The following is a 277850-nucleotide window of genomic DNA, read 5'->3' as shown; positions in this document are numbered from 1 at the left end:
TTATTAAATAACTTAATACGTTGATTAAATTTTGGAAAACACTTCCCTTATCATTATTAGGTAGAATAAATGCAATAAAAATGATCTTCCTACCACAATTACTATACCTATTTCAATCTATACCGGTATATATACCAAAATACTTTTTAAAAAAATTAGACTCTAATATTACTAATTATATTTGGGACTATAGATCACATAGAATCACAAAAAAAACACTTATGTAAACCAAAAGAGGTCGGGGGACTTTCACTTCCGAATTTTATGTATTATTACTGGGCAGTGCATATTAAGAATATGATTTATTGGTTGGATAGTGCTACCCAACAGACAGAATGGATAAAAAATGGAGAAGGAGGATTGCCATCCTAGTAATATAGGAACGATCCTCTTCTCCCCAAAAAAACTGAATAACACAATATATAAGAAGAACCCAATTATATATGGTACAATAAGAATTTGGAAACAAATAAAATTATCTTTAAAATTAAGAAATCTATCACTGTTAATGCCAATAGCGAATAACCCTTTATTTAAACCATCTCTTATTGATAAGACATATAACCAATGGGAAAGTCTCGGAATTAGAAGGATCGGGGATATGTATGAAATGGGAAACTTACTATCATTCCAACAATTACAATTAAAATTTAAATTGAAAAACAACCAATATTTTAAATATCTTCAGATTTGCGATTTCGTGAAAAAATATATACAAGGATATCAAAAAGTAACTCCTGACTTATTGGAAGAGGCAATGAATATTGAAGCTGACTCACAAAAATTAATATCATATTTATATAATAGTATTCTAAATATAGACCTACCATCGACAGAGGTACTTAGAGAAGAGTGGGAACGGGAACTAATGATAAAAATTACGAAGGTTAAATGGGAAAAATACCTGATATATATTCACAAATGTTCAATTAATGTAAGACATAATTTAATTCAATTTAAAATTGTACATAGATTATATTACTCAAAAACAAGATTGAACAAATTTTATCCAAATATATCCGCCACTTGTGATAAATGTCTAGCCCAAAAGGCAACTATAACACACTCCTTAGTCTCCTGCATAAACTTTATAGATTTTGGAATGATATTTTTGAAATATTTACAAAATTATTCAAGACAAGAATGGAACCTAATACTGAAATGATTATATTTGGCGTAATGGAAGATGGGAATAAATTGAACACATCTCAAAATCTATTCCTTAACTATGGTTTAATAATAGCAAAAAAATTAATTCTTAAATTTTGGAAGGGTACATCAATACCAACGCTTAAAATGTGGATTGCAAGTATGTTGGACACCGCTCATCTTGAGGAAATGCGATTCCTCCTAATGGATAAATCAGACCAATTCATAACGAGTTGGTCTCCATTCGTCGTTTTTTTGGAATCATATGGTGCAACACAATTGTAAAAAATAACTGTTTCAGGACTGGACGAGGGTTGGTCAAGACTATAAATAATGATCTCCTCTTTTTTTTCTTTTCTTCTCTCTATTCTCTCTCTCAACTTTTTTCATTTACTCGTTTTCTTTTTTCACACACTATATATTTCACATCTTTCTATCCTTTACTATCTAACTTCTTTTTCTTATTCTAATCTTTTTTCAGTGTTACAAAAAAAAAAGAAGTTGTACATAAAATGTATTATGAAAATATATATTAGGCACTTTGGTGCCATATGACTGTACTTACTTCTAATAAAATAAAATATTTTTAAAAAAAAATAAAAAATAAATAAAAAAAAAAAAGAATATGGAGGTGAACACTGGAGCAAGCTGAGTAGCATAAGACTTTAGTACTCGCCCAGATATACCATCTGGGCCTACAGCTTTCCTCGTGTTCACACGTGTCAGAGCCCTCCTCATGTCGTGCTCGGTCACCGAGTATGTGTGCACATCCCCAGCGATGGACCTCTCTGCAGCCTCACTAGCCAGCACACTGGCGATGTTGTTGTTAGCTGTCGAGCTAGGGGTGATGTTGCCCGTCTCGAATCGTGCGTAGAACGAGTTCAGGTCATCAGCTAGGGAGGTGCCGGCACTTCCGGTTGAGGGGGTGCTGCTCCGGTAGTTAGTTACAGACCGTAGCCCCTGCCAAAGGCGTCTGGTGTCCCACTGCCCCATCTGCAACTCCATCCTGTCCCTGTACCTCCTTTTTGCGTCCTTCACCGCCCTTCGCAATCGGTAGGACTTTGTCTTGTAGACGTCCATGTTGCTGGATGCCAGGCCCGAGTTGTAAGCAGCGGTGCAAGCATTCAAGGCAACGCGAATGAGTCTCCGATGACTCTTACAAATTTCTACAGATGCACCATAGAAAACATACTGTTGGGTTCTTTCACGATTCAGTTTGGGAACAGCTCTGCCCAAGATCGCAAGAAAGTGCAGAGTTGTAGATGCAGGCCCGGTCTATCACACAGACATAGACTTCCCATCTTTGACTGCATCTGGCTGGGAAAAGCAGCCAACATAATCAAAGTCTTGGCCCACCCCGGTCATTCCTTCTTCCCGTCCGGCAGAAGGTACAGAAGCTTGAAAGCGCGCACCACCAGACTCAGGAACAGCTTCCTCTCCTCTGTTATCAGGCTTCCATTAGCTAGGGCATTGTCCGATTCACCTCTACCCTATGGTTCAAATTGGGCCTTGTCTAGGGAACTGGTGCACTGCAATGCTGAGAACTATATTCAGCACTCTGTATCTTCCCCTTTTCACGACTTATTGTATTTGAGTTTGACTTGATTGTATTTGTGTATAGCATTGTCTGATTTGATAGGATGCAGAACAAAGCTTTTAGTAAGAACATTAACATTTATGGAAATTCTGAAATATCAAATATTATCAGACACTGCTTTCAAATTGTGAAGTGTGAATTAATTTTGTCGAATGTGCGCTTGTTTCTGCCCTCAGGTACTCCTTAGTTGTAATGTCAGTAATTACGGCTCAGTGCTAAAATGAAGAAAAAGCAATCAGATACAGTTAATTTGCTTTCGACCCCCATTAAATTTAGGGGGTGGTTCATGTCCTCTACGATGTAAAGGTAAGTATTGTGAAGTGAATGGTAATGGCTAACTATGGATTGCTACATCTCCAGACAGCTGTCTCATTTAAAACTCGGCCTTATTCACTCTGACTCGGAGTGCTAGAGAACCACAGTGGTGCAGCTGTAGTGTTGCTGCCTTACAGCACTTAAAGTGCCAGAGACCCAGGTTTGATCCTGACTATGGTTGTTGTCTGTACGGAGTTCATACCTTCTCCCCCTGTGACCTGCGTGGGTTTTCTCTGGGAGCTCCGGTTTCCTCCCACACTCCAAAGACATACAGGTCTGTAGGTGAATTGGCTTGGTGTAAATGTCAATTGTCCCAGGTATGTGCAGGATAGTGTTAGTGTACGGGGATCGCTGGTCGGCGCGGACTGGGTAGCCCGATGGGCCGGTTTCCGCGCTGTATCTCTAAATTAAACAATGCCTTAGTTCACAGACGATAGACACAAAATAACTCAGCGACTCAGGCAGCGTCTCTGAAGAGACGGAATAGGTGACGTTTCGGGTCGTAACCCTCCCTCAGTTCACAGGGTGCTTTCAAGAACATCAGATGTTTGGCAGATCTCACCACTTATGGGGTAATTTGTTTCAGTACAAGAGAATGTAAATGTTGCTAGGGGAGGAAGTTTTTTAATTCACAGCACAAAAATACATTTCAGTTTAATTTCAGGCTGCTTTACGTTTCACTAATTTTGTACACAGGATGGAAACAGTTCCTTCAGCCCACCAAGTCCACACTAGCTATCAATCACCCCTTCACACTAGTTCTATGTTATTCCACTTTTGCGTCTACTCACTGCACACTAGGGGCAATTTACAGAGGCCAATTAACCAACAAAACCTTATGAGAAAATCATGAGAGGATAAGATTGGGTAGATGCACAGATTCTCTTGCCCAGAGTAAGTGAACCGAGATCCAGGTTAAAGGTGAAGGGGAAAAGATTTAACAGGAATCTGAGGGGGTAACTTTTTCACGCAAAGGGTGGTGGGTGTATGCAACGAGCTGCCAGAGGAGGTAGTTGAGGTAAGGACCATCCTAACATTTAAGAAACAGTTTGACAGATACGTGGATAGGACAGGTTTTGAGGAATATGGGCCAAACACGGGCAGATGGGACTAGTGCAGCTTGGACGTTGGTCGGTGTGGGCGAGTTGGGCCTGTTTCCACACTGTATCACTCTAAGACTATGACCAATGTTTTGGGGATGTGGGAGGAAACCAGTGCACCTGGAGGAAACCACACTGTCTCACGTGGGATTTCCACAGACTTCATGAAAAGGGAGAAGGGTTTTTGTTACAAATGTGCAACAATCCAGTCAGTACATTGCACAATACAACAGCCATAGTCTGATCATTTTATTTATGAAAATCCATAAGACATAGGAGTAGAATTGGGCCATTCAGCCCAGAGTCTACTCTGCCGTTCATTCATGGCTGATCTGTTGATCACTCTCAACCCTATTCTCCTGCCTTCGTCCCGTAGCCTTTGGCGCCCTTCCTAAAAAGCGGAGTTGATGGATGAATGGTTTTGTCTCCTGCCTTACAGTGTCTGAATGGGGAGGGGAGATGGTTCATATATCCTGCAAAATGTATTAACTGGTGAAAAGGAAACAAATGCATGGTAGCCAAATATTCAAACAACACAGAAGCAAGTGGAAAGGCGAATTAAAAGGAAGATGCAAAATGGTTAACGGAGAGATAGTGATTGGTGAGGTGATTGTGAAAAAGGTTGTCAAAGGGAGCATAAGGAGGAAAACATGAAGTCGTTTATTGTGGAAGAAAGAACAAAGGAACAAATGTAAAAAAACAAATGTTTGGATTCTAGACTAGCGTAGATATGGGCCATTACCAATCTTTCAAAGCACTTCGTGTTTAAGAAGGAACTGCAGATGCTGGAAAATCGAAGGTAGACAAAAGTGCTGGAGAAACTCAGCAGATGCAGCAGCATCTATGCAGTGAAGGAAATAGGCAACGTTTCGGGCAATATGAGGTGATAGGCAATATGAGGTGATGTTTCTCCAATTTGCATTGCGGTGGTGCTCAGTGAAACGATCGTCGGGCCTGTGCTTGGTCTCACTTATATAAAGGAACTTTTAAATAGGCATACGAATATGCAGGGAATAGAGGGATATGGATGATGTGCAGGCAGATGATAGTTGGTCTTGGCATCATGTTGGCACAGACATTGTGGGTCGAGGTATATGAAGTCATGGGCATACATTGAAAAGCCCGTTCATCCTCTAAAATCGCTGCTAAACCACAATACAGTGATAAATGTTACATTTCGACCCACCCACTTCCTGCTGTATTCCTATTTGTCTTTTACCATTTTATTTTCCCTTATATCTTTATCTCCAAAGTCACATGTTTAATTTTGTTCACGCGCTTCCCACATCTCATCTTTGTCATCGTAACCATGGATTACCAGCAGCAGTTCAGGTTTCATGTTTAGTTGTCTATAACTGTCGTATTTTACTTCAGGTCTTCAACAAGACTGATCAAAACAGTACTCATTCTTCATCTCAGTCCTGCCATCCACTTCAGGTAATTCTGCAGTTGCAGTACTTATGCCTGAACTCTGCAGTAGTAACAATATCCTTCAGCTCACAAGTGTGGTCCACTCCTTGAGCTTAGTTCCGAGATACAGTGCGGAAACAGGCCCTTCGGCCCACTGAGTCCGCGCCGACCAGCGATCCCCGCACATTAACACTATCTACACACACTAGGGACAATTTGCAATGATACCAAGCTAATGAACCCACAAACCCGTACGTCTTTGGAGTGTGGGAGGGAACCGCAGCACTGAGAGAAAACCCACGCAGGTCACAGGGAGAACTTGCAAACTCCGTACAGACAGCACACGTAGTCAGAATCGAACCTGACTCTGTAAGGTAGCAACTCTACTGCTGCACCACCCTGCAGCCCATGCAGCCAGCCCCACTCCTGCTTGGACAAAAAACTGGAGTAACGCAGCGAGAATTCCTTTCTCTTAAAGTACCTCTTACACATGCAGTGAACTCAGCAAACTTTTTTTGATACACACAGAGTGCTGGAGTAACTCAGCGGGTCAGGCAACACCTCTGGGAGAAAAGAACGTGTGACGTTTCGGGCCGGGACCTTTCTTCAAACTCCAGGCTTCAGAGTCTGAAGAAGGGTCCTGGCCCCCAAATTGTCACCCATCCTTTTTCTCCAAAGATGCTGCCTGACCTGCTGCGTTAACTGCCCCACTTTCACATCCTAATTCACGACGTCTGCCGAGTTTGCCCTTGACTCTTACTCGCAACATGGGCGTCACGAGATCGTAGGAGGTCGTAGGTAGGTCATAGGAAGGTCGTGTTGCTAGTCGTAGGTACTCGAGGCATCAAGTAGGCCGGGGCGTTTTTCTAGCCTGATGAAAAATGTCCACGAGTAAAAAAGGTCGTGAAAGTGGGACAGGCCCTTAACTCCAGCATTTTGTGTCTATCTTCGGTTTAAACCACCATCTGCAGCTACTTCCTGCACTGTTTAAATGCTATGGTATGGTATGGCAACTGCTCTGTCTCCGACCGGAAAGCACTGCAGAGGGTGGTGAAAATTGCCCAACGCATCACCAGTTCCTCACTCCCCTCCATTGAGTCTGTCCAGAGCAAGCGATGTCTGCGAAGGGCGCGCAGCATCGTCAAGGACTGCTCTCCCCCCAACCACAGACTGTTTACCCTCCTACCATCCGGGAGGCGCTACAGGTCTCTCCATTGCCGGACTAGCAGGTCCAGGAACAGCTTCTTCCCTGCGGTTGTTACATTACTTAACTCTGTACCTCGGTGACTGCCAGTCACCCCCCCCCCCTCGGACTCTCCTTCCACCAGAAAAAATTGCACTACCACGACTGTATGTACGTAAATATATTTATTGCTCATATTCTATGTCGCTCTTCTGGGGAGATGCTAACTGCATTTCGTTGTCTCTGTACTGTACACTGCACAATGACAATAAAGTTTGAATCTGAATCTGAATCTGAAATCTGAATCTGTACCTCTAAACCCCAAGGAATACAAAACCATACTATCTGGCCTCTCTTGCTGGGATAGAAGTCCCCAAGTGTATCCTGGCCATCACCTCTCATCTACCACGAAACTCCATTCCCTGTGTTTTCTTCAACTAAATATTAACTCTGATGTCAGATGCGAAACAAGCTTTCCCCCCCCCCCCCCCCCCCCTGTGGCTTTCAAATTATTCTGGTGACCTTTGCTATTTTGCTGGTAAAGGGAAGGCTGGATGTTCCCTGCTGTTGCCTCTCCTGAGAACATTTCTCTATCTGTGCATTGCTGAGGACTCACACGTTGCCACAATCTGTATTTTTAAACATGTCACAATTAAAATCTTGGAGAAACTCAGCGGGTGAGGCAGCATCTATGGAGCGAAGGAAATAGGCAACGTTTCGGAACGAAACGTTGCCTATTTCCTTCGCTCCATAGGTGCTGCCTCACCCGCTGAGCTTCTCCAGCATTTTTGTCTACCTTCGATTTTCCAGCATCTGCAGTTCCTTCTTAAACAATTAAAATCTTTGAGCCTTTTTTTTTCTCCAGAATCTGTTTTCTAAAACCAAAGTTAACCGACGCCACCTTTAACTCTTCTATGGGTCGGGAGATGGGTGGGTTCAAATCGTACTTAAAAAATCTAAACATTTCCATACAGTCACACCCAAAGATCCTTATAAAAAAATTGAATGGCTTATATCAAAGGGAACTGTGCTGTTTTTACTCAGTGTGGTCTGTATGTGACTCCAGACCTACGAGAATGTGCATGCTCTGAACTGCCCAAAGATCCTGTAGCGGAGCAAGATAGACCACTCCTGCTAAATGCAATGGGCTGACATGTAGTACGCAACGGAGCGGAACGTGGGCCTTTTTTTCATCCATTTCCGTAACCGGACCCGACCCGACCCGCAGTGTAATCAGCATTGCGGGGGATCAGTTTGTGTTAATAAATTATAATTCTGAAAATGAGGAGAAGGTTTTTACCAAATAACTTTTATTTTTACGAGGATGTTTCCGTACCCAGCTTCCGTCTCCGCACTAGTATCCTATGGGATCTTTGATGCGGAGACGGAAGCCGGTCACGGAAATTGGGCCGAAAATTACCATGACCGTACTACGTCTTTTTCGTCGAGTGGACTATCTTGCTCGCTATAGGATCTTTGGTCACACCAGTGCAAAACTGAGGGAGAGCCGCACTAACAGAGACGGTGACAAAATGTTGGAGTAACTCCATCATATCATGAGTGGGCTCATTTTCACATCTCCACCCTGCAGATGAGACACGTTGGTCGATGTGGGCAAGTTGGGCCGCAGGGTCCGTCTCCATGCTGCGTGTGACTCTCTGACTCTTCAAAGTTGAATTTAGCCGGAGGAATACTTCAGAAAATACACCAAATATGTTTTTTTACTGTGATGTGGGGAATGAAGTATTGACGTAGCCCAATATGAAAGCCGTGCAGTGGTATCGAGGTAAAGATAAAGCAGACTGAAAGAAGAAAGAGTTTGAGAGTTTTGTGGAGATTTGTAAATCCTTGCCAAGGTGTTTCAAAGCCTTAGGATCACCTTCAAAGTGTGATCGATCCTATGATCGAGGAAATGCCATTCCCAATCTGCCCACATCAAGCTCCCAGTTTCATTGATGTGTCGATGATTGGTTGATTCCTTTGACAATGAAGTGTGAGGCCACGTGAGAAAAGAAGAAATTACCAATTCCAAAATGCCTTTTGTGCCATCAGAATATTCCAAAGCATTTGACCGTTTAGTTTAGAGACAGTGTGGAATCAGGCCCTTCGGCCCACCGAGTCCGCACCGACCAGTGATCCCCGCACGTTAATACTAGCCTACACACGCCAGAGACAATTTTACATTTATACATTTATTCCAAGTCAATTAACCTGCAAACCTGTACAGTCTTTGGAGTGTGGGAGGAAGCCGAAGATCTCAGAGAAAACCCACGAAGGAGAATGTACAAACTCCGTGCAGACGACACCCGTAGTCAGGATCGAACCCGAGTCTCTGGCGCTGGAAGGCAGTAGCTCTATTGCTGTGCCACTGTGCCATCAATGAAGTGGTCACACTGATAGTAAACATGGCAGCCAACAGTGTAGAGCAAGCTCCCATGCTCACTGCAGTGATAATGACCAGACAGATAATTAGTCTGTTGGGTCTGAAGAAGGATCTCGACCCAAAATGTCACCCATTCCTCTCAGGAATGCCTGTCCCGCTGAGTTACTCCAGTATTTTGTGCCCATCCTCGGTTTAAACCAGCATCTGCAGTTCTTTCCTACACATACAATTAGTTAATTGTTATATTTTGGATAAGGAATAAATATTAGCCAGGATGCAGGGGACAGCTCCCTTATAAAATAATCTTTTATGTTTACTTGCAGAAGACAGGATGTCTGCTTAACATCACGCCACACATCATAACATACAATAACTATATGGATTATATAACACATGGGTACAATGGAGATGCCCGGAACTGTAGATACTGGTTTACAAAGAAAGGACACAAGGTGGTGGAGTAACTCAGCGGGTCAGGCAGCAACCTTGGAGAAAATTGATACGTTTTGGGTCAGGACCTCTCTTCAGACTGAATGATAGAGGTGGGGTGGGGTGGGGTGACGTACAGGTTTGTCGGTTAATTGACTTCGGGAAAATTTGTAAATGGTCCCTAAGTCTGTAGAATAGTGCTAGTGTACAGGGATCACTGGTCAGCACAGACTCAGTGGGTCGAAGGGCCTGTTTCAGTGCTGTATCTCTAAACTAAACTAAAAACGAAATCAGGGCTGCCAACAGATCACCAGAACAAATCATGTCCTGCCCTGATCTGTTCTGGTCTTTTCTTGCCTCCAGACCAACCTACCCACCCCCCGCCCCTTCTATCTTTCAGTCTGAAGTAGGGTTCCAACCCAAGATATCACCAATTATTTTCCTCCAGAGATGCAGTCTGGTCTTGCCTCATGTTCACCACAGACATTGTGGGACGAGAAGCCTGTTCCTGTGTCATGAAGTGATAGAAGTCACACAGCGTGGAAACAGGCCCTTCAGCCCAACTTACCCTGTCGACAAACATGCCCCATCTAAACTAGTCCCACCTGCCTGCGTTTGGCCCATGTCCCTCTAAACCAGGGGTGGGGAACCTTTTCATGTTGGAATGCCGCATTAAGTTAGCTGTAATCTAATAAGGTCGCATCCAAGAAACTTCAATTAGATATACTTCAAAATGTGCATTATTTTGTAAAAATCTAACTACTATGTACTAACTTCAAGAATATGAAAACAAATTGTTAATTCTAAAGTTAACTAACCTTTTAATGACATTGTTGTGACTGCTTTTTGTGCGAGGTTAACGTACATTCTAGAGTCGCATTAGAACTAAATCATGAGCATAACAGGTGTTAAAATAGCCCTCATGACTTACTAATGTTTTATTCTCTAAACCTACCCTATCTATGCACTTGTCCAAATGCCTCTTAAATGTTGGGATAGGCCCTGCCTCAACTACCTCCTCTGGCAGCCACCCACCTTACACCCACCGCCCTTTGTGTAAAAAGTTACCTCTCAGGTTCCCATTAAATCTTTCCCCCCTTTACCTTGTACCTATGTCCACTGGTTATCGATTCCCCTACTCTGGGTGAAAGACTCTATGCGTCTATCCGATCTATTCCTCTCACGAGGAATATACTCTGCTCTTCAATGTTCATAAGATCATGTGATAGGAACAAAATTAGGCCGCTCTGCCGATCAAGTCTACTCCGCCATTCAATCATGGCTGATCTATCTTTTCTGCACCTAGTTTCTATGTTTTCACTGCACCACGGTACACGTGACAATAAACTAAACTGAACTGTTGCCTTTTGCAGGGATCGATAACTGCTTCTCCCTGTGGCTGAAGGTTTCATCACTGATAGTCGATTCAGCTCGAGGTTTTTCAGGCGAGTGCCCTCGAGCTTGAAGGTCGAAGACAGTTGCTGAAAGGTCACGACAGTGGGACATGCCCTTAACTAACAGGAGAGATCCTCAGGAGTCTCTGCAGTCTCCTCTCTGAAGATGGTCATGATTGAAGCATCCCTGGTAAAGCCTGCTTTCCCAGACGTGGATGGGATGCATTGTGGACTGACAACTGAAGCTCCCTCATTGTCAAACTGTTGCTTATTGGATCAATACCTATCCGTGCTGATGTCGCCGTCGTATCCATTAAGTGTAACGGATACACGCTAGTTACACCATTCATTCTGAGCGACCAGTGAGAGATCCTCAGTAAAAGCTGGTTCAGTGGCCATGGTGAAGAATTTCATTGTCAAGGCTTTTAATTAACCTTGGAGAAAGAAGCCTGTTAGAGATTCCCTTCTGAGTGGACAACGTGCAGCAAAATGGAGCAGCTCTGTTGGAGTGAGCAGCATTGATAGATACCATGTGATAGGAGTAGCTTTGACAAAAGGAAGCAACTGGCAATCTTGTCAACATTGAGTTCTTGCATGCTTTAGGGTATTTGAGATATGCTCTACACAATGGTGAACAGAATAAGTCCTTCTCCGAGTACAATTTGAAAATATTTATACCAGAGAAGAAAGAAATTCCATCACAGAGAGTTGAAAGAAAAACACGTTTTCCTCATTTACAAGAAAACTCCTTTCTGTCAGTCGCTTCCTTTTGTCAAGGTACGGCAGAATACTACTCCGCCATTCAATCATGGCTGATCTTTCTCTTCCTCCTAACCCCATTCTCCTGCCTTCTCCCCATAACCCTGACACCTGTATTAAACAATGCCTATAATGCTCCCCCTCGCCCCCTCTCCTGCCACGCCAGATCCCCATTGTCTTTTCCCTCCCCCCCTCACGGCGGTCCCCCCCGCGCTCTCAACGGCCACCGACCACGAGTCGACCCGTGAGGCTTCACCACCGCCATTTCACCGCCACAACCGAGGCCCCACCAATGCAGTAAAATCACACAGCAGACCTCACCCAGGCAGTACACCAAGGATCACCATGTTTCTGGTGCTAACAATCTTACACAAGTTCATCAAACAGTATTATCTGCTGCTCGCAGCGGTGGACCAGGCTTGCCGCCGCATGTGACCACCCCCCCCCCCCCCCCCAGCCGGGTCCACCATGGCTCTCAGCGGCCCCCCTTCCGGGTCCACCATCGGTATTGGCAGCCCTTCTCCACCCCCCCTCCACTGGGTTACTCTTGACCAAAGATACTAGAGGAGCTCCTCTAGGATCTTTGCTCTTGACGGCCCTCCCACGCTCCAGCACGAGGGCCCCTCCTCGCTCTCAGCGGTTTCGCTGGAGCCTCCTGTCGCCGCGCGGTGCATCATAGGGCCTTCTATCCCCCAACACAGACCTATACTTTCAACACAAGGACTGCAGCAAATCGAAGGTACACAAAAATGCTGGAGAAACTCAGCGGGTGCAGCAGCATCTATGGAGTGAAGGAAATAGGCAACGTTTCGGGCCGAAACCCTTCTTCGGCCCGAAACGTTGCCTATTTCCTTCGCTCCATAGATGCTGCTGCACCCGCTGAGTTTCTCCAGCATTTTTGTGTACCTTAGATTTTCCAGCATCCGCAGTTCCTTCTTAAACACTGCAGCAAATCAAAGTGGTGGTTCATAACAGATTCCAGCAGCAAACGGAAATGAGGAAGAAATGCTGATCTAAGAGGCGGTGTGGACGGCCCATCAATGATTAAGAAAAGCATAAAGACGTGCATGCTTCCAAGCACATAGACACACGCACACATGCACAATATATACACATAGTATAGTCACACCCACACACAAATACATACACTAGCAATGTTACAAAATTTTGAGATTTAAAAAATCAAGTCTGCAATTTATCCCATCAGATAAAGCACAAAAATAAGTTTAATTTGACACCTAATTCACTTTCATATCTTCAGTATTAAAAAAGTTATAGCCATTTTCATACTCGGAAATTAGCATCTTGTTCCCTATTGATTTTCCATTGACTTAACACAAAAGCTGTGATCGAGGACAGTGAAATGGCCATAACTTTATTAAAAATTAAGAGAACTGAACGAAATTTTCAGTTATTATAGATTGAAGCATTCTGAAACAAATATGAAACAATCTTATCATTTGACTTCATCAATTCCCACGTCCTACCTGACCAAGCCTCCAAACTTATCGTTCCCCAGCCCCGCACGGCCCGTTTTTACCTTCTCCCCAAAATCCACAAACCCGGCTCTCCCGGCAGACCCATTGTCTCTGCGTGTTCGTGCCCCACCGAACTCATCTCCACATACCTTGACTCCATCCTATCCCCCTTGGTCAAATCCCTCCCCACCTATGTTCTAGACACCTCAGACACTCTCCGCCGCCTCCACGCATTCCACTCTCTGGGCCCTCACCCCCTCATCTTCACCATGGATGTCCGGTCACTCTACACCTCCATCCCCCACCAGGATGGCCTCAGAGCCCTCCGGTTCTTCCTCGACCAGAGGAGCAACCTATACCCAGCCACTGACACTCTCCTCCGCTTATCCTCACCCTCAATAACTTTACATTTGACTCCTCCCATTTCCTCCAAACACAAGGCGTAGCTATGGGCACACGCATGGGCCCCAGCTACGCCTGCCTCTTTGTCGGGTACGGTGAACAATCCTTGTTCGATGCGTACCAGGGCCCCATCCCCGACCTCTACCTCCGCTACATTGACGACTGCTTTGGTGCCACCTCCTGCACCCACACACAACTGACTGACTTCATCCACTTCACCACCAACTTCCATCCGGCACTCCAATACACCTGGACGATTTCAGACACTTCCCTACCATTCCTTGACCTCACCATCTCCATCGCAGGGGACAGACTCCTGACCGACATACATTATAAACCCACTGACTCACATGGCTATCTGGACTACACGTCTTCCCACCCTGCCCCCTGTAAAGACTCCATCCCCTACTCCCAATTCCTCCGCCTACGCCGCATCTGTTCCCAGGATGAGACATTTCATACCAGGGCATCGGAAATGTCCTCGTTCTTCAGGGAACGGGGATTCCCCTCCGCCACCATAGATGAGGCTCACACCAGGGTCTCATCCATACCCCGTAACACTGCTCTCTCTCCCCATCCCCGCACACGCAACAAGGGCAGAGTCCCTCTGGTCCTCACCTTTCACCCCACCAGCCGGCAAATACAACACATAATCCTCCGCCATTTCCGCCACCTCCAACGTGACCCCACCACTCGCCACATCTTCCCATCTCCCCCCATGTCTGCCTTCCACAAAGACCGCTCCCTCCGCAACTCCCTCGTCAATTCTTCACTTCCCTCCTGCACCACCCCCTCCCCGGGCACTTTCCGTTGCAACCGCAAGAAATGCAACACCTGTCCCTTCACCTCCCCCCTCGACTCCATTCAAGGTCCCAAGCAGTCGTTCCAGGTGCGACAAAGGTTCACCTGTATCTCCTCCAACCTCATCTACTGCATCCGCTGCTCTAGATGTCAGCTGATTTACATCGGTGAGACCAAGCGTAGGTTGGGCGACCGTTTCGCCGAACACCTCCGCTCAGTCCGCAATAACCTACCTGACCTCCCGGTGGCTCAGCACTTCAACTCCCCCTCCCATTCCCAATCCCAATCCGACCTCTCTGTCCTGGGTCTCCTCCATTGCCAGAGTGAGCAACAGCGGAAATTGGAGGAACAGCACCTCATATTCCGTCTGGGGTCCTTGCGTCCCTTTGGCATCAACATTGAATTCTCCCAATTTGGCTAGCCCGTGCTGTCTCCTCCCCTTCCTTCACCCTCTAGCTGTCTCCTCCCACCCTCCCATCCGCCCGCCCTCGGGCTCCTCCTCCTCCTCCCTTTGTCCTTCTTTCTTTCCCCACCCCCTATCAGTCTGAAGAAGGGTTTCGGCCCGAAACGTCGCCTATTTCCTTCGCTCCATAGATGCTGCTGCACCCGCTGAGTTTCCCCAGCAATTTTGTGTACCTATGAAACAATCTTACTTGGATGACCTGAAATTAAAGCATATAATTAGTTAGTTACCCAATTGTAGCTAATTCCAAACTTCAATTACTAGATCTAAACATCTATCCATTTCTTAAGAAAAGATTAACATTTTTAAATAGCCTAAGTGTCCAAATAACATTCACAAAGAATTCACAATAAAACATGATTTTTAAATCACATTTACCTTAAATTATAGGCCAAATGGAAGGAATTTAGTGTTCAATTGCTGTAAATTAATGGCCATTTAAATCAGCTTTCGAGTGGGATCCTGTGGAACTCTGTGGAACTCTGTGGAACGCGCTGGTTTGGAATGTTCCCATTGCGGTGGATTTGTACCCCATATGCCCAGAAAAATACTGCGGGATTTAATGGGGCCCCAAATTAGCTACTCGCAACATAAAACTTTGTATAAAGGGATCTTAAGAAGCCCTTTTTAATACTACCAACCTACCTTCCGTTGTACCCTGTATGAGATCCGTCCCATTGTCGGTGGTCGCGGGTTTAGAGGATCATTTTTAACCTACTATAACAATTAAATGAACCAATTAAGTTTAAAAATAGCTGCAGCGAATGAACCTCGCAGCGATTTTTCATCAGCAACTAAGTAGGCTGAACAACCTCGATTTGAATAGCCTAGGGGAAAATCGCTTTTTAAACCCGCCCCCCTCTCAACGGCGCCAAAATCGCGCACACGGACAGGGACAGATCTGCAGCCCCGCCGAAGGTAGGTTTTGCAACATACCTAGTATCATACACACACACTCCGCACGTACATCCACAAAACACATACACACCGTGTATAAACACAAAACACATACACACAAACACACACAGTTTTACGCCAATTGAGCGGCATGATGGCGCGGCATTAGAATTGCTGCCTTACAGCGTCAGAGAGCAGGGTTCGATCCTAACTAAGGGTGCTGTCTGTACGGAGTTTGTACGTTCTCCCCGTTGGTTCTCTCTGGGTGCTCCCACACCCCAAGGACCTACAGGTTTGCAGGTTAATTGTATAATTGGTATAATTGTAAATTGGCCCTAGTATGTAGGACAGTGTTTGTGAGCGGGGATCGGTGATCGGCTTGGGCCGAGCGGCCTTTTTCCACACGATATCTCTAAACACGATATCTCTAAAGAAACATTGGCCTCAGGTTGCAAATAACCTAGAAAACTAATTGCCCAGGGGAAGGTGGTAAGTTTTCTTGTTAGGATGGCATGGTGGTGAAGTGGTAGAGTTGCTGCCTTACAGCCCTTTTAGCGCCAGAGACCCGGGTTCGATCCTGACTGCGGGTGCTGTCTGTACGGAGTTTGTGCGTTCTCCCAGTGACCACGTGGGTTTTCTCCGAGAACTTCGGTTTACTCCCACACTCCAAAGACGTACATGTTTGTAGATTAATTGGCTTTCTATATGTGTAAATTGTCCCTAGTGTGTGTAGGATAGTGTTAATATGCGGGGATCGTTGGTCAGCGCGGACTCGGTGGGCCAAAGGGCCTGTTTCTCTAAACTAAACTAAACTGTATAGCGAATGAAGCAACATCAGAGGGTTTTATGAATCAATAGCGTGATTAAGTCAAATAGGCCACAGAAGGGATGGCTGTGAGATTCCTCGTTTTGATGGCTATTAAAGATAATTTGAGGCTGTTATCTGATAGCTTTCATGGTCAGATTTATTGATTCAAATTCACAGCACACTATGGTGTCATCTAAAGTCACTATTATAGAAGCTGACTGTGTTTAATCCGAAAGGCAACAGCAATCTGATACTCAGTTTCAACTTTTTTCCAAAGCAAGACATTAATTTATTGCCCATGTGAAGGGTCTTAACCCGAAACATCGACCATCCATCCCTCTCCACAGATGCTACCTGGCCCACTGAGTTCTCACTCACCTCCTCTCCCCCTACCAACCCTCAAGGTCCCTCAGATCCACATCAGCCGGTCTCCTCTCCATCCACAAATCCAACCTCCGCAGTTTTGGGGACAGAGCCTTCTCCAGGGCAGCTCCCAGGCTCTGGAACTCCCTCCCCCAACTGATCCGCAATTCCGTGTCCCTCACCATCTTCCAGTCCCGCCTCAAGACCCATCTCTTCACCTCTGCCTATCCTTAGCCCATGTCCCCCTCCCTTTTCATCTGTGCTTGAATTGCCTCATATTGTGTTTTGAATTGAATTCTGTCTTTAATTTGTGTACTAGTCATGTCTCTACTATTTATTTCATTCCGCTTACATGTTTTTCCTCTACCTGCTAAATTATTGTAAGGTGTCCTTGAGACTCTTGAAAGGCGCCCATAAATAAAATGTATTATTATTATTATTATTCCTGTTCCGCAGAAGGGTCTCGACCCGAAACGTCACCCATTCCTTCTCTCCAGAGATGCTGCCTGTCCCGCTGAGATAATCCAGCGTTTTGTGTCTATCTTCGGTTTAAACCAGCATCTGCAGTTCCTTCTTACACGAGTTCCTGTAGCAGTTTGGTTTATTCTATCAATTCTCTCCCACCAGATTAGCATTATTCTGGAGGAACTCCGGAAGATAATTCTGGAGGAACTCAGCAGGTCTGGCAGCATCTTAAGAAGGTGTAGGAAGGAACTGCAGATGCTGGTTTAAACCGTAGATATGCACAAAAAGCTGGAGTAACTCAGCGGGTCAGATGGCATCTCTGGGGAAAAAGAATAGGTGACGTTTCTTCTTCAGAAGAAGGGTCTCGACCCGAAACGTCACCTAAACCTTTTCTCCAGAGATGCTGTCAGACTCGCTGATTTACTCCAGCTTTTTGTGCCTCCTTCAGCATCTTAGGAGGGAATGGATGAACGAGAATTTGGATCGAGACCATTCTTCAGTCCTAACCTAAAATATTGCCTGTCCTTTCACTTCCAAGATGCTGCCAGACATAGAAACATAGAAAATGGTGCAGGGGGAAGCCATTTGTGATCACAGCTGATCGTCCCCAATCAATAACCCGTGCCTGCCTTCTCCCCATATCCCTTGACTCCAGTAGCCCCTAGAGCTCTATCTAACTCTCTCTTAAATCTATCCAGTGATTTGGCCTCCACTACCCTCCGTGGCAGAGAATTCCACAAATTCACAACTCTCTGGGTGAAAATGTGTTTTCTCACCTCAGTCTTAAATGGCCTCCCCTTTATTCTAAGACTGTGGCCCCTGGTTCTGGACTCGCCCAACATTGGGAACATTTTTCCTGCATCTAGCTTGTCCAGTCCTTTTATAATTGTATATGTTTCTATAAGATCACCCCCTCATCCTTCTAAACTCCAGTGAATACAAGCCTAGTCTTTTCAATCTTTCCTGCTGGATTCCTCCAGAATGTTGTGTCCTTACCATTAACGTAAGCCTCTGTTGCATCATTGGTTTTGTACCAATACTTAAAAAAAAGAAAGGTCTGGACTCTGGAGTTTTTATTTCGGATTTCCAGCCTCTGCTGTTTTCTTCTTTTGATTTACAATTGCCTTGACACGGCTGCCTCAACACACAACCACTGAAAATAATCAGATGGACATGACACTTAAGTGGAGATGACAACGACTGCAAACTGCAGCAGATGAGAGTTATTGCAGGTTGAAATGACAAGCCCTCGCCCAGTAGGATCGAGAAGCAAGTCACCGCCAGCATGAATGTTTTTTAAATGCTTTGCTTTCTTGAATCTCCTGGCAAAACATTGATAAATGCTCCCCTGCTCACATTTATCTTCACAAGCTGCAGCAAGGTAGAAGTGTATTGATGATTTGGTGTTTTGACACTTTTATGCTTCCAAGAAATAACAAGAAAAACCTTGGCTGTCAACCAAGCCATTTCTAATCTACCCTTTGAACCTTATTTCTCCTGATCCGGAAATATTCAGGAGAGAGTTAGATATAATTTTCATGGGCTAACAGAATCAAGGGATATGGGGAGAAAGCAGGAAGGGGGGACTGATTTTGGATGACCAGCCATGATCATATTGAATGGCAGTGCTGGCTCGAAGGGCTGAATGGCCGACTCCTGCTATTTTATATATTTCTATGAACCTCTCTGGGCCACAAGTACCTTCTGCCTATCATTTCAGATCAATCAGTTTAAAAAAAACTAATTCCCAGAACCTTTCCTTGCACTGGTGCAATGAAATTTGATCTACATCTCAATGGTACAGTTACCATTTGACATTGAGGATCTGGAGTTGTGTGGAACAAACTCATGAGGCATTCCCCCACCCGAGGATAATCCATCGCCGATACAGTGGGATGTGGGAGGAATGGCTGCACTTTGTCACTGCACTCATTGCTTTATCACCATTGGATCAGCTGATCATTCTCCATCTGCAATTCGTCCAACAACTCAGAATTAAAGGACGTTCATTTAGGAAGGAGATGAGGACAAATTTCTTTAGTCAGAGGGTGGTGCATCTGTGGAATTCTTTGCCACAGAAGGCTGTGGAGGCCAAGTCAGTGGATATTTTTAAGGCAGAGTTAGATAGATTTTTGATTAGTACGGGGGTCAGAGGCTATGGGGAGAAGACAGGAGAATGGGGTTAGGAGGGAACGATAGATCAGCTGTGATTGAATGGCAGAGTGGACGATGGGCCGAATGGCCTAATTCTACTCCTATTCCTTATGACCTAATGAACAATGGCAGTGTCGATGGCGAACTTGAAGATGGAGTTCGAACGATGTCCGGCTACAGGGTCATGAGTATAGCGTGAGTATAGCAGAGTAGAGCAGGTACACACAGCCTGGATGGTGCTCCCAGGCTGATGATGAAGTTGAGGATCCAGTTGCAGAACCGATGCGCAGAGACCCAGTTCCGTATTACCCGGGAATAGTATCCCGACGTTTAAGAAACAGTTAGACAGGTACATGAATAGGACAGGTTTGGAAAGGGAATGAGCCAAACGCGGGCAGGTGGGACTAGTGTAGATGGGACATGTTCTCCAGTGCGGGCAAGTTGTGCCGATGAGCCTGTTTCCACGCTGTATCTCTCTATGATCCTACAATGCCATTACTTGAGGGCATCAATTAGTACATTTCACAGATTGTCATCACCAGCATAGCTGTCAATGACAGCTGGTAAATTCCATTTACATTTTCTCACGAGAGTAGGAAATCTAAATTTACTCGTTGAAAGACGCGTTCGAAACATGGCAGATACCTTATTTAAAAATTGCTCGGCACACATTTGATCCCTGCGATGAAACATGCAATGAAGAAATGCCTTTTGAACATTTCAATTGTTGCAGATATTTGCACAACCTGCCAGGGGAACTTTGTCCCAGTTATGAAGATAAATGAGCTATCAAAAAGTTATGAAATGCACAATGCTTAATCACATCCTTTCATCAAATCACACTTCCAATGCTACCAAAACTCTGGAGTAGACAGTTTTGAAAGCAGTTTTACAAACTAGGTGAAGCCATATATAATAGAAATAGAGTGTGATGACATTATTTTTTTAGTTTCAGTGCGGAAACAGGCCCTTCGGCCCATTGAGTTCGCACCGACCAGCAATCCCCGCACATTAATACTATCTTACACCCACTAGGGACAATTTACATTTATACCAAGCCAATTAACCTACAAGACTGTACGTCTTTGGAGTGTGGGAGGAAACCGAAGATCTCTGAGAAAACCCGCGTGGTCATGAGGAGAACGTACAAACTCCATACAGCAGCAGGCGTCATTCGGGATTGAACCCAGGTCTCTGGCTCTGCAAGCGCTGTAAGGCAGCAACTCTGCCGCTGCGCCACCGTGGCGCTCTTTATTTAAAGGAGGAAGAAGTTGGAATATACGTTGTCACGATGAGGTAGTTTCTTCATGATTTTCTGAATCACTTCATCGTCGGCGACACAGTAGTGCAGCGGGTAGAGCTGCTGCCTCACAGCGCCAGAGACCCGGGTTCGATCATGACCTCGGGTGCTGTCTGTGAGGAGCTTGTACGTTCTGCCCTGTGACCGCGTGGGTTTCCTTTGGGTGCTCAGGTTTCCTCCCACGTCGCAAAGAAGTGCGAGTTGCACGGGATTCAATGGAAATTGTCCAACTCATCCAGCAGAATTGTTGAATGAGTCAAATACATTTTTAAGATGACAGATGAAGCTTGACACCTCATGTCAATGCCAAAAAGAGTCAATGTTCAAGAAGAAACTGCAGATGCTGGAGAATCAAAGGTCGACAAAATTGCTGGAGAAACTCAGCGGGTGCGGCAGCATCTATGGAGTGAAGGAAATAGGCAACGTTTCGGGCCGAAACGTTGCCTATTTCCTTCGCTCCGTAGATGCTGCCGCACCCGCTGAGTTTCTCCAGCAATTTTGTCTACCTCCCAAAAAGAGTCATACAGAAGGGAGAGGGGGGGGGGGGGGGGGGGGAAACACACACCGACCAGTAACGATCGTAACCACCTCACGCCCATGGAACCCTCTCTGTCATCAAAGCCCAGGACTGGTGAGGCGTGCTCGATCTCTACGCCCAATTTTCCACCTGTAAAAGTGTCAGACCTCTTAGCCGTTCTGGAACACAAATGGGACATGAGCTCTCAGCTGATCTGTGCCCCACAGTGTCCCAAGAGCTGCAGTTCTCGTACTAAACCTCCCACCTCTCTTCCCTTTTTAGGATGCTCCTTTTGTGGCCAATCTATTTGCAGAAGCTGTTATCAGGCAACGGAACTATCCTACTCCTACCAACAACTAGAGAGCGGTCCTGAGCTGCTATCTACCTCATTGGAGACCCTCGGGCTGCGGGGTACCGAGGAGAGACGAGTGAGGGGGTTACACAAGGAACTGTTTAAACTAAAGAAGGACACAAAATGCTGGAGTAACTCAGAGGGACAGGCTGCGCATCTCTGGAGAGAAGGAACGGGTGACGTTTCAGGTCGAGATCCTTCTTCAGGCTGAAGAAGGGTCTCGACTCGAAACGTCAACCGTTTAATTGGACTTAACAGGATGTTATCTTGCACAAAACGTTATGTCCTTTATCATGTATCTGTACACTGTGGGTGGCTCGATAGTAATCATGTACAGTCTCTCCACTGACTGGTTAGCTCGCAACAAAAGCTTTTCACTGTACCTTGGTACACATGAAAATAAACCAAACGCAAACTAAGAAGCTTTTTACACTTTGACTCAATTACACTTTGTTAGACGACAGTCCCTGAGATGAGTCTTAAATTGTTTAATTCCAGTTTTTTAAATAAAACACATGCACACTTACACATACACACACAGACGTACACACACATACACTTACATACACACACTCGCACACACACACACACACACACATACACACGCATATACATACACATGTGTACACTCACACACCACACACACACACACACAGTGGCGGACTGGCCAAGGTGTCAGCTTGCCCGATGGCAAGTTGGCCCCCTTTGTCTCCTGGCAACCAATATTTTTAGACCCAGTCCGCCACCGCACACACACACACACACACACACACACACACACACACACACACACACACCACCACACACACACACCACACACACACCACACACACACAGACCACACACCACACACACACACACCACCGCACACCACACACCACACCACCACACACACACATACACACACACCACACACACACCACACACACACACCACACATACACACACACACACACACCACACACATACCACACACACACCATACACACACACACACCGCACACACACCACACACACCACACACACACACACCACACACACACACACATACACACACCACACACACACCACACACACACACACACCACACACACACACACACACACATACACACACACCACACACACCACACACACCACACATACACACACCACACACACACAGCAGTACGGAGATGAGGGCGCACTGCATGTGTAGTTCATAACATCTCTTCGCATAGCCTGCTGGCCCTCTACTCTTTCCCTAGAAGGGATGGAGATTGGCTGCAACAATACTTGCACAAAATAGGGACACACCTTGAGCAAAGCTTCGCCGGTTCTACCTCTGTCAGCAGCAATCAACTAGATATTAATGGAGTGTTAGCCGTTTCAACTGACAGAGGCACATGTTCTCCTCACGAATGACAACAGAAGAGCAGTCAACAACACCAGTCAATGTGGGAACACAGCCAATGCTGCAAATCCCCCTGGCTTGGCTCACAGACAGTGGGGAGGGTGATGCTCTGGTTATTTCTGGCATACTGGTTGCTGACATTGTTCTGATAGTTTTAATACCGTTGCCTAGCACGGCAACCCTTTTGTTAAACAGACAGAGTAGCCTGTGACAGAGAGGTTAACATGAGCTCTTTATCCAGAAGATAGACACAAGAAGCTGGAGTAGCTCAGCGGGTCAGGCAGGAAGAGGTGACGTTTCCGGTCGAGACCCTTCTTCAGACTGAGAGTCAGGGGGGGAGGGAACTGAGAGATATGAAAAGGTACATAGAACAAAATAGTGAAAGATGTGCAAAAAGGCAAATCAAAGCCAGCAACGATGTCCAGGGAAAGGTGGAGCCCACAATGGTCCATTGTTGGTTGTGGGGAAGGCAATAATGAGTGATATAAACAGTGAAACTCAGCAGGACGACAGTGAAACTAATGCGACAACTAGGGTGGGGGAGGAACGGAGAGAGGAGGGAAGCAAGAGCTACTTGACTTTAGAGAAATCAGTGTTCATACCGCTGGGGTGTAAGCTGCCCAAGCAAAATATGAGGTGCTGTTCCTCCAATTTGCATTGAACTCACTCTGACAGTGGAGGCCCAGGACAGAAAGGTCAGTGTGAGGATGAGAAGGGGAATAAAAGTGTTGGGCAAACGGGAGATCGTGTAGGCCAGGCGGACTGAGCAAAGGTGCTCAGGGAAATGATCGCCCGATCTACGTTTGGTCTCGCTGATGTATAAGAGGCCACATCTTGAACAACGGATACAGTAGATGAGGTTGGAGGAAGTGCAAGTGAAACTCTGCTCAACCTGAAAATACTGTTGGGGTCCTTGGACAGAGTCGAGGGAGGAGGTATAGGGACAGGTGCTGCATCTCCTGCGGTTGCTGGGGGGAAAAAGTACCTAGGGAGGGGGTGGTTTGGTTGGGAAGGGATGATTTTATCCATGGTCCAATTGCGGAAATGTTATAGAGTACAGTGTGAAAATAACCCAGTAGCCCAACTTTCCCACACCGACTAACATGTTAGGTGGCTCGTGCCCCACCTGCCCGTGTTTGGCCCAAGGTCGACAAAAATGCTGGAGAAACTCAGCGGGTGCAGCAGCATCTATGGAGCAAAGGAAATAGGCAACGTGTTTGGCCCATATCCCTCCAACCCCAACCTGCCTAAATCTTTCTTAAATGTTGTAATAGTACCTTCCTCATCTACCTCCTCCGCAGATCGTTCCATACACCCACCGCCCCTTGTGTAAAAAAGTTGCCCATCATATTTCAAATCCCTTTATCAGCATTGGACAGTACCGATGACCCTGACTCGAGCAGCAGTGGATAGCTGTAAAGATCCACTCGGCTGCGGGTCAGTGTCCCTTTAAGAAGAATATCAGTAGACCTGCCAGAAGAATCATTGAACCATTGCATGTCACCAGGTTTTGTGAGGGCATCGGCCACTGTGCTCATATTCTCCACTTTCATAATAAAATGATGCGGAGATCGTAATTGCCTCATGGATTCCTGTTTCTAAACATCTGCATGGTTATGCTGTAGGAAGGAACTGCAGACGCTGGTTTACATCGAAGATAGACGCAAAGTGCTGGAGCAACTCAGCGGGACAGACAGCATCTCTGGAGAGAAGGAATGGGTGATGTTTGGGGTAGAGACCCTTCTTCCAGTCAGTATAAATCACGAGTGCCTTCACTAAGTATGGTCCTGAAAGCTAAATTGCCCGGGTGTAAATGCATTGCAGTTGGGCCATTTCATTAGCGGGGAAACCTCACTTCCGATATTCTGAATGTAATAACCCAAATCATGGGACTTTCTGGCTTGAACACATTGCCACCTCTAAATTACAAACAGTGGCGCAGCGGTAGAGTTGCCGCCTCACAGCGCCAGAGACCCGAGTTCGATCCTGACTACTGGTGCCGCCTGTACAGAGATTGTACATTCTCCCTGTGACCATATGGGTTTTCTTTGGGATCTCCGGTTTCCTTCCACATTCCAAATATGTACAGGTTTGTAAGCTAATTGTTCAAGAAGGACCTGCAGATGCTGGAAAATCGAAGGTAGACAAAAGTGCTGGAGAAACTCAGCGGGTGCGGCAGCATCTTCCTTCGCTCCATAGATGCTGCCGCACCCGCTGAATTTCTCCAGCACTTTTGTCTACCTGTAGGCTAATTGGCTTGGTATAATTGTAAATTGTCCCTAGTGTGTGTAGGGTGGCGTTAGTGTCACTGATTGGCACGGACTCGGTGGGCCGAAACGCCTGTTTCCACATTGTATCTGTCAAACTAAAACTAAACAAAATCTACAATGCCAACCGAATATAAATCCCACTCTCCATCCCTCCCCCATCCTAGTTCTCCAACTAGTTTCACTGTCCTCCTGATGAAATGTTACTGATTGTATACCTTGTTGTCACCTTCCCCTCAGCCAACAATGAACCATTCTACATTTTCCTTGAGCATTGTCCCCTTTGATCTGTGTTTTCACACCTTACCCTTCCATATCTCTATGTTTCCCCCTCCCCTCTCAGTCTGAAGAAGAGTGTCGACCCGAAACGTCACCCATTCCTTCTTCCCAGAGATGCTGCCTGCCCTGTTTAGATACTCCAGCATTTTGTGTCTATCTTCGGGTTAACCCCAGCCTCTACCGTTCCTTCAAACATATCGTTTTTTTCGCATTGTGTCAGCTTGCCAACATTGCCAGTTGCTTGGTTTCCATTGTCAGCTCCTAAGCCACTGCTCAACAAACTGAACAACCATGAACCTGATTGCATGTTCCTACAAAGACACCGCTGCACCTGTCAAACAGCTGCTGCTATCATGTTCTGAGCTGGCCAAGAGTTCAGAGCAAGAATTACACACAGGTGACTCTGTGATGTCAACAAAAGCTAGCTGTAGAGATTATTGCTGAAAATGTTTGCAGTAAGATATACTAGTTTAGTTTAGAGATACAGCATGGAAACAGGCCCTTCGGCCCACTAAGGCCTTGCTGACCTTCGATCATCCGTTCACGCTTATGCTGTCCAACTTTCTTATCCATTCCCTACACTCTAACAGCCAAATTAACCGTGAAACCGGAGCCTAGCAGGGCGGCATGGTGGCGCAGCGGTAGTGTTGCTGCCTCACACCGCCAGAGACCCGGGTTCGATCCTGACTGTGGGTGCTGTCTGTACGGTGTTTGTACGTTCTCCCCACGACCTGCGTGGGTTTTCTCCGTGAGCTCCGGTTTCCTCCCACACACCAAAGACGTACAGATTTGCAGGTTAATTGGCTTAATAGGTTAGGAAAAAAAAAAATTTAAGGATGTGCTAAGTGTGACTTGACAAAAGTCCATCACCTCCATCGTTTCCTGCGAACCTATGTTGAAGGAATATGTGGGATAGTATTGAGAATCTTGTGGTCATTCATCGAGTGCCCATCAGACCCTGCTTCATCTATGGAAGAAGTACCCCGTCTCAGAAACCATCCACCCATCTGTCCCATCACACTAATCATCTGTAATTTCCCCACTGGCCTCAAAGCCAGAGTCCATCTCATCCACCCAAAATCCCAAAGGAATGAATAAGGAGAGGACAACAAATACAGAAGCAAAGTTATGTCTGGGGGTGTCGAGGCTGGAGGTGGGATTGGTTTTCCTTATAATGAGGACAGAAAAGCCACGGAATACTGGAAAAAAAAGGAAAAACTATTTCCACAAACTTTCCTGATTTTTAATACGGAAGTTGCATTAATTATGACAGTGATGATTATTGAGGATTGGGTACTCAGCGAGGGGTACAGTTGGTAGAGCTGCTGCCTCACAGCGCCAGAGACTTGGGTTCAATCCTGACCTCGGATGCTGAGCCGACTGTCGAGTACTCAAGTTCAATGTTTCTCCCACGATCGCACCCACTATCTACACACCAGGGCCAATCTACAGAGGCCATTCGACCTACAAACCGGCACGTCTTTGGCATGTGAGAGGAAACCGGGGCACCCAGAGGACACCCACGCGGTCACAGCGAGAACACGCAAACTCCACACAGACAGCACCCGAGGTCAGCACTCAAGGTCAGGGTCTCCGGCGCTATGAGACAGCAGCTCTGGCACTCTTCCACTGCGCCGCCCTCTGGACACTACGAAAAGTCAGAAATTAACCAAGCCCGCTGTAAATACCGAGCAAATCAAATTAAACAGCATTTGTCAATGGCCAAAATGTTACTGGTTTTCACAAACCTATGCTTGAGAGACAATCACCAAGTGCGTTCCCTGTTCTTTGTCGTAGTGAATAAAACCTCTGTTCAGTGAAAAACTAAATCAAATAAAACCTTTTATCGGAATGAAGATTCATTAAGTGAATGTAGAAACAAGGAACGGCAGGTGCTGGTTTACAAAAAAAAATCCCTGGAGAACATGGAGAGGTGATGTTTCGAGTCGGGACCTTACTTCAGACTGATTGTAGGAAGGAGGGGGGGCGGGGGGGGGGGGGGGGGGGCAGGGAATAAGAAGGTGTGAATGTTTTCTAACACCGGGGTAGAATTCTATGTGGCTGACTCAGGCATCTACTGTAGCCTTGTATTATATTAGCCCCAAGCCTTGTATTAGTTGAACAGTATCCCGACCTTAAGGGTCAGCTCCCTTATAAAATGGTGCCACTGAATATTTTATATTGCAGGTGTCTGCTTAACGTCATGCCACACACCATAACATACAATAACTGCATGAATTATGGAGTAACTCAGCGGGCCAGGCAGCATCTCTGGAGAAAAGGAATAGGTGGCGTTTGAGGTCGAGACCCTTCTTCAGTTATATATATTCCTTTTCTCCAGAGATGCTGCCTGACCCGCTGAGCTACTTCATCACGTTGTGTCTTTTTTTAGTATAAAGTACAACACTGGCTTTCTAAGGCCAGAGCACATATTATTTGTATATTATAACATTGACATGAATGCCTAAAGAAAGAGCTAGGAGTTATGTTAGAAATAACATTATAATATAAGCAATGTATCCAACCTAACTTTACCTTGCATTAGGAGATAACAAACAGACTGGCTCAGATGTAAGGGAACCCCCTCCCACAGATTGTGTACTCTGAGGGGGGAAGGGAAATAGGGAAGAAGCTCAAAGAAGATGGTTATTGTAACGTCTGGGAGTTAATAAAGTAAGATCTCGCCCTGCAATAAGCAACTGAAGATAAGTAAAGAAACTCATATTTTCACTGGACTCCATTATGTTGTCCAAAGAGGATGTTACCAAGAGCATTCCCTGTCCTTTATCTGAGTGAATGAAACCTCTGTTCAGTAACAAACTAAATCAAATAAAACCTTTTGTTGTAATGAAGATTGATTAAGCGAATGCAGAAACAAGGAACTGCAGAGATGCCCAAAATTGCTGGGGAAACTCAGCGGGTGCAGCAGCATCTATGGAGCGAAGGAAATAGGCGACGTTTCGGGCCGAAACCCTTCTTCAGAGATGCCGCCTGGCCCACTGAGTTACTCTATCTTTTTGTTTCTCTCCATTATGTAAAAGTAGATTGGGAAGGAAGCAACAGTTATTTGTCGAGGATACACGCTTCCATCACCTGTCTATAATACTTGGATCAAATGTACAGGAACTTTAAGGTGGCACAGTGGCACAGTGGTAGTGTCACCGCCTTACAGCGGCAGGGACACGGATTCAATCTTGACTCGGGGTGCTGTCTGTACGGGGTTTGCACGTTCTCCCTGTGACCACATGGGTTTTCTCCGGATGCCCCGGTTTCCTGCCATACTCGAAACGCGTACAGGTGTGTAGATTAATTGGCTTTGGTAAGTTGTAAAATTGTCCCCAGTGTGTAGGATAGTGATAGCGTACGGCGTGATCGTTGGTTGGCGCGGACTTGGTGGGCCGAAGGGCCTGTTTCCGTGCTGTATCTCCGAGGTTCAGCAGTAGAGCTGCTCCCTTACAGTGCTTTCAGCGCCAAAGACCCGCGTTCGATCCTGACTACAGGTACGGAGTTTTACGTTCTTCCCATGACCTGCGTGGGTTTTCTCCGAGATCTTTGGTTTCCTCCCACACTCCAAAGACATATAGGTTAATTGGCTTTCCATAGATGTAAATTGTCCCTAATGTGTGTTGGATAATAGACAATAGACAATAGGTGCAGGAATAGGAGTCCTTCGAGCCAGCACCGCATTTCAATGTGATCATGGCTGATCATCCACAATTAGTACCCCGTTCCTGCCTTCTCTCCATATCCCTTAACTCCGCTGTCCCTAAGAGCTCTGTCTAACTCACTCTTGAAAGCATCCAGAGAACCAGCCTCCACCACCCTCTGAGGCAGAGAATTCCACACACACAACTCTCTGTGTTAAAAAGTTTTTCCTCATCTCCCTTCTAAATGGCTTACCACTTATTCTTAAACTGTGGCCCCTGGTTCTGGACTCCCCAACATTGGGAACATGTTTCCTGCCTCTAGCGTGTCCAAATCCTTAATAATCTTATATGTTTCAATAAGATTCCCTCTCATCCCTCTAAATTCCAGAGCATACAAGCCCAGCCGCTCCAATCTATCAACATATGACAGTCCCGCCATCCCGGGAATTAACCTCGTGAACCTACGCTGCACTCCCTCAGTAGCAAGAATGTCCTTCCCCAAGTTTGGAGACCAAAACAGCACACAAGATGTGGTCTCAATAGAGCCCTGTACAACTGCAGGAGGACCTCTTTGCTCCTATACCCGACTCCTCTTGTTATGAAGGCCAACATGTCATTCGCTTTCTTCACTGCCTGCTGTACCTGCATGCTTACTTTCAGTGACTGATGAACAAGGACCCCCAGATCCCGTTGTACTTCCCCTTTTCCCAACTTGACACCACTTAGATAATAATCTGCCTTCCTGTTTTTGTCACCAAAGTGGGTAACCTCACAATTATCCACATAATGTAAGTGTGCGGAGTGATCGCTGGTCTGCAGGGACCCGAAGGACCTGCTTCCGCACTGGATCTCAGAACTCTAAAGTAAAGACCAAAGTTGAACCTGCATAAACCAAATGATCTCACCAAACCTGAAGTGGTCTATTGCTTTCCACACTGCAGCAGCAAATCACTTGCTCTGTAAGGAAGCACAGCTATAAATCTCTGGTGAGAAATAAAGAAATGCAGATGCTGCTTTATAGCTAAGATAGACGCAAAGTGCTGGAGTAACTCAGCGGGTCATGCAGCATCCCCGGAGAAACAGGATAGGTGACGTTTCGTGTCGGGACACTTCTTCAGACCTTCTGAAGACCCGAAACATCACCCATCAATTTTCTCCAGGGATGCTGCCTGACCCGCTGAGTCACTCCAGCACTTTGCCTCTATAAATCTCCGTCCCATTAGCTCCAGACGTGGTATAATTAACCCCCAAGGACACTGCCGATTTATACCATCCCACAATGCAACTAAAATTATTTCTCATCCTCTGATTTGCAATCAGCACTACTCACTAAGGAGATTGTAACCTGTACATTCACAATGTCTCAAGGTGATTCAAGATTCAAGATTCAAGTGAGTTTATTGTCCTGTGTCCCTGATAAGACAATGAAATTCTTGCTTTGCTTCAGCACACAGAACATAGTAGGCATTGACTACAAAACAGATCAGTGTGTCCATATACCATAATATAAATATATACACACATGAATAAATAAACTGATAAAGTGCAAATGAACAGATTATGGGCAATTAATGTTCAGTTTTGTCCGAGCCAAGTTTAATAGCCTGATGGCTGTGGTGAAGTAGCTATTCCTGAACCTGGTTGTTGCAGTCTTCAAGCTCCTGTACCTTCTACCTGAAGGTAGCGGGTAGATGAGTGTGTGGCCAGGATGGTGTGGGTCCTTGATGATACTGCCAGCCTTTTTGAGGCAGCACTGTGATAATCCCCTCGATGGAAGGAAGGTCAGAGCCGATGATGGACTGGGCAGTGTTTACTACTTTTTGTAGTCTTTTCCTCTCCAGGGCGCTCAAGTTGCCAAACCAAGCCACGATGCAACCGGTCAGCATGCTCTCTACTGTGCACCTGTAGAAGTTAAAGAGAGTCCTCCTTGACAAACCGACTCTCCGTAATCTTCTCAGGAAGTAGAGGCGCTGATGTGCTTTCTTAATAATTGCATCAGTGGTCTTGGACAAGGAAAGATCTTCAGAGATGTGCACACCCAGGAATTTGAAGCTCTTGACCCTTTCAACCATCGACCCGTTGATATAAACGGGACTGTGGGTCCCCATCCTACTCCTTCCAGTCCACAATCAGTTCCTTGGTTTTGCTGGTGTTGAGGGCCAGGTTATTGCGCTGGCACCATATGGACAGTCGCTCGATCTCTCTTCTATACTCTGACTCATCCCCATCAGTGATGCGTCCCACAACGGTGGTGTCGTCAGCGAATTTGATGATGGAGTTCGCACTATGACTGGCTACGCAGTCATGAGTATAGAGTGAGTACAGCAGGGGGCTGAGCACGCAGCCTTGAGGTATAACAATGTCTGTCCTTAGTATGTGTAGGAAGGAACTGCAAACACTGGGTTTAAACTGAAGATAGACCCAAAATGCTGGAGTAACTCCACAGATCAGGCAGCATCTCTGGATGCTGCCTGTCCCGCTGAGTTACTCCAGCATTTTGTGTCTATCTTCTGTCCTTAAGTAATTGTCTTCAAGTTTATGAACTGAGCAACAAAAATTTGTAAAAGTCTTCCAAATGAATAAGGAAACTCAGTCTTGTGGGATTAGATGCGTCTCTTTCATTAATACATTGTGCACAACACCAAATCACTGGTTTAGATGCAGTTTTTCATTTACATGCATCTGGGGACACCTTCAAAGGACACAACATCTGTCTCCTGGGTTGACAAAAGTGCTGGAGAAACTCAGCGGGGGCAGCAGCATCTATGGAATGAAGGAAATAGGCAACGTTTCGGCCCGAAACGTTGCCTATTTCCTTCGCTCCATAGATGCTGCTGCACCCGCTGAGTTTCTCCAGGACTTTTGTCTACCTTCGATTTTCCAGCATCTGCAGTTTCTTCTTGAACATCCGTCTCCTGTTTTGTGAACTAACAGAAGTTCTACACGTTAAAAATTACGGAACTTGATAAATGTCTTAAAATGGAGAGGCACTAAAAGCTGCAGCGGGTCAGGCAGCATCTCTGGAGAGCAGGTGAAGTTTCGGGTCGAGATCTTTCTTCAGGCTGAGAGTCAGGGGAAAGGGAAACGATAAATCGTAGAGCTGAGAGCAGGAAGAATCACAGAGGGGGAGCAGGGAGAGAGGATGTCACAGAACTCTAGTTGGAGGGAGGCGGAGAACTTCTTCTAAGAACTTCTTCATACCTTGAGGAGGTGTCACAGTGGAGGAGACAAAATGTGTAGGAAGGAACTGCAGATGCTGCTTTGAACCGAAGATAAACACAAAGAGCTGGAATAATTCAGCGGGACAGGCTGCATCTCCGGAGAAAATGAATAGGTGACGTTTCGGGTCGAGATCCTTCTTCGGACTGAGAATCAGGGAAAGGGAAAACAACAGATCGTAGAGCCAGAGTGGAGCTCTTGTCGGAGAGAGGAGACATTCTTCAAAGTAGACATCCCTTGAGGAGATTTCGCAGTAGAGGAAGGACCTGCAGATTTGAAATGCTCAAGCACCAGCTTACGTATGTTCGTGAATACTGTGTGTGGTGGATTTTACCATCCTCATCATCGGCGGTCACTCAAAACGAGTATGTCTGTCCTCTCCTCTCCTCAGGGTAGGACGCCTGTGCGTGACTTTGTTTAACGTGGGGAGACTGGTGCACAGACAGCCACCACATGGTCCTTGCCAGATCTGGGTCAGTATCCAATGGCATGGAGTCCCAGACGACCGGAGACCCTTTTCTGCTGCAGCCTTCATCCGCCTTCCCAGCCGCTGTGACGCTCCCCTAAGGTCCACCATCGTCCTCCGCCTGTTCCACCGTTGAGGGCTTGGTTGGATTGCTCTTTGTCAGGGACCTCCCCCTCGACCTTACCGCCATGGGTGGCCCTTCCAGGAGCATAGCTCCAGACGGCATCGCTCTCAGGATTTCAGGACCACACAAGCTTCTCCACCACGACAAGGTGACAATCCATGGAGAAGTACCATCCTACAGTAGTAGCATCGCCCACCATAGTACATAGAACAGTACCATGATTCAGGATTTAATAATACTTTATTGTCACATGTACCTAGGTACAGTGAAGTGCTTTTCACATACACCCAGTAAAATCATACAACAGACCTCACCTGGGCAGTACATAAGTTGCCACATGTCTGGCACAAACAAAGTTCACCAAACATTCCTATCTTCTGCCTGCCGCTGCATGTGGATACAGGCGCCCCCCCCCCCCCGTCCCCAATATTGATCAGACTAACCCAACTCAAACCCAGAAAGGACACAAAGTGTTGGAATTACTCAGGCAGCATCTGTGGAGAACTTGGATAGGCGACGTTTCAGGTCAGGACCCTTCTTCAGTCAGAAGAACTTCTCAAACTCAAACCTAAATACTGTATGGAAATAATCTTACTGACCTGTTTGCAAACAAATAATTTCACTATACCTTGGTACGTGTTTAGTTTAGGTTAGTTTAGAGGTACAGCGCGGAAGCCCACCGACCCGCACCCCCCCCCCCCCCCACACTAGAACTATGGTGCACACTTGGAACACCAAATCTAATAAACTACAAACCTTCACGTCTTTGGAGTGAGTGAGGAAACCGGAGCACCTGGAAAAAACCCACGCGGTCACAGGGAGAATGTACAAACTCCGTACATACCGCACCCGCAATCAGGATCGAACCCGTGTCTCTGGTGCTGTAAGGCAGCAACTCTACCGCTACGCCACCGTGCCCCTATGTGATAATAAAGAACCGTTAAACTTGACTTTATCAGAGTTGACATCATCCCGATCGAGCCTGAACTGTAGTTGAGTCCCAACAGACTCTGGATAAGTAGCCAAGCCATGGTTGGAAATCAGAGACCCCACATTCCCCTCCAAGACAATGCGAAAGTAGACTTTCATTGACCTCTCTGCAACTGCTTGTGGCAAAGACTGAAAATGTATTTGTAAGGGTGCTTTCTCTCTGAGAAATAGTACAACCATTTCCAACATCTGTCCCTTTTTGGATAAGCATTGAAAAGGCATTGAAGTCTGATGGCCCAAACAACAACATTAATGCTACAACTAGAAGCAGGTCCATCTCAGGACTACACCGCCATACATTCATTCTACGAGACTCTGTTTACAACACATCGCAAGCATTCCTGCCATTGAGGGAGTTTCTAGGTTGTACACAAATCAACGTTTAATTTGTGTACAAATTAATTATTGATCAATATAGTCTGATCAATACTTTTAATTTAAGATATACTTATGCAGCTCTCATGAAACGATATCTGATAAAGATATCCTTCTTCCACAAAGCTCATCAACTGTTAGCCAAAATGTGCTGGCATTCAAAATGTGCCGATTAAATAAAAAAGATTCTTCCTGGAAACTTTAGCACCAAGATTTTAATAATCATTGCTTGTCTACTTTGGAAAAAGCAAAGAGGAAAAAAAGTCACAGAGTTATCCGACCGCTCCAAACTCCCTTGCACAGTAAATGTTCGAGACCGCTCTCTTTGAGAATTTACAGACCTGCTAAATTCATAAGCATTTAGTATCTGATAAAAATCTGTAAGTTAACACAATTACCATAAATTGTCGAAGGAAAAATTACTGCAAACAATCTCCTTAAATTGGAAAGAGACACAAAATGCTGGAGTAACTCAGCAGGACAGGCAGCATCTCTGGAGAGAAGAAATGGGTGATGTTTCTAAGTAAGACCCTGAAGAAGGGTCTCGACTCGAAAAGTCACCCATTCCTTCTCTCCAGAGATACTGACTGTCCTGCTGAGTTACTCCAGCATTTTGTGTCTGTCTTCGGTTTAAACCAGCATCTGCAGTTCCTTCCTACACATTCCGTTCTTAAATTGGAAGATATATCGAAGAGCTTGTGTGAGCTTGGGATAAAAAAATGCAAGGAGAATTTCGGGGAAGAGGGACATTTCTTTACGTAGGGCATGAAAATTAATCATGTATCCATCATACGATTCAGCAGGAAGGAAAAGTCAATCATCTTATCTGAGAGAGAGAAATATAATTGCCAATTAACATAATAATAGGGACTCATTTATTTCTGGGATATTATGCTGAAGTTAGGCACATGTTAAATATGTATACTAAATATACACCCTCTTAACTGTTAAGTAGTATTTATATAAGAAATTACTCCTTAGTCATACAGCACATTTCCGTCCCATCTCTGTCGACATTGTTGAGACTCATAACTCTATAGCAAACATGACTCTATCATGACACCGTAGCAAACTACCCAAAAATCACAACATTGTAGGTACAAATCCTACCGGGGACCAGAGGGTGGCACGGTGGCGCAGGGGTAGATTTTCTGCCTTACAGCGCCAGAGACCTGGGCTCGATCCTGTTGTTTGTACAGAGATTGTATATTCTCCCCGGGACCTGCATGGGTTTTCTGCGAGACCTTCGGTTTCTTCCCAGACTCCAAAGACGTACAGGTTTGTAGACTAATTGGCTTCGGTAAATTTGGAAATTGTCCCTCGTATGTAGGATAGTACTAGTGTACGGGGATCGCTGTTCAGTGTGGACTCGGTGGGCCGAAGGGCCTATTTCCGCACTGTATCTCTAAACAAAACTAAAAGACATGAGACAGAAATGCTGGCTGCCATGTGCTATACCAAGGGAGCTCTGCATTGTTGTAAGGGCCATCTTACAGCATGAACAAGGTACCTGGATAAGAAAGGTTTAGAGGGTGTGACAACGCCTCCTCCCTCAGATGCCACTCTGTTCCCAATCACCTGGACAGGAGAGGCCTGTCCCCAGCATCACGGGTAACAGCTGGCTCCAATTAGCTGATATTGGCCACCTGAATCTCGTCAGCCTAGCCCTGATAAAACCCAGGCAATCCAACCAGATGCCCACTCCCTACTAGCTGGTCACCCCACCATAGAGGCAGAGACCATGCCCATGCCCATGCCCATGCCCATGCCCATGCCCATGCCCATGCCCATGCCCATGCCCATGCCCATGCCCATGCCCATGCCCATGCCCATGCCCATGCCCATGCCCATGCCCATGCCCATGCCCATGCCCATGCCCATGCACGAGGTTGCTAGCGCTGCCTCTTCAAACCCAAAGCTGAGCTGCATGGATAAAACCTTGACTGAAATTGCCTCGTATTGAAGCAAGGGTGAACTGCACGGAGACGCCTGAGATCACCACGCCTGTTCCTTTGAAGACCAGGGCTGAGCTGCCGGGACAAGCCCAAGATCGCCAGCACCACTGCACTGAGAGACTGCCCCCATGTCGCCCTAGACTTTCTTACCACTGTAACTAAAACATATCACGTGAGTTCACCCTACTGCGAGTGTCGGTGTGGTCACTGCTGTCCCCGATGCCACAATGGATATGTCAAACATAGAAAAATGAAGTCTGAAGAAGGATTTCAACCTGAAATGTCACCCATTTCTTCTCTGCAGAGATACTACCTGTCCTGCTGAGTTACTCCAGCATTTTGTGTCTATCTTCAGTGTAAACTGACATCTGCAGTTCCTTCCTACAAGGGAAAATGGGATTGGCTCAAGTCAGCTCCATGGTTGGCAAGGTCCAGTTGGGCCAAAGGGCTTATTTCTGTATAATTCTATGACTCATTAAACGGAGACCTTATCTCTTCTCTTAATGGAGGTAAAAGGCCCCTGGTAAAAAAATGTAAACAAAAGGAAGTTAACCAAGATGCCAGTCTGAGCAATATTTATCCACTATTCAATACTTCTAGCCACTGGACCTCTCAGCTGCCTCCTCCATCATCCAAACATCTTTTCGAGATAGAAAGGCCAAACAAGCTGACCCACCACATCTAGGGGGCATCCTATGAAGCAGAGAGGGGTGCACCAAGCGAGAAGGCCTCAGAGAAGTTGTTCATGTCAGCATTGGTATATTATTGTACGTGTACCGAGATATACATGAACAGCTTTTGTTTGTGTGCTGTCTAAATCAAATCAGATAACACTCAAGGTGAATACAATGCTCTAATACACAAGCACAACAGGTAGAGTGAAGAGGAAAAAAACAGAGCGCAGAATCTATTTTTCAGTAGCAATTCCAGGAAAATAACCCTATTTCTGCTATGAGGTAGGTTGGAAAATTGGGACTGTACCATAACTGATGGTTTGGGTTTATTATTGCACGTGTACCAAGGTACAGTGAACGCTTTGTTTAGCATGCAATCCAATAAGGTCAGATAATGCCATACATAAATAAAATCAAGTCAAGCACAAATACAATGTAAAGAAAGGCTGGTGTGGGCAAGTTGGGCTGAAGGGCATAGACAGTCTACATCATGGACTGTATCACTCTATAACTAAAAGGGGAAGACACAGATTGCTGAATATAGTTCTCAGCATTTTAGTGCACCAGGTCCATAGACAAAGTCCAATGTCCACAATGGGGTGGAGGTGAATTAGACAATACCTTAGTTTATGGAAAGAAAATTAAGAAGCCTGATGACAGAGAGGAAGAAGCTGTTCCTGAGACTGATGGTGCACACTCTCAAGCTTCTGTATTTTCTGCACAGAGCAGGGAGAAGGATGAATGACCAGTATGGGACAAGTAAGTCTTTGATTATGTTGGCTGCTTTTCAAGAATGATCCCAGGAATAAGTAGGTTAACCTATGATGAGCGTCTGTCGACACTGGGCCTGTACTCACTGGAGTTTCGAAGAATGAGGGGAGACCTCATTGAAACATACAGAATAGTGAAAGCCTTGGATAGAGTGGATGTGGAGAGGATGTTTCCATGCGTGGGAGAGTCTAGAACTAGAGGTCAAAGCCTCAGAATTAAAGGACGTTCTTTTAGGAAGGAGATGAGGAGACATTTTTTTAGTCAGAGGGTGGCAAATCTGTGGAATTTTTTGCCATAGCAGTGGAGGCCCAGTCAGTGGAAATATTTAAGGCAGAGATAAATAGATTCTTAATTAGTACGTGTTAGAGATTATGGGGAGAAGTCAGGAGAATGGGGTTAGGAGGGAGAGATAGATCAGCCATGATTGAATAGCAGTAGACTTGATGGGCTGAATGGCCTAATTCTACTCCCATCACTTATGACCTTATGACCTTTCCCAAGGCAGCGTGAGGTGTAGATGGAGTCAATGGTGGGAAATCTGGTCTGTGTGACATCTGCCCGGCCTTCCCTTGGTAATGTCCTGTTGCCTTGAACAGCTAATTGAGACATATAAAAACAATTCCTATAGATTTAAATAATTACAATTAAATTATGATTTAAAAAAGACCAAAAGAAGCATTAAATCATTCAAAAGATCAGAAAAGCAGCTCAGCAGGAGAGTTGCTGCCTTACAACGCCAGAGACCTGAGTTCGATCCTGACTATGGGTGCTGTCTGTACAGAGTTTGTACGTTCTCCCTGTGACTGTGTGGGTTTTTTCCGGTTTCCTCCCACAACCCAAAGATGTGCAGGTTTGTTGGCCAATTGGTAAAAGATTGTAAATTGTCCTGATTATGTAGGATAGTGCTAGTGTATAGCGATTGCTGGTCGGCGTGGACTCGGTGGGCCGAAGGGCCTGTTTCCACGCTGTATCTCTAAACTAAACTAAACTAAAATAATTCTAAAAACATTCTGTACCTTGTTTTGAAATGAATGGGATTGGTACATTGGTACATAAGTTTTGGTATAAAGTGCTTCTAAATTTTGTTCCAATTTTACATAAATGGTGGAACTTCCCTTACCCATCTACCATGCTGGGATTTGAACTTGCTCCTTTTGGTCAATCGTCTAGTTCACTAAACATGATCATGCTGTAGGTAGACAAAAGTGCTGGAGAAACTCAGCGGGTGCGGCAGCATCTATGGAGCGAAGGAAATAGGCAACGTTTTGGGCCGAAACCCTTGGCCTCAACTACCTCCTCTGGCAGCTTGTTCCATTACCCACCACCCTTTGTGTGGGAAAAGTTACCCCTCAGATTCCTATTAAATCTTTTCCCCTTCACTTTAAACCTATGTCCTCTGGTCCTCGATTCGCCTACTCAGGGCAAGAGATTCTGTACATCTCCCCAACCTATTCCTCTGATGATTTTATACACCTCTAAAAGATCACCCCTCATCCTCCTGTGCTCCAAGGAATAGAGTCCCAGCCTACTCAACCTCTGCCTATAGCCCATACCCTCTAGTCCTGGCAACATCCTCGTAAATCCTCCATTGTCGGTCTGCGCAGGTGTTCCACGTTCCTCTGATCGGGGCGGGCGAGTCGGGACTGCCTGCCGAGAGTATCCCGGCCCGCTGCTTGCCAGGAATGTCCATGGCCCTCATTACCTGCATATACATGTGCCGGCATAAAATACTCTTAAATTCCTCAAAGGAATCTGTCCATGTTATTTCTCTTATGAACACTATGATCTTAAAAAAACAAGTAAGCATGAACAAGTAATCAACTACTGAATTCTTGGATTTTAAGGTCGCAATCATTCTCGGTTTCCTTGCCCCAAGACCATTATGGGCAGTTGCTTTAGACCTCGGCGTTTCCTGCTCACTGCATGTACACTGATTAACCAAACTCTATATTCAAGAAAAAAGAGACCATCTACCTTGCATTTGGCCTGGGATCATCCAACACTTTTAATACCACTTCCCACACTGACCTTTATGTCCTTGGGCCTCCTCCATTGCCAGAGGGAGGCCACACCCAAACTGGAGGAACAGCACCTCGTTTTCCGCTTGCAAATCAACGGTATGAACATTGATGATAGACACAAAAAAACTGGAGTAACTCAGCGGGACAGGCAGCATCTCTGGGGAGAAGCAATGGATCGAACATTGAATTCTCCAATTTAATGTAATTAAAGGGCCTGTCCCACTTTCACGACCTAATTCACGACGTTTTTACTCGTGGACATTTTTCATCAGGCTAGAAAAAACGCCCCGACCTACTTGATGCCACGAGTACCTACGACTAGCATCACGGCCTGCTACGACCTACCTACATCCTCCTATGACCTCGTGAGGACCATGCTGCGAGTATGAGTCAAGGGCCAACTCGGGAGAGGTCGTGAATTAGGTCGTGAAAGTGGGACAGGCCCTGAACCAATTACTCTCCCCTCTTTCCCCCTTCACCCCCCCCTTCCCTGTGCCCCGCCTATAAGCGCACCCATTTCTCCCACTATCTCATCTCCCTTTATCCTTCCCTCTCACTTCATATTTCAAGCTTCTTCTCTGCTTATCTCACAGCCTTTGGTCTTTGTTTCATTGCTGACCTTTATCCACCAATCTATCAATTGAATCCATCTATCACTTCCATGACTATATCCTGCCCCCAACTCTCTTCTAGCTTTCTCCTCCCTACTGAAATCAGTCCGAAGAAGGATCCCAACCCCAAACGTTGCCTATCCATGTTCTCCAAAAAATGTTGCCTGACCCACGGAATTAGTCCAGCATTTGTGTTGTTTTTCATCTACGATTCCTTTAGTCCTTGGAAGCAGTCAGAGAAGTGAAGGCACTTGCACGCACTGCAGGCTTCTCCAAGTGCAGGTATTTACCAACTGCACTTAATTCCTTACATGTATTTTCCTGCCAACCTCCTCTCAGGAGTGTGTACGATGGAACTGCCGTTGCTGGTTTGCACCGAAGATAGACACAAAACACTGGAGTAAGTCAGCGGGACAGGCAACATCTCTGGAGAGAAGGAATAGATGACGCTTCGGGTCCAGACCCTTCTTAAGCTCCTGTTTTAGAATAAATGGTCTAGAGCTCTAGTAAGTAATACTCCTACAGTACACTTTTGCACCTCTTTCCTTCTTTTCTTCAGATGCTAGTTTACAGATGCTGAAAGGGAAATATGAGGTGCTCATGTTTCCCCATATATTTCGCTTGAGCAGCTTACATTTACAACCCAGCGGTATGAACGTTGATTTCTCTAATTTCAAGTAACTCCTGCATTCCCTACCCCTTCTCCCCCCCCCCCCCCCCCCTTTAAATATCCTACCTGGTCACTGGTCGCATCTTTGTATCTTTTTTGTTATGACACCCAGCCAACAATGGACCGTTGTGGGCTCCCCCCTTCCTGAGATCATCTGTTGCCGGCCCAGATTTGCTCTGGCATTTTCTCGCCTCCAGTCTATTCCCCCCCCCCCCCCCCCCCTCCCCCACTTCTACTTTCGGTCTGGAGAAAGATCTCTACCTGAAACATCACCTACTCATATTCTCCAGAGATGCTGCCTGACCCGCTGAGTTCCTCCACCACTTCTGTGTCTATCTCCTGTCAGGAGTGCCTGGCTGCAGCTTTAATGGGTCACCATCACTTCCTTACACAAAGTCAATTCTGAATTTGAGTCAAAGTTTAGATTATTGTCAGGTGTACCAAGGTACAGTGAAAAGCCTTTGTTGCGTGCTAACCAGTCAGCGGAAAGACAATGTATGATTACAATCGAGCCGTCCACAGTGTACAGATACTTTTTAAAGGGAATAACGAGAATGATGAGCTCTGAACAATACAGTGTATTATTACTATTGCACTTTATTCAATTCAATTCAATTCAATTCAATTCAACTTTAATGTCATTGCGCAAATACTGAGTATGGGTACAACGAAATGCAGTTTTGCGTCAGTCCGTAGTAGTAGTAGTGCATATAGAAATTTAAAAAAAAGAAGATACAGAATAATCAAAAATACAGAATAATTAAACAATGGGGACGGAGGGACCGGAGAAATCTATCGGCGGGACTCCGAGTTCAGCAATGTGATGGTATAATTGTAGAAGCTGTTCCTCATCCTGCTGGTACGAGACCTGAGGCTCCTGTACCGTCTCCCTGATGGGAGGAGGGCAAACAGTCCATGGTTGGGGTGGGAGGGGTCTTTAATGATCTTCCCAGCCCGTCTCAGACACCGTTATCTGTTTGATTGTTGTGTATATATGGTCTATGGTCTATAGACACACTGAACTTCTATCTCCCGTTCTGTATTATATTTACATACACTGTTGTGCTGCAGCAAGTAAGAATTTCATTGTCCTATCTGGGCCACATGACAATAAAACTCTCTTGACTCTTGACGTTTAGTGCAAGATAAAGTCCAATCAAAGATAGTCCGAGGGTCTCCAATGAGGAAGATAATAGTTCAGGACTGCTCTCGAGTTGTTGGTAGGACGGTTCAGTTGCCTGGGAAGAAACTGTCCCTGAATCTATACTTTCTGTTGGCATTATTCTTCAACTGATAATTGAGATCCCGTTAACCCTTGAGGGTAGTCTTCGACACCATTCCTTTCCATCGTTGCAACATCCCTTCATTCAATGCAACTGGAAGAGTTTTGCTTGTGTTGGCCTATTTAAGTGTTGGCTGCATAGATCCCACCAGGCATGCTAAACGCTGAGAACAGTGAGAACTTGCAAAACAACGACAGGAAATGGACCATTCTGCTGCTTTACATTTGTCGCTGTATTGATTGCTGTGTCTGTCATTACCATGTACACTGTTTATTCCTTGAGCTTCCTGCGAATAAGGAATTTCATTGCACCCTGGTGTATATGACAGTGTTAGTGTTTCATTGTTCTATCTGGGACATATGATAATAAAACACTCTTGACTCCTGACAATAAAGTAATCTAATCTAACTGCAACAGGCAATGCAGGATACACAGGGAGGTCTGACAACAGCGTTCTGAAAACCTCCCAAATTAAGTATTTTCTCTTTAAACAAATTTCAAAAGCAGGGCTAAGATAACATGCAACGTCATTTTAATTTTGTTTAGTTTGGAGATACAGCGTGGAAACAGGCCCTTCGGACCGACCAGCATTCCCTGTACACTAACACTACCCTACACACGCCAGGGACAATTTACAATTGTACCAAGCCAATTACCCTACAAAGCTGTACGTCTTTGGAGTGTGGGAGGAAACTGCAGCTCCTGGAGAAAACCTACAGGAGAACGCACAGACTCCATACAGACAGGACCCATAGTCAGGATCGAACCCGGGTCTCTGGCACTGTGAGGCAGCAACTCTACCGCTGCGCCACTGTGTGCTTTACTTCTAATAAATATGGTAGGGAACAATTTCTCAACATATACATCTTTATAGTGTCATAGGATCATACAGCATGGAAACAGGCCCTTCGGCTCAACTGATCCATGCAGAACAAGGTGCCCCATCCAAGCTAGCCCCATTTGATGGTGTTTGGTCAATATCCATCCAATCCTTTCCTCCAATAATCAACTCCAAGAAACAGAGGACAACATCATGATTTCCGACAGCTCCTAATGAGAACCTTGGAGCAAAGGCGGATTTGATGGAGGCATTCAAAAAACCATTCGTGGTTTTCTTAGAGGAAAGAAGACACTTCTGTTGGCAAAGATAGACACAAAATGCTGGAGTAACTCAGCGGGACAGGCAGGGTCTCTGGAAACATAGAAACATAGAAATTAGGTGCAGGAGTAGGCCATTCGGCCCTTCGAGCCTGCACCGCCATTCAATATGATCATGGCTGATCATCCAACTCAGTATCCCGTACCTGCCTTCTCTCCATACCCTCTGATCCCCTTAGCCACAAGGGCCACATCTAACTCCCTCTTAAATATAGCCAATGAACTGGCCTCGACTACCCTCTGTGGCAGAGAGTTCCAGAGATTCACCACTCTCTGTGTGAAAAAAGTTCTTCTCATCTCGGTTTTAAAGGATTTCCCCCTTAAGCGGCCTTTTCACGGGGCGACTTGACGCAAGAGTTAACCGGAGTTTAACATCGTGGGAACCTCGTGCGATAACAGTACGGCATTCGTGGACCACCGTGGACCACCGTAGCGCTAACGGCAGGTCATCGTGTAACTTGGTCACTCGGGAGAAAATTCAAGAAAGTTTGAATTTCTCCAAGATTGACTTGTACACCTGTGGTTGAGCATTGTAACATTATATGAACGTAGTGGCCAGTGCGATATCCGTAATAACTCTTGCGGGTACCGTGGGAACTCCTGCGAACGGTGAACCCGGAAGCTGGACAGAGGGGACAGAAGGTGAGTAAAAATTATCTTATGTGGGATTGAATTTAAAAAATAAATAAAAATAAAGATTTGCATCCGCATATGGACATCAACTTATTCATGAGTTATGTTAATGAGATTCAAGAAAATAACTATAATCTTTAAAAGGGACTTTAAAAGGGACTTTACTGAAAGGTTACGCATTTTTATGGTCCGTGAGAAATTTTTCACATGTACTTCTTTGAGAGATACAGGTCGGAGTCCTCGGGTCCAGGGGTCCGGAACGCTACCAATCAATGTTGTACAGAGACCCGTGTAAGGAGTGAACTGCACATGCTGGTTTAAACCGAAGACAGACACAAAAAGCTGGAGTAACTCAGCGAGTCAAGCAGCATCTCTGGAGGAAAAAAGCTGATGTTTCGGGACGAGACACATCTTCAGACTCAATTCCGATTAGGCTGTCTGAAGAAGGGTTCCGATTCGAATCGTCACCTATTCTTTTTCTCCAGAGATGCTGCCTGACCCGCTGACTTACTCCAGCTTTTTATGTTTTTCTTCCCAGATCTGACTTACCTGCTGAGTTACACCAACATTTTGTGTCCTTCTGTGCGTATTAACCAGCATTAACCAGCGTCAGCCGTTCCTTTAGACATTACCTAACTTCAGATTTTAGAGATATAGCGCGTGGGAACTCCTGCGAACGGTAAACCCGGAAGCTGGACAGAGGGGACAGAAGGTGAGTAAAACAGGTGGTCTCAATATCGACAAGGGGACATGTGTCCTTCGAGGACGTCCCACCTAATTGTCATTGTTGGATAATCTTTTTAACAGGAACACTTGCAGAGATGGCTCCCAGAAAATCTCAAAGAAAGGGGGTAAAGCGTGTCAGAGATGTTTTTGCCATGTTGCGCTATTCAGTTTCTATATTGTTTCAGTTTCTATATCTATATTGTTGCTCTATTCAGTTTCCCAGGGGGTCGGGACGGGACTGGAGTTGGGGGGGAAAGGTGGGGGAGTCGAGGGAGAGGAGGGGGAGACAGATGGGGGTGTCTTCATTTACTGGCGGCGGGTGTCTGTCACTGAAACAGGCAGGTGAGATTTCACATCCACCTTGTGTGTGCCTCTCTCTCTCTCTCTCTGCCTCTGTGAGTGTACGTCTCTTTCTCCCCCTCTCCCACACACAGTAAGACTGAGGTACTGTGCTCAGCCCATCTGTGTCTCCCACATACACAGTAAAATATGTCTCCAAATGAGCCAATTAAACCAAGGGAGGATATATATAGTGTGTGAAAAAAAAGTTACATCATTTGTGTCACGTGTAGTTCACGATGTTCATTCAAGATTTAACGGGAAAGCTCGGGAAACGGACAAGTCACTCGCACAAATAACAGAAATGCCGAGTACCGTGGGAACTCTTTATCTACCCCCGTTATATCGTGCGAGACTCGTGCTGGACCACGACCTCTTCACTCTGGTGACATCTTGCGTCAACTCGCCCCGTGAAAAAGCCCCATTATCCTTAAGCTGTGACCCCTTGTCCTGGACTTCCCCAACATCGGGAGCAATCTTCCTGCATCTAGCCTGTCCAACCCCTTAAGAATTTTATAAGTTTCTATAAGATCCCCTCTCAATCTCCTAAATTCTAGAGAGTATAAACCAAGTCTATCCAGTCTTTCTTCATAAGACAGTCCTGACATCCCAGGAATCAGTCTGGTGAACCTTCTCTGCACTCCCTCTATGGCAATAATGTCCTTCCTCAGATTTGGAGACCAAAACTACACAATACTCCAGGTGTGGTCTCACCAAGACCCTGTACAACTGCAGTAGAACCTCCCTGCTCCTATACTCAAATCCTTTTGCTATGAAAGCTAACATACCATTCGCTTTCTTCACTGCCTGCTGCAGTTGCATGCCTACTTTCAATGACTGGTGTACCATGACACCCAGGTCTCGCTGCATCTCCCCTTTTCCTAGTCGGCCACCATTTAGATAATAGTCTGCTTTCCTGTTTTTGCCACCAAAATGGATAACCTCACATTTATCCACATTATACTGCATCTGCCAAACATTTGCCCACTCACCCAGCCTATCCAAGTCACCTTGCAGTCTCCTAGCATCCTCCTCACAGCTAACACTGCCCCCCAGCTTAGTGTCATCCGCAAACTTGGAGATATTGCTTCAATTCCCTCATCCAGATCATTAATATATATTGTAAATAGCTGGGGTCCCAGCACTGAGCCTTGCGATACCCCACTAGTCACTGGCTGCCATTGTGAAAAGGACCCGTTTACTCCTACTCTTTGCTTCCTGTTTGCCAGCCAGTTCTCTATCCACATCAATACTGAACCCCCAATGCCGTGTGCTTTAAGTTTGTATACTAATCTCTTATGTGGGACCTTGTCGAAAGCCTTCTGGAAGTCCAGATACACCACATCCACTGGTTCTCCCCTATCCACGCTACTAGTTACATCCTCAAAAAATTCTATCAGATTCGTCAGACATGATTTACCTTTTGTAAATCCATGCTGACTTTGTCCAATGATTTCACCACTTTCCAAATGTGCTGCTATCCCATCTTTAATAACTGACTCTAGCAGTTTCCCCACTACCGATGTTAGACTAACTGGTCTGTAATTCCCCGTTTTCTCTCTCCCTCCCTTCTTAAAAAGTGGGGTTACGTTTGCTACCCGCCAATCCTCAGGAACTACTCCAGAATCTAAAGAGTTTTGAAAGATTATTACTAATGCATCCACTATTTCTGGAGCTACTTCCTTAAGTACTCTGGGATGCAGCCTATCTGGCCCTGGGGATTTATCGGCCTTTAATCCATTCAATTTACCCAACACCACTTCCCGGCTAACCTGGATTTCACTCAATTCCTCCAACTCCTTTGACCCACGGTCCCCTGCTATTTCCGGCAGATTATTTATGTCTTCCTTAGTGAAGACGGAACCAAAGTAGTTATTCAATTGGTCCGCCATATCCTTGTTCCCCATGATCAACTCACCTGTTTCTGACTGCAAGGGACCTACATTTGTTTTAACTAATCTCTTTCTTTTCACATATCTATAAAAACGTTTGCAGTCAGTTTTTATGGTCCCTGCCAGTTTTCTTTCATAATCTATTTTTCCTTTCCTAATTAAGCCCTTTGTCCTCCTCTGCTGGTCTCTGAATTTCTCCCAGTCCTCCGGTATGCTGCTTTTTCTGGCTAATTTGTACGCATCATCCTTTGCTTTGATACTATCCCTGATTTCCCTTGTTATCCACGGATGCACTACCTTCCCTGATTTATTCTTTTGCCAAACTGGGATGAACAATTTTTGTAGTTCATCCATGCAGTCTTTAAATGTCTTCCATTGCATATCCACCGTCAACCCTTTTAGAATTAATTGCCAGTCAATCTTGGCCAATTCACGTCTCATACCCTCAAAGTCACCTTTCTTTAAGTTCAGACCCATTGTTTCTGAATTAACAATGTCACTCTCCATCCTAATGAAGAACTCAACCATATTATGGTCACTCTTGCCCAAGGGGGCACGTACAACAAGACTGCTAACTAACCCTTCCTCATTACTCAATACCCAGTCTAAAATAGCCTGCTCTCTCGTTGGTTCCTCTACATGTTGATTTAGATAACTATCCCGCATACATTCCAAGAAATCCTCTTCCTCAGCACCCCTGCCAATTTGATTCACCCAATCTATATGTAGATTGAAGTCACCCATTATAACGGTTTTGCCTGTCGCACGCATTTCAAATTTCCTGTTTGATATCATCTCCAACTTCACTACTACTGTTAGGTGGCCTGTACACAACACCCACCAGCGTTTTCTGCCCCTTAGTGTTTCGCAGCTCTACCCATACCGATTCCACATCCTCCAAACTAATGTCCTTCCTTTCTATTGCGTTAATCTCCTCTCTAACCAGCAACGCTACCCCACCTCCTTTTCCTTTCTGTCTATCCCTCCTGAATATTGAATATCCCTGGATGTTCAGCTCCCAGCCTTGGTCACCCTGGAGCCATGTCTGGAGAAGGAATGGGTGACGTTTCACGTCGAGACACGAAACTGCACCCATTCCTTCCCTCCAGAGATGCTGTCTGCTCCGCTGAGTTACGCCAGCATTTTGTGTCTATCTTCGGTTTAAACCAGCATCTGCAGTTCCTTCCTACACACTTCTACTGGCAAGGTGGGTTACTAATAGCAGGACATGGACTTAATGTTGTTGACATTAGTGAGCTGTTGATGAGCTGCGAAGATTTGCTGGCATGAATAATGAAATAAGATTCAACGGTAACTATTTAGACAGCTATTTCAATCAGTGATGGATCTGTTCATTTGTTTTATGTCACTTCCTGATATATATACAACAAATTATTTATTTCTCTACTGAAAGACATAAATCTGATTTTTGTTTAGAGGGTAAACTGGTATAAGGATCTCACGGTAGAATCCTATATTCAGCATTGTTGCCAATAATGTGTCCTCCTGACCTGTTCGACACTTAAAGCAGAGTTTTCTGTAAATTCACTTTGGCTCGACCCAAAACGTCACATATTCCTTTTATCCAGAGATGCTGCCTGACCCTTTGAGTTACTCCAGATTTTTGTGTCCATTGAAAGTATTTTGATTAGGAGAAGATAGTTACAAATTTGGAGCCAATCTCTCAAAATTTGGCAAAACCTGTTTATAAGTATGGTGTGGAGGAAGGAATTGCAGATGCTGGTTGACACCAAAGATAGACACAAAATGCTATAGTAACACAGCGGGTCAGACAGCATCTGTGGAGAAAAGGAATAGGTGACGTTTCGGATCAAGACCCTTCTTCAGACTTAAAATATATTTCAGGCTGATATAATCTCTTTGTCCTGAGTATCCTCTTTCAATGCAACATTAATTTTATACTTCTGTGAGATTATCGATTTTATCAACGCAGTTTAATCTGACGGGCATTTCTAATCATTATATATATTCTCAAATAATAAGACCTGTTTTTATTGATTTAAAATGATTTTATCTTCCCGCTTTCTGGGTGTTGAACTCAGCTATACCGTTTTATTCATTCACAAAATGTATCTATCAATGTCAAGGCCCACATTTCAAACCAATTCTACATTGCCCTCGTATGGCTTGCTAAGTCATTTTGTAAGTCTGTTCGGAGTCAACCCCCATGAGCTGATTTTGGAGTCACAAAGAGAGCAAACCACATAAGAGCAGACTGCTTCTCTGAAGAATTTACCTCCAGATTCAGGAACAGTTTCTTCCCAGCTGTTAGGTAACTGAACGGTCCTCTCATCAGCTAGCGTGCGGTGAGTCTTGACCACTCACTTGCTTTGTTGGAGACCATTGAACTATCTTTGATCGGACTTTACTGCACTTTATATTGCACCATTATGTGCAGGAAGGAACTGCAGATAGACGCAAAAAGCTGGAGTAACTCAGCGGGACAGGTAGCATCTCTGGAGCGAAGGAATGGGTGACGTTTCGGGTCGAGACCCTTCTTCAGACTGCTTAGGGATAAGGGAAACGAGAGACATAGACGGTGATGTGGAGAGATAAAGAACAATGAATGAAAGATATGCAAAAAAGCAAAGATGATAAAGGAAACTGGCCATTGCAAGCTGTTTGTAGGGTGGAAATGAGAAGCTGGTGCGACTTGGGTGGAGGAGGGATAGAGAGAGAGGGAATGCCGGGTCTACCTGAAGTGAGAGAAATCAATATACATACCACTGGGCTGCAAGCTGCCCAAGCAAATTATGAGATGCTGTTCCTCCAATTTGCTTTTAGCCTCACTCTGACAATGGAGGAGACTGAGGACAGAAAGGTCTGTGTAGGAATAGGAAGGAGAATTAAAGTGTATCTATCAAGATCTGAAGAAGGGTCTCGACCCAAAACATCACCCATTCCTTCTCTCCAGAGATGCTGCCTGTCCTGCTGAGTTAGTCCAGCATTTTGTGTCTATCTTAGTTTTTCACTGTACCTTGGTGCATGTGACAATAATAATCTAATTGTAATTGACTGTCTTGGAAAATGGCCAATTTAAAAAATAATAGCTGAGAAACACAATCACTGCACACATGTCTTTACAAAGTGTCAATTCTGTTATCAACTTCATAATATACTCCATCAGAATGCAATTTCACATTAGTGTGAATGCCAGGCTCCTTTCTCAAATATCCAAGATAGACTCAATATGTACCGTACATTAAAGTTACCACTTTGCACGTGGCAAGGTCATGCAAAGTGGGTTTTTTGCATGCCCAGATCACTAAACAATATGCTCATTACACTGGGCTATGTTTTATTCCTTTGGGATACATACTCATTATTAAGATGTCCTTGCAAGGCAAGCTATGTGACCGGCCCTCTGGGTTTGGGGGGTTTAAGTTTGAAGGAAAGACTGGAAAGGCTGGGATCTTTTATCCCTGGAGTGTAGGAGGCTGAGGAGCAACCTCATAGAGGCGAACAAAAGCATGAAGGGCAAAGATGAGGTGAATAGTCAGTTCTTTCCCCAGCGTAGAGGAAACGAAAGCAAGAGGATGTAGGTTTAAAAGCTCCTGAGGGGCAACTTTATCCACACAGAGGGGCTTGTGTGTATGGAATGAACTGCCAGAGGAAGTGGCAGAGGAGGGTGCAATGACAACATTTAAAAGATACCTGGACAGGTACATGGATAAGAGAGGTTTAGAGGGATATGGCTCAAGCACAAGCAAGTGGAAACAAGGAACTGCAGGTTCCTTGTAGATGCTGGTTACAAACAAAAAGCACCAAGTGCTGGAGTAACTTCAGGCAGGCAGTTCTCAGGCAGTTCTCTGGAGAACATAGATAGGTGACGTTTCGCGTTGGGACCCTTTTTCAGACCACCTGCCTTTCAGATTCTCCCTCACCTGTATCCACCTATTACCTGCCAGGTTTTGTCCTGCCCCTCCTCTCTTCCTGCTATCTTCTCCCCCACCCCTTACAACAATCAGTTTGAAGAAGGATACCAACCCATAACGTCACATATCCATGTTCTACAAAGATGCTGCCTGACCTGCTGAGTTACTCCAGCACTTTGTGTGGGGGGTTTTTTCACGAGCAAGTGGGACTAGCTTTGTTAGGCCATGTGGTCAGCATAGATAAATTGGGCCAAATGGCCTGATTATGTGCTGTCTAGCTTTGTGACTAGAGACAACCATGTCCTTCTCATGTATATAGTGTTGCACCTTAAATTGTACTCTAGTGGCAGGAGCGGAAGATTTCAAAATACTATTAATTGAGATGTTAAGATATGCAGAGACATGAACACAATGCTCTCCACTTCTTTGCTTTTCTATCTCCTTCCCTTATTAATTAGTTTTCATATTTTGACATTATATAATTTTACAACTTGTTGAAGTAATAATAATAATAATGGATGGGATTTATATAGCGCCTTTCTAATACTCAAGGCGCTTTACATCGCATTATTCATTCACTCCTCAGTCACACTCGGTGGTGGTAAGCTACTTCTGTAGCCACAGCTGCCCTGGGGCAGACTGACGGAAGCGTGGCTGCCAATCTGCGCCTACGGCCCCTCCGACCACCACCAATCACTCACACACATTCACACACAGGCAAAGGTGGGTGAAGTGTCTTGCCCAAGGACACAACGACAGTATGCACTCCAAGCGGGATTCGAACCGGCTACCTTCTTGTTGCCAGCCGAACACTTAGCCCATCAGAAGAAGCTATCATCTCAATAATTAAATTTGAAAACTGATGTTCTTATTTACAAATAATTATTTTTTTCCCATAGAGTAACAACGGCTGTTATTAAAAAAAAGTGTTGCTTATCCATAATGCTATTCCACCATGAAATATTAAACTAGAACTAACTGGGTGTTGCAGTTTACGCATCACCTGAGTCCCCGTGTCACAGAAACTTGAATTAAATTCGGGTTTTAGTTTAGTTTAGAGATTCACGCAAAGAAACTGGCCCTTTGGCCCACTAGATCCGCGTTGACCAGCTATCTCTGCACACTAACATTATCCTACATACACACACACCAGGGACAAGTCACAATTTTATTAAGCCAATTAACATATAATGGTGGCACAGTGGTAGAGTTGCTGCCTTACAGCAAAATGCAGCGCCAGAGACCCGGGTTCGATCCCGACTACGGGTGCTGTCTGTATGGAGTTTGTACGTTCTCCCCGTGATCTGCGTGGGTTTTCTCCGAGATCTTCGGTTACCTCCCACACTCCAAAGACGTACAGGTTTGTAGGTTAATTGGCTTGTTTAATTGGCGTGATTAAAAAAAAAAGTTAAATTGTCCAAGTCGCAGAGTACTGCCCTGCCGACTACAACATTCAGAAGGTTCGGAAGGTTATAAACCTGTGGGTAGACAAAAATGCTGGAGAAACTCAGCGGGTGAGGTAGCATCTATGGAGCGAAGGAAATAGGCAATGTTTCGGGCCGAAACCCTTGGGTACAATCTATGGAGAGAAGGAAATAGGCAATGTTTCGGCCCGAAACGTTGCCTATTTCCTTCGCTCCATAGATGCTGCCTCACCCGCTGAGTTTCTCCAGCATTTTTATCTACCTTCGATTTTCCGGCATCTGCAGTTCCTTCTTGAACATAACCTGTAAACCTGTACATCTTTTTGTAGTGTTTTTGTTTGGAGGATTATATTAACTTGAAACCTTGGTGCCGGTCTGATTGCAATGTTGCATCTCCGGTTAAATTCTTATATTAAGCTGGTAATGTTTTTTAAAATTTAAACCTAGCACTGCTGTGAGGCTCCCAGTTCAAAGGTTCGTGGCTTATGGTGTTTAAAGTGCTGTACATACAAATGACTGAACAGGAGTCTGACATTTTGCCTTTCAAGCCTTTTCACTGGAGAAGTACAAAAGAAAGATACTTCGAGCCAAAAGAAAGTGAGAGGAAGAGACAAAGGGAAAAATATATAGGAATCTCGAGGGAGAGGCACATAGATAGATTCAGAGACAGAGGGGAGAAAGAGGGGGCAATTAAAGACAAAGATGGAGATAAAGACAAACATAGAAAGTGAAACAAAAAGATATAAAGAGAAGATAAAGATATAGACAAAGAGAACCAAACTGCCAGTGCACCAATTCTCTTCATATCTTTGGTTCATGAAAAGAAAGTATTTTTTGTTTTTTTTAAATTATTTTTATAAGAAGCAATTGTACAAAGATAAAACATTTGGCATCCAAAATTATACAATTATTGTAAAGCTTCATTTTTAACCTTATAACCTAAAAATGAAAGAAGAGAACAAGAGAGGGAAGAAGTGAGAAGTGAAAAGATAGCTCGAAAAAGCAGAAAGAAAAGACCCCTAAACTACCAAAGTAGTGTGGTCAAGGAAAAAAAAAAAAAGAAAAAGAAAGGTGGAGATATACCTGCCCCCCATCCCCCCCCCCCCCCCCCCCCCCCCCCCCCCCGCCCACCTCACCCAGCCCAGGATCGGATTTAAATTTAGATTTGTGTTGCGCCATTCTTGTAAGAATTCGGTGAAGGGTTTCCATGTCTTGAGAAATTGATTTGTTTTTTCTGCCAAGACAAGCCTAATATTTTACAAATGTAGTGTCTCGGACATGTATGAAAATAAAGTTTATAAGAGAGAATGTGTGGGAAGAAACTACAGGTGCTGTTTTACATCAAAAATAGACACAAAATGCTGAAGTAACTCAGCGTGACAGGCAGCATCTCTGGAGAGAGGGAATAGGTGATGTTTCGGATCAAGACCCTTCTTCAGACTGAGGATAGAAGAAGGAAATCTATTAGAAACATAGAAACATAGAAAATAGGTGCAGGACGAGGCCATTCGGCCCTTCGAACCAGCACCGCCATTCATTGTGATCATGGCTGATCGTCCCCAATCAATAACCCGCACCTGCCTTCTCCCCATATCCCTTGATTCCACTAGCCCCTAGAGCTCTATCTAACTCTCTCTTAAATCCATCCAGTGACTTGGCCTCCACTGCCCTCTGTGACAGGGAATTCCACAAATTCACAACTCTCTGGGTGAAAACGGTTTTTCTCACCTCTGTCTTAAATGGCCTCCCCTTTATTCTAAGACTGTTGAGAGGAAGTGATACAAATAATCAATTTAAAGGATTACAATTTAATAATTATACTTCTTGATCTATGAACATAAGCTAACAGCGCTTTAATATAAATGCAAATACAACATATATTCTTGCATCACCTAGCCTCAAAAAGTAATTAAATTATCCCGTAGCAACTTGAGTGAGTATAAAAATCATGACAGACCTGCAGTATTTTGCTCAGTTATCGTAATGTCCAACCATCTCCCGATCAACCTTCCCCCTCTCACCTGTGTTCACCTGTTTGTTACCTGCCATGCTTTGTCCCGCCCCTTCTCTCGTCTAGCTTTCTTTCCCACCCCAAAATCACTACAAAGATGCTGCCTGACCTGCTGAGTTACTCCAGCACTTTGTGTGGGGGGGAGGTTTGTTCCCGACTCAAAACATCAGGGCTATCCATGTTCTCCATTGTCAGAATGAGGCCCAGCGCAAATTGGAGGAACAGCATCTCATATTTCACTTGGGCAGCTTACACCCCAGCGGTATTGACTTCTCTAACTTCAAGTAACCCTTGCTTTCCCCCTCCCTCCATCCCTCCCCCTTCCCAGTTCTCCGACCAGTCCCCGAGTACATCTTATCTCACTTTGCTTTGTTGTTATCCTCTCCCAGCAAACAATGATCTATTCTACATTTTCCTTGAACTTCATCCCCCGTGTCCTTTCACACCTTACACTTCCTTATCTATGTATCTCCCTCTCCCCTGACATCAATCTGAATAAGTGCCTCAACCCAAAACGTCACCCATTCCTTCTCTCCAGAGATGCTGCCTGACCCACTGAGTTACTCCAGCATTTTGTGTCTGTCTTCATTCTCCAGAATATGCTGTCTGACCTGCTGAGTTACTCCATCACTTTGTGTCACTTATCTTTAGTTTAGTTTGGAAATACAACAAGGAAACAGGCCCTTCAGACCACCGAGTCTGCGCCAACCAGCGATCCTCGCACATTAAAGGGCCTGTCCCACTGTACGAGGTAATTCAAGAGTTCTCCCGAGTTTCCCCTGATTCGAACTCGGAGAATTACGGTAATAGCCGCTCGTAGGTGCTCGGGGCTCTCGTGGACATTTTTCAACATGTTAAAAAAACTTCACGAGCTTACCACATTTTCCGAGTATCTGCCGTTAGCGTTACGAGCCGCTAAGAGGCGTCCCAAGCTCCGATGTACCCGCTACGTACTTACCACGAGTTTGATTTTTTTTTTTAAACTCAGAAGAGCTCTTGGGTAAACTCGTATAGCGGGACAGGCCCTTAACACTATCCTACACATGCTAGGGACAATTTACATTTTTACCAAGCCAATTAGCCTACAAACCTGTACGTCTTTGGTGTGTGGAAGGAAACCGGAGCACCCGGAGAAAACCCACGCAGGTCATGGGGAGAACGTACAAACAGACAAGCACCTGCAGTTAGGATCGAACCCAGGTCTCTGGCGCTGAAAGGCAGCAACTATACCACATCTGTGTCTCTCTTCATGAACTATTTATTCCAATTAAATAACTGAACTTTATTGCTCCTCCATTGAAATCTCCCACAACATGCCAACCTTTACATATCATCAGACCACAAATACTCTGCCTAATGCTCCATCATATGCTGGGGATAAACCCTGCTGCTAATTTTGTGTCTATTATAAAATAATAATATCTACTTTTAGTGTAGGAAGGAAATGCAGATGCTGGTTTAAACCAAAGATAGTGATTGGTTTGCTTGTATTTTTAGATCCATTTATTCCTCTGCTCCACCTGCAGGCGAATGCTTTCAAAATATTGTGCCAGAGCCCAGATATTGTAAATTGAGCAGAGGTGGAACAGCAGACTTAAATAGGTCCATTGCATTTCTGCATCAGTATCGCGGTAAAATATATTCTGAAACGCGTTACCCATCAGAATTAATGTACTGATAAATTGTGCAAGTCTAAGAAATGGCTTGGGTACGCTCATTCCTATCAAATGCACATTCCAAGCAAGTGATGGAACCACGCATAACCTTGGTACAATTTAAAAATAAAATCGTATTGGTTTGAAGAGCCATTAGTACAATGAGAAAGATTAGCATGAAAAGATAGATTTGTGTTTAAGAAGGAACTGCAGATGCTGGAAAATCGAAGGTAGACAAAAGTGCTGGAGAAACTCAGCGGGTGCAGCAGCATCTATGGAGCGAAGGAAATAGGCAACGCTTCGGGCCGAAACCCAAGGGTTTCTCGCTGAGTTTCTCCAGCACTTTTGTCTACCAAAGATAGATTTGTGTCGGCTGCATGACTCAACCATCCTACCAACAACTGGAGAGCAGTCCTGAGCTACTATCTACCTGGGACTATCTTCAATTGGACTTTATTGCACTTTATCTTGCACTAAACGTTATTCCCTTTATCCTGTATCTGTACACTGTGGACGGCTCAATTGTAATCATGTATAGTCTTTCCGCTGACTGGTCAGCATGCCACAAAAAGCTTTTCAGTGTACCTCGGTACACGTGACAATAAATTAAACGAGAACTAAAACTGTCCGAAGAAGGGTTTCAGCCCAAAACGTTGCCTATTTCCTTCGCTCCATAGATGCTGCCTCACCCGCTGAGTTTCTCCAGCATTTTTGTAAACTAAACTGACTATGGGTATTTGTCTGTACGGAGTTTGTACGTTCTCCCCATGACTTGCATTGGTTTTCTCTGAGATCTTCGGTTTCCTCCCACACTCCAAAGACGTACAGGTTTGTAGGTTAAGTGTTTAAGAAGGAACTGCAGATGCTGGAAAATCGAAGGTACACAAAAATGCTGGAGAAACTCAGCGGGTGCAGCAGCATCTATGGAGCGAAGGAGATAGGCAACGTTTCGGGCCGAAACCCTTCTTCAGACCAAGGTTAATTGGCTTGGTATAAGTGTAAATTGTCCCTAATGTGTGTAAGAAAGCGTTAGTGTGCGGGGATCGCTGGACAGCGCTGACTCGGTGGGCCGAAGGTCATGTCTCCTCTCCGTATCTCTAAACTAAACTAAAGGAACAGCCTTCCCCCTACTTTCAGTCGGAAGAAGGGTCCCGACCCAAAAGGTCACCCATCCTTTTTCTCCAGAGATGCTGCCTGAACCGCTGAGTTACTCCAGCATTTTGTGTCTATCTGAAGGAAAAGACTGGTGTATATTAAAACTAAACCCTGTTTCTCTTGTTTTCCATTCAATATATTGGTATGAAGTGGGAAAACTGCTGTGGAGGCAAACAGGGAAGATACACACTATTCCTGCCAGAAACAATGAAATCATCATCCAGATAATCTCTTCCTGGTTTTGTGAATGAATAATGCAAAGATCGAAAATCACCTGAATGGGTGAATTTTCAACCTCTTAACAGCTCATTTTATCCTCAAAGAGCTCATCTGCCCACATAGCACTCCCTCTCTGTGCACACTGGAGTATTGGTCCATGTACTGCACTCTGCGGGGTTACTTATATCTACAGGCATTCCTTCCTGTATTTCTTGACATAACTAAGTGAATTCTTGCAGCAAAGGCATTAAGATCAATTGTTTGCTGAGAGACTAGAGAAACATCAGGGTCAATAGGGGGGATGAGAGGCTCTTTTCCTGTAGGGACTTGAGTTAATCTGTTTAAGAAGGAACTGTATATTCCTTAACTATGGTTTAATAATAGCAAAAAAATTCATTCTTAAATTTTGGAAGGGTACATCAATACCAACGCTTAAAATGTGGATTGCAAGTATGTTGGACACCGCTCATCTTGAGGAAATGCGATTCCTCCTAATGGATAAATCAGACCAATTCATAACGAGTTGGTCTCCATTCGTCGTTTTTTTGGAATCATATGGTGCAACACAATTGTAAAAAATAACTGTTTCAGGACTGGACGAGGGTTGGTCAAGACTATAAATAATGATCTCCTCTTTTTTTTCTTTTCTTCTCTCTATTCTCTCTCTCAACTTTCTTCATTTACTCGTTTTCTTTTTTCACACACTATATATTTCACATCTTTCTATCCTTTACTATCTAACTTCTTTTTCTTATTCTAATCTTTTTTCAGTGTAACAAAAAAAAAAAAAGAAGTTGTACATAAAATGTATTATGAAAATATATATTAGGCACTTTGGTGCCATATGACTGTACTTACTTCTAATAAAATAAAATATTAAAAAAAAAAAAAAAAGAAGGAACTGTAGATGCTGGAAAATCAAAGGTAGACAAAAATGCTGGAGAAACTCAGCTGGTGCAGCAGCATCTATGGAGTGAAGGAAATAGGCAACGTTTTGGGCCAAAACCCTTCTTCAGACTGAGGCTGAAACCCTTCTTCAGTTAATCTGTGATGTTTTTCGGACAATCCAGTAAGCTTTCCTCCCCCCCCCCCGCTCAAAAATGACAGGAGTTTAGTTTAGTTTGGCACAAAAAATGGGTGACGTTTCAGATCGAGACCCTTCTTCAGTCTGAAGTTACTCCCGCTTTTTGTGTCTATCTTCAGTTTAAACCAGCATCTGCCGTTCGTTCCTACACAGGAGTTTAGTTTAGTTTAGAGATAGGGCGCGGAAACAGGCCTTTCGGCCCATCAAGTCCCCGCCAACCAGCGATCCCCACACATTAACGTTATCTACACCCACGGGGGGACAATTTACAAGTTTACCAAGACAATTAACCTACAAACCTGCGCATCTTTGGTGCGTGGGAGGAACCGGAGAAATCCCACGCAGGTCACAGGGAGAAGGTACAAACTCTGTACAGACAGCACCCGTAGTCTGGATCGAACCCTGGTCTCTGGCGCTGTGAGGCAGCAACTCTACCGCTGTGCCAGCATGCCGCGTTATTAAATTAAAATTCACAATTTGCTTTGCATGGATATGAACTTACAACCTTTCACTTCTTTCACCAGTACTATAATCATTATATTCTCTCACCCAATATTTCACTCCTGCCCGTTTCAGCTATGAAAGTATGATAAATTCTATCTCTGTAACTTATTGGTGTTATCAGTACAGATAGTTTATTCAGAAACAAGCATGGAAACTTTCTCAGTGGCATCATTCATAGCGGTACATGTCCACTGAAGACTTTTGAGGATATAAATCAATTTTAAATTGAGGCACTGACTGTCTTATCAACTAAACTGAAGGATGTTTACTTCTCTATCTCGTCGTGATTTAATCTTCAATTGCTGCTACTGTTTCAAATCAGTAAATATGATTTAATAGAGGAATGAAAGAAAGCCTCTATTTATTTAACATGATGAACCTCATCAAAAATTCCTTCTGCTCTTAGAGTCTCCCTGACCAAAATACTGATCATGGTGATTTGATTAAAGGTGAACCCAGCAAATGTCCATACAAAGGGTTCTTTGAATTTGCAAGAGAGCAACGCGGAAGGTCACAGGTCACTGAAGTTTTTTTTTAAGAGGAGGTCAATAAGAACATGAAGAATTAGTTTCAATGGTTCAATTGTTCTTTATTGTCATATATGTACAGCACAGTGACATTTTTTTTGCACAACCCACTAATGCACAGTTGCCGGGGTGGGAGATTGCAACCTTCACGTGGTCCGCCCTGTTTCAACAAATGCAATCAACCTGGTGTGCACAATCAAATAGAACAACTTTGTCCCACAACTTTAGGCTGTGCACACCATATGCAAGAAGAAGATGCACAGTTGCCATATCTTGGCACCGTTTATAAAGAAAAAGTCCAGAGTATGGTCCTCATGCTGGAATGCCCCCGATCCAGATAAACCCAGGTAAGCCCCCGGCTGCTGCAGGCACGTGACCCGACGCCCCTCTCCTCGCCTGACCGCCCTGTGGCCCGGGGTTCCCAAAAGCAGCCAAGCTTGAAAATGCTGGAGGCAATACCCCGATCCCTCTCCTACCGATCCACTCCTCGTGTCTATCGTCGTCAGCGGCTCCCTCATCAACTCTCCGGTCTTCAGGCTTTCCGAGCTTCCCCCTGAAGGCAGCAGCCCGCCGGGTCTTTGTTCCCAATAGACACAAAATGCTGGAGTAACTCAGCGGGACAGGCAGCATCTCTGGAGAGAGGAATGGGTGATGTTTCGGGGTCGAGACCCTTCTTCAGACAGTGAAAGAGCTGAATTGTCTATTCCCATTCCCAAGTCTGCTGATATTTAATTTCAAATTTCACTTTTGTGAATTAAAGGAACATTGAACAGTACGCCATTGAATACCAGGTTCATATCACTTTGAGGAGGAACCTCATGCCTTGTGCAGTGATCTGCAGTTCCTTCCTACACATTTCGTCTGCTCCACTGTGAAATCTCCTCAAGGTATGTCACCCATTCCTACTCTCCAGAGATGCTGCCTGTCCCGCTGAGTTACTCCAGCTTTTTGTGTCTATCTATGATATCAATAGTTACGGAATAATCAAGAGACACAGCACAGAAACAGGCCTTGACCACAAATGTCAGGGCAGTGTCTCCCGTTATTGATCAGTGACATGAATATTCATCTTTCATAAGTACTTGTTCATGAGGGAGATAGACGGCATTAATGAAATGAAATTACATTTAGTGGAGGAAGCATTATCCTTGCACCACATCCCGCTCTGGATCACCTTGACAATAAGGGTGTCTATGTCAAGATGTTGAAACAAGGAACTGCAGATGCTGGTTTACAAGAAAATGCACAAAATGCTGGAGTAACTCAACGGGTCAGGCAGCATCTCTGGAGAATGTTAACAGGTGACGTTTCGGGTCGTGACCCTTCTTCAGACTCTGCCTGACCCGCTGAGTTACTCCGGCACTTTGTGTCCTTTTATGTCAGGATGTTATTCAATGATAGACAAAAGTACTGGAGAAACTCAGCGGGTGAGGCAGCATCTATGGAGCGAAGGAAATAGGCAACGTTTCGGGCAGAAGCCCTTCTTCAGACTGATGATAGCAGCTCAGCTTTCAGCACCATAATACTGAAGATGCTCATCCCTAAAATTCTAAACCTTGGTCTTGGGGCCTCCACCTGCAACTGGTTTCTGGATTTCTTGACCAACAGAACCTAGCAGGTTATAATTGATTATAATATTTCTTCCATCCTGAACCTTCAACACTGGGTGCTCCTCAGATTTATGTGGTCACCCATGAATGTTTACATTGTGGGTACAAGCAAGAGATTGGGAACCATGTGACATGGCGTCAAAACAATAACCTAGCAACAATCAGTAGGACAGAGAGTTGGCTGTTGACCTGAGGAGGTGAACACACCCCCTGTGCTCGGATGGTCAACAGTTTCAATGTCCTTAGCATCTACACCACCAACAACCTAACATGGTCCCTTGATAGACACAAAAAGCTGGAGAAACTCAGCGGGTCGGACAGCATCTCTGGAGAAAAGGAATAGGTGACGATTTGGGTCGAGACCCTTCTTCAGATACTGATGTCCCTTGACATTGGTGTCATAACCAAGAAAGCACACAAGCCTATCTTCTCTCTCCGGCGTCTGAGGAGATTGGGCATAACCATGAGGATTCATTCCGATTTCCACAGAGGCACCATAGACAATATCTTGGTGGAATGCATCTCAGTTTGTACAGCAACTGCTCTGCTCTCAACCACCTGAAACTGCAAAGAGTGGCACACACATCCCAATCCATCACGGGCTCAACACTTCCTTTCATTGAGTCCACCTTTACTGTGCATTGCATCAGGAAGGCTGCAAGTATCTTCAAGGATGCCTGGCCACCCTGCTCATTCCCCTTTTTTCTCTTCTACCTTCCGGGAGAATATACAGTTTTGTTTAGTATGGTTATTTAGGTTAGTTTAGTTTATTGTCACGTGTACCGAGGTACAGTGAAAAGCTTTTGTTGCGTGCTAACCAGTCAGCGGAAAGACAATACATGATTACAATCGAGCCATTCACAGTGTAAAGATACATGATAATGGGAATAACATTTAGTGCAAGATAAAGCCAGTAAAGTCCGATCAAAGATAGTCCGAGGGTCACCAATGAGGTCGGTATTAGCTTAGGATCGCTCTCTGGTTGTGGTAGGATGATTCAGTTGCCTGATAACAACTGGGAAGAAACTGTCCTTGAATCTGGAGATGTGCGTTTTCAAACCTCTGTATCTTTTGCCTGACGATGGAGGGGAGAAGAGGCAGTGGTCAGGGTACGACTCGTCCTTGCTGAGGCAGCATGAAGTATAAATGCAGTCAATGGAAGGGGTTGGTTTGTGTGATGGTCTGGGTTGCATCCACAAAAAACCCAGATGTCCAGACGAAAAAGTGTCCCAACCCAAAATATAACACATCCTTTTTCTCCAGAGATGCTGCCTGACCCACTGAGTTACTCCAGCACCTTGTGTCTATATAAGAACAGCTTCTTCCTCATGGCTATCAGACACCTAAACCAATCACACCTCCTTTTCGAAGGTGCTGCCGCCTATACTTTTAACTCTACCTCACTTGGTTATTCTGTTTAGTTTAGTTTAGAGATACAGCGCAGAAACAGGTCCTTCGGCCCATCGAGTCCCACCGACCAGTGATCCCCGCACACTAACACTATCCTACACATGCTTGGGACAATTTACCTTTATTCCAAGCCAATTAGCCTGCAAGCCTGTACGTCTTTCGAGTGTGTGAGGAAACTGGAGCACCACAGTCACAGGGAAAAGGTACAAACTTCGTACAGACAGCACCCGTAGCCAGGATTGAACCTGGGTCTCTGGCGACGTCATGGGGCTTCTCTACTGCTGCACCACCATGCCACCCCTGAGGCGATAGGCGATGTTTTGGGTCAGGACCCTTCTTCAGACTCAGCCTATCCATGTTCTCCAGGGATGCTGTCCACCCCGCTGTTGCTCAAGCACTTTGTGTCTTTTTGTCAGTAAAATTCTCACTTCAAGAAAAAACAATGCAAGATCAGCAGTTAGGTGGGGAAGACTAATAACACAGTATCTGGGTTTCAATGGCAGCTCTCAAAAGGACATAGAAACATAGAAAATAGGTGCAGGAGTAGGCCATTCGGCCCTTCGAGCCTGCACCGCCATTCAATATGATCATGGCTGATCATCCAACTCAGTATCCTGTACCTGCCTTCTCTCCATACCCCCTGATCAATTTAGCCACAAGGGCCACATCTAACTCCCTCTTAAATATAGCCAATGAACTGGCCTCAACTACCTTCTGTGGCAGAGAGTTCCAGAGATTCACACTCTGTGTGAAAAAAAAATTCTCATCTCGGTCCTAAAGGATTTCCCCTTTACCCTTAAACTGTGACCCCTTGTCCTGGACTTCCCCAACATCAGGAACAATCTTCCTGCATCTAGCCTGTCCAACCCCTTAAGAAATTTGTAAATTTCTATAAGATCCCCCCTCAATCTTCTAAAATCTAGCGAGTACAAGACGAGTCTATCCAGTCTTTCTTCATATGAAAGTCCTGACATCCCAGGAATCAGTCTGGTGAACCTTCTCTGTACTCCTTCTATGGCAAGGGAGGCTATGGCGAGGATAAATATTTGAAAAGATACATAGATAAAGTTAATGGGTGGGACTAACTAGATTGCTATATGAGAAGTTGGTACACCTTTGAGGGTTCAACTCACCTTCTGCTGTGATAGACTATTCTATGATTCTTTGTTGCGAAATGGATTTTGAATCTGTGTTAACAATCAAAGGAGAGCTCAGATTTCAGTAACGCAGGCTTTAGAGGCTCGCTGCATCCACAGAATCCTCTCACACGTCATTCAGACTTCACATCAGCTGAATACCACTGGACTACCTGGGGATTAGAAAAAAACATTTCAATATTTAATTTCTTTAGTCATCTTCTCGCGGGGCTCACACTGTGCAAGTGATGAACAAAAGAACCAAGCTTTTCAGCTGTTTGTAGCTGCTTCATCTATGGACGAAATTAAACATATTTCCAATCTCTAGTAACCTTCTTGTAATATGAGGTGACATATTACCAAGTGCCTCAGTCTTTTCTTTGACTTCTTTGTCAATACAACTTTGTAAAAACCTTTGCCGTTTTCACTCATGCCAAATACTGATTTACAATGGTAGACAAAAATGCTGGAGAAACTCAGCGGGTGCACCTGCATCTATGGAGCGAGGAAAATACGCAAGGGTTTCGGCCCGAAACGTTGCCTATTTCCCTCGCTCCATAGATGCTGCTGCACCCGCTGAGTTTCTCCAGCATTTTTGTCTACCTTCGATTTTCCAGCATCTGCAGTTCCTTCTTAAATACTGATTTACAATTATTTGCTTTTCCTCATCTCCCTTTTTGTTTCCCTTTTCTGCTCTCCACAAATTCCAATAATTATTTTCAGAAATGCTCCAGTAACATTTATTATCTGTGCTCTTTCTTAATTTCATTTTTTTCCCCTTGGAGCGCAGGAGGTTAAGGGGTGAGCGTATAAAGGTGTTTAAAGCCAAGAGGCAATTGATAGGGTGAATGTACCTAGAGCCTTTTACCCAGAGTAGGGGAATCAAGAACCAGAGGACACAGGTTTAAAGGGAGAGGTGAAAGATTTAATAGGAACAAAAGGGGCAACCTCTTCAATCAGAGGATGCTGGGTAGATGGAATGAGCTGCCAGAGGAGGCGGTCGAGGCAGGTTCCATCACAAAACATTTACAAAACATTTGGACAGTACTTGGGTTGGATGGTGTGTGGGGGATACAGGGCAAATGCTGGTGAACTAGTTTAAGATGGGGCATCTTGGTGGGCATGGACGTTGGGCCGAAGGGCCAGTTTCCATGCTGTATAACTCTATGACTATCTCTTCACTTAGCCAGATCTGTACACTCTGGAGTTTAGAAGGATGAGAGGGTATCTTATTGAAACATATAAGATTGTTAAGGGTTTGGACATGCTGGAGGCAGGAAGCATGTTCCCGATGTTGGGGGAGTCCAGAACCAGGGGCCACAGTTTAAGAATAAGGGGTAAGCCATTTAGAACGGAGACGAGAAAACACTTTTTCTCACAGAGAGTTGTGAGTGTGTGGAATTCTCTGCCTCAGAGGGCGGTGGAGGCAGGTTCTCTGGATGCTTTCAAGAAAGAGCTGGATAGGGCTCTTAAAGATAGCGGAGTCAGGGGATATGGGGAAAAGGCAGGAACGGGGTAATGATTGGGATGATCAGCCATGATCACATTGAATGGCGGTGCTGGCTCGAAGGGCCGAATAGCCTACTCCTGCACCTATTGCCTATTGTCTATCATATTTAACTGTCCCTATGATGATGCACTGTTCAGTCAGACAATTTTTTCTGTCTAATTATGTCAGTTTAGTTTCCCTCTTATCCTTGAAATAAGTGATCTTTTACTTTGGGCACACGGTGGCGTAGTGGTAGTATTGCCACCTTACAGCGTAGACCTGGGTTCAACCCTGGCCACAAGTGCTGTCTATACAGACTTTGTACGTTCTCCCCGTGACCTGTGTGGGTTTTCTCCGAGATCTTCGGTTTCCTTTCACACTCTAAAGCCGTACAGGTTTGTGGGTTAATTGGCTTGGTATAAGTGTAAAATTGTCACTAGTGTGCGTAGGATGTGTCAAGGTGCAGGGATCGCTGGTCGGCGCAGACTCGGTGGGCCAAAGGACCTGTTTGCTCATTGTATCTCTTTTTTCTTTTTTTATTTAATATTTTTATTAGAAGCAAACATATTATGGTAAAAATAATTACATATTATAGTAAAAACTTTTTATGTATATCAATCATACATTATTATTGCTCATTGTAGCTCTAAACTAAACTATGGCACAAGATTTTGGATACTATGCTAGGAGTCTGGCCAGTGGATTTTGGAGGCAAATAAGGCCCCATGTCTACTGGTCATTTTCAAGTAGCCTTTACAAGCATATATGTTCACAACATTCCGAGAAAAGCGACTGCTTTTGGTGATACGACAGCATTCACAGTTGCTTCTTTCCATGATAAGGTTAAGTAAGATACAGCATTCGAACAGACTGTTGTCACTGCAGTTTAGTAACTTCCTTTGTGGCCTGTGCTTACCACCCACGCGGCAGCCGCTGTGAACTGTCAGACACTGACCTCGCGATGGCCTCTCACAAAGGTCTGATGCTGTTCCCTCTTAAATTACTCGCCACTTATCTCGATACGGACAGCACTGCAACCGAGGTGGTCCACACAAATGAATAGAAGGAAATCTGCCATTACCATGGGCTTCAACCAGCTTCCTTCTTATCGTGGAGTGGTGGAAGGAGGAGGAGGGGGAGGAGAAGTTTAAACATTTGAATATGGAGCACATTTATGTTTCATGTACCTAATTTTCAGAATCATAACGTGAGAGGATGCATGATTTTGTAGAGTTTGTATGAGGATGTTAACCAAACAGGAAATGTCTCCACAAACTATTTGTGTAAAATGTCGCTCATATACCCCACCCTCTCAAAAAATCTAACAAAATGATGCAAAGAGATAACATGTATTTTATGTGTAGGAAGGAACAGCAAATGCTGGTTTAAACCGAAGATAGACACCAAAAGCTGGAGAAACTCAATGGGACATGCAGCATCTCTGGAGAGAGGGATAGGGTGACGTTTCGGGTCATACATGTAGTTTACTTTATCAATTTTTTAAAAACTCGGTGAAAGGCACTCTTTGGTCGGTCCGAACCTTGCAGAGCTAGATGTCCGTCGGGGAATGTTGCCGACTGGCCCGCTGCAGACTGCAGGAGTCCCTGATGAGGGACGCACTGAAAGCTCGATGCAGCCAATGGCAAGGCTCTGTGGGGGAGGACCACAGTCTAGGGTCCTTCCACTGTTGCACATTGGGAGGGAGGGTGTGGTGGAGACGCCCCTCAAAATGAGGGAAGGGATATCACCCCATTGGACACATGAATGGCAAGAGTGCCGGGTAGAATGCTAATTGCAAACACTACAAAATCATGAAAGGAATAGATCGGGTAGATGCACAGAGTCTCTTGCCCAGAGTAGGGGAATCGAGGACCAGAGGACATGGGTTCATGGTGAAGGGAAAAAGATTTAATAGGAAGCCGAGGGGTAACTTTTTCCAGACAGAGGGTGGTGGGTGTATGGAACAAGCTGCCAGAGGAGGTAGTTGAGGCTGGGACAGCTACCAGTTTAAGAAACCGTTAGACAGGTACATGGATAGGGCAGGTTTGGAGGGATGTCACCTATTCCTTTTGTCCAGAAATGCTGCCCGACCCGCTGCATTATCCTTTAATCTCTCTGCCTGATATAGCAGAATCACCCCGAATTAGCTTGACGCCATTTCGGAAGACAGTTACGGAAATGGCGCTGAAGATTACCCATCACCTACTACGGCTTTTTAGCGGAGTGAACCATCTTGCTATGCTCTATGATTTTTGGTCTTCACTGCTTGTTTTACCTGCAAGCTTACTTTCAGTGACTGATGTACAAGCATATCGAGGTCTTGTTGCACCTCTCCTTCTTCTAATCTGACACCATTCAGATAATAATCTGCCTTCCTATTCTTGCCACCAAAGTGGATAACCTCACATTTATCCCCATTATACTGTATCTGCCATGTTTCTGCCCACTCACCCAAACTATCCAAGTCACCTCATAGCATCCTCCTCACAGCTCACACTGCCACCGAGCTTTGTGTCACCCACAAACTTAGAGATGTTACATTTAAATCTCTCGTCTAAATCGTTTAAATTGTAAACAACTGGGGTCCCAGCATCGAGCCTTGCGGCACCCCACTAGTCACTGCCTGCCATTCTGAAAAGGACCCGTTAATTCCTACTCTTTGCTTTCTGTCTGCCAACCAGTTCTCTATCCATGTCAATACCCTACTCCCAATACCATGTGCTCTAATTTTGCACACTAATCTCGTGTGGGACCTTGTCAAAGGCTTTTTGAAAGTCCAGATACACCACATCCACTGGCTCTCCCTTATCTATTCTACTTGTTACATCCTCAAACAATTCTAAAACATTAGTCCAGCATGATTTCCCCTTCATAAATCCATGCTGACTTTGACCAATCCTGTCACTGCTTTCCAAATAACATTTTTAATAATCGACTCCAGCAACTTCCCCACTACCGATGGAAGGCTAACTGGTCTATAATTCCCTGTTTTTTCTCTCCCTCCTTTCTTAAAAAGTGGAGCGATATTGGCTACCCTCCAGTCCACAGGAACTGATCGAAAGAACATTGAAAAATGATCACCAAAGCATCCACGATTTCAAGGGCCACCTCCTTGAGTACTCTGGGATGCAGACCATCAGGACCTGGGGATTTATCTGCCTTCAGTCCCAACAGTTTACCTAACACCATTTTCTGACTAATGTGGATTCCCTTCAGTTCCTCCCTCCCACTGGATCCTCGGTCCCCTAGTATTTCTGTGTAGGAACGAACTGCAGTTGCTGGTTTAAACCAAAGATAGACACAAAAAGCGAGATTAATTTCAGACTGAAGAACGGTCTCCATCTGAAACGTCACCCATTTTTTTGTGCCTATAATAATAATAATAATACATTTTATTTATGGGCGCCTTTCAAAAGTCTCAAGGACACCTTACAGAATTTAACAAGAGTAAAAAACATATAATCGGAGTAAAATAAATAATAAAGACATCACCAATACACAAATTAAAGACAGAATTCGATCCAAAGACAAAATAAATCAAAAACACAATATGAAGAGAGAGCAGCGGCAGCCAAACCGCGCCAGCGTACACTCTCCCTTCCTAAACTCGTCATTTTTAAGCGGGAGGCAGGAAAGCTACTGGATTGTCCCAAAAACATCACAGATTAACTCGAGTCCCTACAGGAATAGAGCCTCTCATGTCCACATTGACCCTGATGTTTCTCCAATCTCTCAGCAAACAATTGATCTTAATGCGCTTGGTGCAAGAATTCACTTAGTTATGTCAAGAAATACACCCCAGTGGGTGTGGGATGGTGTTAACGTGCGGCGATCGCTGGTCGGCGCTGACCAGGTGGGCCGAAGGGCCTGTTTCCGCGTTGTATATCTAAACTAAACATATCTAAAGAAACTTTTACAGTCAGAGCCTCCGAGAATGCCGGTGGTGCAGCGGTAGATTGCTGCCTTACAGCGCCAGAGACCAGGTTCGATCCTGATTACGGGTGCTGTCTGTACAGAGTTTGTACGTTCTCCCCATGACCTCATGGGCTTTTTCCGGGTGCTCCGGTTTCCTCCTACACTCCAAGGACGTACAGCTTTGGCTTGGTGAAATTGTAAATTGTCCCTAGTTTGTGCAGGATAGTGATAGAGTGCGGGGATCAGTGGCCAGTGTGGACTCAGGGCCACAGGGCCTGTTTCTGCACTGTATCTCTAAAATAAACTGATTTTTGTGCAGTTTTAACCGTTTTAAAATATTTTTTATTTTGAATAAAGTTTATTTACTTATTTTTTTAATTTAAACTTCATTGCCAAGTATCTAATATTATTAATTTCTGTGAACAAATTTAAAATCACATGTTAAAGCTTTTGTTAGCATCAGTAATTTGCATTCTCAAGTATTGTTACATGAATCTGAGGCAGAGGGAAAAAGAACAAAGACTGGTCAAGATCAAGGAGAAGTACAACATCAATGGGAGGCTGGTAGTCGCAATGGAGAACACCTTGGTTGCCGCTATACTGTCATTTTTGCCTTAATGAGAAGTGGGTTTCGAGCCCCGACCAGCGAAAACAAAAGAACTCAGATTTCAAGTCAAATGAGTGCTGAAGCCTAACCCCTTTCAAGAGAGAGTCAAGAGTCAAGAGTGTTTCATTGTCATATGTCCCAGATAGAACAATTAAATGCTTACTTGTAGCAGTGCAACAGAATATGTAAGCATAGCAGACACAAAATGCTGGAGTAACTCAGCGGGACAAGCAGCATCCCTGGAGAGAAGGAATGGGTGACTGTCCTGCTGAGTTACTCCAGCATTTTGTGTCTATCTTCGGTTTAAACCAGCATCTGTAGTTCCTTCCCTCACATGTAAACGTAGTGCACTGTAAACAATATAATAAAAGAGAGAGAAAAAAAGTTCAGTGTGTGTATCAATACACATCCTATTCAGGTTGTTGACCTTGTCGTGGTGAAGAGACTTGCGTGACCCCATGATTCCGAGTGATGCCGTCGGAAGCAAAAGTTTCTGGTAGAGCCACCCATGGCGGTAAGGTCGAGGATGAGGAGTCCAGACTAAGAACGATCCAACCTACAAGACCTCAACGGCGGACCAGGCAGACGAAGTTATCTTGAACTCAATGGCTGTGAAGGTGGATGAAGGCTGCAACAGATCTCTCAGCTCCAATCATCTTGGTTCCCTTGCCATTGGAATTAGTTGATTGATTTGTGAAGGACTGTGTGCTTCTTGGAGTGCAAACTCATGTACACGTTAAACAAACACACGCACAGGCGTCTTCGTTCTGTGAGCTGCAAAGCAAGGATTGGACTCATAAGCCACACGAGAGTCCATTAAAAAACTTAATCTTTGACCTCAAGGGATATACACATACTCACAAATGCACAGATGTATTGATAATATATATATATTATATATATACACACGCACACATGTGTACACATAAAATAAAACAGACAATAATAGTGCAATAATAACAATAATAGACTATGTAGTTCAGAGCTAATTTGAGGTTGTAGTGTTTAATAGCCGAACGCTTGTAGGGAAGAATAGTAAGATTAAACGAGAACTTACCAGTTTGAAGTTTGATCTGTATTTTATGAGGAGTTACGATGAGGGATTACGTGAAGAACCCGCTCAGTGCGCAGGCGCGGCATACTTCCAAGCAGCGGTGTGGAATCACAGATAGACACAGTTATTTTGAAGTAAACATAGTAAAGATAAGGAGACATCAATTTATTAGTTTGATCCATATAATGAGGGTGGGAGCGGAGGGCACGTAATCCCTCATCGTAACTCCTCATAAAATACAGATCAAACTTCAAACTGGTAAGTTCTCGTTTAATCTTACTATTTTACTTCGGAGTCACGTGAGTGACTACGTGAAGATTTCAAAGCTCTGTGATTTCAAACCGTGTAACAGTTTCATTTCACTCACTGCCGAAGTTCTTGAGGGAGGAAGTGTTATCGTAATGAACCAATGAGTCTATTTGTAGAAAAACACAATGGTATTTTTTAAACAATAACAACAAAGAATTAAGTTGCTCCCCTGGGCTTAAATTAAATATTTGCAGTTCGTAAATCTTTACTGCAAATAAACCAGGTTTTGCTAACGGCTTATTATAAAATTTCTGAACGGTCTTTTCCCTTCCCACCATCCTGCTGTAGCCAGGATGTGGTGTATAGGCATGTCCATTCTTTAGCCGTCGACATGGATGCTGCCCTGGTGGAATAAAATTTGTACATGTTAGTGTTTATCCCAGCAGTTTCTAGCACCTGCTTGAGCCATCTTGCAATGGTTTGGCTCGTACCCCACCATAAGGTTTTTGTTACTGACCCACAAGGCTTTTCATCTCCCTCGAATATTCTGGTTGTGTCTATGTAGGATAGTAGGTAGGTCATGGCACATAACCGTGGTTCTGGTGGGTAAGCCACGACTGGATTAGGTGTTCCTGGTCTGCTCTGTTTGACCAGTCGCTGGATAACGACAGATCTGGTCTGGAGCTGTGATCATGTTGTCCAGTCGCAATAGGTGTAGTGACTGGACCCTCTGAGCGGATACAAGTGCCATCAACCTAAGCGTCTTTAGTGTAGCTTGCTCGAGGCCGGGGGATCTGGCTGGTGGCCATTCCCTGAGATATGTCAGGACCACACTGATATCCCAAATATGGGTATACCTGGGCTTAGGGCTTGATATTGTAAATGCCCTTCATCAGTTTTACCACCAGTGGATGGGATCCCATCGCCTGTTGTCCTGCCGCTGGTTTGAGATAAGCAGAAAGAGCACTCTGCGCTGTGATGATGGCACTGTAGCTGATCCCTACATCGTGGTGTAGATGGCCAGGAACTCCAGTATGTTGGTGGCTGTAGCTGTTGTGTATGTTGTCCATGTTTCCTGGCAGTACTTCTCCCTTTTTTGATGCTGGTTAAGTACTGCCTCTTGGTGGATGTTCGAAGGGATGCCGACATGGTGGTGATGGTTTGTTTGGACAATCCCAGTTCCAGGTAAGGTCTGTTCAAACTTGCAACCCAGGCGTTTAATTTTCTCATGGCATGGGTGTTTAGCTTACCTGGTAGGTAAGTAGCTGATAGCCAAATATGTCTTTCGACATACCATTGCCAAATCATGTTGACCAATTTGTCGCATGATAATGATTTTATGCCACCCATATGGTTAATATAAGCCATCACCGTAGTATTTATCAATTTGTAACCGAACATGCAAGTGCTGCATATTAGATACATATGCGTTTAAACCATAAAAGGCGCCCAACATCTCTAGATAGTTAATGCCCAGTGTAAGTAGTAATGATGACTCTAGTTTAGTCCATCTACCACTTGTGCTGGATATGGAGTTAGTCGCTCCCCAGCCTTGAGCACTGGCATCTGTTTGAATAACTAAAGTAGGGTTAGTGATAAAGATAGGGCTGAAACTATGCCAAACGTTTTCTGCCCACCACTGTAGCTCTGATATTGCTTCAGTGGGTAAGTTCATGACACGATCATAGTGACCTGTATGTCGTTTTATTGCCCGTACCTTTGCTCTCTGTAAATTATTTGATAGTGCAAAGGTCCGAATTGTGTAGCCGGAAATGCTGCTACCATTTCCCCAATTACTCTTGCTACTTGTCGAATAGTTGGTCGCTCGTTGACCATTAATTTGTTGCATGATTGTGCTAATTCAACCATTTTTGCCTTTGGCAAGGTAACAGTCATATGGACTGAGTTAATTGTGAAGCCCAGGTAGTCCATGATAGTGGATGGATTCAACTTAGATTTATCTGGATGTAGGACGAACCCCAGAGTTTCGAGGAGCTGTTTTGTAGCTGATACTGCTGCCACAGCCAATTCCATCGTTTTCCCTACTATGAGAATATCCTCCAGATATGCCATGACAATATGTTTTTGTTTTCTTAGTATTGCCATGGCTGGGTTCAATATTTTGGTGAATAATCTTGGGCTGAAGTTCGCCCATAGGGCAATGCTTTGTACCATCCAGATAAATTTTAGGTATCTGCGATGATCCTTGTATATGGGTACTAGATAGTAAGCATCTTTAAGATAAATGCTTGCCATGAAATGTCCTTTGGAATTCAGTTGTTTGGCAGTAACATATGTCTCCATATTGAAATGTATATACTTAACAAATTTGTTTAGTGATGTTAAGTCAATGATGATGCGACAGACACCATCTTTTTTGGTTTTAGTGAATATATTCGATACAATTTCCAAAGGTTCATGTTTGGTCTTTTCGATGACCCCCTTTGTGATAAGTCTCACCAGTTCAGCTTGTCCCTCACGTTTCTCTTTGACGGAGGGAGAAATACCCTTTGGGGCCATTGTTGAACTGGCGGCGTTTTTTCTGACTTGAATTGTATTTTATATCATGTAATGTTGTTGAGTATATACTTGTCACTCGTGACCATACCCCATGCTTCTTTAAACAAGTGTAATCTCCCCCCTGTTAATAAAGCACCCTTATTCTCTATATGCTGGTAGGGACCAGACCCACCTACCTCCATGGTTATTGGCGATTCTGTTTCTTCATTTTCCTGAAGTTTTTGTTCTGACGTGCTGGCGATGTTGGGGGGAGGCGCATTTTCCAGAGGGTCCGCTGCGGGCCCTGATCTGAAAGATCTTTGGGGATAATGTGTGGACCCCAAGCGTTCACCAGTCCCATATTGCGGACGTCGAGTGGTGGATGCCGTGGGGTGCTGCCACTTGGGTATCGGAGGTCTTGGTTTGCTCGTCCCGGGGCCTGCCCTCATTAGGCCGAAGGTTTTTGATGCTTCCTGCATTCCTTCAGTTTTTATTGAAATCTTTCCCAAATAGCAGCGCGTCCGTCTCCGCAGCTGGGGCTTTACACAAGCCAGCAAATTTGGGATTGAGGGCAGGTCTTATGTTTCCCTCCGGAGATTGTTGATCTCAAATTGTGTGGTACACATTAATGCCAGCACATCCCGCTGGCAGGTATCCATCTCCGTGGTCTCCACGGAACGAGCAAAGGCTGTGATGGCTGACGTCAGGAGCCTTAGGATCCGCTGTAGCTTGAGTTCTTGGGTCTGGATATGTGACCCACATGCCCCCAGCTTTGGCTGTTGACACTTTTTACTTTGAGGGCCTCACCGTTTTCTGGTGCTGTGTTGTTTCAGCACCTCAGCGAGCACCTTTTCCAGTAATGGTTGATGCTGGCCGCCATTCTTGGTTCCAGCGGTGCTCCAGCCCGTGGGGTTGCTACAAGCGGTCCATCACACCCAACAGCTCTTCATGTTCCTGCACCCCTGGCATACTCCCGAATTCGTCCGCCTGCCCCTGTTCCAGACCAGCCCAGCCCTGGTCACCAATGCTAGCCTCCAGTAATGAGGGAGCAGAGGGCAGTGCATGAGGCACTGTGGAGGGGGTGCCTGACCTCCCTCCGCGAGAGCGCTCTTTCTGCGCATCTCGCTGGAGCTGCTCCAATTGCTGTTGGATGCAGCTCAGGCGGCTGTCTCTCCTCCATTTAGGTGGAGACATGTCCCCGTCGGACGAATCGGACGCCACCGGCCGGATGCCTGTTCGGATGGCTAGACATCCAGCCCGCAGTTCAGGCACTAGCGGGACTGGGCTCGGCGCGGTGATGGGGATAGCGGGGCGACCGGTAATTGTTCCTACCGCCTGTTGCTGCCCCCCTCCCCAACGGGAAAACGGGGGACAGATTTATCCAGAGCCTTTTTCTCTGCCTGTAAAAAACACAAGCAGAAAAAGGCTCACCTGTAAAAGAAAACCCGACCTCAGGGTACTCACCTGACGGTCCGGTTCATCCTGTAACGGGACAGCCTATTTCCCGTGGCAGCCGCTGTTGCACTGCTGGCGTAATGCCGCGCCTGCGCACTGAGCGGGTTCTTCACGTAGTCACTCACGTGACTCCGAAGTAAAATTGCCTGTCGGGTTGTAGAGAGGATTCACACGATCCTCTCAGTATCAAGAATTCACAAAATGTCTTAGTTTAGTTTAGAGAAACAGCACGGAAACAGACCCTTCTGCCCATCGACCAGCGCTCCCGGCACATTAACACTACCCTACACACACTAGGGACAATTTTGCATTCAGACCAAGCCAATTACCTTACAGACCTGTATGTCTTTGGAGTGTGGGAGGAAACCGAAGATCTCAGAGAAAACCTACGCGATCACGGGGAGAACGTACAAACTCCCTACAGACAGCACCTGTAGTCAGGATTGAACCTGGGTCTCTGGCGTTGCAAGGCAGCAACTCTACCGTTGCGCCACCGTGCTGCCCGTGTGTCGGAAGGAACTGCAGGTGCTGGTTTATATCGAAGCCAGACACAAAATGCTGGAGTAACTTCTTCTTGTGTATGGCGTGCACAGCCTAAAGTTGTAAGGCAACTTGTTCTGTTTGATCTTCTGTTTGTGCACGCCAGGTTGATTGCATTCGTCCAAACAGGGTGGACCACGTGAAGGTTGCCATCTCCCACCCACCGGAGTAACTCAGCACATTGGTTGAATCCCACAAGCACATACAGGTTTTGAAAGAAAACTTAACATTTAATTTTTTGGTGCCGAAAGAAAGTGGATATTGCTGTGCTTCCCTAATACTAAAAGTGATGTCGTTGAGTTTAGTTTCGAGATGCAGCAGAGAAAAAAGCTCTTCAGCCCACCGAGTCCATACTGACCATTCAATCATTGACCACTGACCTTTCTGTCCTAGGTCTCCTCCATTGTCAGAGTGAGGCTAAATGCAAATTGGAGGAACAGCATCTCATATTTCGCTTGGGCAGCTTGCAGCCCAGTAGTATGAATATTGATTCCGGCATTCCCTCTCTTCCATCCCTTCCCCACCCAAGTCGCACCAGCTTCTCATTTTCACCCAACAAACAGCTGTTTCCTTTATCATGTTTAAGAAGAAAATCGTGGAAAATCGAAGGTAGACAAAAATGCTGGAGAAACTCAGCGGGTGAGGCAGCATCAATGCTGCCTCACCCGCTGAGTTTCTCCAGCATTTTTGTCTACCGATGCTGCCTCACCCGCTGAGTTTCTCCAGCATTTTTGTCTACCTTGTTTCCTTTATCATTGTTTCTTTTTAGCATATCTTTCATTCATTTTTCTTTATCTCTCCACATCATCGTCTATATCTCTTTATTCCCATTCCCTTCGACTAGCCTGAAGAAGAGTCTCAACCCGAAACGTCTCCCATTCCTTCTCTCCAGAGATACTGCCTGTCCCGCTGAGTTACTCCAGCTTTTGGTGTGGATCTTCGTGCAGCTCCGTAATGTCATTGACATCACAGTAACTTTCTCAGCGGTAACTCTCGTGCTTCCGAACCAGGAAGCTGCGAATTTGAGCTCCATGCCATGCATAATTTAACTCGATAAATCAGTCAAGTGCTGCATTTCCTTTGATGTGAGTTATTTAAGGAGGAGGCCCCATCCACACTGGATCAGGTGTAGCTGCATCCGAGGAAACTCTTTGGAAGAGAGGAGAGGATTTATTCCTGAGTCCCATTTAACAACAAAGACCAGATCAATTAGGTCAGTGTACAGAGCTGTGCTGATTGCAAGCTGATTGCTAACTAACTACTTTCAGTGTTGAAGCATCAAGGATAATATTTTTTGGGATGTTGAGCAATTGTTATGGTTCAGAGCCGCATTTGTTAATAAATGCTGATTATTCAGTATCCTGAGAGGGAAATGCTGATTAACATTTTAAGTTTAGCACATTCATCAGACCTTGAGAGGGCACCATGGTATTTTTTTGTTGCAATATGTATGGCACGTAAGTGTCAATGAGCAACACAGTGCCACACAATGCAAAATCGGTCATTGTCTGAAATAATCGGCAAAATAAATGCAGTCCATCAATTATTTGTTTATTCATAGTTACAATTTGACTCCCAATTTTAACAAAGATGACAGTGGGAACAAAACAGGCATCATGCCCAGTTTTATTTGTACGTAACGGCAAAAGACAGTATGTGTAAGAAAGAACTGCAGATGCTGGTTTAAATCGAAAGTAGCCAAAATATGATATTTCGATTGGGTAGTTTATACCCCAGCGGTATGAACATTGTCTTCTCTAACTTCAGATAGCCCTTGCTTTCTCTCTCCATCCCCTCCCCTTCCCAGTTCTCCCACTAGTCTTACTGTCTCCACCTACATTCTATCTCTGTCCCGCCCCCTCCCCTGACATCAGTCTGAAGAAGGGTCTCGACTGTCTCGACACGAAACGTCGCCCATTCCTTCTCTCCAGAGATGCTGCCTCACCCGCTGAGTTACTCCAGCATGTTGTGTCTACTGTCAAAAGACAGTAATTTTTCTGTTTGAGACCAATGCCGGGTGAATGGAAATTTCCCTCAACTCCTTATCAGGAAGATCAAAGCCAATGTATTCAGTCTCTGCTGCATCCTCTGTTCCAAACCCACCAACTCCTTCTTCATTCCTGGCAAACATCTGGAACTCAGCCAAAGAGTTCACAACCTCTGTGTCATAATTAAAATTCTCCAGGCATCCTTTGTACTCTCTCTCTCCCTCTCGCACAGGCTATCGAGTCCTTCATGTAATGCAGTGACCAGAAGTAGACACAGCACTCTAGCTGTGGCCCAGTTAATATTTAATGCAGTTCTTGGAGAAATGAAACAGAAAATACTGGAAATACTCAGTGTTGGTGGAGGGAAAAGGTCTCCAGTGTAGAGACTGAGAAAACACAAAGGAAGATCTGTGATAAGCAGGAAGGCAGGAAAGAGTGACAACAAATAAAGGCACGTTCATAACTAAATGCATAACTCAGGGAGGTCACAATAGGAAAACTTTTATATAAAATCTGAAATTGCCAGAATAGATAATAACACATAGAAGAAGAACCAGGGAGCTGCAGATGCTGGTCTACAAAATACAAAACACAAAGTGTAGGATGTGTAGGAACTGCAGATGCTGGTTTTAACCGAAGCTGGACACGAATAGCTGGAGTAACTCAGCGGGACATGCAGTATCTCTGGAGAGAAGAATGGGTGTGCCACACTTGCCACGCCTCCCGACATTTGAGACTCTTTCCACACTCCTCCCCTGAGCTATTAGGAGTTACATCTGCATTTAAACTGCTCCCCTAATCTATCACATGGTATAAATACCTGAGATCATCACCAATTGGGTGCCAACTAATCAGTTCTGCATTCTGTCGTTTCGATAGCAGTTCTGAGTTCTGTCAGTTCCAGGTCTATATCTTTCGGTTCCATTCGCGTCTGGGTTTGGGGTTTCTTCAGCACATTTCAGTGAGCCTGCATTCCAGTCCTTTCCATTTTGGGGCCTTGAAGCGGCCTTTTCACGGGGCGAGTTGACGCAAGATGTCACCAGAGTGAAGAGGTCGTGGTCCAGCACGAGTCTCGCATGATATAACGGCAGTAGATAAAGAGTTCCCACGGTACTCGGCATTTCTGCTATTTGTGCGATTGACTTGTCCGTTTCCCGAGCTTTCCCGTTAAATCTTGAATGAACATCGTGAACTACACGTGACACAAATGATGTAACTTTTTTTTTCACACACTATATATATCCTCCCTTGGTTGAATTGGCTCATTTGGAGACATATTTTACTGTGTATGTGGGAGACACAGATGGACTGAGCACAGTACCTCGGTCTTACTGTGTGTGGGAGAGGGGGAGAAAGAGACGTACACTCACAGAGGCAGAGTCTCTCAGCCTGTGTAAGAGGGAGGGAGAGAGAGAGAGAGGCACACACAAGGTGGATGTGAAATCTCACCTGCCTGTTTCAGTGACAGACACCCGCCGTCAGTAAATGAAGACACCCCCATCTGTCTCCCCCTCCTCTCCCTCGACTCCCCCACCTTTCTCTCCCAACTCCAGTCCCGTCCCGACCCCCTGGGAAACTGAATAGAGCAACAGTCAACTGCTGCCTGTGCGCTGATATGACAATAAAGGCTACTTTACTTTACTGAGTTAAAGAGTTCCCACGGTAGACTGTAAAACTGGGACCCTGGTTCTGGACTCCCCCAACACCGGAACCCTTCTTCAGACAGCCTAATCGGAATTGAGTCTGAAGATGTGTCTCGTCCCGAAACATCAGCTTTTTTTCTCCAGAGATGCTGCTTGACTCGCTGAGTTACTCCAGCTTTTTGTGTCTGTCTTCGGTTTAAACCAGCATGTGCAGTTCACTCCTTACACGGGTCTCTGTACAACATTGATTGGTAGCGTTCCGGACCCCTGGACCCGAGGACTCCGACCTGTATCTCTCAAAGAAGTACATGTGAAAAATTTCTCACGGACCATAAAAATGCGTAACCTTTCAGTAAAGTCCCTTTTAAAGTCCCTTTTAAAGATTATAGTTATTTTCTTGAATCTCATTAACATAACTCATGAATAAGTTGATGTCCATATGCGGATGCAAATCTTTATTTTTATTTATTTTTAAAATTCAATCCCACATAAGATAATTTTTACTCACCTTCTGTTCCCTCTGTCCAGCTTCCGGGTTCACCGTTCGCAGGAGTTCCCACGGTACCCGCAAGAGTTATTACGGATATCGCACTGGCCACTACGTTCATATAATGTAGCAATACTCAACCACAAGTGTACAAGTCACTCTTGGAGAAATTCAAACTTTCTTGAATTTTCTCCCGAGTGACCAAGTTACACGATGACCTGCCGTTAGCGCTACGGTGGTCCACGGTGGTCCACGAATGCCGCACTGTTATCGCACGAGGTTCCCACGATGTTAAACTCCGGTTAACTCTTGCGTCAAGTCGCCCCGTGAAAAGGCCGCTTGACAGTGTGAGGTTTCGGGCTGAGTGAAGAAGGGTCTCGACACGAAACGTCACCCATTTAACCTTGGATAATATATGATGATGCACCAACATTGCTCACACCAAAGACTAAATGCTGGAGTAACTCAGTTGGTCAGGCAACATCTCTGGAGAGAAGGCCCATTCCTTCTATCCAGAGATGCTGTTACTCCAACATTTTGTGTCTATCTTCGGTTTAAACCAGCATCTGCAGTGCCTTCGTACATTGCTCAAACCAACCCAATTTAAACCCAGAAATAGACACAAAGTGCTGGAGTAACTCAGCGGGTTGAGCAGCATCTATGGAGAATGTGGATAAGGTGATGTTTCGGGTCGGGGCCCTTCTTCAGGCTGATTGTGGTAGGGCGAGGAGGAGGAGGGGGTGGGTGGGGGCGTAGAAAGCTGGAAGAGGGGCAGGATAATGCATGGCAAGATATAGGTGGCCTATTTCTGCTCCTATGCCTTACGTTTGTGAAAGGCTGGAGATCAAGGTTATCAAGATAAAAATTGCTTTCAGTGCCACCTGAGAAAGGGAAATGAATGCTTGACCAATAGACAATAGACAATAGGTGCAGGAGTAGGCCATTCGGCCCTTCGAGCCAGCACCGCCATTCAATGTGATCAGGGCTGATCATCCCCAATCAGTACCCCGTTCCAAGCGACCATTTTGGTGAACACTTGGGTCCGCTCGATCTCCTGGTTGCTAACCATTTTAACTCCCCTTCCCATACTGACCTTTCTGTCGTGGGCCTGCTCCACTGCCTGAGTGAGGCCACAGGGCATCCCATCAGTAGCTCTTCTTACAATGTGTGAGTAATAGATTGGAACAGCACCTCATATTTTGCTTGGGCAGCTTTTATTGTGTGCTAACCAGTCGGTGGAAAGACAATACAGGATTACAATCGAGCCATCCACAGATACATGATAAAGGGAATAACGTTTAGTGCAAGGCAAAGCCAGTAAAGTCCGATCAAAGATAGCCCAAGGGTCTACAATGAGGTAGATAGTAGTTCAGGATTGCTCTCAAGTTGTGGTAGGATGGTTCAGTTAATAGATGCTGATGACTCAGAAGTACAGAGATATATTGACTCTGCCTATTTATCTCCTTACACATGTAATCCATTTTGCACAAGCACCATGTTTTGAATCGATGAATTTTGTCATTGTGCTGTTCACGTATGCATACCCTCTCCCTCTCTCCATTTCCAAACTCATTTGATATTGGTTTCCCACTTTCTACCATGTCAAGGTCAGGGGTTATGGGGAGAAGGCAGGAGAATTTAAAAAAAAATTTTTTTTAACAAAAATATTACCTACCACTTTAAAAAAATAAACCTATTAACGGCACTAAGAAAATTCAGATTGTAGTTTTTGAATTTATCATTTCTAATTATGATTTAGCAGAGGCTACATCAACTAAACTTCATCAAAGGGTTTGAAAAATGTTATTTTTCCATGATGAATCCTCAAAGATAGGCAGCTGAAGGGCTAACAATTACCTTCAAATATTTTCATAGCATGTTTCTAATTAATGTCCACTTGAAATTATAATTCTTCGTTCCTCATAATTCAGAGGTTATCAGGAATAACAAGTTTGTTTAAAAGAGGGACTCATAGATGAAAGCAATTGAACATTACTTACAACTGCAACAGCAGCAGGAAGCGTAATAAGAGGGACACAGTGTCACAGCTGGTGGAGCTGCTGCCTCGCAGTGTCAGAGACCAGAGGGTTCAATCCTGACCTCGGGTGCTATGTGTGTGTGGAGACTGCACATTCTCCTAGTGACCACGTGGGTTTTCTCCGGGTGCTCTGGTTTCCTCCCATATTCCAAAGACGTACAGGTTTGTAGGTTAATTTTGCTTCAGTAAAATTGTCCCGAGGGTGTAAGATAGTACTAGTTAGTGTACAGCGTGATCGCTGATCGGCGCGAACCCGATGGGCCGAATCACAATCACAATCAGTTTTATTCGTCACATTGTATATAAAGTGCAAGTGAAATGAATTTGCCAGCAGCGGTACAATTATAAAGAACACATAAATACACAATACACATTTTTTACACAAACATCCACCACAGCATTCATCACTGTGGTGGAAGGCACAAAAATTGGCCAGTCCTCCTCCATTTTCCCCCGTGGTCGGGACCTCCACCCTCCACAGCCGTCGCTGCGGGTGTCCAGATGTGCAGACAAGGTAAAAAGTCCAGGTAAGTCCTGAATCGGTGCCTCCCCCACCGGAGACCACGGCTTCAAATTGGTGTAGGCCGCAGGCCGGCGGTCGAGATTTAAAGTTAGCGCCACAGCCAGAAGCACCGCAGACTGCAGGGCCGGCAGTCGAAGCTCCCCTCCAGGGATCCCCGGCAAAGGACCCCGCTCCTGATGGTAAGTCCATGCCGCGCCCGCGGTAGAAGTTGGCAGCGGGCCGGCAGTTGGAGCTTCTTCTTCCCCCGGGTCCCCACGAGGGATCGCAGGCTGCGGACACCGCGCCAGCTGGAGCTCTGCAGACCGCGGCTTCAGGCTGCCGCGGGCCAGCAAATGGAGCGCTCCCCTCCGGTGAGCCCCAGCAAGGGCTCGCCCACTCTATGACAAGAGGCCGCGCTGAAGCCCCGGGCGCATCTCCGGGAAAGGCCGCCCGATCCTCAATGTAAGGCCACGGGGGAGGTCGCCTCTCCGTGGAGGAGGCGACCGAAGTGGTTTCCCCGTTACCCCCACACCACCCCCCACACAAGACACACAAAGAACCATTAAAAACATACATTAAAACATACTAAAAAAACAAAAAAAGTAGGAAAAAACGGACACGCTGCTGACAGGGCTGCCGGCTTGCAGCGCCCCCACCGACCATGCCTGTTTCCATGCTGTGTCTCTGAAGTCTGAAGCATAATAAGAGTGACACAGTGTGAGGCAGCAGCTCTACCAGCTGTGACAATGTCAGAGACCTGAGGGTTCAATCCTGACCTCGGGTGCTGTGTGTGTGTGTGTGTGCATGTGTGGAGATTGCACATTCTCCCAGTGACCACGTGGGCTTTCTCCTGGTGCTCTGGTTTTTTCCCATATCCCAAAGGCACTTGGAGTTGTAGGTTAATTGGCCCCTGTTAAAAGAAAATGCTCTGGGTGCACACGGAGCAGGTGAGAAAGAGGAACTACCGCGAATGGTTGATCGATGGTTGGCATGGACTCAGTGGACCGAAGGACCTAACTCCATGTTGTATCTCTGAACTAAATGGAAAATATTAAATTTTTTATAATAAAAACAAAGGATAGACATAATAGATTATTGATGATTCGTGACCAAGGATTTATCCTTGAGATGCAAATGCCGCCTTTATTTCAGCATTTTGTACAATTTTGTGTAGCTGTATATTGTTCCATTTTTTTTCTGTCAGCAGTTTGAAAAATTAACCCTATTTTATACCATGGGCAGTGTTGAGATTAAGAAGGAGGAGGTGTATGGGCTCTTGAAGAGCATTAAAGTGGATAAGTAACCAAGTCTTGATGGGATCGATCCAAGATTATCGAGTGAGAGGCGATTGCATTTAGGGCTAAAGGAATCAAGGGATATGGGGAAAAAGCAGGAACGGGGTACTGATTTTAGATGATCAACCATGATCGTATTGAATGGCGGTGCTGGCTCGAAGGGCCGAATGGCCCACTCCTGCACTTATTTTTCTGTTTCTAAGAGCCTCGATGAAGATCTTTGCATCTTCTCTAGCAGCAGGCAAGGCCACTGAGGACTGGGGAGTAGATAATGGTGTTCCTTTATTTAATAATAGCAGTAGAGAGAATCCAAGGATTTATAGGCCAGTGAGCCTTGGATTAGTGGTAGGGAAACTACTGGAGAAGATTTTTCAGGATAAGATTTATTGTCATTTGGAAGAGAATTGGTTAATTAGGAGCCGTCAGCTTGGTTCTGTACGCAGCAGGTTGTTTCTTATTAAGTTGATTGTGCTTTTTGTGGATGTGGTAAAGGTCATTGATTAGGCTAAGGTGGTGGATGTTGTCTACATAGATTTTAGAAAGGCATTTGAGAAATTCCCCATGGAAGAGTAACAAGGATTTATTTGTACAGATTCAGAACTAATTTACTGATAGAAGAGAGTGTTGTGGTGGAAGGACAATGTTCAGGCTGGAGGTCTGTGACCAGGGGAGTTCCGCAGGGATCTGTGCTGGGACCTCTGCTGTTTGTGATATTTAGGAATGACTGGGATGTAAACGTAGACGGGTTGATTTGTAGTTTTGCAGATGTCACCAAAATTGTTGGAGTCATGAACTGTGAGGAAAGCTGTCAAAGTGTACAGTGGGATATAGATTAGGTACAGAATTGGGTGGAGGAATGGCCGATGGAGTTTAAATCGACCAAGTGTGAGGTGTTGCACTTTGAGAGGTCAAATGTAAAGGGAAAATATACAATTAATGTCATGACACTTAACAGATCATTGATGTACAGAGGGATCTTGGAGTCCAAGAACATAACTCCCTGAAAATGGCCACACAAGTAGATAGTGGTATAGAACCCCTATGCTATGCTGGCCTTACAGAAGGCCTATGGCCCTATGCTATGCTGGACTTCATTGGTCAGGACTGAATATAAGAGTCAGAATTCATGTTGCAGCTTTATAGGACTTTGGTTAGGTTGCACGTGATGTGTTATATGCAGTTCTGGTCAACCCCATTACAGGAAAGATATGAAAGTGCGGAGGCAATTTACCAGAAAGATACCTGGATTAGCGGGTATTACCTACAGGAAGAGGTTGTACAGACTTCGATTGTTTTCTCTGGAAAGCATGAGGTTGCAGGGAGACATAGAAATATATAAAATTATGAGAACCACAGATAGGGTGAGGGCCTGTCCCACTTGGGCGTCATTTGCGCGTCACGCAGGTGGCGCGGGAGGATTTTGAGAATCCCAAAATCCTGGGGCACAGCGCGCTACCGTGCGTCACTGCCTACGCCACCACGCCTCACCACATGCCATGCGTTGGGACGCGTAAACGATGTCGCATATATGACGCGCAAATGACACCCACGTGGGACAGGCCTTGTAGACTGTCAGAATATTTTCACCCAGGATGGAAAAATCAAATACTAGAGGTCATATGCATAAGATGAGAGGGGCAACGATTAAAGGAGATGTACAAAGGAAGTGGGGGGTTTTTACAGTGTGGTGAGCCCCTGAAATGTGCTGCCAGAAGTGATGGTTGAGGCAGATACAATTAGGTATGTTGCAAAGCCTACCTGAAGCGTCCTTGAAAATCTTCCGTTGTGGGTGTGCGCGATTTTGGCGCCGTTTAGAGGGGGCGGGTTTAAAACGCGATTTTCTCTAAGCTGTTCCAATCGAAAATGTTCAGCCTAGTTAATTATTAACGAAAAATCGCTGGAAGACCCCGTCGCAAAAGCTATTATTAGGTTTAAAGGCCTTGAATAATAGTTATAGTAGTTTAAAAATCAATCTTTAAACCCGCGACCGTCACCAACCGCTGGGTCTCATAAAGCAGATAGCAGAAGTTAGGTTGTATATTTTTACATTAAAAAGGGCTTCTAAAGATCCCGTTATACAAAGTTTACTATTGCGAGTAGCTCAATTTGGCCCCATTATATCGCGCAGTATTTTTCTCGGCATTTGAGGCACAAATCTACCGCAATGTGAACGTTCTAAACCAGCGCGTTCCACAGGGACCCACTGGAAAGCTGATTTAAATGGGCATTTATTTACAGCAATTAAACACTAAATTCCTTCCATTTGGCCTATAAATTAATGTAAATGAGATTTAAAAATCATGTTTTATTGTGAATTATTTGTGAATATTATTTGGACATTTAGGCTATTTAAAAATGTTAATCATTTATTAAGAAATGGATAGATGTTTAGATCTAGTAATTGAAGTCTGAAATTAGCTACAATTAGGTAACTAACTAATTATATGCTTTAATTTCAGGTCATCCAAGTAAGATTATTTTATATTTGTTTCAGAATGCTTCAATCTATGATAACTGAAAATTTCATTCAGTTCTCTTAATTTTTAAGAAAGTTATGGGCTTTTGACTGTTCACGATCACAGCTTTTTTGTTATGTCCATAGAAAATCAATAGGGAACAAGATGCTCATTTCCCAGTATGAAAATGGCCATAACTTTTTAAATACTTGAGATATGAAAGTGAATTAGGTGTCAAATTAAACTTATTTTTATGCTTTATCTGATGGGATAAATTACAGACTTGATTTTTAAAATCTCAAAATTTTGTAACATTGCTAATACAATAGTATAATTCACAAGTCTTTTAGATAGGCATATGGATATACAGGGTTTGGAGGAATTTGTCACACTAACCAACCTCCCTTCCATTGACTCCATTTATACCTCACGCTGCCTCGGCAATGCCAGCAGCATAATCAAGGACGATTCACACCCTGGCCATTCCTGCTCTCTCCCATCAGGCAAAAAGGTATCAAAGTGTGAAAATGGACACCTCCAGATTCGGGGACAGTTTCTTCCCAGCTGTTATCAGGCAACTGAACCATCCTTACCACAACTAGGAAGCAGTCCTGAACTGCTATCCATCTCATTTGGAGATCCACGGACGATCTTTGATCGGACTTTACTGGCTTTATATTGCAGGAAACGTTATTCCCTTATCGTGTATCAGTATACTTTGAATGACTCGATTGTAATCATGTATTGTCTTTCCACTGACTGGATAGCACACAACAAAAGCATTTCACTGTACCTCGGTACACTTAACAATAAACTAAACTAACTGGTCTTGGCATCATATTCGCATAGACATTGTGGGCTGAAGGGCCTTGTCCTGTACTGTTCCATGGTCCATGTTACAACCCCTTGCCCAGATCAAAATCATTTAGTGTTTTGGTTGGAACATTATAAATTAATTGTAGAATGCTTCCAGTTCAAGTCAAGCAATATTTTATGCATAAATCAACTAAAATTATAGTATATCATATGCAATGAAAATATTAGACTTTCTGATGCAAGACAAGAATATATTTCATATACAAATTGGCTTGTCAGCTAACTGAGAAAATATATTTATCTATTTAAGTCCCAGGAAGCCCTTGTTGATTAGATCATTAAAGCCATCTGCTAGTTACAGTTTGAACATTATAAGGAAAGAGACAAATAACTAGGAATCTATCAACTCTTGCAATTATCTCGTATCACAGAGACCCCGTCTTTCCTGATCCTAAATATAGGGCAGGTTAGGTCATTTCCCTAATTAGAGTCAGCACTTGGGATGCGGTAACTCATCTTCGGTCATGGCATTTCCTGCAACTTAAAGAGTAAGAAAGAGGCAAGAGTGGACATGGGACCGCTAGAAAATAATGCCGGAAAAGTGATAATGGGGAATAAAGAAATGGCAGAGGAATTGAATAACATTTTTGCATCTGTCTTCACAGCAAAGTGTCTGAATGCAAGAGTCAGGGGGTGGAGTGGCTATTACTAAGGAGAAGGTGCTTGGGAAACTGAAAGGCCTGAAGGTGGATAAATCACCTGGGCCGGATTTACTGCACCCCAGGGTTCTAAAAGAGGTGGCTTTAGAGATTGTGGAGGCATTGATGGTGATATTTCAAGAATTACAAGAGTCAGGAGTGGTTCCAGACAATTGGAAAATTGCCAATATTACCACAAGAAGGGAGCAAAGCAGAATAGTGGAAACTAGTCTGACTTCAATGGTGGGTAAGATTTTAGTCCATTATAAAGGATGAGGTGACAGAATACTTAGAGGTTCATGATAAAATAGGCCAAAGTCCTGTGTCTGGGCCTGACGAATCTGCTGGAATGCTTTGAATCTGCTGGAATCTGCTGGAATGGTCCTTGCCTGACGAATCTGCTGGAATGCTTTCAAGAGTAAATAGCAGGACAGATAAAGGAGACTCAGTGGAAGGGATGTTGTTTTCCTAGATTTTCAGAAAGCCTTTGATAAGGTGCCACACATGAGACTGCTAATGAAGATGAGAGCCCATGGTATCAAAGGGCAGATACTAGCATTGGCTGGATGGCAGAAGACAAAGAGTGGCAATAAAGGGGGCTTTTTCTGGTTGGCTACCAGTGACTAGCGGAGTACCGCAAAGGCTGGTGGTGGGGCTGCTCCTCTTCAAGTTGTATATTATTTATTTGGATAAGGGGATCGAAGGCTTTGTGGCCATGTTTGCAGATGACACGGAAATAAATGGATGGGCAGGTAGTGTAGAGAAGTAGGGACTCTAAAGAAGGACTTGGGCAGGTCAGGAGAGTGGGCAGAGAAATGGCAGATGTAATACAGTGTATCAAATGTGTGGAGTCATGCATTTGGTAGTAGGAATAAAGGCGTTTACTATTTTCTAAATGGGGAGAGAATCCAGAAATCAGAGGTGCAAAGGGACTTAGGATTGCTGGTGCAGGATTCCCAGAATGTTAATTTGCAAGTTGAATCGGTAGTAAGGAAGGCAAATGCAATGCTAGCATTTATTTCAATAGGACGAGAATACAAAAACAGGGATGTAATGCTGAGGTTCTATAAGGTGCTGGTCAGGCCGCATTAGGAATATTTGGATACCACCAGGGGCGCCGCACGATTGGCAGCCCCACCACCAATCTCTGTTTTATCGTCTTTTTTAATTTTTAGTGTGTGTTAAAAGTTTGTGTTAATGTTCTCCAGTTTGTTTTATGTGGGGGGGGAAGGGGGAACTTTTTTTCAGTTTCTTACCTTGCCGGAGATGCGATTGTTTTCCGGGTCGTATCTCCGGTCGCTCTGCGGCCTAACATCGTGGAGCTGGAAGCCTCCTCGTACTGACTTTGAGCCCCACCGCGGGGCGTGGACTTAACATCGGAGCCGATCCCTTGCCTGGGATCGCTCCAACCGCGGCCTGCAGACTTTACCATCGTGAGCTTGCCGTCCCGGGAGAGGCCGAGTCGGGAAGCTCCAACGACACAGAGGCTCGTCCAGCTCCGACGCGGGGTCCGATAGCCAACTGATATCCCCCCTGATGCAGGAGGTGATCGCCCCGATGCGGAGGGCCCAAACGTTGCCGGCTACGGTAGTCAAGATCGTCCCGTCAATGGAAGGCTCGAAGCCCCCGACCACGGGAGAGCATAGAATGGAAGATATTTAACTTTTTTTCGCCTTCCATCACAGTGAGGAATGTGGAGGAGTCACTGTGGTGGATGTTTATGTTAAAATGTATTTTGTGTGTTCCGTTGCTTTCTATTTGTATGACTGACTTGGCAAATGAAATTCCTCGTATGTTGCAAAAGATACTTGGCTAATATTTTGGGTACCATTTCTAACGAAGGATGTGCTGGCTCTGGAGAGGGTCCAGAGGAGGTTTACAGGAATGATCCCAGGAATGTGGGTTAACATATAATGAGCGTTTGAGTGCACTGAACCTGTACTTGCTGGAGTTTAGAAGGATGAGGGGGACCTCATTGAAACTTGCCAAAGTGAAAGGCCTGGATAGAGTGGATGTGGAGAGGATGTTTCCACCAGTGGGAGAGTCGATGACTAGAGTTCATAGCGTCAGAATTAAAGAAAATTCCTTTAGGAAGGAGATGAGGAGGCATTTCTTTAGTCAGAGGGTGATGAATCTGTGGAATTCTTTGTCACAAAGGACTGTGATGGCCAAGTTTATGGATATTCTAAGGGGGAGATAAATAGATTCTCAATTAGTAAGGGTGTCGGGGGTTAGGGAGAGATGGATCAGCCATTATTAAATGACGGAGTAGACTTAATGGCCTAATTCTGCTCCTATCACATGACCTTTTTCTTAGCTTCATTCTTCTGTTCCCAAGATATTCTAATTGGAATCCCAAGCAAGAGTCACATAACTAACCATTCAAGAAAGAAGTTTGCTTGACCCCCAAGCTCACTGTCACTTTGTTTTCCAACTGTATATATGTTTAAGGAAACAACTGTAAATTAGTACAGGTAGCTCACTCTTGTTGGTACCAATGATCCTTAAGGTTTGTACCTGACAAGCCAATGAGAGGACACTCAACATTTTTCTGTGGCTTAGCAGGTACTATCAGAATGTTTAAGAAACATTTAGATAGGTATATGGATAGGTTATGTTTAGAGGGATATACAATACAATACAATTTATTTGTTGTCATTTGAACCCAGAGGTTCAAACGGAATTTAGTTTCTGCAGTCGTACAAACAAGAAGAAGAACCAAGACACAACACAATTTACACAAACATCCATCACAGTGAATCTCCTCCTCACTGTGATGGAAGGCAAAGTCTTATCTCTCCCCTGCATTCCTCGTTCACCTCCCGATGTGAGAGTCAAAGCCCCTGGCGGGAGATGGTAAATAAGTCCCGCGGCAATTATAAAGCCGCGCCGGGTGATGCAAGGCCGCGCTCCGGGTCTTGGTGTTGGAGCCCCCGGTGTGCGCTAACAAGTCCCGCGGCCATTTAAAGCCGCGCCGGGCGATGTAAGGCCCCGCTACAGGTCATCCTCAACCCCGCAACTCGGGCGGGAGAAGTCGCCATTGCGGAAGCCCCGAAAAGCGGTCTCCCAGCAGGGACCTGCGGGCTCCCGGAGCCTCCGAATCTCCAGGGTCGGGCCGCAGCAGCGCGCCACCACAGCTCCTCCCGCTCCGAACTCGGCCAGCTCCACGATAGTGGGTAAGTCCGCAGCTCCGCGACTGGAGCCCCAGGTCATTCCGGTTGGAGGCCGCTCCACAGTGCTCGGCCCCAACGACAACGGAGACCCGACAGAGAAAAGGTCGGGTTCTCTGTGCAGGGGAAAGATTTTAAAAAGTTTCCCCCACCCCCCGCCCCCCACACACATACCCTGTTTAAAAAATAAATTAAAACTACATACAAACGAGACAGAAAATAAAAAAACGACAGACGGACTGCAGAGGCCGCTGCGACATGAGTCGCGCCGCCCACCCGCAATTTGGATATGGGGCAAACACAGGCAATGGGACTAATGTGGATGTGCCACGTTGGTCGGCATGGGCAAGTTGGGTCAAAGGGCTTGTTTCCATGCTGTTTGACTCTATGATTCTCTCTATGACCCAGTACAAAGTACAACAAATCTTATCTCCTGTTAACATTGACAAAGTTATTTTTTTTCAACAAAATTGTTTCATTGGTCATGATCTCGTGGAAGACTTTGATGTGAAAAAGCCAACATGATTTAGTCCCGTAATTGAACTAAACCACTTGAGGGAAATAAATGTTTTTTTTTAACTTTAGATTGAAAACCTCATCATCTGTCAGATGGAAGGTTTGAGGAAAACTCTGGTAGAATCTAATCCAATAAAACCCAAGACATCGGGTGCACTGAATCGCAGTGCACTAAACTTCACCAGCTGTGTTGTCCAACATTACTGAATGTAATTATTAAAATATATATATTACGGGAGGCACAATGGCACAGCGGTAGAGTTGATGCCTTACAACGCCAGAGACCTGGATTCAACCCTGAGTACGGGTGCTGTCTGTACAGAGTTTGCACGGCCTCCCCATGACCGCGTGGATTTTCTCCGGGTGCTCCGGTTTCCTCCCACACTCCAAGGACGTCCAGGTTTGTAGGTTAATTGACTTCAATAAAAACTGTAAATTGTCTCTAGTGTGTAGGATAGTGCTGGTGTACGGGGATCGCTGGTCGGCACTGACTCAGTGGGCTGAAGGGCCTGTTTTCACATTGCATCTCTGAACTAAACTAAATATAAAGGGTTCCGACCCATAATGTCACCCATTCCTTCTATCCAGAGATGCAGCCTATCCCACAAAGTTACTCCAGCATTTAGTGTCTATAGAGTCAGAGAGTGATAGAGTGTGGAAACAGGCCCTTCGGCCCAACTTGCCCACACTGGCCAAACATGTCCCAGCTACACTAGTCCCACTTGTCTGCACTTGCTCCATATCCCTCCAAACGTGTCCTATCCATGTACCTGTCTAACTGTTTCTTAAATGTTGGGATAGTCCCAGCCTTAACTACCTCCTCTGACAGCTTGTTCCATACACTCACCACCCTTTGTGTGAAAAAGTTACCCCTCGGATTCCTATTAAATCTTTTCCCCTTCACCTTGAACGTATGTCCTCTGGTCATTCTATTCCCCTACCCTGGGCAAAAGATTCTGTACATCTACCCAATCTATTCCTCTCATGATTTTATACACCTCTATAAGATCACCCCTCATCCTCCTGCGCTGCAAGGAATAGAGACCCAGCCGACTCAACCTCTCCCTATAACTCATACCCTCTAGTCCTGGCAACATCCTCGTAAATCTTCTCTGAACCCTTTCAAGCTTGACAATATCTTTCCTATAACATGGAGCCCAGAACTGAACACAATACTCTAAATGCGGTCTCACCAACGTCTTATGCAACTGCAACATGGCCTCCCAACTTCTATACTCAATCTTCGGTGTAATCCAGCATCTGCAGTTCTTTCCTACTTACTAAATATAATGAAGATTATTCTGTAGGTTTATTACAAGGGAGTGTCGTAGAATGACTCCTTGATTGTAATAGCTTTGGTATCCTCAGAATATGCATAGATTTAAGCAAATGTTCAGTTTCTCTCTGTATGTGGTGATTAACATTGATTGAAGCACTCAGCAGTCATAAGAGACATGAGTAAAACGGTGCAGACATCCATCAGATAACAGTGAAGATGAAGTTTCACTGCATAGACATTGCTATCAACTACAAATTGTCAAAATGTGATGCTCGCATGAGGTGTTGTGGCCAATTCAACATTTAAACAAAACTACAAAATATTCTCCAAATTTTATGAAATGGTAATATAATATTGACAGAGTTTACTGTCCTTTATGATGTGCACAAATAATTCTGATCTTATGTTTCAATCCAAACTGTTCTGATTCCACAGTGCTTTTGTAATAGTGAACCACGAGAGATTGTTCGAAGACAGATCAGTCTTTTTCATAAGGTCATGTGACAGGAGCAGAATTAGGCCATTCAGCCCATCAAGTCTACTCTGCCATTCAATCATGGCTGATCTCTCTCTCCCTCCTAGTCTCCTGCCTTCTCCCCAAACCCGACACCCGTACTAATCTAACTTTTCCTGTTGAGTAAAAGTTACGAATCAATATTTCCAAAAGGTTACAACATTTAGATCCAGAATTTTGTTTAGTTGTCGTATTTCTACCTCCGAATCAGAAGATAATGAGTTCCAACAATAGAGAGTAAGGTACGATCAGTAAAAAGGCCACAAAGTGCTGGAGTAACTCAAAGGGCTGCATCCCTGGTCCTGATCCGAAACATCACCCATCATTTTTTTCCCCCCAGAGGTGCTGCCTGACCAGCTGAGTTACTCCAGCACTTTGTGTCAATCCCTGAAGAACATGCATGAGTGCCGTTTCTGGTCGGAACCCTTCTTCAGACTGATTTCGGTGGGGAGGGGGTGGGAGGAAGAAACATGGGAGAGGAGAGGCAAGACAAAGCATAGCACTCAATAAGTGAACGTGGGTAAGTGGGTTTTGATAGGTAGATGGTCGGAACAAAGGCCAGGGATTAAAACAGAATGTGTGAGACAAAAGGATTGAAGAGTTGTGAATTGTGAAGCCTGAGTAAGGAATGAGGGTAAAGGGGGAGAAATAGTTATGAATCTAGGTGGGGGACAGGGAAGGGGGCAGAAAGGAAGGGGGAGGGAGGGATTGTTAGAGGTTACCTAAATTTGGGGAATTTAATCTTCATACTGTTAGGTTAAATACAGCTCTGCATCACTCCATCACACAGTTGGAGTGGAGTGATAATTAATCCACCCGAGATCAAAAGGTTGTATTCAGGCCTAATAATAGAGTTTTGGCAGAGACCATTGCTCCTCCCTGCATTCTACATCATAGACCAACCTCGATTTCATCTCATTTATCCGACGGCAATCAAAAGGAAGAGTAATGAGGAAAGCAAACAGGAAACATTCTTAGTGATCCTTCCCCAGAATCAAAGATCTAATGCACGAGAATCAAGTTTAGTTTAGTTTAGTTTAGTTTAGTTCAAGGAAACAGTGCAGAAACAGGCTCTTCAGCCCATTTGAGACCGCGCCGACCAACGATCACACCATACTCTACAACACCATCCTACGCACTAGGGACAATTTACGATTTACGGAAGCCAAATTGACCCACGAATCTGGAGGCTTTTGGAGTGTTGGAGGAAATCGGAGCACCAGAGGACGTACAAACTCTATATAGACAGCACCCGTGGTCAGGTTCGAACCCTGGTCTCTGGCGTTGTGAGGCAGCAACTCTACCGCTGCACCACTGTTTTGCCCTAAAAGTTGGCGATCAAGTTGGGTAAATATCATGGACAGTCTAGCCCTTTGGAAATGGTACGATCCAGTGTAACTTGGCGTGGAGGATTCACACTGGTGATTTCCACTCTGTTCGATTCCAAACCTCAACAGTGCTGCCAGGGCAAAGAGTGGCTTCTCAAAATCAAAACACTTAATGAATTGTTTGATACTGTACGCAACACACCTTTTTCCCAAACTGAATGCTATGCTCCATTTAGCCTTCTTGGCAGAGATAAGAATGTAGGTTGACAGCTTACGACTCTGACAGGAATACTGCAAGAGGCTGAGACTGAATAATAGATATGAAAATGTAACTTACATTGTGACTGTAGGTCCACCACCGATTTTACGGCACCCTTGGTTCCAGAGTCTTGCTGGGTTATCTGGTTTGCCGGACCAACAGAGGTCCCGGCCTCCGAGAGGAGTCGAACGGTACCTGAACGGTCCGCCTATGCCGCTGAGGGGCCGAGACACCGGCCCGCAAAGTCGGCCTCGGAAGTCGGCTGTGGGAATCTGCCGGCTCCGGCTGGGCCGGAGTTCCAGAGCCCCGGCGGCAGAGGACAAATTCAACCCATCGATCGGCCGTGGAAATCCCAACCTAGGCTCCATATTTTCGGGGGGAGACTGAGGGAGATTTCAAGTGCAGTCTTGTAATTTTATCCGGATTAAAGGAGGTGCCAGACCATCAGTTGCAAGAAAATCAATGGTGGACCTGTGCTGCTTATAAACTACAACCACAATTAATGTGATCGATTTGAAAAACTAAAATGCTAAATCCATTCATGTCTTCAAATTGCAGCCTTACTCATTCTGTCCTGGGGTGCTTAAATAAGAAACTGATCTGATTTGAAACTACCCCATTAAGTTATAAAGTAAAGTAGAGATTGTTCATTAAGATCTTTCACCAGAAGGATAGTTTTCTTCCAATGCATCGCTAATGTGTATAGATTAGACAGATGTACTTGGCTTAGATTTCTTTCCCCAAAATGAAAATTGCAAAGAAGCCATAATTATTTGCAAAGAACACTAAATTCTGCCGTAATTCAGCGGGTCAGGTAGCATCTGTGGCGGGAATGGATAGACAATAATTTTGCGTCAGGCCTTTTCTTCAGGCTCTTGAAACATCGCCTATCCTAATATTTGAACTTGTAATGATTATTTAAAAAAACAAACAAGAATGATTTACTTACTAAATCTGGATTAATAGCAATACCTTACTAACAATGAACCATTCTACATTTTCCTTGATCACCGTCTCCTTTGATCTCTCGTTTTCACACCTTACCCTTCCATATCTCGTCTCCCACTCCCCTGACTCTCACTGAAGAAAGGTCTCGACCAAAAATTTCACCTATTCCTTCTCTCTAGAGATGCTGCCTGTCCCGCTGAGTTACTCCAGTATTTTGTGTCTATCTTCGGTGTAAACCAGCATCTGCAGTTCCTTCCTACACAATAAAATATCTGTCTAGTAATAGCCAGGTTGCCTTCTGGAAAACGAACCTAAGAAAACCATCTGTGATATACTATACGTGAGCAGCATGGTGGCGCAGCGGTAGAGTTGCTGCCTTGCTGCGCCACAGGCCCAGATTCGATCCTGACTATGGTTGCTGTCTCTGTGGAGTTTGCATGTTCTAAGGGTGCTCTGATTTCCTCCCGCACTCCAAAGATGTGCAGATTTGTAGACTAATTGGCTTCTGTAAATTGTAAATTGGCCCTGGTGTGTAGGATAGTGCTAGTGTACGGAGTGATCGCTAGTCGGCACAGACTCAGTAGGCCAAAAGACCTGTTTCCGCACTGTATTTCTAACGTCTAAAGAATTTCTGACTTCATGAATCTGGATTAACATCAATACCTTAAAATATCTGTCCAGTAATAGGAGGACGCCTTCCAGAAAATCAGAGAATTTAGCTAAAAAAATAATCTGTGGTAAATACATACATTTATCTGAACAACCAGAGTAATTACCCATGCATTTGCAGCAAGTTTAACGTCAATTGCCATATCTATTCATGGGCTTGATGTACTTTGATAAAGCCCTGCATGCTTAACTAACACTTATTTTTGTGTCATCTTGCTGACTTGGGAAATAAAAAAATTCTCGTGAAATATGAAATGTGTAGCCTCTCTCATTACTCTGTGGAAAATTTTCTAAAGCCAATTTGCTATCATTAAAGAATAGGTGCCACATCTTCCAAACTATTTATTGTGTGTGTCCCTTTGCTAGATTGACAAAACAATCTTATTTAAGCTCAGTGCTCCTGCATTACTTTTGCACTGAAACTCAGGAACATATTAGATCATGAACCGTTTCCCAAACAGGAGAAAAATGATAATGAATGTAGAGGATCCTTTCAGTGGCACTACTTAACTACCCCCACCCCACCCCACTCTCCGAGCATGCCACTTAATACAATCAGATCCACACAAATTTCTCTCCAAAATTAGTATGCACATTACTCTAAGTGCCACCTTTCAAACCTCTCACATTTAGCAGATGCTGCGTGCAAACATTTTGTTGCCAAATTATCTATATGATATGCAAATAGTTCTTAAACCTCGTGCTAACCCCAGGGTTTGGAAATAAATAGGTTATTTATTATTTTTTATAAATTCTGCGCTGAGGGGAAATACGAGTTTCGTGTTTTGGAGGGTGTCGAGAAGCGATAAAATCTAAAAGTTTACGTAAACATTTGTAAAGACAGTGAAATTCCACTAGAAATAGGCAGGCAGAGAGAGGAAGAGGGGGATGAGAGGGAGGGAGGGTGGGTGGAAGGGGGGGGGGAGGGGGCAAGGAGACCTTCATGGTGAATGGCAGGGCCCTGGAGAGTGTTGTCGAGCAGAGAGATGTGGGAGTACAGGTACATAGTTCTCTGAAATTGGCATCACAGGTAGATTGGGTGGTCAAGAAGCTTTTCTGTACATTGGCATTCATCAGCCAGTGTATTGAGTATAAAATCAGTCTGTTGCAGGGTCCCGAGCCGAAATGTTATCTACTCATGTTTTCCAGAGATGCTGTCTGACTCGCTGAGTTACTCCAACACTTTGTGTCATTTTTATTGAGTACTAGATCAACTGGGACCCGTTGGGTCCCTGTCACACGGGAGGCCTGGTCCTCCAACGCAACCCGTTCCTCAACGCAATATTCCACCACTCACCCATGCCCGTATATTCCAGCACTCACCCATAACCCCCAACTGTGCAGGGGCGTATCCCCCAGCACTGTGTCCCCCTCCTCTTGCTTCGAGGACTTTAAAAAATAATGCAATTGCCCCCTCCCTCTCCCGTTCAGCTAAAAACTTGCTGGAATTGTTCCTCAATTTCAACTTTGTTGCAAGCTGGGCCAGCAAGGATTGGGATCTCAATAGCTGCTAAATCTTTCTTAAGCTTGAATTTCTAAAGTAAAAAATTATGAATAACGTAAAATATAACATCAATCTGAACGAAACTTGACACAGGACAATGGTGAGTAAGGTGGTGCAGAAATATTAGTGTTATCGTGTATCGTTTTGACGTAATTTCAGGAAGATAGATAGATAGATAGATAGATAGATAGATAGATAGATAGATAGATAGATAGATAGATAGATAGATAGATAGATAGATAGATAGATAGATAGATAGATAGATAGATAGAAACAAACAAGATGAGACTTTTAGTAATATATAGATAAAAGTTTGGATGTTATGTTACAGTTGAACAAGACGTTGGTTGAACAAGACATTTGGAGAATTGTGTTCTGCTTTGGCCACCCTGCTGATGGAAGGAAGTCGTTAAGCTGCAAAGAGTATAGAGAAGATTCATGAGGATGTTGCCAGGACTTGAGGGCCTGAGGTACAGGAAGAGGTTGGGCAGGCTAGGGCTTTATTTCTTGGAACGCATGAATATGAGAGGTGATCTTATAGAGGTGTATAAGCTCATAAGGATAGTTGATAGGGTAAATGCAATCTTTTATTCAAGGTAGGGGAATCAAGAACCAGACGACATAGGTTTACGGTGAGAAGGGAAAGAAAGCTTTAATACGAACCTGAGGGACAATTTTTTTCACACAATGGGTGGCGGGTAAACAGAGCAAGCTACCAGGGGTGGTTGTTGAGGCAGGTACTATAACATGTAAAACACGTTTATACAGGTATATGGATAGGAAAGGTTTAAAGGGATATGGGCTTTACGTAGGCAGATGGGACTAGTGCAGATAGGGCATTGTGGGTGACATGGGCAAGTTGCACCAAACGGCCTGTTTTCTCTATGTATAGCTGTATAGCTCTATGAGTAATATGAAGTGCACTGTCAACCTTTAAGACCGAACACAGTGCTCTGCAAAGGCGTCACCTAGTCAGCGTTTGGTTTCTTCAATGTAGAGGAGGGCATGGTGCAAGGCATCAAAGGCAGCATGCTGGATTGGAAGAAGTGCAAGTGAATTGCTGCTTCACCTGGAAGAACTGTTTGCGTCCCTGGCAGCGGGAAGGAAAGAAGTAAAAGGATTTGTTGTATCTTTTGCAGTTGCACGAGAAAATGACACAAAGGGACGGCACAGTAGAGCAGCGGTAGAGTTGCTGCCTCACAGCGTCAGAGACCCGGGTGCAATCCTGACTACGGGTGCTGTCTGTACGCAGTATTCACTTTCTCCCTGTGACCACGTGGGTTTTCTGCGGGTGCTCTGGTTTCTGCCCGCAATCCAAAGACATGCAGGATTGTAGGTTAAGTTGTCCGTAGTGTGTAGGGTAGAACTAGTGTTCTAGGTGGGCCGAGTCTCTAAAACTAAAAACTAAAACGAAAACTAAGTGTAATCATTGATGGGGAGAGAAGAGTGCACCAGCACATACAAAGAAAATTCCTTCAATGGAACGGAGAGACTGCAGATGCTGGAATCTTGTTCTTCATCCATCTTTGGAATGCATGTTGGGGCTGGGAAAAGGGAGAGACTCGGTGGTAAAATCTCATTGAATCTCCCCGAATATGCTGAACGGCAAAAGAACGAATAATTTATGAATAAAAAGATCTAGGTTTAGGTTTATTATTGTCCCGTGTACTGAGGAACAGTAAAATGCTTTGTTTTACAGGCTAACCAATCAAATCAGATAATACTATCCATAAAGAACTCAAGTACAATAGGTAGAGCAATGGGAAGATACAGAGTCCAGGCTACAATTCTCAGCATTGCAGTTCAACTGTTCCGTAGACCAAGTCCAATGTACACAATGCGGTAGAGGTGAATCAGACCGTACCCTAGTTTATGGAAGAACCATTAAGAAGCCTGATAACAGAGGGCAAGAAACTGGTCTTGAATCTGGTGGTGCAAACTTTCAAGTTTCTGAATCTTCTGCCCGGTAGGGTGAAGGCTTGGATTAGGTTGACTGCTTTTCCGAGGCTGCGTGATACCCAAGCACAGTTAGCTTACACCTCCAAGGAATGGAACAAAGATTCATACAAATTGCAAGCTGGAGTAGGTCACTTCTCCTCTCGACCAGCTTTGCCATTCAATAAAATCACGCCTGATCCGATTGTAACTTGTATTCCCATCTCCCCACAGTAGCTTTTGCCCTCTTGCTTCAGAAATATCTACCTAAGTGCCTTAACAATATCCAAAACACTGAATCCACTGCCCTTTGAGGAATAGAGTTCCACACATACAATCCTCCAACAATCTCTCCAAGAGAGAAAAAGAAATGGATTCACTTGATCTCTGACCCTTTTACATATTTCTGAATGCCGGAGCTATCCCAAACAAATATAATCTGATAAATTAGTCAGTTACCCATATCGCGAGGAGTTAATCTATAAAGGAAAGTATTTGTGCCAACATACCAGTTTTTTTATCTTGAAGATAAAGTACTTAAGGAATTTGTGATAATGATGGATCACGTTTCAAATGTGTTGATTTTTAAGCAAATTAATCTGCTCAGCACCCCACCTAATACAGGTCAGTAAAAGGGAGGCTATGCTCCATTGTCCATTATATTTGTTGTACTTTTTAACATAAAATGACTTCATGAAACAGTGCTTGTAAAACCAGCCCCTGTGAAAATGGTAGATCCATAACATTGTGCTCCATTTTAATTTTGACCCCTTAGATCCATGACAGCTTTATGTTTTTTATCATGCATTTTACATTTACATAAAGATAAAAAATGTTTGCCAAACATTTTTTTTAAAATAGTGGACATTGTCTTGATGGCTTACAGTTTGGGCCAAACGTATGCAAGTGGAACTAGATAAGATGGGGCATCTTGGGCAGCATGGACGAGGTGGACAAAATGGCCATTTCCATGCTGTACGACTTTATATCTCTAATAACACTAACACAATGGTTATCATTATAATGCAACGTATCTTTCACAGAATGATCATATTTCCATACATATTCAAACTGCATCACATTGTATACCATTTTCTACATCTAACTGGAAGAGAAACCTGAAAATTATTTTCTATTTTAAGTATCATTTTAGGTTTTTATGACTATAATAGGAGACAGCGAAGATGATTATCAAGAATCACAGCAGGGTCTTAATCAGCCGAGGAATGGCAGATGGAGTTTAATTCAGATGGTGTGGCATGTTGCAATTTGAGATGTCAAACCAGGGCAGGACTTTGACAGTGAACGGTAGGGAAGCAGAGGGATCAAGAAGGACAACATGTAGTTCCCTAAAAGTAGTGTACCAGGTAAAAAAGATGAAAAGGGCTTTTGGCACATTGGCCTTTTCAGTCAGGGAATTGAGTATGGAAATTGAGACGATATGTTACAGTTGCACAAGACGTTGATGAGGCCCCACTTGGAGTATTGTTTTCAGTTTTAGTCACTATATTATAGGAAAGATGGCATTGAACTGGAAGAGTGCAGAGAAGATTTCCAAAGATGTTGCCATCTGAGGAACAGGAAGAGATTGGGCAGGCTAGGATTTTATTCATTGGAACATAGGAGGGGTGATCTTATAGAGGTGTATAAAATCATGAGGGGAATAGACAGGGTGAATGCACAGAGGGTTTTTTTTCTATGGTTGGGGAATCAAGAACTAGTTAGGAAAGTAAAGGTTTTGAGGAAAATGGTCCAAACACAGGTGAAACACTAGCTTAGATGGGGCATTTTGGTCAGCATGGATGCTGCCTGACCGATTGAGTTACTCCAGCATTTTGTGTCTATTTTCAGTATAAACCAGCATCTGTGGTTCCTTCCTACATGGTTCAGGTCTATGTTACCTTCCACCAAAACTGCACAATCAGTCCCCATCCCCTCTCCTTAATTTCCCCATTGCCCTGCAACTTATTCTCTCTCACAAATCCATTATCTCCCCATCGACTCAATTATATAATGGTGCTTTTTTGTCACATGTATCTAGGTACAGTAATATTCCTTTTTTGCATACAGTTCAGTAAAATTCTTGATAGGTACAAGGAACTGCTGATGCTGGTTTACAAAAACAAAAGGACACAAAGTGGAGTAACTCAGGCAACATCTCTGGAGAACATAGATAGGTGACATTTCACGTCAGAACCCTTCTTCATACTGATTGTAGGGGAGAGAGAAAGCTGGAAGAGTGGAGGGGCTGGACAAAGCCTGGTAGGTAATTGGTGGACACAGGTGAAGAGGGGGTTTTGATAGGTGGATGGTGGACAAAGATGGAAAAGACAGGTGTGAGATAAAAGTTGAAGTTGCGAATTGTGAATCTAGAGGATGGAATATAGTTGGATGGGAAGAGGGAGGAAAGAAATACTTGCAAGTTCAGGTGGAGCACAGGGGACGGGATTAGGGGTTTTGGGGAAAGAAGGGAGAGCAAAAAGGTTTTGAGGTTTTCTAAGGTAGGAGAATTTAATGTCCATACCATTGGTATATATCCACCGGGTGTTGCCTCGATGGCAGCCTCGCCTACAGTCTGTCTGTCTTCGTCTTTTTTTGTTATTTTTAGTGTGTTTCAAAAGTTTGTCTAAATGTTCTCCGGTTTGTTTAATGTGGGGGGTGGGCGGGGGGGGGAGGGGTGGAGGGGGTGGGGGGAAACTTTTTTTCAATCTATTACCTTGCCGGAGATGTGATTGTTTTCCGGTTTCGCGCCCCACCGCGGAGCTCAAAAAGCCGCACAACGTTCGACAAACCCCGACCCGGGGTCAGATCGCCCGGCGCGGGGTGCTGACATCCCCCCAATGCAGGAGCTTGAGGAGGAGGCCCGCCACCGGATACGGGAGTAAGATCATCCCGTCAACGGACGGTTGGAGGCCCCCGACCACTGGAGGACAAAGAATGTGGAGGAGTCACTGTGGTGTATGTTTATGTTAAAATGTGTTTTGTGTGTTCTTTTGCTTTTTATGTCAAATCAAATTCCCCATATGTTGCAAAACACACTTGGCTAAGTATGATTATGATTATGATTATTATGGGTTGTAAGCTACCCAAGCAGAATTCGAGGTGCTGTTCCTCCAGTATGCGTGTGGCCTCACTCTGGCCACAGAGGACAGAAAGGTCAATGTGGGAATAGAAAGAGCAGTTAAAATGTTAGCAACTGGGTGATCCAATGGGCCTTGGTGCTTCAAGCACAAGTGTTGGGGCGAAAGGGTCGCCAAGCTCACTCTCGGTCTCGCCGATGAACAGTTTATTGTCACGTGTACCGAGGTACAGTGAATAACTTTTGTTGTGTGCTAACCAGCCAGTGGAAAGGCAATACATGATTACAATGATAAGGGAATGACATTTGGAGGATGTGCATGCAAACGTTTTGCCTGTGTTTCCGATTTCCAACAATTTTGGTCTTTGAAGGCGAGAAAGGATTACTCATTTTGCCACTTACATACATTGAGGGGTGATTTGCAGTAGCTAATTAACTTATCATCGGGTCTTTTAGAGTTGCGGTATAACCGGAGCATCCGACGGGAACAGGCGTGATCATGGGGAAAAGACGCAAACTCCATACATGCAGCCCCCGAGATCAGGATCGAACTTGGCTTTTTGGAACTGTAAGATAGCAACATCAACTGTGTCTCACCATCATGCATTTAAATAACAAATTGGAAGAAAAACACAATATATTTTCTATATTTTGACAAAAAAAGAATCTGTGATGCTCTTATTTTTCGCAAAAACATGCTGAATGTTATGGATGTTTTTTGCTGACCATCTGTAGCCTGACCCATTTTTTCCCCAGGCAGTGTCTGGTACAATGACAGATGCAATAGGCAGCTGACCTGCAAGTAGAACAATTGAAACACCCAGATTAGGTACCAGGTTTCTCTCTCAGAAATAAATGTGGACAGTGAGAATACAGGTCCCTTTTTAACTTGTGAAAATAAAGCACCTTTATTCTGATAGTTTAGATATTAACACACGTTCAGTGTTATATAACAGAAAAATACTGGAAATACTAAAAGGTCAGGCAGCATATGCAGATAGAAACTGAGCTAATTCTTGGGTTTTGTAGGAAGGAACTGGAGATGCTGGTTTAAACCGAAGATAGACACAAAATGCTGGAGTTAATTTGCGGGTTAATTACCTTTCAAACAAACTAGGGAAGTTCAGAAATCACATCTTGAAGTTGAAGAGAAGATATAGGGTACAAAAATAGGGAGGAGAGGGGAGAAGAACAAATCAAACTGTTCTAGTATTCACACGTTTTTTGCAAAAGTTAACTAAAATATTAAACTTTCAAAACATTGAAGTGAAGTGATCCAAATGTGATCCACTTCAAAAGCAACTGTTAACAAATTATTTCACGTAAATCAAATAAAAAGTGTTTGAAGTACTTCAATAGTAGGAGCGTAAACAATGGAGTGTATATGCATCCGAAGCCTCCTTGATGCAATTTTAACTTTGGGAATCTCTGGCCCATGGCCAAAGTGGAGAAGGAACTTTGGGGGTGATACTGAGAATCTCAAGACCATGCATTGAAATTGCACAGGACCCTGCAGATACAGTGGGCAACCTCACAAACTATTGATCTGCCAACACATTAGCCACCACATGTCTCTTCTATGAAAGACTCTGTGGTTCCCACACTGGTCACCTCGGAATGCACAAAACTGAAAGGGAAAGAAGGAACCCTTTACCCTGCCCAAGAAGAAATCTGTAAGCGAGTTCACATTCCTATGCCTCTTTGCCAGAATTTAATTTCCCAATCATCTTGGATTTCCTTGCATCACACTAGCAAACCACATGGTAGCACGTGTGCAACCTAGTCAGACAGCAGCACGGAAACAGACCCTTCGGCCTAACTTGCCCACGATGCCCCATCTACACAAGTTTCCCCATCCCACCTGCCAGCGCTTGGCCCATATCTCTCTAAATCTATCCTATACATGCACCTGTACAAATGTCTTGTTTCTTTTTCATCCATACACCTTAAAAAAAAAATCACATGCCACATTTTAAAATAGCAAGAAAACCATCCCTAATGCAAAGGAACAGCCTGAGAAGAAGAATCCAGTACTGAAAGGAAACTTTAATACACTATCACACTATCAGCACATACAGCATGGAAAGCCAGTTTTAATCTTCTAAGAAAGCTACTATTGGATATGGTGGTGAAGTAACTGAAAAATAATCTACTTTCAAGTGATTTCACACACAACATGCAAGATATATTTTAAATATCATACCATTTATTATTCCACATGCTTAGAAACACGAAAGCTGAAATGTTGTTAAGTACTGTGCTAACCTTACATCCAACCAATTCCACCTGCAAAGGGGTGGTTGATCCATTATCTATCATATCTATATAATTAAAAGTCTAAACTTGACCAGCACTGTATGTTGAATTTACGGCTTACGGCTGTGATTTTTGGCCACCTTACTCAAAGCCCCCTCCAGCTGTCAGGGCCAGAGGATTTTTCCCATCGATGATAAATAAAAGACTTATTAATGTTTAAAAAATGTTGAGATTCTCTCTCCTGTCAATCACGCCATGAAGGCCACGCCCCTTCTGGTAGGAGGGGTGGGGTTATAAAACCCAGAAGTGAGGGCATGGCTCAGTCTCTGCAAGAAGGGGGAGGGAGAGGGTCATGACTCTCAGTCTGAGCTGGATATCTACAGAACATGAGAATACTGACCTGTGAGTGCCCTTTATGTGTTTTTAAACTGTGCCTTTTGCAACTGTAAAAAAAGATGAAAATGTCTAAAATTGATTGTCCACCCTCTCCCCCTTCTCTCTCACAGTCTCTCACCTGTTTTCGGCAGAATTTCTGGCAGTTTCTGAGCTGCCAACCTGCCAGGCCTGAGTTACTGAGCTGCCAGGCCTGAGTGTCTGAGCTGCCAGGCAAGAATCCATTCGGCCCACAATGTCCATGCTAGCCCTCTGGAAACCAGTCAGTTCGGCCCACAACATCCACGCTAGCGCTCTAGAAAGCCCCCCCCCCCCCCCCCCCCCACCCACACTGGCCAGCAATCTTGGAATTGGTGGAGCGGTGGAATATTGTGTTGGGGGACCAGCCCGCCCATGTGAATATTGAATTTAGAAAAAATGCTCCCACTTATGGCTGTGATTTTTGGCCATCTTACTCAGAGTCCCCCTCCGCTCATCAGGGCCACAGGATTTTTCACATCGATGAAAAATAAAAGACTTATTAATGTTTAAAAAATGTTGAAATTCTCTCTCCTGCCAATCACGCCATGAAGAACACACCCCTACTGGTGGGAGGGGGGAGGGACTATAAAACCCGGAAGTGTGAACGTGGCTCAGTCTCTGCAAGATGGGGGAGGGAGAGGTCACGACTCTCAGTCTGAGCTGTGAATCAACTGAACACACTGGATGTCTACGGAACTGTGAGTGTGGTTTTTATGGTGGTTTTATGGTGGTTTTACCCTGCTTCAAATGGTATTCTTCCACCATTCGGTGGTTTCACACAGTATTTTTAAATACTGTCTTTTCATATTATTTATGTTATTTAGCACTTTTTTTGCTTTTTCTTTATAGAGCACATTTCCTTGGGAGAAACCTAAGAGTTCAGCAACTGGGAGCACCCACCAACACCCAGAAGGTTGAGGTATTGTGTTGGACCATCTGAAATAAAGGAACCAATGTAAATTACAAAGCAAGACGACCCTCTAAAGAAAACTGGAGGAATTATGTTTTGTAGCTGGAATATTAGGGGCGCTAATGAGCCAATTAAAAGGGGTAAGATTCTTGCCCAATTAAAATCACTCAATGCCGATATAATATTTTTACAGGAAACACATCTGAAAGTTCAAGCTCAGACCAGGCTGAAGGCCAATTGGATCGGTCAAACATATCACTCCTCCTATCTCTCTAAATCCAGAAGTACTGCAATTATAATCCGTAAGGACATACCATTAAAACATAAAAACTCCATTGCAGACAAAGAGGGGAGGTATGTCATAGTCTCTGGAGAGATACATTCTACCCCACTTACCATGGTAAAAACTTATGCTCCTAACTTTGTTAACCCACAATTCTTTAACAAAATCTTGAATACAATTTCTGAGTCCAATCAGCAAAACGTGATAATCGGGGGAGATTTCGATTGCGTTTTGGATCAATACCTTGATAAATCTGCCCAACAAAAGAGACTTAATATAAAATCAAAATCTAGTGAACTTTTAAATACGTATATAAAAAATACAAATATAACAGACGTATGGAAGATTGCAAACCCTGCCGGAAGAGAATACTCCTTCTACTCATCAGTACATAAAACCTATACACGTATTGACTACTTCCTAGTGGACATGAAATTAATACACTTTACAACTAACCCTAAATACCATGATAGTATCATTTCCGATCATTCTCCGCTAACCTTCTCCTTAAAACTAGAAGGAATGTTTAATAAAAAATCATTCTGGAGGTTCAATCCTCAAATACTAAACAATCCGGAATGTTGTAAATATTTAAAACAACAGATGAAACTCTTTTTGAGACCAATGATAACCATATAACAATTACAGCACGGAAACAGGTCATCTCGGCCCTACAAGTCCGTGCCGAACAACTTTTTTCCCTTAGTCCCACCTGCCTGCAATCATACCATAACCCTCCATTCCCTTCTCATCCATATACCTATCCAATTTATTTTTAAATGATACCAACGAACCTGCCGCCACCACTTCCACTGGAAGCTCATTCCACACCGCTACCACTCTCTGAGTAAAGAAGTTCCCCCTCATGTTACCCCTAAACTTCTGTCCCTTAATTCTGAAGTCATGTCCTCTTGTTTGAATCTTCCCTATTCTCAAAGGGAAAAGCTTGATCACATCAACTCTGTCTATCCCTCTCATCATTTTAAAGACCTCTATCAAGTCCCCCCTTAACCTTCTGCGCTCCAGAGAATAAAGACCTAACTTATTCAACCTATCTCTGTAACTTAGTTGTTGAAACCCAGGCAACATTCTAGTAAATCTCCTCTGTACTCTCTCTATTTTGTTGACATCCTTCCTATAATTGGGCGACCAAAATTGTACACCATACTCCAGATTTGGTCTCACCAATGCCTTGTACAATTTTAACATTACATCCCAGCTTCTACACTCACTGCTCTGATTTATAAAGGCTAGCATACCAAAAGCTTTCTTTACCACCCTATCTATATGAGATTCCACCTTCAAGGAACTATGCACGGTTATTCCCAGATCCCTCTGTTCAACTGTATTCTTCAATTCCCTACCATTTATCATGTACGTCCTATGATACCCCAGACACGTCCCATGATACCCCAGACATTTCGCCCTCACTATTATGGGAATCTTTTAAGGCTTTTATTAGAGGTTCTATCATTTCATACCAAGCTTATCAAAATAAAAAGAATAGGACGGAACAATTGCAACTAGAAGAACAGATTAGACAACTTGATTTAGAAAACACGATAGATCGAACTATAGATAAACACAATAAGATAGCAATATTGAAATTTAAACTAAACCAAATTTTATCTGCAAGAGTTATCAGATTATTACAAATTACAAAACAGGAAAATTTCGAATTTGGCAACAAACCACACAAACTTTTAGCATGCCAGCTGAGAAACGTTGAAAAGGACCTGGCTATTCTAAAAATTAAATCAGATAAAGGTAAAATGTTAACACTTCCAAAAAACATTAACAAAAGATTTGCCTAATTTTATCAAAATTTATACACATCCAAAACATCAACAGAAAGCAGAAAAATTACAAACTTTCTGGACAACTGTAAACTTCCAACACTTAACCCGCTGGAACAAGAGAAATTAGGAGCACAGATTTCAATTAAAGAAATAGAAGAGACAATCAACTCACTGAAGAACAGTAAAACACCAGGACCAGACGGGTTCAGTAACGAATTTTATAAAAGATTTCTCGAGGTAATTTCCCCACGTTTACACAAGCTTTATACATACGTATTTAAAGAACAGACATTACTACAAACACTAGCTGAATCAACTATCACACTTATACCAAAAAAAGATAAAGATCTAGAAGACCCCGGTTCATACAGAGCAATTGCCCTGCTAAATACAGATCAGAAAATATTAGCGAAAACTTTGGCAAGAAGATTAAGTAAATACATTAATAAATTAATACATTCGGATCAAACGGGGTTCATACCAAAGAGACATTCATTTAATAATTTGAGACACCTTTTTAACATAATGTACTCATACAGAACTAAAGAAGAAGACTTATCAATTATTTCATTAGATGCAGAAAAAGCATTTGACCAAGTAGAATGGAAATACCTTTTCACAGTACTGCAAAAATTTCAGATGGGAGAGAATTTTATTTCATGGATAAAATTACTATATGATAGGCCGACTGCCAGAATACTGACCAACCATATAGTTTCTCTGAAATTTCAGCTATCCAGGGGCAATAGGCAGGGATGTGCATTATCACCCCTGTTATTTGCCCTTGTGATTGAACCCTTAGCGGAAAATATAAGAGTACATCCAAACGTTCATGGCTATAATACTAAACACTCCAATAACAAAATATCATTATATGCAGATGATGTATTATCATATATCACCAATTCCCAAGTTAGTATTCCAAATATATTAAACCTTATAGAGGAATTCGGTTCTTTCTCATGATATAGAATAAACTGGAACAAAAGTGAAATTATGGCGATAAAACCTCGAGAGCCGATACACCTTTTAAAATTCCCTTTCAGAATTGCTACAGAAAAATTTAAATATCTGGGTGTTCAGGTAACCAGAAAATATACTTCTTTATTCAATGCAAACTTCCCGCCTTTAGTTACTAAATTAAACGCCCTTATTCAATTCTGGAAAACACTTCCGATGTCTCTAATAGGCAGAATAAATGCCATAAAAATGATTTTCCTCCCACAAATTCTCCATTTATTTCAATCATTACCGATATACCTACCTAAAGCTTTTTTTAAAAATCTTGATTCCCGGATTACAAACTTTATCTGGGATTATAAAACACACAGAATTCATAAACGATATTTATGGAAACCCAAAGAAATGGGTGGATTGGCTCTGCCCAATTTCTTATACTATTATTGGGCAACGAATATTAAAAATGTAATTTATTGGCTGGATAACGCATGCCAACAGGTAGACTGGTTAATAATGGAGAGAGAGGATTGCTCGCCTTTTAATATAGGCGCGATTCTTCTCTCCCCAACAAAGTTGAAGAACACACAATATGATAAAATCCGTTATTCGCAGCACTTTACGAATCTGGAGACAGTTTAAAATCAACTTTTAAACTAAGAAATTAATCTCTTCTTTCACCAATAGCTAATAACCCATCGTTTAAACCATCTATTATAGATAAAACGTTTACTTATTGGGAAAGACTAGGAATTAAAAAGCTTGGAGATCTGTACGAGATGGGAAATCTCCTGTCATTTCAGAAATTACAGTCGAAATACAGTCTGAAAGGTAGATATCTTCAAATTTGAGATTATTTGAAAACATATACCCATGATTATCAAACTCTGCTGCCAGATATATTAGACGAAGGTATCAATAGAAAGTCAGAGTCAAACAATCTAACATCATACTTGTATAATACCCTCCTAAATATAGAAATTCCATCGTCAGACGCAATTAGAAGAGAACGGGAAGAGGAATTAGGCCTAAAAATTTCCAAAGACAGAAGGGAAAAATATCCTTTATCTATATCTATATTACTAAAAGTCTGATCTTGACCGCTTTTGGCCCACTGTGTTGCGATTTCCGAGAGAACGCCGCCACCTACGGCCGTCATTTTTGGCCAACTCGATCAGAGCCCACATCTGCCTTCCTGGACCAGAGTATTTTTCCCATCGATGAAAAATCAGATAGAAATTAATGTTTTTAAAAAATTCACCATTCTCTCTGCTGCCCCTGCTGGAGGGAGGGGGAGGGACTATAAAACCAGGAAGTGGTGTGCCTCAATCAGTCTCTGCAAGATGGAGCTCACTCTGAGCTCTGAATGACACTGAACAAATGTCTACACAGCTGTGAGTACCCTTAATGTGGTTTGAAAATGAAAATATGGTTAGTTTGAAGTAAAAAAGCACTGATTGCAAATGGTTGTTTGGGGGGTTTGGGTTGAAGTAAAAATGCTCTCTCTCTCTCTCTCTCTCTCTCCCCACCTCTCTCTCTCCCTATCCCTCTCTCTCTCCCCTCCCCTCTCCCCACCCCACCCTCTCTCCTCTCCCCCCCTCTCTCCCTCCCTCTCCTCTCCTCCCCCCTCCCCCTCTCTCCTCTCCCCCCTCTCCTCTCCCCCCTCTCCTCTCCCCCCTCCTCTCCTCTCCTCCTCTACTTCCCCCCCTCTCCTCTCCCCCCTCTCCTCTCCCCCCCCTTTCCTCTCACCCCTTTCCTCTCCCCCCTCTCCTCTCCCCCTCTCCTCTCCCCCCTCTCCCCTCCCCCCTCTCCTCTCCCCCCTCTCCTCTCCCCCTCTCCTCTCCCCCCCTCTCCTCTTCTCTCCCCCCTCTCCTCTCCCCCATCTCTCTCTCTCCCCTCTTTTTCTCCCCCTCCTCCATCGCCTCCCCCACTGTCCCTCCCCTAAACCCCCCACCCCTCCACACACCCCTACCCCCTTCCCTCCACCCTCCCTCCCCCTCCCTGCTCCCCACCTCTCCCCCTCCCCTCACCTCACCCCCCCCACAGCACACCCTCTCTCCCCCTCTCCCCCATCCTCTCCCCCCTTTCCTCCCCCTCTCTCCCCCCTCTCTCTCTCTCTCCCCTCCATCCCCTCCCCCACCCTCCCCTAAACCCCCTCCCCTCCACACCCCCTACCCTCCCCCCTCCCTCCCCCTCCCTGCTCCCCATCTCTCCCCCTCACCCCCCTCTCAGCACCCCTTCTCTCCCCCTCACTCTCACTCTCTCTCTCTCTCCTCCCCTCCTCCCCCACCTTTCCCCCCTCACCCACCCTCCCTCTTCTCCTCCTCTCCACCCCCCTCTTCCTCTTGCCCCTCTCTCTGTGTCTGTCTCTCCCTCTGTCTCTGCTCCTTCTCTCTCTGCCCTCACTCTCTACCCCCACCCCCCCCCCCCTCAAATGTATCTCCTATTTGTGACAAATGTCTCCTTCAAGAAGCAACTATAACACATTCCTTTGCCTCTTGCATAAAACTACATACTTTTGGAAAGGAATATTTGAAATTTTCTCAAAAACATTAAAAACAAAACTGGACCCCCATACGGAACTGATTATTTTCGGAACAACAGATGCCTGCCCTGAGCTATCAATATTTCAAAGACGTTTCCTTAATTATGGCCTGATAACGGCAAAAAAACGTATACTTAAATTTTGGAAAAATACATCTCCTCTACTCTTAAAATCTGGATTACAAACATGTCTGAGATGCTACATCTTGAAAATATGAGACTGTCTTAGCAGGAAAATCAGAGCAATTTTCGAAGACATGGATTCCATTCGTTGATTCATTACAAGGATAGTATGGTGCAACACAACTTCGGAATTAAACTGATTTACGGACTGGGTGATGGGTGGGGAGAGAAATGAAGCAGGCATATCAACACTTTTTTTTCCTTTCTTTTTTTCCCAGTTTTTGTCTTTTTATTTCTTTACGTTTTTCCTATTTCTTTTACTTACTCACTCTTCGACTACACTCATTTGGTAGTTTAGGGGTTCTATTCTTACGCATTCACTTTCTCTTTCATTTTCTTTCTTTCTTGCTTTTTCTCTCTTTTTCTATTTCATTTTTGCTAAAATTAAAATTGAAGCTGTACAATAAATGTATTATGTCATATGCCACGGTTTATACTTTTGTACACTGCTTCTAATAAAAATATTTTTTTTTTAAAAATCACTTGCCACATTTTAGAATTGCAAGAAAACCATCCCTAATGTAAAGGAACAGCCTGAGAAGAAGAACCCAGTACTGAAAGGAAACTTTAATACACTATCACACTATCAGCACATACAGCATGGAAAGCCAGTTTTAAGTCTTCTAAGAAAGCTACTATCGGATATGGTGGTGAAGTAACTGAAAAATAATCTACTTTCAAGTGATTTCACACACATGCAAGATATATTTTAAATATCGTACCATTTATTATTCCACATGCTTAGAAACACGAAAGCTGAAATGTTGTTAAGTACTGTGCTAACCTTACATCCAACCAATTCCACCTGCAAAGGGGTGGTTGATCCATTATCTATCATATCTATATAATTAAAAGTCTAAACTTGACCAGCACTGTATGTTGATTTTACGGCTTACGGCTGTGATTTTTGGCCACCTTACTCAGAGCCCACTCCAGCTGTCAGGGCCAGAGGATTTTTCCCATCGATGAAAAATAAAAGACTTATTAATGTTTTAAAAATGTTGAGATTCTCTCTCCTGTCAATCACGCCATGAAGGCCACGCCCCTTCCGGTAGGAGGGGTGGGGCTATAAAACCCAGAAGTGAGGGCATGGCTCAGTCTCTTCAAGAAGGGGGAGGGAGAGGGTCACGACTCTCAGTCTGAGCTGGAAATCTACAGAACACTGAGAATACTGACCTGTGAGTACCATTTATGTATTTTTAAACTGTGCCTTTTGCAACTGTGTGCCTTTTGCAACTGTGTGCCTTTTGCAACTGTAAAAAAAGATGAAAATGTCTAAAATTGATTGTCCACCTTCTCCCCCTTCTCTCTCTCAGTCTATCACCTGTTTTCGGCAGAATTTCTGGCAGTTTCTGAGCTGCCTGCCTGCCTGCCGGGCCGGAGTTACTGAGCTGCCAGGCCTGAGTGTCTGAGCTGCCAGCCCAAGAATCCATTCGGCCCACAATGTCCATACTAGCCCTCTGGAAACCAGTCCCTTTGGCCCACATCACCAATGCTAGCGCTCCAGAACCCCCCCCCCCCACACTGGCCAGCAATCTTGGAATAGGTGGAGAGGTGGAATATTGCATTGGGGGACCAGCCCGCCCGTGTGAGCATTAGTGTAGTTATCTATATAATTAAAAGTCTAATCTTGACCACTTCCTGTTTTCGCTGAATATTGATTTTAGAAAAAACGCTACCACTTACGGCTGTGATTTTTGGTCATCTTACTCAGAGTCCCCCTCCGCTCATCAGGACCACAGGATTTTTCACATCGATGAAAAATAAAAGACTTATTAATGTTTTTAAAATGTTGAGATTCTCTCTCCTGTCAATCACGCTATGAAGGCCACGCCCCTACTGGTGGGAGGGTGGAGGGACTATAAAACCCGGAAGTGTGGACGTGGCTCAATCTCTGCAAGTTGGGGGAGGGAGAGGTCACGACTCTCAGTCTCAGCTGTGAATCAACTGAACACACTGAATGTCTACTGAACAGTGAGTGTGGTATTTATGTGGTATTTATGTGGTTTTATGGTGGTTTTACCCTGCTTCAAATGGTATGAAACTGCATTTGAATTTGGTGGCCTTGCACCCTGCTTGAAAGGGTATGAAACTGAGCTTGAATTTGGTGGCCTTGCACCCTGCTTGAAGTGGTACGAAACTGCATTTGAATGTGGTGGCCTTGCACCCTGCTTGAAAGGGTATGAAACTGAGCTTGAATTTGGTGGCCTTGCACCCTGCTTGAAGTGGTAGAAAACTGCACTTGAATTTGGTGGCCTTGCACCCTGCTTGAAATGGAATTTCAAGGAATAGTGTGACTCAACTGCCAGCCAACCAGCCGTGAGTGAGTGAGCTGCCAGCACACCAGGCTTGAGTGACTGAGACTGACTGAGACCTAAGAATCCATTTGGCCCACCATGTCCATACTAGCCCTCTGGAAACCAGTCCCTTCAGCCCACAACATCCATACTAGCGCTCCAGAAAGCCCATCCTCCACTGGCCACCAATATTGGGATTGGTGGAGAGGTGGAATATTGCGTTGGGGGACCAGCCCTCCCGTGTGAATATGGGACCCAACGGGTCCCACTTAGTCTAGTATAATATAAAATTCTGATCTTGGATGTTTACTTGTGGGGATGATTGCTTGAACTTTTTCTTTGATTCACATCTCCTTGAAAACCCGATGCGGTAACGGTGAATTTTTTACATATTCCGGTAGAGATTTACCTCATGATTTCAAAAATCCCCTCATCTGTAAATTAGATTAATTATTTCCCAAGTTTTTTACTAAAATTGTTCACCAATCTGACATCTTTTAAAAATCTAACGTGCTGAAGCCAGCTGAATGACGTCACAATCCCGCTGCTCTTCGCGGCCAGCTGCACGTGCAGCCTGCTGGGCACTGTTTTCCCAGGCTCTGGATTAAAGCCGCTGACGAGTTACATTAACCACAGCCCTTCCCTGGGACGCCGCCCCCCCCCCCCCCCCCCACCCCGCCCAATCTCTACCTCCCTTTCTCTTCCTCTCTACCCCCCTCCCTCCCTCTCCACTCCCCCCTCTCTCGACCAACGGGTCCCCCTTGGTCTAGTATTATTATAGTATCTGTAAATTTGATTCATTATTTCCCAGGTTTTTTACTAAAATTGTTCACCAATCTGACATCTTTTTAAAATCTAACTGCTGAAGCAAGCTGGATGACGTCACAATGCCTTTGCTCCTCGCGGCAAGCTGTGCAGATTTTAATGCGCTGCCTGCTGGACACTGTTTTCCAGGAATGACGTCACCACCCCCCCCCCCCCCCCCGGTTCTTCAAAAGATGCAGAAAGAGCAAGCTAGTGGGCTCTGTTCTGCAGTTCCTGATGGCTTCCAAATGCGCTTCCGAGAATTTCCATCCGCTGAACACGAAGTACGCTCGCGCCTCAGCTCAGGTTTTCCGAGAGAATCCGAGGGCGTATGCAGCGCAGCGCAGCGCCCAGCCCCACCCACAGCCTAGCCGCTGAACACGAAGTACGCTCGCACCTCGCCTCGAGAACCCGAGAAGCACCCGAGTGATGACGTCGCAAAGAGCTCTACGACCTGGGTAGGTGCTGCCTGTACCCCTCCCCCTCTACCCCCAGAGAAAGAGAGAGAGAGGGGGGTAAGAGGGGGGGGGGGGAGAGAGAGAGGGAGGTGGAGGGGGGATGGAGGGAGGGGGAGGGAGAATGGGTGGAGAGGGAGGGGTGGATGGAGAGGGGGGAGGAGAGGGGGGATGGAGAGGAGAGGGGGGGGGGGAATAGAGGAGGAAGAGAGGAGGAGAGTGAGAAGGGGGAGGGGCCCTTCATCTCTCCCACCCCCCTCTCTGCCCCTCCTCCCTCTCTGCCCCCCCTCCCTCTCTCCCCCACCCCTCTCTGCCCCTCCTCCCACTATGCCCCCCCCCCCTCCCTCTCTGCCGCCCTACCTGCCCCCCCCCCCCCTCTAGGGAGTGGTGCATATTGGGACCTATGGGTGAGTGGTGGAGTATTGTGTTCGGGAACCAGCCCTCCCCTGTGGCGCCCCCCCCCTCTCTCTCCTTCTCTACCCCCCCCCCCCCCTCTAGCCGCACCTTCGCATTTGAGGGTTATGAGTGAGTGGATAGGGCGGGGGATGGGGTAAAAGGAGCGAATGAATAATATTAATATAATTTCAAGGAGGGGTTAGTGTGTGTGGGGGGGTGGTTAGTGTGTACGGGTGACGCCAAAGGCCGCCCCCCTCCCCCGCAACCGGGCGTTGAGGGGACAGGACCCAACGGGTCCCCCTTGGTCTAGTTTGACATAAAACTCATTTCATTTGCTTTAAGTACTCAGCTAAGGTTGCTATTGAACAGAGTAGTGAAACGAGTCCCAAAGGTAGGTTAATATATAATTTGCATAGGAACTGCAGTTGCTGGTTTAAACCAAAGATAGGCACAATAAGCTGGAGTAACTCCGTGGGTCATGCAGCATCTCTGGAGAAAAGGAATAGGTGATGTTTCGGGTCAAAACCTTCTTCAGACATATAACATTTATATCAGGGCTGAGGAAGGGTCTCAACCCAAAGCATTATCCATTCCTTCTCTCCAGAGATGCTGCCTGTCCCGCTGAGTTACTCCAGCATTTTGTATCTATCTTTGGGGTAAAACAGCATCTGCAGTTCCTTCTTACACCTATCATTTAAATCAGCATCTGCTTTGAGTCTGAAGAAGGGATTCGGCCCGAAACGTCGCCTATTTCCTTCGCTCCATAGATGCTGCTGCACCCGCTGAGTTTCTCCAGCATTTTTGTGTACCTTCTGCTTTGATCTGTCGTTTTCACACCATACCCTTCCATATCTCTCTACACTCCCTCTCCCCTGACTAATATTCCGAAGAAGGGTCTCGACCCGAAAAGTCGCAGATTCCTTCTCACCAGAGATGCTGCCTGTCCCGTTGAGTAACTCCAGCATTCTGTGGCTATTTTCTGCACAAAAGTGTGATTAACTCTTAACTCCCTGCAAGACTTTAATTTCAAGGACAGTTAGTGATGGACAGTGAACATTAGGCAGTAACATACTTCAGTTACTCAAGCATTTTGTGTCTATCATTTTTTTGCATTTCATTTATATCATAAGTAGGGATGGACAGTGAACATTAGGCAGGAACAAATACTTCAGTTGCTCAAGCATTCGGTGTCTATCATTGTTTCGCATTTCAATTATATCATAAGATTACAGGTGCATCATATAAAATGTGTTTAAAGCACTATATTCAAGTAAGTACTGTATTTTTGAACACTACACTACAGGGCAGGAAGGGAGTTTAAAGCTTGAGGCTAACTTCTACCTTGTGATTCCTTCACTATACCAGTTGGGGTCCCATCTTAACAAGAGTTGTTCATTGGGGCGCCCTGGGCTTCTGGGAGAGCATCCAGGTCACGTGTCCTTTGTGCGCGGTCAACCTAACCTGAATGTTGGAGAAAAAAAAAGCCCCGCCCCGCCCTTGCAGCACGTCCAGGCGGCGCGCCCGGCGATTGGACGGAGCGCCCGTCAGTCAGCGCCGCGCCCGCCCAATCGGGAGGCGCAACCGCGTATTTAGGGCGGGCCGACGGCTGCGCTTCCGACTGTCAGGTTTGGGTGCGCGCAAACGCCCGGCATCCGAGCGAGCGAGCGGTCGGGGAGGAGGAGCAATCGGTGGGGCGGGCGGGCGGGGGGGAGGGGGTGGGACTGACGGGCGCTCGAAGGCTCCGCGTCTAGTTTCGCCGCTGTCGGTAGTTTGGGGGGGGGTGGGTGGGGGGGGACCGACCGAAAGAGGGGGGTTGGGGGTGAAAGAAAAAGAAGAGGAGGAAAAAAAACCCCGATTCATTAATGGATTTGACAAAAAAGTTTCCCCAATTTACCTCATGTCTGAGGTGAAAGTGCTCTGTAATCTCGTCTCTTGAGTCGGATTTAAAGGGGAGAGGAGGAGGAGGGGGGGGGAGGTGGTGGTGTTTCTCCTGAGGAAAAGAGCGGCGAGGAGAGAAGGAGGTGGAATTTGCTGGAAGATGGTGTAGAGGGGGAAGCGCCGGGTGGGCAGGGAGCGAGGGCAGTGCGGCCGAGGCGGGGCTGGGGCCGGAGCCCGGGGCTGGGGCCGGGGCGGGCGGGGGAGCGCCGCGTCCCTCGGTCATGGCGCTGTGCGGCACCAGCGCGGCGGCGGCGGCGGCGGCCGGCCAGCAGCGCCAGAGCGTCGCCAAGCTGATGGCTTATAACGGCGCCGGGGCCGCCCACCACCACCATCATCACAACCATCACCACAACCACCACCATCATCACCACAACAACAACAACCAGCAACAGCCACCTCCCCCTCAGTCGCATCCCCACCATCCTCATCTACATCCCGGCGGTGGTGTTGCCGGTGGAGGTGGTGCAGGAGGAGGAGGCGGCGGCATCGGTACAGCCGTACACCCGGTCCAACATCACCACCACCCGGCCTCCGGCGCCGCCTCGTCGTCCTCCTCCTCTTCGTCCTCCTCGTCGGCGGCGGCGGCCGCTGCTGCTGCTGCTGCGGCGGCGGCGGCGGCAGCGGCGATGCTGAACCCGGCTCAAGCGCCGTATTTCCCGTCCCCGGCGCCCGCCGCCGCCGCCACGGTGCAAATCCACGCCGCCGCCGCCGCCAAGGCACATCAGCTGGACATCGAGCCCGACAGACCCATCGGATATGGAGCCTTCGGAGTAGTCTGGTAGGTGCGAGGTCAGAGTTGCCACGATTTTTGTATCTGTTGCTAAGAGTTTGCTCAGCAGGTCGTTTTTCAGATCGCACGCCCAGCGCTGTGCAACCTCGCAGGTGCCCGGTACCAATTCTATTGTATCCGTTTGCATTTAAAACCCCACAGTTGCTAACTTTGCACTCTCTCCCCTTCTGACACGGGACTTGCTGCTTGTTTCAGACGGTTTTTGTTCTGTTACATTAGTTGAGCTCGATTTGGCATGTTAGGGGTGGTCACAATTTCAAAGTATTGGAATACTGGATGTATTAAAATTAGTTTGCCACTTGCCCTTTTTAAACGACTTAAGGAGTTGGGATTCTTGTCACTGCTGCCCATGCAGTTAGTTCATTGAGAGAGGAAGTTTGATGGGTTTTGCTATTCAGGTGTTAAAGGTAGACGGTTACCGGAGATCTATTGACTTCTAATGGTACAGCGCGAAAATTCGGCAAGCGTTTTCCTGTTCTGGTCTTTCTATCCAGAGATGCTGCCTGTCCCACTGAGTTACTCCAGCATTTAGTGTGTATCTTTGGCAGAAATCAACGTCGCTCAGCTTGCTATATGGACCGAAGGAAATTCAGCGGGACTTGCGACTTGTATATATTTTATACCCTTCTGCCTAAATCGAGGACGTAAATGTTGTTGGGTTAGTATTTTTACCGTCTATCTTGAAGTATGTGTAGCATTGGGCTACGAGGAATTGACCTCGGAATTTTAATTGTTGTCATGCATTACACAATATTTTGTGGGCACTCGGTTAGTTTAAACTAAAGCATTGGCTTTTTTAGCGTACTCACTACAGAGCTATTTGGAGCAATTACTTCCCAGAGTGTCTTGGGATTGGACAAGGTTTTTTTCATTCTACATTTGTGACCGGCTTTGGCTTCAATTTGTGTAGCAAGGTGAAATCACTTGAGGCCTGTAAATTTGTGACTTGCCTTTCCGTAAAGCAACAATTATCCATTTTTGTCTTTATGGTGTATTTCAGTTGGTCACGTGAACTCGGTTTCCAAAGAGTAAGCGTCGTGTAGTAATTGCAGATTTTCATAATCGCGGCGGTGTTGCAGGTCATTAGCAAATTGTTGAGGCATGACACTTTGGTAGTCTTGACATGCCGTATATCACTTGAGTAATTCTGATGAGACAACTTGCATATCTGATGTTGATTACAAATTTAGGAGGCCCCCATGCTGAAACTTTTGTCATTTATCATTTGTAAAAAATCTTTTGAAAATAACCGAATAATCTGATCAAAGAATAATATGATGCTCATCATATTATTGATGATGGTTCTCAGAGTTATTAGAAAGGTTTTGTATAACCTTTGCGTGACAGCGATGTTGTTCGGTCAATGAATTGTTAGGGTGCAGTATAATCCAGATTATAAATTAGGCAATTAAATTAAAATATTGAGTTGCACTACATTTATCATTTATTATTCCACTCTACTGATCTTAACCCTTTAAAATGTGCACATGTTGGATATAATTAAGCAAAGTCTGTTGAATTGTAATAGCATCAAGAAAAAAGATTTGAATAAAGGTGGAATAAAGCAGGAAGTTTTCTATGGATATCCAATGGATAGTGTGGACCAATGACACTAAATTGCAATTGTTATTTTTGAAAAATCCTCAGTCTTTGGAGATTAAGTCTCACTATATGATGTTAAATTTCACATCATGTAATTTTTTGTTGTTGAATTTAAACCACTTGGGTCCCTATAATCATACCCTGTTTTATTCTGAAATTATCAGAAAAATAAAGCATCTTTGAACAATTCTGGTTTAAGATGCATTCCCTATCACAGCATAATTTCTACATCAGTGAAATTTAACATTAGGTTTATGTCTGTAATGGAACAGTTTTAGGTAGACACAAAATTGCTGGAGAAACTCAGCAGGACAGGCAGCATCTCTGGAGAGAAGGAATGGGTGACGTTTTGGGTCGAGACCCTTCTTCAAGTTGATGTCAGGGGAGTGGGCAGGACAGAGATAGAATGTAGTCAGAGGCAGTAAGACTGGTGGGAAAACTGGGAAGGGGGAGTATATGGAGAGAGAGAGGGAAAGCAAGGGCTATTTGAAGTTAGAGAAGTCAATGTTCATACTGCTGGGGTGTAGGCTACTCAAGTGAAATATGAGGTGCTGTTCCTCCAATTTGTGTTGGGCATCACTCTGACAATGGAGGAGACCCAGGACAGAAAGGTCAGATTGGGAATGGGAGGGTGAGTTAAAAGTGCAACCGGCAGATCAGATAGGTTAAGGTGGACTAAACGGAAGTGTTCAGTGAAACGATTGCTGAGCCTGCTTTTCGTCTTGTCGATGCACAGGAGTTGACACCTGGAACAGCAGATACAGTAGATGAGGTTGGAGGAGGTGCAAGTGAACCTCTGCCTCACCTGGAAAGACTGTCGGGGTCCTTGGATGGAGTCGATGGGGGAGGTAAAGGGACAGGTGTTGCATCTCCAGCGGTTGCAAGGGAAAGTGCCTGGGGAAGGGGTGGTTTAGGTAGGAAGGGACGAGTTGACCAGGGAGTTGTGGAGGGAATGGTTCCTGCGGAATGCAGAAAGGGGTGGAGATGGGAAGATGTGGCTAGTAGTGGGATCCCGTTGGAGGTGCCAAAAATGTTGGAGGATTATATGCTGTATGCGACAGCTGATGGGGTAGAAGGTGAGGACAAGGGGGACTCTGTCCTTGTTACGAATGAGGGTTGGGGGAGCAAGAGCGGAGCTGCGGGATATCGAGGAGACCCAAGTGAGAGCCTTGTCTATAATGGAAGAGGGGAACCCCCGTTTCCTAAAGGGGGGGGGGGGGGGCGGGGAGGACACGTACCAAAGGGTGGACACCCTGCAGGTTGGAAAGCAAATATGCAAGATCTCAAAAAGGCAAGCAAGTGATAATTGGATTAAAATCCAATGACTAGACAGAGAGACACCCTACTAAAGGATTTTTTTTTTTTTTTAAACGCTTATGTAACTTATGTTGGTGGACTTAAGGTCCTTCAGTTTAACTGCCCTCAAATAGTGGGAATAATCTTTAATTATTCCATTGTAGAGATCTGCAGTCAATGCTTTCTTGGTTCAATTAATACCTATGGTCAGCGCAACTGACCACAAGTGCTTGTTGGTACTATTTTTGTGAATTGGATGATCTTTTAAACATAAAATAGACAAAAATGCTGGAGTAACTCAGTGGGACAGGCAGCATCTCTGGAGAGAAGGAATGGGTGACTTTTCGGGTCGAGATCCTTCTTCAGACCTTTTAATCCTTCCAATTTTTAAAACATGTTTGGATCCACCAGGAATGTAGCCCAAGAATTTAAATGCTCAAAACTAGTCATTGGATTTTAATCCAATTATCACTTGCTTGCCTTTTTCAGATCTTGCATATTTGCTTTCCAACCTGTTGGTTTTTGTACCTCAATTTTTGTATTTTTCCCTCACTTTCATATTTTCCCAAATTGGGCCAGGTGTTTGATTCAACATTAGCATGTTTGTTTCCCAATTCTATTCCAGGACTTGAGCATATAATGTAGGTGAACACCTTGAAATACTTTTTTGATGTAATTTATTTAAGATATGTTAAACTGTCTCCTTGCTTTGATCTGAAGGATTTCTGAGAACATTGTAAAGTACTATCCAGCCAAATATTTATAATTCGCTCTACAACAGAGCAGATTACTGCACTTTCCCAATTGTTTGTGGATCTTGGGGTCCACAAACAAACAGCCTACATAGGCAATCCCTTTGTTAGGTAAGGATTTTGACCCTGAGAGCTGTCCATTAGCCAATTTCCCTGCAAGTATGAAATGTTTGTTTCATAGACATTAAACTATATTCTATTCTTCTGCATATACTCTTTATAAAATTATTTTTCTGCATTGAATAATCACCCTAATATCTATAATTAGACCAAAGAGACGTATTGTATCCAATCATTAATGAATAACCAGAAATATTACTGACTTGAAAAATGCTTTCAACATGTATTTATGAATTTGTGTAAATGGAATTTCCTCAAATTAAGATAATTTGTAACCTGGGAAGCCCCAGTATTTAAAAATGTAATTGTTGACCATGTTATTTGAAATACTCCAAGGAGGACTAGAATGTGTAATGTTACATTTTAGCCAATTAAGTAAATTTTCATGACAAATTGTCATATTCCCAAATTCATGCCACTGGTATTTCTCTCCAGTTAATACTCTATTCCTGATGCAGATTTCTGCGCAACACCATTGGCTGCATTCTGTTCAGATTTGCTTTTATCTAATCCTCGTCTTGCAAAATTTAAGATACACTTTTTACACTTCCCATCCAACAGTTTAAATGTTTCTATAAATATCAAGTGCAATCTATATTTATTTCATTTTACATTATAGAGTCCTTTAACCACAGCTGACTTAAGACTAACTGACCTACATTTTCTCAGCTTTTTAGAAGTTTAATTTGTTTTGCTTTGTGACCTAATTTTCCATTACACCTTTTTGGAAAACTTCAGTCTGCACTGATCTCCATTTCTTCTTGGGTTCTATTCCAAATGTCTTAAATTTCAGGCTTAAGTATTCTTCAATTAATTGCTTAGTAGCTAATGAGAGGAGTTAAATGGTTGATTGAGGATGAAATGATGGCTAAGTTTAGAAGAAAATTCGGCAACACCTCAAATTAAGAATACTTAAGGCATCATTGTCATATTTCATAATTTGATACTGTAAAGTGTTTATACACAAGTTATAAATTTGAATTAAGGATGTGCAATGAATTTTGGGGTAAATAAAATTAATCTACCATAGTGTAGCATCTAACGTACTAAAACATGACACACACAAAATTAACAGTCACATGATCTTTTTACATTGACTTGAAGGCTTTCTCAGAACTTTATTGAATATCTTGGAGGTATAGCGGGATGATAATGTATAAATTTGCAGACCTTGCAGTGGATGCTGAATGATAGTTTAGAACAGTGAGGTGGTGCATTTTGGGAGAATAAATGTGCATGGTTCGATTTTACTGGATGTAGATAATTTGAAGAATTTTATATATCAGTCCTTGGCTGTATTTATCACTTTCAACGTCATTAGAACTTAAGTCAGTTTATTTATTTTTTCACATACAATAGTGAAAAGTTTTTGTGGCGTGCTAACCAGTTAGCAGAAAGACAATACATGATTACAATCGAGCCATTCATAATGTGCAGATGCATGATTAGGGAATAACGTTTAGTGCAAGATAAAGCCAGTAATGTCCGATCAAAGATAGTCCGAGGGTCTCCAATGAGGCAGATAGTAGTTCAGGACTGCTCTTTAGTTGTGGTAGGATGGTTCAGTTGCCTGTTAATAGCTGGGAAGAAACTGGCCTTGAATTTGGTGGTGTGTATTTACGCTCTTCTATGCCTCTTGCCTGATGGGGGAGGGGAGAAGAGGGAGTAGCCAGGGTGTGACGCATCCTTGATAATGCAGCTGGCCTTGCCGAGGCAGTGTGAGGTAGAAACAGAGTCAATGGAAGGAAGGTTGGTTTGTGTGATGGTCTGAGCTGCATCCACAATTCTCTAGAAGAATGAGTGCAAACAAAGATGGTTATGCAAAACCTGCTCTCGATTGATCTTTGGTTAATTGTTGTCCATTTCTAGAAGGATGCCAATGCTCTGATGCTGAAAATATCTACCAGAATGGTACTTGAAAAGGGGGCATGCATTGTGAGAATAGAGAAGTTGGTGTTACTCTCCTCTTGACCAAGTGGTTCAGGGGGGGAAACTAAGAGAGCTTTTAAATTTATTTGAAACTTTCATTGAAAAGTTCCACTAATAGCTTGGGTGTAATCCAGATAATTGGCAGAAAAATCAGAGTATTATGAAACCTTGCGCAGCAGTAATGATTGATAGATTGATAGAATTTATTGCCACACAACCAGGGTCGGTGGAATTTTGGGTTGTCAGCAGCGGTACAATAATAAAGAACACACAGCCACAATAAAAATATAACACAAACATCCACCACAGCATTCACCTGGATTCCACTACCAGCAAAGCTGTAGAAGCGTAGCTGATAAAATTTGGTGATACAGAAGGAAATATTTGTAGTACGTATGGGAAGTACACGAGGCAAATTACCTCCCATGCTGCATGACCAATTTATTCGTCCTATCATCCACTGAGCTATTTGTCTGGAGAAGAGTATTTGTTTACTATTTTGCTTGTTTAAGGCATTAACGCCTTTAATTTGAGTTTTAATGGTTGTGCTGCAATGGTCTTATTGGTCTATCCTGAATGTTACTTTGCATAACTTTCTTTTGTTTCCCATTAAAATTTCCTTGGTGAGTGATATTAGAGCATGTTGGCTAAATGCTGTAAAATCTCTTGATCTCTGATGTGTACTAATACTTTAATATCGTAACAAGGATTGGGTTTTAAAGTAAAAACTGCAACATATTAGTGCATCTTTAAGAAATGTTCAAGATTTGGATCCTATAAATTAAACATGATTTGAAATTGAAGTTTAGTTTACTGTCAAGTGTACTGAGGTACAGTGAAAAGCTTTTGCTGTGTGCTAACCAGTCAGCGGAAAGGCAATGCATCATTACAACTCAGCTTGTTGATGCACGTAGGTTTTGTTAGTGTCAAGTTTAAGATCCACACATGCTTTCTAAATTGAATATTTTCAGATTCCTGCCTTCGCACTATTTTGTTTGTAAGAAGGCTGTTTCTTGTGTTTTCTGTCAGAAGCCTGAGAACCATGTTTCCAGAGTATCTCTAGAACTCGGTGTGTAATCTGCTTTTGTGCATGCTGTAGTAGTTGTGTTTATATATCTGGGAGGCCTGTGAACTTTGAGCTGGTGTGGGTATTTATGGAGTTGAATAATATTGATGGGTAGAACAATGTGGATTAGTTTGAATGGCTAGGAGGAATTTCAGCAACTTCCACAATTGTTTTCTAAATAAGGATGTGCATGTTTTACTGCATGACAATGAAGTAGTGAAAAGATTGTATTTCATAAATGTATTTGTATATTATGAATATAAAGTGGATAGATTTTTTTTACATTTACGGCATTGTCTAGTCTATAAATTCACGGTATTGTCAAATCTCTGTAGCATTATCTAGTTAATGCATTATGTACAAAGCATCATTACCATTCATATGGCCTCATTGAACAATATATGAATGAATAAGGTTATTGGCTAAGTATTCACATGCAAGGAATTTGCCTTGGTGCTCCACCCGCAAGTGACAACATGACATACAGTGACAGTTAAGAATGATACATAAAACATTAAACATTAATAATAAAACATTATTGATTAAACATGTGAATTAAATAAAATACCAGAGCAAAAGGAGGCTACAGATTTTTGATTATTGAGTAGAGCTACTACTCGTGGAAAAAAGCTGTTTTTAAGTCTGGCTGTGGCAGCTTTGACAGTTCGGAGTCGCCTTCCAGAGGAAAATGATTCAAAGAGTTTGTGGTCAGGGTGAGAGGGGTCAGAGATTATCTTACCCGCTCGCTTCCTGGCCCTTGCGGTGTACAGTTCATCAACGGAGGGAAGGTTGCAGCCAATAACCTTCTCAGCTGATCGGACGATTCGCTGCAGCCTCCGGTGTCGTGCTTGGTGGCTGAGCCAAACCAGACCATGATGGAGAAGGTGAGGACAGATTCTACGATGGCCGTATAGAATTGGACCATCATTGCCTGTGGCAGATTGTGCTTCCTCAGCTGCAGCAGGAAGTACATCCTCTGTTGTGCCTTTTTGACTGTGGAGTCGATGGTAGCCCCCCACTTAACGTCCTTGGAGATGATGGTTCCCAGGAACTTTAAAAACTCCACAGATGTGACTGGTGTTGTTGATGGTGAGTGAGGAGAGGGGAACTCTCCTAAAGTCGACAATCAATTCCGCTGTCTTGAGAGCGTTGGGCTCCAGGTTGGTGCAATGGCACCAGGACGTCAGCAGTCTGTAGGCAGATTCCTCCCCATCCTGGATCAGTCCAATCAGGGTTGTGTCGTCCGCAAACTTGAGAAGCTTGATATAGGAGTCGGTGGAGGTGCAGTCATTGGTGTAGGGAGAGTAGAGGGGAGAGTACGCAGCCTTGCGGTGCTCCTATGCTGAGGGTTTGCGGGTCCAAGATGTGCTTTCCCAGCCTCACATGGTGCTTCCTGTCTGTCAGAAAGCTGGTGATCCACCGACAGAGGGGTTCAGGCACAGCCAACTCGGAAAGTTTGGAGTGCAGTAGCTCTGGCACAATGGTGTTGAATGCAGAGCAAAAATCAACAAACAAAATCCTCGCATAGGTTCCCTGGCGGTCTAGGTGCTGGAGGATGAAGTGTAGGCCCAGGTTGACTGCGTCATCCACAGATCTATTGGCCCGATATGCAAACTGCAGAGGATCCAGCAGGGGGTTCATGATATTTTTCAGCTTGGTCAGCACAAGCCTTCCAAGGGTCTTCATATCTACAGAGGTCAGTGCGACAGGTCTGAAGTCATTAAGACGCGTAATCCTTGCCTTTTTGGGTACAGGGACAATAGTGGAGACTTTGAAGCTGGCCGGGACAGTACAGATTTGCGGGGACTGGTTGAAAATGTCTGTGTAGGTAATTGGGTGTGAAGTGGTGATTGGAGAGGGGTGGGTGAGAAAGGGTCCAGTCAACTCGGAAAGTTTGGTGTTGGCAGAGCTGTTACATAGGACACAGCCCAGCAGGTCCAGGATCTTGGATTGCATTCTTACCTCGGTCTTTGCATTGGCTGCCACAAGCTTCTATCCTTGTGTCCCTTAACATTCCGGAAGTGGCGGCTCTGTTGACAGCTGCGGCTCGCCTGCAGTCCGTCTGTTTTTTACTTTTTGTTGTTGTTTTCTTTTGAATTGTTTTAGTTAAATTTTAGTTTATTAGGTTGTGTTTATATGGGGGGGGGGGGGGTGAAACATGTTTTTTTGTCTCTTCCTTCGGGGGAATGCGACTCTTTTTGTCGTATCCCCCTTCTCTGCCTCCGTCTGCGCTGAGGCCTAATGGCGGAGCTGGCGGCCTCCAACTGCGACCGACCTCGAGGCTCTGGAAGCAGAGGCAGCCAGGACTTACCAGGGCTCTCGCTTAACTTTTTTTCCCTGTTGCCAGCCGGGAACCTTGACAGCTTTTTAGGTTGCCAAATGACAGTTTAGGTGGTCTTTTAAGACAGTTTGCATGACGCGTGCGATAATGTGCTCGGTCGAAGTGGGTAGTTACCAGTCGGAATTATGCTCAATGAAGCATTCACATATTTTGTTCAAGAAGGAACTGCAGATGCTGAAAAATCGAAGGTAGACAAAAGTGCTGGAGAAACTCAGCGGGTGCAGCAGCATCTATGGAGCGAAGGAAATAGGCAACGTTTCAGGCCTGAAAAAGAGTTTCGGCCCGAAACGTTGCCTATTTCCTTCGCTCCATAGATGCTGCCGCATCCGCTGAGTTTCTCCAGCTCTTTTGTCTGCCATCACATATTATTTCTGCTTCAAATAACTCATAAACTAAACATATTCACCAATCAAGACATGATATATACCACAATGACATGCAGCAAAATTATAATACAGTATCTCAACTCTTTTTACACATTACAATTCATGCAATTTCTATTATTTCTTTCCACTTCCAAACAAAAATGTGGTTGGATTATTCAGCGTATGATCAACTTGTGTCAATAAATACTGGACCATGGTAACATATATGCGTAACCATGCACACTACAGATTGATGTAAGCATGTTTTCTGTGAAGGACCGATAATTTATCCACAACAAAATATACAGGATGCAAGGAATTTTCTAAAGGCATTTTATGATAATAGCTGTTAAATTGAATTGAATTGAATACCTTTATTGTCATTCAGACCTCAAGTTCAAGTTCAAGTTCAAGTGAGTTTATTGTCATGTGTCCCTGTATAGGACAATGAAATTCTTGCTTTGCTTAAGCACACAGAAAATAGTACGGCCTTACGGTCTGAACGAAATTTCGTGCCTGCAGTCATACATACAATAAAAAACAACAATAAACACAAATTAACATCCACCACAGTGTATCCTCCAAGCATCTCCTCACTGTGGTGGAGGCAAAAATCTTAGGGTTACTGTCTCTTAGATAGATTAGATTAGATATAATTTATTGCCACACAGCCAGGCTGGTGGAAATTTGGGTTGTCTGCAGCGATACAATAATAAAGAACACACAACCACAATAAAACTGTAACACAAACATCCACCACAGCATTCATCACTGTGGTGGAAGGCACAACATTTGGCCAGTCCTCCTCCATTTCCCCCCCCGTGGTCAGGACCAGAGTCAGTCCAGGATCGGCTCTTCCTCACCGGAGACCGCGGCTTTAAGTTGTTGTAGGCCGCAGGCCGCAGGCCGGCGGTCAAGATTTAAAGTCCCCGCCGCAGCCAGAAGCACCGTAGACTGCAGGGCCGGTGGTCGAAGCTCACCTCCAGGGGTGATGGTAAGTTCATGCCGGACCCGCGGTAGAAGTCGGCCGCGGGCCGGCAGTGATGGCTTCTTCTTCCCCCGGGTCCCCAACGTGAGATCCCGGGCTGTAGACGCCGCACCAGCTGGAGCTCTGCAGACCGCGGCTTCAGGCTGCGATTTCAGGCTGCCGGCTGCCCCGGGTCAGCGAAACGGAGCGCTCCCCTCTAGCGAGCCCCAGCGAGGGCTCACCCGCTCCACGCCGAGAGTCCACGCTGCGCCCGCCGCTGAAGCCCCGGGCGCGTCTCCGGGAAAGGCCGCGTCGATCCTTGATGTTAGGCCACGGGGGAGGCGACCTGGAAAAACTCGCCTCTCCGTGGAGGAGGCGACCGAAGCGGTTCCCCCTCACCCCCCCCACACCACCCCCCACATAAAACACACAAAGAAACATTAAATACAGACTTTAAAACATACTAAAAAAATAAAAAAAGGTTGAAAAACTGACGAGCTGCATGACATGGCTGCTGCCAGAGCAGCGCCCCCTACAGCCCTCCCTCCTCTTCTCCCTCTGCGCTGAGGCGATTCCCCACCGGGCGATGGCACAAACAGTCCCGCGGCTCACCGAACCCCGCGAACAGGCCGGTTCAAACACCGTGGCCCGGTGTGGTCGAAGCTGCTGGGCTGGGCCACTCTGACGGGAGTGCCGTTCCACCTCGAGCTGGGCCACTCCGACGGGAGCGTCACAACCCCTCACGAGAGAGTCTCAGCCCCTCGTCAGGCAGCCCGCACGGGAGCGAGCCCAGGGCGAGTCCTGACAGGCTCTGCCTCCGGATCCTCGAGGTCGCCAGCTCCGCCATTAGGCCACAGCGCAGACGGAGGCAGAGAAGGGGGATACGACAAAAAGTCGTATTCCCCCGAAGGGAGAGACAGCAAGCCCCGTTTCACCCCCCCCCCCCCCACACATAAACACAGCTTAAAAACCAAAAACGTAACCACACAAAACGAAAAAAACAACACAAAGTAAAGACAAACGGACTGCAGGCGAGCCGCAGCCGTTCCCAGCGCCACCACTTATGTGTGGGGGGGCCACTGACTATACCCATCTGACAGGTTAAACATTACACTAACTGACAAGAGATGGCCAAAGGACATAACTGCAGCAAATGTTCTTTTGGTAATATGTTTAAAGGTGTCAAAACAAATAATAATATTGGGAATTAAAACACATTTGATTGCATTCCGTTATCAAACATAGTCAATGTTTGCTCTGAAGACCATGAAGCACAATAGGGTCAGGGGGTGTGTGAATCAGTGCGGGGTGGATAGATGGCGGGGGGGTGGTTTGAGAAGGCAATCGGTGCGGAATGGATGGATTGAGGCAGGTGAATTAGTACGTGTTGGTTGGAGTATGTAAAATTGTTAGGGGAGAGCACGGGGGATGTCAGTGGTGTTGAATGGGGGGTTCAGTACGGAATGGATGGGGGGGGATCAGTACAGGATGAATGGGGGGTTCAGTACAGCATGAATGGGGGTAGTCAAAAATGCTGGAGAAATTCAGCGAGTGAGGCAGCATCTATGGAGCTAAGGAGATGGGCAACGTTTTGGGTCGAGACCCTTCTTCAGACTGTTCCCCCCCATTCTTCTTGAATAGGGAATCAGTACAGGATGGATGGGGGGGGGGGGGGGTCAGCACAGGATAAATGGAAGGGGATCAGTACAGGATGAATGGGGGGGGGGGGATCAGGACAGTGTGGATCGGAGGGTCTGGGCAGGATGAATGGGGGGGGGAAGTGCAGGATGGATGGGAAGGGGGGTCAGTGTAGGATGGATGGGGGGGGGGGTGGCAGGAGAATCAATGCGAGGTGGGTAGGGTGATAAATAGATGGGGAGGGGAGCACAGGGGATGTCAGTGAGGACTGAATAGAGGAGGGAATGGGGATCAGTGCGGGATGGAGAGGGGTCCCAGGATAAGAGGGGTGGAGGGGGACGTACGAGAGAGAGAGAGAGAGAGAGGGGGGGGGCAGCGCTCCTCAGACAACATCGCCCCGCTGCCTTGGCCGTCCCTGTCCAACGCAAAAGTGCTCCCGCCAAAGGGGGAGGCAGTTGGGATCTCCTCGCCACCGCCTCCCCTCCTCCGCCAGCCGACAGGAAGGTGCGGGGCCGAGCGGTGCAGGTGCTATAGGATCTTTGGTGCAGGTGCTTCAGACGGCGGAAGGAGGCCTCCCTCTCCCTTTCCCTCTCCCTTGCAAATCCGCCAACTGCACTTTCAAAACAACCCCTCTTGCACGCCAAGACCGGGAGGAGGGAGGGAGAGAGGGAGAGGGAGGCCTCCTTCCGCCGGTACTGTTGCTGCTGCTCGGGGCCCGTCTTTCGCTCCGACCCTTCGTCACCACGCACCTAGTATCTTTGCCCCGCAATCAAAGATACTAGAGGAATACAGCCGCCGCCGCTGACACTAAACGTCACGTTCCTATTCCCCAGAGATGCTGCCTGACCCGCGGAGTTACTCCAGTTTTTTGTGTCTATCGGTATAAACCAGTATTTGATTGCCAAGCCGGGCAAAATGAGTCGGCGTTTAGCTTGCCTGGCGGCACTTTGGGTGGTCAATGGCACCCGGACAAACGCTAATTTCGAGCCCTGCTTACCAACGCGAGGCGACCAGAATTCGGGGCTTGGCCGCGGGCCAGTGGACGACATCGTCAGGAGCTCGCAGGCCACAGGCTGGTGACCTGTTTTTCCGGAGCTCCCGCAACTACAGCTGCGTCCACTGGGCTGGAGGACGGCAGCTTCGACCACCCCGGGCCACGGAGCTCAGTTGAGCCGCGGGACTTACTCACCATCATCCGGCGGGGTCACAACATCGGAAGCCTGGATCGCCTCAGTGCAGAGGGAGAACAAGGAGGGAAGAGACAGAGACTTTAAGACTTTTGCCTCCATCACAGTGAGGAGATGCCTGGTGAACTCACTGTGGTGGAAGTTAATTTGTGTTTATTGTATGTTTCGTTATTTATTATTATATGTATGACTGCAGGCAACGAAAAAGAAATTTCGTTCAGACCGAAAGGTCTGAATGACAATAAAGGAATCCAATCCAATGTAGTCCTGCAGCATGGAATTTGCCAGACAGCAGCATTCACTTAACGACATTCAGTCATATTGTAAGACCAAGATTCAGGCAGAACTGTGCTTTCAATTTTGATCTTTCCGCAGTGTTTGATGTTTTTCTTGGTGTGCATCGCTGAGAACAGCCCATAGATCAGTGTTACGCAGATGCTTGGAATGATCCTTGATAAGGAACCATGCATTCTTTTTGAGACCTTTGCAAATGCACAGTCCACAGAGGTGAATGATTATCTCAGAAGAGATCAGATGGGAGGACCAATGGGGTCTTGTGAAATGTTTCTCAGTGCACTTGTATTGTTATGGGGAAGTAGAAGCTGTTGAATATCTGTAGTTGCAGGGCAAGTGTGATATCCTGTACTTTAAAACGGCAGTTGGTGTACATCTTGGTCTCAGCAGTCATGGTTTTTACTAGAAAATTCTTAGGAAACATATTGTTAAATTGCACTCATCTCAATGGTCTTTGTTTACCACATCCATTGGTTTAAGCAGCAGCAACAGTATTTCACAATCTTTATTGCAGTTGATGGGCAATATTAAAAGGTTTTTGTAAGTTGAACAACATTTGAACACGTGATCATTGCAGCTTTTATTGAAGTTCTAGCACACTTGTTTTAGAATACAATTATGTAGGCAAGCTAGCCATCAGAAAAAAAAACTTAATGTCCCAATTGTCATAGTCAAATCTTTGATTACAGTCTTAATACTTTTAACATGTGCTTATTCTTTGATCTCAAAGTTGTTTAGGCTGCCTATTTATTTTATTTACTACTTATCCATCTTCCTCTTCCTTTGTTCTCCTTCTTCATAATGATCCTTCTGAGGTTCCCATACTCCTGCCAGATTCTCAAATATCACCAGCAAAACCTCTTTGTTAGGATGTGCTGGCTCTGGAGAGGGTCCAGAGGATGTTTACTAGAATGATCACAGTGTCTTATTGAAACATATAAGATTATTAAGGGATTGGACATGCTAGAGGCAAGAAACATGTGCCTGATGTTGAGGGAGTCCAGAACCAGGGGTCACAGTTTAAGAATAAGGGGTAAGCCATTTAGAACGGAGATGAGGAAAAACTTTTTCACAGAGTTGTGAGTCTGGAATTCTCTGCCTCAGAGGGCGATGGAGGCTAGTTCTCTGGATGCTTTCAAGAGAGCTAGACAGAGCTCTTAAAGATAGTGGAGTCAAGGGATATGGGGAGAAGGCGGGAACGGGGTACTGATTGTGGATGATCAGCCATGATCACATTGAATGGCGTTGCTGGCTCGACAGGACGAATGGCCTACTCCTGCACCTATTGTCTATTAATCCCAGTAACAAGTAGGTTAACATATGATGAGCGTTTGACGGCACTGGGCCTATACTCGCTGGAGTTTAGAAGAACGAGGGTGGACCTAATTGAAACGTACAGAATACTGAAAGGCTTGGATAGACTGGATGTGGAAAGGATGTTTCCACTAGTGGGAACCAGCAGGACCAGAGGTCATAGCCTCAGAATTAAAGGACGTTCCTTTAGGAAGGAGATGAGGAGGAATTTCTTTGGTCAGAGGGTGGTGAATCTGGAATTTTGAGGCCAAGTCAATGGATATATTTAAGGCAGAGGTAGATTCTTAATTCGTACTTGTGTCAGAGGTTATGGGGAGAAGGCAGGAGAATGGGATTAGGAGGGAGAGATCAGCCATGATTGAATGTCTGAAGAAGGGTCTCGACCCGCAATGACACACATTCCTTCTCTCCAGAGATGCTGCCTGTCACGCTGAGTTACTCCAGCATTTTGTGTCTATCTTTAAACCAGCATTAGCAGTTCTTTCCTACACAGCCATGAATGAATGGCCTAATTCTGCTCCTATCACAAGATTTATGATCTTTGACTGAAGTGGTCTTGGTCCTGCAGTGTAACCCGTCTGATTTGTAAAGGTTCTTCTGCCCTAGAAACGGTCTCAATACACACAATTCTACAACCCTGTCCGTGTTATCCCACCAGTCACCAATTTGCCCTGTCCTCTATTTTTGAATTTGCTAACACATGACATTAGCAGTAATCCTCGGATTACAACCATTTTTAATGTATTAAAAAAAATAAATGTTTTAGCTTTTTTCTGTTATTGGTACTGCAGTGTATTAGGAATGCCATTGAATGCAACGGGTTGATTTTTTTCATTTTCGGTGAATAATGTTTCAATAATGAGTTTAATCTCAAAACATAGCACCAAATGAATTTGTCATGTAGTTCAACCAACAACTGAATTTGTTTTTTGTTTTGAATTTTGGAGAATGTTGAATGAGAGACCATGATTACAATATACTGGGGAAATCTTAAAATTGAGCCGAATTGGAATTTAGTACAGAGTATTGAATCTCTGGAATTCTCTATCCTGGATATTTTTGAAGGTTAGATCATTGGAGGTATTTAAAAGGAGAGTAAATGTTTGAAAGGCTTGAAAAAAAGTGCAGCAAAGTGACAAAGCACTTAATTCAGTCTGAAAAGTTGTGTATTACTTTACCTAAATGGTTTGACACAGTATTTTCAATAATTTGTATCAAAAAATAATTTCCGCCTCTAAGCTTTGTTCTCCAATTATCAATAAGGTAAATGACATCTCTGAACCTGTGACGGGTGCAACCTGGTTCAAGACCCAAAAAATGGTTGTCTATAACTGGAGGACAGGTATGGCCTAGACAAGGCCATCGGGAAAGGAAAGGGATGTTTGCAGTCTAAACTAGAGGATCAGGTAGACCTTTGGCAGCTGTGGCAGGGCTTGCATGCCATTACTTCCTCTAAGGTGGAAACCAAGTAAAAAGTGCTACATCGCTCCCAGATGAGCTCAATGTTTTTTTGTGCTCACTGTGAAATAAAGAGCCTCTCTATCTTCTCAAGCCCCAAATTACACTGTAATCTGTTGTCAAGATTCTTAACGAGCGTGAACTTCTGAAAAGCTCTCAGGCCGCATTCTTAAAATCTGTGGTCCTACTGGCTGGAGATTTTGTGGACATAGTCAACCTTTTACCTGAGAGGCAAGGTCTCTTTAAGGACATCCTGCTTTAAAAGGACATCCAAAATATGGGTGCTTAAGAAGAGCAAGGTGACATGCCTGAACAACTATTGACTGGAGGTACTAACGCATTTCTCTTTGAGAGCGTGGTTATGATGCATATCAATTCCTGCCAGAGCAAGCATCTGGACACACTGCAACAAATCAACAAAGCATATAATCTCTGGCTGGGGTCTCAACCCAAAACGTCGCCTATTCCTTTTCTCCAGAGATGCAGTCTGGCCCGCTGAATTACTCCAGCACTTTGTATCTAACTTCGGTTTAAACTAGCTTCTGCAGTTACTTCCGACATGTATTCTTTGGCTCTCCACTCTGCACTGGACCACATGGGCAAAAGGAATGCATATCAGGCTGTTGATCATTGACTACAGCACCATCATCCCCTCTAAACGTGTTACATAACTCGGAGCAGTCTCTGCTCATACCTTTGCAATTGGATCCACAATTTCCTCATCGGCAGACCATAACCAGTATGAATTGGGAACAATACTCCCTTCTCTAACCATCAGTACAGGAGCAGCTCACAAATGCTTACTCAATCCCATGCTGTACTCTATACACATGACTGTGTAGTCAGACGCAGTGCCAATGCCATCTTTACATTCTCTGACAATGCTACCACTGTGGGATGAATAATGGATAGTGATGAGTCCGAGTACAGGAGGGAGATTGATAATTTGATTGGTACTAGCGCAACAATCTTGCTCTCAACATCAGCAAGACTGAGGAACTGATTGACTTCAGGAAGGGAAAACAGGTTATCCATAAACCTGTCTTCATTGGGACAGCAGTGGAGCGAGTCGACATCAAGCTCCTGGGCTTGCATAACTGAAAATCTGTCTGGGGCTATTGATGCAGTCACAAAGTAAGCTCATCAACGCCTCAACTTGGATTGAGGAGATTTCGTATGTTGTCGAATACTCTATATCAAACATCTCAACATGGTTGCGCAAACCCAGCTGATTGCGTAATGGCCAGGTTTGGTAACTGAATACACTGGAAAGAAACGTCACCCATTCCTTCTATCCAGAGATGCTGCCTGTCCGCTGAGTTACTCCAGCATTTTGTCTACGCAGGAAAGAAGTAGGCTGCAGAAAGTCTGAACTTTGCTCAGACTATCATGGGCAATGAACGCCCCACTGTAGAAAGGAGCTACAGGAGGTGATGCCTCAAAGGCACCTAGTATCATCAAAGACCCCCACCATCCTGACCACACTCTCATCTTGCTGCTACCATTGGGAAGAAGGTACAGTAGCCTGAGAGCTGTGACCAGGTTCAAAAACAGCTTTGTCCTGTTAATCAACAGGCTTTTGAACACTGCACAACACGAAACACTACTTCAGCAACTTTGACCTACTATAGATTTTGCTTTGTTTGAACTATTGTAGTCTGGTTGCCTGGTATTACAGATTATTATTTTTTACTGCTTGGTTTGGTAACAGATTTGCACAAGAATGCAAGAAATTGCAGTTGTGGACCATATTCCACACCATTGACTCCATCTGCACTTCACACTGCATCGGGAAAGCAGTCAGTATAATTAAAGTTCAGTCCCATCAGGCAGTAAATATAGAAACAATAAAAGTGCACATCACCTGACTCTGAAACAGCTTCTTTCCTTGTGTTATCAGGCTTCTGAATGATCCTTCCACAAGTTGGGGCACAGTCTGATTCTCTATCTCATTGAGGACTTTGTCTCTGGACTAGTGGTACTATAATGCTGAGAACTATATTCTGTAGGAGATGTATTTCCCAGTGGCGGAGGGAACTGCAGGTTCTAGTTTAAAATGAAGATAAACACAAACTGGAGTAACTCCATTTTACTACGTTTATTCTCATAGTTATTCTTTATAATCAGATTGGCTGCAAAGTTGTTTACAATCCAGCTTCACTGTGCTAGTTAGGATAAATAGCAAATTGGAAACTGGAATAACCCTTCCATTCTTGGCAACTGTACAGTCGTTCAATTAGATCCTTGCTGTCCTCCACTCCAACACCTTTCTTTACCATGATCAAATTCCCTCTGCCTCTGGATCCTCCCAAATTTTAACTTTGGGGAGGAAGGAACTGTAGATGCTGGTTTACACCAAAGATAGACACAAAATGCTGGAGTAATTCTGCAGGACAGGCAGCATCTCCTGAGAGGAGGAGTGGGTGACGTTTTGGGTCAAGACTCTTCTTCAGACTTTGTTCTGCGTGGTATTCTTGAGTTTGGTTTGATTGTATTTATGTACAGTGTTATCTGATTTAATTGGATAGCATGTGAAACAGTGCTTTTCACTATACCTTGGTACACATGACAGTAATAAATATACATGATTGATTGTTGTATATTTGATTTGAATTAATATGCCTGTTAAACTGCAGCAAGTGAGAATTTCAGTGTTCTGTTGCTGGTACATATGACAATTGGTACACAACATTGTCCAAGTGTGGAGGAGCGGTCTGGCAGTTTGTTTATCTGAATATAAACAAGACCCAGACATCTGTTTTTTTGCAGCACATGCACAGTGGTTCCATATGCCTTTTTCAATATCTGAATGACTGACAGGAACTACATGCAGTTATCAGCAAATCTTAATTCTTAGTGTCAAATTCTTAATTCCTTGGCGTTCTTGTTCAATTTTTTTTGCACTTTTTAAGATAATTATAATCTCTTAGAATCACAATTTTTTGATCTTGTAGATTTTGGACGATTCCGAAATAGCAAATGATTCACAAACATTGAAGTTTTACTTGCCTTTAAATTGATCGAAAAGCTGGACCCAGGTTTTTTCTTGTATTATGAAAGTATTCGCATGCTTTTTATACATCTGAGAATATTCTATACTAAACTGGTATGTTTTCTCTGGAATGCCAGAGGCTGCGGGGAGACCTGATAGAAGTACCGTATTTCCCGGCAATGAAGATGCACCTGCGTCGAAGACGCACCCCCATTTTGAGTTGCTAAATTTTGGGGGAAAAAGGCTGGCGGGACAGGATCAAGAGTTTGGTTTAGTCCAGGGGTCGGCAACCTTTTTTGCATAGAGGCCAGGACCCATGTTTGTGATCAGATCGCCATAGTTAATAAATGGAGGTAATAATACATACTAACTTAATTAGTAATAATGCATACTAATAATGCATAAATTAGTAATAATACATGTGTGTTTTTCAATTAGTTTTCTGCAGTTTCCAGATTCCCTGCGTGCCCCAGGACTGGCTGCAGTTCCCAGATCCCTCGCGTCCCCTGGACTGGCTGCAGTTCCCAGGTCGCCTGCGAGCCCCGGGACTGGCTGTAGCGCCCAAGTCGCCTGCGAGCCCCGGGACTAGCTGCCATTCCCAAGTCGCCTGCGAGCCCCGGGTCTAGCTGCAGTTTCCAGGTCGCCTACGAGCCCTGGGACTAGCTGCACTTCCTAAGTCACCTGTGAGCCCTGGGTCTAGCTGCTTTTCCGCTGTCCGTTCCCTGCGGCCGCTCGCAGCCACCCAAGCTACTGAGTGAGTTGCTGGCATGATCCCCGACCCCCTCCTTTTCAACGCTCCTGCCCTCCTCGCAACTTTACCCCTGGCGGCCCAGCCGTGCTGAATCCCAGGCCAGACTCTCTCTCCCCCCCCCCCCCCCCCCCCCCCCCCAGTTGTGCTGCCCTTTTACAGCTGCTGTACTGAGGGATAGCCAAGTCTCTATCTTGGCTAACAATCTAACCTTCGTCCTCCAAGACGCATGTACATTTTCGGGCCTTATTTTAGGGTAAAAAATAGTGTCTTCATTGCCGGGAAATACAGTATATAAAATATGAGTGGGGTGGATAGGGGAGACGGTCAGTACCTTGTTCCCCAGGATGGAAAATGAAATACTGGAGGGCAAAGCTTTAAGGTTACTGTATGTGCAGGTTGATAAGACGTGGTCTTGGCATCATGTTCTGCACAGATATTGAGCGCCAAAGGGCCTGTTTTTATGATTTTTGCTTCATTTAAGCAATTTCATGATTACTGCGTATGATTGTAAAATCTGGAAGCAAGGGAAGAATATTGATTTTTAAAGTGAAATGTTTTACTGGTAATATTTGATACCTAGATCCATGAAAATAGAACCCTGGAGATTGAAGGATATGCTTGTGATTGGAGCTCATTAAAAGTTCACCAGATTGATTCCTGCGATTGAAGGTTTGTTGAATGAAGAGAACAAGTAGATTGATCTTGTATTCATGGTTTTTCGATCTTACTTGAAGCTGGGGACTGTGGCTCCCTTCCTAAACTGACATGGACATCTTTTAATGTCCTGGTTTTAACAAAACTTAGGATCAGCAAGTAGAAGGATTTAAAGAAGTTTTTAGAGCATATAGATAAACTGTGGCCCAAAAGCAAGGCCGAGATAATGTGGAAAAAATGTATCCACTTTGTACAATACAAAAAAGTTTTTTTAGTCTGCTTCCATAATATTCAAACGGGTCTATTGACGTGTACAGGGGCACCTGTAGATGCAACTAGTGATTAGGAATGCAAGTAGTGCATTGGTTTTTATTAAAAGAGGATTTGTGTGCCCTATGATGTTAGCCTGCTGCAATTTGAGTCATGGCCAAGACCACTTGATCCCAAACTTAGACAAGCTATAGTCCAAACATGAGCCAAAGACCTAGAAGTGAGGCGACTGTCCTTGATATTTAAGGCAGTATTTCACCAACTGTGGCATTTAGGTGTTCTGGTAAAACTATGATTGAAAGAAAAATGCTCCAATAGTTGGAGTCCATCAAAGCTAGATGATTGTAATTATCAAAAGGTCAAACACCTTAGACTTAGGACATGAATTGAAGACTACCTTGGGACATTTTTTTACAGCCCAACGACCTTCAGCTACTTTGTCAATGGCCTGCCATGTCATAAATGGGAATGTGTGGTCAATAGTGAAAAATGTTCAATTTCATGCACTGAATACCTGAATGTTGTGAAAGTAATTTGTGCCACAAGTGCCAGACATTGTCCATTTACATCAAAAATGTAACCATTTACTCCTGACATTCAGTGGCATTACTATTGCTGGGTTATCATCACATCCTGTGGGTCACCATTGATTAGAAACTCAGTTGGACCAATCACAAATAGCATGATTCAATAGCAGATTTAGAGACTGGGTAGGTATCCTGTTGTTTCACTGAATGTTCTCCATGTGCTTGGATGAGTGCGGCTGCAGCAGCTCAAAACATGGAATGAGCTTGGACAGAGTCTGAAGAAGGGTCACGACCCAAAATGACACCGGTTCATGTTCTCCGGAGATGCTGCCTGACCTGCAGTATTACTCTAGCACTTTATCCTTTTTCAAGACATAGCACCATCAGGACAAAACGACCTGCTTGATTAGCACTTCATCACCACCCTAAACAACCACTCCCCCTCCTAGGCGTGCTGTGGCTGTGAACTGCATTTACAGTCTTCAAAAGTACTGTCTAATCAGCGTCTTAACACCATTAAGGACGAAAAGGCAGCAAGAATAGGAACACCAACTCTTTATGCGCACAACTGACCTGTGAATATATTGCCAATCTTACATGTTGCTGGTTTCAGTCCTGAAAATTGCCCAGCATCACTGTGGGAAGTACCTTTCCGAAATAGCTACAGAAGTTCAACAAGTAACTCGCCACCAGCACCACCTCAGATAGTTGGAGATTGTCCTCAAGGCCAGCATATATTGTTCAATGTCCAAAACAATTATGGTGCTTTTAGTAAGACCACATCTAAACCAGATTTGATGTCCTGATCTAAGCGATGTGATTGTATGGAGATGGGTGCAGCCAAATTTCACAAGACTGAAGTTTTGGTTTGCTCTAAAATCTTAAGGCTGTCGTTTTTTGTTCTCAATGTGGTTCGGCAACGAGACAGACTGATATGTCTGCAGATTGACCACTTCAACCCCATAAAATACTTGCAGCGCTTTACAGGGCAGATATAGTATTGACATTTCCTCTGGTTGGAAGATCTGGATCAACAAATTATACACTTTCAAAAATATGGGTTGGTTTGGGGCAGAGATTTGAGAATTTCTTCACCCAGAGTTTTTGAAATTTGAATGCTATGGAGGCATATTCACTGAGTACCATTGTGATGTTGGATGGCTTTTTGGATGTTAAAGAATTGAGGGAACTGGAATCTCACAAGTGGTTGTGAGATAAATCAGCTGTGATATTGAATGGCAGGGCACATGTTCATGAATGTACTATTCATGACTAGTGATGGAGTGGATGTGGAGAGGATGTCTCCACTAGTGGGAGAGTCAAGGACCAGAGGCTATAGCCTCAGAATTAAAATACATTCCTTTTAGGAAGGAGATTAGGAGGAATTTATTTAATCAGAAGGTGGTGAATATGTGGAATTCATTGCCACAGATGGCTATGGAGGCCAAGTCAATGGATATTTTAAAGGCAGAGTTAAATTCTGGATTAGTGCGGGTGTCGGGGGTTATGGATAGAAACATAGAAAATAAGCGCAGGTGTAGGCCATTTGGCCATTCGAGCCAGCACTGCCATTCAATATGATCATGGCTGATCATCCAGAATCAGTCCCACACCAAATCCTGGCATCACATCACTCGTCCTCAAACAACTTCACTGGCTTCCCATCTCCCACCGGATCACCTACAAAATCCTGGTCCTCACCTACAAAGCCCTCCACTATTTGGCCCCCCCATATCTCACTGACCACCTCTCCCCCTACCAACCCTCACGGTCCCTCAGATCCACATCAGCCGGTCTCCTCTCCATCCACAAATCCGACCTCCGCAGTTTTGGGGACAGAGCCTTCTCCAGGGCAGCTCCCAGGCTCTGGAACTCCCTCCCCCAACTGATCCGCAATTCCGTGTCCCTCACCATCTTCCAGTCCCGCCTCAAGACCCATCTCTTCACCTCTGCCTATCCTTAGCCCCATGTCCCCCTCCCTTTTCATCTGTGCTTGAATTGCCTCGTATTGTGGTTTGAATTGAATTCTGTCTTTAATTTGTGTATTAGTCATGTCTCTACTATTTAATTCATTCCGCTTACATGTTTTTCCTCTACTTGCTAAATGTTTGTAAGGTATCCTTGAGACTCTTGAAAGGCGCCCATAAATAAAATGTATTATTGTTATTATTATTACCTTGTTCCTGCTTTCTCCCCATATCCCTTGATTCCGTTAGCTCTTAGAGCCACATCTAACTCTCTCTTGAATACATTCAGTGAATTGGCCTCCACTGCCTTCTGTGGCAGAGAATTCCACAGATTCACAATACTCTGGGTGAAAGGGTGTTTCCTCATCTCAGTCCGAAATGGCCTACCCCTTTTTCATAAACTCTAATCCCTGGTTCTGGACTCCCCAACATCGGGAACATTTTTTCTGCATCTAGCCTGTCCAATCCCTTAATAATTTTATGTTTCTATAAGAACCCTCTCATCCTTCTAAATTCCAGTGAATATAAGCACAGTCGATCCAGTCTTTCCTCATATGTCAATTCCGCCATCCTGGGAATTAACCTGGTAAACCTATGCTGAACTCCCTCAATAGTCTTTCCTCAAACTAGGAGAACAAAACTGTACGCAATATTCCAGGTGCGGTCGCACCAGGGCCCTGTACAACTGCTGAAGGGCCTCCTTGCTCCTACATTCAAATCCTAGAAAATGGGGTTAGGAGGGAGAGATATGATTGAATGGCAGAGTAGACGTGATGGGTCGAATGACCTCATTCTACTATCACTTATGAACTTATTGGCCCACTTTGTTGTTTATACTCCTTTGTACCTGATTGAAGTGAAGGTTGGCAGTTAAGTTCATTTAGCTGTCTTCCTGACTCGGCATTAACTCTTTGTCACAAGCTGTATTATACAGTGCCCTCCAAAATGTTTGGGACAAAGATCCATCATTTATTTATTTGCCTCTGTATTCCACAATGTGAGATTTGTAATAGAAAAAATCACATGTGGTTAAAGTGCACATTGTCTGAAAGGTCTTGACCCGAAACATTACCTATTTCCTTCGCTCCATAGATGCTGCCTCACCCGCTGAGTTTCTCCAGCATTTTTGTCTACCCACATTTTGTGACTATCATCTGTGAAGATAAGCATGTAATTTCTTTGCAAGAAATTGAGAGATTTAATTTGTCACTCCATTCCAAGTAAAATACCACAAAATACTTTGTTTTTGTTTCATTCAGCTTTGATTTTTCAGGAGCTTTGTCCAGAATTAACTTTCATTTGAAGGTGTTTTAAAACTACTGAAACCCATTATACAGAGACTTTTTTCCACATGTGCTGCACAATACTTGTTACATTTTGTGATTCAAAGAGTTTATGGCCAGAGTGAGAGGAGTCAGAGATGATCTTGCCCGCTCGCTTCCTGGCCCTTGCAGTGTACAGTACACCAATGGAGGGAAGGTTGCAGCCAATAACCTTCTCTGCTGATCGGAAGATTCGCGGCAGCCTCCAGGTGTCGTAGTTGGTGGCTGAGCCAAACCAGACCATGATGGGGAGAAGGTGACAACAGCCTCTATGATGGCCGTGTTGAATTGGACCATCATTGCCTGTGGCAGATTGTGCTTCCTCAGCTGCCGTAGGAAGTACATCCTCTGTTGTGCCTTTTTGACTGTGGAGTCGATGGTAACCCCCCCACCACTTAAGGTCCTTGGAGATGATGGTTACCAGCTACTTAAAAGACTCCGCAGATGTGACTGTGGTGTTGTTGATGGTGAGTGGGGTTAGGGGAGGGGGAGCTCTCCTAAAGTCTACAATCAATTCCACTGTCTTAAGAGCATTGAGCTTCAGGTTGTTACGATGGCACCAGGACACCAGCTGTGACACTTCCTGTCTGTAGGCAGATTCCTCCCCATCCTGGATCAGTCCAATCAGGGTTGTCGTCCGCAAACTTGAGAAGCTTGACAGAGGTGACTGTGGAGGTGCAGTCGTTGGTGTGGAGAGAGTAGAGGAGAGAGTACGCAGCCTTGCGGTGCTCCTATGCTGAGTGCGGGTCCGAGGTGTGCTTTCCCAGCCTCACATGCTGCTTCCTGTCTGTCAGGAAGCTGGTGATCCACCGACAGAGGGCTCAGGCACAATCAACTCAGAAAGTTTGGAGTGTAGTAGCTCTGGCACAATGGTGTTGAATGCAGAGCAAAAATCAACAAACAGGATCCTTGCATAGGTCCCCTGGCGGTCTAGGTGCTGTAGGATGAAGTGCAGCCCCAGGTTGACTGCATCATCCACAGATCTATTGGCCCGATATGCAAACTGCATAGGATCTAGCAGGGGGATCGTGATATTTTTCAGCTTGGCCAGCACAAGCCTTTCGAGTGTCTTCATGACTACAGAGGTCAGTGCGACAGGCCTGTAGTCATTAAGACAGGTAATCCTTGCCTTTTTGGGTACAGGGACAATAGTGGAGACTTTGAAGCAGGCAGGGACAGTACATGTTTGCAGGAACTGGTTGAAAATGTCTGTATCGTCAGCTGTTTGGCACAGAGCTTAAGAGTAGAGGGGGAAACATTGTCAGGTCCTGGAGATTTCTGGCTTTTTTGTCTTCTGAAAAGCCTCTCCACCTCCTCTATTTTTATTGTTGATATTGGGTAAGTGATGTTGTGCAGCACAGAGGGTGTGGGTGATTGGTTGTGAAGTGGTGATCGGAGGGGGGTTGGTGTAGAAGGGCCCAGTCTTTGCAGACTGAGGTCAGGCTGTGAGTGGGTGTGAAGTGTTGGTTGGGGTGGGAAATGGTCCAGTCTTTTCGTACTGGAGTCTTGCCTTAAGTACAAAGTGGTGAATGGAAGGAAAGGGTGCAGGGTCCATTCTTTGTAGACTGGGGTCTGGCTGTGTTGGTTGGGGAGGGGGGTTCCAGGGTTATGTTTCTGATTTTCAAACCTGCAGTAAAACTCATTCAGGACGTTGGTCAGCTGATGACTGTCCAAAGAGCGGGGGACTTTCCTCTTGTAGCTGGTAATTTCTTGCAAGCCCTTCCAAGCTGAAGAAGAGTCACTAGCTGCGAACTTGCTCCTCGACTTCTCAGAGTAACTTTCCTTGACAGCTCTGATTCCTCTTCTCAGGTTGTACTTGGCCTGCCTATATTAGAGAAACTTCTAATGGACAAGTTCTGGTTTAATTTGGAAAAGCAGGGACTAATTAGGAATTGGTCAACATGGCTTTGAGAGGCAAATCCTGTGTCTCTAATTAGTTTTTTTGGAAAAGGGAACCAAAGCATTTGATAAAGGCAAGATGATGGATGATGTCCATATAGACTTCAGTACGGCTCTTGACAAGGTCCACATGATAAGCTTAAGGTTAAAGGGGTCCAGAAGGTTAAGGCACATGGCATCAAAGGCAAGCTTGTTAATTGGATCAAAAATTGACTGTGATTGAAGGTAGTGGAAGGATACTTTTCTGATTTGGAAGTCTGAGACTAGCGGTGTGCCACAGTTATTGAAGCTGGGGACTTTCAAGATTTGTAATTGTGTTAATAACATGGATGTGAATATAGGCAATATGAAAAGGTTTGTAATGAAACAGTTAGTGGTGTTGATGGTGAGGATGCTTGTCCAAGGTTATAGATGAAATGGAAAGTTGAGCAAGTATTGGCAGAGAATTTGATCCCAACACTTGCAAGGTGATTTAATTTTCCTCTGAGTCAGTGGACTGGTCCACATTAAAAAGAACTGGCATCAACCTAAATTAGCAATGGCCCTTTTCCTTTATCATTACTTTTTTAACATATTTTTCATTCATTTCTTCTATATCTCTCTATTTCACTGTCTATCTCACATTTCCTTTTCCACTGACTCTGTATGAAGAAGGGTCTTGACCTGAAATGTCACCTATTCCTTTTACCCAGAGGTGCTGTCTGACCCGCTGAGTTACTCTAGCTTTTTGTCTATCTTAGATGAGAATGCCTCTGCTTACACAAAGTTAAGTCAGTGTGTGAAGAACTGCGTAGCAAATAAGTCAGTGATCCTCAGTCCATGGATAAACTGGGAGATTCTTTTGTTACTGAAATCTAGGCTGGCCTATCCAGAAAACCCTGGTATGATCTTTGCAAAGCCATTGAACACCAAGCCAAAATACCAGTCCAAGAGTAACCCCACAGACACCTGCTAATTGTGGCAAATCTAGCATACTTGGCAACAGTGCATCCTCTCCGGAGAGCTCAATGCATTCTACACTAATTTTAAAATGTGTTTAGTGAAATGACGTCACTCATCCCCAGCACGACTTGAGCACGTGTTTAGCGGCTTCAATCCAGAACCGTGGGGGGGGGGGGGGGGGGGGGGGGGGCGGCTGGGCAACGTAACTCGCGTTGAAACCTCTGCACAGCTAGCCGCGAGGAGCAGAGGCATTGTGACGTCATCCAGCTCGTTAGATTTAAAAAATATGTCAGATTGGTGAACAATTTTAGTGAAAAAACTCGGGAAATAATAAATCAGATTTTCAGAAGATGGGATTTTCGAGATATGTAAAAATTTCACCGTTAGCGCGTCGTTTTTTCGAGGAGATGTGAATCACAGACACAAATACACTCACAAATAAATACATCCACATCCAATATCCGAGTTTTATATTATAATAGATAGATAGTGAATTTAAGGTGAGGGGCAGGACTTTTAATGAATCTTACACAGAATGGTTGACACCTTAAATGCACTGCCAGAGGCGATGGAATGAGATAGAATTAAGTTTAAGAATTTGAGCAGACACTTAATTGGCATGGCATAGAAGAATGCGTCCAAATGGGATTAGTGTTTGTAGTTTACATAAACTCAATTATATGTCCCATTATTTTGCAGCATTGCTCTTTAAATATCCCTGTTAAACTAAATGAAGCTGACTGTATTTTACAGTTGGGACCAGAATATTGTGTGCTACCTAAACCTTATGGAAGTGACTCAGTCTTTGACATTTTGATTATTTTGTCAGGAAAACGAGTGTTCACATTGAGCTATAAAATAGCGCATGTTTTTCTACGAAAATTCAGATGCAAATCCATATGGGTGTAATCCACTTTGAATGTAATTTACATGACTGCAGTTAGACTAGGATCCTCATGCTTGATCCCTAATTAAAACCAATCATTCAAATGTGCATAAATGAACAATAGGGAATAAGTATTGAAAAGAATCACAGAACTGTACAGCAACAAAAGGTTGGTCTGAGCGTACCAGATTTAAAAAAATTGATCTATAAACATACATCAATATGTTTGTACCAAGCGTACCAGATTTAAAAAAATCAAAAAAATCAAAAATCAAAAAAAAAAGAGCAATCCCTGCCTTTTGTATAAAGTACTTTTTTTCTTACAAGAAGGTGACAGGGTAAATATTCTGTTTCAACCTGTTTCTTCCACTTTTTATCAAGCAGTGGATTCCAACTTCAAATAGGTGGCCTAAAATTGACTCCCATCAATTTGCATACAGGGCAAATAGATCGACAGAGGATGCCATCTTTCTGGCCCTTCACACTGTCCTGACTCACCTGGACAGACAGGGCACGTATGTGAGGATGCTCTTCATTGACTATAGCTCTGCATTCAATACGGTCATCCCCACCAAGCTCACCACCAAACTCCACCAGCTAGGCCTCAGCTCACCGATATGCGCTTGGATCCTGAACTTTCTCACGGAGCGACCGCAGGCAGTGAGACTGGGCCCGCACCTGTCCTCCACCATCACCCTGAGCACCGGCACACCACAGGGTTGTGTACTAAGCCCCATGCTCTACTCCCTCTTCACTCACGACTGTGTCCCTGCATTCGACACCAACACCATCGTGAAGTTTGCAGACGACACAACAGTGATTGGGCTGATCACCAACGGTGATGAAACAAAATACAGAGCGGAGGTGCAGAACCTGGCGGACTGGTGCGCCAATAACAACTTGGCACTAAACACCTCCAAGACCAAGGAGCTGATCATTGACTTCAGGAGGTCCCATTCTGGAGAATACGACCCAATCTCCATTTATGGGGAAAGTGTGGAGAGAGTGTCCAGCTTTAAGTTTCTGGGCACTCACATTTCAGAAGACCTCACATGGTCCACAAACACCGCCGCGCTGGTCAAGAAGGCACAGCAACGACTGTTCTTCCTGAGGACATTAAAAAAGACTGGTCTGCCCCAACAGCTGCTGACAACGTTCTACCGCTGCACCACAGAGAGCATACTAACGTATGGCATCTCTGTGTGGTATCTCAGCTGCACGGAGGCGGAGAGGAGAGCTCTTTCATCCCAAGAGCTATAGCGGCTCTGAACCGGCCCTAATGAGTGCCCCCCCCACCCACCCCCTTTGGACAGTCTCCCTCAGATGGTCACGTCAATCAATTCAGCTTGTTTATTTATGTATTGTATTTATTTACCTTTCCTGGACATCAGTGGAGCTGCACACTAAATCTCGTTGCACTGACGTGCAATGACAATAAAAGATATATTATTATTATTATTAAAAACTGAAAATAACAATACAAACACTGCACATTTTGTGTGCTTGATTTATGCATATTTGAAATAAGCTTATTTCTTTAATACCAAAGCTTGTATCTTTGGAATAACATGCTCAAATTTTCCCTTGACAGTGTAGTTGTGTGTATGTTTAATTTACTAATTTTCATAATTATTTGCATAATTCTGGGTGAAATTTTTGAGGGGCTCTGTTCCATTAGTTTCCATATTTATCACCATTCATGACTGATGTGACAGACTGCAGTATTTCCATGAAAATTCATTTTCGTAGAATTGATTAATTCTGCATTTAGCATGTTGCTTCTCCAGTGAAGAAATTTGTATATTTAACCGCACCAGGTGCTGCTACTGGTGTTTGATCTATATTGCTCAGTAAAATAGGGTATTGGCTGATATGATGTGGTATGTCAATAGATTGTGATGGTATACACTTCTGCAGATTGTGTTGGAATCGGTCTGCTGTTGATGACTCTTGAGGTCCTTTTGAATAGTTTTTATGACCTGTATCTGTTTTGATGTTTAGCACAATTGTAATCCCATTTTATTGCAAATTCCCTGTGAGACAATACCTGTGCTCACAACAACTGCAGCGGCCATTCTGCCAGACGGATGCATCCACAAAAGATGTAGTCAAGGTCCAGCCAGGCGTTGTGCTTGGACAGACCCATTGAGGGCCAACGGGCTACGGTGCTGCACATCAATCAGCACCTTGCCAGCAAGCTGAGGATCAGTGCGACTGACAATTCCTGTTTGGTATTAAGATATCTGTCCAGAGCACACCCGTGTACCAGCTGCACTTAGTTCCTGTGTTGATCATCACCACGTACTGTGATTGAGTTAACAGCTAAGAGAAGAAAGAATTGGAAGCTGGTACTTCCTTGTCCATTTTGACCTGACTGGGGCCCAAAGCGGCACTTTATTGTCCAACGCTCTGCTACTTTCTGCAGTGTCGACCTAACTGATAAGACACGATATACCCACTCAATGAACGAGATGTTGTCTGAAAGGAATTTTTTTTAAGCACACCAAGGTTATTATTGAACTATCCTGTGGGACAGGTCTTTAAATAGAGGGGTTATGTGGATGGGATGCTTGTGTCCGGTGCTGAAGATAAAATCTTTGTTATGGAGTTTTAATGCAACTCTGCCTTTCAGTTAAAATGCAAACCACATTACTCTGAGACGAGTCACACAAACCAGACTAAGGTAAATTGGATTTTCTTGAAGGATCATAATTTTTAAAACGGTACTACAACCATGAATCCTGATGCTTGCTTTTAATGTTTTGTGTCTAAAGTTCCTTGGCTGCAATAAAGGAACTTCCGTTCCTCGTCTCAGTCCATATCTGTGTGTCCATCTGACTACATAGTAGTTAGCACAACTATTTAGGGATGAAGTTCAATTATGAAATTGCAATTTACAAGATTGCCAAATGCAGTGCATAAATTTAGAGGAAATATTTCACTTTCAATGTAATCTCTGCAAAATCATGCTTTCAATTTCCGAGTCCTTAAATTTAGTGATGTGATTTGATTGGAATTTTACATGTTGCCTGATGTTGAAATGTGGGGCAAAATATTTACTTTGCTAGTCCATTTGAGTTGAGCACATAAGCATTGAAATTGCCCTTTTGAGAAACCCTGCTTAATTGCAAATGCAGTTAGGTTGCCATATGGTTATTGTCTTTATCCTATTTAGGAAAAGGTCCACATGACCCCAGCTAATGTGGTGCACTGTAGTTTGTTGATCAAGGAAAAATATATAAAATGGAACATTTATAAAAGGTAATACCTTTGGCCAAAAGATAACTGTTCTGAAGTATGTTGAAGCCACTGGAAAGTTGTCTGTAGCGTGATATGATTGTAAGTTAACTGAAGTTCTTGTCCATTATTTTGGGACATTTTATTTTCAGACGTAAAATATTTGCTTTAAATGGGAGGATAGAGTTGGGAAAAGACGAAGTGATTTCCTGTCAATGTCAATTGAAACTGCTGTTTAAATAAGTATTTGCTTTAAATCTACCGTTATCCAGTGGCCTCAATTCCACAATAACAAATAATGCACAAGTACAATTTTGGAATTGCAATGATACCTTAATATGTTAGTACAATTGGATACCATGGTCAAGTGAAGTGGAGAGCAGAAATGTTGATTATGAGGTACTCTACTGCAAGTATCAAAACGACTGAATAGTTTGTAGCATCTTCAACCAGAAATATCAAGTGATCATTTCAACTACTGCCTGTCAGACCCCATCATATTCATATTTCCTTATGAATACAAGGAAGCTATTTCATTGATTCTGTGTTGGCTCATATAGCAAGTTTTCCAAGCTAGTCATCAACTAATTCTGTTCACCCAGTCATATCAGAACTAGCTGAATACAAGATGCTGCAAATGGCATTCCAGCTATAGGGACATTACCTTGTAATCCCAGCAGTATTGCCTTTAAACCATGATGTTAATGTACATTTTAAGATTGACACCTGCCTGACAATGTGGACAATTATCAAAGTATATACCATTTGCAAAATGCAGAACCAATCCAATTTGGTTAATTACTATCAAATATATTCTCAATCAGCAAAGTGATGAGGAATGCATCACGTGGCATGTAAATCTCACCAATGCTCAGTTTACCATGATCTGATAACAACAAATCTCATTCCAGACTGCTTCAAACATGAGGTGAAATATAGAAGTGAATGGAGAACAGCTGGCCTTGACATTGAGGCGATATTGAAACAGGCATTGAGGAGCTCTGATAAAATTGCATAGAGTCATTGCTTGCACAACAGAAAATATTGCAATATTTATTCAGTCATCCCAGTACCGGGATATCATTGTAGGAGTTTCTATGATATCTGACTTTGCAACCCTTGACTGCTTCGTGCAAGTGGGGATGTTTACCTCATTTCATTTATAACTCTCTTCAAAAAGGAAAATTGTCTGCATCTAGATGCAGCAATATTTAGACACCATTTGGGTGTCAGCTAATGAATGCCAATGAGCACTTGGACTAGACAGTGCCATCTCAGTGAGTCTAACCACCTGTCCTTTTTTGTATGGCACTAGGCTTTTTCTTTAGACCTTGGAGAAAACAGCGCGGAACGACCAAGTCTGACCAGCAATTACCCCGTACACTAGCATAGTCCTGGACACTAGGGACAATTTACAATTTTACTGAAGCCAATTAACCTTTGTTTACATCTTCGGAGTGTGGGATGAAACCAGAGCACCCAGAGAAAACCCACGTGGTCACATACAAATGCTGTACAGACAACACCCATAGTCCGGATCGAACCCGGGTCTCTGGAGGTGTCAGGCAACAACTCTACAGCTGTGCCTCTGTTGCCTATATTCACCGAATGTCATGTCATCAACATGTTGAACAATACTGATCAGAAATACAATGAGTTATGGGCCTGTCCCACTTAGGCGACTGCAGGAGACTATGTGGTCGCCACATGTTCGCGGGTGGTTGCCGGTAGTCGCCTTCATGATCGTGAGGAGTTCCCACATTCTGGGAACTCGTCGCGGCCTCATTATGGTCGCCGCAAATGTTTCAGCTTGTTGAAAAATTAGCGGCGACCAGAATGAAGCCGCCATAGAGAGCAGCGAGAATTCTCGTGCAGTAGGTGGGTTGCCAGGAGGTCGAAGGTTGTCGTAGGTTCTCGGAGGTTGTAGCCGGTGCTGACCGGTGAATTTTATTGGCACATTGGGGGGAAAAATACGTAATCAGTGATTTTCAGAACCCAGGATAACCAACCAGTAATGTTAATATCCGCTGAAGTTCAGCGTGTATCTCTGGCTTCTTAAAAGTTGTCTTTCCCCCCCCCCCCCACTTAGCCTCCCCTCTTTTAAAGGGCTTAAGTGACCCCTTCCCGTACACTGCTTTCACCCTTAATTACACCGCCAACCTTCCTGTTCATTGCGGTGTGTGTCTGTACCACATTGGCTTTGCGCCGTGTGAATTTCACTCAGACAGCGCTCCCCCCGCTTGCCCTGTTCCCCGCCTGCATAACGGGCTGGTGAAGGAAGCGATGTCTGTGTGTGTGTTCCAATCTGACAGTCGCCGTTCCAGTCGCCGGTTTTTCAGTCGCCTGAAAAATCGCCTAGGTGGGACAGGCCCATTAGAAATACTGTGGTAAGAACATGCCGAAGATAGGATCTTTAGCGAGTCATGGCAGCCTTTGCAATATTTAAGGCTTGGATCAATAGGATGGAATACTCTCCACTTACCTGGATAGAGGAACTGCAGGAATGCTCCAAAACCTGATGTCATCCCATCCAAAAGATCTGCTTGATTGACACCTCATCCTCCATCCCAAATTGCACTCTGATTTACTTGTACAATATGGCTACTGTTTGCACCATTTCAAAATTCATTGCATTTACTTGCCTAAGCTGTTCTGACCTCAACCCTATCGTCAAAAAGGGCAGACAGCTAGCACATGGCCATTAACTGTAGGTTGCTCTCACAAATATCACACCATCCTAAGTTGGCAATACATTACTGTTCTTTTATTGTATAAATCTTAACTTCCGACTCAAACCCGTCCTGAGTATAATCACAAAGAGGTATATAAAGGTTCGAGAATGTGACTCACTACCTACTACTTCAGGTTAGAGATGTGCAATAAACACTACTGTAGTCTGAACCTACATTTGACGAGTAGAGATATTCCAGTGACTAATTGACTGGAATTCGGAGCAAGAGCAGTAGGACTCAGAATTGTAAACTGACAGTCCCAATGGTTTTAACTTCAGAAATTAGCGGTGTTTATACATTCCAACACAGTGTGCTATTGCAGACTTCAGCAAAGAATTGCTGATGGATTGACATTATTTAACTTTTCACACACCACCTGCTGCCTTGTTGAAAGTATAACTTTCTAAAAACTAAATAACACCTGAAGTGCTAGTGAACAATTTATGACTTTATTAAAATCCATGCGACCTGGTACTATTTCCTTTCTGCTGCCATATTGTATCTCAATCATTTGCTGGTGAATTGCAAACTTGAGTGATAAAACCTCCTTGCATCCGATCCTGGCTTGTTGTCAAAGAGCTCTTTTCTGCTTGTGACTGGTTAGACTGCTATATGACACTTAGCTGAAACCAGAAATAAATTAACATCTGAATCAAAATCCACTGTTTTGTTAAATTTGGTTTTCATTGGCAAACTAAAGGGCCTGTCCCACTTATGCGATTTTTTTCGGTGACTGCCGAAAAGTCCTAATGTCAATTGCACTGCAGCATTAATTTGGTAATTGGTAAATCGGATGTGGTCCTCTACTGAGCCTGTTTCTTGTCATGCTTATTAATTCAGAAGAAATTTGTGTATTATAATTTGGATAAAATTGGGCATGGTTTATAGAGGGTAGACAAAAATGCTGGAGAAACTCAGCGGGTGCAGCAGTATCTGTGCAGCTTCTTCCTTCGCTCCATAGATGCTGCTGCACCCGCTGAGTTTCTCCAGCATTTTTGTCTACCTTCGATTTTCCAGCATCCTTCTTAAACAAATGGTTTGTAGAGTACAACATTGTAAGGAAAACGTGCCTTAAGCATTGAAATTCATCTAGGATGTGAGAAGTTATCCACTTCGGGATGCAGGACAAACATTTTTGGACACGTTGGATCTCATTTTAGTTGTCGGCTTTGATCGTGCAGCTACATGTGGTCTGACAAATGGCAGTATCATCTTAGGGTTGAATAGAGAATGAAGGGAATACTTCAATTCATACTTTGCCTTGGTTAGACATCACCTTAACAATCAGTTTGAGCATTGAACCTTGCAAGGCATGTTGTACTGAGGGGCTATTTGCAGCATTTAAAAAAGAAATTGACAGTTCAGCTAAGAAATTGATACACTTCAGTCTCCCCAAAATTAAACACAAAGTGCTGGAGTAACTCAGCGGAAGAGGCAGAATCTCTGGAGAAAAGGAATGGGTGACGTTTTGGGTTGAGACCTTCCTTCAGACAATCTGAAGAAGGGTCTTGACCCGAATCGTCACCAATTCCCTCGCACCAGAGATGCTGCCTGTCCAGCTGAATTTCTCCAGCATTTTGTGTCTATCTTTGGTGTAAACCAGCATCTGCAGTTCCTTCCTCCCCAGAGTTAAATTTGGGAGGATCCAGAGGCAGAGAGAATTTGATCATGGTAAAGAAAGGTGTTGGAGTGGAGGACAGCAAGGATCTAATTGAACGACTGTACAGTTGCCTAGAATGGAAGGGTTATTCCAGTCTCCAACTTGCTATTTATCCTAACTAGCACAGTAAAGCTGGACTGCAAACAACTTTGCAGCCAATCTGATTATAACCAACATTGAAGTAGAATAAACACCGACTTTTGTTTTTGACTTTAGGTTGTTTCTGATGCTATGGCTGCTACTTTGCATGCATTAATGGTGTCCAAATGATATTTGTAGAAGTGATGCACACATTCAAAAAGTTAAGGCCCTGTCCCACTTTCCTGAGATACTAAATGAGCAACTGGGCTTGTGGAAGAATATCTGACAATCCAAGAAAATTAGCATCTTGAGTATCTTCCCGTGTAAGAGAAAGTAACACTCGTGGATTTTAATTATGAAAATTCTCCGAGTTTTCCCCTTGATTCAAACTCTGAGAATTACGGTAATAGCCAGCCGTAGGTACTCGGGGCTATTTTTTTTACTCATGGACATTTTTCAACATGCTGACAAAACGTCCCGACTTACCTGATGCCACGAGTACCTACATCTGTCATTACGAGCCGCTACGGACTCGCTACGGACATTCTCCAAGTTTGAATCAAGGGGAAAAACCCGGGAGAATTCGTGAGTAACTCGGGAAAGAGGGACAGGCTCTTTACTAAAATGTAAGCTCTACACTATATATTTTTAAAACCAATGAATGCAAATCTTATCTAAATTAGATGTATTTGCAGTAATAAGATGTATCTTAGAACACTATTGCCATGTACACTTGACTGTCAAACTCTTCTGGAGCCAATGATAAATACTCAAAATATAATGCAATCTTGTGTTTTTGATAAAGCTATAGTGATAAATATGCGCAAGTTAAAATTTTTTAAAAACTGGTGAGTAGTATAAAATGACAGACATCCAAGAATATCAGATGAATACAAGAAAGCATTTGCATGCAAAGCACAAAGGAAGGGTTACATTTAGAATTTATAGTTAAATTCCTGGCATTATTGCCACTTCTGAAGAGTGATTATTTAGTTTATTTTCTGCCAGGTTGATCTAAAAGGTTATTGCTGCCTGTCAATCGGTGGAGTTCAGAACCAATGCGCATGCAGAAAGTGGATGCATAATGAAATAAATTAAGTTTACTTTGATTTTATATCTGCAATAGGCTTTTCCCTGAGCCACATACCTTTCCTCGTGGCTGGTAAATTCCGCACAGCCTTGAAATTAAAGCTGCTTTATTATGTTATAATATAATTCCTGGATATAGGAAGAAAATTACCATTGAGGCCTGCTCATTACTTGTGATTTATACTGAACTTGGAGTCTTGAGCCATGATGAATTCTTGAAGAATCTTTCTATGCTCTTTACATGGAAAATTAAAGCAATTCTGAAATGTCATTTCCGATCCTAGCAAAAATATGACCCTCTATCACTAACAATCATTAATTGCTAATTAACACAGCAGATTCATAGATTTGGCTTCAGTGGTGACTGAAGTTTAGAATGTTGCAGTATATCAAAGCTTTAATCAATTAAGTGCTAAATAATGCATATGGAACTGCAGATAAAATGAGCTGCAATGTCCTTGTGCTGAAGCAGCAAATGAAATATCTGCAAAGAGTGAATAAATAAGGCAGGTTTAATCCTCAGTAAACATTGGTTGAAGATTGCAATACTTTGTAAAACCAAATGTTGCATGTAACAATTTACTGTAGGAATTATCTGGTGAAAAATTGACCACTTGTCTATCTCAGCAACTGGAACTCATTAACACAATGGCATATGCACAAAATTAGGAAGTGCTGAATATGATCATTCAGCCAATACATCTTTAGAAGAAACTCAATATCCCACCTCGAAACAGCGCTGGAGGCACTCTGGGACAGGGTCAGGTAACATCGCGGGAGGGAATTGACAGTCAATGTTTCCAGGGTAAACAGTCAATGGTTCCAGATTAGTCTTGAGTCTTTTGCTCAAGATTTCAGCATCTGCAATTTCTTTTGTTTTCAATTTTGTGCCTTCCTGGCCTACCATCGAAATTGGAAAATGTTGTTGAAGGCTTTTGGGGTACAGATAAAAGATGTGCAAACAGGTGACATTAGCTTGAATATATTAAATAACCAAATAGGATGGTTAACAAGGTGAAATAAATAATTGATTCTGTGGAGAAATAAAAGAACAATCTAGGGGAAATAAAAACAGGAAAAGCAGAATTAACATCTGTGATTACACAGTAAAACAAAGTTGCAAATTATCATCTGAAATTGAGCTACTTGAATGCTAAAGATTATAATGTGCCCAGTCAGGATGTGCTGTTCCTTGACCTGGTGTTGCAATTCGTTGCAGCAACGTAGGTGATAGAGTATTACAGGGGGCGCTGACCTGTGCGCGGCTGCCCAGCCTGCAGCTGTCTGTCTTTTCATCTTTTTTTTATTTTTAGTTAGTTAAAGTGTTTTTGTTTCTGGAGTTCTAGACTTTTTTATGTGGGGGGGGGGGGGGGGGGGGGGGGGGGGAAGGGGGGGGAAGGGGGAAACTACCTTTCAGGGTCCCATCCTGGTCGGAGAGGCAGCTTTTCTCCGGGCTACAGCTTCGACCCGTCCTCGCGGCCTACCAGCGGGCCTGGAGCGGTGTTTCCTGTCGGGCACTGCCCAGAACCACGGCTTCGGCAGCGGCACAGCGCTGGAGCGCTATCGTGGAGCGGGCGATGCCATGCCTGGGTCGCCACGCTGGAGCTCCAGTGAGCTGAAGACCGCCGAGTAAAACATCGCGGAGCTGCAGGTTTGAGGAGCGGCCAGCTGCGGGCGGCGGCGCCGAACTGTACACCGGGAGCCTGGGATCTCTAGATGAGATCGCCAGTTGTGGAGCTCCATCCGGCGCGGCCTTGTTGGCTTCGGAAGCCGCGGCCTCCAGTACGGAAGCGGCCGTTCCAGGGTTCCCAGGCCGCTGCGAGGATTCTCCCGACGCCGGAGCAACATCACCCGGCGAGAACGGCCTGGAACATCGGGCCTCTGTAGAGGCAACTGTGGAGGCCTCAATGGGCCCGACTATGGGTGAACTGGGGTTGGGGACTGGACTTTGTGCCTTCCCTCATGGTGGGAGCCATTGTGGGGGGATGTTCTTTATGTTTAAACCTCTTATTAATGTTATGTCTGTATTCTTTCTTTATGTGCTGCACTGGCAAGAAGCATTTCACTACACCTAGGTGTATGTGACTAATAAATAACCTTTGACCTTTTTGACCTTTGAGCTTGGCATATAATGGAGAATTTGGTGAAGTGACCAGTTATGGGTAATGATTGCAGACAGAACGGGTGTTCCACAAAGCTGGTGCCCAATTTAAACATATCATTGTTGTGAAGACCAAAGATTATAGAGCAGAGCAAGATAGACCACTCCTCCGAAATCCAATGGGCTGACGTGTAGTACGGAACGTCATGGCCGCCATTTATTTATGCCAAACATGACATCTTTGGTAGGCTCCTCTAGTATCTTTGGGGGAAGAGGAGGTTTCCTCCACTCCTGAGTTGATCCAGGACTGATTCTCGGTCCCCCCGATACCAGATGAAGGCGGCCGGCGGGAGAGCCTCAAGCGTCTGCCCGCGGTCGGCGCTCCCGAGGCAGGGGGCAATGCTCCTCTAGTATCTTTGGTGTAATCCGTTCCAAAGATTGATCCACTCTATCATCTTTGGTGTAATCAGTGTTGAAGGGAACAGTGTTTATATAGCATCGATCACTTCACATATTTAGTTAATATTATTGTAAATTTTATTAATATTGTAAATTGCAGCTCAATAAAATGGGGTCATGTCATACCCATGTCATACTACGCTTTTTTCGCAGAGTGGCGCATCTTGCTCTGCTCTATAATCTTTGGTGAAGATTGCATTGTGAGCAATGAATTACTGCTTCATATGTTTAGGGAGGCCTTATTTGGTGTGATAGGTAATAGGGCAGATATTGTATCTTATGCGGTGGAAGGTATAGTGCTTAGTTTGGAGATACAGCGCGGAAACAGACCCTTCGGCTCACCGGGTCCACGCCGATCAACGATCCCCACACATTATCACTATCCTACACTCAAATGGAGTGTGGGAGGAAACCTAAGATCTCAGAGAAAACCCATGCAAGTCACGTGGAGAAAGTACAAACTCTGTACAGCCAGCGCCCTTAGTCAGGATCGAACCCAGGTCTCTAATGCTGTAAGGCAGCAACTCTACTGTTGCGCCATCGTGCCACCCTTCCGTAGGCCCAGAGGAAAGTAATGTATTTGCAGATTTGAAGGAATAACTGATCTGAAGGGCACAATCTTTGTGGAATACTAAAAAAGTGAAGAGATGAGTACAATAGTGCAGCTGCCTCACAGCTCTAGGTTCAATTATGAACTTCAGTGCTCTGCCCAATTTGCTCTTTCTCCCTATGACTGGTAGGATTTCTCCAAGGAGCTTGTTTCCTCTTGTATCTTAAAGATGTACTAAATGTTGGGTTAATTGCCTTCTGTAAATTTGTCTATCTCTGCCTTAAAAGCATCCACTGACTATCCATTGACCTCCACAGCCCTCTGGCAATGAGTTCCACAGATTAACTAATGAAGTTCCTCCTGTGAATGAAGGCAAAAGTGCAAGAAAGCCAGTAGTCTGCTAACTGTTCACATTGCATTGGTGTAGCTAACTTGCATTTATAACAGTCCCCACTTTCTCGCTGGCAGAACCATTTATATAGATGATGGGGGGAGGGGGGAATCATGTAAGTAGGGGTCTTACTGGCCCCAAAAAATTATCGAACTTTTCATTTATAAAGTTATTTTTCTAGATACTGTTTTTGTCAATTCATGACTAAATCCTCAAAGCTTGGCAATAAGGTTTGTCACAATACTTAGTGTGAACTGCTCTAGTACTGTAGCAAGAATCATGAGAATTCTGGATAAAATGGAAATATGTTTGGGAGGCTAATGTGCTTGAGAAGGAAAGAGGAGTTGCATATGTGGAAGTCTGAAGAAGGGTTTCGGCCTGAAACGTTGCCTATTTCCTTTGCTCCATAGATGCTGCTGCACCCGCTGCTGCACCAGCATTTTAGTGTTCCTATGTTGCATATGTGGAGATGGTTAACAACAGATTTGAAAGAAGAGAGACAATCTGAGGTTGGGGGGGAGGATTAGCAGAGAAAACAAAATCTGGAGCTGAGGCTAGTGAATATTTGGAACAAGCTGCCAGAGGAGGCAATGGATGCAGATGCTATTGCAACATTTAAAAGCCATTTGGACATTTGGCGTAGAGGGTCACAGGCCTAATACAGAAAAATGGTATTAGTATAGATGGACATCGATGTTGGCATGTGTGAACTGGACCTTAAGGACACTTTTCCGTGCTTATGATTCTGATCTTATGATTCTTACCCTTAAAACTTGGACATTTATTCAAACCACTGTCCAGTTTGTGTCTATTAAGATAATGGCAATTAAACGCTATGCAAAACGGCAAACTACATTGGGAATCAATAGACTGGGTTGTTTTAAATGCTCCCATTACCACCATAAAGTGAGTGAGCTGTGGCTTTTGACTTGAAGAATTGATTGTCTTTATGAACAGTATGAAGTTTTAATTATTAAACAACCCCACTTGAAAAGAACGAGGTGAGAATCAAAGTTGTGCAGCATATTATAGGGTGGTTGAACGCAAGGTCATCGGGTCAAAGGGCGAGACGCACGGAGTAGCTCAATCCATTTGGAATACAAGGCAGTTTCCGGCATTCACTAGTAGCACAAGCAACACATACGTTCTTACCTGTTAAAAAACGGCAAAATGATAAATTTTTGCGCTGTAAAAAAATTGTGGAAATGGGTGTAACCGTGAGTGAAAAACGCCAAAATCACTGCTGCTCGCTGACTGCCCCCCCCCCTGCCATGGCCGCCCTCCACCCCGTCCCCCATCTCCCTCTGTGCGGACACATTGAGACGGGTTGTGGGTCTGCAGCGCACACACACACGGGGCTGGGTGGAGCGGGGCCGCGGCTCCGGGCAGCGGACACACGAGGACGAAAACCCGGCAACGTCCCCGTCAGCTGCAGCAGAGTAGGGGACAGTCTTGTGCCTCCGTCCACCAGTCACTGACCGCGCTGCACCGGCACCCTGACCCTTTCTCTCCCCCCCCCCCCCCACCACCACCAGCACCCAGGCCGCGGGGCCAGACGACCCGGGGTCCGCGAGTGGAACCAGTCAGCGTGGAGTCCGGATGCTGGGACAGAGGACGGGCCTGCTGTACTGGCAGCCATAGAAATTGCTTACCTGACGTTCACCGCTTGTACTCCAGAAGGCGTTGTGTGGCAACAGTACGGGTCACGGGTCATGACCTCGACTGACGTGCAACCTCCCTATAAGAGGTGTTGTGATGCTCTTCAGTGTCAAGACCTCTGAACTGTGTTCACTGCACTTGCAGTGAATGCGGATTTTGAAAATTATTTAAAAGGAGTTTATTCGGCATCTAAAAATGATATATAGGAAATTGTTTTGTGGTGACAATTTTCCAAATCCTTTTACTGATATTTACTTGGTCTTTTTATCTGTCTTTTTTTTTCTGCATATGTCCTGGAAATATACAAAATTTGCCTTGCATATTTGCAGAGGTGCAACATTTGATTAATGTTTATAGAATTCCGAAACTTAACCATTTATTCCACTTGGCCTTCAGATGACCAAGTTTGTTGATCCTTCAGTTTTGCTTTGGTTCACTTGCTGTTATGTGCTACTGGTTGTCAACCAAGTAATGTACTGCCAAAAATTGTGTACATAATGACCTGCAATCAAATGATTAACTAACAGCAAGAATCTAGTGAAGTTGGAGATTTCGCCTTTCCTGACATAGAACGATTGCCCAACAATGATTAAGGAGGTCGTCCTTCCATCGTCAGTGACATAATCAGGCAAAATGAGCATCTGGGCTTGTGGAAGAATATCTGACAATCCAAGAAAATTAGCATCTTGAGTATCTTCCCGTATAAGAGAAAGTAACACTTGTGGGTTTTAATGATGAATATGGATATGGATTGCAAGCACTGTTAGTTTTTTCATTTTATGAAAATTCGCAAAGGCTCAATTTGTCTGGAGATTACTTTTTTAGAATCTTTACATTAGTTGTGCATGCAAATACAAAAGCCACAACTTTTGTCAGTGTAACACCAATTAATATTACAGCTGCAAATAGGTACTCATTTGAGGTTTGATATTTTAGTAGATATTTTGGCATTAAATAGTATACGTAGTGAACTCTTGTTTTCTAATCTAATAAATACAAAAATTCTCCATGGAAGTTGGGAAGGCAAATGAACTAAAATGTATTTTGCAGCAGTCTTCATGCCAGAGGGTGCAGTGATGCCCCTGAATGGGATTCCCTTCACTCTCTCCCTTCTCCACTTCTCACCCCTCCCCCTTCCATCTGTTCCCATCTGCCACAACCCCTCTGTATTCGTTTCAACTCTTCACCTTCCTGCCCTGTCAAGTTCTGGAATCGGCAGCATTTAGCTCTCCACATATCACTCAGCTTCTGTCACCATCTCCATTATTCCCTCTCCTATCTGACGAGCAACTCTTCTGTACCTGTATCAACCTATTACTCGCTATGCTACTTCCCCTCTTCTCTTTCTGTGTAGATGAAGGATCTCCTGAAGCATCGACTATCCACATTTCTTTTTTTAACAATACAGATTCCAGCATTTGCTTTCTCTGTGGTTTCATAGTTTTGCTGCCTCTCAGCTAAGAACAGCACCTCGTATTTTACTTGGGTTGCTGACATTCCAATGGTATAAACATTGAATTCTCCAATTACATTGCCCTCTGTTCCCCCCCTCCCCCCCCACCCCACCCGAGTTTGCACACTTCTTCCACTTCCCCAGCACAGGTGACCCCCTGTGGCTGTTCCTTCAAAACGGGCACACCCTTTTGGATATTGTTGGGGGGGGGGGGTGACCCATTGATGGTGAGCAGCATTAGCCATCAGGGCCATGACACTGACCAGGTTCCGATGCACAGAGGGGAGGGGCAATGTCAAGCGGAGCCATAGTGGTAAGGGATGCAATAGTTAGGGGGGCACGCAGAAGATTATGTTGCTGCAATCGAGACTCCAGGATGGTGTTTTGCTTTCTTGGTGCAAGGGTCTAGGATGTCTGAGTGGCTGTACGACTTTTTCAAGGAGGAGGGTGAGCAGCTGGAAGTAGTCGTGTGTGTTGACACAAATGACATGAATAAGAAAAGAGATGAGGTCAAGCGAGAGGCCGAACGGGTAAGGCGGATGAACTCTGGGCGTGGATAGGTACGTGCGACTGGGACACTAGAGTTTATGGAAGTCTGGGTAAGAGGGACAGGGCTGGCAGCTTAATGTTGCACGGTACAGGTACTACAGGAGAGATGGATGTGGGGGTCAGAGGGGGTGTTGTCTTATTGATTAAGGAGAATGTCACGATAGTCTGATATACATTACTGGTGGTTCATCCAGTGAGGCAATCATAATCATACTTTATTAGCCGAGTATGTTTTGTAACATACGAGAAATTTGATTTGCCATAGTCATACCAATAAAAAGCAACAGAACGTAGATAAAAGTGCTGGAGAAACTCAGCGAGTGCGGCAGCATCTATGGAACGAAGGAAATTGGCAATGTTTCGGGCCGAAACCCTTGGTTTCGGCCCTAAACGTTGCCTATTTCCTTCGCTCCATAGATGCTGCCGCACCCGCTGAGTTTCTCCAGCACTTTTATCTACCTTCGATTTTCTGCAGTTCCTTCTTGAACAAAAGCAACAGAACACAACAGAATACATTTTAACATAAACATCCACCACCGTGACTCCTCCATATTCCTCACTGTGATGGAAGGCAAAAAAAAAGTTCAATCTCTCCAGCAGTCGGGGGCCTCTAACCGACCGTTGACGGGATGATCTTACTCCCATAGCCGACAGCAGGCCTCCTCGTCGAGGCGATCAAGCTCCTGCATCGGGGTGGAATCTCAGCTCCCCCAGGTGATCTACCACGGGTCAGGGCTAGTCGAACGTCGTGCGGCTTTTGGAGCTTCCCGACAATGGTCTCAACCCGAGATTGCGAGCTCCTTGATGTTAAAGTCCGCAGGCCGAGGTTGGCGTGTCGATCCCAGGCAAGGAATCTGCTCCAATGGTGAGCCCACGCCCAGCGATGGGGCTCAAAGTCAGTCCCGAGCAAGGCCTCCAGCTCCACGATGTTAGACCACAGAGCGACCGGAGATACGATCCGGAAAACAATCGCATCTCCGGCAAGGTAAGAGATTGAAAAAAAGTTTCCCCGACCCCCTCCCTTATCCCTCACATAAAACAAACAGAGAACATTAACACAAACTTTTGAAACAGACTAAAAATAACAAAAAAATACACAAAGGACAGACAGACTGTAGGCGAGGCTGCCATCGAAGCGCCACCCGGTGGCTATATGAGTGAAGCTGCGAAATAAAAGGGAATTACCTTGTTGGGTGTGTGCTATAGGTCTCCAAACATGTCAAAGGGAATTATAGGGTAAATGTTGAAGGAAATTGCCAGCAGCGGCACGACTAAGGTTGTCATAGGAGGGCATTTTAACTTTCCCGATATAGAGTGGGACTATCATAGTGCTAAGGGCTAAGACGGGGTGGAATTAGTCAGATGTGTTCAGGAAAGTTTAATCGGACAGTATGTGAAGGGCCCTACAAAGGAGTGAGAAAAGCTTGATCAATTCTTAGGAAATTGGGACGGGCAAGTCAATTTTGGGGCCAGTGACCATGTTCTATTAGCTTTAAAATGGTTATGGAGAGCGAAAGAGTGAGCCCACAAATTAAAATTCTGAAATTGAACACTGCCAACTTCAGTATTAGACAGGTACTTGCCTGATAGACAGGTAGTTGATTGGAGTAGATTGTTTGTGGGCAATGGAACATTGGGCGAGGTGGATGCTTTTAAGTATGGTGATAATGATAACAGTTCAAAGCATGACTGTTGGAGTGAAGGGCGAGGGAGATAGGAGTAAGGAATCCTAGATGACGAGAGAAATTGAGGCTGGGCGGGGGAAAGGTGGTATGGGGCAGGGGGTGTTGGCAGCAGGGATCAAATGTATCCTTGAAGGTGTTTTGGAAATTGCGGAGAAATCAGGAGGGCAAAGACGAGGTAGGAGATAGCTCTGGCAAATAATATTATGAGACAATCCAAAGATTTTCTAACTACATGAAGGGAAATGGGGTAATTAAAAGGAGAATAGGGCCCCTCAGAAACCAAAGCTGCCAGTTCAGTGTGGAGCTGTCGGAGATGGGCACGGTCCACAATCCTCTGGGAAGCCATGAAGACTGGGAGCTTGGAACAGTTAATTGGAGAAATTTTGTGTTCAGTGCATATGATGGTCGAGGAAGTGCTGAATGTCCTAAGGCATATGAAGGTAGATATATCTCAGGGCTTGATCAGATATATCCGAGGACTCTGAGCAGTTAGAGAATAAATTGCAGGTGCCCAGGCTGAGATATACGAATCGTCATCAGACACAGGTGAGGTGGTGGCAGACTGGAGAATGGCTAATGTGCCTCCTATTTAAGAAGGGCTGCAAGGAAAATCCAGGTAACCAGGTAGACCAGTGAGCCTAATATCTGTGGTAGGCAAGTTACAGGAGAATATTCTAAGGGATAGATATAAACATTTGGATAGACAGGCTGATTAGGGATAGTCAGCATGGTTTTGTAAGAACTTGAAAACAAACAAATCTTGTTATTTAAAAATATGTCATTGTTGAATGAAAGGTATGAAATGAGTGTTTAATGGCCTGGTAAGCTATACATTATTCTCTGGTTGTGAATTCAACTTGTTTTTAAAAGGTCATTGGCTGCTCATCCTGCTTACTATAATCATTTATTAAATACCTGCTGGAAAAAGAACAATTGCAGTGAAATTTAGAAGTGCAGATAAATAAGTGGTATTTGAATCGGTATTTACTGGACTGGTTCTGGCAGTGGCAGGTTTGCTCTTTAGAGAGGCAATGAGTAGACTCGGCTGGTACAGTCTAGTTTAGATCTCATTAAAATTAGCTAAATTCTTACGTGGTGTAGCAGGCTGTGTAGAGAGGATGTTTCACCAGGCAAAGGAGTCTAAAAGAAGGGACCCATGTCACAGGGCAAGGGATAGGCTTTTTAGGACTGGTGAAGAACAATTTCTTCATGGTGACGCTGGTGACTATTTGGAATTATCTAAGAATCCTCAGTCATTTAGTTCAAACAGATTAATAGATTCCTGGATACCAAGGGATATATGGATAATGCAGCAGATTACACTGATGTAGATGATTTGCCATGACCTTGAGTGGTGCAGTGGCTTGTAGGACCAAAGGGCTACTCCTATTCCAGTTTTGGTTGTGCAAAGCAATCCTATGACAATGCTACTATTGAAGGCAAAATCTGAGCCTATGTCTTGCAAACTTTAGGATGCTGGGTTACTTAACATGTAAGTCTTCACAGTAATTATAATATTCCAACATCTGGTTAGTATTCTGCCTTTAAGGTATAATTATTCCTTATTTAATCACGAGGCACACTGGCATAGTATGCATTTGACAGACTTTATTTCATGACCTTGGCTCAAATTTCTTGCGTGCTGGTCGCCACCTTCATTCATTTTAGCCATCTGGTTTGGTGGAGGGGGAGGTGCTCTGCTTTGAGTTGGTGGGGCAAAAAAAGGCTGGGGGGGGGGGGGGGAGGGTTTAGAGTGATGATCTAGTTTGGTGAGAGGTGGGGTGGCATTCTGGTTTGGTGTGGGGATGGGCCTCGTTTCCTCATACTAAAACTTTGATTCCATCAGTGAGTTAGTTTCAAGCTCACTGTGTCCCTGACTTAAAAGGGAGGTTGTGCGCCTTAGTGTTTTTAGTACACATTTTGCAATGCAGCTGAAACCAGTTGTTGATGGAACTTGTTATTTAGCAACATGACATAGGATACTTTTGTGCTTTTGATAGTTCATCTTTCTCCATTATTCCTAAAGTACATAAGAAATAAAAATTACTCGCATCTTTAATGTTATCAACAATAACAGCATTATTAGACAAAGCCATACAATCTCTTGGGTCTGATCTGTCATTCAATAAATCAGAGGTGGAGGGTATATTAGTATGTTTGCAGGTGCCATGTACATAGTATGTTTGCAGGTGCCATGTACATTTTTTGTAGATAGTAAAGAAGTAGATCAGCAGGAAAGTTGGGCAAAGTGGTGGCATTCAAGTGTGGGGTGATGCACTTTAAAAATTCAAATTCTGTCAAGGTAAGAATGGTAGGATTTAAGAAGTGCCGATGTATAGAAACTTTAGGATGCAAGCCTACAGCTCGCTGAAAGTGGTGACACAGGCGGATAGGGTAATGAATAAAGCATTGCTTGGGCATTGAATATGAATTGGTGTGCCAAGTTGTAGTTGTATAAAACACTGGTTACACTGCATTTGGAGTAGTGTACTAATCTTATTTCCACCACAGGAGGAAGTGGCAACAATCGAGTGTAGAAGAGATTTGCCAGGAGGGGAAGGTTGTATCGAAAGTTTTATTTTTCCAAGGCAGCCTTTTTATCTGCTTGTGATCCCAGCCTGCGAAGTTAACTATGGGAAGGGATCCGCTGGCTCCGACTGGGCCTGAGTTCCAAAGGCCCAGCAACAGGGGGCAAATTCAACCCACCGATTGGAAGTCCCAATGAGGTCGAAATCTGCCGCCTCACCCGGCCTAGGTGCCATATTTTCGGGGGGGCTTTCAGAGGAAATTTAAGTGTGTCTCGTAATTTGGTCTGGATTAAAGGAGATGTCAGACCATCAGTTGCTGGAAAATTTGTGGTGGACCTGTAGCGGCCGAAATTCATACTTTGCCATCATCAATTTTACAATGAATCCACTGCTGTCAGCCATTACCATTTTAAGAGTTTCATTTGCATTTTGTTACTGCCTTGTTCTTTCCTCTGCACCAATATCACAAACTGCCAATGTAGCTTCAATGAATTCATCAGTACTACTATTTAGAAAAGCGAATCAAAAACCAGACATAGTTTAGAGAGGTACAACGTGGAAACAGGCCCTTCGGCCCAACAAGTCCACGCCAACCAGCAATCACCCATAAACTAGTTTTATCCTACACACTAGGGACAATATACAGAAACCAATTAACCTACAAACCTGCACATCTTTGGGATGTGGGAGGAAACTGAAGCACCCAGAGAAAACCCATGCGGTCACAATGAGAATGTACAAACTTCACACAGCAGCACCTGTAGTCAGGTTCGAACCCTGGTCACTGGCGCTGTAAGGCAGGAACTCTACTGCTACGCCACTGTGCTGCCCATAGGTTTAAGGTTAGAGGGGGAAAATGTAATAAGAATTTGAGGGGCAACATTTTAACACAGGTGGTGGGTATATAGAACAAGTTGCCGGAGGAGGTAGTTGAGGCAGAAACTATAATATTTAAAATAGTTTGGACAGGTATATACATTGGAAAGGTTTAGAAGGATATGGGCCAAATGCGGGTAGGTGGGATTAATATGGATGGGACACCTTGGTCGGCATGGGCAAGCTAGGTTGAAAGGTCTGTTTCCGATTTTATCTATGTTAAATTAAATAGGATTGGAGCTTTTAACCAGACATCTTTTATTGAAAGCTAGCAACACTCAACTAAATATAGTGAATGAATGCATCAAAACTGAATTTTTGAACCAGTGCATGTATCTATGACTGAGTGTCTTGAAACGTTAACTATTCCATAATAGATGTCACCCAAGCTTCTGAGAATTTCCAGCAATGTAGTTCTGCCTTGCAAGTTCATCCTAATCGGGAAACTGAAAATTTGCATCCTCGCATTGGAACACTTGGTTTAGGATTGATCATGTAATGGTTAATGTAATGGTTAACATAGAAAATAGGTGCAGGAGTAGGCCATTCGGCCTTTTGAGCCAGCACCGCAATTCAATATGATCATGGCTGATCATCCAGAATCAGTGCCCTGTTCCTGCTTTTCCCCCCATATCCCTTCATTCCTTTAGCCCTGAGCTAAATCTAACTCTCGAAAACATCCAGTGAATTGGCCTACTATGGAAATTAAGGTCTCAAAGCAGTTATTTTGTTGTAGTGCGCCGCTTCCACAGAACATAGTCAGTTAAACAGGATTGGTGGTAATATAGGAGAAAGCGGTTGGCATGCTGCGTACAGTTTTGGGGATATTTGGAAGAAGTTCATGTACATATGCATGCTTATACAGCACATTTAGCTATGTCACTTGCTTGGAAAGCAATTACCATTAATACTCATTTAGTTGGATCAGTGTGCAAACCAAAGCACTTGTATTTACATTGTAAAAACTGGCTTCCTTATCCAGGATAAAGACAGTCGTTTTAATTGAAGTCTAAGTACAAATACCTAAGATTTAAAAGGAGCTAGAAATTCATTCTGCATGGTTTTACTTTAGTTTAGAGGTACAGTGCGGAAACAGGCCCTTTGGCCCACTGGTCCCTGCACATTAACACTATCTACCCACACTAAGGACAATTTACACTTATACCAACCCAGTTAACCTACAAACCTTTACGTCTTTGGAGTGTGGGAGGAAACTGAAGATCTCGGAGAAAGCCACGCAGGTCACGGAGAGAATGTACAAACTCCATACATACAGCACCTGTAGTCCGGATCGAACTCGGGACCCGGGGCTCTGGCGCTGTAAGGCACCTACTCTACCGCTGCACCACCGTGCTGCCCGTGGTAAAGGTGAGATGGCACAGAGATTAGCACTTGGCCCATTGTTATTCAACAATATATATCAGCAATTTAGTTTGGTTAAAAGTTTGCTGTTGCAGCTGCTTAAACTAGCTGGATTGTGAGCAGGGAAGTAATATAAATGTTTCAAATGGGCATAGACAAGAAGAGATAGTGGGCAAAGCTATGGTGGATACAACATGGCGTGACAAAGTGTGAAATGTTTAACTTTATGTGTTGACAGGTTGGGACTAACGCAAACTTGCAAATCATTAAAAGCCAATGTGTAGCTGTCAAAAGCTATCAGGACGACAAATAGCATCATGGTCTTTACAAGAATATTTGAATACAGGAGTAAAAATAACTGACTGCAATTAAGAGCAAAACACCAAACTCTTACTGAAATTCGGTAGATCAGGCAGGTAGTCTTGGTTTGGGGTAAGAGTCTCGACCTGAAACATCAACTCTCCATTTCTCTCCTCGGAAGTGTCCTGATCTGCTGAACTCTTCCTGCAGTTTGTTTTTTGCTCCAGATTCCAACATCATTTTTGTATCAGCAATTATACAGGGTCTTGTTGAAAGAGTGCCTGAGGTATTATAAACAGTATTGGTCTCTTAACCTACAAAAATGTATATGCGTGCCAAAGGAGTGCAGCAAAGATTCCCCTCTTTGGCTCCAGCGATGGCAGGGATTCAGTACACTCAGCCTCTCTTCTGTAGAAGGCTTAGAAGTATAGAAGGATATCCCATTGAAGTTTACAAAATGCTACTAGATGCAAAGATGTTCTCATGGCTGAGAACATTAGAACCAGCGGTCAGTCTCAGAGTAAGATGGACTTTTCAAACCGAGATGTGATATTTCTACACTGTCATGAATCGCAATAATTCTACACCCTGAAGGGCTGAACCGGTTCAGTTATCTTTGTTACAAACAAATTGATGGGGGGAAAGCAAGACCAAGTGCTGAATTTGGATGATCACCGGTGGTCTTGAATGGTGGAGCAGGCTCAATGGGCTAACTAGCTTACTCCTGTTCCTAACGTGTAGGTTTCTGTTTTTGGAATAGTTTGCATATTCATTTAATATGCACTCAAAAATAATATGCACTCAATCTTAAATCTTTTGGTCTGGCACCGCCAAAGTCCCCAGTAGGCAGGGTTAAGGGTTTTACTGCAAAAGAGCATACTTAATTTTAGTGCCTAAAGGGCCTGTCCCACCTACGCAACATGTTGAAAAATCAGCGGCGACTAGAAAGATGCTACGACTCTTTGGAGACCTCTCACGACCATAGGAGATCTCTCACGACCATACAGGCGACCCCTGGCGACTTGTCGCGGGTGACCTCTCACGACCGTAGGAGACCTCTCACGACCATTCAGCCTGTATGGTCATATACATTCCGGTGGGCGGCGCGACTCACGTCGCAGCGGCCTCTGCAGTCCGTCTGTCTTTTTGTTATTTTTTGTCCCGTTTTAATGTAGTTTTTATTTTTTTTTGATGGGGTATGTGTGTGTGTGTGGGGGGTGGGGGGGAAACTTTTAAAATCTCTCCCCTGCACGGAGAACCCGACCTTTTCCCTGTCGGGTCTCCGTTGTCATTGGGGCTGCAACGTGGAGCGGCCTCCAGCAGGAACGACCGGGGGCTCCAGTTGTGGAGCTGCGGACCTACTCACCATCGTAGAGCTGGCCGAGTTCGGAGCGGGTGGAGCTGTGGTGGCGCGCTGCTGCGACCCAACCCCGGGGATTCGGAGGCTTACCGCAGGTCCAGTGGATAATGACACTGGGAGCCCGCGGGTCCCTGCTGGGAGACCGCTTTTCGGGGCTTCCGCAACGGCGACTTCACCCGCCCGAGTCGCGGGGTCGAGGAGTGCCTGGAGCGGGGCCTTACATCACCGCCCGGCGCGGCTTCAACGGCTGCGGGACTTTGCTAGCGCCCGCCGGGGGCTCCAACAACAAGACCCGGAGCAGGGCCTTGCATCACCCAGCACGGCGTTAATGGCCGCGGGACAATTGCCATCGCCCGCCGGGGGCTTTGACTCTGACATCGGGAGGGGAATGGGGAGTGCAGGGGAGCGATACGTTTTTTTGCCTTCCATCACAGCGAGGAGGAGATGCGCTGTGATGGATGTCTGTGTAAATTGTGTTGTGTCTTGGGTCTTTTTTTCTTGTGTGTATGACTGCAGAAACAACATTTCATTTGAGCCTCTATGAGGTTCAAGTGACAAATAAACTATTGTGTATTGTGTGTGAGAGGTCTCCAGAGTCTTTCTGGTCTCCGTTGAATTTTCAACATGTTGAAAACTTCGGCGACCTATCACGGGTGCCAGCAGTCGCCTGTAAAGGTCGCGAAAGTGGGACAGGCCCTTAACTCACACAGATTTGTCATCTTACTGGTGCAGCTTAATTTGTTGCCACAACACATGCAACAGTTGGTTGCATGAAGGGCCTGCCCCTATTGGGAATTCTCTAAGTATTATGGAAGGTCATTTCAATGTACATAACAGCAGCTGTGTGTTACCAGTAAAAACCTGCGAATCATTTGTCACAATTTAAGAGCTCAATACATAGCTTTTGCCGACCTACAAAAAAATAAAAGCTTTCTTCTGCCACTGGCATCAACCAGCATGTCTGATCACTAGCAAAGTTCATGCACAATTCAAGCAGTTTCTGGTGTGAGTTATCAGAGGGAAAAGTTTAAAGGAGATGCGCAGGGGGATTTTTATTTAAGTGGTAGTTGCCTAGAATGTGCTGCAAGGGGTGATGATGGAAGCACATATGATGGTGGGATTAGCTTAATTTGGCATCATGTTCAATACACCATGGACTGGTGCCTATATCTGTGATATATTGTTTTTTATTCTGTATATCACTTTACAACAATATTTTTACAAAGTACTGAAGCAGTTACATAAAAGATGTGTCAAAAATGTGTGCCTTGGAGTAGAAAATGCTGGTTGTAATTCAGCTGCAAGAAAAATTGAGTACAAATTAAAGTGGAAATTCCTTTGATTGTTTTCAGTGTTTTAGGTAATTAAAATACATTGAAATTTTGAATCTAATTTGGCTTCTTTACAGACATCTGTTCAACATTGTGGTCTAATGAGCCTGTTTCTACGTTGTGAACAACTCCGCTCAGTCCGCCTAAACCTACATGATCTCCAGTTGCTAAACACTTTTGAATTCCCCCTCCCATTCCCATACTGACCTTTCTGTCCTGGGCCTCCACCACTGTCAGAGTGAGGTCCAACACATATTGGAGGAACAGCACCTCATATTTCACTTGGATTGTATGAATATTGGCGCTTCTAACTTCAAGTAACCCTTGCTTTCTTTCTCTCTCTCTCTCCAAACCTCTGTGTCTTCCTCTCCCCTGACTCTCAGTCTGCAGAAGGGTCTCGACCCAAAATGTCACCTATTCCTTCTATCCAGAAATGCTGCTGGTCACGCTGAGTTACTCCAGCATTTTGTCTATCTTCTGTTTCCTTGATGCACGACTATGTATGATTCTAATACTATTAACCTTCACTATTGTAACATGGAGTGAAGACAGACATGTAATGTTCATCTGAGTGTAGCCATTGTTAAAGTTATCACTAATAGCATAAAGTACCAAATAAAAATAGTTGCATTTTGCAGAGAAGATGAGCAATGTTTGCTGAAGTTGTGCCATAGACTTCTGTTGTGTTCACTCACGCCAGAACGTACTGTTGAACCTTCCCGAGGTGTCATGGACCTAACTTAACGAAAAACCTGTGAAGTTCTTTCTTAAGCGTGTTCACAGAAGGTGCGCTGCCATGCAGGCGGCTTTGCGCAGGATGCGGTACAGCCAGAGCTCGGCCGCTCGCTAGGGGAAAATAGGGTATGATTGCGGGGTAAAAAATTTGCCTGTGGGCCGGATGATTTCGGGTTACGGGCCGCATTCGGCCTGGGGGCTGTAGGTTGCCAACCCCTGACATAGAAGATTGTATGGACAGAGTTATGGACCCATGTCACCATTTGCAGAGCTGTTTCTGTGGAAGGAGACTAGTATTGAAAGACCTGATCACTTGACGCTTAAATTGCAATGTCATCTTATTCAAATGTGATTTTGCAGGTGTGACATAATTTCAATATAATTTGTATTTCCTGTTGCAAGTTTGAAAAGGACTGATGTTTTTAGATTCCAAATTGCATCCAGATATGCAAATTGGTTATTGGAAATATAACATTTTTATATGGCCATAAAAAAAGGTTGTGGTCCTGATCACTTAACCTATCCTGTTAATCTTGTAGATTTCATAAATTTGTTAAAAAAGAATACATGGTTGTTTGTTACACTTATCTTAATATTTAGAACAATTGTTTGGATGCCCTTTTAATTTGAAGATACAAGTTATTGCAGGACCTAATGAGCTAATGTAGCGTACTTCGTTGTAATTATAAAGATCAAATGGTCATCCTTTTAGACTAGTGAACTTAAAGCACCAAAAATATATATTTCAAGGTTTCAAGGTCAGTTTATTGTCACATGTACCAATTAAGGTACAGTGAAATTTGATTTAGCATACAGCCATACTAAAATAAAAGCAACACGACACATAACTACATCCCCCACATTCCTCACTGTGATGGTAGGCTATAAAGTCCAATCTTCTTTATTCTCCCGCAGTCCGGACAGTCGAACCATCCACAGTCGGGGCGATCGAAGCTCCCGCGGCTTGGAGCTCCCGAAGTCGGTCTCTAACCAGAGACCATGAGCTCCACGATGTTAAAGTCCGTAGGCTCCCGCGGTTGGAGCTCAAGTCGATCCCCGACAGGGATCGCAAGCTCCACAATAGTAAGTCCGCAGGCTCCCGCGGCTGGAGCTCCCGAAGTCGGTCTCCAACAAAGACCGGTAACTCCTCGATGTTAGGCCGCAGTGCGGAAGGATATACGATTCAGGAAAAAATCGCATCTCCGTCGAGATAAGAGATTAAAAAAGGTTACCCCCAACCCCACATAAAACAAGCAAAAGAACACTAAAACACATACTATCAAACAAACAAAGAAGGAAACATAGAAAATAGGTACAGGAATAGGCCAATCGGCCCTTCAATATGACCATGGCTGATCATCCAACTCAGTATACTGTACCTGCCTTCTCTCCTTGTGGCCTTTAGCCACAAGGGCCACATCTAACTCCCTGTTAAATATAGCCAATGAACTGGCCTCAACCAAGAGCGGAACTCGCTATCAAAACATGGAGGGGACGGGGGACACAATCTTTTGGCGGCCACGCGCGCATGCGCACACACACACACGCACGGCTTCGGAGGCTCAATCCAGCGCTAAATGCAGCTCAACTCTGCCTGTCACGCCGGGTTAACTACAGCCCTGTCTGGACTGGCGGATACCAGCGCTGCTTCTCCGCGCTGGCCATATTTCCCGCAAGTTCAGGAAGGGTTGTAAGCTCACCTGGCAGGACAGGCAGAGTTAGCTTTAGCGCTGTTTCTCTGCGCTGGCCCGTCTGACTGCCGACCAAAGCTCCTATAGCGGAGGATCTTTGCTGCCGACCTCTCTGGTCATCCGTGGGGGGGGGGGGTACTCGGGAGGGGACAGGACAGCGCCGGAGTGCCGGCCGGGATCGATCCTGGCTGCGGATGAAGCGCAGGTCTGTGCCACGTCTCCCTCCTCTAATCACCGGGCACTATCCTCAGTCCCACCATACTTGGGGGGGATGTCCCCCACCTCTCAAAACATGGAAAGGGATGTGTCCCCTCTGCCCCCCCCCCCGGGTTTTCCACCCCTGGCCTCAACTACCTTCTGTGGCAGAGAATTCCACAGATTCACCACTCTCTGTGTAAAAAATGATTTTCTCATCTCGGTCCTTCCCCGACTTCCCCCTTATCCTTAAACTGTGACCCCTTGTTCTGGACTTCCCCAACATCGGGAATAATCTTCCTGCATCTAGCTTGTCCAACCTCTTAAGAATTTTGTAAGTTTCTATAAGATCCCCCCTCAATCTTCTAAATTCTAGCGAGTACAAGCCGAGTCTATCCAGTCTTTCTTCATATGAAAGCCCTGCCATCCCAGGAATCAGTCTGGTGAACCTTCTCTGTACGCCCTCTATGGCAAGAATGTCTTTCCTCAGATTAGGAGACCAAAACTGGACGCAATACTCCAGGTGTGGTCTCACCAAGACTCTGTACAACTGCAGTAGAACCTACCTGCTCTTATACTCAAATCCTTTTGCTATGAATGCTAACATACCATTCGCTTTCTTCACTGCCTGCTGCACCTGCATGCCTACTTTCAATGACTGGTGTACCATGACGCCCAGGTCTCATTGCATCTCCCCTTTTCCTAATCGGCCGCCATTAATTGGAAACGGAGAAGAGGTCATTCTACATTTTGGAAATGAAAGAGTTTGGAGCCAAAGTGAAGATGAAGTGCAAGGATGAAAACTCCATGGAGTGCTGGATTAGAAGAGGTAGAGGGTTTGATAAAGGGAGAAAAAGCATACTGTAGGTATGGAGGACCTTTTGGGTCCATAGTGTGTGCCAGATATGCTTAAAGAAATAAGGAGAGCAAAGAGATTCCAAAAAGGCACAGATTGATCACGTGTGGATTTGGTGGAAGATCGTTTCGGCCTAATTTAGAGTTTTTTGAAGTCGTGAATTAATATTGATAAAGGCTGTGTAGTTGACTTCAGAAAGATCTTTGAAATGGTCCCATGTGGAAAGCAGGTCCACAGAGCTTGTGTGATCAAGGCAAGTTAGCAAATTGGATCCTAAATTGATAACAGGAGATGTGATGTAATGGTGGAGGGTTGCTCTCAAGCCTGTGACTAGATGGGCCGTAAGGCACCAACTTGTAAATACATGTTCATAACTTGATCTTGACATTTGGCACATCTAAAGAGTTTTATGGGCCAGTGTCTACCAAACCGAATAAGAAGACTGTTTGACGGCGCTGGGCCTCTACTCGCTGGAGTTTAGAAAGATGACCTCATTGAAACTTGCCAAATAGTGAAAGGCCTAGATAGAGTGGATGTGGAGAGGATGTTTCCACTAGTAGGAAAGTCTAGGACCAAAGGTCAAGCCTCAGAATAAAAGGACGTTCCTTTATGAAGGAGATGAGGAGGAATTTCTTTAGTCAGAGGGTGGTGAATCTGAGGAATTAATTGCCGCAGAGGGCTGTGGAGGCTGTCGATGAATGATTTAAAGGTAGAGATGGATAGATTCTTGATTAGTACTGGTGTCTGGGGTTATGGGGAGAAGGCAGAAGAATGGGTTAAGAGGGAAAGATAGTGCAGCCATGATTGAATGACAGAGTAGACTTGATGGGCCAAATGGCCTAACTCTACTATCACATGACTAAGGCAAGAAGAGATAAACTAGTATGCAGTGAATATAAAGAATCCTTGTTGCTTCTACTTGGCCAGTACACTAATGATGGTCAAATTTGCTTTATGGGTTTTTTGTGAACTTTCATAAATTCTGGAGAAACACATGTAATTTTCAAAATTCTGTTCCATTTGGCTTCTGCCAGTTAAGGTAGCATCAGAGAGCAAAATAATTACTCCAGTAATAAATCTGATCCTATCCTACTTGTGTCCTTGGATAGTTTAGTACCTCAACATGAAATTTTAGTTGATGCCTTTAATTTTCATTGACATATATTACAGGGCTGCCAACATTGGGTGAGAGTTGAGAGTGAGAAATTGCGAGGGAGCGTAGCGACCGATGGGGGGAGGGTGTGGGAGGGGGTGTTCCCCCTCCCATAGTAGGCTGTGGAGGCGGCACCAACCCGGTCCGCTCCTGGCTCCGGGCCGGGGTTAAAACTCCATGGGGTGTGGACAGAGCGGCCGACAGACATAGAGCCGCCGGAGGTGAGGGTGGGAGGTGTGTGCCGTGCCTCAGGGGGGAAGGGGGAGGGGGGTTGGTGCTGGGACCACCGCCGCCGTGTCTCACCTATCACACCATCTGCATGGGAGAAACTAAACTACTTTTCCCCCCCCCAAAATCATCCCGCTGGCCGGTAGTTTGATAGCCCTGCTTTAAACCAACTTGAATCACATATCCTGGGAAAAATACTTTGCATTCACCTGATATTCCCCTCATGGTTTTTACTCACCTCTAAAACAATTTTTGCTTTATTTTGAACTTTCAGCACCCGCAGATATTTGAGCGTGAGAAAGTTTGTGATCAGCGTGAGAGCATGAGAATTTTGTGAAATGCATGAGTCTCACGCTCAATGCGTGAGAGTTGGCAGTCCTGCTAATAATGCAAACATTTTATGCAAGTTCCAATTGTTTGGACAAAAATCACTTATTACTGCTTTATAACAGTTAAGTTACTTTAAGACCATTTCAGAAATGATGGCACTCAACAAACAATCAACTAACAAATTAAAGCAAACTAAAATGAAATAACATGTTCCCTTTCCTGACTCTACCTCATAAGTACTTTAATGCTGTTAACAGAGCAAGGGGATATTAATCTCAAGAATCAAAATGGGGAAAGTGGGGGCAATTTTGCTTAAATGGTCATTCTAAGCCCATTCAGATCTTCATAGAGTCAGAGTTATACAACATGTACGTGGCTGGCCCAATTTGTCCATAATGATCAAGTTGGCATTCTGCGTGCCCAGGGACTGGCTGCCATTCCCAGATCAGCTAGTGTCCCAGGGACTGGCTGCAGTTCTCAGGTCGGCTCGCCTGCCCCGACCATGCGAAAACGGATTGAAAAAAACCCCGTGTATTTTCGGGTTATGTGCCGGATTCAGCCCGTGTGTCGTAGGTTGCCAAACCCTGCCCTAGATGTTTGGCCTCATTGTGGTCCTCCCCATGTTTTACAACCGATTCACCTGGTTAGTTTTAGCTCCGACTGCTTCATGTTGTCGGCGGCTGCACATCCAACCAAGAAAGAAGAGAAGAGAAGAGATGCGACGTCACTCACAGCCGCCAACTGACGCGCTTCCCAAGACTGCACAGATCGTTGTAATATGGCGCAAAAAGACAAACTGTGCAGGGACTGAAGACAGCGTGAGAATTCTGTCATCAGCGTGAGAATTGGCTGAAATGTGTGACTTTCACGCTCAAAGCGTGAGAGTTGGCAGCCCTGTCTAAGGCCAGGATGTGACAACAGACGCACAGGGAGACACATACACAAAGGAAGACACACGCACACGCGCACACACACACACACAGGGAGACAGACACACATACACACAGGGAGACAGACACACATACACACAGGGAGACTGACACACACACACACACACACACACAGGGAGACAGACACACACACACACACAGGGAGAGACACACACACACACACACACGGAGACACACACGGAGACACACACACACACACACACACACAGGGAGACACACACACACACACACACACACACACAGGGAGACAGACACACACACACACACACACACACAGGGAGACACACACACACACACAGGGACACACACACACAGAGATGCACACACACACAGGGAGACACACACAGGGAGGCACACGCACACACGGGGACACACACACACACACACACACACACACACACACACACACACACACACAGGGAGACACAGAGACACACACACGCACAGGGAGACACAGAGACACACACGCACACACACACACACACACACACACACACACACAGGGAGACGCACACACACACACAGGGAGACACACAGACACGCACAGGGAGGAACACACACACGGGGAGACGCACACATACACAGAGAGGCACACACACAGGGAGGCACTCATCCTCACACGGGGAGACACACACACACACACACAGGGAGGCACACATACAGGGAGGCACTCACACACACGGGGAAACAGACACACACACACACACACACCTTTCCTCTCCCCTCCCCCCTCCCCCTCCCTCTCTTTCCTCACCCTCCCTCTTTTTCCTCACGCTTCCTCTTTCTCCCCTTTCTCCTTCCCTTCCTTCATCCCCTTTCTACATTCCCTCCCCTGTCTCTCTTTGCCTCCATCCCTCCCTTTTTTTTCTTTCTCTCTCTCTCTCCCCTCCCTCTCTTTCCCGGGCCGCCCAATGGGGAGTCTGGCGGGCACGGTGTAGCGTGGATTGGCGGCGCTAGCGCTGCCGTGTGAGTTGAAGGGCAGGAGCAAAGATCCTATAGCGGAGCTATAAGATCTTTGGACAAGAGGGAAGGAGGGAGCGAGGTTGCCGCAGCAGCCGGAAGGGCAGCGCTCGCAGACGGCGCACAAAAGCGCTGCCACCCGTTGCCCGGGACCGACGCGCTTCCCCAATCCGTGCAGATCCGCTATAGGATCTTTGCTGTGCAGGGACTGAAGACAGCCTGTCAGTGTGAGAATTCCGTCTTCAGCGTGAGGGCGTGAGAATTGGCTGAAATGCGTGAGTGTCACGCTCAAAGCGTGAGAGTTGGCAGCCCTGTATATTGGCTGCCATAACAATCTAGTTTTAGTCTAGTACTGCAGGTTGAAGATGTGAGTGGGAGGGGGAGGGGAGGGGGGGGGGGGAGATATGAAAATCATGGTTGAGGTAAGAAGCCTGTATTTACAGTTAAAACTCGTGCTCATTGATCTATTGCAGATCCAGAATTTTGTCCGTTCAACCATTTGGACCTCAAATGAAGTGACGGACATTAAAATAATGCGATTGTTACCTTTTTGAATTTTAGAATATTTAAATTCCCCAGCTGCCATAGTGAGTTACTGGTTTGATAACCTAACTATGTCAATTTGAATTACTACATACAAAAGCTGACAATGCACTTACTTGATTGGACCTTATTCTTGTTTATTGCACTTGCCTTGGATGCTGATTTATCTTTAAATTATGTGTTAGATTCTATAACGCTTCAGATGGTAATGGTGGATGGCTGTTTGTCGGGTTGGAGGCAGGTGACTAGTGGGTTGCCTCAGGGATCTGTGTTGGGTCCTTTGTTGTTTGTCATGTACATCAATGATCTGGATGAAGGTGTGGTAAATTGGATTAGTAAGTATGCAGATGATACCAAGATGGGGGGTGTTGTGGATAATGAAGAGGATTTCCAAAGTCTACAGAGTGATTTAGGCCATTTGGAAGAATGGGCTGAAAGATGGCAAATGGAGTTTAATGCTGATAAATGTGAGGTGCTACACCTTGGCAGGACAAATCAAAATAGGACGTACATGGTAAATGGTAGGGAATTGAAGAATACAGTTGAACAGAGGGATCTGGGAATAACCGTGCATAGTTCCTTGAAGGTGGAATCTCATATAGATAGGGTGGTAAAGAAAGCTTTTGGTATGCTAGCCTTTATAAATCAGAGCATTGAGTATAGAAGCTGGGATGTAATGTTAAAATTGTACAAGGCATTGGTGAGACCAAATCTGGAGTATGGTGTACAATTTTGGTCGCCCAATTATAGGAAGGATGTCAACAAAATAGAGAGAGTACAGAGGAGATTTACTAGAATGTTGCCTGGGTTTCAACAACTAAGTTACAGAGAAAGGTTGAATAAGTTAGGTCTTTATTCTCTGGAGCGCAGAAGGTTAAGGGGGGACTTGATAGAGGTCTTTAAAATGATGAGAGGGATAGACAGAGTTGATGTGGACAAGCTTTTCCCTTTGAGTATAGGGAAGATTCAAACAAGAGGACATGACTTCAGAATTAAGGGACAGAAGTTTAGGGGTAACATGAGGGGGAACTTCTTTACTCAGAGAGTGGTAGCGGTGTGGGATGAGCTTCCAGTAGAAGTGGTGGAGGCAGGTTCGTTGGTATCATTTAAAAATAAATTGGATAGGCATATGGATGAGAAGGGAATGGAGGGTTATGGTATGAGTGCAGGCAGGTGGGACTAAGGGGAAAAAGTTGTTCGGCACGGACTTGTAGGGCCGAGATGGCCTGTTTCCGTGCTGTAATTGTTATATGGTTATATGGTTTCGATGGTAAACCTCTGGAACTGGATGTAGTACGGTGAAAAGCTCTAGGTAGAGCATCACTCAGCACTGGAAGTTGGACAATTTTATACTGGACAATTTTTACATTTTAATCAAGCCAATTAACCTCCAAACCTGTACGTCTTTGGAGTGTGGGAGGAAACCGAAGATCTTGGAGAAAACCCATGCAGATCACGGGGTGAACATACAAACTCCGTACAGACAGCACCCGTAGTCTGGATCGAACCCGGGTCTCTGGTGCTGCATTTTGCTGTAAGGCAGCAACTCTACCGCTGCGCCACCGTGACTCTGACATACAGCTATATCCACACAATCACATCCAAAGTATAATGTTCATTAATACTAGTAACAAGAAATGAAGTTAACTTGAACCAAGAAGCCTGGTATATAACACTTTCATATTAATGTACTTGAAGCAAAGCAAACTCTAGTCAGCTTCTGTTTGTCAAATGATCCTGGTCATACTAACAATTAAATAGCACCAAAATCTTGTTTAGCTGTTAGTAGACATGGAATGTTCCCAAACCACCCAGTTTCGTTTCACAAACAGTTTTCCTACATTTAAACTCTACATGTGGGTTCAAGAGCGACAGGTGTCGCAGGGTTATACAAACCCAGCCTTTCATTAAAATATCCATTGGACCTGCTTTTTCTTGGAGTTCGAGGGATCTCTTTATTACCCAATTTGTTTCAGTACAAAGTGCAATGCATTTTTGAAAGAATGAATTCTCTTTGCACTCAGCTTTGGTGATGGTGAAATAACTGATAACATTTTATTGCTTTCTGGAAAGTTTTATTGCACTTTGCGAGTGCAAATGTAAGGGGAAAGTGTACAGTTTACAGCAGGGCTCTTAACAGCATTGTATAAAGGAATCTTGGGCTCCAAGTCCATAGCGCCCTGAAATAGTAACACAAGTCGATAAGAGTGGTAAAGGTGGTGTATGATATGATTCATCGGTCAGGGTACTTAATATAAGTCTGGAAGTCGTGTTGCGACCTTAGAAATCTGGTTAGGTTGTATTTGGAAAAAGCCGGGAGAGGCAAGACAAAGTGTGGCAGGTAATAGGTGTACACGGAGATTGGGGGTTGATAGAAGGAGGTGTGAGACATTCGGTTGAAGAGTTACAAATTGAGGATTGAATGTAGGAGGGGAGGGGAGAAATAGATAAGTCCAGCTGGGACAAAGGGCGGGGAGGGGGGGGGGTGAAGTTGGGGTGTTGTTAGAGGCTACCAAAAATTGGGGAATTCGATGTTTATACCATTGGATCGTAAGCTACGCAAGGGGATTATGAGGTGCTGTTCCTCCCGTTTGCGTGTGCACACTCTGGCAATTGGGGAGGCCCAGGCCAGAAGTGTCAGAATGGGAAGGAGAGATAAAATGGTTAGCATCCGAGAGATCCAGTAGGCCTTGGAGACTGAGCATGTATTCGGCAAACTAAGATGCCCTGATCTTTGCCTTTTACTCCACTGGCCTCCTCATCCAATGCGTTATTCTCTAACGTTTCTGCCATCTTCAACGTGATTTCACCACCAATCACATCTTCCTATCCACTCTTGTTCTGTAGAGATCACTTCTTTTTCAACTCCTTGGTTCACCGAATGCTTGCGATTGGTCCGCCGAGGCCTGCTGCATCTCTCAGTCGCGAACCATTTTAACTCGCCTTTCTGTCCTGGGCTGCTTCCATTAAAAAAATGAGGCCACACGCAAACTGGAGGAATGGCACTTCATATTCCGCTTGGGTAGCTTACAACCCATTGAAATAAACATTGGATGCCTCAATTTTAAGTAGCCACTTTTTTCTCTCTCTCTGATGGTCTCCTTTTCATCTCTAACCTTTGTCCACCCAAAAGCCAATTAAACCCCTTACCTGTATCCTCTCATCACTTGCCAGGCTTTTGCCCTGTTCCCATTTCTCTTCTAGCTCCCCCACCCTCCGCCACTATCTGTCTGATGGGTATGGTAATGGAGGCAGATATGATAGTGGCATTTAGAGCCTTTAAGGTAGACGCATGAACGTGCAGGGGATGGTGGAATATGGTCCATGTTCATGCAGAAGGATTAGTTTAATTTGGCATCATGATTGGCATTGATATTGTGGGCCAAAGGGCCTGTTCCAGTGCAGTTCCATGTTCTACATTCTATATTGATACTTTGGTACTGGCCTCCAATTTATAGCCTAAAATTTCAATAAGATTAATACAATGTTTCATTGTATTTCACTTTGTTCCCCGGATGTGGGTTGCATTACAAGTGTAATTGATTGAATTTATATTGATGCAGGGTCCATTAGGCTGGTGATGGTTCGCATACCCGTCTCTCTTGGTGGTGAATGCTAATAATATCTGATTTGAATAGTTTGGTATTTTTTTGAATAGTTGGCATTAAACCCCAACTGAGTTGGACATATTTATGAATTAGATTCAGTAGATGGTGCAAAGGCAATCGTTCCGAGTTACTTGAGAGTATAAATATCTATGAAGCTAGAGCAGTATGTTTCATCTAAACCTACTTGTCAAACTTGGTCACAAATATGTTGCTGAAAGTTAGTAATACAATCTGAAAACTTGGGACATGCTGATCTGTCACTTGTATGTTTTCGTATTTTTATTATGGCTGTAATTTTCAATCAATACATAGATTTTATCATTATTGATGCAAAGGCCTGCGTTTATTACCCATCACTAATTGGCCTCAAAGGTAGAGGTAGCAGTGAGCTGCCTTTTTGAAGGTACTGTTAGGTTTTGAAGGTAAATGCTGCTCATTTGGAGGTTAGGTGCTTGAACCATTACAAATTGAATTGGTTTGTAACTTGAGAATAAACCATTTTACCCAATGTTCTTGTCATTTGGTAAAATCAAAGCTCATCTGTTAATGTTAAATTCACATCTGCAATATGTTTTGGGTAAAAACCTCTTCAATTCAAACTATCAACTGATTTGACTTCCAATTTTGACCTGAAAATTTCAAAGATTTACAAGCTGCCAACAAAAACAAAGCTGGTGGAGGGGCTCGGCAGGTTGAATAGCATCTGTTTTGTGGGTTGAGCGGCTGGGGAGAGAATGGAATTGATGTTTCGGGTGGAGATGCTGCATCAGAACTGAGTTGTGAGGGAAGGTAGCTGGTATAAAGAGGAGGGGAAGGGGGTTGAGGCAGGCAGATAGGTGAATGATGCTGAATGAAGAGGCACTGATTTCCGAATATTGGAACGATGGGGTGAAATTGATTTCTAAAATTAAAAATAGAGCTGGAAATACTCAACAGATCAGGTGTGTTAGTAGCCAAAACTCTTCAGGATGTAGTAACAAGGAGATTGTACAGCTGAGAAATTCTATTTCCTTTTTATTCTTTCAAGTATAAGGATTAGCATTTGATAGACAAAGCTGGAGTAACTCAGCGGGTCAGCCAACAGCATCTCTGGAGAAAATGAATAGGTGATGTTTCGTGTCGAGACCCTTCTTCAGACTGAGTCGGGGCAGAGGGAAACTAATTTATTTGTGTTTTTTTAACTAAATGATTATTAGCATTTGATTATTTTGACTTTTTTAAATCTGTCCATTATGCATTTAAAACACTTGCACATATTTGAGAGTTAATTTGAGGATAGTGTTACCACGTGCTGCTCTATCCACATTATTCAATGTCGTGAACGCCATGCGTTTAAGATGCTGCGAAAGAAACTTCTGTACATCTTGTGTTATAAGGGTAATAATCGGGGATTTCAAAAGGGAATTCAGTAACAAAGGTATGACAATTTGAAAGGGTGTGGAAGAAGATTGTGGATATGAGCAACTTGACTTCAAGGGCTGACAGGTGACCTTTTGTGGTGCAATGATTCAGATTCACATTGCACCCAGTTTTCTCTGTTGATTAGATGCTGATCAAACTGGTTGTGTTGTCTCGTGCTGTATTGAGCTTTTGGGCTGCTGATTGAGCTGCACAAACCTCAGCAAATGGTGAATTCAATCGCACTCCTAGTCTGTCTCATGTAAATTGGAAGGACTAGAAGAAAGTGAGGCACTGATTTCAGTATATTGGAACAAAAGGGCAAAACTGATTTTATAAAATAATAAAAATGGAGAGTGCTGGAAATACTCAGCAGATCAGGCAGGTGGTATCTGAGAAAAACAGTTAACATTTTGGGATGAAAATCCTTTGTCGGACAAAGGTCTTCAACCTGAAATATTAACTGTTTTTCTTCCCATCGATCATTTTCAGTTTCTTAGCCTTCCAGCGCTTGCAGTTTTGATTTCCACAAAACTAATTATCTGTTTGGCATCCCAGCTGCCATGCTAAACATCCACTCCCTTCACCACCTGTGGCTGCAGTGTGTATACCAGGTTACTCTGACCGCTCTGACCAACTTTACCGCTGCAGCAAGTCTAGGACAGCAAGCCGTAGGAAAATTACCACTTGCAGATTCGCCAAAACACAATGCTGGAGTAACTTGGCAGGTCGCAGCATCTATGGAGGGAATGGATAGGTGTAGTTTTGCATCAGGACCACCTTCAGACAGATTGTAGTGGGGGAATTAACCTGGAAAAGAGGTGGGGGTGGACCAAAGCCTGCTAAGTGATCCGTGGTTACAGATGGAGGGGGGTGATTGGAACATGAGTGGAGCAATTGACAAAGGCTGGAGATGAAAAGGAGGCTAAAGGGTGTCAGATAAGGAAAGTCAGAGGGAGGAGCGATGTAGCTGGAAGGGGCTGGAGGCATGGAACAGTGGGAGAAATGGGTGTTCACTGGGCTGGAGGACACAGGAAAGAGCAGGGCAGGGGGAGAATTAGAGCATTTAATAGCTTGTGGAAAAAGGGCTCAATCAGAAAATGTCACCTGTTCATGATCTCCAGAGATGCTGATTGATCCACTGAGTTATTCTAGTACTGTCTTTTTTTTGTGAACCAGCATCTACAGTTCCTTGTGTCAATGTTCATACTGTAGGGTTGGTTGTAAGCTACCCGAGTGGAATGTGAGGTGATGTGGTTCCAGTTTGCATGTGACTTCGGCAATGGAGGTGGTCCAGGACAGAGCGATTGATTTGGGAAGGGGAGTTAAAATAGCTAGCAGCTGGGAGATCCAGCTGGCTTTGGTGGACTGAGCGCAAATATTTGATTTAACGGTCGCCTAGTCTTCGCTTGGTCTCGCTGGTGTCTAAGCAGGCTACTTCAGAATTGCTGAATGCATTAGGCAAGGCTTGAAGAAGTGCATGTGAACCTCTGTCTTACCTGGAAGGACTACTGGGTTCCCTGGATGGAGGTACAGGGACAGGTGCTGCATCTTCTGCAGTTACAGGAGAACTCTGGGAGGGATAGTTTGGGTGGGAAGAGATGAGTGAACCAAGGAGTAGTGGAGAGAGTGGTCTCTGCAGAAAGGGGACGGATAGGATGGGTGAATGTGACTGGTGGGAGGATCATGGTGTTCAGATTCTGATTTATTTCATCCTAATTTGAAGATATGTCATTGTATTTTTGATGCTAAAGGAAATCGCGTACTTGAGGGTCATTAAACATGGGCAATAAGTGCTGGCTTTGCTAAGGATATCCATAAATAATAGCAAAATAATTTGATTAAACAGGTTGGAGGTGACCATTGTCCTGTGTTTCTGGGATGGGACAACCCCAACACATTTATTATTCCTGGTTTAGTTGTTGACAACGTCTTGCTACTTGTGTGTTTGACTGCTTCATTGCCCAAATAATTTCAAATTATAATGAAGGCCATAATCCAAGGTCTTGACTTGAAACATCAACAAATCTACTCCTCTCCACAGATTGTGCGGTCCGCTGAAAAATCGCCTAAGTGGGACAGACCCTTAACTCCCTTCTGTAAATTGTGTAATCCTATTTGCACATGGATGTAGTTTGCAAATCCTCTGACCCAGATAATCATCTTTTTCGGTGTAGAGAAGAAAATGCACATGTTTGATAAGTATCAGGATAGTTAATGTCCACCTGAACTACTTTTACTTTTAGAATAATGAAGTCTGGAAACATGGCACCTCTAATGATGTAGCTGTCCTATTATGGTGTCTTGGAGTGGACCTTTAACTGTTCTTATGACTTGGATGTAAAATTACTACCAGCCAGTTTCTTCTATCTATCTGAGTATAGATATTGGCTAGACACAAAATGCTGAAGTAACTCAGCAGGTCAGGCACCATCTCTGGAGAAAAGGTATAGATGACATTTTGGTTTGAGACCCTTCATCAGCACTGTTTTCATTTGCTAATTAGGTTTGCCAAGTAGAATTAGTTGTGGTATTACATTATTTATTTATTTTTTAATATAAGATGAGTATAGCTTTATCAAACTTCAAGGCCAAGTTGGTAGTAAATTCGTCTTCTACAAGGTGTCCTAAAATGAAGCTCATGGGAGGGAAAAATAGTAGGTCTGGGGCTATAATGAGAAATTACTTTTTGAATTAAAGCTATTTTAGTACCGATTTAAACGATTTTTGTATTTATCAACATATTAAGATGTGATGAACAAGGTCATTTGTGTTTTCAGAAAACCCTTATGCTTATTTTCTAATCTAGGTCAGTGACAGATCCTAGAGATGGAAAAAGAGTCGCACTCAAAAAGATGCCCAACGTCTTCCAGAATCTAGTCTCCTGCAAGAGGGTCTTCCGTGAGTTGAAGATGCTCTGCTTCTTCAAGCATGATAATGTAAGTATATTGAAACACAGAATGAGAATAGAGAACAATATGCAATCAATTTATTATTTGTGGATGTTAAACTTAATAGAAGTAGAAAGCCTGAAGCCAATTCTCCCTTTGTAATGATTTCCTGGCATTTGTTTGTCACTTAGACGACTACTATTGGGCGGCTTGAGCTCTACATTTTGAATGATGTTTTAGATTGGAACTATTGATGCATGTACCCGACACCTAACCTTGTAATGATAGATGATCACTGAAATAACTGAAGTTGGTTGGTCCAAATGTCCCTTTTTGTCTTTTGATGAGCTTTTGCAGTGGTCTCTCTTTGGCTCCCAAATGTTTGGTTTTCCCCCCAGCTTTGATATACTTGCTTTAGCCACAAGGATTTCTTTGACAGTGGTTTTGCTAGTTTTTAGTCTTCGTCTAATACTTGGGGAAAATTGCCTTGATGTCTTCAACCTCCATTTCAGAATTTGTATAGCTGGATCAATATGGTAGAAAAAAATCCAATAGTTAAAAATAATGCTCTTCACCTATTTTGCCCCTTTTGTTCTTCTATGTTATGAAAAACGTAGTCTGTTTATAACTATTAAGAGAAACTGTACCTTAAGTCACAGATTGCAGGACTTTTTTTAATTTTCAATGTTTTATCATGTGATTAACATTTTTTGCTGCATGTTTCTTATGAATTTCTAATATTTTCTGAGACAATTATGTAATTGAGGTATTGGTTATCTAGTCATTTTTTTAACAGCATCTTATAATCAAAAATAAAAATGGATTTTGTGGAATTGATGCATTAGTGTCTAGCATTTTTGATTTGGGTTAAAAGGATTCATAAGTGGACTATTTGATCTATAATGAGACGTGCACTGTTATTAAAACAATTGGGTTTTCTGCAATGATAGCAGTTGTTTTGGAAGATGTTTGAAAATATGTTATAAGAGCATGTATAAAAGCGGCTGGCTAGATATTGCAAAAATGGGGCTTTGAACATTTTTAATATGGCTATTTTGGTTGTACCCTTTTGGGGAAAATGGATCATCGTGGACTTTGAAGATGGATTGATTGCATCAGCTCGGCATAAATAATTGGCAATATAGGTATGAAATGAGCTGCTGTTTCATATTGACTCAGTCTGTTGGCTCTCTCCCCCATGTTCTTTCACATTTTGGTATATTTGTTGGTATTATACATGATTATTTAGCATTTATCTGCAGCAGAATTCGTGGCCGAAATTTCTCTCAAATTCAGCATAATGCAAAGTTAACATGCCAAATGATCAGAACTTTCAGAATTAAATGTTGGCGCCTTACAGCGCCAGAGACCTGGGTTCGACCCTGGCTATGGGTGCTGTCTGTACGCAGTTTGTGTGTTCTTCCCATGCGTGGGACAGCGTGGGTTTTCTCTGAGGTCTTCGGTTTCCCAGTGTAAAATTGTCCCTAGTAGGATAGTGTTAATGTGCAGGGATCGCTGGTTGGCGCGGAAGTACATGTTTCCGAGATGTATCTCTAAACTAAAACTGATAAGGTAGTAGATGGAACCACCATCCTCTTTGCATCATTGTCAAGCAAACGATTAAGGTTCTTAAACCAGAACTTTGTGCCATGGCTCAGTGTACAGTTGGCTTTGATTATTATGAATTTGATTCTGGCAAACTGTGGATTTTTTTTGTCAGAGGTGACAGTTTCCCTTTTTTCTTCCGTATAGGACTGGAAACTGAAACTTGAATGACTTAGTGCAGGATTTGTACTTGTGTTCAGAGAGAATCCAATATTTCATTGCAGCTGTCAGTGTATCCCACAAACCTGCCTGACATAGTAAGTAGGGATATAACATTACACAACTATTTAACACACATGATCTTGTTTATTGTTTCCCCAATGCTCTGAACTCCCATATTCATCGAGATAGAATTCTAGGGTGTTGGCAAACAACTGGCAAACATCTGTGCCTTCATCATTGTATCACCTGACTTACAGATCTATTGTTCAACACACCCTGTCCATGCAAATGCTTGAACCAAATTACTCATAATGAATCACGCCCAGACTTGTTTACAACTTTTCACAAACAAAATACTTTCCTGTAATGCAGCCTTTCATAAATTGAAGAGCATTTATAAATTGTGGGCAGTTTTGGGCCCCATATCTGAGGAAGGATGTGCTGGCGTTGGAGAGGGTCCAGAGGAGGTTTACGGGAATGATTGAGTTAACATATGAAGGCACTGGGCCTGCACTCACTGGAGTTTAGAAGGATGAGGGGGAACCTCATGAAAACGTATTTAACAGTGAAAGGCCTGGATAGAGTGAATGCGGAGAGGATGTTTCCATTAGTGGGATTGTCTAGGACCAGGGGCCATAGCCTCAGAATAAAATTACATAGCTTTAAAAAGGTGATACGGAATTTCTTTAGTCAGAGGGTGGTGAATCTGTGGAATTCATTGCCACAAACGGCTGTGGAGGCTAAGTCAATAGATATTTTTAAGGCAGAGATTGACATATTCTTGATCAGTATGGGTTTTGGGGGTTATGGGGCAAAGACAGAAGAATTGGGTTGAGAGGGAAAGATAGATCAGCCGTGATTGAATGGCAGAATAGACTTAATAAGCCGAATGGCCTCATTCTTCTCCTAGTACCCATTAACCTGTTAAGCGCTAGAAATCTGAAAAAGTTACTGGAAATACTTTGATATTAATGTGTACAGATCTTTCTGTTCATTTCAGCACTCACTTGTGCTTCAGGCAATGGCATATATCCAATTTATTTTTTAGTCATATCAAAACACTCATTTACATTGTCAATTTCAACTTGACGTAAGGAAAGTATTAAAGCTGAAGAGTAAACTTGCATTATGAGAAGTTGCACCATCCATCAAATGTTCATATATACTGATTAGCTTGCTATTTATTAGTGTCTTTATTTGGGTTCTAGCTAGAATGTATAAAAAACGTTTTGGAATACTAAAAACACGTTCTGAAGGACACAAAATGCTGGAGTAACTCAGCATGTCAAGCAGCATCTCTGAAAAACATAGATGAGTGATGTTTCGGGTTTGAAACATCACCTATCCCCATGTTCAGAAACACTGCCTGACCTGCTGAATGACTCCAGCACTTTGTGTTATTTTGTGTAAATCAGCATCTGCAGTTCTTTATTTCTATTTAATGATCTGCATTGATGCATACTAATTAACCTCTGTCTTTATTTTGTAACTCTTCTAACAATGTTTTTTGTGCTTTTGCAGTAACTTTGGTTGCTGTTTGAGTTATAGATTAAGCATTTTTTTCCTTTTAGCTGTTAAATTTTTGTTTGTCAGTTGTTAATCTGTGAATTAGTAATGTTAGTTATAAAGCTAACGAACAGTTAAATACCTCATAGTTTGCTTCAGAATTGCTTGTAAACCTGGCTTCAATCTTTTTAGCATAATATCAATCTTTTTTGCATAAAATTTGACCATTTGCAGGCCATTTAATTAACAACTGCTTGTATATGCATATGATTTTATATTCTCAATTAGTCTCACAGTTTCAAGAATGATTTCTGTTCATGGTTTTGAAGAAAAATAATAAGGCTATTTTAATTAAATGCCCTTGTGACTTTATTTGGGTTTTTAAATAAGAGGTACTTAATGATTAAGTTAAAAGCTGGATGTCAAGAAGCATTTATCCTCAAACAGCCCCATCAATTGGATTTGGTTCCACTATTTGTCTATTCATTCATAAACAAAATCGGGCTTTGCTGGAGATACGGATATACAGAGTCTTCAGCTTGGTTTACCTCACTTGGCTTGTTGTGTAGTGCTGTAAGTGGGTGAGATATCCTTCAGCTGAGACGGGTAAGGGAATTTATTGCTCCTAATTAAAACACTTTCTAATATGACATACAACATGTAAAGGTTGAAGTTCCATGGTTTTGAGTGAGGATTTTTAAGTTGCTGGCGCAATGCTAGACATCATTCAAAATGAGGCTGAACAAGGGAATGAATTGTCAGTGGGAGAACACTTTGGGGATAGTGACAATAACTAGGTAAGTTTGAAAGTAATTATGGATAAGGATAGTTCAGAGATCAAATGTCTGGGGAAGGATGATTTCAATATTGTGAGACAGGATCTGGCAAATGTAGATTGGAAACGGAGAAGAAGGTCATTCTACATTTTGGTAAAGAAAGAGTTTGGAGCCAAAGTGAAGGTGAAGGGCAAGGATAAAAACTCCATGGAATGCTGGATTAGAAGAGGTAGAGGGTTTAATGAAGGGAGAAAAAGCATACTGTAGGTATGGAGGACCTTTTGGTTCCACAGAGTGTGCTGGAGATGCTTAAATAAATAAGGAGAGCAAAGAGATGCTAAAAAGGCACGGATTGATCAGGTGTGGATTTGGTGGAACATCGTTTCTGCCTAATTTAGAGTTTTTTGAAGATGTGAATTAATATTGATAAAGGCCGTGTAGCTGACTTCAGAAAGATCTTTGAAACGGTCCCATGTGGAAAGCAGGTCCACAGAGCCTAAGTGATCAAGGCAAGTTAGCAAATTGGATCCTAAATTGATAACTGGAGATGGGATGTAATGGTGGAGGGTTGCTCTCTAGCCTGTGACTAGATGGGCTGTAGGGATCAGTGCTGGGATCCTTTCCTGCTTCTTATATACATTAGTGACTTTGAATGTTGGAGATATGATTATTAAGTTTACAGATTATGTGAAAATTGGTCATGGTGTTGTAAGTAAGGGTAGTCATGGGCTACAGAATTATATTGATTAGTTGGTAGCTTAGACAGGGCAATGGCAAGGTAAATTGGACAAAGTGAACATCCATAATGTTTGGGACAAAGACCCATCATTTATTTATTTGCCTCTGTATACAATTTGAGATTTATAATAGAAAAAAATCATATGTGGTTAAATTGCACATTGTCAGATTTTAATAAAGGCCACTTTTTTTACATTTTGGTTTCACCATGAGGAAATTATAGCAGTGTTTATACATAGTCCTCCCATATCAGGGCACCATAATGCTTGGGACACATGGCTTCACAGGCATTTGTAATTGTTCAGGTATGTTTAATTGCCTCCTTAATACAGGTATAAGAGAGCTCTCAGCACCTAGTCTTTCCTCCAGTCTTTCCATCACATTTGGAAACGTTTATTGCTGTTTATCAACATGAGGACCAAACTTGTGCCAATGAAAGTCAAAGAAGCCATTATGAGACTGAGAAAAGAAACAAGAAAAAAACTGTTAGAGACATCAGCCAAACCTCAGGCTTACTAAAATCAACTGTTTGGAACATCATTAAGAAGAAAGAGAGCACTGGTGAGCTTACTAATATCGCAAAGAGACTGGCAGGCCAAGGGAGACCTCCACAGCTGATGACAGAAGAATTATCTCTATAATAAAGAAAAATCCCCAAACACCTGTCCGAAGATCAGAAACACTCTTCAGGAGTCAGGTGGGGAGTTGTCAATGACCATTGTCCGCAGAAGACTTCATGAACAGAAATACAGAGGCTACACTGCAAGATGCAAACCACTGGTTAGCCGCAAAAATAGGATGGCCAGCTAACAGTTTGCCAAGAAGTACTTAAAGGAGCAACCGCAGTTCTGGAAAAAGATCTTATGGACAGATGAGACTAAGATTAACTTATATCAGAGTGATGACAAGGGCAAAGTGTGGATGAGAGAAAGAACTGCCCATGATCCAAAGCATATCACCTCATCTGTGAAACACGGTGGTGGGGGTGTTATGGCCTGGGCATGCAAGGCTGCTGAAGGTACTGGCTCACTTGTCTTCATTGATGATACAACTGCTGATGGTAGTAGCATAATTAATTCTGAAGTGTATAGACTACATAATGAATTCTGAAGTGAACATCCCATCTGCTCAAGTTCAAACAAATGCCTCAAAACTCATTGGTCGGTGGTTCGTTCTACATCAAGACAATGATCCCAAACATACTACTAAAATAAACAAAGGAGTTTTTCAAAGCTTAATAAAATTGTCAATTCTTGAGTGGCCAAGTCAATCACCTGATCTGAACCCAATTGAGCATGCCTTTTATATGCTGAAGAGAAAGCGGAAGGGGACTAGCCCCCAAACAAGCATAAGCTAAAGATGGCCGCAATACAGGCCTGGCAGAACATCACCAGAGAAGACACCCAGCAACTGTGAATCGCAGACTTCAAGCAGTCATTGCATGCAAATGGTATGCAACAAAATACTAAACATGACTATTTTCATTTACATGACATTGCTATGTCCCAAACGTTGTTTCCCTGAAATGGGAGGTTATGTATAAACACTGCTGTAATTTCTATATGATGAAACCAAAATGTGTAAAAATGGCCTTTATTAAAATCTGCCAATGTGCACTTTAACCACTTGTAATTTTTTCTATTACAAATCTCAAATTGTGGAGTACAGAGGCAAATAATTAAATAAAGGGCCTTTGTCCCAAACATTATGGAGGGCACAGTAATTCAAATTACTGTGAAGTGATATAATTTGGTAGTTCTAATATAGGTAAGATATATATGATGAGCATTGAGGTACCATGGGCCCAGAGTGGGATGAGCGGCCTGTAAGGAGGAGCTGGTGAGCCCCCATCTCCCCCACCCATGGTCACGCTTGGCGGCAGGCCTGACTTACTGCCGCAAAGAATGACGTAGTGGGCCATGACCTGCCGGGGGAAAGCTCGGAAGCAGCTGAGCTCAACCTGGAAGACGAGGAGGGAGCCGGTGGAGACGACAGACGCGAAGAGTGGGCCAGTAGGAGACGGACCAGGGAATTACCTCAATGCCTTCAAAGTTGGCCGCAGGACACAGTCAGTCAGTCGGCCAGGCGAGGAGAGGGAAGCTGGTTTGTGGGCCGAGCAGTAGAGAGTAACCTGGATCGGAGCTGCTCCAGTACATCGGCCACATGCATGGACAAGACTTCGGATTGGTCGTACATGGCGCCAAATTATAAGGTCATGAGGTCAAAAGGAATAGGAGTAGAATTGGACCATTCGGCCCATCAAGTCAACTCTGCCATTCAATCATGGCTGATCTATCTCTCCCTCCTAACCCCATTTCCATGACCTCTCCCCATAATCTCTTGATACCCGTACTAATCAAGAATCTCTATCTCTGCCTTAAATATGTCCACTGACTTTGCCTCCACAGTCTGTGGCAAAGAATTCTACAGATTCACCACCCTCTGACTAAAGAAATTCCTCCTCATCTTCCTAAAAGAATGTCCTTTAATTCTGAGGCCATGACCTCTAGTCCTAGACATTCCATCCAGTGGAAACATCCTCTCCACATCCACTCTATCCAAGCCTTTCACTATTCTGTATGTTTCAATGAGGTTCCCCTTCATTCTTCCAAACTTCAGCGAGTACAGGCCCAGTACTATCAAACGCTCATCGTATGTTAACCTAATTCCTGGACAATTTAGCACAATTTTAACACACATGTTATTTACTTCTACTTAAAGTTAGTACAGTTCAATTAATTGATGTCATATGATTTGCAAAAAAAATGATCCAACAGATTTATTCAGGAAACTGTCTACAAAATTAATTTTATCAAAGCTGTTAGCGAATTCTTTTAATTTTTAGTGGGAAGTAGATGCAGGAGGTTTCTACCTCTATAGTACAGGCCCATTAATATTTGTATAGAAACTCATGAATCATTTATCCAGGTGAATAATTTAGAAGTATTTATCTTTCAACATTTGGCACTGTTTAATATTAAATTTCCTCAATAATTGGAGTAAGTTTTTTGAGATGTTAATAATAGTAAATTGATTTGATGGCAAATTTGAAAAATCAGATCATCAAAATTGTATTGGCTATTCAAATTGATGATCCTTGTGTCTCCAGTTACAAATTTCCCCAGAATTTTGAAATATGCCAACTGCAGCCTCTAGTTAGACTGCTAGTGGTATGATTGTACCACGGAATCTGAGTTTTGAAGATTCAGTCGCAGATCACATCATGATATTTTGAGCCTATTTCTAGAATTTATCTGCTTAATATACAACAATATACCACCTTCATCTTTGGTTCCTAAGATAAGTTCGTCAGTGATCATTAATTGCAAGAATAATAGATAGTGTGAGCTTTATGCTTGGAGTTGTACAGTGGTGAGAGCAATTTATTTTTAAAAGTACGGAATTGAAGTGACTTTGTAATTTTATTTTACTCGCAATCTAGAAGTATGTAACACTTTTTTTTAAATTGTGATCTCAGTCATTGTGTCGATTTACCAGAAAACCTAAATTCTGGTACTAATGCTGGCAGCAAAGTAAAAGCAATGTTACCTTACCCAAAGTAGATTACATTCAAGGCTTGGATTTAGAATGGAGCACTGTGCCAAAGAGTCACTATAAATCTAAAGTTAAACATTAATCTGTGTCTTTATTAGCGCTGATTTGATGTAATGCTTCTTATGCATTTCTTCAATTCAAATTAATTGAATGTCAAATGCAAAACAGGAAAATGGTGCAGAGATTGCAATCGAATATGAAGTAGTGCAAAAATCGTGCAATAATGGAAGAACCAATTATGTAGAGTGAAGAGTAAGAGAGCATGGTAACTTGTTTTCTCTAGAACTTTGCAGGTTGAGGGGAGACCTGATGGATGCATATAAAATTATGTGAGAATAGATACAGTTGGAACCTTTATTTCCCCCCCCCCCCCCCCCCCCCCCCCCAGGTGAAAATGTCAAATACTAGAGGGCATAGCTTTAAGGTCAGAGAGAAAGTTTAAAGGTGATGTGCGAGGAAAGTTTTTTTTTTACAGTGGGTGCCTGAATGGCGTACTGGGATGGTGGAGGAAGCTGATACAATAGTGGTGTGGAAAAGGCTTAAGAAAGGCTTACAGGGATATACAGGGAATGGAGGAATATGGATCATGTGCAAGCAGAGGAAATTAGTTGAACTCGGGTATCGTGTTTGGCAGTGACATTGTGGGCCAAAGGGCCCTTTCTTGTGCTCTACTGTTCTGTTCCATGTACAGCATCTCTGGGAAGAAGGTGTGATTAGTTCAGAAGTCTGATGACTGTGGGATAGAAACTGTTCTTAAGTCTCGACATCCAGGATTTCATTGTCCTATACTTTCCAGTGTGTGGAAGAGAGAAAGGGGAATACCCAGGGTGACGGGCATCCTTAACTACATTTCCAGCCTTCCTGATGCAATGCATCATGAAGATGGACTGGATGGAGGAAGTCATCACACTGTGATGGACTGGGCTGTTCTCGCAACCCTGCAGGACAAGTGGTCAAGAACAAAACAGTTGCCACCCTAGGCTGAGATGCATCCCATCAGAATACTTTGAATAGTGCATCTATAGAGGTTCGGGAGAATCCTTATGGACCTGCTCCATTTTCCAAGAGTAAATATGCTGCTGCACTTTTTTGATCACTAGATCAATGAAGGGAGGTGGTTAGGTGGGTGGTAATGCGGTAGCCTCTGAAGCTGAAGCTTTCGAGCACCTGTACAGCAGTTCCTTGATGACAGCTGGATTGTGTTTACCCTCCCTCACTTCCTTGGGTCAATAATCACCGTTTACGTGTTGCTGATGTTAGGTTGTGCTGACAGCATGATCTAAGCATGGTCTTCAGCGTGCCTTGCGCTGGTCAATTCTTTCAATTGCTGACAACTGAAGAGCATTGAGTTGCAGGAAATAAAATTACATATGCTGAAATTTGAAACAATACAGAAAATGCAAGAAGATCTCGGTCGAGCAGCATCTGTTGGAAGAAAACCTTTAATGTTTTGAGTCTGGGACCCTTTCTCAACCGAGTTCCAGCATTTACTTTTGAATTGTGATGTATACTATTGCATGAAAGGAACTCGTGCAACTAGACCTAAATGTGAAAGGGTTTTTAATGTTCTGAGCTAGGTCAATCACCAGGTGTGAGAACTTGTACAGATTCTTTGTGGACCAGCTGGTCAACAGGTGAGAAGCAATTTAATTGGGTTCTCCGAAAGCCTTAAATATTACAGCATTTTGTGGATGGGGGAAATGGCGAATGCAAGTGGTTCACTGCATGCACAAGGTGGACTGGATGGGACCATTCTGCACTTGGATTTGACCTGCAGGCATGTGTTTAGACTTTAGAGATGCAGTATAGAAACAGGCCATTCGGCCCACCTAGTCTGCGCCGACCAGTGATTACCCCGTACATTAACACTATTCTACACACTAAGGACAATTTAACCGAAGCCAATTGGCCTACAAACCTGTACTTTGGAGTGCGGAAGGAAACGGGAGCACCCAGAGAAAATCCACAAGGTCACAGGGAGAACGTACAAACTCCATATATGGCCATCACATGTAGTCGGGTTTGAACCTTGATCTCTGGCACTGCAAGGCTGCAGCTCTACTGCTGCATCACTGTGCCGCCCATGTTTATCATGGACTTGAAAGCTTGGCAGCCAAAGGAACAGATCACCTGATGAGCCACAGATTAGAATTCCAGAAAACCAAAACTGAAGGTTATCAGGTTGGAGAAGATTAGAGATGAGGAGGAATAAAAGCATGAGATTTGAAAAAGAAAGTGCCAATTGGGACTCTCTTAATTGGCAGCAGTGGTATATCCTCAAGCACAGGAGTGATGGATTAATAACTCGTGGCACAAGTTTGGAGGTGCGCACCAAAGTTCTGACTAAATTGAGCGAGGCTGACTCAATACATGGGTGAGGATTTTAGTAGCATGATGAAGCAAGGGTGGAGCCTGGTGATGGAAAATGAATGGAAACAGCAAAATTAATGATAGCACATGTGTAATCTGCATCTCAAGTTGGGTTCAAATATGATTACGGTGATCAACTGTCTGGTTCGCATTCAGATAGTTACCTGGAAGAAGATTGGAGTTATTTAAAATAACTCCAATCTTCTAAACCAGTATTTAGACACTTTTGCTCATCTTGAGTATAGGACATGCAATGTGATGTTTTAGAGAATGTTGAAGCATCAAAAGTGGTGACATAAATATGTGCACTGTGGAACCCAATCCCTCTTCTCAGATTAGAAATAGGGCCAAAGATAAATCCTCGCTGTGGACTGTAGTGTTTTGCATTCTCAGGCTATGATTCGATGGATAGTTTTGGCAGGTTTGATCCTTTGCAAGTACAACGTTCTTGCAACGTACAAGAGTAATTCAACAGCAAAGATTATATGGCTGAATTGCATGTTTCAAACATCGAAGTTTGTATTCTTCCATAATGAAGTAGAGAAATTTGGCTGCTTGACTTTGTGGGGGGAAAAAACCCTGACTTTTGGTTAGCAGATTGATTATATAAATGCTTGCCTGTCTCTCACCAATCTAGAGGTCATTGCCATCCAGATGCACTGCACAGATGGGTACAGAATTTACTAAGTATTAAGCCATTGTGCACAGGTGCATGAACACAAACTAATATTGTTCTGTATTAAGCCTCAGTTTTGATAGTGAAGCTTGCAGACTTCAAGCTGTTTTGACATAATTGAGTAATCTGTCCTTTTCAAAGGATTATAAACCAATAACCCATCAACTTTGATGCAAACTAAAATGTTATTTAAAGTTGTATTTGATTTTTAATTGGGACTGTATAGTGTAATATGAACACTAATTGCCTTTTCTGTTCTGTTTCAGGTGCTCTCTGCACTTGATATACTTCAACCTCCACACATTGACTACTTTGAAGAAATGTATCCTTCCACTCAAATATAATATTTCTGAAGTTACTGCAACTGTCCATTTCTGTTCTTTGTGAAAATATAGTTTGAATTTTGATTGATTTTATGAAGCTGCATGTTTGAGTCATGGTGCAGAGAAAATACCTGTTCACTTCATCATGGCTGCCTCCTTCCTATACATTGATGTAGAATGTCTTTTCAAAGTTGTTTCTCCTCTCTAACCAAAGTTTATTTAAATGCTATTTTTTAGTGTGTATACTATAAAAAATGTGTCTTAGGTCAGTCTCAAGTGGCGGTCATTCTGGGAAGAGGTGAAAAGGAATTTCTTTGTTCAGAGGGCAGTGAATTTCTTGAAAGTTACTGCCGATGAAGAGCATGGAGGCTGTCACCAAGTACATTCGCAGCAAATCAATACGTTTTGAAGTATTCAGAAAATCTAGGAATTTGGTGTTTTTGCAGGAATATGTGCTGAGGCAAAAGATCAGTCACATCTTGAATGTCAGAAAGGGCCAAATAGCTGCTGTCTTCTACTTATATTAGTGAGAGAGTTCTGCAATATAAAAACTGGCTCTTTAGCTTATCGTCTCCGTATTGACCTTTTTGATCCCCATCTACACTATTTGCATTTGTCCGCCTTGGGACTTTATACTTCTGTGCCTTGCCCATTTAAATATCTCAAACTAGGTGATTGGTGAAAGCTATACTAACTATCCCTGATCTGCCTCTGCCTTTCCAAAGGTATATAAAACCTCTCCTTTGGTATTTCATACCACTGATTTAAGTCTTACTGACCTGTAGTTATTTATCATATCCTCCCTCAAAGGTAAAGGAACAACATTATCTATTTTGCAATCTTCTAGCGCCTTGCTTGTAACTAATTAGGTTGTTTAATAAAAAATCTGTCAAGGCCCCTGCTGTCTCCTTCCTTGGGTTCCATAGCAACATGGGATAGATCTCATCGAGTCCTGTGGATTTATTAACCCTCATGTATCACATGGTGCCTAACTCCTGCACAATACTGACCTCGAGATTAACTACATACCCATCACTAATTCATTGCTTTCCTTATGCTTAATTTAGGATCTTACCTACATTGTCTAGCTCCACACTGGGATTACTTGTTTGTTCCCTAAGAGGTCCCACTCTTTCTCTGGGCACCCTCTTGCTCCTGATAAACAAATAGTTCCATAATTTATATTGAGGGGGAAAAACAGCACAACACTTAACCAAATATGTAAAGTGATCAAAAGATTTTGAATTCAAGGAGATGATTGCAATCACTTGTAGAACCAAAACAGTGTGCAACAGAAGAGCTTTGTGCAATATAACAGTGTGATGGTGGGGCTTTAGGCAATGATAGAACAACCATGAAACAACAAAATGAAAAACTGGCTCCTTAAATGCATAGTTTCGTTTATATATATATATCTCTGAGCAGGTGTCATCTTGTCCTTATCCATTTACACCAATCAGTAGATTTTCTGCCCCTAGCAAATCCCTCGGCCCCTCAGTGCTGCGAGGTGTTCGAACAAAGAAAAATATTGTAGTGCATAGGTAGCCAAAAGGGAAATCTCTTTCCAGCTTTGCAATAGCACGGGGACTTTGTACCCTCCTGTTTGTCTGAACTACTTTCTTATCATTGCTGCTTGCAGTCAAGTTTTCCTTTCCCCAACAAACCTGTTCCTTTATTTTTCATTCTTCCCACTTTGGTCCAGGTATATTATTTCTGAGCTCGATTCTTCATTCCCACTTTCAATTTAACGATTATTGCAGAAAAACACGCATCAAATATTCTACGTTAGCATCAAATTCCTTTTATACGACTGATGCTAGTGGCTTCCATGAGCATTGTTGGGGCTCATCTTTGAAATCCTCTTTGGAATTGATTTATCACAGGTGATATGGGTATCGATGGTAATTTACATTAGATTCTTCATTTCTTCATAATTATAACTACCTGTTACAATTGTGTGCCTTGTATAGGTCTTAGTATTTGTAATTGGCAACTATTTAGTTAATAAATATTCTTTCATTTTGAGGTTTTTGATTTAGGTACTGCAAATGCCATGCCCGTGAAGTCTAATTTTTCTAATGAAACATTGTTTCATGCATTCCTCTGCAGATATGCTAGTTTTCTGTATATGCTGTTAGCAAACTGACTCACTGCTTTGAACCATTTTTGTTCATATCTATTTCGATGGGGACTTGAAAATGATTGAACACAATAATCTGTCTACAAAAGCCTTTAAAATTCAACGGATAAATGCATTGGGTGCCCTTTAAGCCACTGAAAACAAATTGCATTTAATCGAGTTTTGAGGGCATTGACTCAAAGTCTTGCCATTTCCTATGAACAATTAGGCCATAATAGAATGCAGCTAATTTGGCCATGTATTTAAATGAATGGCAGCTTGCAATAGAATTAACTTTTTTTTTCGCGTAGTTAATACCATCTCTAAATTGTGAAATTATAAAGCTCTCAATACTATATTGCCTGTTATGCCCTGATTTTGTTAAATGTGAATATTAGATTAGATTAGATTAGATTAGATTCGTTTTATTGTCATTCAGACCTTTCGGTCTGAACGAAATTTTGTTTCCCTGCAGTCATACATATAATTTAAAAAAATGGCAAAAACACACATCAACACAAATTTAACATCCACCACAGTGAGTTCACCAAACACCTCCTCACTGTGGTGGAAGGCAAAATCTTAAAGTCTCTGTCTCTTCCCCCTTTGTTCTCCCTCTGTGCCGAGGCGACGGTTCAAACTCCGCGGGTGGTTGCTGCCTCCGCCACAACTCCAGGGCCGAGTCGGGTCTCCGCCGCTGCTGCTGCTGCTGCCGCCACCGCAGCTTCTGTGCCGAGCCGGGTCTCCGCTGTTGCTGCTGCCGCCGCTAGAGCTTCGGGGCCGAGTCAGGTCTCCGCTGCTGCTGCTGCCACCGCCGCAGCTTCTGTGCCGAGCCGGGTCTCCGCTGTTGCTGCTGCCGCCGCTACACCTTCGGGGCCGAGTCAGGTCTCCGCTGCCGCTGCTGTTGCTGCTACAGCTCCAGGGCCGAGCCGGGTCTCCGCTGCCGCTGCTGTTGCTGCTACAGCCCCAGGGCCGAGCCGGGTCTCCGCTGCCGCTGCTGCCGCCGCCACAGCTTCTGTGCCGAGCCGGGTCTCCGCTGTTGCTGCTGCCGCCGCTACAGCTTCGGGGCCGAGTCAGGTCTCCGTTGCTGCTGCTGTTGCTGCTACAGCTCCAGGGCCGAGTCAGGTCTCCGCTGCTGCTGCTGCCGCCGCTACACCTTCGGGGCCGAGTCAGGTCTCCGTTGCTGCTGCTGCCGCCGCCACAGCTTCTGTGCCGAGCCGGGTCTCCGGTGCTGCTGCTGCCGCCGCTACAGCTTCTGTGCCGAGTCCGGTCTCCGCTGCTGCTGCCGCCGCTACAGTTTCGGGGCCGAGTCAGGTCTCCGGTGCCGCTGCTGTTGCTGCTACAGCACCGATGCCGCCAGCCCCGCCATTAGGCCTCGGCGCAGACGGAGACGGGGAATACGACCGAAGAAAGTCGCATCCCCCGAAGGAAGAGACCAAAACATGTTTCTCCCACCCCACCCACACACATACACAACTTAATAAAACAAAATTAACTAAAACATGACAATGAACAAAACGAAAGAAAAAAAACAGACGGACTGCAGGTGGGCCGCAGCTGTTAAGCCAGCGCCGCCATCTTGAACATCTTGAATATGTAACTGCAGGTCAGTTCAGGAATCTATTTGGCACCCGTCCTTCAATTACATTCTTTGTACATTGTGAACATGAAAATAATACCTAAAATTATGAAAACATTTTCATGAGCAAAATGACATCCAAGTACAGTGAACAGTAAATCATCGATTACGTTTCACATAGTTTTGCAAATATAAAAATGATAATCAAGGAATTAAAATTATTTAAGTAATACCGTGAAAGGGAAACAAAGTATTTATCTGTTTTCGGAGCATGGTATTGGTATTAAGACTGTTTTGATTGTGAAATACTTCCCCAGGGAAATTCAGTCAATCAGCCACACAACAACTGTACGTCTGATTAGTATTTGATTTTTTAAGTCTCTATTTTCCATATGGTGATAAATTTTCCTTAAACTGGTCAAGTGACTTAAGCAACTTTAACAGAAATAAAAACAACTTCAGAACATGGTGCCTCTTTAAATTTAATTTCTGAAAATTCTAAGTGAATATTTTTTTTTTACAAAGCTGTTTTTCGGCAATAAATCTGTCAGTCAGACCTTGTGGTGATGAATTTTTAGTTCAAATTTTCATGATCTCCAAGTATACTTTTGTATTGCCTAACTATGTGGTTAATTAACTATTGATGAATGGATGCCCCCTAAAGGTTACATAAAGGGGCAGAACATGCACGGAATGTCATCAATTGAATTGATATTGCTGGAAATGATAAACAGGGACGTTTTTCAAATGGAAATGTGATTCCAAAAACAATCTACAATATAACTGAGCATGTGCTAAAGAGCCGTAGTGGATATTAATAGCTTCCTGAGAATTATTGAAGTTATAACCACTCAATATGAGGCATATAGTTTAGAAACACTATTATTTTTTCCCTGCTACAAATTTAATAGAAATTTGTATTTGCCCTTGGAAATTAGATATCATAAGCTGGGCAAATTATTGCACGATAAAGTTATTTGAATCGACATATGGCATGATGGTATGATAGTTACTCCATTTCTTGCAAGTTTTTAAATGCATTTTAATTATTTTGGGTGGGGGAGGGTAAGAATTTATTTTTATCCTTCTTCCTCCCTCTTTGTTCTCTTTCCATATAATACGTGCCTTTTTCATACGAGATAGCCTCTGACTTTATCACTGTATGTTGCACTACACAGTTCATTGGTTTTGTTCCCAGTGGGGAAGAGAGGAAACTAAGTTTTAATTTGTCAACAGAACTGAGGTCAACCAAATATTGCTTTTATATTCCAATAATATGCACAATTGTATAGAGTTTAGCTGTGAAATTAATGTGAATAAAATAGTATTAAAAGTAAAATGTTTTGTTTTAAAACGAGACTGAAACTTTACAGTAAACTTTTTGGAATGGTGGGAATGTTAAATTAACATTGTTGTGTATATAAATTACAGTGGTTAACAACTATCATTACAGCTATAGTACAAGTTTCTTCCTGTTGTCATCCTGCTTGCTTAGCATTATTATTTGTCGAAGAAGCCAAAAATTACAATCGAAAATTGAAAATCTTGCAAGTGTATCAATTTTAAATGTCCCCTAATGCCACATTCTAATATACTCTTGCAGACTTTTCTGAATATTAAAGTTTAGCTTCATGCTGATAGTTAAATAAATGTCAACACATTGCTGATCTAATTCAGTATGTCGGGCACCATCTCTGGAGGGATGGGCAGGTGACGTTTTGAGTCGTATCACTGTTAATAAGTAGTTTGTGAACATTAGAACATTTAGCAAAGGATTGATTTTTTAACCTGGCCCCACAGCATCTCAAGGACTGTCTCCCTGCAATGACTGCACTCTATAATTGAAATAACAATAAGCAGCTACAATGCAGAGTGACATGGAGAGTGCTTAATTATAATCCCCAAAATAACACCTTTGTGTATGCTTTAATTTTTATAATCATTTTTATGAAGACTAGCATTGCATCATAAAATTCTGAAAGCATGTGTATATAACGGTAGTATAACTTTTAAAATAATTGTGCACAAACAATGAGAATGAAAAGAAAATCTTTTAAAAACATGACTTTTCTGCAGTTTGTTTAAGAAGGAACTGCAGATGCTGGGAAATTGAAGGTAGACAAAAAATGCTGGAGAAACTCAGCGGGTGAAGCAGCATCTATGGAGCGAAGGAAATAGGCAACGTTTCGGGCCAAAACCCTTCAGAAAATGATAACGTCCATTTTCTGTAGTTTTTACAGGTTGCTTCAATTTAAATAGCGAGCTGCAATTGTTGGTGAAAGATGCAAGAAATGGGTTAATTTGTTTAAAGTTCCGGATGGAGTGTTGAGACTTTATAACGCTGCAGTCCTGACGCAACTAATTGTCAAGTTTTTAATTGCCTCATTTTTCTGCTTCACTCTTCTTTTGCCTATGTTTTCTGCATTTGTGTATAGCTTTGGCATGGGTTTTCAACATCATGTTTGATCCTTGCACAATCCATATCATCTGCACATTAATTTCACACAGCCGTAATTGATTTATTTCAAATCCACTGGTGTCATGTACCATCATAATTTCAAGGTTTTCCATAGTTGTCCCTTCACAGTCCAATAATTAATCTTGAGTATCTCAACTTCAGATCTTCTATATCTCTCTATATCACCACCTATATCTCTCGTTCCCCTTTCCCCTGACTCTGTCTGAAGTAGTGTCTCGACCTGAAACGTCACCTATTCCTTTTCTTCAGAGATGCTGCCTGACCTGCCGAGTTACTCCAGCTTATTGTGTCTATTTTCAGATTACGCCTGCTCTCACTATGCCGTCATGATAGCACAATTCTAAGCGGTTTTTGTTTTGCTATCTTCCATGCTTGGGAACAGAAGCTTCTTTACAAATACATCTTTCACAATGCTTTGGATATCTCTATACTCTTTTGTCCTATCTTGTCCAGAACATTTAGAGTATTTGTCAAGTCCTTGCTCATGTCGTTAATTAAACTGAGTTTGTGAAGAGTGAAACAATGCCAAGGTACTGAGCACAGGGAGGAAGTTCTACATATGATTTAAATTAAGCTAGGATACTGTATTTCATTAAGCTCTTTTTGAATCACCACATTTTGAGAGATTTTAAGATATTGTAATGATCCTAAAAAAGAGCACCTCCCCCTCCCAACTTTAAAGGTCTAAGATTTGAGGAAATACTTTGGAACAAATATAATTTCTTTGTCAAACTAACTCCTTACTGGTTTCATTCCCGTGACGGTAGGACTTGTAGGTCAGGAGCCTTTTGTTTTTTTGAGAAAATGATAGCGATGTGATTTATGATTCCATTCTTTACTTGTGCTATACTATATTTTGGTGATCCCCAAAAAAGATGAATGATTTAATGTCCAAGTAACCTTTTCAAATGATAACTACTGCTGGATACCCAAGTCCTTGAAGGTTGCAGCTTGATTTATATTGCTATTTGTTGTAAATTCTAGTCATAAAACTATAGTGATCTGACGGTGTTATTTTTTAGATGAGATTTATAAACCAACACTAGAGTTAATCATTCATTGAAAAGATTCTGTTGACATTTCGCATTCTTGTAATAAAAATATATTTTCACTGGTCGAAATACGGTTAATATTTCAATCTTCCCTCATCAGCTAAAGGATCACTTTTTCCAAAAATAATGAAATATTTGTTCTCTGAAGTAGTTTGATAATTTTGTTTATTCTTTATGCTTACATCACGATATGCAAATTGGTCAAACCCCAAAATAGTACAGGGAAAAAAACCCTCCAATATATCCAGTTTGAAGTATTGAAACCTACTGAAGCCAGGACTGGGCAGTCTTATTATTAAACTACAGAAGCATTAAAAAAAAAAAAAAAAAAGGACCTTGTCAGACACCATCTGTTCAAGCTTGGTGAATTCAAACATATTAGAAACAAAAAGTAAACACTGACTCTGTTCCAAGCTCCGACCCCTCAATTAAATTATCTGGAGACAGTAATCAGATTCATGTGGAACTACTTAATAGAAGATTGCTAATTCCAGTATCTACATAATGTTTGGGGCAAAGACCCGTCATTTATTTATTTGCCTCTGTACTCCACAATTTGAGATTTGTAATAGAAAAAAAATCACACGAGGTTAAAGTACACGTTGTCAGATTTTATTAAAGGCCATTTTCATACATTTTGTTTTCATCATGTAGAAATTACAGCAGCGCTCATGTTTTTCAGGAAATATAGCAGAGAAGTATTAAATTTTCCAGAACTAAGATAACATTACCAATACCATTCCTGAATCAGTGGTTCAATTTAACATATTTGCTGGCATTTAAAAAAAAAAAACAGCATAATTATTTCATAATTTCTATATAGGAAGCACAAAATGTTGATTTTGTATAGAAAATCTCCCAGCAGAATTGATTATTCTCTCATGGGGCTGGCTGCCCATTGATGTAAAAGCAGCTGAACTGGATGTTTCTAAATAATTGAATCTAAAATGAGATATTGTGTGGGAAAGTAACACAGTGGTAACCTTGAAAAGGATCTTTCCTCCTCCATGCCTTGTTTTTTTCATTTGTATTTCTTTTTTTAAGGTTGGTTCTGTTTAAACCAAATTCTACATGTTTAAGGTTGATGCTGTCTGAGACATGAACTAAACTAGTACTAGTAAACTAAATCAATAGATTGTTTGTTTATTAATGCTTGTTTCCGAATATGTTCTCCTGTTTACCCCTACACCCTTTTCTAATCAGTCTTCCCGCTTGATAAAAAATCTTGAGACCAGCTTCTTTGGCGCCAGCAATACTCAAGCAGAACCTCTGTCTCCCCCTGGCCCATACATGTTTGATCATCTTTGATGCTGCTATTTGAGTTCTATAGATTTAAAAAGATTACTTTCCTGCAGTAAAAAAATGACACTGCACTTAATATTGTGATCTGTGAATATATTTGGCATAAACATCGAAACATCAGTGCATCCATCATCTCATCTTGATTAGAATAATCTTTATGCAAGTAGATTCAAGTCTTCTTAATTATTGTGGATGTGTTCCGTGAATTGTATTGAATAGTCTAATTTGAAGGTGTTGATTCATGCTGATCCATGTGCCATAACCACAATCTCACCCTCGGCTAATAAAAGATGCACACCTGCATTGGTCTCTAGAAAGGACACAGTCAAAATTTTTGTTGGGATTCATTGTTCTCGTTCTCCTGAATCCACTAGAGTAAAAGCCAGTTCTGCAATCCCTCTAGTAGCAGAATAAATTGAGTCCCTGCCAGAGATTAGAGAAATGTAGCACCATTGTATGTTGATTAGTACACCAATTGATGCATTTATTTGTCAAAATGTTTGAGAATTATTAAATGCTTACTGTCTTTAGAAGATGTAAAGTAGGAATCGGTACTGAAACAACCTAGGTTATTAAAAGGGTCGTTAGTTTAGCGTTCTTAATTTCACAATGTAATTATCATTTTCCCCCGCTAAGTATTTATCACATGATTTGATTTCCAAATTGCATGTTTAGTAGGCCCCCCTCGGTCATGACTGACCAAGGGTGATGCATCCTGGTTGGATGCAAGCCTGGGCAATGTCATATGGAGGACAGGCTGATGCCCATGCAGCATGTTTCCCCCTCTCCACGTTGCTGATCGATCCAAAGGAACAGCAATTGCATGTTTAGAAGTATTGGTATCGAAGAGCAATGAAATGAATATTGAAATAAAGCAGATCATGATAGCCACTTCATTGCTCTAAAGTAGAAAATGTTTCCTGAGGTGGTGAAAGGAACTGTGCACATTTCTTTCTTTGGAGCAATCTTCACTCAAGCTTAAGATAGACACAAAAAGCTGGAGTAACTAAACGGGACAGGCAGCATCTCTGGAGAGAAGGAATGGGTGACGTTTCGGATCGAGACCTTTCTTCAGACTGGCTTCTGGTAAACAATGTATATCAAGTGTGGAAGCCGCAGTGTACTAATGGTAATGGTTGAATCTACAAATTCTATTGTCTAATTTGCAGAAACTACATTTTTTCCTTGACATTTTATCCCACAGCTATGTTGTCACAGAGCTAATGCAAAGTGACCTTCACAAGATCATAGTGTCTCCACAACCATTGAGTTCTGATCATGTTAAAGTTTTCCTCTACCAGATTTTGAGAGGTGGGTATATGATGTATGAATATGTACCAGCATGTAGTCTAAGCAAAAAAAAATGTTTTTTTCTAAGTAGTATTTGTTACAGAAATGCTGATTTGTACTAGTAACCATCCCTTGAGGTTTATGATTCCTGATGCTTCATCCTTGAATCTTAGAGAAAAGATTCAATAGGGATATATTCAGTTAAGATAGACACAAAATGCTGGGGTAACTCAGCGGGGTAGGCAGCAACTCTGGAGAGAAAGAATGGCTGATCTTTTGGGTCAAGACGTATCTTTAGACAGAGTCAAGGGTGAGTGAATCTAGTGACATTGAAGAGTACAGAGAAAATGTAACTGAAAAGGACAGATCAAAGCAGATGTTGATTAAGGAAATGTGGAATGGTTCATTGAGCCTATCTGCTTTGTTCCAAGGAGAACAATCAGTTTCTCCTTGCCTTTCATTCTTGGTTTATTTGTAGGAGCACTTTGGGTATAGCGACAATGCTTCAGTGTAGTTTTGGTGGAAAACCAAGGTAATACGAGTTCAAAGTCAGCATATTCTTACAATGGCAAAGATGCTAAGTTTGGGTAACTTTGAACAGAGGAAATTGAAGGTTTAATTGGATAAGATATTTTGCAGAGGGTTTGATCTGTATCCAGTTTTCACAAGGTTCATATTTCAGAGAAAGATTAGGGAATCCAGAGCACCATCTCGGAGTCAACATCACTGAAATGGATTGCCCATTTATCTTACGGCATTAAATGGGGTATTGTGTGCAAATTGGTGGCACAGAACCCCCTCTCTACAAAACGCAAATAATTGAAATGGAAAGTACTGGAAGCATTTAGTGAGTGTTATAATCTGTGAAAAGGAATATTTCGAGTCGGTGACATTTCATCTGAGCTTAATTGTGTGTACCATAGGGGTATCTAAAGGACTTGATGTGTGATACAGATGCAGTTTTTATTTCCAGCCACACTCTTTGACATGGAAATTGCAGTGTTATTTCACAAAGGGGAGAGGAATTAGGACGATGCCCTTGTACATCTCTTAGCAGGCAGACCATAAAGAATGAGAAACGGGAATATAAATTGGTTTAAAACGCATCAGTAAATTTACCTTTTCGAAAATGTGTACTCAAATCCTAACTTTTCATTTAATGCTTGAATGGACACCAACTGATTAAAGTGGAATTAATATTTATAGAACTTTCGGATGAAACTTTTTTTCATATCTGATTGTTAGAGATGGAATTTGATTTTGTTTTAATTTAACATTTGTTTTGAACCTGGAAATTCTAAAACCTAAAAGTACATTCTGTGATTTGAAAGTAGCAAACTTTTGATAATTTAATGTATACATTTAGCGCATTCAGGACCATTTTAGTGTCCACCTTCTAGAATATGATGCAGTGTCACTGCAAGCACAAGGTGGATGCCAGTAGGCAACATAGTGTTATATGTGTGTATTTAAGGATTTACTATTGATTTCAGGGCTGAAGTATCTGCATTCAGCTGGCATATTACACCGCGACATTAAACCAGGGAACCTTCTTGTGAACAGCAACTGTGTCCTCAAGGTGGGTTTGCTTATTTATTAACTACAAATCTATTGTAAATTAATCATGGTCATTTTTATTTTTGCTGCTTTGGCAAAATATTCTCTCTATCCCCGCCGCTTATTGTATCATTATTAATCAGTAACCTTAAATCTTTAATGATATTAAGCAAGATGCAACTTGTGTATATTGCTACCCGATGGCATCGTTGATGCACAAATATCATACTAGAAAATCATCATTAGTACTCTATAATTTATTAGGAAATGTTTCACCAGTAGTTGGCAAGCATTGGGGGTTTTCATTTGGTGATAATGTGATCTGCATGTACAAATTTGAATTGAAGGTTTCACAGGAATTTATTTATACCAATTCCTGAAATGCTCCAGAAAGTGAGTAATTAATAATGGAAAATTAGAAGGTAGCTGAATTAAGATACAAGTATATATCTTGGTAAAGGTGGGATTGGGAGAAGGGAACTTGAAAGCTTTAATCACTGGTAGTGGAGCTGAGCAAGTTGTTGAAGCTGAAGGCTGACGAGGCAAGTAATTAAGGGCACTCTCTGTTGGGAAGTCAGAAATCAAGGCGTTCTTGATTGCTACTATTCAGTCCCCATCAATGTGCATCCTATAAGGTTAACTTTCTGAACACATGCATTCACCTGCACACATGTTGGCCTTCATAACAAGAGGAGTTGAGTATAGGAGCAAAGAGGTCCTTCTGCAGTTGTATAGGGCCCTAGTGAGACCACACCTGGAGTATTGTGTGCTGTTTTGGTCCCCTAATTTGAGGAAGGACATTCTTGTTATCGAGGGAGTGCAGCGTAGGTTTACAAGGTTAATTCCCGAGATGGCGGACTGTCATATGCTGAGAGAATGGAGCGGCTGGGCTTGTATACTCTGGAGTTTTGAAGGATGAGAGGGATGAGTTTTGAAGGATGAGAGGGGATCTTATTGAAACATATAAGATTATAAAGAGTTTGGACACGCTAGAGGCAGGAAACATGTTCTGAAGAAGAGTTTCGGCCCGAAACGTTGCCTATTTCCTTCGCTCCATAGATGCTGCTGCACCCGCTGAGTTTCTCCAGCATTTTTGTGTACCAACATGTTCCAGATGTTGGGGGAGTCCAGAACCAGGGGCCAACACAGTATAAGAATAAGGCGCAAGCCATTTAGAATGGAGCGCGGTGGAGGCCGGTTCTCTGGATACTTTCAAGAGAGAGCTAGATAGGGCTCTTAAAGATAGCAGAGTCGGGGGATATGGGGAGAAGGCAGGAACGGGGTACTGATTGGGGATGATCAGCTATGATCATATTGAATTGCGGTGCTGGCTCCTGCACCTATTGTCTATTGCCATCCATAACCAGTCTATACAGGAAAAATGCTCTTTGACAACATATAATAAAAATATATCTTTTATTGTCATTGCACGTCAGTGCAACGAGATTTAGTGTGCAGCTCCACTGATGTACAAGAAAGGTAAATAAATACAATACATAAATAAGCAAGCTGAATTGATTGACGTGACCATCTGAGGGAGACTGTCCAAAGGGAGTGGGTGGGGGGGCACTCATTAGGGCCGGTTCAGAGCCGCTATAGCTCTTGGGATAAAACTGTTCCTGAGTCTAGAGGTTCGGGCGTAGAAGGCCTTGTAAAGTCTGCCGGAGGGAAGTAGTTGAAACAGACCGTGGCAGGGGTGTGATGAGTCCTTATGGATGCTGAGGGCCTTCCTGAGGCACCGCGTGTGGTAGATGCCCTCCAAGGCTGGTAGCTCTGTCCCGATGATCCGCTGCGCTCTGTTGACGACATGTATGAAAATGTCTCATGGAGAGAAAATTGGTTGTCCCTACCCAAAATACCTTGCCCTGCCCAAAAATGAGTGGAGAAAATGTGTTGTGCCCTTTTCAACTGGGATCAGTAGAAACTATGAAATAGTGGGCTAAATCAAGAATTGCCTGGCCAAATCCCTGAGATCTACTTCACTGACCCTCCTGCGTCCAATATACAGAAGCAAGGTGTAGCCTTTGGCAGTACAGTGAAGACTCTTTGACCCAAGACCTTTGACAGGTAATGCAGATGAGCATTGCTTTATTGATTATGAAAGCTATGAATTGCAATAAATGTCTAAATGAAATGTCTAATTTGAAATTGAAATTGAAGGTATTGAATTAAACTGATTTCTTAACTATTTGGCTGATCATCTCCATTGATATCGGATCTTGGATCTTGTGCCATGCCTAACATAACGCAGGGTCCAAAGGTATTCTTCTCCTGCACAACTGGATCCAGCCAGTGGAGAAATCTGACAGATTTAGCATCCAGAATGTTCTGCTAAATCCTGGCTTTCCATATCCCACAAGCTTTGCATGGAAGAACTAGCACATGATGCATTTCAATGGCTGAATGCCAGTGGTTCTATTTCGTACTGCTTTATGAGCCAATATTTGCTTACCAATTATATGTTGTTTCATTGAAGCAAGAGTAAGTGATACTGGGTCAGAATGTTTTGGATAGCAGTTATTCAAATTAGACAAGAACATTTTGTCAGTTACAACATTGATCTAGGTCAGTTTGATTAATGTTTCGTTAAATATAATTTAACTCAAGTTTACAATGATTTCTGGAAGAACAATGGCATGAGAGCAAATTTTTGGTTAATTTATCAATTATCTTATTGAGAACACTTGTTACAAATATTACTTATTTGTAAAATATTGTGTTTTCCAGGACATGATTAACAGTCAGTAAATTAATATTGGTTTATATTGAGCAAATTTTGAGTGGCATCATTGGAGAAAATGTGATTAAGTGGAGAATTTGTGAAGGGGATTTGTATGTAACTGAGGAGACTAAAACATATGAAATAGTAGCGTAGCACGTATTTCAATTATGAATTATGTGGGCAGGTTTTATTGAGATCCTAGTTGCATGTGAAGCACGTATCCTGTGCTATTTTGTATATCAGCATGAGATGGGGTGGCAATATAATGCAACAGTGGGCAATCTAAATGAACGGTAAACTTAGATTACTTGCCAAACTTGCAATGTAGGTCTAAGAAAATCCTTGCCAATTATTTGGGCCTCTTGTAGGATTACCAAATATTTAAGTGAACATGAATTGAGAGGTTTCATCTAAAGTCATTCATCCCTCCATGTGAAACTGTTTGAAAGGTTTGACCCCTAGAGAAAATAAATAATATTGTTTTGTCCCTGAAAATAACAATACAAGTAGATAGTGGTAAAGATGTTATATAATAATAATAATAAATGTTATTTATGGGCGCCTTTCAAGAGTCTCAAGGACACCTTACAAAAATTTAGCAAGTAGAGGAAAAACATGTAAGCGGAATGAAATAAATAGTAGAGACATGACTAGTGCACAAATTAAAGACAGAATTCAATTCAAAACACAATATGAGGCAATTCAAGCACAGATGAAAAGGGAGGGGGACGTGGGGCTAAGGATAGGCAGAGGTGAAGAGATGGGTCTTGAGGCGGGATTGGAAGATGGTGAGGGACACGGAATTGCAGATCAGTTGGGGGAGGGAGTTCCAGAGCTGCAAGTCCGGGCCCGCTCTGCCAGCCCAGGGCCACCCCGGACAGGGACGGGACACCGGGGACGGGGACGGCCTAACAGTACTCGCAGCGACGGAGAGCCGACCCCGACTACAGACGAAACGCAAGCCTGCACACAATGCAGTACCACCGTTGCCAAGACTGTTTTATAGCTAGTGACCTATGACCTGGGCATGCGCAGTTAGAACTCGTTTATAGAAAAATATCAAATAATGTGTCATTAGCACATTTGTCATTTCTGGCTGGTACTCCAAATAGTTCACAACTTCCCAATCTCACATTTGAAAATCAAAGCTGTTTGCCTGGGAGAGAATGGGAACCCAAGCCAAATGGTGCAAATTGTATGTGTAGGAAGGAACTGCCGATGCTGGTTTAAACCGAAGATAGACACACAATGCTGGAGTAACTCAGCGGGACAGGCAGCATCTCTGGAGAGAAGGAATGGGTGACGTTTCAGGTCGGGTCTGAAGAAGTGCCTCGACCCAAAACGTTACCCATTCCTTCTCTCCAGGGATGCTTCCTGAACCGTTCAGTTACTCCAGCATTTTCTCTATCTTCGGTCTAAATTAAGGGTTTTTTACTACAATAGGTTTCTTCATCCTGAATATGGACATTGTTTCCATTCTACCCCAAGCAAATATGTGTAATTTTTAAATCTGCAATCGGGAACCATTGAGGTATTTATAAATCTAACTAATGAATAATCCTTAAGAATGATCCTAAATTGTTAACATTAGGAGGGTTCACAAAGTCAAAGAATCTTAATCTACCCTAGCTTGACACTGCTTTGTCTGATATTGCAGGTTTACGCTAAAGGAATCATTTATTAGTGATCAGAAGTTGGAAAGTTAACAAAACAATCTATCTAAGGGTGGGAAAACTGCCCAACTGCTTCAAGGTCAGCTAGTTTAGAACATTTATTATTGAATTGGGATCTTTTGCTTCTGTGCGACTCTTCAGCTGACCCTGTGAAATGCAACATCAGCACTTGAGGGTCTGCATTTTTGTTAATGTCCTAGCAATTTCGATGTTTGCTCTTTATTCTTCTGACAACTCTTTTGCCTTCCAAATGTTTCCCTGTTCTTCAATATGACTACAATACTGCAATCTTGCACAGACTACGATCTCTCAGTATTTTGCTGAAGTGTCTATATTTTATTTGAAAATTGGCTGCAATTTTCTTACAGATGTAGACATTAAACTGGATGTCATTTCTTGGTAATTTAATATAAAGGTATTATTCAGGTAGCTTTGTTCAACAGCAAATTCCTTGAATCAAAAATATTTTATTGTACCTCTGGCCTTGAGTGCAAAACTTATGTTCAGGTTAGATGTTTTTGGAATATATTTTAAACTTGATGGCTTCAACCTTATTTAAAAAGTAAGTTACTGAACTTAATTTTATGATGTAGCTTTAGCATTTATTGCTAGAATCTCAAAACATTCTGTTTTCTTGCAGATCTGTGACTTTGGTCTTGCCAGAGTAGAGGAACTTGATGAGTCTCGCCACATGACGCAGGAAGTTGTTACTCAGTATTATCGAGCACCAGAGATCCTAATGGGCAGTCGCCATTACACCAATGCCATTGATATCTGGTCTGTAGGATGCATCTTTGCAGAACTCTTAGGTCGTAGAATCTTATTTCAGGCACAAAGTCCTATTCAACAGGTAATTCAATGGACTACAATGCTTTAAATGTGCCTTGGTCTTTCGTATGTATATACTGATAATGCTGCACTATGGATACTCTTATTTTGTATAGTCACTATGAAATATTGGTCTGCCATGTTGCGTAGCAGGTTTCCTTCGGTTTATGTGCAGGAGGGACCTGCTGTGATCTTTCTCGATAGGAATTCAGATTCAAACCTTTATTTGTGAGGAACCTCTTTGTTAAAAAATATTCTCAAACATAACAGATGGACAAGAGATTAAAAAAATAGAGATGCATATCTGAAATGTTAACTGTCTAACACTTCACTGTTGAATTCAGAACAAATATCTTTCTAACCAATTTGAAATTCTTACTCCGATTCAAGCTTGTTCCAGTTTGCAGGCTTATCTGAACAACTCCCTTTATGTGCCTTGATCATATCTCTTAATGCAATTACCACTGATGTCATTTTCCACTTTAAATATTTCAGCAGGCTGTGTTATGTGGAAAACTCCAGACTAAAAACACAGTGACACAACTGGTGGAGCTGCTGTCTAACAAATTCAACAATCCATGTTCAATACTGACCTCTGGTACTACCTACAGTGCCCTCCATGATGTTTGGGACAGATCCATCATTTATTTATTTGCCTCTGTACTCCACAATTTGAGATTTGTAATAGAAATAAATCACATGTGGTTAAAGTGCACTTTGTCAGATTTTGTTAAAGACCATTTTATACATTTTGGTTTTACCATGTAGAAATTGCAGCTGTGTTTATACATAGTCCCCCCCATTTCAGGGCACCATAATGTTAGGGACACGTGGCTTAACAGGCATTTGTAATTGCTCAGGTGTGTTTAATTGCCTCCTTAATGCGGGTATAAGAGAGCTCTCAGCACCCAGTCTTTCCATCACCTATGGAAACTTTTATTGCTGTTTATCAACATGAGGATCAAAGTTGTGCCAATGAAAGTCAAATAAGCCATTATGAGACTGAGAAACAAGAATAAAACTGTTAGAAATCAGCCAAACCGTATTCTTACCCAAATCAACTGTTTGGAACATCATTAAGATGAAAGAGAGCACTGGTGAGCCTATTAATTGCAAAGGGACTGGCAGTCCAAGGAAGACCTCCACAGCTGATGACAGAAGAATTCTCTATAATTTAAAAAAATCTCCAAACACCTGTCCGGCAGATCAGAAATCCTCTTCAGGAGTCAGGTGTGGATTTGACAATGACCACTGTCCACAAAAGACTTCATGAACAGAAATACAGAGGCTACACTGCAAGATGCAAACCACTGGTTAGCCGCAAAAATAGGATGGCCGGGTTACAGTTTGCCAAGAAGTACTGAAAAGAGCAACCACAATTCTGGAAAAAGGTCTTGTGGACAGATGAGACAAAGATTAACGTATCAGAGTGATGGCAAAAGCAAAGTATGGAGGAGCGAAGGAACTGCCCAAGATCCAAAACATACCACCTCATCTGTGAAACACGGTGGTGGGGGTGTTATGTCCTGGGCATGTATGAATTCTGAAGGTACTGGCTCACTTATCTTCATTGACGATACAACTGCTGATGGTAGTAGCATAATGAATTGGCACCTCCTATCTGCTCAAGTTCAAACAAATGCCTCAAAACACATTGGCCGGCGGTTCATTCTACAGCAAGACAATGATCCCAAACATACTACTTTTTCAAAGCGGTCAATTCTTGAGTGGCCAAGTCAATCACCTGATCTGAACCCAATTGAGCATGCCTTTTATATGCTGAAGAGAAAACGGAAGGGAACAAGCCCCCAAAACAAGCATAAGCTAAAGATGGCTGCAATACAGGCCTGGCAGAGCATCACCAGAGAAGTCACCCAGCAACTGGTGATGTCCATGAATCTCAGACTTCAAGCAAAGGATTGTATGCAAAGGATATGCAACAAAATACTAAACATGACTACTTTAATTTGCATGACATTGCTGCGTCCCAAACATTATGGTGCCCTGAAATAGGGGGGACTATGTATAAACACAGCTGTAATTTCTACATGGTAAATCCAGAATGTATAAAAATGGCCTTTAATAAAATCTGACTATGTGCACTTTAATCACTTGTGATTTTTTTTCTTTCTATTACAAATCTCAAAATGTGGAGGTTAGAGGCAAATAAATAAATGATGGATCTTTGTCCCAAACATTATGGAGGCCACTGTATGTAGAATTTGCCATTTTCTGGGACTTCATAGGCTTCCTCTGGGTGCTCCAGTTTTCACCTATGATGTATGGTTTGGTAGGTTAACTGTCCACTGTAAATTTATCCTGGTGTGGCTATCAATGAGCTATTTCAGTTCTATATTGCACATCTGCATTGTGCACATTCTGTATTTCACCATAAAACAGAGATAATGTGTGCAAATTCATGAATTAAGTGGAGGAGCTGGAATGGATTCAGGATGTTACACATAAATGGATTCAAGATGTAACACCAAAAAACAGCCTGTTCCCTCAATCTAAATGAGAGCATTTTCTCATTGGCCTACTTTTCTCCTTGCTCAAATTTAAATCCACTTCTGCTTCAACCTCACCATTAGTCGGAGGACAACACTGGAAATATAGAAACAAGGAACAAGCAGATGGTGGTCTTCTTGCTGCTACCATTGGGCAGGAGGTACAGAAGCCTGAAGTCTTGCTCCATGAGATTCAGGAAGAGCTATTTTCCTACAACTATTAGATTTCTGAACAGCCCTAATCTTACCAGCAATGAAACACCATGGACCTCTTGTTGGTTTCCTCGATGTGTATTTTTGCAAAATGTGTGTAAAGTTTGAGATTTATGTACAATTTCTGTGTAATTAGTTTTTGTTATTTGAGTCTGTGTGCCTGTGATACTGCTGCAAGATTCTCATTGTATCTGTCCTCATTATAATCGTGCATATGACATTACAGTTTGATATCTCTCAAACTGTAATACGTACCACCAAGACAAAGGTAGTTGGTATATTGGAAAACCAGCACTTGCAGGTTTCCCTCCCGAGCTGCACACCATCCCGACTTGGAAATATATTTTTTCCTTCATTACCACTGTGTCCAACTCCATGGTTTCCCGGCTCAATACAAGTATGGAAGTCCCTTCATGAGAAAGTCTGCAGCAGTTTGAGAACATGCATCTCCTCAAGACCATTTAGAAACCAGCAATAAATAAAGACCTTTCCAGACTGAAGAATGGTCCCAACACAAAACGTCACGCATCCTTTTTCTCCAGAGATGCTGCCTGACTCAGTGACTTACTCCAGCACTTTGTGTCTATCATTGACAAAACTGGAAAAGTCTTTATTCTTTAAGGTTTAAAGGTCTCTGCAAAATATCAAACATTCAAACAAAAATACACACACTGAGGAAACCAACAAGAGGTGGTCCATGGTGTTTCATTGCTGAGGTAAGATTAGGGCTGAGCAGGTCAATTAAGAAATCTAATAGTTGTTGAAAACTAGCAGTTCTAGAATCTCATTGAGTGGGTCTTCAGGCTTCTGTACCTCCTGTCTAATGGTAGTAGCAAGAAGAAGGCATGCCCCAGATGGTGGGATCCTTGATGATATATACCGTCACCTTGACTTTGCCTCATTTAGAAGCTTTAAATGGTGGGGAGGTCTGTCCCTGAATGGGCCAGGCCGAGTCTATCACTCTGCAGCCTCTTGTGTTCATGCACATTGGGATTGCCATACAAGGTCAGATGCAACCGGTCAGGATACTTTCTACAGTGCATCTGCAGAAGTTTGTCAGAGAATTTGGTGACATGCCGAGTCTCTGTCTACTTCTAAGAATGTATAGACACACCAAGGTGATTCCTGCAATATTGGGGAAGTTGAAATCCTTTTCTGCCATGACGTTATTGATCTTGAACCTCAGTGATTTGCCTAAATACACTTCTGTCTTTTGCTGACTCTTGGTATGAAGCACAATGAGCTGAGATTTCCCTGATTGCCAGCCTCCCTGTGCCTGGGAGTCATGCATTCATTTTATAACTCCCCTTCCTTGAAGTGCAGATTGATCACCCATTTAAAAATGCGCTCTCCTCATACCTTTTGGCCTTCTAGATGAACTGCAGTGCCTACAGTTGGAGTTTTCTTGTTTTCTAAAAATGTTTTCTTGTCGATGTATGATCATGTGCTACGTAACATCATAGCGTCTGAAGTTGATGTTGAGGACACCCAGTTTTGCTGAACACTTAAGCTCAGTCAACCAAGGCTGATTCCTGGTTGCTAACCACTTTAACTCCCCTTCCTATTTCCATATGGGAATATGTAACTGAAAATTAGCTGTACAGTTTAATATTCCCTACTGATGAATAAAATGTTCTCTAAAGTGGATTGTTTGTTTGGAGAAAAGATGCAGCTATTTATATACATGTATTTTTGTGCTTATCCAATTACATATCCAGCAAAATAAAGTATTTGGTAAAGTAATCAGGCACGGGTGATCAAACCAAATTTATGCAGTTGGCGTCGATGGTTGTCACATGATTTCTCAGTGTATTTGGCTACATTCCTATGTTAAAGCGGCTACAGAAATCTGCAATTTGTTGTAATCACACTTGTTTAGAAAAAAGCAATCCTGTAGCAAAACTATAGAAGATCAACTGCTAATCAGACTTTTTTTTCCCCAACAGCAGCAAATAAATTTGCACATTCCTATGGTTCAACTTCTGTAAATCTTACCATGAAACAATATACACTTCTTTTTGCCAAAAGCGCTCCGATCCATACGTTCTCTTTAGCATTGTGGCCACATATCAGACCCTTTTTGACAATTAATATAATTAGATTCTTGGTTTTGATTGAAAAACAGTAACCTTCATTAAAAAACAATGCATTTTAGTAAATTGCCACGATTGTGGAACATAATTATTTTTTTATAGTTCAAATATTGCCTATAATTTTATTAGGCTTGAATGGAAGTAAATTGAGTTTCTTTCTTGAAATTGAAAAGTAAACTTTTTACTGTATTAGCAGTTAATTTTGTTCCCTTGAAATATGAATTTTTTATCAATTTCTTTTTAACACTGAAACAGTGATTACCCTAAACAGTTAATTATTTGTCTAATGGCAGTTGGACTTGATCACAGATCTGTTGGGAACTCCATCATTAGAAGCCATGCGAACAGCTTGTGAGGGTGCCAAGGCTCACATACTCAGGGGTCCTCATAAACAGGTAAGATTTCATCTATTCGATTTTGCAGGCACAAACTTTTGGTGGCTGCACCAGCAGTCAGATAGGTCAAGATGTTTGACTTTGTATGCAAACTATATTTGGTGAATGCATACAATCTTTATTATACAATTATCTAATTTTTTTTAAAATCCTGATATTTGACTCTATATCTATTTTTTTTGTTAAATGTCAGCTTACTCCTACTGTTTACCATTCTTGGGAATTGCTTCCTAAGTTATTAGCAGTCCCTGCAGGATCTCTTTTCAGAACTCAAATTATCCGTGAGTCAAGATGTGTCAATGGATTATTTAACAATTAAGATAATGGCCCAATACTGTTTTTTCATTTAATAGAACCACTACAGAATCATTGCACACAACAGTGATGCAGTACCAGCAGACACAAGAAATTGCAGATGCTGTAATCTGGAGCACAAAACTGCTGGATAGACACGGCAGATCAGGAAGCATCTGTAGAGGCAGAGATTAGGTCAGGTTGACCCCCTGCCATCGAGCTGCTAACCATTCCTCTGCCTCCACATGAGCCGCTATATCCAGATCAGTATATTCTGAAAGAACAGCAAGAAAAAGGTTTCTTGAAGAAACCATAAATGAAAAATCTGAATCAGGAAATGTGAATAGTTAGGTTTGGAGGGATATGGGCCAAACGTGGACAGGTGGGACGTGACAGTGTTGCTGGGACATGTTGGTCAGTGTGGGCAAGTTGGGCAGAAGGGCCTGCTTCCATGCTATATGACTCTCTAACTCCCAATTCACATGCAGAAAGCAAAAAAGGGAACAAAAATAGGCTAGAGAAATGTGACCAAAAATATATTTTTTAAATCATCTATTTAAATATTGATAAAATGAGATGCTAGATTTGGATTTACTTCATCACCTGAGATGATTTGATCATAATTAAAACGTAAAATATAATTTTAAAAATAACTTGTTCACTTCAATGAAACTTGTCAGTTTCTTTGTTGAACTAAATTAAGGCGCATGTTGCAATCAAAAGCGCTTGAACAATTGGTTGGGAAGAAAGCCAAACTAAGAAAGACGACTGCGCCTTGTTCACTTAAATGTTTCTCATGACCTAGTGGAAAAATGTATGTATGCATGTTGTTCCCAAATCTCTTGGTAAGCTCTATAGCCCAGATTCCATCTGAATAGGGGAACTGAGAAAGCAACTTCCTACTTATTTTTAGCTGTGAATATTCGGACTTCAAAAGTTGCTGTTCAGTTTCTTCAAGTAATACTGACCATTATTACCTGATCATTATCTCTATTGCAAAGATCTAGCCTATTGCAGCACAATTTGTCTCAGCCTGATAACCTACTTGCACAGTAGCACCCACTGGAAGTAGATCTATTTGGCCGACTTCACTGATTCAAGCTAGTGAACAAAGGTTAAACAACTTAAATGTAAAATCAATTTGCCTAGCAAACTTGAATTAGGGCCTTTTTAATTCTGAAGAAAATTTCATTAGTTTTTAATTGACCGATTGTTCTGATGATTTTTCAAATACGTCCTTGCAAAAAATTGTGAATTATTTGCTTTTTTATGAAGCAATAAATCTAAGTCTAGATAAATTAAAACCTGATACCTGAGAAGCAAATTTAATGAACTAAGCTGTCTAATGTGGATATTGTTTTTGGAAAAACTTCAGATGCACCTTTTAAGAGCATTACCTTCCTTATGTTATCACCTTAAAATTGATAGATCACTTCCATGACCTTCTCAAAAGCTGTTCTTATTGATAAAGACCAACAAGGGAGCAATGGCCTGATGAAACCCATCATTTCCAATATTATTCTACAGTTCACAATTTATCTTATTTTACAGGATCATGAAGGTCATTAGACTTTGTGCACTAATAAATGTCTTTGAGATGCAAACCCTCTTTAGAAAAGCACATTACACAGGCAGTCATAGTGACGTAAAGAATACTTGGATGTTTTAAAATAGACCAATGCAGTATATAAATGAAAGAACAAGTGTATTGGGCGAGTCTTTGGATTGGATTTTTTCGCGTTGTGATGCATTAAGGAAATGTGTAGAATTGTTGCTCAAATGTGGCAGAGCAAGTGACATCCAAAATAAAACTCCAGTACTCTTTGGAGATCAACGGTGATGGGGAGAAGCCAGGAGAATGGGGTTGAGATGGAAAAATAGAGCAGCCGTGATCAAATGGCAAAGCAGACTTGATGGGCCGAATGGCCTAATTCTGTTCCTATGCCTTGTGGTCTTATAATTTGAAGTTGTGTGGGCTGTGTGGCCTCCAAGGAATTGTTATTGTATCTGACTCTAAATGTTCCTTTTTGCCAAAGTTTAACAAATCTGAAGTTTGCAAATCTGAAGTTTGTCTGCATGTTTGCTTTATTTAAGCATTATGGCTGAAAGGACGTGGGAAGTTGTGGGTTTTGGCTGCTTTGTTCGTTGCCTTCAAGTGTCTTAGCAGCTTCAAGGTTATGTACAGATTTTCATTCTGCCATTTAACAAATTAATTCTGCCAATGAGTTTTTCAGCACTTTGACTTTGATGCTTTGCTTATTTATTGTGACATGTACCACTGGTTGCTCACAAGCGTAATTGCAAAGAGGTGGCATAAATTATTGATTTGCAAATTCATCTTGTCTGAATTCAACATTTCCAATTTCATTGAACTGTGCTATTTGAATGTCAAGGAGAGCGAATTACAATGGGTACGTCAAAAAGCAAAATACCTGCTTTCAAACGCTTATTAAATGAGTTAGGAAATCGGGATTTAAACAGTAAAGGATTCACTTTTAATATACATTTGTGTTTTTTTATTTTGCATTTCAATTGTCGTAGCTGCAATGAATGAAATACAGATCCTTTAGCTTCTTTGGAAACCACTTCATTTAGAACTAAAGTAGACAAAAGTGCTGGAGAAACTCAGCGGGTGCAGCAGCATCTATGGAGCAAAGGAAATAGGCAACGTTTCATCCCGAAACGTTGCCTATTTCCTTCGCTCCATAGATGCTGCTGCACCCACTGAGTTTCTCCAGCACTTTTGTCTACCTTCGATTTTCCAGCATCTGCAGTTCCTTCTTAAACACTTCATTTAGAACTACTTTTGAAACGCGGACCTCCTTTTAAAGTTGTGTGATTTTTGATACCTCAAATAAACAACATCAGATCTAGTTGAAATGGTTGAAGAGAATATATTTCTCGGTGGTAGTAGCAGATGGGGAAGGGAGAATTGAGACCATACAAAAAAAATAAGATCATGAAAAACGGCTGTAGCATACAAGAAAAATGAAAATGAATAACTTGAGTGCCTGACTTAATTGACTACTCCAGATCCATACTTCTTCCAACTGTAAATTTTTGTAACAATGCAGACTTTGCAGCTGAATTTGTTTTTCCCTTCAAGCAGAGATTGTTAAGGAAGTATTTATTGCAAATGTTCAAAATTAAGTGGGAATTTGTAAGTGTGGATATTAAAGCAAATATTTCTATTTACATAGCATACTTAATGTCCCAATGTATCCAAATCTTTTATGCACGACTGTCTAAAAAAATAAATCCCCCTATATACATAAGGACAAACGACCAAAAGCTTGGTCAATGAGGTAGTGTTGTGGAGAGTATTAAAGTTGAAAGTAAACAGAGACAGAATTCAAGGACAGCATATAATGCTTTGGGAGTTGAAGGCACTGCCACGATGCTGTACCAGTGATTAAATTCAGCTCGAGCAGAGACCAGATAAGAAGAATGCAAACATTTTCCATTAAAAGTAAAAAGATGATTAAAGGTAGGAAAAGACAAGATCATGAGACTGATTCAAAAGTAGGGATGTGAATTTTAAAAGCAAGCCTTTGTTTAACTGGGTCTTGTTCATTGTTGTCACATTTCTTGTCTAATGCACAAGTATAGTGAGGAACAGCTGCAGTGTAAAATTAATCAGCAGCGTTACAGGCACTGACTCAGACAAACACATGAAAACAAAGTATACATTACTTATACTTCAAATTTCTAAAATAAAGTTTTGAGAACTGGAGTGTTGATAATTAGAAATAAACACAACTCCATGGTAGTGCAAGAGCTGGAACACAGTCAATTCTGTTATCGCAAATTGTCAAGAGTAACATTACCAGGGTCACTTGTTTTCTAACTGCCTCTGCACAAAACTTGAGATAACAGTGGCACAGGTTCTGTATTCATATATTCAGCAGGTGAGCTGAAGCCGAGTTGGAAAATAAGTAAACCTAATAATAGTAAAGATGTTTAGTGTGAAAGTCATCTCTTTAAGCCAGATGTCCGGTTTAAATGAAAGGTCCAAATAAACTTGGATAGAAAGTCGAGTTTGTGATGGGGATCAAGGATAGCTTCTGCTCTCTTTAAGGTAATGGTAAGTTCATGTGTCATTCATGTGGAAATTTTTGGTAATGAAACCTGAGGAGCACGCAGAAGAGAAAAGTGGCTGGGGATAAGTCCTCATACCAGAAGCAACTGGCAAGTGCTAGAAGGAATGGCATTTCTGCGATTCATTTGACAATACTTCTCTTGCTCTGTGCTTATCTGGTTGTTGTCAAATAAGTGCAATCCTACTCATCTAAACAGTATTTGAGAGCCATTGTTGGTGAGGTTATCCTGTTCCCCTGTTCCCTTAGGGAAGAACGTACGGAAGCTTGAAAGTATACACCGCAAGACTCGGGAACAGATTCTTCCCCTCTGTTATTAAGTTTCTGGACGTTCCTTCCATAAGCTAGAGTATTGTCTGATTCAACTCTACCCCATTGCGGACATTAGACTTTGTCTCTGGAACTGATGCACTAGTAGGCCCCCCTCGGTCATGACTGACCATGGGTGATGCATCCAAATTGTTGGCTGCTTGCTCCAAACCTCAGCTGGAGCAGCATCGCTTGTGGCTGAAGAGACCAATGTGGGAGTGACAGTCTCTGTGGCAATGGTCACATTTGTGTGTGGTCCCTGGTTTGTTGAAGCTGCTGCGCTCCTTTCTGAGTGCCCGCTTGTCTGCCCCTGCGTTCAACAGTTTCTCTTCCCCCGTTTTGAGATGTTGATTCAGGGTACCCCTCCACCTCGTGCAGTCAGCTGCATGGCTCTCCCAGGACTCCACATTGATGTTGAGCGCCTTCATATCTATCTTGCAGACATCCTTGTAACGTAGCTGGGGGCGGCCGATGGTTCTCCTCCCAGGTGTCAGCTCTCCATAGAGGATGGCTTTTGGAATACGGCCATCCTCCATGCGGTGGACATGGCCTAGCCACCGCAGTCTGCGCTGCCTGAGTAGAGTGTACATACTGGGAAGGCCAGCGCGAGACAGGATCTCGGCGTTGGACACTCTGTCTTGCCAGGATATGCCCAGGATACGGCGGATGCTTCTCAGGTGGAAGGTGTTTAGTCTTCTCTCCTGCCTAGCATATGTAGTCCATGTCTCACTGGCGTATAGCAGCGTGCTGATGACACGGGTGTTGTAGACTGCTATCTTTGTCTTCACTGTCAGCTTTGGGTTGGTCCACACTCTAGTTGTGAAGCGAGCGACAGTTGTAGCTGCCTTCCCGATCCTCTTATCAATCTCTGTGTCCAAGGAGAGGTTGTCGGTGATGGTGGAGCCGAGGTATGTGAACTGATGGACGGCATCAAGTTCGTAGTCAACAATGGTGATGACAGGCGGCGCCTCTGTATCCTGCCCCTAGACGTTCGTCTTCTTCAGGCTGATGGTCAGCCCGAAGTCCTTGCATGCCCGATAGAAGCGGTCCGTCAGTGACTGTAGTTCCTGCTGGGTGTGGAACACCACTGCAGCGTCGTCAGCAAACAACATGTCTCTGATGAGAGCTTCACGTACTTTTGTCTTTGCTCTGAGGCGGGTGAGTTTGAAGAGCCTGCCACCTGATTTAGTATGCAGGTAGATCCCCTCTGTTGCTGTGCCAAAGGCATGTTTCAGGAGTAGAGCGAAAAAAATCCCAAAGAGTGTGGGAGCGAGGACGCAGCCTTGTCTGACGCCACTGCGGATGTCGAAGGGCTCAGAGAAGCTGCCATTGAACTGCACTGTCCCCTTCGTGTTGATGTGGAAGGATTCTATCATGCTCTGCAGTTTTGGTGGGCAGCCGATCTTTGGCAGAGCCTTAAATAGGCCATCTCTGCTGACGAGGTCGAACGCCTTGGTGAGGTCAATGAAAACAACATACAGGGGCATCCGCTGTTCTCTGCACTTCTCCTGGAGCTGGCGAAGGGAGAAGACCATGTCTACTGTTGACCTTCCAGCTCAAAAACCGCACTGTGACTCTGGATAGACACGTTCTGCCAGCTTCTGCAGGTGGATCAAGATGACCCGAGCAAAGAACTTGCCGACGATGTTGAGAAGGGAGATGCCTCTGTAGTTGCGGTCGCTTCTCTCACCATTGTTCTTGTAGAGGGTAATGAGTGTGGCATCCCTCATGTCCTGCGGTACAGCTCCTTCTTGCCACCACTACAAAGGAAGCAGTAAGGTAGTTTTGCAATGCTTGATCAGGTCAGGGGGAATCCTGTTGCTGCCTGAGGCCAGACTGTCAATGGCCTTGCTGAGCTCTTCTACTTTCGGCTCTGCGTCTAACTCATCCATGGTCGGCAGGCACTCGATGGCATCAAGGGCTGAGGGGGACACAGTGTTCTCTCTCGAGTAGAGGTCGGAGTAGTGTTCCACCCATCTCTCTACCAGCTGGCATTTGTCTGTGATTACTTCCCCAATGGAGGATTTGAGGGGGGCTGTCTTGCTCTGGACTGGTCCTAATGTCTTCTTAATGCCATCGTACATTCCCCTGATGTTCCCTGTTATGGCGGCTGTCTGGATGTCCTCACTAAGCTGTGTCCTGTATTCATTGGCATAATGCCTGGCAGTCTGCTGAACCTTGCTCCTGGCAGCCATGAGAATCTGCAGGTTCTTCTCGTTAGCTGACCGCTTGTACTCGGCTAGGGTGGCGCGCTTGGCTTCGATGACGGGAGTCATCTCGGTCGACTTGTCCTCAAACCAGTCATGCGTCTTCGAGGTCTTCTTCCCGAAGCTAGCCAAGGCTATGCAGTGCATGGTGTCCTGCAGAATTTCCCACTTCTCTGTTGCAGAGTCTCCAGGACACGAGGTGCCAAGTTCTCTCTCAAAAGCCTCTGCAAACTGTTACACAAGATCTGGACGGGGCATCTTGCTGACATCGATGTGGGGGTTCCCTTGCTTCTTGGTGCGGTAAAACCTCTGGCTGCAGCCTGAACTTGCTACACACCAAGGAGTGGTCTGTGTTGTAGTCCGCACTGTGGTAGGAGTGTGTGGAGAACGTTTTGATGGCGGCATGTCTGACTAGGATCAGATCCAGTTGATGCCAATGCTTTGAGCATGGGTGTCTCCAGGAAACCTTGTGTTGGGGCTTCGTCTGGAAGTATGAGTTGGCGATGCACAGGTCATGGTAAGTGCACAGCTCAAGCAGTCGCTGTCCATTCTCATTCATTTTGCCCACACCAAATTGCCGAAGGCAGGAAGACCACGATTCGTGGCCTGCGCCCACTCTGGCGTTGAAGTCGCCCAAGAGAACAAGTTCTTCCTTGCTGGGGATGCTTTGTGTCTGATGTGGAGGACAATTGGGGCAAACACGCTGACAAGAGTGACTGGGCCTGCGGTGGTGTTGAGACTGAGTCAGGAGTCGCTCTGAGCCATTACTGCCTGGTTCCACCGTGTTCAGCAGGCTGTTCTTTACTGCGAATCCTACTCCGTGCTCTCTGGGTTTGTCAGAGTCCTTCCCCTGCCAGTAAAATGTGTACTCCTTCTCCTTCAGTGTGCCCGAGTCTGCCAGCCTTGTTTCCTGAAGGGTGGCTATGTCTATGTTGAGTCTCTTGAGCTCGTCGTTTATGACAACTGTTTTCCTGCAATCGCTGATGTCCTGTAGGTTTTCAGAGACCTGGAGGTTTTCATCATTGTCCGGACATTCCAAGTTCCCAGTTTTAGAGCTGGTCTCTTTTGATGTGTTCTTTTGTTGGTAGGTGCGACAGTTGCGATCTGCTGTTCGGATGGTTCCTAATCTCCGTGCACCCAGTGAGGATAGCAGACTGTGGTGGGACAGCACCTTATTGGCTGGGGGCTGCCCAGCTTGAGTCTGCCGGTAGCTGTCCAGTGAGATCCGAAAATCCCTCCCACCGTTGTTGGTGTAGGTTTGCAGGTGATGTGTAGTCGGATGCAAGCCTGGGCGATGTCATTTGGAGGACAGTCTATTGCCCATGCAACACGTCCCCCCTCTCCATGTCGCTGATCGATCCAAAGGAACAGCAGGGCCGTTACAGTTTGGCACCAGCGCCGTCGCAGGAGCTGCCAGAGCGAGGTTGTAGACAACGACAAACTGCCTTAGGGGCTCAGAATCCGGATTTTCTTGAGGTTTACTCCTGGAGCCTTTTCCGTGACTGGATATGGCCACAAGGCAGTGGAGGTTTTAAATCAGAGTTTTCCCTCTCCTGGATGGACTGCCTTCCCAGGCTGACGAGCACTACAATGCTGAGAACTAATTCCCCTTTGCTCTATCTATTGTACTCGAGTTCGACTTGCAGGATCATTTCATTCCAAAGAGTAAAAAAGATTCCATGGGGAGTAAGAAGCAACCGTGGCTGACAGGGAAAAGTTAGGGACGGTATAAAACTAAAAGAAAAGATGCATAACATTGCAAAGAGTAGTAGGAAGCCAGAGGATTGGGAAACTTTCAAAGGACATCAGAAGGTAACAAAAAGGGCAATACGGGGTGAAGAGAAGAAGTACGCAGATAAGCTTGCCAAGAATATAAAGGAGGATAGTAAAAGGTTCTTTAGGTATGTTAAGAGAAAAAGATTAGTAAAGACAAATGTGGATCCCTTGAAGGCAGAAACAGGTGAAATTATTATGGGCAGCAAGGAAATGGCAGAAGAGTAGAACATGTATTTTGTTTGCGTCTTCCTTAGTGAAGACAAAACCAATCTCCCAGATGTACTAGAGGACAGAAGATCTAGGGAGACAGAGGAACTGAAAGAAATTTGTATTAGGCGAGAAATAGTACTGGGTAGACTGATGGGACTGAAGGCTGATAAAATCCCCAGGGCCTGATGGTCTGCATCCTAGGGTACTCAATGAGGTGGCTCTAGAAATTGTGGATGCATATGTGATCATTTTACAATGTTCTATAGATTCAGGATCAGTTCCTGTGGATTGGAGGGTAGCTAATGTTATCCCACTTCTCAAGAAAGGAGCGAGAGAGTAAACTGGGAATTATAGACCAGTTAGCCTGACATCAGTGGTGGGGAAGATGCGGGAGTCAATTGTTAAAGAAGCAATAACGGAGCATTTGGATAGCAGTCAAAGGATTGGTCCAAGTCAGCGTGGATTTATAAAGGGGAAATCCTGCTTGACTAATCTTCTGGAATTGTTTGAGGATGTGACAAGTAAAATGGATGAAGGAGAGCCAGTGGATGTAGTATTTTTGGACTATCAGAAAGCCTTTGGTAAGGTCCCAAACAGGAAATTAGTGAGCAAAATTAGAGCACATGGTATTGGGGGTAGGGTATTGACATGGATAGAGAATTGGTTTGCAGACAGGAAACAAAGAGTAGGAATAAACGGGTCCCTGTCTGAATGGCAGTCAGTGGCGAGTGGAGTGCCGCAAGGCTCGGTGCTGGGGCTGCAACTACTTATTTATTAATGGTTTATATGATGGAATTAAAAGTAAAGCTAGCAAATGTACAGATGACACAAAGCTGGGTAGCAGTGTGATCCGTGAAGAGGATGCTCGGGGGTTGCAGGGTGACTTGGACAGGTTGAGTGAGTGGGCAGATGCATGGCAGATGCAGTATAATGTAGATAAATGTGAGGTTATCCACTTTGGCGGCAAGAACAAGGAGGCAGATTATTATCTCAGTGGTGTCAGATTAGGAAAAAGGGAAGTACAACGAGACCTGGTTGTCCTTGTGCACCAGTCACTCAAAGTAAACATGCAGGTACAGCAGGCAGTTAAGAAAGCTAATGGCATTCAGCGTAGGTTCACGAGGTTAATCCCCGGGATGGCGGGACTGTCATATGAGTAAAGATTGGAAAGACTGGGCTTGAATTCACTGGAATTTAGAAGGATAAGAGGGGATCTTATAGAAACATATACAATTATAAAAGGACTGGACAAGCTAGATGCAGGAAAAATGTTCCTAATGTTGAGGCAGTCCAGAACCAGGGGCAATAGTCTAAGAATAAAGGGGAGGCCATTTAAAACTGAGATGAGAAAAAAACGTTTTCACCCAGAGAGTTGTGAATTTGTGGAATTCTCTGCCACAGAGTACAGTGGAGGCCAATTCACTGGATGAATTTAAAAGAGCGTTAGATAGAGCTCTTGGAGCTAGCGGAATCAAGGGGTATGGGGAGAAGGCAGGTACGGGTTACTGATTGTGGATGATCAGCCATGATCACAATGAATGGTGGTGCTGGCTCGAAGGGTCAAATGGACTCCTGCGCCCATTTTATATTTTGCTTGTATTTAAGTACAGTATTATCTGAGTAGATAGCTTGCAAAACAAGGCTTTTCACTAGACCTAGTCCGTGCGGTTAGTTATATCAAAGAGTACAAATGGGTTTGGGATGCATTGAGAGATTACTTTTGCCAGAATTGCATCACATCAGTCATTGGTAATTTTTGACCGGTACAATGACTGAGGTAGAAATCTGGAATCATAGTCACTGAATCGTACAGCGCACATGCAGATCTGAGCTCTACACGTCATAGGGATTAACAGGTCCCTTTCAGAATGGCTGGCAGTGACTAGTGGGGTACCGCAAGGCTCGTTGCTGGGACCGCAGCTATTTACAATATACATTAATGATTTAGATGAAGGGATTAAAAGCAACATTAGCAAATTTCCAGATGACACAAAACTGGGTGGCAGTGTGAACTGTGAGGAGGATGCTATGAGGATGCAGGATGACTTGGACAGGTTGGGTGAGTGGGCAGATGCATGGTAGATGCAGTTTAATGTGGATAAATGTGACGTTACCCACTTTGGTGGCAAAAACAGGAAGGCAGATTATTATCTGAATGGTGTCAAGTTGGGAAAAGGGGAAGTACAACGAGATCTGGGGGGTCCTTGTTCATCGGTCACTGAAAGTAAGCATGCAGGTACAGCAGGTAGTGAAGAAAGGGAATGGCATGTTGGCCTTCATAACAAGAGGAGTTGAATATAGGAGCAAAGAGGTCCTTCTGCAGTTGTGCAGGGCCCCGGTGAGACCACACCTGGAGTATTGTGTGCAATTTTGGTCTCCAAATTTGAGAAAGGACATTCTTGCTGTTGAGGGAGTGCAACGTAGGTTCACAAGGTTAATTCCCGGGATGGCGGGCTTGTCATAAGTTGAAAGAATGGAGCAGCTGAGCTTGTACACTTTGGAATTTAGAAGGATGACGGGGATCTTATTGAAACATAAGATTATTAAGGGATTGGACACGCTAGAGGCAGGAAACATGTTTCCTTTATTGGGGAAGTCCAGAACCAGGGGCCACAGTTTAAGAATAAGTGGTAGCCCATTTAGAACAGAGATGAGAAAAAAACCTTTCACCCAGAGTGTTGTGAATCTGTGGAATCTGTGGAAAGGCAGTGGAGGCCAATTCTCTGGATGCTTTCAAGAGAGAGTTAGATAAAGGTCTTAAAGATAGCGGAGTCTGGGGATATGGTGAGAAAGCAGGAACGGGGTGCTGTTTGTGGATGATCAGCCCTGATAATGGCGGTGATGGCTCGAAGGGCCGAATGGCCTACTGCATCTATTGTCTATTGAAATGGGGGGCCAGAGGAAGGACTACCCCAGGTGGAAAACATCTGAGATGTCCTCTTTCTTGGTAAACATGGTTTCCACAATGTGTCCTGCTCCTCCTCTCTTCTAGCTGTGTTCCACCATCCACCTTATCAATCTGAAGGAGTGTTCCAACCCAAAGCATCACCTGTTTATATTCTCCAGAAAATATGCCTGACCTGCTGAGCATGGTTTAGAGATACAGCGTGGAAACTGGCCCTTTGGCCCACCAAGTCCACCTCAACTCGCCCGCACACTAGATTCATGTTATCCCACTTTTGCACTGGGAGCAATTTACAGAAGCCAATTAACCTAAGAACCGCACGTCTTTGGAATGTGGAGGAAACTAGAGCACTAGGAGAAAACTCCCATAGTCATAGGGAGAAAGCACAAACTACACAGACAGAACCCGTTGTTCTGTCTGTGCGGAGTTTGTGCGTTTTTGGATCTCTGGCGCTCAGAGGCAGCAGCTCTCTCACTGTGCCCGCTGTTACTCCACGTTGCCCTTTTATTTATTACATGGATTCGTTGAAGAAGTTAATATACTGGAATGCAGAAACATTTTTGAAGTGCTACTGAGATTTACAGCGTTCTGGCTGCAGAAATATCTTTGTTTCCACTGTTTTGAGCTGGTAGCATCCAAGCTAATGTCATGAGGGGTGTCGACCCAAAACGTCACCCATTCCTTCTCTCCAGAGATGCTGCCTGTCTGAGTTACTCCAGCTTTTTGTGTCTATCTTCGGTTTTAACCAGCATCTGCAGTTCATTCCTTCATATGATAGACATTGGGACAAAAAAAAAATGGTCAGTGTCACAGAACAATTTTGGCAGAATCTTCATCTTGTTTTTGGCTGTCCTTCAGTTTAAGATGGCAAACCTTTGTTGATGGGATCAAGTTTTAATTATCCTTGTGACCTCTGCAAATGCCAAGTAGTAGCTAATGCCATTAACTCGTTATCTGAAGATTATCATGGGCTTTCAGCAACATGTCAAAATACTAGCTATATTTGTCCTTGAGTTTCAGTAAGTGGTTTTTGAACATTTTAGTTATGAGTCAATTAATTATTATCCTATCCATTTTTTGGGTGGCCTGTTTTGTATTAAACTCAAATTTCCTTTTTTACAATACATCTAATCTGAGTGGCATTACATTATCTCATGAGCACATAACAATTAGTTCTCAATTGTCATGCTGTAGTGCTGGTTTGAATTAGCCATGAAGTTTCCTGTCTTAATTTAACTGTTACAGCAGTTAGAACTGTCAAGTTACCAAGGATTAATCTGATTTTCCAGTACACAAACAAGAATTTTTTTTAAATTTTAGCTTAAATTGGTCATTAGGTACATAATGCAATAAGGCAATTTTGGACATTGTTGCAGAAAGATTCTTGGGCCTGAAAAAAAAATGTTGTAATATTTTTAGCTGTGATTTGTCTGACATTTCATAGTTATTTAATGTACAGAAAACTGGAAATCTTATTTGAATTATTAAATGTTATAAATGTTTTGAGCCTCAGCCTGTGAAGCCATTTTGCAAAACTTTTAATTATGAATGGACTTGGCAAATGAACAAGATTGATAGAAATTTCAAATCCTGACCTTCAGAAACTGACACGATTAACTTAAAAAAAAAAAGGCCAAATCGAGGTGCCAATTTGGATTCAAAATTGTAATTTGTAGAAATATACATTTCTCATTACTGGTTTACAAATGGTTAACCGGGATTGCACCATTTGAATGTAAAACTGCAAAGATGGTGCAAACTGTTTTTGTACTTTCTGTTAACCTTGAATAAAAATGGCAACATAACAAATTGTACTGTACTTGTTACTTTGGCTGCAGTCTAAAGTATAAAATGGTTTCAGTATTGGGCAGTGCATTGGTCACACGTATGAAGATCATAATGTCACACTCTTCTTTAAACATGTCCTCGTTTTATCTGGCCAAATTAATACCGCCAGATAAATCTTATAGTTTCTGATGCCTTTTGGAGAATTTGCTTTTGTGCTAGTAGTATTGGTGTATATTCATGTGAGTTTGCCTGTCCAGATGCCAGACATTAAGATGTCAGCGGTGTCTTCTTCGATGTTGCCAGCTGGTCCTATACTGTGTCAATAAGCTCCATATGAAGTTCTTCCAATGGAGCAGTATAAACCTCTCGGCTCTCAGGCTGGTAAATCTGGCACAATCTAAGCTGCCCTATTGCAATCATTAATAAGAAAGGGCTACCAGGGAAACAGGCGGATCTTTTTTGATTTAATTTAGTAGGTTTAAATGTATCGAAGTGTGTTTAAATGTGTAGCGTTTCAATTTTTTTGTTTTTATAGTTTCACGGTGTTTTTGAATCTTAGGAAATCAAAGATATTCACAAACATTTGATTTTAAAGAATGCTTTGACGGCTGATAAAATTAGCAGCTAGACCACACTGGTTGTCAAACCTTTGAGAGTATTGCCACCGTGTCCAAGGATAGACTGTACTCTTTGCTAGGCCAAGGGTGTCCAAGGAGCCAACCTCCCAGTTGGAAGAAACAAATGTCTTGGAGCTGGCAGCCATCAATCTTGGGATCATTTTGGCTGGTTTGTTATTTATTGATAACACTGATTTTCACTTTAATCTTTAATTTTCTGAAGAATTGGCTATTTATTTCCATCACTTTGATTTAAGGCACATCTATCTCACTTCATTACTGTATTTCATAATGTGAAAATGAGCAGATCCTGTGCAAAAGACCTTGTACTGTTTTAAAATGGTCATATTGCAGTTAAATATGTACAGCAATTTTTAGATGTTATTAACATATGTAACCATAAAATGGGTGCGTGGTCTGATGTTGTCATTACAATATAAAGTTACATTTTTCATTGAACTATTCAGAATCTGGTAGAATTATCAACCCTTATTGAGATTTTAATTTAGTAACAAAGTTTTGCAAGATTTGTATGTGTGCTTTAAGGAATGAGTGTCCTTGCAGCTGCTTTATACATTTCTTTTGGCTAAGCCTTAGATAGATGACTGAAAATGATGCATGTACCTAATGGCATCACCACAAATGTAAAGGACACATCAGTACAATTGCAAATCAATACTGAACAATGTCTGTGAAGCTACAATAGAGGTTTTGGATTTCTATTGGTCTATAAAATCTTTACCCACCAATGATGGGAAATGCATTTGTTTAAGAAAAAAAACATGATCTAATATGTTAAATATGTAATATCTTAAGGCACACTTAAGGCACTCTGTCTAATGCTTGATTAGAAATATTTAAATCGTGGCAGAAAATAAGAACACGAACAAGAGATTAGTACGGATGTCAGGTTATGGGGAGAAGGGAGAAGAATGGGGAAAGGAGGGAGAGATAGGTCGGCCATGATTGGTGGAGTTGACTTGATGGGCCGAATGGCCTAATTCTACTACTATCACTTATGATCTTAAGAGGGGCAAATAAGCTTCAAATAAATGTTGCTGTTTTATTTCTCAGATGTCTTAATTGTTTAATAAATTGTAGATAATACATTAACTATCTGGGGGGAAAAAATCACTTGTGCAGAGACTTGTCAACATCCAGTTATTAAAGTGACCTGGTTGCTGCTCTTCTCTCAGCCCCACCTTTCCCCCCCTGTACATTTGTTTAAGCCATATCTATGCTGAAAAAAACATTTGCATCCTTAGTCACTGCAAGTGATTGGTTCACGATACTGATGGCACTGCTTGGAAATGTAAGTGTGGCTAAAATAATCTGCCTAGAGTTTTTAGTTTGAAAGTCCATTGTAACCAAGAATAAGGCTATATTTTAAATATACATTTAAATTTTCCAAGATTATCATGTGTTGTACAGTAACAAAAGGACATATATTGTAAGGTTGTAATTGTGTTTCATCTGTACAATATCTCTATACTTTTCTCAGGGAGCAGTTTTTAAAACTCAAAACTTTTCTGCTTCAAAGTCACTTAATAGATGTACAGGTTACCAGTAATTTCCAATCCAAAATGGGCAGGATTTGCCAAAAGCCAACAAGATGAGAAGACTCTGTTATTGTTACTGGTGAGAGTGCCTTGATTATAGCTCTGCTTTTCGAGTCCCTGGCAACATCAAATTTATCTATGTTTTGGTCTGCATTTGCATCATCAGCAACCCCTTACTCTGCATATTTTGATATTTAAAAAAAAAGCTGGATAAAGTGTTAAGTAACCATGATGATCTGCAATTGAATAATCTATTAATGCGCATTATGTAGTCTGTAATGAATGGCTACAAGAGTAATGTACCGGGTGCAGCATACCTGCTGGACATTTGCAGTTAAAGCAGTTCTCACTATATTATGAAAGTAAATCTCTCTAAGCACAGGAGAGAGTATTACTGACTGCACGTTCCTCCTTCAGTACTACCATAAATGCTTTAAATGGGCATTCAGTGTTGGAAACATCTTTCTAAATATATGTGGAGACCGCTAGAATTGAATGACCTTTGGTGGAGAGATGTTGTGTTAGATACATTAAAATGCTTTTTTTTCAAAGTGGTGGTATTGAGTAATGTATCAACTATAGCTCCACCTTCAACACCATAACTTGTGGACCTAGGAATAGGCAGACATTAAGTCCCTGATCCTATATTCATCTCTGGAACATATGGACTTCTACGTTAGACTCGTATTTATTAACCATTGCTCTACCTTCAACACCATAATATCAACCAAATTCCAGTACCTAAGAATGAGCCTCCTCCCCCAGGATTCACCAGTAATAACATATACTGAACTTTAATCATTGTTTTATAGCTCTGCAGTTGAAGAGTACCTTAAAATGCAAGTTCCTATACTATTGAACCGTGCTGTTTTTTTAATCCATTCTTCTGCTTTTCTCTCATAGACATTAACCCTTTCCGGTGTGGATTTTCCACCAGCAGATGCCCCCTTGCATGGTAGCCTAGATTTTTTTAGTCACTGGGTAAATCAGGATAGAATTTAATGCCAGATTAGAAGGATCACAGAGATCTAAAGATTATAGGACTGTAGAAGTTGACAAAATCGGGACAGGTCCATTGAGGGAATGAATACAATGAGAATTTAAAGTATCATTTAGACGCAAAATTCTTTCCATTGAACCATTTAAAAAAAATATATGGACTGTGCTCTGTAGGATTATACTAATTTGAGTTCTTGGACTGTTTTGGCCCAATCGTATGCTTATAAAGACACTTTCTAAAAATAGCAACCGTTGGAAATGGTTTCATTTTTACATGAGAGGGAAGACATCATCACTCTTGAATAAACTGATTGTATGGTCCATTGAGAGTAAATACACTGAATTTCACTGAAAAATTAACTTAAAATCTAAATGAAGATGCTTAATGGGCCTGTCCCACTTGGGCGATTTTTCAGCAGACTGCTGGCGACTGTCAAGTTGCTGTCAGTCGCCTGAAAACCCGGCAACTGTCAGAGTGGAACACACACACACACACACACACACACACACACACACACACACACACACACACACTCTCATGAATGTGTGAGGAGGTTATTATTTGTCTTTAGTTTGAGCTTGAACCAGGGCATCTGAAGATTCAAATTTTAATATAGTAATTGTGCTGATACTGACTCCAACCAACCATGTAATGAATATCATCCATTCCGGAGGTTTTATTTTTCTGATGCCATTTAAACTTCACTTGGATTTCAATCACTTCAATGTAAAAGTGATTGGGAATGGGGAGCATTGGAACAAAAATTTGCCCTCAGTACATATTAACTAATATAATAATGCATGCATGTTGGTAGGTGCAATCAAAACAAAGATATTTTTATCATTGTGTTATGAATACCACAGAAAATATTATGTTGTAGTGCGTGGGTCTCAGAATGAAGCACGAAGTCGTGTTTTGAGAGGCACTTTTTATTATGTTCCTCCCAGTTGTAGGGAAGACCAAACGAGAGGAAGATGGCACCCAAACCCCTGCCTTTAAAGCCTCCGGCTAAGGGCCACCTCCGGACTGAACCACTCCTGTGCCGAGGGGTTCGACACTATGATGGCACGACCCTTGGGAGCCGCCACAATGTACTCTCAAGATCATATTAAATAGAATATTATTGCTTCAATATATATTGTTATTGGACTTTGCATTTCGGAAGAGTCCCTGCTGAAAAGAAGACAGCAAATTACTGAAAATATTGGGGGTGAAAATGACTTCAGGGCAGTTTGTTAGGAGAATGAAGGAAATGGTAACAGAATACTTATACAGCTGAGTGAGTATAATTTTATGGATGAGAAATTGTGTTCAACCAATTGATGACTTATTTGACAAAGTAATAGGTTAAGTCCAGGGGGTCAGATATGGGGCTTTATGTGTGGTCCAGATATATTGGCAGTGCAGAGGGGCCAGGAGCAAGGCCAAGTGTGCATCCAGAGTCAAGGTCTGGAATAGTACTGGGTCAAAGTCATAGTCAAAGCTGGGACAATGGGAGTGTCAGCACTGGGAACCTAAGCAGGTAAGCACCTCCCCCCCCCCCCCCCCCCCCCACTCCTTGGTCGCTACACTCCCTAAGTCTCTCGCAATTTCTCAATACCAACTCTCACCCATGTTGGCAGCCCTGTCTAAGTGGGACCGGCCCATTACTTTTTAAATTAACTTTGACAAATATTATATTTTCTACCTGTGCCATTTATCAATTTATGAAATAAAATGATCAAATGATAATTGTTGTGTTACTTTGACAACACCGTGACACATCTTGTACAGCTGTTGTTTCTGATCAAGGATGAATTCTAATCTCTGGTGCTGTCTGAGAGGAGTTTGCACATTTTCACTGCGATTCCATGAATTCCCTTTGGGTACAATCGTGCCTCCCGCATATCTAAGATGTGGTAAGTTAATTAGCCACTGTAAATTGCCCCAGATGGTAATGGTAGAATCCAAGAATAATTGTTAGGAATGTGGGGAGTATAAAATTAGATTAATGTAATCAGGTGTTTCAAGATCAGCAGAGACTTGATGGGCCAAAGGGCTTATTTCATAGCTGTATGACGAAACACTAATTGAGCATTCATTTTTGATTTAGTAAAATCATTTTTGCTCTTTGTAATTGCTTCCATATTAATCAGTTTCCTCTTGAAGCAACAAAGACGTCCCACCCAGTCATTCCGACTTCTCGGCGCTCCTCTTAGCGTGAAACAACAGACCCTGTAACAGCCCCTTCCCCTTTGTTATCAGTCTTCTGAATGGTCCTTCTCTAAGCTAGGGTACTCGCTGATTCACCTGGACCTGTTGCATTGTAATGCTGACGACTATATTCTACACTCTATCTTTCACTTTGTGTACGTATGACAATAATAAACCTGAACCTAAAATTGAACGGGTGATTATTATTGTGACGGATTGGTCAAGTTTTCTTTTTGCGGTTGAGGATTATAATGTTTGGTTGTGCTCAAGTAATTCATCAATGTACAATCTTATTTTGCAAACTTTTCTCTTTATGCAGCTTTAGTTTGAGCTGCTGGACAAACAAAATGCAATTTATCATCCATTTAAAGAGAAGCCAATCTTTGCCTTTGAAGAAGTCATGCATTTAATTCCTTGTTCAGTTTTAAGTGTGTGAAATGTTTAATCTATACAGCATAAATGTTTGCCAATAAGTGGATTTCAAATTCCTTTTGAATTTGGAATGATTTGGTTGCATTAATGCCATCTATATGACTTGATAAATGTTGATTTAAAACCATAAGGCAATCGAAGGACACTTGTATGAATTTATATTTTGATGGTTTCCTGGCAAGTAAACTAACTGAGTAGTGCTAATGGAATGACTATGATTAAGGCAAGTCAATGGAACAATTGGGCAGCACGGTGGCGCAGTGGTAGAGTTACAGCACCAGAGAACCGGTTCGATCCCGACCACGGGTGCTATCTGTATGGAGTTTGTATGTTTTCCCCGTGACCTGCATGGATTTTCTCCGAGATCTTCGGTTTCCTTCCACACTACAAACACGTACAGGTTTGTAAGTTAATTGGCTTGGTATAAATGTAAAAATTGTCCCTAGTGTGTGTAAGATAGTGTTAAAATGCGGGGATTACTGGACTCAGTGGGCCGAACGGCCTGTTTCCACGCAGTATCTCTAAACCAAACTAATGTTTCAGATGTGCAGAAGATTATTGCTGAGTGAAAACCATTTACTCTGTGAATCTCACTTATTGAAAAATTATTCTAGATTAAGGAAATTAGTTCATACAATTGTCTAATGATAATTTTTCCAAAAGAAACACCTTTTGGTATTCTGCAGCAATAGGATTTTTAGCTGTTATGATGTCTTTGTATATCTAGTTTGAATCTTCACTAAAACATTGTTAGACATAGAATAAGCAGCAATAGTTCAAATGGATACATGGGCACAAGATACCCATGGCAAGATACATTGGTACAAATCCTGTTTGTATGAAGTAGGCTACTCAGCCCAGCTGGTTTGGGCCATTGTTTATTCACTACAACCCATCGTACATCATTGCTTGCATAATACTGCTAAAATAAAGCAGTAACATTGTTCATGACTATCTAAAAATCTATGTGCCACAGCTGGGAATCTGTCCCACTAGACCCTGAAAATTTGATTTTTATTTTAATCGTCCTTAATCCTCAACATAGGAATCCATAAAAAGACCAGTTTCGCTGTGGAGAATTGCTGCTGCTATTAGTGAACTGGTTTGAAAACTTTACTTTTGCATTGGTAGTCATTTCATGCAAGCACTGTTATCCGTATTTCCTTTGGCATTTAAAGGTGATCTTTGGAGAGTTTTAAGCTCGTTTAACTCTTTAGGTTTTTAATGTAAATAAAATAAAATTGTTAAAGAAAAGCCAAAGAGAATTTTCAATCTCAATTTTTATTACCAGCTTGTTCCAATTGTGGATGCTCTTCATTTAATAAAACATGCCAAAGATCTGAGCACTGCATTGATCGTATAGAGACACAGTAGCAAAGCCAAGAGTTGCTCCCTCAAGGCTCCTGCAACCCAGATTCGACCCTGATCTCCATAAGATGTCTACACTAGAGTTTGAATGTTTGCCCAATAACTGCATGAGTTTCCACCTGGTGATTCACTTCTCCTCCCCCACCCCCAAGCAGATTAGTAGATTAATTGGCCACTATAAATTGCCCCTCATATGTGAGTGGCAGAATCGGGAAGGAGTTCATAAGAAATGGAAGAACAAAATGTAATTGATGTATAGGAAATTACTGCAGATGCTGGTTTAAACTGAAGATAGACACAAAACGCTGAAGTACTCAGCAGGTCAGGCAGCATCTCTGGAGAAGGGTCTCGACCCAAAACGTAACCTATTCCATTTTTCCAGTGATGCTGTCTGACCTGCTGAGTTACTCTAGCATTTTATGTCCATCTTTGGAATTGATGTATGATTAGTATAAATGGGTGCTTGACAGACTACATAGAAGACTACATAATTATATGACACTGCGTCAATTAATATTTTCTGTTACAAATGACAAACAATTTCATGGACCATTTTTTTGGAGTAGTTCTAATCTTTCTCTAAGAAATTATCATTTCAGATCTTCACCAAAAATTTTTATTACCAGCTTGTTCCAATTGTGGATACTCTTCATTTAATAAAACATGCCAAAGATCTGAGCACTTCATTGATCGTATAGAGACACAGCAGCACAGCCAAGAGTTGCATGGCCCTCTGTTTATTGAACTCGTGTAAGGCTCTTAGAAAATATAACATCCTTGTTTATGGAAATGAAAAGAGTAACTTTGTCCTCAGGCGACATTTGGCAACACCAATCCTGGCCTGGCAATGAGTTATCATACATTTTGAATAGAGGGGATTGATACTGAATACATTTCCCTGTTACTTATTTATATTGCAGAGGTTGTTTTCAAACACGGCTGTAATGCTTTTAAATATTTCACATGTTTGCACTAGAAGTAGTCATGAATACCACAGAAGGGATAAGTGTGATACTCTAAATGGTTGTTTGCTGTTTGGATCATACACAACTAATAATTGCTGATTAAGCACATTGTAAGTTTGCAGATTTTATTTTGCATTTATTTTGGTTATTGAAGTAAATGTCTTTTAAACTACTACTACTACCAGTAAGCAATGAGAATTTTACAAATTTGAATGTTGTGTAACAAAGCATTGACAAATACTTCGTGTTCAAGAAGGAACTGCAGATGCTGGAAAATCGAAGGTACACAAAAATGCTGGAGAAACTCAGCGGGTGCAGCAGCATCTATGGAGCGAAGGAAATGGGTAACGTTTCGGCCCAAAACGTTGCCTATTTCCTTCGCTCCATAGATGCTGCTGCACCCGCTGAGTTTCTCCAGCATTTTTGTGTACCATTGACAAATACTGTTGAGAACTTAAATGTATTTTTCAAAGGGTAAAAGTAATCACCAGTATTTATCTTGCATAACCCAAACCCAGCATTTTCTGACAAGAATTCTGATGCAGGTGCTCCCTGGGCTGCCGGTGACGTGACTCTGATTTTGCGCAAATTCTCTTTTTAAAAAAACGAGAGTAATAATAAAATATATCATTGTATTTATTTAAGAAAGAACTGCAGATGCTGGAAAATTTGAAGGTAGACAAAAGTGCTGGAGAAACTCAGCGGGTGTAGCAGCATCTGGATTTCCATCGCTAATGAGCGAAGGAAATAGGCAACCTTTCGGGCCGAAACCCTTCTTCAGACTGGAATGTAGAATAGTGGTTGAGATATTACATTAACAATTGTACGAGACATTGGTGAGACCTCTCCTGAAATGTTGTTCTCAGTTTTAATCACGCTGCTAAAGGAAATATGCCATTAAGCTGGAAAGATTGCAGAGAAGAATTACGAGATGTTGCCAGGACTCCCAGGCCTGAGCTATAGGGAGAGTTTGGACAGGTTAGGGCTTTATTGAGCGCAGGAGGCTCAGCAGGAGGGTGGAGGGTGATTGTGTAGAGGTGTATAAAATCATAAGTGGAATAGACAGGGCGAACGCAGGCTTTTTATCCCAGGATAGGAGAATCAAGAATTAGAGGACGTGGGTTTTGGGTGAGAGGGGAAAGATTTAATAGAAAGCTGAGGTTCAACATTTCCATGGAGGGTGGTGGATTAATAAAATGAGAATCCAAGAAGAAGTAGTTGATGCAAGAACAAACATTTAGAAGATATTAGAACATGTACATGAATAGAAATCCTTCAGAGGGATATTGGCCAGGTGTGGGCAAATGGGATTTGCTTGAATGGGGCATCTTGGTCAGCATGGACGAGATGGGCCTGTTTCCGTTCTGTGTGACTCTGACTCTAATGCACACGATCCTATTTATATTGAATGCTTATACTTGGTGGTACCAGAACTGAGCTAATTTACTAAGGTGACATTTAAGCAATGGGTATGTTTTCTGCTGCAGTTCCATTCAGGGGCCGCGGAACGTTTTTGAAAGTGGGGGAGCTGAGCGATCACTGATCACCAGCCTTGGAGGTACCCGGTGAGGGAGCGGAGCGACCGAGGGAGTGGGAGGGTGGCACAATTACTATTTGTTGTTGTTGCTCGACCTCCAAAAACTGGGGGATAATTCAAGCCATCCCCCAACTCAAAAAGTGGGGGGGGGGGGGGATATATACCCCATCTCCCCCCCCCCCCCCCTCTCGGGGCTCGATCTCCCCCCCCCCCCCCCCCCCCCCCTCTCGGGGCTCGGCAGATAATCACAGCGCTTTGTTCACTGCCCTGTATCTCGACTGTGAACCGTGCTGTTGAGCGGAGGGGAGGGAGGGTTTTGGGGGGGGGGGGGCAGGCGGTTTCCGCCACGGCTGGTCGTAGTTTTGCTGCGCTCACTATGCGCTTGTTCTGAGATTCTGGATGTCGGAGGTCCTCAGAAGAAGAGAAAAATACGCCTGTGGGCTGGATAATTTCGGGTTATGAAGCATGTCTCCCAAAAAAAGTGGAGGGCTGCAGCATGCATGCATTGATATATATTTTTTAAGCCCAATACTGGAGTATGATAGGCTTATTACACAGCGCACTAAATCATCTTGCCTTTCATCTCTGGTGACATAACTTAGTTGATCACAAATGAGCTGCACTATTTGATGCTACAATTGTTTTCAGTGACCTTAAGCTTTTCTTGAACCTGATCTCCATCTGTTGATTGCTGTTGCTGCAGGGATGTCAGCTTGGAGGTAAAGATTTGGGTTTTGGCTGTGATCCACAGTTAACACTAAGACACAAGGACCTGCAGATGCTGAGTATAGGCTCAAAGAAGAATGATTTCTTAAAGATAGACACAAAGCTGGAGTAACTCAGCGGGTCAAGCAGCATCTCTGGAGAAAAGAAAAGGTGACATTTCTTAAAGGTTGGCCAATCCCTATGCCTCAGCTAAGTGGTCACAGCATCGTTTTAGAGGCAAAAATGCACCTTGTTCAGATGTAAATGCAGGGAACGTGATTCGGTTTAAGTTGTTAAAGCTTTATTTGTCTTTTCAGAAATGTAATTATTTCTAATGAAAATTTTCAGAATGTTTTCCAAGTGAAACATGGAATACTGTTTCACTTGAAGGGATCAAAGAAGAGGCGATTAAACAAAGTTGCACTAGAAAAACAGGTTTTCCAGACTTACACCTGGAATACTTGGCTACATCATATAAATTTAAGTGTGAATTTGTGTTCTTTGGAAGGTCCTCTGTAAATGTTGTGTTCAACTAAGAAATTACCATTTGTGGCACCCTTCAAGTGCATGCAAATAGAAGACCCTGCTGAACTAATAATTTGGACTACTTGACTATTTATTCTGAGGAGATTTTAGCACTTTGCTCTAAACCATGTGATGGTAGCTAGCTCAAAACCACAGATTTTAGATATATCCTACTCCCATAGGAAAAACCTCCCTATAAGCACAAGCAGCACACTTTTGGGTGGGAGACTTCATTACGTGTCACTACTGTTTCTGGATACACGGTCTACCTCAAGGAACTTCCCTGACTGAATCCTTGCCAATCCACCTGTGTCACAGCTAGAGTACAATGCATACTGCTCATAATATATATAAAATTATAAAAGGACTGGACAAGCTAGATGCAGGAAAAATGTTCCCAATGTTGGGCGAGTCCAGAACCACAGTCTTAGAATAAAGGGGAAGCCATTTAAGACTGAGAAAAAACGTTGTCACCCAGAGAGTTGTGAATTTGTGGAATTCCCTGCCACAGAGGGCAGTGGAGGCCAAATCACTGGATGGATTTAAAAGAGAGTTAGATAGAGCTCTAGGGGCTAGTGGAATCAAGGGATATGGGGAGAAGGCCAGGCACGGGTTATTAATTGGGGACGATCAGCCATGATCACAATGAATGGCGCTGCAGGCTCGAAGGGCCGAATGGCCTCCTCTTGCACCTATTTTCTATGTTTCTAATAACTTTGTAAGCGCTCGTTATGTGGCGACTATTGCATACCTTGGGTATGCAAGCAAATAATTTCACTGTGACTTGACACAAGATAATAAAGTATTCATTCATCATTCATTAATTCGTATAAAAAATGATGCAATTATGCCAGCAAATGTGCAGGGGAGATTCACAACTATATTTCAAACATTGGAGAATTTTGGCTGAAGGAAATATTGAATTCTTTGGATCATAAGAGATGAGAGATTGGTAACATTTTCAGATGGCCAGATGGATGTTAATCCCTTCATACAAAAGATGGTATGGAATCCACTTCTGGAAAGGGTGATAAAGGCAGAAATCCCCATTACATGTGCAACGTAGATGGGAACTGGATATGTGGTGACGGAGAAGGCCATTTACCAAGCGCTTAAAATGTGAGAAAAGATGAGGTCGTTTTTATTTGTTGCAATAGTACAGGCTATGGGCTGAATGATTTCCTAATATGAAATAGCTTTTTATTTCCACAATACCAGGACTGCAACTGGTATACGGGAAAGGAAATGCCATCCTACTGAAACAGCCAACTATAAATATGCTCAGTAAGCCACAACTAACAGTGCAGATCAAAGATTTTGAAACCATTCAGGCTTTGACTGAATAATGTTTACCAAGCATTGAAATGCCATTGCCAGTGAGAGGGAGAAGAGCAGCCTCTCCATTTAGTCAGTGGAATAGCTATTACCAATTTCATCAACTTTGAGTTGAAATTGACCCAAAATCTAAGTGGGGAAACCACATAAATAACTAAAACGGGTTAAGTGCTGAGATTTCTGCAATAAAAACGTGCCTCTTGCCGTACCAAAGCCTTTTTTATTTATCGCATGGAGCATGTTGAGTGTGTTTGGTTATTTTCCATTTGCCTGGATGTGTGTCGCCTCAACCACACCCAAAAGCATTGCAGAGAAAACCGGCTTGGTTTATATCTTAAATATTCACAGCCTACGCCATCAACAAATGTCACTTGCATGTTTACTATCCACAGAATCAGTCTGAAGAAGGGTCACGACCCGAAACGTCACCCATTCCTTCTCTCCAGTGATGCTGCCTGTCTCACTGAGTGACTCCAGCTTTTTGTGTCTCTCTTCGGTTTAAACCAGCATCGGCAGTTCGTTCCTATACAGAACTTCATATCCCTCCAACCTGCACCACCCAGAAGAGGCAAGTGCAGTGCACACATTGGGAACATCACCAAAATAAGACACTTTCCCGACATGGAAAAAAGATTACCATTCCACTTTGCTGTTGGGAATCCCAAAATCTTAAGGGCCTGTCCCACTTGGCGATTTTTTTCGGCGACTGGCGGCATCATATCAGGGTCGCCAAAAGATTTTGAATATTTCAAAATCCAGCGGCGACAAATAACAATGTTGCGACACTTGAAAAACAGTGCGCGTCAATGCGTCATCACGCCGCAAGTCAACGATGCCGGCAGTCACACGAAAAAATCGGCAAGTGGGACAGGCCCATTAGCATTCCCTTAGAGCTGCTAGTAAAGAATACCTTCACCACAGAGTGTGCAATGATTCATGTGACACCTCACCTCAACCTTAAAGGGAACAAGGAATAAATGTTGTTTCTCTACAATAACCATGTCCCACGAACATAGCGGCACACGGTGATAGAGTTACTGCCTTACAGCACCAGAGACCCGGGTTCCATCCTGGCTACTGGTGCTGTATGTACGGAGTTTGTACGTTTTCCCCGTGATCTGTGTAGGTTTTCTCCAGGATCTCCGGTTTCCCCCTACACTCCTAAGACGTACAGATTTGTCAGCTAATTGGCTTGGTATAATTGTAAATTTTCCATGGTGTGTTTAGGATAGTGTTAGTGTGCGAGGATCACTGGTCGGCACGGATTTGGTGGGCCAAAGGGCCTGCTTCCACACTATCTCTATACTAAACTTAAAAACAACTAAACAATACAATTTCTCAAGTTAGAGTGGATCATTAAATATTCACATAATGGTATTTTATCTGTCATATGCCTGGTGACTAATATCTTGAGGGATGTATAACAAAATTCTGCTAAATGATATCTATAAATAGCCTGCACTAGCTATATTTAATATCCCATTAAGTTTGGAAGCTTAAAATCAAACCATTGTGTCGTTTTTCTAATCAACATTAAGCCAGGCAATTTATTATATCAATAAATAAAGGTCAAGAATTTGCAGTTGTAATTATGGTGAAACAGCCAGTGTTTGCTGTCATTGCACCATGCAACTGTCAATTGACGTCAGATATGTACATGGGTAGTTAAAGGCAAAAACCAGAGTTTTCAGATTACCTCCTCTCCTCCCCCACAGGGATTGCTGTTTCACAACCCTTTCTAGCAGAATCAGTGAACTGATGACAATTTCAGGCATGTGCAAACTATACTTGCAGTAGAAGACCTTCATCTTTTTTTTGTTTGTTACATAAGGTTCAGAAGTACTAGCAGCAAAATTAGGTAATTCGGCCCATCAAGTCTACTCCGCCATTCAATCATGGCTGATTTATCTTTCCATCTCAACCCCATTCTCCTGCCTTCTCCCCATAACCCCTGACGCCCTTACTAATCAAGAATGTTTGCAATGGTACACCAAGCCATAATTATTTAACAATCTCACTGGATCTAAATAAAGTATTTTCAAATGTGTTGATCGTTATTCTCTCAATAATGCTTGATAAATTGTGCTCCGAAAACTAAAATAAGCTTATTGGATTCTAAATAAAACGTGTAAGTTCCAATCTTCATGGTTGGTAAAAATGCTGAAGTTAAATTAAAATATTGTACTTTCTGGTTTGTCGTCTAGTGAAAATTCTCAATATCATCGGCTATTTAGCCTGTGTTATCACTTAGGACATTTTGAAATCTGGTGGGAACTGACATTGAGATGGCACAAATCCTTGTCACAGTGATTGCTTGATCTTTGTGGGTGGCTTTCTAAGTTGGTGGCAAGCATCATCAACTTGGCATTGACCACAGACCATTTTAAACGGAGCAGTTTTCATGATTGGGAAAAATATTGAAATTATATCTATTATAAACATAATTGAGAAATGAAATGTTTATGATACTGGGCAACAAGCCAGAATATGTCCAAGTGTATAGGAAGGAACAACAGATGCTGGTTCAAACTGAAGGTAGACACAAAAAGCTGGAGTAACTCAGTGGGTCAGGCAGCATCTCTGGAGAAAAGGAATAGGTGACGTTTCGGGTCGAGCCTGAAGAAGGGTCTCGACCAGAAACCTATTCCTTTTCTCCAGAGATGCTATCTGAACCATTGAGTTACTCCAGTTTTTTGTGTCTATCTTTATTGTCCAAGTGTACAGTCTGACATATCTAATCAGCATAGCAATGCTAACAACCAGGGAAATACTGCTTTACCTGGTACCAGATGAAAGAGGATGGCGCAAGAGGAAGGAAAACCATGCATTCCAGTTCTAGGAGTTTATTTGAAGAACTCTTTTGGGACATAGATTTAGTTAATCGTTGCATCTGAATTCATTGATTATTTATTGCTCTTTGTAGAGCAATCCAATAAGTTTTCTTCCTACTATTTCTTATGAACTAATTCAGAAGGAAAAAATTCACTGCACAGAAGTTTTTCTTTTGTTTCTTTTGTTATAATCAGTATTTTATCTGCATGTCTTTTCTAAATCGCTGTCCACTTAACCTTGCTGCCCACTACTGGGAATTCTCTCTATTCACTCTATTGAAACTTATCATGATCTAGAAGTATTTTCATAACTGCTTTAGCTCTGTGGTAGTACATATTTTAAATTCTTGACAGTCTTTGAGATTTGCTTAATGATTGATAAAAGTTTATTAAAGCTCTGATTGCCTGCAGCTCTTGGTCTAAAATGGATGAAGTGCAGAAGAGACTTCTTCAGGAATCAGCGATTTGCAGAATGTTTTGTTGCCTAGAATGTACTGCCCATGACATGTTGAAAGAAATAGAACAGGTTAATTGAAAAGAATGGAGATGTATTACCGTATTTGATTCATTACCCTTGTCAAAGCAAACTGTAGCATAGCAGATATTCCTCTGCTCAGGGTTCAATAACATAGTCATACAGTACGGAAATGGGCTCTTCGCCCCATCTTGCCCAAAACAACCGAGATGCCTCATCTACTTTGATCCCACCTGCCTGCTTTGGCCCATAGCACTCTAAACTTGTCCTACCCATGTACCTGTATATGCCTCAACCAGGTCCTCTAGCAGCTCATTCCATGTACCCGCTACCCTCTGTATGGAAAAAGTTGCCCCTTAAATTCCTAATACATTTTTCTCCCCTTGCCTTAAACCTAAGCCTTCTAGTTCTTGATTCCCCCTACTCTGCATAAAAGACTGCATTCGCCTTATATATTCCCTTCACAATCTTAGATACCTCTATAAGGTCACTCCTTAGCATCCTGCATTCCGAGGAATTTAGTCCTAACCTGCCCAACCTTCCTCTGCAGCTTAGCCCCTTAAGGCCTGGCAACATCCTCGTAAGTTTTCTCTGCACTCTCTCCAGCTTAACATTCTTCCTAAAGCAGGGCGACAAAAATTGAATATAATACTACTAATGTGGCTTCAACTTAAAATAACATCCCATCTTCTTTACTCTACACCCTGATTAAAGGTCACTGTACTAAAAGCTGCCTTGACTACTTTCAATTAGCTATATACCTGCACTTCTGATTCCCACTGTCCTACCACATTCCCTAGCATCCCGCCATTCACTGTACGTTCTGCCCTGGTTTGACTTCCCAAAATGCAACACCTTACACTTGTCTATATTATACTCCATTAACCATTCCTCAGCCCACTGCCCAACTGATTAAGATCCTGTTGTGATTTTTGACAACCATCTTCACTACAATGCCACCTACTTTAGTGTCATCTGCAAACTTACTAATCATGTCTTGTACATTCTGATCCAAATCGTTGATAGACCTCAAACACCAATGGGCCCAGCATCGATCTCGGAGAGACACACCACTAGTTACAGGCCTCCAATACGATAAACATCTTTCCACCATGACTATCTGCTTCCTTCCGTGAAGCCAATTCTCTACCCAGTGGATCCCAGTTTAAGTACAGACATAAACCTCACTAGTTATGCTTAGTGAGATTTGTCTGATTCAATTATATTTTATTGTCACACATACAGTGAAATGATTTGTCTTTGCATACAATCCAGTAAAAAAAACATACAGCAGACCTCACCTAGGCAATACATAAAGTGTTGCCTCATTTTTGGCACCGGCAAAGATACAAAAAGTTGATCGAACATATTTCCTCCTGGGGCGAGCCAGGCTTGCTGCCCCCCCCCCCCCCCCCCCCCCCCCCCCCCTCACTGGGTCCCCCCCTTCATTCTCAGCGTCCCCCTGTGCTTGCCCATTAATTACTCCATGTAGGAGAATGAGAAAGTCACCTTCATTATGTACGTCAATCTTCATTATCTACGTCAATCCTATACCGCCGTATTCTCCTACAGCTAAGCATCTTGCCTGTGCACTTCGAAAATCTGATGTTAAGCCCACTTGGAGGAATAACGAACTTAATACTGACGGCTACAACAATCTGCACTGATGCTTTTTAAGCTGGACAAATTCTATTTATGTATGCAATTTCCCTATTTGTTAGCCCATGTTGCCATTAGTCCACTTAATCAAATGTAACAAAAGCATGGTATTTATAAATGTCACTGACTGAATCATGATTTCAAAGTAAATTGTCTTGCCTTTAATGTATTATAAACAATGACAAAACAAATTTGATTTTCAAGACTTTGCCAAGTGTTAAAATTTAAAGCTGGAAATATTCAACAGTCAGGTGAGAAATAGAATGAACACATTAAGGTTACTGACATTTCATCAGGTCTGATGAAAGGTCATTGACCTGAAACATCAACTGTTTCTATTTCCAGCTACCACTTAATCTGCTGAGCATTTCCAGCTTTTGTTTTATTTCATATTTCCAGCATCTTCAGCATTTTGCCCGTGTTGGTTTTAAAAATGTAAACAATTGTTTAGTCTGCAAAGATATGTCGCGAAATATGTTGCTTTTTCATATCGCAATTTGGAATGTTATTGAAACAGCTTGTTTAATTAGATTTAGTGTGAGCGCAAGAACTGACTAAACTCTCGAGTGGTTCCGCTAAAATCTGATCTCTAGACTGGTTCTGAAATTATATTAAATTGCAAATCAAATAACTAATACCACAAAATTCAGATTTGTTTTTTGCATTATTATAAATTAAATAATATTCAACATTTCAAACAACTAAATATTTAGAGAAATATTTCAGAATAGTGAACTTCCACAGCTTAGCATATCCTAAATAAGTGAGTATTATGTACTTTAAGTTACAGAAGTGAAAATGGATTGAATGATTCAAAAGGAATTAGCTGTTCACTAAACTGCTTGGATTCTTCTGGAAATCATAGGTATCTTTCTGGCTACAATAAGATAACATGCTTTTAAATACCATTTCATCAGGTAAATGTTTAGAAAGAAGACAAGAATATTTTGGTAAAGTTCCTGTAATTTACTGTCCTTGTAATTTGTTTTTATATCACTTGTCTATTATTTATCCAAACATTAAAAATGACCTGATTCACATGCTGTTGGAAATAACTGAAGTCTTCACGGCTTTTTCTCTCTTACAGCCATCACTTCCTGTCCTTTACACGCTCTCCAGCCAGGCTACCCATGAAGCTGTCCACCTCCTCTGCAGGATGTTAGTCTTTGATCCTGTAAGTGTGTGCACTTATTTTCCAGTATGAGAAACACTTCGCCAGTACCTTGCATCATTCACAACTTAATGCCTGTCAGAAAACATCCACAATGACTATTAAATTGTGCTCGGGTACTAAACATGGGGATTGTTGTTCCATAGCTTCTTTCAATCTTACATTAAAAATTAATGGAAATAATGTTGTGGATGTATGATCTTTAACTTCTGCAGGTATCAAATCATTTCATGTCGGTGTAGAAGTTGGGAGATCGTTGCAGTTGTATAGGATGTTGGTGAGGCCGCATATAGAGTATTGTTCAGTTTTGGGCACCATGTTATAGGAAAGATGTTGTCAAACTCGAAAGGGTACAGAGAGGATTTACGAGGATGTTGCCGGGACTGGAGGGTCTGAGCTACTGGAAGAGGTTTAGTAGGCTTGGGACTATTCCTTGGAGCGCAGGAGAATGAGGGGTGATCTTATAGAAGTGGGATAAAATCATGAGAGGAATAGATCGGGTAGATGCACAGAGTCTCTTGCCCAGAGTAGATGAATCGAGGACCAGAGCTTTAAGGGTAGCTGATGTAATCCCACTTTTTAAAAAGGGAGGGAGAGAGAAAACGGGGAACTACAGACCAGTTAGTTTAACGTTGGTAGTGGGGAAACTGCTAGAATCAGTTATTAAAGATGGGATAGCAGCACATTTGGAAAGTGGTGAAATCATTGGACAAAGTCAGCATGGATTTATGAAAGGTAAATCATGTCTGACGAATCTTATAGAATTTTTCGAGGATGTAACTAGTAGAGTGGATAAGGGAGAACCAGTGGATGTGTTATATCTGGACTTTCAGAAGGCTTTCGACAAGGTCCCACATAAGAGATTAGTATACAAACTTAAAGCACACAGTATTGGGGGTTCAGTATTGATGTGGATAGAGAACTGGCTGGCAGACAGGAAGCAAAGAGTAGGAGTAAACAGGTCCTTTTCACAATGACAGGCAGTGACTAGTAGGCTCAGTGCTGGGACCCCAGCTATTTACGATATAGATTAATGATTTGGACGAGGGAATTGAATGCAACATCTCCAAATTTGCGGATGACACGAAGCTGGGGGGCAGTGTTAGCTGTGTGGAGGCTGCAAGGTGACTTGGATAGGCTGGGTGAGTGGGCAAATGCATGGCAGATGCAGTATAATGTGGATAAATGTGATGTTATCCACTTTGGTGGCAAAAACAGGAAAGTAGACTATTATCTGAATGGTGGCCGATTAGGAAAGGGGGAGATGTAAAGAGACCTGGGTGTCATGGTACACCAGTCATTGAAAGTAGGCATGCAGGTGCGGCAGGCAGTGAAGAAGGCGAATGGTATGTTAGCATTCATAGCAAAAGGATTTGAGTATAGGAGCAGGGAGGTTCTACTGCAGTTGTACAGGGTCTTGGTGAGACCACACCTGGAGTATTGCGTACAGTTTTGGTCTCCTAATCTGAGGAAAGACATTCTTGCCAGAGAGGGAGTACAGAGAAGGTTCACCAGACTGATTCCTGGGATGTCAGGACTTTCATATGAAGAAAGACTGGATAGACTCGGTTTGTACTCGCTAGAATTTAGAAGATTGAGGGGGGATCTTATAGAAACGTACAAAATTCTTAAGGGGTTGGACAGGCTAGATGCAGGAAGATTGTTCCCGATGTTGGGGAAGTCCAGAACAAGGGGTCACAGTTTAAGGATAAGGGGGAAATCTTTTAGGACCGAGATGAGGAAAACATTTTTCACACAGAGAGTGGTGAATCTCTGGAATTGTCTGCCACAGAAGGTAGTTGAGGCCAGTTCATTGGCTATATTTAAGAGGGAGTTAGATGTGGCCCTTGTGGCTAAAGGGATCAGGGGGTATGGAGAGAAGGCAGGTACAGGATACTGAGTTGGATGATCAGCCATGATCATATTGAATGGCGGTGCAGGCTCGAAGGGCCGAATGGCCTACTCCTGCACCTATTTTCTATGTTTCTATGTGATGGGGAGAAGATTTAATAGGAATCTGAGGGGTAACTTTTTCACGCAAAGGGTGGTGGGTGTATGGATCAAGCTGCCAGAGGAGGTAGTTGAGGCCAGGACTATCCCAACCTTTAAGAAACAGTTAGACAGGTACATGGATAGGACGGATTTGGAAGGATATGGACCAAACGCAGGCAGGTGGAACTAGTGTAGCTGGGACATGGTGGCTAGTGTGGGCAAGTTGGGCCAAAGGACCTGTTTCCACGCTCTATCAGTACTTAAGTAATTTTGTTTTCATATACGAAGCCTATTAATGTTCGGTCCCATTTAGACTATGTTTAAAAACAAAATTGATAGGAAATAATGGATTAGACCAAGCAGTTCTATAATGGTAGAGTAGACTTAGCCTGAACCTTGGTTGAGGGGAGCAGTATTGGAGTTACTCAATGGGTCAGGCAGCCTGGAGAACATGGATAGGTGACATTTCAAGCCAGAACCCTCCTTCAGACTGAGGGGGGGGTGGAAGCGAAAGATGAAAGAGAGACGGAGCAGGACAGGTAAGGGGATGATACTGGTGATGGGGGGGGGGGGGGGGGGGTTTGCTCTTGTACAGTCAATATTTGCTTTGTTTTGTATAGTCAAAATGTCGGCTCTCGAGTCAGCGATTTGTGCTTACGTTTTTTTTTTGCTCCTTTTCACTGCAGTCAAAAAGAATCTCTGCAAAGGATGCCCTGGCACATCCTTATTTGGATGAAGGAAGGCTTCGGTATCACACTTGTATGTGCAAATGCTGTTATACCACCTCAACGGGGCGAGTTTACACCAATGACTTTGAGCCGATCACCAACCCCAAATTTGATGACAGTTTTGAAAAAAATCTGACATCTGTTCGGCAGGTTAAAGGTCAGTAAAACTTTGAGTACAGCTCTTTGTAGCTTGCACTGAGACGACAATCTGATCAACTCTTTTGTTTTACCATGTTTTACGTTAAGTGATGCCTTTCAAATAGTAAGTTACTATTACATTGTAAAGGTCGACAAAAATGCTGGAGAAACTCAGCGGATGAGGCAGCATCTATGGAGCGAAGGAAATGGGTGATGTTTCTGAAGAAGGGTATCGACCCGAAACGTCACCAATTTCCTTCGCTCCATAGATGCTGCCCAATAACTGCAAATAAATAAATGATGTGTCTTTGTCCCAAACATTATGGAGGGCACTGTATGTGAATGAAAATATGGCAGTCATAAACCTTTATCGCGTATGTTGAAGTTCCAGTGCTGTTCAAAATTTAAGATTGCAGGGTTTTACTTGCACAAGAAAATGTACTGGTCAATCAGCTGCATCCACAACTGATTTCATCTGGCCCAGAAGACGCCTCACAATGAAAATAATGACATGCTCAATTTGACATTGACTGGAAGCTGTATTGTTATGATTAAATACCATTCATTTCCTGTTCTGCAGAGCTCATTCATCAATTCATTCTGGAACAGCAGAAGGGAAACCGGGTTCCTCTATGTATCAACCCACAATCTGCTGCGTTTAAAAGCTTTATCAGGTATTTAATCATCGGCACTTTCACAGACCATTTTGAATTTTATGATGTTTAAAAACAGTATTTTGAATTTTAGCGTGAAATGGCAGAAACCTCTAGATAGATTAAGAATCGGTATTGAATTCTATTTGATTAGAGACATAAAATGTGTTTGCTAAAAATAAGCTATTTAATCAAAGTTACTATTGAATTTTACAAAACGTTGCTGGATAACGTATGCATTTAAATAACAAAACATCTGAAATTAAATAATTAATTGACACTTAAAAAGAGACTTTCATCAAGAAACATTTTCATTTTAACTAATTATGGATAATATTTGGACAAAGTTTCCAAACAAAATCCAAAGCTATATCATGTTCTAGGCCTACTGATAAAGGTAATTGAAGTTTTGTTATTTAATTATTTTAGGAAGCTAAATTATTCTTATTACAAGGTCATTGTCATGATTCTGTATTGAAATAATGATTGTGACAATGTAGATAATACATTTCGGATATAATTCAATACATTTCACTCATATGTTTAAGATATATATTCCGATCTGTTTCTATGTGGACATTGGAAGGGAATATTCATGTTCAAGATGAAAAATAGTTGCATGTGCATTTTCTGATGCCTCTCCTGTGACCAATGGTTTGTGAATGAATATTGGCAGTCTTTTTGCCAATGGAAGGCATCCCATTCAAACTCTGGCCTTTCCTTGATCTATCTGCATAAACAAACATCCTTCGTTGGGTATGAGTATTGATTAAGAGCAAGAAACCAACACAATCTACAGAGATGAAGCCAGTTGTGCACTCCTGCACATGTGAGTTCAGCACCATCTGGGGATAGAGCCTTTTATGTTTGAGTAATTCAGCTGGCATTATTCCATATGAGAGGCAAGTAAACCTGGAGTGCTTGCATATGTAGGGGATCGATTTGTTTTGAAATATGCTTCCTATATTAAGCCAAATCTTGTAGGATTGTAGTATTTATTTTAGAATACAGAATATATTATAATTATCACCCTAAGCATAGAATTAACTTAAAAAGAAAAAAACCATTTGTGCTTGCTTATGAAGTTGTGAGATTGATGGGGTCAAAATACCAGTTATTACTCTTACACTTGGAAGATTGACAGATTTCAGTTCTAATTTAATTTGTTTTTCCCCCAGAATATTACATGCACAATTTTGTTACTTACTATGATCTTGTTTAATCTATTAAGTGTTCAGCAATACATCTGAGATATGATTAATTGATGCATGCGTTTTAATTATCGTGATTTTCATTATTCAAGGTCAGATGTAATGTTTTGGAGTGGGTTGTGTCATTAATGTGATGCTTGTCACTTAACTGGGGCGGCACAGTGGCGCAGTGGTAGAGCTACAGCCTCACAGCGCCAGAGACCCGGGTTCCATGCTGACTATGGGTGCTGTCTGTACGGAGTTTGTACGTTTTCCCCATAACTTGCGTGGGTTTCCTCCGAGATCTTCGGTTTCCTCCCACACTCCAAAGACGTACAGGTTTATAGGTTAATTGGCCTGGTATAAATGCAAATTATCCATAGTGTGTGTAGGGTAATGTGAATGTGCGGGAAGCGCTGGTCGGCACGGACTCGGAGGGCCGCAAGGCCTGTTTCTGCGCTGTATCTCTGAACTAAATAAACTTAAAAACTAAACACATACTAAATGTTGTTAATTTTCTTGACCATTTGTGTGAAATTGATGACAGTATGTTGTGAGATATTTTACACCAATCACTCCTTTGAATGTCCAGTAGAGCAATGTGAATTGAATTTGAATACATTTAAAATTTATAGACTAATTCTCTTTTTGTTTCTCGTTTAACAGCTCCACCGTAGCTCAGCCCTCTGAGATGCCCCCATCTCCACTGGTATGGGAGTAAGTGGAAGAAACTACTGATGACAAATATTTTAGGTTCTCACTGGAGTCTAAATTTGCAGTACCATTTATGTCGGGACAAGTGTGTAATTTTACTTATAAAATTTTTAAAAATTAAAATAAACCACTGATAATTGTAAAGAATATACTTTTAGGAATATGCTGGACTTGTATTTTTTAGGGATAAAATTGGTGGTTGTGCTTTAAAATAAAGCAGCTTTGGCAGGAGCTGCACAGTTTGTATGTATTTATGGAACTTTGTGCAGTCTTCGCTTTTTGGCTTTGGGTGGGAGGGATGGGGGGGGGGGGATTAACAAAAGCTGCACTAACTGAACTAGTCTTGACATTGAAGTGGGACAAGGAGGAGACATGTACAGGATCTCTTAAGGAATCAGTGCTGTTCCCATCTATTCCTGAAGACACTTTTTACCAAGGCTGGTTGAGAAAGCAAAGTCTGTGCTGACCAATCATGAAGTTGATCAATTCTATAAGCTTCTCTTCAGAGCTGACAGTGGTTTGCTGTTGTCGTAATACATTGTGCTTAGAAAGAGATGGAGTGAGTGTGGGTTTATCACTAGCAAAAGTAACTTATGTTCCCCAGTCCCTTAATTATATTTAATCATTTTTTGAAACATTTTTTCTTTCCGCAGTTAAACCTTGAGCATGCATCATCCCACATCACTTGTGTATATATATATCCAGTGTTGGGTAGATTTTACAAGTCTTGACAATACTGTATAGAGGAATTAGCTTGCACATTTTAGGTCTGTGAAATATTCTGTAAAAGTTATTTTCTGCACTGGACAGTGTAACAGGAAAAAGCGGCAGCACATAGGCGATTATGTTAATTGTGTCTTGTGACTTTAGGCAGAATTGTGGAACTGTTGATCCGAAACATCACAGTAGTGCAGAGTTTATATATCCTTTCTGACAATTCCTTATCTACTGGAACACTGAACTATCCTGTGTATATGTATATATGAACAGAAATTGAAGGCTCTACCTCCAGGAGTGTACAACTTGGTTTGTTTACCTCCACGTTTTTTTAAAAAACAATTCAGCGTGGGGATTTAAAACTTGAATGTCCCTTCCAGCTTTTATATTTAAGAAAAAAAAAAGTTTTTCACACGTACGAAGGAACCTTTATGGATTGTCTTAAATACGCAATTGTGTTCAAAGCTGAGAATATGACCCCAGGCTCGGTCATCAATACTTGACTGTTAACTAACTGTAGTTCATATCTGTATTTAGCATTGGACTCTTGCTGTGAGTGACCCAGAGCAAAGGTGTACACAGATTTAAAAATAGGTCCCTAATGTTTTGTTTCTTTTTGAAATTTTCACTTTAAATGGCTTGCTGTGGCAGAATCTATGTGCTGGAAATTGCATCTATTTACAATTAGGAACAACGAGGGGATTTAATGAATTTTTTTGAAAAAGTTTTAAAGCCCCCAAAGCTTTAACAATAAACTAAGGTTTGTATTGAATTCTGTTTTCAGTAAACGGGGGCAAAAAAAAATACTGAGAGCCTGCTGAGAAACCCGTTTCAAGACTTCTCCTGAAGTTCATCATCCTATGTGACACATTTGCCGGTCACTTTGTACAATGTAGATTTGAAGTACAGTGGTGGAAATTCATTAAATGTGATATTTAAAAGAAATCTGTGGTATTAGTCAATTTGTACTACAGTATATTCAAACACAGGACCTCAACTTCTAATTCCCCCCTTTGATTGTAATTAAACGTTAATTCTCACACATGCATCTTTTCCCTTAAGTTTGGTTGTCTTCTATAATGAGCTGCATAAAACATTTTCGTGTTGCTTCAGTCATATACTCCAGATTTTCATACGTCCTTTCTGTGAGCAGATTTTAAAACCACTACTGCACCTTTACAGAACCCTTTGAGAGGAATGAATGGTAAAATGATGCTGTTTTTTTTCTTCCTCAGATTGAACTGAGGAAGATGGGTTATGGATTACAACCAGTAAATCACAAATTAATTCCAAACAGAAAATGAGCTATCTATTCGGACTGAATATTTTCATTATGTTTGGAGACTTGTTAGTTGTAATATAACATATTTGGGGTTTATTCATTACCAAAGATTTGCCTTGAATATCTATTTATAGTGAAATAAACACTTTTACAAGAAATTAAATGACTTTGATATTAAACCACAAAAGAAAATCACAGGCATCTATTAAAAATCGAAAACCCTGGAAGTACTTTGCAGGATGGCAGGCATCTGAGAAACAGTGTTAACAATTTGAGTCATTGACCTTTCGGCAGAATTTTCCAGATGCACTAACTTTGCCACAAATTTTATTTCAATAAATACTGAAATTGGCTTTGGTTTAGTATTGTCCTGTGTACCGAGGTACAGTGAAAAGCTTTGTTTTGCATGGTATCCAATCAAATCGGATAACACTGCACATGAACGCAACCAGGTGAATCCCAACTACAACAGGTAGAACAAAGCGGAGGATGCAGAGTGCAGAATATAATTCTCAGCATTATAGCGCACCAATAGACAATAGGTGCAGGAGTAGGCCATTTGGCCCTTCGAGCCAGCACCGCCATTCAATGTGATCATGGCTGATCATCCACAATCAGTACCCACTATTTCATGCAATTTCAAATCACAGTGGTTCACAGAGTCGTACAGTATTTCAGCTTGCCTACACCAACCAACATTTCCCATCTACACTCGTCCCACCTGTCTGCATTTGGCCCATATCCCTCTAAACCTGTCCTATCCATGTACCTGTCTAATTGTTTCTTAACATTGCAATAGTCCCTACCTCAACTAATTTATCTGGCAGCTCATTCCATACACCCACCACCATTTGTGAAAAAATTGCCTCTCAGATTCCTATTACATCTTTCCCTCTTCACCGTAAACCTATATCCTCTGGTTCTCAATTCCCGTACTCTGGGCAAGAGACTCTGTGCGTCTACCCAATTTATTTCTCTCATGATTTTTTCACTTTTGATTGTTTTCTGAAAAGGCCAAGCAAGCCATTTAGATTAAGGGCAGTTAGGGATGGGGAAATGTAGTTCCTTACATATGGTGCCCAGTTAAAAATGAATTAAAATAAAAGAATTAGCTGCAACATATGCAGAATTAATTTTAATCAATTGGCAATGAGGTAAAAAAGTCACTTAATATTTGTTAATTTAATACCATGGTTTTATATGCTACATTTGTAGTTCCATATTCGATGGCTCTTGGGTTCCACTTCATGTGAACTACTTTCATTATCAAATATTTTCTCCAATTAAAGTACATTACTGCCTATTATGCCTCCTGGCATGTAGGGCAGCAACGAAGGTCCTCCACTCGGTGTAGATTCTTTCAGTTGCTGTTTCCGTAACATATTTGTTTTACGAGACAGGGTTGTTAGCCCTGTGCTCAACCTCCAACCTGGAGGACCAGTGGATCGCTCTTCGTCTCACCTCTACCCTTCGACCTGTCCAGCATGGGAGACCCTAACAGGAGACGAATCTCCCGCTGAAGTAGCTCTAGGGGTCACTGAGACACACAAGCTCCCCAACCATGACAAGGTTGCAATCCAACGGGGAGCAATTAAAGTAGCCGGCTTTTTATATCAAACCTCAATGACAACTAGTTTGGAGATGCCTGATCTCTTTTGTAGAAGCCAATTATCTTTTGTTTCAAAAGAAAAAAATGAGTGAGTGCTCTGTTATAAGGTTTCTTCTAAAGGCTCCTATTCTTGAGAAATGTCTTTATTCCTTTTTTTCTCTAACCATGCTCATGGGAAAATTCACAAATGTTGACGAGTTCTTTAATTTTTGCACAATTTTCTCATTGAAAGCCTGTGAGTTAAGAGTGTGACATTGACAGGAACCAAATTAACATTTACTGACCCTAATTAATTGTAGGTACAATGTAAAGTAATATATTTCCCCTCCCACCCACATTGTGTTTTGTAATTCCCTGAGCCAATTCGTAAATTATTACCATTGAAATAAGCGTTAACAAAAAATCTCCTAATTATTCAGCACCTTTCCTAATTCTCCTAATTATTCAAAGGTCAATATAGCCCAGCAAAAGCTAACGTGCCAGGGTAACCAATCCATGTTTAGCACAAACAAAGCACACTGCTGGAGGAACTCAAGTGTGGAGCAGCATCTGTGGAGGCAAAGGAGTATTCGATGTTTTGGGCTGAGGACCCTGGTTCAGGGACACCTCTTTGCTTCCACAGATGCTGCTCGACCTGCAGAGTTCTTCCAGCAGTAGTTTAGTTTAGAGATACAGGGTGGAAACAGGCCCTTCGGCCCATCGCGACCGCACCGACCAGCGTTCCCCACACATTAACACTACCCTACACAAACTAGGGACAATTTTACATTTATACCAAGCCAATTAACCTACAAACCTGTACATCTAAGGGAGGGAGAACAAAGGACAATGGGGGCCCAGCGAGAGGGAACCGCTGTGGAGTAGGGGTGGGGGTGGGGTGGGGAGAGAACAAAAGGAGGAGCCGGCGAGTTTTGTAACGTCAGTGCCATAGGTGGCCGCTATTTGTATACCTTATGTATACAAGCAAAGAATTTCACTGTCCCTTGTCACATATGACAATAAAGTATTCCATAAATTATTCCATTCCATCTTTGGAGTGTAGGAGAAATCCAAAGATCTCGGTGAAAACCCACGCAGGTCACGGGGAGAATGTACAAACTCCGTACAGAGAGCAACCGTAGTCAGGATCGAACCCTGGTCCCTGGCGCTGTAAGGCAGTAGCGCTACTGTTACACAACTGTACCGCCCTTCAAGGAGCTGTAGATGCTGGTTTAGACATAAGGACACAAAGTGCTGGAGTAACTCAGTGTGCCAGACATCATCTCTGATTTTCAGCAGTTCATTTCTTTATTACACCTGATTCCAGCATCTGTAATTTCTTGTCTCCATGCTAAACTTCTACTAGTGAGCGTAATACCCTAAAAGAATTACCTTGATTTGTAAAAATTCCCTGGGTAATTTGTAACGACAGTAAACGAAAATACCAATGACTACCTCTGTTTCAAAAACACCAATTAAGGTATATCTCCAATTAAGATTCCTGGCTTTGATCCAAGCTGATTTCTCTGGTACAGAATGATGCAGTGACCAGTCGAGCAGGGAAGGAGAATTGGAATTTCTGCAAGACTTTCTTAACAAAGCCTTGGAGTTTTGAAGATTGTTCATCAGTCACTTTCATCTTCAGGCCCACTCAGAACTCTTAGACCTGGATAGTGATTAGGAACCTGACAGCATATTTGATTTTGTGTGACTGATCTTGTGGAGATCTGTGTGGAGGATTGTAGACAGAAACTAATTTATAGATTCAACCCTTTTAAATTACGAAATAATGTTTCAGCAAAATAATTTTGAACATTAGTGTACCACAGTGACATTTCAATACATGGTTTAATCATTGTATTTCACTCAAGTTGTGGTGTGCGATAATCAGAACCTTTAATTGAGCCATTGTAATTAATGTATGATGAATGCAAACATGTGCAATTAAAGTGTGTGATGCTGTCACAGCTGAGATATCAGATAATTGTTTTGTTTAGAGATGCAGCATAGAAACAGGCCCTTCGACCCACCATCAATCATTGGCCCTCACTAGTTCTGTTATCCCACTTTCTCATTCACTCCCGCCACATTAGGGGCAATTTTAGATGGAGTCTTTGGGATGGAGAAGAAACCTGAGCACCCAGAGGAAAAGTGCAGGAAGGAACTGCAGATATACGGGTTTACACCGAAGATAGACACAAAATGCTGGAGTAATTCAGGATAGCATCTCTGGATAGAAGGAATGGGTGATGTTTCGGGTCGAGACCCTTCTTCAGACTGATAGTCAGAGGAAACCCACGCGATTACAGGGAGAACGTTCAAACTCCACACAAACAGCACCAGACGTCAAGATCAAACCTGGGTCACTGGCGCTTTGGGGCACTAGGTCTACCAGCTGTGGCTCTGTGCTCCTCTGCAGAGTCCCCAAATACAGAACCTGTGCTGTGTGCCTAAACCCCTCTGCACCATTTCATACCTCTAACTTTTTTAAATCTCTTTCCTCGACGAAGATGTGAGTTTTTCCGTATCGTATCTCCGTCCACACTGTGGCCTAACATCGTGGGGCTGGCGGTCCCTTTGTCAAGGAACGAGTTCGGGAGCTGCAACCGCGGGAGGTTCGACTACCCTGATCGCGGGAGCTTCGATCGCCACAACTGCGGATGGTTCGACTGCCCCGACCGCAGGAGAAAAGGAGGGAAGGAGATAATACGTTATTGCCTTCCATCACAGTGCGCCGTGGTGAATGTTTATGTTAATTTTTATGCAGTTGTGTGTCTTGTTGCTTTTTTGGTATGATAATGGCAAATCAATCAATCAATCAACCTTTATTGTCATCTTGCAAAGCAACAATTGTACAGTGCAAAATGAGAAGACGTTTCCCAGGGAATACCGGAGCATCGCACATGAATTTTAAACATTTCACACATCGTAACAATACAAACAATCCAGTCCCTGATGAAACAGTATAAATAGTTAAAAGCAGGTAAAACAGCAACATTAAAATACAGTAAAAACAGTCATTAAAATGTCCAGGGCAGCTGATTTGAGCGGCCAGTGCCAGAGTTATTAAATTGTCAGTGCAAGGCAGCAGAATCAGGTGGAGTGACTGTTTAGCAGCCTCACAGCCTGTGGCAGGAAGCTGTTTAGCAGTCTGGTAGTCCGGGCTTTGATGCTACATTATCTCTTGCCTGATGGCAGGAGATCCAGGGGTGTGTGTGGAGGGGGTGCAGTTTGTCCTTAGCTATTCTCAGAGCTTTTTTCAGACAGCGGCTCTGGAACAGTTCTTGTACCGAGGGTAGGGAGACGCCAATGATCCTCTCTGCTCCCCTCACTACCCTTTGTTCAAATTCTTTGTACCTTTTTACATACTTGGCTAATAAATTAATTACAATTACAATTCAATTACAATTAACCAACCCTCACCTTTGCAAGCACGCCCCTCTAATATTTAATGGGGCAGATTACTAATTTGTAAAATAAACTAAGTGTTTTCTTACAGAAATACAATCTGTCCTGGGTATCTTTATAATGTCAATATGGACTGGATGTTTCTTGTGAAAAAAACTTAAAGCTATGGGTCACTGTTTAAAAATGGGGGGTTGCCCATTTAGAGTCAAGAGTGTTTTATTGCCATATAGTATGTATAGCCTTATAGACCACACCATTAGATGCTCATAAAAGGTACTGTTTACATGCGTAAAAGGTTTCTGTTTTCCATAGCCTGTTGGGCATTAGGTTCTAGATGGCTGGTAGTCTTTGGGTGGAGGAAAAAATAGTGTCCCAAAGCCTTCTGTAAATATATGCCATGTGCTATTGACACTGTGGTGCAGCTGGTAGAGCTGTTACCTCACAGCACCGGAGACCGGGGTTTGATCCTGACCTCAGATGCTGTATGTGTGCATTTTGCACGTTCTCCCCCGTGGTTTCCTCCCGTGCTTCAGTTTCCTCCCACATCCCAAATACGTGCGGATTTGCCAGTTAATTGGCCCTCTGTCAATTGCTCCTGGTGTGCAGGGAGTGGATGAGTAGGTGGGTAACCTCTAACCAGTGTGAACGGGTGATCGATGGTCGGCATGGACTCGGTGGGCCGAAGGGCCTGTTTCCATGCTGTATCTCTAAACTAAACCGATTCCTGTTCAACTGAAATTTAAAAAAACCTCAATTAAAACTCCTCCATTTTCCCTGTTCCAAATAAGATTACTTTTTAAAAATAAATAGCCTTGACTTTTTACACTACGTTCCCGGAAAGAGCAAGTGAGATAAGCGCAAAATGCTGGAGTAACTCAGTAGGACAGGCAGCATCTCTGGAGAGAAGGAAAGGGTGGTGTTTTGGGTCGAGACCCTTCTTCAGACCATCAGGCCTTCTTCTGAAGAAGGGTCTCGACCTGAAAAGTCACCCATTCCTTCTCTCCAGAGATGCTGCCTGTCCTACTGAGTTACTCCAGCATTTTGTGTCAATCTTCGGTTTAAACCAGCATCTGCAGTTCCTTCCTACATAAGTGAGATAAGCAAACGGCTATTGTGTTTGCAGAATTACTTCACTTCCAATGGAGACAGGATCAGACAGAGTGTCTGCTTAGAGTCCCAAGGGAGATGGCACCACCTCTATTTTAGCATTCCATACAGTACTATACAAAACCCATAGTAGATTTCAATCTCCCTACACTTTAACAGACCCAATTATGCTGCCACTAGTGCTGGCCTTTTCCCTATTAATTTGCATATTTTCACTATGATTAAACCCGGAGAGCAAAATACAGTAAATTGCATAGCATTCTTTTAGGAGTACAATTCAAAATAGTTTTAAAAGACATTACAATTTCAAAAGTTATCCTTTCCATTCCAGCTTGACAAAAACTGGCACTTACTGTCTTCAGCCCAGTATTTTCATTGAATCTCACAACTCAAGCCAAACTAAACAGGAGTGATATACCGAACATAGACACAAAATGCTGGAGCAACTCAGCAGCACAAGCAGCATCTATGGAGAGAAATGGGTGACGTTTCAGGTCGAGACCCTTCTCAACCCGAAACGTCACCCATTCCTTCTCTCCAGAGATGTTGCCAGTCCCGCAGAGTTACTCCAGCATTTTGTGTCTATGGTGTAAACCAGCATCTGCAGTTCCTACTTACACAGGAGTGATATACCAATGAGCTACTCTATGAATGAATGATCAGAAGTTGTCATGCCTGAACTGAGAATGATGTGGACACTACACGAACATCTGCAAGGTACGGTAACACGTTATCAATATCACTTGCCAAAATCTAATACTTATGAAACGTGGTGATTTATTTTCGTATCTGAGCATCAGCTGTCGAAATCAATACCCTTTCCCCCTATTAATTTGCCTGTTATCTCCATGATTAAGCCCGGAAAGTAAAATACAGTACATTATTTAAATAATTGTTTGAAATCCAAGTTGAGATTTCAAGTTGTGTGTAGGAAGGAATTGCAAATACTGGTTTAAACCGAAGATGGACACAAAAAGCTGGAGTAACTCAGCAGGTCAGGCGGCATCTCTGGAGAAAAGAAATAGGCGACGTTTCGGGTCGAGACCCTTCTTCAGACTGAGAGTCAGGGGAGAGGGAAAAGAGAGATATGGTGCTCATAGAGAACAGAAACAGCTTCTTCGGCCCAACTTGCTGATGCAGACCAAGATGTCCCATCTACACTAGTCCAAACCTGCCAGCATTTGTCCCATATCCCTCCAAACCTTTCCCATCCATGTTCATAAGTCAAAGGAGTAGAATCAGGACATTTGGCCCTTCCAGTCTACTCCGCCATTCAATCATGGCTGATTTAACTGTTGATATATTTATATAAGATCAAGTAGAAATTAAACAACTAAGACGAATCAAGAAGCCAATCTGATAAAATGAAATAGAAATAAGCGACTTATGGGGAAGATCTTCAGAGCAGCTGTGTACGTGTTAGGAGACAGGGTTGATGAAGCACTATTAGCAGCAGTTCCTGTATTCAACTTCTTTTGGTTAAACTGAGGTTTATGGCTCGCTGAAGAAGAGCCACAGCGGGCCTGCATGTGTGGGTTTGTTCATCCGCCCGAGAGCCACTGAGCTGGGAAACGCTGATCAGCTGCTTCCCTCTGAACTTCAACGAAGAAAACGATTGAGGCAAAACCCAGCTGAGTTCCTGAACTTGGGTCCTGGAGAGGGGAGTTCTGAAAAGTTTAACTGAACCGCAGTTGATGCTTAGTTTAATTTAGTCACGTGTACCATGTTACAGTGAGAAGCTTTTTGCTGCGTGCTATCTAGTCAGCAAAGAGACTACACGATTAAGATCAAGCCGACCATAGTGTGCAGATACAGGATAAAGGTTATAGTGTTCAGTGCAAAATAAAGTCAGATTAAAGATTGTTCAAAGGTCTCCAATGAGGTAGATGGGCGGTAAGACTGCTCTCTAGTTGGTGCGAAGATGGTTCAGTTGCCTGAAAACAGCAGGGGAGAAACTGTCCCTGAATCTGCAGGTGTGCGTTTTCAAACTTCTGTACCTCTTGCCTGATGGGAGAGGGGGGAAGAGGGGTGAGACTGGGGTCCTTGATTATGCTGGTGACCTTGCCACGGCAGCGTGAAGTGTAGATGGAGTCAATAGAAGGGAGGTTGGTTTGTGTGATTAGTCTGGGCTGCGTCCACAATTCTCTGCAGTTCTCGCGGTCTTGGATGGAGCTGTTCCCAAAACAAGCTGTGATGGTTTACGTCCACAACCCTGCAAGGAATGTATGACAGGAATTCAGAACTTGCAGCAACTAGTTTCCTCCCTCCATCTGACCCGATGGCAATGCTTCAGTGACAGCTTGCAAAACACAAACCCACCCTCCTCACGCACTTAGACTGAAGAAGGGTCTCGACCTGAAACGTCATCCATTCCTTCTCTCCGGAGATGCTGCCTGTCGCGCTGAGTTACTCCAGGGTTACAGTATGTGTCGATCTTCAATGTAAACCAGCATCTGCAGTTGCTTCATACACTCCTCACGCACTTCATGGCACTAGAAATGAGATGGGTTGGGGGGGCGGAGGAATGACCGCTGAGATATCCTGCACTGAGTTGCTTCAGCATTTTGTGTCTCTTTTTGTAAACCGGCATCAGCAATTCCTTGTGTCTCCGAGCCAGGTTGGAGCTGGTGGGTCATCTTAGTTTAGTTTAGAGATTCAGGGCAGAAACAGTCCCTTCGGCCCACCAAGTCCGTGTTGACCAGCGATCAACACTAGCACTATCCTGCACACACTAGGGACAATTTACAATATTTTACCGAAGCCAATTACAAACCTGTACGTCTTTGGATTGTGCAAGGTAACCGGAGCACCCGGAGAAAACCCACGCAGTCACGGGTCGAACCCGGATCTCTGGTGCTGTGAGGCAGCAACTCTACCCCTGCGCCACCGTGCTGCCCCGAATACCTTCCCCATCTTTGAAGTGGATTAGAGTGTCTTGCCCAAAAATAATTTTGGAAACCAAGAAAGGTGTGTAATTAAGGATACTCCCATTAATGATAGGAATTAGAAATTGTTAGCAATGCTCTGTGGGTTCAGAGTATCTTAGGGGTGATCTTATCGAGGTGTATAAAATCATGAGACTAATAGATCAGGCAGATAGACGCACAGAATCTTTTGCCCAGAGGAGATGAATCGAGCACCAGAGGACATAGGTTTAAGGTGAAGGGGAAAAGATTTAATAGGAATCTGAGGGGTAACTTTTTCACGTAAAGGATGATGTGTGTATGGAATAAGCTGCCGGATGAGGTCGTTGAGGCTGGGACTATCCCAACACTTAAGAAACAGTTAGGCATGTCCTATCCAAGTACATGGATAGGACAGGTTTGGAGGGATATGGACCAAGTGCAGGCAAGTGGGACTAGTGTAGCTGGGACATGTTGGTCGGTGTGGGCAAGTTGGGCCGAAGGGCCTGTTTCCACACTGCATCACTCTGTGACTGTGGAAACGGCGTAGATGTTCCACGTCGCTAACCTTTAGAGTAACCTTTGCAGAGAAACGGATCATTAAAAATAGCACTCAATTGATCCACGACTGGACTATTAAAACAAAAATCACACTTCATAAATATGAACGTTAACCAGCAGTTCAACTGGCAATGAAACTATTATTTTAATGTTTTGGTTCCGTTTAATGATGTTAAAGGGGGGGGGGGGGGGAAGGGGCGGGTAAACGATTCGTTCAGAATGCGAAATGAACAAGGACAATATATTGATACAACAGCAGCAAGTCAAACATCCCCACAGCGCTTTGATCAACAGGTCACACATACATCTGAAACCATCTTTTATTAATAACGAAACTCCATTAAGCTTGCAGTAAAGTCGTGGCTCAATTCTGGGGTTCTCGGATTATTTTCCCTTCGATAGCATAGAATAAACGGAATGATATGTGCGCCTCGCGGGCTGGATCTCCTTAGTGTGCGGATTTGTCTGGTTTAATAAATCTTCCCTGCGCCCCATTACAAGGACGGATGATTTCTTTAAACTGTTTTATACACTGCATTGCAGGATTGGAGCGCACCTGTAATTGCAGCTTTGGATCATATACTGGATAAGGATGAAGGAGTACTTAATTATGTCTGGAGACAGCCTGGTTGCGAGGGAGAATCTAGCGCTGTCAGAAAGGCTAATGAGGCTTGTTAGCCCGGGCGCTGGGAGAGCAGGCATCTCGCACCGCACCGTGTGCCGCGACTGCCCCCTCCTGGAAGCCACGAAGTTTTCACCAGCCATTCAAACACAGAAAGGTACTGCACAGAAACAGGCACTGCAAGTGGAGGTCAGAACCATTGACTGATGCTCCATTCAGTTCATCGAGAACATGCCAACTGGTTGATTGGAGATACAGCATAGAAACAGGCCCTTCTGCCCACCGAGTCCGCGCCGACCATCGATCACCCGTTCACACTGGTTCTATGTTATTCCACTTTCTCATCCACTCCCTACAGAGGACAGTTGACCTACAAACCGGCACGTCTTTGGGATGTGGGAGGAAATCGCAGCACCCGGAGGAAACCCACGTGGTCAATAGACAATAGGTGCAGGAGTAGGCCATTCGGCCCTTCGAGCCAGCACTGCCATTCAATGCGATTATGGCTGATCATCCCCAATCAGTACCCCGTTCCTGCCTTCTCCCCATATCCCTTGGCTCCGCTATTTTTAAGAGCCCTATCAAGCTCTCTCTTGAAAACATCCAGAGAACCCGCCTACACCGCCCTCTGAGGCAGAGAATTCCACAGACTCACCACTCTGTGAGAAAAAGTGTTTCCTCGTCTCCGTTCTAAATGGCTTACTCCTTATTCTTAAACTGTTCTGGACACCCCCAACATCTGGGGGGTTTCCTGCCTCTAGCGTGTCCAAACCCTTAACAATCTTATATGTTTCAATGAGATCACCTCTTATCCTTCTAAACTCCAGAGTGTACAAGCTCAGCTGCTCCATTCTCTCAGCATATGACAGTCCCGCCATCCCGGGAATTAACCTTGTAAACCTACGCTGCACTCCCTCAATAGCAAGAATGTCCTTCCTCAATTTAGGGGACCAAAACTGCACACAATACGCCAGATGTCGTCTCACTAGGGCTCTGTACAACTTTGCTCCTATATTCGATTCCTCTTGTTATAAAGGCCAACATGCCATTCGCTTTCTTCACTGCCTGCTGTACCTGCATGCTTACTTTCATAGACTGATGTACAAGGACTCCCAGATCCCGTTGAACTTCCCCTTTTCCCAACTTGACGCCATTTAGATAGTAATCTGCCTTCCTGTTTTTGCTACCAAAGTGAATAACCTCACATTTATCTGCATTAAATTTCATCTGCCATGCATCTGCCCACTCCCCCAACCTGTCCAAGTTACCCTGCATTCTCAAGTCACAGGGAGAACATGCAAACTCCACACAGACAGCACCCGTGGTCAGGATGGAATCCGGGTCCCTGGCGCTATGAGGCAGCACCTGCACCAGTGTGGGAATAAAGAAGTTTCCAGCCAAACATCATCGCGAATGTTGACCAAATGTGGAATATTGCGTAAAGGTTTAGTCTCACTCTGCAAGAAAGGATTTGCTTATTTAGTTTAGAGTGGAAACAGGCCCTTCGGCCCACCTAGTCCACGCCGACCAGTGATCCCCACACACTAGCACTATCCTACACACATTAGGGACAATGTACAATTTTACCAAGCCAATTAAATTACAAACCTGTACGTCTTTGGTGTATGGGAGGAAACCGGAGCATCCAGAGAAACCTACACTGTACAGACGGCACCCATATTCAGGATGGAACTCAGGTCACTGGTGCTGTGAGGCAGCAACTCTACCGCTGCGCCACTGTGTCTCTGTTGTACCACCGATCGATCCTGACTGCGGGTGCTGTCTTCTTTACCCTGGAGACAGAAACGTTTTGGAGACACAAGGAGCTACAGGTGCTGGCTGACCAAGCTTACAGTGATCACCCATACACTAGATCTACACACACTGGGGACAATTTACAGAAGCAATTAGCCTACAAACCTGCTCATCTTTGGGTGGTGGGAGGAAACCGCAGCGCCTGGAGAGAACCCACGTAGTCACAGGGAGAAAGTACAAAACTCCATACAGGCAGCACCGGTAGTCAGGATGGAACCCGGGTCCCTGGCGCTGTGAGGCAGCAACTCTACTGCTGCGCCACTGTCCACCCTAGGACAATAGATGCTCAGTCACTGTGTAAATGCAAAGTAAAGATTAATAGGTTTATAGATACTTGGAGAATCAAGGGATATGGAGTTAGTGCAGGGAAGTGGTGATAGAAATTAGATAAATGATCAGCAATGATCTGATTAGACAAAAATGCTGGAGAAACTCAGCGGGTGAGGCAGCATCTATGGAGCGAAGGAAATAGGCGATGTTTAGGGTCGACAAGAAGGGTCTCGACCCAAACTGCCGCCTATTCCTTCGCTCCATAGATGCTGCCTCACCCGCTGAGTTTCTCCAGCATTTTAGTCTACCTTAGATTTTTCCAGTATTTGCAGTTCTTTCTTAAGCAATGATCTGATTGATCAGAGCAGCTAGACGGTGGGGCCAAATAACCTTTTTTTCCAATTGCTTATGCGCTAACTCTTACCCCATAGCCATCAGATCACGGCACATCAAAACAAATTTAAATGCAATGAAGATTTTTCCTTTCATCACCTTCTCAGGCAGAAAATGCGGCACGGTGGCGCAGCGGTAGAGTTGCTGCCTCAGAGCAGTCTGCACGGAGTTTGTACGTTCTCCCCGTGACCTGTGTGGGTTTTGCCCAGGTGCTCCGGTTTCCTCCCACACTCCAAAGAAGTACAGGTTTGTAGGTTAAATGGTTTGGTATAAATATATAAATTGTCTCTAGTGTGTGTGTAGGATAGTGTTGGTGTGCGGGGATCGCAGTTTGGTGCGGACTCGGTGGGCCGAAGGTTCTGTTTCCGCGCTGTATCTCTAAACTAAACAGTTCTAGATTTCCACAATTTGTATGAAAAAAAAGCACCCCTCTACCAAATTCCATCAATCCATGTGTCCCTGCTCACTGGCCACCTCCCACTTGTTATTAACCACTCTTTCCCAGTTCAGACTGAGGATCTCAGTTCTGAAACCGTTTCTCATTCCACAGATGCTGCCTGACCTGCTGAGTGCTTGCAGCATTTTTTTACATTTCAGATTTCCAAGCATCTGAGTTTTTAGATTTCCTTTCACTGTTGAACGCTCGGCCACTTTTCCTTCCACAACTACAAGATGTTTCCTGCTTTCCTGTAGGGTCTCCACCAGTCCCACTTGCCTTAGACAGACACAAATAGCAGGAGTAACTCAGCGGGCCAGGCAGCATCTCTGGAGACAAGGAATTGGTGACGTTTCGGGTCGAGAAATTTCTTCATCTACAACATCAGGGACCCTCGGACTATCTTTAATCGGACTTTGCTGGATTTGATTTGATTTGATTTGATTCAACTTTATTGTCAATGTCTTCAAGTTAGAGACAACGAAATGTTATTTCCCATATAGTCATACAAATAAAAAAATAAAAAACACACACACACTAGTCCACAACACAAACATCCCCACAGCGGCACCAAAGTTCCCCATTGTAAGGAAGGTACCAAAGTCCAGTCAACCTCCTCGCTGATGTTCCCCGATGTTCAACCGTGGTCGTGGTCTCCCGAGCCCACCGCAGTCGCCGCGACAGGCGGCCCGATGTTCAGGCCCTCTCGCCGGGAACGATGGAGCCCCGGCGTCGAACGGGAGAACATCCTCAGCGGCCTGGACCTCTGAATCGGCCACCTCTCACCGGAGTCCGCGGCTCCCGAAGTCCACAGGCCGAGCTGGGCGGAGATTCATCGCTGGTGGCCCCAGGCAAAGAGTCTCAGGACTCCGCGATGTTGGTCAGCACCGCCTGCGCTGGGAGCTCCGCAAACCGCAGCTCCGCGATGTCGATGCAGCAGGCCCAACACTCTGGAGCTCCAAACGGCGATTGCAGTGCAATTAATAGACACTGATATTTTTATGGAAGGTATTATAATATTGAAGTACTTTTTTTCCCCTAATAATGTCAAGGGGGGCCACAGAAAAATTAAAAGATCCCAAGGGGGCCATGAGCTAAAAAAGGTTGGGAATCACTGATTTAGAGAGTTATAGAACAAATGAAGTAAGATATGCAAAAAACATTGATGAGCAAGGAAAAGGGGAGCCCACAATGGTCCATAGTTGGATGTGGGCTTGGTGTTTCCACCCGAAACTTCACCCATTCCTTCTCTCCAGAGATGCTGCCTGTCCCACTGAGTTACTCCAGCTTTTTGTTTCTATCTTCGGTTTAAACCAGCACCTGCAGTTCCTCCCTTCACAGTCCCGTTTGCCTTGCTCACCCTCAGTGGTTTATCATTCCCTTGTCTTCAATGAAGATGTTGACTGAGAGTGGCTTCCAGAGACTCACCTCTTTCCTGAGCAAAGAGTCTCTGGCTCCAACGTCCCACGTGGGATTCTGCTCAAGTTCCACCCTTCACCCACCCCTGATCACGGGTACGTTCCGACTATCCAGAATTCCTCACATCGTTGTTCTCATGCTCCACATTTAATAATAATAATAATATTAATAATAATAATATCAATACACTTTATTGTCATTCTAAATACATACAACAAAATTTCAGGCTCACTGCCCGAGCGGAGCTCCAGCGTATCAGGTAAATAATGACAAATAACAAAAACGGCAAGAAAACGTCGTCATAATGTGCAGTGTGCAATATTTCACAGAATAGTGTTGTGGCAGTACAAAATATTGCCTATGTGTCCAGTGCAGTGTTCAGAGTGGGGATGGCCTTGGGGTAGAAACTGTTCGTTAATCTTGTGGTGTGGGATTTGATCGACCTGTAACACTTTGCTGAGGGCAGAAGGGCAAACGAGTGATGTGCCATGTGTCCACACAGACCTCTCTTTAGACTTTAGAGATACAGCGCGGAGCCAGGCCCTTCGGCCCACCGAGTGTGCGCTGACCAGTGGTCATCCCGCACACCAGCACTATCCTTTCACACACTAGTGACAAATTTACAAGTTTACCGAAGCCGAAATTGACCGACACACCTGCAGGTCTTTGGAGTTTGGGAGGAAACCGGAGCACCCAGAGAAAACCCACGCAGTCACAGGCGGAACGTACAAACTCCGTACGGACAGCGACCGTAGTCAGGATCGAACTCGTGTCTCTGGCGCTGTGAGGCAGCAACTCTACCGCTGCGCCACCGTGCCGCCCAAAGTATATTTGCTGTGTACTTTCTGCGATCAGCGGATATTGCAGAGATGTTATTCTAATCTCTCCTGGTGCCAAATTCATTCATTGAGTTAATTTTCAAATTAAAAATAGATTTCCTAGAGTTAGATTGCCTCTGGAGGAACGTCAAAGCTGCCCCTCTCTCAGGGGAAAGACTTGATCCTGTTCACATCTGGTGTGTTTACCTGCCGCACAATCCACATCTATTTTAAATAAGACTAAGACTGATTTCCCACTCGTCCTCTCCATATGTCGCTGCAGGCCACGTCCGACCCACGTCCAATCCAGTGCCCGGTCCAATTTGGCCCCCATCTGTGGATTTAGATGGGGGCTAGTGTATCATGTGTAGGCCTGTGTATCCTGCATCTAAATCATTCTTCAGGCTAATCATAGTGGGAGGGGAAAAAATAGCTGGAAAAGAGGAAGGGAAGTCCCATCAATATGCCATCAATATATATATATCTCCCCCTCTGTTATAAGACTTTTGATTAGTTCATCCATAAACTAGGGTACTGTCCGATTCACCTCTACCCCATTGCAGACACTAGACTTTGACTAGGGCAGCACGGTGGTGCAGCGGTAGAGTTGCTGCCTTACAGTGCCGAGACCCGGGTTCAATCCTGACTACGGGTGCTGTCTGTACGGAGTTTGTACATTCTCCATGTGACCTCATAGGTTTTCTCTGGGTGCTTTGGTTTCCTTACACATTCCAAAGATGTACAGGTTTTTAGGTTAATTGGCTTCGGTAAAAATTGTAAAGTGTCCCTGGTGTGCTGGGTGGTACTAGTGTACGGGATGATCGCTGGTTGGCACGGATTCATAAGTTCATAAGTGTTAGGAGCAGAATTGGGCCATTCGGCCCATCAAGTCTACTCCGCCATTCAATCATGGGTGATCTATCTTTTCCTCCTAACCCCATTCTCCTGCCTTCTCCCCATAAACCCTGACACCCGTACCAATCAAGAACCTATCAATCTCTGCCTTAAATAAACCCATTGATGATAGAAACCTCATCAACAACACTTCACAGTGGGTGAGAAATCCAACCTGTTGTAATTCTGATGACCTTTAAACCCTAGGTAGGCTGACCTGGCAAGGTCAAGAGGGTGGGGGGTAACGGATTGCGTGACTTCAAGAGTGTTTTATTGTCATTTGTCCCAAATAGAACAACAAAATTCTTACTTGCAGCAGCACAACAGAATATGTAAACATAGTACTTTGTAAACAATATAACAAGGGCAGCACAGTGGCGCAGCCATAGAGCTACTGCTTTACAGTGCCAGAGACCTGGGTTCGATCCTGACTACGGGTGCTGT

At 43.3% G+C, this 277850-nt stretch overlaps 1 protein-coding gene across 3 annotated transcripts; it reads left to right on the top strand.

Moving 5' to 3' along the window:
• The first annotated feature begins 117875 nt into the window (after positions 1-117875).
• On the top strand, positions 117876-260831 carry nlk (nemo like kinase). Of its 3 annotated transcripts, none has more exons than XR_004416067.1 (12): positions 117876-118788; positions 188199-188328; positions 199935-199990; positions 209727-209833; positions 211306-211391; positions 216405-216614; positions 221699-221800; positions 253675-253761; positions 256437-256635; positions 257197-257290; positions 259126-259258; positions 260675-260831. XR_004416067.1 is itself a non-coding variant. In XM_033045663.1 (12 exons), the coding sequence occupies exons 1-12, from the start codon at positions 118232-118234 to the stop codon at positions 260709-260711; spliced, it is 1716 nt and encodes a 571-aa protein (XP_032901554.1). In that variant the 5' UTR covers positions 117876-118231; the 3' UTR covers positions 260712-260831. The 3 variants fall into 3 exon arrangements, 2 of the variants coding, with proteins under 2 accessions (XP_032901554.1, XP_032901555.1); XM_033045663.1 differs by having other exon boundaries at positions 259126-259176; XM_033045664.1 differs by having other exon boundaries at positions 259126-260831.
• Positions 260832-277850: the final 17019 nt, after the last annotated feature.

The sequence above is a fragment of the Amblyraja radiata genome, chromosome 28 (genome assembly GCF_010909765.2).
Source record: "Amblyraja radiata isolate CabotCenter1 chromosome 28, sAmbRad1.1.pri, whole genome shotgun sequence".
Classification (NCBI taxonomy): Eukaryota; Metazoa; Chordata; class Chondrichthyes; order Rajiformes; family Rajidae; genus Amblyraja; species Amblyraja radiata.
Note: the sequence above shows the minus strand (reverse complement) of the source record. Positions and strands in the feature narration are given on the sequence as shown.

What these genes read in the sequence shown, in the direction of transcription:
- nlk (XM_033045663.1), top strand. Translation starts at nt 118,232, where the DNA reads ATGGCGCTGTGCGGCACCAGCGCGGCGGCGGCGGCGGCGGCCGGCCAG. An exon ending in TCAGGGGTCCTCATAAACAG is followed by an intron (nt 221,801 to 253,674) that starts GTAAGATTTCAT and finishes TCTCTCTTACAG; the next exon opens with CCATCACTTCCTGTCCTTTA. An exon ending in GGATGTTAGTCTTTGATCCT is followed by an intron (nt 253,762 to 256,436) that starts GTAAGTGTGTGC and finishes TTTTCACTGCAG; the next exon opens with TCAAAAAGAATCTCTGCAAA.